The sequence below is a fragment of the Urocitellus parryii genome, chromosome 4 (genome assembly GCF_045843805.1).
Source record: "Urocitellus parryii isolate mUroPar1 chromosome 4, mUroPar1.hap1, whole genome shotgun sequence".
In the NCBI taxonomy this organism is placed as follows: domain Eukaryota; kingdom Metazoa; phylum Chordata; class Mammalia; order Rodentia; family Sciuridae; genus Urocitellus; species Urocitellus parryii.
Window position 1 is genome coordinate 68449606 of NC_135534.1, and position 240826 is coordinate 68690431.

The 240826-nt window shown below is 41.7% G+C and overlaps 3 protein-coding genes and 1 pseudogene across 8 annotated transcripts; 1 reads left to right on the top strand and 3 right to left on the bottom strand.

The window, feature by feature from the left end:
* Window positions 1–2370: 2370 nt before the first annotated feature.
* On the bottom strand, window positions 2371–26610 carry Kctd21 (potassium channel tetramerization domain containing 21). Of its 4 annotated transcripts, none has more exons than XM_026387319.2 (3): window positions 26491–26610; window positions 25170–25242; window positions 2371–5293 (listed from the first exon to the last, which is right to left on the bottom strand). In XM_026387319.2, exon 3 carries the CDS (start codon window positions 5261–5263, stop codon window positions 4481–4483), a length of 783 nt encoding a protein of 260 aa, XP_026243104.2. In that variant the 5' UTR covers window positions 5264–5293; window positions 25170–25242; window positions 26491–26610; the 3' UTR covers window positions 2371–4480. The 4 variants fall into 4 exon arrangements, 3 of the variants coding, with proteins under 3 accessions (XP_026243104.2, XP_026243102.2, XP_026243101.2); XM_026387317.2 differs by lacking the exons at window positions 25170–25242; window positions 26491–26610 and adding exons at window positions 18492–18545; window positions 23321–23361; XR_003300618.1 differs by lacking the exons at window positions 2371–5293; window positions 25170–25242; window positions 26491–26610 and adding exons at window positions 18076–18275; window positions 18492–18545; window positions 23321–23361.
* Usp35 (ubiquitin specific peptidase 35) lies at window positions 23648–47291 on the top strand. 2 transcript variants are annotated; one of them, XM_026387315.2, is made up of 11 exons: window positions 23648–23908; window positions 29819–30501; window positions 31489–31621; window positions 33815–33944; window positions 34360–34461; window positions 36074–36232; window positions 40461–40654; window positions 42274–42367; window positions 43218–43324; window positions 43822–45097; window positions 46144–47291. In XM_026387315.2, the coding sequence occupies exons 2-11, from the start codon at window positions 29829–29831 to the stop codon at window positions 46309–46311; spliced, it is 3036 nt and encodes a 1011-aa protein (XP_026243100.2). In that variant the 5' UTR covers window positions 23648–23908; window positions 29819–29828; the 3' UTR covers window positions 46312–47291. The 2 variants fall into 2 exon arrangements, with proteins under 2 accessions (XP_026243100.2, XP_026243099.2); XM_026387314.2 differs by having other exon boundaries at window positions 23648–23884.
* A 1397-nt stretch (window positions 47292–48688) lies between these two features.
* Gab2 (GRB2 associated binding protein 2) lies at window positions 48689–230330 on the bottom strand. Of its 2 annotated transcripts, XM_026387337.2 has the most exons (10): window positions 230168–230330; window positions 108692–108992; window positions 79851–80094; window positions 59473–60047; window positions 57607–57701; window positions 56222–56486; window positions 54513–54603; window positions 54160–54262; window positions 52914–53039; window positions 48689–52063 (listed from the first exon to the last, which is right to left on the bottom strand). In XM_026387337.2, the coding sequence occupies exons 1-10, from the start codon at window positions 230240–230242 to the stop codon at window positions 51920–51922; spliced, it is 2019 nt and encodes a 672-aa protein (XP_026243122.1). In that variant the 5' UTR covers window positions 230243–230330; the 3' UTR covers window positions 48689–51919. The 2 variants fall into 2 exon arrangements, with proteins under 2 accessions (XP_026243122.1, XP_026243123.1); XM_026387338.2 differs by lacking the exons at window positions 108692–108992; window positions 230168–230330 and adding an exon at window positions 81038–81106.
* LOC113181685 (non-histone chromosomal protein HMG-14 pseudogene) lies at window positions 191536–191866 on the bottom strand (annotated as a pseudogene).
* Window positions 230331–240826: the final 10496 nt, after the last annotated feature.

Consider the following 240826-nt stretch of genomic DNA (forward strand, 5'->3'; position numbering starts at 1 on the left):
GTTTGGACTGACTATGCTTCCTGAAGCCAAGAAGACAGAGCTTATGCAATGCTGAAGGCTGAGCAGATGTTTCCTATGAAGATGAGGTAGTAAAGGGCAGCCAGACAAAAATATAAAATGGTGCCATGTATTCTATGGCTCTGTAAAGGAAACTATGGATGTGAAGGAGTGAGGTGACCTGTAAGTTACCAAAGGGTGTTTATTATGCAAATTCAGTACAAGATTTATAAAGTGAACTAACTGGGGTTGGTGAGAAAGTACCCTTTGTTCTTTAGCTGGCCTGTTCCCTAAAGGATTTCAAATGTGGCTTAACTGGGCTTTTACCCAACTCCCAGTAAAAGGAAGTCTAGGCTTTGGGGGAGGGACCTGGCATAAGGAAGACAATGGGCTAGAACACTTAACTGGAATATGGTGACAAAGGTTTTGAAATGCCCTGTATATTGGGGGAGCAGCAGGGCTGGATGCATTAGGCTGAGATACACTGCTCGTGAGCATCAGAGCCAGGCATTGCTACCTCAAAGCCTTTTTGGGGGTTTGCATCCTTTTGGGGGGTTGGCTAATATGGGTACACAGTGATCCTTTGGCTTCCATGGATCAAATTTTCTCCTCAGGAGCTCCTTTGGTCCTTGTACCCCAGACTGGGCAACTGTGTCATCAGAGTGCTTCTACAGCTTTGCTTATGCCACATTGTCCCAAATGTTCTGAAGGAGACTGAGGGCACTGGGCTGTCTGGGCAGATGGAGCTGCCAGAGCCAGGACCCTGCAGGATCTGGAAACCAGCCTCAGCCCCTCCTTTTGATGGGCCTGTTATCAAGGTTGTTTTGTTCTGGGAAATGATCACGGGGCCTCGTTTCCCTGCCAACCGCCTGCATCAGTCCTGAGCCCCCGGGACACAGGCAGACACAGATGGTCAGTGTGAAGAGACTGCGATCCAGGAAAGGGATGGGCTGGTGCTCTGGCCACAGCTGATCTTGGCCAAGCCCCTATTCACAGCAGACTGTTTCTGGAATAATTTGCAAAAGGAAGCTGGAATTAGGGTGAATAAATAGGCAATTACACAAATGCTATAACTTAGGCCACACCGTGGTTTCGGAACTGGGTGGCTATTATCCTGGGCTACAGAGCTGGGCTGGGTACTGAGGTATGGGCCAAGGGGTACCATGGCCACCCTGCACAGGCAGCTCTGGCCCCAAAGCAGAATAGGATTGTGAGACTTGGTCCTTCCTAAAAGGGCAAAGGGCTTTGGGTGGTCCTGGGAGTGTGAGGTGAGGTCAGAGAGGTGATGATATGGCAGCTGTTGCTGGCCTCCAAGCTTGCAGGGACCCTGTTTGAGATGGGTGTCATGGAGTGGTCCTGCTCAAGGTGCCTCAAAGTTTCCTCTAGCAGACTTCTGACTGTTGCTTTGCCTACATGGTCCATACCTAGGGCAGGAACAGAAACGATGAGCTGGCATGTGCCTGGAGCTGCCGCATCAGCCAGAATGAAGTCCTCCCAGTACAAAAGCTAAACTGAGTCCGGGTGAGGTCACTGGCTTCAGTCAGGGCAGCGAAGGGCTCGTAAGCAGCACATCCCCACTCCAGTCCACACTCTCCTGACTCCCTCGCCCACGGCATGGCACCACCTGCACTGCTTTGTGTGCCCTCTTTCTCACATTTTTGCTAAGCAGATGGCTGAACTCAAGTCAGACACAGGCACAATGAAACTGCACTGAGCACACCACCTGTCCCCCTGACGCTCCCCTGCGCAGTGGCTCTTTGGGAATGCACATCGTCCTGGACCACCCTCCCTGCCTGGCTGCCGGGTCTCTGCCAGTTGCTGGGCCTATGCCTCCTTGCTTATTCTATCAATATCCAAGCTACCCTCAAGGGCCAGCTGGGCCACCCATAAAGCCCTGAGAAGAACTGTGCTTTTTTCCCTAGGTTCCCATAGCACCTGTGTCAAGTGTTCCTTCTTTTCTGGGCTGAATGTATTTGTGGCTGTTTCCACCCTTAGGGCCCACACACCACATGCCCTGTAAGGCTCCTTAAATTGTATCCTCCTGGGACTCCTCCTCCTCCACACAGCAGTCCACCTAACTACCTCCTGAAAGAGCACTCATTGAACTGACTAAGCTTTAATTGCCAGGCCCAGCTGGGAATTTCCATAAACCCCCTCATTTATGAAGGAAACAAATCAGAGAAGCTCAGTGACTTGGCCAAGGTTACACAGCAAGTGATGTAAACAGGATTTGAACCTAAGTCAGTCTGATTCAAGACAAGGTTTTCTCTCTCCTTTATAAACAGATACAAAGTAATCATTTTTTTATCATTTATTTGCATATACATTATTTCATTTGATCCTCACAACAGCCCTGTGAGGTAGGTAGGGTTATGTATTACTGTTATGCCCATTTCACAGATGCAGAAACAGAGGTGGCTCAGTGAGGTGAGTGACTTGCATAAAGTCACACAGCGTGTTAGTGGCTTCACAGCTTCTGTACTTTCTCTAGTCAAGCTGCTTGAATTAGGAAGCACCAAAATGATGGAGAAAGGGAAATTTTATGGAGAAAAAAAAGAGCAGAGGTGACTTATGAGAGTTCTTCCTCAAAGTGTTTTTCCTGTGGTCACAGCTTCTGTGGCCTTTCTAAACTGGGTCTTTTTTGATGGGCTTTCTAGAGTAGCACTGGCCTGGTGGCTGGGGAACAGCTGTCAGAGACTCCTGGGTCCCCCTATAGGAGGGAATGGCCTTGTCCAGCCCCGCATCCTCTCAGGGTATAGCTATGGAGAGTCCCTTACTTGGCCCAGCTCCTGTGGTTGGCTGTGCCACCAGGCTGTGTCTGGGGGTCCATCTCCAGTGGGCAAGACTCTGGGACTCCAAAAGCTTTAGGGATGCAGTTTGGAGCCCTGCAAGGTTTGTCACCCAAGGTGGGAAGAGTAGGGCTTTGGGATTCTTGCTCTGGATTGTACCTCATGGAAGCCCATGGTCTGGTTAGCGACGGACACAGTACTTACTACATGGGAAGGCCACCTTCTTGAGAGAAATGTCTTACGAGCTGACACTTACTGTAAGGGAAATGTTACAGATCAGACCACTCTTGGACTCCTTGCTGCACATTGCTCTCCAAGACCCTGTCTCCTTCCTCTGGATCTCCTCAGTGGTGACTCTTCATCTCCCAACTGGAAATGATGAAAAGGGATGCTGAGCCATGGCTGGTGGGGAAGGTGGATGAAGTGGGGATCACAAACAAGGCAAAGTCGTAACAAAAAGGCATTGGCTTGCAGGGCACATGGGAGCTAACTTTGGTTCCCAAGACAGATCCCAAAGGGCAATCTGAATTCTGTGTAATATTTTCAGAATAAGTGTCTGGCTTCTTGAGGTGACTGTTTTGAAAGCAAAGATGTGTGTATGGGTGAGAAGGAAGGTCTAAAATCAAGATCTAGCACATGAAAACAGAAGGACAGATTTTGGCTCAATGTAGGAAGAACTTTCTAATAGCCAGCATTGTCCGCCCATGGCAGTAGCTGCCGTAGGGACAGTGAGCTTTCTGTCACCAGAGGTATGTAGGCAGGCATAGGTGATCCCTTGGAGGTACTCAAAGACAGGTCTTCATCCTCAAATGTGCTGGAGTATCCTAGGGGTTGGGGAGGACTAAACAACCACTGGAGATTTTCCAACCCTGAGAATCCATATGTATTTGTTTTAGTGTTACCTCAAATTTTGGGGAAAATGATTATAAGAGTTAAGCAACAGGCTGGATTACGAAGTGTCTTTTAGTACACTGTCTTCAGATATTTTATAGGGTCAGCAGCACATTTCTGAAGTCAGAAATCCCTAGATTCACTCCCGTTGAGAGGGAAGTCCCTACTTTCTGAATCCTGCTTGGTGTTCACGCCTCGAGGCCGTGTCATAGCTCAACTCTTTCCTGAGTGGGGGCCACTAAAGTGTGCTGGAAGCACAATGCATTCCAAATTGGCTAAACATGGTTGCTCCTGGGCAAACAAGTCCAAGCCTCTGGACACATCCTAGAGAAAGAGGAAGAACAGATGTGATGGGATCTCCTGGGCACTTTATGTCATGGGAAACTGTAGAAAACCTTTGCTTCTCACTCCATCCCTTTTGCTGCCAGGAACTTTTTTCTTTCACACGGGTCCATGAGGCACTGGCTACTGGTGCAGAGATGGAGTCCATGAGAAAATGTCTGCTCCTCTATCCTGACCAGAAAGTCCTCCTGTGGACTCCTTTCATTCACATCAGCCAACTCTTCCCTTGTCATAATAAATTGCCCAGCTCCAGCTCAAAATGGCAAGAAAAAGGTGATTCTGTTCAGAGGACATGTGGATTCCAAAAGATGGACTTTATCATAAGGGAATCAAGTCCTGCAATGCAATTAACGTAGATTAGTCTAGTACCCTGCCTCACCATTACTGGTGAGACACTCTCCAAAGCCTTGGGTAATATAGAGTTTCTTGGGAACCCCCTCTCCAGTGTTACTGGGATCTTTTTACCTGTACCGTATTAACCGAATAATCTTATTGTTCATAAAATCCAGAGCATGTGGGTGAGAAGAATCGATGCAGAAGCCATCACTCAGAGCAATTTTCAGCACCTCCTCCACGAAGACCTGGAAGCTGTTGATCTGCTTGTTGGCGGGCACCACCCAGAGCCTCTTAAGGTTCTGTTTGGTGTACTCCTCCTCGGGCAGGCCTTCCACATTGGCCACCCAGTCCAGAGTCAGGTGGTTGGGGTCCTGTAAATGGCTGGTGATGGAGGAGAGATTGCCATTGGAGCAGTAGAAGAGCTTGGAGCCCAGGAGTTTGAGGAAGAGGCAAGATGTGCTGAAGATGTTGGCATTGAAGACCTCCATGCTGGAGGACGAGAGGCTATAAATCTGGGGTGCCTCGCGCACAGTGAAGTGGACCGTCTGCACACGCTGCTTCAGTGTAATGTTGAGCATGGCGTTCTTCTCTGCCTTGGAGAGCTCCACCTCCTTTTCCTGCAGTGCCTCTATTAGGGGTTGTACCTGGTAGAAGTCAGCCTCTCTGCGGAGCAAGCCCATTTCCTGGAAATCTTCAGGCAGGTCCAGGTGGGAAGTCCGCAGGAAGTTGAGGATATAGCGGAACACTTTGCCATCACGATCAATAAAGCAGTTGCCCTGACTGTCCCTCTTGGTGGGCATCTTCCCACTAAACATGGCACCTAACATGGAGTCAGGGAAGCTGGTCAGGGTTGCCAGGGACGTAGTGTAAAGCTTCCCCCCGACATTCAGTGTAATGGGGTCAGACATGGCAGGAGGCTGGGGTGCCAGGAAATAGTTCTAGAGGGAGAAAATGAGAAATGACTATTACAACCCTATCTGGGTAGTCACAGTTCTTAACTCCTTAATCTAGACCAAACTAATATGACTTGAACTTTAATTAATGAATTAATACTTGATGAATGACTGATTACTGTCAATTGTCACAATGTATAAAGCACATTAGATTCATTTGGGAATTGAGGGGGGGAAAAGGAAGAAAGACAGAAAGAAGGAAAAAGAAAGAAAGAAAGCAAGAAAGAAAACAAGAAACCCAAAGCCTTTTTCCCAACCCCTGGAGATTCTGTGGGAACATGGCCCTGGCACTGGTATTTTAAAAAAGTTCTCCTGGTAATTGCAGATGTTCATTGAGAATAGAGAACCACTACTGACCTAAAGGAAGAAAGGAAAATGTTCCTAAACTGAAAGCTACACTACAGGCTCTTACATGTATTTGCTTACTTAACAGTCATATCACCTGCTAATATAGACAATACCATTATCCATCCCTGTCGTGCAGATGAGGAAACCTGCCAAGATTCATTCCCACACCCAGAGATGTGAAATGCTTTGGCAGGATTCAAACCCAGGTTCCTTTCTATGAAAGAAAAATGTGTAAATGCTTACTAGCCAAAAGATTGGTACTCTAGTATTTAACATACTTTGAAACATGACTCTGGGCCCAGTACTCCTACTACATCAATGTTCTCTCTGAATTTAATTATTTTTTCTTCAAGATTTTACAATGAATGGCTGTGATTAGTGCCACTTCCATCTACCTTCCTGACTCACATGGATCATTCAGTCCTCTGGCTTCCAAAGGACTATCCTTTTGGGACTCTGTCTGCTCCTGTGATAACTTGCCTTGTCATGAAGATGCTCTTGGCTACTCCTTTCCTGTCATGATCCAGTTTCCCAGACTTCTCTGAAACTGATTGTAGGGTCAGTGCAAATGTAGGACTCTGTCCAGAACATCTTCCTGAATGTGTTATACCTACCCTTTAACAAAATCCCCCTCTGATCTCAAGAGTCTCGTGTCTAGGACTGGTAAGTCTCCTTCCACCTGAAATCTTAGATTCTAACTTCTCTTTAAGGTTCTAGAAAGCTTGAGATATATCCTCTCAGTTTCCAACTACCTTCCCCAGAGCCAGCCTGTGGAATATATTCAGCAATCTGTCACTAGGGTAGGGGACACCAAGAGGAATCAATCCCAGTGCTGCCCTCCAAAAGAGCCCAGGCTGTTGGGGGAGATAAGAAACAGAGAACCAGGAGCCTGGGGAGTAGGCTGGAAAAGAATCCTAGCACATAAAGAACATCTTGCTGAAGATTGTGGAATGAGATGGACATCATTATTCAGCCTGGGTACACGTATGATTGCATGAATGGGGTGTCTCTATACCTCGTACAACCAGAGAATTGAAATGTTGCCCTGCATTTGTGTTTGATGAATTGATACACATTCTGCTGTCATGCATAACTAAGTAGAACAAATAAAAATTTATATATATATATATATATATATATATATATATATGTATATATAAAGATAAAGATTAAAAAGAACATCTTGCTAAACATATGTACTATCCAGATGGGGAAACAGAGGTCCATGGCAGTGGTAGGGGCTTTCCCAGAGTCACCCAGTAGAGGTGGCAAGAACCTCTCACCATGTGTCTGCCTCCTGAAGAAGATGACTGCACTGAGACACCATTTTCCTCAGAGAATGGGGGCTATGCTGAGTATGGGAGATGCTCAGCTGCTTCACCCAACTCTGGGGGGTAGGGAACCCCTTGTGAGTCCTTCCCAGTATAATGGGGCACTTTGGTATTGTAGAACTTGATCATCTCATCTGGAGTGTCTGAAGAGAAGCAAGCCCATGACAAAGTTACAAAACCGTCAGCAGAGGCCTGGAACAGAAGGGCTGCGAGACAGTGGGGAGGTACAATAGAGAGGGGTGGGCAAGGGAGGCGGCAGCTGCTGGGGTGGAGGCTTGCTTTCAGATGCAGCAGCTGCAGGGTGTTGGGGCTCAAGCCTAGTTAGGCAGAATCTGGAATCAGATTCCAGAACCTTCTTTTTCCTCATTTCCCTCTTTCCAGGCCTCTAGTCTCCTCTATCTCTTCTCCTCTCCAGATAATAATTTGCAAATTCTAGTTTTTAGTCTCTCTCATGGGGGTAAAAAAAAAAAAAAAAAAAAAAGCCAAATAAACTCTTCCCTCTCCAAAACAATGAATTTCAGGCCCAGGCTCTGTGAAGTGGCTTAGCTCCAAGCAGGCCCCTGAATCAGGCTGAGCTGCCTTTCCTCACAGTTCTGCAGGCTGCAGACCCCACATCTCCTCCAGGCATGAGTGTTGAAGTGCTCAGGACACTGTGGATGGGTGAGGTGGTCAACAGCCATAGGACATTTCTGGGGATCCTTGTGTAGGTGCCCAAACTCCTGTTTCTCTACTTGGAAGAGCAGCAGAGCACCTGCTTTCCTGTCCCTATCAGGACATGATGGCTCCAGTCATTTTTCTGGCACAGAGTCATAGTAAGGGAAAAGGTTGGCTAGAAGTCAGGTCTCCTGTTTCTGATCCAATGTGCTGTCTCTGGTGTTCACCCCATACCTACTGAGTCACAGAGTTTCAGTCCCCAAGGCCCTATGTTCTTGTCACAGGGCCACAGCATCCACCATCACAAACCCATAGACCTGTTACAGAAGACACAATGACAGGAGGCAGGAACTGGCACCTTGGGTGGGGGTCTGAGGAGCTTCCTGAATAAGGCAGAGGGTTTGCAGTCAGGTAGTAATGAACCAACACTACTGAGCTACAGTCCTTCATCTGTGTCCAGTTATCTCCTGGCCATCTTTATCTGGATATCCCACAGGTACCGCAACCTAATAAAACTTCTCTGCCCCCAGCCCTGCTGTGAGCTATTCTCACTCATGCAACTACATGAGCCCAAGAGCCAGGAGGCTGACTGATCTCTTCAGCCTGATGGCACCTTGACTCTGTCTTTATTCCTAGAGCTCCTGCTGCAATAGCTCCTCTAACAGGAGCTCAGGTCTCATTCCTTCTTCCTTTACAGCTTGCAATCTCACTAGGCTCCCTACCTTCTGTTCATCCTCCATTCTGGTCTGCAGACTGACCATCCTGAAGCACTACTGCCCACCCAAACCACCTTGCTCTTCCACTCACTTCCAACCCTGCCCCTCACACGCTCCAGGTTTTGGCACTGCAGACACCCTGAGTTACCCTCACCTGTCCTGCTTTTGCTCTCCTATATCACCCTTTCCTACTTTTTCCACCTCCTCTACTGTTAACTTTTTTTTTTTTTTTTGGTGCTGGGGATTGAACTCAGGGACACTCAACCACTGAGTCACATCCCCAGCTCTATTTGTATTTTATTTAGAAACAGTCTCACTAAGTTGCTAAGCACCTTTGAATTCACGATAATCCTGAACCGCTGGGATTATAGGCGGGTGCCACAGCACCCAGCTCCTCTGTTAACTTTTAAGGCCTAATCCAGGAATCACAATCTCTAGAAGGCTGTCCCCATATCTCCCCAAAGTTAAGGGTTCTCCTCTTAAGAGACTCCTGAAACCTTGTGCAGATTTTCTTGGCAGCACCCACCCCTCTGTCATTACTGATTTGCTTTGCACACAGTGTTCTTCCCTACTTCAGCAAAATGAAGGTCACTGGACATCTATATGAGGAAAAGAAAAGGAAACTTGCCAATTCTGGCACCATATATGAAAAATTAACTCAAAATTGATCATAGATTTAAATGTAAAACATAGAACTATAAATTTCTAGGAGAAGCCGGGCACAGTGGTGCATACCTGTAATCCCAGCAGCTTGGGAGGCTGAGGCAGGAAAATCACAAGTTCAAAGCCAGCCTCAGCAAAAGTGAGGCACTAAGCTACTCAGTGAGACCCTGTCTCTAAATAAAATACAAAATAGGGCTGGGAATGTGGCCCAGTGGTTGAGTGCCTCTGAATTCAATCTCCAGAAACCCCCCTGAAAACTAAACAAAACAAAATTTCTAAGACAAAATCTTTATGCCTTTGGGTTAGTTAGGCAAAGATTACTTGAAAAGAACCCAAAAGGGATAAACCATTAAAAAAAAAGGTGGGGGGGCTGGGGCTGTAGCTCAGCGGTAGAGCACTTGCCTAGCATGTGTGAGGCCCTGGGTTTGATTCCCAGCACCACATAACACTAAATAAACAAAAGTATTGTGTCCATATACAACTAAAAATATTTAAAAAAGAAAGAAAGAAACTCAGTAGCTTCATCCAAAAAAAAAAAAAAAAGCAAATGTTCTTCAAAAGATACTATTAAGAAAATGAAAGACTAAGACATAAACTGGAAGAAAATATTTACAAAATACCTATCTTTTAAAGGATTAGCCAGATAAATATAAAAGATAATGTGAAAACAAACAACTCAATTTAAAAAATGGGCAGGGCTGGAGATGGAACTCAATGGCAGAGCAGTTGCATAGCACACACAGGGTCCTGAGTTCAGCATAGTACAATAAAACAAAAATTTAAAAATGGGTAAAAGATCAAATACTTCACGAAAGTGGTGTGTGTGTGTGTGTGTGTGTGTGAAATAATGACACTGTAATAGTGACCACTCCTTTGCAAAATGTCCTTGTAGAGTTACTTCCCCTACATTTGCTCAGCATCTTGAATTTAAATAAAAGCTGCACCTAAATAAGATGTTAACTGCTAAATAATCTTTCTTTAGATTTATAGAACCCAGAAGATCTGGTAACTTTCAGTTTTTATCACAATGTGTAAGACAATGCTTAACTTGCAGAAAAGTAATGTGTTTGTTTAAAAAATTACAGGAACTAGTCCCAGGAGGCCCAGGATGATTGCAATGTTCTAGCTAAAGGAAAAAAGCCAAGCCCTGGATGCAAATGACCTGGTCCAGCACATAGTCTTCCTGCCCACTGTCCCTCTGTACTTCTTTTACCTCCATATAAAAGCCCTCTCATGTACCTGAGTTCCCACAGATGGTCTTTTTTGGGGGACAATAGCTTCTTCCATCTTCTCAGGGTGCTGGCCCTTGAATATAAACCTGATTTCCTTCCCACCAACTCTTGTATCCGAGTATTAGCTTTTGAGTTGCAAGAAGACTGAATCTTGAAACAGTAACAATATGAAAAGATGTTCACCATGATTAGTCATTAGGGACATGAAAATTAAAACCACAATTAGACACCATGAGATAGGAATTGAGGGATACAAAGAGAGCACTGAGTCTCCAAAGAGAAATGTCTATGAACTACTGGAATAGAACAACTCCCAAGAACCCAGCCTGCATCCTTGCCAGCAGCTTGCTGACTGGCTGATGAGAAAGCAACAAAACCCACAAGGCATCTGTAGGAACTAAGAAGCTGGATTAAAACACTCAAGGGCAATGGGCAAGCCCAAGGGAAACTGGGGCAAAATTGTTTAATCCCACCCTGACTCCACCTCTAGTCCAGGCCCCTAGACACGCTACACTCTTAGTCTAGTTCCTCAGACCAAAGCAATGTGACTCACCCTGGCTCTTCCCCTGTACTCTCAATCTCTAAGGTTACTGTCCCTTTATAACATGTCTTGTTTTGCTACTGATCACTGATGCGTCCTTAAATTCTTTTCTATGATGTGTCAAGAGCATGGAAGTTTTCTTTTTTTTAACTATTAGTTGTTCAAAACATTACAAAGCTCTTGACATATCATATTTCATACATTTGATTCAAGTGGATCATGAACTCCCATTTTTACCCCGTATACAGATTGCAGAATCACATCGGTTACACATCCACTTTTTTACACACTGCCATACTAGTGTATGTTGTATTCTGCTGCCTTTCCTAACCTCTACTATCCTCCCTCCTCCCCTCCCCTCCCCTCCCATCTTCTCTCTCTACCCCATCTACTGTAATTCATTTCTCTCTCGTTTTTTTCCCCTTTCCCCTCACTTCCTCTTATATGTAATTTTGTATAACAATGAGGGCCTCCTTCCTTTACCATGCAATTTCCCTTCTCTCTCCCTTTCCCTCCCACCTCTCGTCCCTGTTTAATGGTGATCTTCTTCTCATGAAGAGCATGGAAGTTTTTAAAAAAAAATTTTTTGTAGTTGTAGACGGACAGAATCCTTTTTTTTTTTTTTTAAGAGAGAGTGAGAGAGGAGAGAGAGAGAGAGAGAGAATTTTTAATATTTATTTTTTAGTTCTCGGCGGACACAACATCTTTGTTGGTATGTGGTGCTGAGGATCGAACCCGGGCCGCACGCATGCCAGGCGAGCGCGCTACCGCTGAGCCACATCTCCAGCCCCCAGAATGCCTTTATTTTATTTATTTATTTTTACAGGGTGGTAAGTATCAAACCCAGTGACTCACGCGTGCTAGGCAAGCACTCTGCTGCTGAGCTACACCCCAGCCCAAGAGTATGGAAATTCTGAGTAGAAGTCTCCTCTGCCTCTGGAGAGATCTCGGACCCCCTTATGGTGACAACTATATACCTATGAAAATGGCTTATCTAAAAATCTGACAAAACCAAATGCTAATGAAAAATGGAAACTCTGATACGCTGCTGAGAAAGCAAATTGGTTCTACCAAGTGGAAACAACTGCTGTACAATTAAGTGATCCCATTCCTAGATATCAATCCCAGGGATATGAAGACATATATCCACGAAAAAGCCTATATGTAAACTGTATATGGTGGCACACACCTGTAATCTCTGCTATCTGGGAGGCTGAGGCAGGAAGATTGCAAGGTTGAAGCTAACTTAACCCTAACCCTAACCCTAAACCCTAAACCCTAACCCTAACCCTAACACACTAGTTCCAGGGCAATTTTGCAAGACCTGAGGGTGCAGCTCAGTGGTAAAGCACCCGTGTTCAATCCCTAATACTAAAACAAAAAGTCTGAATGCAGCTTTATTCATAGTTGCCCAAACCAAAATGTAAATGGTAAATACATGAACTGTGGTATATACATTCAATGGAATATGACTCAGCAATATATATTACCAACACACACACACACACACACACACACACACACACACACCTTCCCACCCATATAGATGAATTACAAAAGTTATTACCTTAAGTGAAAGAAGCCAGCCTCAGAAATTTACATGTTGCACGATTCTATTTGTATAACCTTCTGAAAATGGTGGCGCATACCTGTAATCCCAGTGACTCAGGAGGCTGAGGCAGGAGGATTGTAAATTTCAAGTGGAGCCTCAGCAATTTAGTGAGGCCCTAAGTAACTTAGCAAGACCCTTTCTTGAATGAATAAATAGGGCTGCAAATATAGCTCAGTGGTAAAGCATCCCTATATTTAATCCCCAGTACCCTCCCTCAAACAAAACCACTAAAACCTCCTTGAGAAAGCAGAAGTACAGAGACAGAACACAGCAGGAGGCTGGTTTGGGGAAAAGATGTTGGCTAAATAGAGGTGCAAGGGAATATTTTGAAGTGATGAAAATATGAAATATCTTGATATTATGGTGGTCAAATGACTATATATTATCAAAATTCATATATACCTGAGAAAGAAAAATTTTACTATATGTAAATTTTGTCTCCAAAAAACTGGAAAAAAATGAAGGTAGTAAATTATTAATAAATCATGAAATCAGTACAATGAAGGTATCATTACCAGTCAAATATATCATAAATATATTTGCCGTGGAAGTTTTGTGGGCATTTGTGAAGTGGATCATGACATCAAATATATCTGTACATCATGGGTTGTAATTGTAGGGGGCAGAAAAAACTACCCTCTGAAGGTCAGATAATTGACTCTATGAAATAAACTGAGAGTAGACAGATTAACAAGAGAAAAACCATTTTAATTATGTATATATGCGTGGGAAACCAAAAGGTTGGACGACTTAAGTCTCTACAGTGCCCTGAGCAACAGGAAAGAAAAGGGACTGGGGGGTTTCTGGGGGGGGGTAGCCCTGAGAGTTGTGTGGAACATAAAGGTGGTACTGTTATGCAGATTAAGTCTTTCAGGTAATGAAAGTTGTCTAGGAACACCCCTTAGAAGAATGGGTGACAGCCTGTGACAGTATGCGTGTGCTTCAATTTCTTCTGATTCAGTTAATCTTCCTGGGTTGATGAGATTCCTGGGAAAGGGACTCATGACAATTCCTTGTCTTTAGTCAGACAGGGATCTTCAGAGAAAACCCCTCCCTGCAGTTGGGAAAGAAAGAGGGGTGGCAGAGAGGTAAAGGGGGTCAGAGAGACCTTGGATCTCCCCAATTCAAAACACTCAGCATGCTGAAGTGCCATACTTTGGGGGTATTGTTTTCTGAATTCCAAAATGATAAAAGAAAAAAACAAAAGTGGAAAACCACTGCTTGGTTTGTGAGCTGAGAGCAATGACATGTCTCATGTCTGCTTATTCACTGCCTAGCACACAGAGAGTTGGTGGCAACGCAGGGAGGGGCTGTGTGAAACAAGAAGAAATGGAGAGCTGGTTTTACTTCCCAGCTCTCAGCCAGGGTTCCTAAAACCCTTGTAATGTCCTAGATGATAAAAGCTATTGGAACTTCTTTTGTTATAATAATTGGTTTTGTCCCGAGTTTCTGAAATAAAGGTGAAAGGAGAACTTTTAAATTCTTCCCCCCACTGCGATACTAGGCAATAAACCCAGGGCACTCTACCATTGAGTTGTATCCCCAGCCCTTTTAATTTTTTGGACAGAGTCTCACTTAATTGCTGAGGCTAGCCTCAAATTTATGATCCGCCTACCTCAGCCTCCCCAATAGCTGGGATTACAGGCCTGGGTCACTGTGACCAATGAAAGGAACTTCTTTTATTATTCATTACAAGCCCCTGTCATCCAATCAATCACACCGGTTTGTTAAAGGATTAGGGGTTGGTTGCCCAACAACCACCATCATGGGTTGGAAAACTTCACCCCCTATCTCCAGGTGAGTGACTAGAAAGTGACTTAGTTACCAATGACCAACAAATGATTTAGTCAACCATGTCTACATGATGAAGCCTCCACAAACACTGTTCTGTGTGTGTGTGTGTGTGTGTGTGTGTGTGTAGTATCGGGGATTGGACCTAGGAGCATTCTTCCTCTGAGTTATTTCCCCAGCCCTTTTTAAAATTTTGAGACAGTCTTGGGAAGGCTGATCTCAAACTTGGTGATCCTCCTGCCTCAACCTCCTCTGGGATTACAGGCAGGTTCCACCATGTCCAGCTTACCTACCTAAAAACTTTTTTATTTTTTTTTCCTACCGAAAAAACTTAAAAGCAGGGTTCCAAGTTGGTGAACACCGGGAGGTGCAGGGAGGGCAGAGCACAGGGCATAGAAGCTGTGTGCCCTCTCCATACTGTGCCGGGTGCAGCTCTTCCATTTGGCTGTTCCTGACTTGTATCCTTCCATAATAAAACAGGAGTCTAGAAAGCAAGCTGCTTTCCTGAGTTCTGTGAACTGTTTTTATAAACCACTGAGTCTGAGAGGGGATTGCAGGAACCTTGGATTTATAGCCAGATGGTGTGAATCACAGGTGACAACCTAGACTTGGAATTGGCCTCTTAAGTGGGGGCAGTCCTGTTGGACTGAGTCCTTCACCTGTGGGGTCTGTGCTAACTAAGGTGGGACAGAGTTAGAGAATCAGTAGGTGTGGGGAAAGCCCTACACATGTGGTGTTGGTGTGAGTGTAAAGAAAGTAGTTTGGGGGAGCTGGGGTAGATAGCTCAGTGGTGGAGTGCTTACCTGGCATGCATGAAGCCCTGGGTTCTAATCCCTGCACAGTGAACATCCCACCCCCCACCATTTTTTTTTTGGTTTGTTTTAAGAGAGAAGAACTGAATATCTACTAAGCCTTTTACTATATCCAAGGCCTTTGCACTCAGCAACTCTTTGAAGTCTTGAAATGCAGGTAGGTGCCAGTCTCCCTCTAGGGCAGATGAGAAAACAGACTCAGACTGGTGACTGAAATGACCTCCTGAAGCAGCCTTTTCACTGCTCTGCAGCTCACTTGTCAGGACAAGGGGTACCATCTGCTGAGTGCCAGCTAACACTTGGTACCTTTTACTTTTAAAAATTTTTTGTGCTGGGGATCCAACCTAGAACCTTTGTACATGCTAGGATTGTACTCTATCACTGAGCTATAGTCTCACACCTACTTTTAATTAAAAAAATGTAGAAAAGCATAGAATACGATTCTTTTGTGTTAGATGCTTTCCATGCATTACCTCCATGTCTTCACAGTCACACTCTGAGGTGGATACTGTCAGGGTCCAGGACAAACCACCACCCAAAATGGCTGCAAGAGACCAAAATATGCTACCTCCTCTTTGGCATATTGATTATTTCAAGATGGTTATTTTCAGAAACTGCAGACACAGGAGTAGCTCTGAAAATCTTCCCCTTTGTTAAGGAAATTCACTTCTATACAAGAAGCTTTCATTAGCAAACCTATGTGTACAAGAAGAGAACTACTCTGAGACAACTTTTATCACCTGAGAGACTTATCTGCCTAACACATATTTCTTCTCCTCACCTTCCCATAATTTTATCTCAAAATCCTCAGAAGTCCCAAGCCCCTCTTCCTTTCTTTTGCTCAGGATGATGAATAAACTTCAATGACCTGCCATTTCTTTGAGTCTGCTATCTGTGAGGTGTGTACACATGATTAAAACGGGCTTTCGCATGTTAATCTGTTTTATATCCGCCAACAAGCCAAGTATAAGGAAGCCATCTGTCCTCCTATTATCATCTCCATCTTGCAGATGAGGAAACTGGGGCTCAGAAAAGGAGACTACATACCCAGTCAGGGGTGGAGTTGATATTTGAATCCAGGTCTGAGTTCAACCCTCTTCTCATTTCCCTTTCCTTCACAGGACCTCCAATGTGAAATGCAAGCAAGAGATTCACATATCCCCTTTTTATCTAGTTAGACTAGACTGGGGTCATCCACTGCTGGCTAAGGAATCTGTTCACTTGCATCAGAGGACAAGGGACAAGATCCCAGGATGATCCAGAGTCCCTCTATAGCTGACATAAGGCAAGTCCACCAAGTTGCCTAAAGCTTTCTACTTCAACAGCAACCCATAACATTAATGATAAAGCACCAAAACACAAAAAGCCAGGTTCTTTATAAAGTTAGATTTGAAGAGGTGAATGGGAATGTAAACCAAACAAGGAAATAGAAGTTAAACCCCACCACTGTGTGCATTATTTTTCTTAAGGAGACGTTCCAAGAGGTAAATCTAAAGTTCTAGTCTGCCTCTGGACTTGAAACAATGCCGGAAAATCAGCACCATTTGCCTCCCTGAGAAAACCACCAGTGTCAAACCAGATTATAGTGCACCTGGCATGGAAGGGGGAGGCCAGGGTGCCTGGGCCTAGAGTTGCAGCTGCGATGGGAGGGTGTCCAGCTTGGCACTTTGGGAAGGGGCAATTTCATCTAGGGTCTGGAAATTGCCATTTGCAACCTCTAATTGTGCCACAGAAAATAGAAATCTTTGAGACAAGTTGTCCTATGGGGAAGGGTGTCCAAGATATTGTTCTAGAGATTACTACCATGTCCTGGCACCCTCAGTCCTTGCAGGCCTTATGAGAGAAATTGCTAATGCTGAGTGCCTAATGTGCAGCAAAACTGGTGCTGGGTGCCTCATATATGTTAGCTCCCAAAAGTTCCATAACACTACTTCAAAGAAAGTATTACCTTCACTTTACAAAGGAGAAACTGAGGCTCAGAGAGGTTAGGTAACCTGCCCAAAGCAGTGGCAGAGCCAGGATGTCAGCCTAGGCTTGTCTGACTGCAAGACCATTATGAACAATGTCACTTCTCTTTGGGCATTCACAGCAGGGGCCCCTGAAGGTCTATCACTTGTACCCTTCCTACTTCTTGCCAGGTGCACTCACACCTGCCATCTCAAAGACTTGATTCTGACCCACATAAAGACCAAGGGGCAGAGAACCAACATTTCCTGAGTACTACGACAGGCCCTGAGCCAGGTGAGACATTTTCCTGTAGATTATTTCATTAAAAAGCCACACTGATGCTGTAAGGTAGGTATGATTAACATCCCAGTTTTTAGGATTATAAAACTGAAGCCCAGAATAATGAAAGCAGCCACTTAAGATAACAAAACTAGACGTGACAGATTTAGAATTCTGAGTGAGACCCGGGCATGGTGATGTATGCCTATAATCTCAGCAACTTGGCAGAAGGAAACAGGATTGCAAGCTCAAAGCCAGCCTGGGGCAACTTAGTAAGACTCTGTCTCAAATAAACAAAAAAGGAATTCCAAAGTGAGGTCTGTCTAGAGTCTGTGTCCCAACCAGTAATGTAAGTTATGGTATTTTATTAAGAAGCATAAACAGAACTTGAATAGAGACCCATGACTGTTTCTGAGAGGAACACAAAAGATATTAAAGTTGTACTTCTAAAATTAATTATAGGGACTGGGGATGTAGCTCAATGGTAGAGTATCTGCTTGCCTCCCTTATATAAGGTCCTGGGTTTAATCTCCAGCACTACACATACACACACAATATACATGTGTGGTTGTTATGCTGTCCTAACCCAAATCCCAAAGACATTTTATCAAAGACAAAAAAAATAAAATATGAATCTGGAAGAATGAGTGATAACCCCAAAGAATCTCTGAAAAGAGGCAATATCTTAGTGTAATACATTAGATGACAAAACAATGACATTCAAACTGTGGTATTAGGACACTAAAAAAGAGAAGGAATTTTATAATAAATGTGAAGAGACTGGTGACAATTCTTTAAAAAATATATTTTGATCATACAATAACTCTGGGAGCCAGGCAGGAAAGGCCACATTATCTTTATTTTACAACCTGAAATAAGGATGAATGAATCACTTTGCCCAGCGCTTCATATGCATTCTTCTTGGTTTTCGTGATGCTGGGGATCAGACCTGGGGCCTTGCACATGCTAGGTCTTGGGTGCTCTACCATGGAGGTGCATTCCCAGCCCCTCCATGCGCATTCTTGACTTCAGAGTCACAAACTGTGGGAGGGTCCAGATTTGGATACCCTTCAGAGAACAAGTCCTCTGTGGCAACCTGGTGTCTTCTCCAATCTGTCTTCAGCAGGCAGCTAAACTAAGCCACAGAGGGTCTAGCCTGTACACTCATGGAGCCCTGATATAGGCACAGGTTCCTTCTGTGCAGCGTCCTCTTTCCCTCCATTACCGCCCACTTCCATAATGAACTACGTTACTTACAGAATGAAGCTACTTCAAATACAGTCTTCCCCTTGCACCATCAGCGAGAATCAGCTGTTGTAAAATAATAAATCTACTAAGTAATGATAATTTTCTCTCTCCATCATTTCCTGGCTCTCCTCACTAAGGAGCCTAGAAATAATACTCAGGAGTCCTGAGTACACCTGGCTCTGGATTTTTCTTTCTATATATCCTCTCCTACACCCTCCCCACCCCCAATCCCCCAAATCAGGGCTTCCTGGAGAAACTGATGATTTCAAAACTTTGATAGAAAAGGATCCAGGTCAGACTACAACATACCCTACCACGTAGCAAAGAAGTATTCAAAGACTAATGAGGTTGCCCTCCTCCAAAAAAAAAAAAGGAAAAAAATATATATAGTTGCCAGGTGCAATGGTGCACAATTGTAATCCCAGCTATTCAGAAGGCTGAAGCAGGAAGACTGCAAGTTCAACACCAGCTTGGGCAACTCAGCAAGGACCCTATCACAAAATAAAAAATAAAGAGGGCTGTGTGTAGTTCAGTTGCACAGCACCTCTGGTGCAATCCCTAGTACCAAAAAACAAAACAAGCCCAAAACAGGATCACACACACACGTAACCATACAAACAAAACAAAACAAAAAACCCAAGAGCTGGCCTAAAGGCCAAATTTAGGATAATCTGAGTACCAGAAAAAATGATAATGGATTACAGCACATTAAATCTTAAAAAAATCATGAGTCCATCTTACTACAAAAAGAAAAAAAGGGAGAATGGGAGGGGGAATGAGTGAGGAAAAAGTCATTCTATAAAAAAAAGAACACCAAATAATAAATATAAAAGGAATGATAGAATTATTGTTTTGCAACCCTCGATGCCACAATTTAGGCAAAAATTATCAGTGGATGTGATATGGAAGGTTATCGGAAACACCCAATTTTACAATTCCTAAGAATCACTCCACATATTTATTTATTAATTACAAGAGAGTCAAATTTTGGGCTGGGGTTGTAGCTCAGTGGTAGCATGTGTGAGCCACATTGTGAGGCACTGGGTTCGATCCTCAGCACCACAAATAAATAAATAAATAAATGTACTGTGTCCATATACAACTAATTTTTTTAAAGTAAGATTTGCAAAGTGTAGTGATATGTATGTACAATCCTAGATGCTGGGAAGGCTGAGGCAGGACTGAAAGTGTGTAGCCAGTCTATGCAACTTAGTGAGATCCCGTCTCCAAAAATAAACAAACAAAACAACAAAAGCAAATAAGGGCTGGGGATGCAGTGGTAGAGACCTTGCCACCCTGGGTTCAACTCTGAGTACCACACACACCATACAAAAAAGAAAGAGGAAATTTTATCCTTGCAATGGAGACATCAGGTTGTCATGACCTTAATCGATAGAACAGCAAAATAATCTGAATCTAATCATCAAAGAACTAATCAAACATACTCAAACAGGCGGAGGAGCTCTGTTAAGATTCAATGGATTGCTAAAAGGGATATAATCAGATATAATATGTGAATCTTGACTAGATCTGATTTTTAAAAACCAAAGACTTACAGAAGATACTTTTCAGCAATTGGAAACATTTTAGTCTTAATTGCTTATTAGTATTACTGACTTGCTATTTTTCTCAGGTAGGATACCAGTAATTGTGGTTACATAGGAGAATGTCATCAGGAGACCGATGTATGCTGAAGAATTCAGGGGCCACGTGTCAGCATGTCTATAATTTGTTTTTGTGATGGGTTCTCACTGTGTTGCCAAACTGGTCTCAAAATCCTGGCTTCAAGTATTTTCCCGCTTCAGCGTCCTAAGTACCTGGAACTATGGGGATACCTTACCATACTTGGCTTGGGGAGAAAATAAGTGTATACAGTAAAAGCAAAAGTAACCAGGTGTGGATTAGTGCACCTAAGTGAAGGGCTATAAACTTTTCTGTAGGCTTAGAAATTTAAGAAATATTTATATTTTGAGAAGGGTAAAGAAAGGAATATCTGCCTCATAAAACCACAGACATGAAATTCCAGCCAGAGTGCCAGACCCCAATGAATAGCCAGAATCAATAAATTTCAGATTTGTTATTGCTACTAAGAAGCATTTTCATCCCCAAATGTTGCTGCATTTTGGAGGCTGACGAAGCCAACCAGGGTTAAGCTAAAATGGCCCAGAATTGGAAGAGTTTTAGAATTTAAAGTTGGGTGATCTCTCTAGATGGACGCACCACTCACAGAAACCACGCCACTGGATTGCCTGCCACACCAGACCCAGGCTGGGGAAAGAGGGCTGCAGAGGCCTTGTTCCTGAATCCAGAGTCTGCTACTGCAGCAGCAGGAAACTCCTGCCATGGCTTTCACTCAGGATGTTCACAGAGAGGGTCACTTTTGGGCCTCAGAAATGTTGAGGATGGGCAGAAAGAACCAGCAGGGCTTTGCAGGGTAGAGGATAGTACATAGTCTTTGGCCTGAACTTGTATGTGAATCAGGTTCTGGGGCTTGGCTTACTGTGTGGCCCTAGGCCACTTCCTGGGCAGATAATGATGATCATAATCACTACCATAATAGAAATAATAAGAACTAACATTTACTGAGCAGTAACTACTGTGTTATGTATTTCAGTCATGTTAATCTCTCTTTAATCTCATAGGTAAAGTAGACACTATTATATCCCTGCTTCATAGGTAACCATGGCAGGCCCTGTCTTTCTTCTGCAATTTGGCATCTGCCATCCCCGCTGCAGGTTCTGGGAAGGAAAATCTCCATTTGCCACACCTCTCAACTGGGATTCTTCCTCCTCTTTAACTTCTGAGCATTTTATTCTCATTCCTTACAATAGCCAAATAAGTAGATGGTTGCTGGGCCTCCTTATTGAGGTTAGGAATGTTCCCTCTGTCTCCAGAAACCCACCCCAGGCTGTCACCTACCAATAAGAAGATCTAGTCTCTCTTGGGTTCTTAAAACTTATTACAGGTGGTGATACACACCTGTAATCCCAGCTATTCAGGTGGCTAAGGTAGGAGGATCACAAGTTTGAGGCTGGCCTGGGCAACTGTCTCAAAATGAAAAAAGGGCTGAGGATGCAGCTCAGGGGGAAAGCACTTGTCTACCATGCATGAGGCCCTGAGTTCAATCCATAGTACCACACTTTAAAAAAAAATTTTTTTTTAAATACACTCTTGAATTTTCAACTTGGAATCTAGGGTATGGGGCAAGGACCAGTAGATCATCTGAAAGTAAATGCAAGGAGAGCTCCCACTATGTAGCAGAATGAACAGAACATGGTCAAGTAAATTTCAAGGATGTCAATACTTAGAGTGAGTAATGTGCCTTCCAATAAACCAGAGATTTCTCCATCTTATTCAGTTAGCCCACTAGGATAAAGACTCTCACTCACAGCCCTTGGGACTATGTAGGGACATTGCCCTTTCTATCCTACACCCTACAGCTACATCATTAGTCCCATTTTGTAAGGCCTGTATTGTCCCACTTTTTTTTTTTTTTTTTTAAAGACACGGTCTCACTAGATTGCCTATGTTTGCCCAGGCTGGCCTCAAAACTTGAGATACTCCGGCCTCAGCTTGGATCACAGGCATGTGTCAGCATGCTCAACTCCAGGCTGTATCTCTAAGCCTACAGGCTGCTTCCCAAGGCAGACACAAGGCATCTTGGAGTGAGAAGCCCATTAGGGTAGGGGAAGGGGGAAACCTGGGGTAGAAGAAAGACACCTGACCTGGCAAGACTGCCCTACTTGCACAGCAAAGTATTCTTTCACCTGGTGCAGGGTCCCAACAACCACCATCCCCCATCCTCTTCTAGAATTTTCCTTTGCACTCTTAGCTCACTCTCAGGCTTCACCTTGTGGTTTTCCTCTAGCATAAGCACCTCATTTGATCCATTCTGTCCCAATGGCTTTCCTGCTTCTCCTAACAATGATAATTTTATAAACAAAGAGCTTTCCAATTAGTCTCTCCGTTTCATCTTCACAACGCCACGGCTTGGCATTCTGAAGCATTGGGGGACCTGGTCCTGCTGAACAACCTGTGAAAGGCAGGTCGTCAGAACTTTTGTTTCCTCTCTGCCACCCACCCCAGGCTAAACCTCTGCCTCTCTGGAGTGCCAGAAAAAAGCAGGGCCTCTGGAGCAAGGACTCTTGAGTGTTTGGGCAAGTCGCTTCTCCTGTGTTCCTCACTGGTAAACAGATATGATGACGTCTGGTCTTTACAGGGTGTGAGAGCTGAATGAGATCATGTGTATGACGCACTGAGCTCAAGGGACGGGCTCTTTATTTCTAGTCACAAGGAAACGAAGGTGTTCTGTATATCCACAGGCCCTTGCTCACACCAACAGCGCTGCGCACCCTGGGCTCTCCAGAGCTGGGAGGGGGCCCTTTCATCTTCGGGTCCCCGCTCGTTTCGCCAGGCCCCTCCACCCTGTCCAAACCAGGCTCGCCTCGCCGGTTCTCAGCTCACACTCCTCAACCCGTGACTTCCTCCGACCTGACCTGAGACCTCCTCTCGCTTAGAGACCCCGCCCCTCCTCGCCCCACCTTCCAAAGACTCCTCCCACAGCCCCGACCCTCTGATCCGGGGTTTCCCACCGTCACCTTCCTCCTAGCTCCTCCCACCAGCCCCGCCCCCTTTTACAGTTCTATTCCCCTGCCCCCGCTCTCCTCTACCCGAAACGCGCCCCTCCCCCCGCAGCCACTGGCATAGGCATCCCATTTCACAGACGAGAACGGCGAGGCTGGAGTAGGCGACCTTCCATGGTAAGACGGGTGCCCTAAGGGACACGCGTCCTTCACCGTGGGTCTCGAGCCCCCCGCCCCGGCCCGCACCGCACCCACCTCCAGCCCTCGCTCTGCAGCCTCCCCTCCGCGGGCGGCCAGCGCAGCTTTGCGAGGAGGCGGAGGGCCGGGGCCCAACCCAGGGGCGTGGCGGCTCCGAGTCTGCGCGCCGCGCTCGGGACTTGTAGTTCTCTCTGCGCTTCTCAGGGCCCGGCGCACTGGGCGCGGACTCCATCTCCCAGGAGGCGCTGCGAAGGCCGCCCAGCTTCCCGCCCCGCCCCTGCCGGCGCACAGGCCAGCTGGTCTTAAAGGGGACGCAGCCCGAGTGGCGGCTAGCGGGGTGGCCCCCGCTCGGCTCCGCCCTTTTTCCCGCACCTCGCCCCTCCCCCCGCTTCGTCCCGCAGCCCCGGGGCCGCGCCGCAGAGTCGGGCTGCCCGGGTCCATACAGGGTAGTGCAGAGCTGGGTGGGAAGATTGGACTTTGCAGTGGCTGCAGCATCCTTGCGGTCTGGGACCTGGCGGAGGGCGACCCCACCCTGGGGGGAGTAGAGGACCCGCCCTGACCTAGCTTGGCCCAGCCTAGTCCTGCCCGGCCTGAGCACCCCGCCCAGGAGCCGGTTCTGAGGTAGGGCCCGCTGAGGTCCGGGAGGTAAGGGGGCTGAATGTGTATGTGTTGGGGGTTTGGGGGGGGGGTCTGCACCCTGACGTTTCAAAAATCCCGGACTTGCCCCAGGGCTCTGCGAGCCCCGGGCTGGGAGGCGGGAGGTCTGAGTGCATCCTGGGCCTCGCTGTGTGACCTTGGGCCAGTAACTACCCCTCTCTGGGCCTCAGCCTCCTCCTCCATCAATTGTATATTGAGATGTCTAGCTCCTCAGGGCTGAGAGTAACTGCGCGCAGTTCCATAAGCTCTCCATCCTTTTGCGGGGGGGCCCAGCCTGGACTAGATAGGGTGCATTGATATAATTGGAGGGAGGGGGCTGAGTTGGGGCACAAACTGGGGGGGAGGGACAGAGGCCACCACTACTTGGAATAGACTTCTGCTGTACTCAGCATACTGGACCTGGGGTACTTCATCTATAAAGGCCCCTGCGTTTTGGCGACCTGATGTGTCAGCTTGGTGCCCTCCCTTCCAGAAAGCCTGGAATGGGGGTGGGGGTGCGGTGAAAGAGGTTTGCGAGGGGTGGCCTCCTCAGGAGTGGTGGAGTGTGTTCCCCAGGAGGGAACAGCTGCTCCAACCTTCCTCTCTCTCATTTCCCTTCAATAAAAGAGCACTTGCTTTTTACCAGTAAAAGCTTTTTTTTTTTTTTTTTTTTTCTTCCTTTCTTTCCAGGAGGCAGTTTGTTGGCCCAGACAAGGGCTTCCAGAGTAGGGTGAAGGGCTCCTTCCCAGGACTGCCTGGACTAGAAGAAGTTCAGTTTAAAAATACCTAGAGACAGCTGCCCTGAGACCTGGAGGGGCCAGAGAGGGAGGGCACTTCCTGTTGGGAGGGACAGCTTGGTTTCCCTCCTCACCCCCCACACACCCAGGAGAGTCAGGAGAGGGCGGCTCCTTGTGAGGGTCCCAGAGGAGGGGAAAGGGGCTCTTCCACTGTAGGTGCTGAGGTGGGGGAGCAAGACCCCTCCTTCCCTCTCCCCCATGAGGAGATTCTGTGAGCTTTTGACCTGAGAGTTAACCAGGGACAGGTTTTTTGTTTTGCTTTTTCCTTCTGCTTTGTTTGGATTATTTCTAGAATGGCTAAAGCCTGTCTCAGCCCGTTCCAGTGGCCTCTGTAGGGGCTTTCTTGGCTGATATTTAAGGTTCTCAGGGTTATGGACATGCAAGTCCCAGCCTGGTCAGGGGAGGGGCAGTGGATGGACCCAGGGTTAGGACTGTCTCTGGAGGTCCTTTTCTGATTGCATTCTTGGGTTTACCTTGTCTTGCTGTCACATATCATCAGCCACTAGGCACACCTTCACATATGCTTCTGTGGTCCTCTCCTGGGCACTGTGCACAGAGACGGGGATTAGACATACTTCCTACCCATGCAGAGAGACGTGGAATCCAGCTGTACTGCAGAAGGATAAAAGAAGCTGAGAGGGCCTTGAGGTCTGAGCTCAAAGCCTCAATCATGGAGGGATAAGGAAAGGCCCCCTAGAGGAGGGGCTTGGGAGCTGGACATTGCAGGATGAGCCAGAATTTGTAGAAGAGGGAGACAGCCGGCAGAGAGGACATCAAGAAAAGCCCACTGCCCAAGTCTCCTGAGCGGCCTCTGAACAGTGTCAAGTTCAGCCCATCCCTGCCCCACAGTGTCACAGACCCATCTGTGACAGCCTGAGTGTCAGGCTCAGGAGTTTGGACCTTATCCTGTAGGGGATGGCAGGATGGAGCTCGTGGTACCATGAGGTTAATCTGTGGAGAGTAGTGAAGGCTGAGCTGGGGCCCAGGGTGTGGGGTTGGAGCCAAGCATTGGAGCTGTGGGGACACACACACCTGTACATACACACATACGCACTGGGTGTTTGTGGGTGATGGAGATGGCACATAGTAGAAGTGCCAAGGGTCAGCCGAGAAAGACTGATAAACGGATGTTGGCCTTGGGTAGGGACTGAGTTTCTTGTGTGCTTACTGTGAGCCCTGGGGGGTTCTGGTGTTGCCGGGACTCTCGGGCTGTCGTGCCAGCAGGCTGAGGGTGCAAGCTAAGTGGCGGTGAGGCAGGCATGCTTGCTGGGAAAGGTTAAGGGGTGGGTAGGTAGTCATGTCCATTTTGGAATTTGGAGGCTCAGAAAGCCGAGAAAGCACTGACCTCAACAGCTGTGGCCACCAAAGCAGGTGGTGTCTGAACTAGAGTCAAAGCCTGGACTCTGTTCTCCTCCAGGACACAAGCCTCTATTGGAGGACAGGTTGAGGGAGGGAATGAGAAGATGGGTTAGGAGATTACTGCACTAGTCCAGGCAAGGAGGAAAGAGGAGCTGACCCTGGGTGGGGCTGGAGCTCAGGGAGAGACGGCGGAAACAGTGGACATGGAGGGCGGGCTAATGGAGGGACTTCCTTGTTGAATCAGCTAGATCAGCAGCACCTGTCTCCTTCTCCAAACCATGTCTGTCTCTCCCCTCACTGCCAAATGGCCCAATAATAGACTCACAACTGCCCTGGCCTTCATGTTCTTTAGACCTTGTCCCAGCCCTGTGAGTGGCAGGCCCACAGCAGACCCCATTTTCCAACAGAAGGCTCAGGAGCCAGGCAGGAACTCACCCAAGGTCACCTGGTGATTCCAAATGAGAGAACCTGGTCTCCTGCTTTTAGTGCAGGCTCTTCTGAGGGAGGAGAGCTGCTCTTGCTGCTGCAATTGGCATGGGACAGCTGTCTCTTGGGTCCAAGCCAGTGTGGACAGGCCATCTCTTCATCCAGGGCCTGGCAGGGTAATCCTGCCCCGTGAGGAATGCCCGAGGCCTGCTCTTTCCTCCCCGAGGGAGAGAGAGTTCAGGGCCTAATGCTGCCCTGGTAAGGTCACATGACGCTCCCTCTCTGAGCCTCAGCCTCCCTGCTCCTGCTGGGGTAGCAGAACTTCCCTGGCCTTTTGTGGGGTCAGGTGAGGTCAAAGCCTTTAAAACCCTTTTGCACGAATGCATCTGAGACGTTATTGAGTGGGTTTGTTGGTGACCATGGTGACTGCTGACCTGACTGCTGGCGTAGGAGTGGGGGCAGGTAAGCAGAGCTAGTGTGGTGTGGCCAGGCCACAGACTGAGCTGGGCTTCAAGGCTGGCCCTGAGATGGAACAGCACTGCTGCCTGGGCTCCCAGCTGCCAGGCACCACCCACCTCCTGTGGTAGGTATTAGAACGTTATGGAATCGCTGCGGTTGGGTCACTCGGCAGCTAGCATCTCATTGGTGAGGGCTTCTCCTTAGCTGCCTGAGGGCCAGGGTTTCTTGGCACCTGGTTTGAAAATATGTTAAATCCACTAGCCTACAGGGCAGGCGGAGGCCATCGCAGGGATCTGAGAGTATGGACTGTTGTGTGAGGTGGGCCACAGCAACTGCCGTGTCACAGGCACTGCCTAAGACTGAACGGAAATCTATTTGTTTTTTTTTTTTTTTTGTGGTGCTGAGGATTGAACCCAGGGCCTGACACAGGCTGGGCAAGTGCTCCTGCATGGAGCTGTCCCCCCAGCCCAGGAGAGCAGTTTCAAAAGATGCTTTAAAGTCCTTTTGGGATCACGCCTTGCACTGGCACTCTTTACAAATGTGTCTGTCCACCACCAGACACATTTAAGTGTCTGGGACATTGCTTAAGGGGCTGGGACTTTGCTTCCTCAAGCAACAGGAAGTGACATTTTCTGAGAACTTTCTTGTGCCTAGCATCATGCTAAGGATTGTCTTCACAGCCCTGCAAGGTGGAAATAAGCTTGAGGAGCATATGTAACCTTCATGGTAGCCAGAATGCATCCCAGATGAGCCTCACCGGAAGAGGGAAAAGGCTAAGTCTGACACACCATTTGCCCTGCTTCCTAGTTCAGGAGACCTGGGTGGACCCTGGGCAACTGATTTTTTTTTTTTTTTCTCCAAGACAAGTTTTTGTTTAAAAAAAAAAAAAAGCAAGCAACAAAAAGATGCATTCCATTTAATAACAAATGTAAAAATAGAAGCCAAGTGACATTTGAAAAGCTAGCTAAGCAATAGATTTAAAAAATAAAGGGGCTGGGTAGCTCATTGGTAGAGCACTTGCACAGCATACGTGAAGCCCTGGGTTCGAACCCCAGCACTGTCAAGCATACAAAGGCCTACAGTTAGATGCTAAGGGCTCCTGAATTTTTAACACGTGTCCAGGTGATTCTGAAGCAGCCAGGCCAGCATCAGGGAATCACTGAGCTGTGTCATGGCTGCATCCTCTAACCACAGAAAACTCTTAAGAGTCACTTTCTCAGCACAGGAGGCACCAACCACCTAGAAGTAGGCTCTTATCCCTGCTCCAAGGAGTTCACAGCCTGGTGAGAGACACAGACTCTTCTTAAACAAATGGGCTTCTTATACAATAAAATGCAGACGTGCAACTCTGGTCACAGTCAAACAGAGAAGGGAGCATAGTGTGTCCCTGGGGTCTGGCACATTGTTGAGGTCCCAGAATAACTCAGCTTCTGAATCAAGTTTTCTGTCCTGTTATCCAGGATGTATCTGGCTGGTCTTCACACCTGCTGCAGGTATGAAGCTCCAGAAGTTTTTACCAAGCCAGTAAGTTTAGTTAACATCTACATATGCTGAGCCTTGTAACCAGTCCTATCTAAGGTGGGATTGCACAAAGAAGTTGAGAGTTAGGTATGAAGACAGCACGCTGTACCCATGGAAACGAGCATGAGAACCAGGACTCAAAATGGATGAGCATGGGGCAAGAGCTTCCAGAAAAGGGCTGAAGGAAGGCTCTGTGGCTCAGAGGAGTATGGTTGAGGTAACTCGCTTTCTCCTCTGTATTTGCCCTCCCAAGAAATGCCTACTATGTGCTTAGGCATTGCTGTGTGCTGGGGATACTGTGGGGAACAAAACCTGACCACATATAATGTTGGGGAGGCTGACCTCAATCAAATAATACTAAATGCTATAAAGAGAGCAAGATGTTCAGATTTTTTAACAAGAGGGTCTGACTCAGGCAGGGAGGTCAGGCAAATCTTCCTTGATGAAGTGAGTTTTCAGCTGAGGTCTCCAAACAAGGAGAAGGAAGAGCATGCACAAAGGCCCAGTGGCAGAGAGAACATGACAAGCCAGGAATGAGCGGTCCAGTGTAAGTTAGGGCTGGAGAGGCAGGCAGGGCTCTAGGTGTGCAGGACTGTGGATCCTGACCCAGAGGAAGGGCTGAGCATGGAGAGGAGATGCTGGGCCTTGGTGGAGGGGATGGGGACCATACTGCCCCAGCACTAAGTGATTGCAGCTGTCATAAAAGAACAGGCTACAGGTGGTCATAGGAATCGAGGGTCAGGATTGGCTCATGCCTAGTGCCTCAAGATGGCCTCCATTAGGAGGGTGTTTTAGATAGACTTTTAGGAAAATAGGAGCTTGCCTGGCTCATGTGGTGATGGGACTTGGAGCTAGGATGTGCCAGGCAAAAGGCACAGCACAAAGAAGTGGGGACTTGCAAAGGTGTACTAATTTGGGAAAGGGCAAGGCATTTGAGTGAGAGCAGAGTACACTGTGTGAGATAGCCAGGGCTGGCCCCCACAGGCATTGAGTCCTCTCCCCTAGAAGATGTGACTTGACCAGGACTCCACACAGCAGCTTCTAGATCCAGTATTATCTACCTGCCCCAGGAATGGCTGAGGTCTCCAGGGAAGCATGGGGAGAGGAGGTGGGCAGGTGCTCTGCAGTGGGAGCCCCTGACTCCCTGGGGTTTACTGTGTGCCACGTTTTGAGCTTTACTTTGTCAGGACTCCTTCCAGAGAGGTAGGTATCATTACCCCATCTCACAGATGAGAAAATTGAGGCCCAGAAAGGTTGAGTCGCTCAGCACTGGAGGGACAACAGCAGAAACTTGACCATAGCTCTTGAGCCCCACAACTTTTGGGCAGGGTATGACCCCACTTCCTGTCCCCTGCAGCTAGGCCGTCATGGACAAGATCCTGGAGGCGGTGGTGACCTCGTCATACCCTGCAAGCGTGAAGCAAGGGCTGGTGCGGCGCGTCCTGGAGGCGGCACGGCAGCCACTGGAGAGGGATCAGTGCCTGGCCCTGCTGGCCCTGGGCGCGCGCCTCTATGTGGGAGGCGCCGACGAGCTGCCACGCCGCGTGGGCTGTCAGCTGCTGCACGTGGCCGGCCGCCATCACCCCGATGTCTTCGCCGAGTTCTTCAGCGCGCGCCGCGTGCTGCGCCTGTTGCAGGGTGGCGCGGGCCCGCCGGGTGCCCGCGCGCTGGCCTGTGTGCAGCTGGGCCTGCAGCTGCTGCCCGAGGGGCCCGCGGCTGAGGAGGTGTTCGCGCTGCTGCGGCGCGAGGTGCTGCGCACCGTGTGTGAGCGCCCGGGGCCCGCCGCCTGCGCGCAAGTGGCCCGGCTGCTGGCGCGGCACCCGCGCTGCGTGCCCGACGGCCCGCACCGCCTGCTCTTCTGCCAGCAGTTGGTGCGCTGCCTCGGCCGCTTCCGCTGCCCCGCGGAGGGCGAGGAGGGAGCGGTGGAGTTCCTGGAGCAGGCCCAGCAGGTGAGCGGGCTCCTGGCACAGCTGTGGCGTGCGCAGCCTGCCGCCATCCTGCCCTGCCTCAAGGAGCTGTTTGCAGTTATCTCCTGCACAGGTGCGTGTGCGGCGGGGCCAGAGCACGGGCCCGCCGAGGTCCTGGATGGGTCCTGGGGCAGGAGTCTGTCTATCTGTGTGGATTGTCTGCATGTTAGGCGACACAGTAGCGCGACATGTGTGTGCGAGGGGTGATGCACAGGTGGGGGATTGCGCTGTTACTTCACTTAGTTAGCAGTCCTGTCCTGAGCACCACTGTGGATCCTCTGCCATGGCGGGTGCTGGAAATGCAGGCAATAGTGGGCTGCCTGGTACATAGGATGACGAGCAATGGAGCAAGAGGGAAGAATGGGCTAGAGGAAGCCACAGAATGGTGGGTCATCGAGGCTTTTGGGTCAGGTGGGCTGCCTGGAAGTTAGGCTTTTGAACCTGGTCTTGAGAGATTGGCAGCACCTGGCAGCAAGGATGATGAGGGGAGGGTCTGGAGACCTTAAGAAGCTTGCAGGTGTACTGTAGAATCTTGACCCTCCATTGGCAGCTGTGGAACTGAATTCTAGGGCAAATGACTGAAAGAAGATCTTTGCCTTCCCTGATCTTGGGGCTAGCTGGGGGAAAGGAACTGGACTACACCAGGCAGGAAACAGAACCAAAGCTCTGTGTATAGTCAACACCTGGGCAATGAATTTGGATAACTCACCCGTAGGCCCGTGTCTATATGCCTTTCCTCCCAAGTGCACCCTCCCCTCCTACCCTTTCTGGCTAGTTCTAGTATTATGCCTTCTAAAGGACTTGCCCCTGCATCACAGTTGGGGGTTAGTGCTTTGTCTTGGGGACACTGGCTGGGACCAGGCTGGGACCTGGCAAGGTGGTGAATGGATGAGTGAGCAGTAATCCGGGGCTGTGATGCTGTAGGGGGAGAGGAGGTGGCCCTGATGTGCTCTTTGCAGAGGCCCAGCTTGTAGTTCTGTGGCAGCATGAGGGCAGGGAGTGGTGGGGAAGGGAAGAGGACTGCCTGCCTGGCTAAGCTCTGTCTATTTTCCTGTTCCAGAGGAGGAGCCGCCATCTAGCGCCCTGGCCAGTGTGGTCCAGCACCTCCCCTTGGAGCTCATGGATGGTGTGGTCCGGAACCTCAGCAATGATGACAGTGTGACGGACTCCCAGATGCTGACTGCTATCAGCAGGTGGGAAGCTGAGGGCTGGACAGTGGGGAGGGCTGGGCAGTGGGCAGCGCTAGGGCCCCTCCCTTTCTTCCTCCCAGAAGCCCCTTCCACTGGGTGTGGATGCTGTGCTAGGTTGGGGGTTGGAGGCCAGGCCCTCATATTTGTTTAGTTACTCAACCGTTCTCCAGCCCTCTCTGTGCTTGGCCCTGGGCTGGATGTGAGGGACACAGAATCCTGCTATAATGATGCTGCCAGGCTAGGTACCAGCTGTGTGACTCTGGAAGTGTCAAGGAACTGTTTCCTCCTCTGTAAAAGTGGAGGTGGGTGGTGGTATGAGAAGTTGCCAGACTTCCAGGCTTCCGTGGGGCTGTATAAGCAGGTGAAAATGGCTGGGCATGGTGGTGCCCTTCTGTAATCCTACCTACTGGGGAGGCTGGGGCGGGAGGATCGCAAGTTCAAGGCCAGACTCAGCAACTTAGTGAGACTGTCCCAAAATAAAAAATGGGTTGGAGATGTAGCTCAGTGGTAGAGTACTTAGTATTGTAGGCCCCCAAATAACAACAGAGTACTTCATGACATGCTTTCTAAGTTTGGCAAATACCAACAACAGTCTGGTTCTTTTCAGCTCATTGAGCTCTTGTACATCCCTCCTCCCTCATTTGAATGTTGTCATACCTGTGATCTATCCTAAAGGGCCTGTCTGGGAATCCCAGAGTATACCGCTGACTACTCAGACCCCAGGCACGCAGCTTGCCTCTTTCTGCCATTCTTCTCATGCCCATGTGCAGGCCCACCATCTCTGCAGGGCCTTCCTGGATTCCTTGTCATTAGTGGTTAGGAGCGTGGGCACTACTAGAGCCAAATTGCCCCAGATGCAATCCTGCCTCAACCACTTCTTGCTGGTGACTTTGCATAAGTAATCCAACCTATTTCAATTTCCTCAGCTATAAAGTGGTATATAATTGAGCCTAACATAGAGTTTTTAGGATTAAATTGGATGAAATGACAGACATGTAAAGTGCCTAGAACAGTGCTATGGAAACTACTATTATAATTAGCGTTACTGGGCTGGGGTTGTGGTTCAGTGGTAGAGCACTTGCCTAGGATGTGTGAAGCACTGGGTTCAATTCTCAGCACTGCATATAAATAAATAAATATCCATTGACAACTAAAATCATTAGCATTACTTTCTTTGTTTTTTAAAAAAATCTTTAACATTACTTTCTTTGTTTTTTAAAACTTTTATTCTAATTTGTTATACACGATAGCAGAATGCATTTCAATTCATAGTACACATATAGAGCACAATTTTTCATGTCTGGTTGTACACAAAGTAGGGTCTTTATACACTTTCTTTGTTCTTTATGGCACAGTCTGAGTATAAAATAACAAGCCAGCTGGGCACAGTGGCATACGCCTGTAAGTCCAGCGGCTTGGGAAGCTGCAGCAGGAGAATCACAAGTTCAAAGCCAGCCTCAGCAAAAGTGAGGTGCAAAGTAACTCAGTGAGACCCTGTCTCTCTATAAAATACAAGATAGGGCTGGGGATGTGGCTCAGTGGTTGAGTGCCCCCGAGTTCAATCCCCAGTACCCCCTGCCAAAAAAATTAAATAAATAAGATAAATAAATAAATAAATAAAATAGCAAGCCTAGTAGTGTTTTCCTGAGTGCCTTCTGCTTCAGCATTGAGCCTAATCCAAGGAGTGGCATTATGAGGATCAGATGAGATAATCCATATAAAGCAGAGCACGCCCTGTGCAGGCCGATGCTACTTGGTGTTGGCTTTTGTTACCTGCCTCACAGAATTGTCATATTGGTTGAAAGAGAGATCCTCCTCATTTTGTAGAGGAAGAAACTGAGGCCCAGAGAAGGGAAGTGTCTTGCTCCGGGTCACGTGGTGAGGGCCTGCTGGAGCCAGATCTTTAGTCCCAGAGGTGGCTAGAGGTCCCATTCCCCCACGCAGCCCAGCCTGGAGGGGTGAGGTTTGGGGCACCGAGAGGCTCCTTTCCTGGTGGGGTGAGCCTCAGTCTGTGAGGTGTCTGTGCAGGGCTCATTTGCATTTTCCGAGAGCTGTCTCTTCGCCTCCCAGACCCCACAGCTGCCCCGTGCAGGTGTGGGTCCCTGGGAACTGAAGACATGGCTAGTCTCTGGGCTGCCCTCACCCCTGCACTTGGGCCTCACTTGTCCCTATGTCACCGTGACCCCCCCTTGCTAGGATGATCGACTGGGTGTCCTGGCCCTTGGGGAAGAACATTGACAAGTGGATCATTGCACTGCTGAAGGGCCTGGCCGCTGTGAAGAAGTTCAGCATCTTGATCGAGGTTTCACTTGCCAAAATCGAGAAGGTTGGTGGTCCCTGTCCCGGCCCAGGCTTGCAGTCTTTCCTTCTGGTCTCTTGCTGGGGCCGTGCAGATCTGGGAAGCGGAGTACTGAGGCTCCCACCCAAGCCCACTGTGTAACTTGGGCCAGAAATGACACTTCACACTGCCCCCCCTCTGGGCCTCCGGTTCCCCCATTGCTTGGTTCCTCTGATCGCCCACTGGAGTGAGGATGTCTTTGTCCATCCACCAGATTTCTAACTTTCTTGCTGCCTGTTTTGCTGTTTGTCAGTTCATCTGGGTCTGCGAGCACCTCCGTGTTCTTGCTCCTATCTGGACTGCCACTTCAGCTCTGCCGTGTCTCAGTCCCCTCTCGGCCTGTGTTGCCCTTGGCCTTGGGTGGCCCAGGCCGGAGGACTCCTGATCAGGCCCTTTCTCCTAGGTCTTCTCCAAGCTGCTGTACCCCATTGTCCGGGGAGCCGCCTTGTCTGTCCTCAGGTACATGCTCCTGACTTTCCAGCATTCCCACGAGGCCTTCCACCTGGTAAGGGTCCCTGTCTGCTGCCCCAGGGTGGGTGGCCCTGTGTTCCCTCCAGCCTGGAGGTGGATATTTTTCTCTGTTGGGGAGGAGGGGTGGAGCCTGACGCCCCAGACCTTGAGGCCCTGGATGTTAGCACAGGGGGTGCTGGAAACCCACTGTACAGACAGGATGCCGAGGCCACAGCATTTGTGTGCCTTTTCCCTGGGCACACAGTAGAGTGACAGAGCCTTGACTGATGACCACTAGTATTCCTTGGGCCTGGGTCTGCCGGGCACAGAGCTGAAGATGGCATCACGTTCATTCATCCAATTCCTAGACAGAGTTTCTGCCAGTTTCTTTTTTTTCAGATGAAGAAAGGGAAGTTCAGGGAAGTTAAGTCACTTGTCCTGGCCACACAGCTGGTGACAGAACAGAGAAGCCAAGTTGGTCTGATTCCCCACCCACTGTCCTTCCTATACCCCTTGTCCCCCAGCGCCCAGGTGGCCTGGCCTCTAGCTCGGGCCCTTCCTGTCGTCCTCATGGTCCTCCCTTGGCAGGGCTGCTGCCTCACTCTGCCTGTTTTCCCTGGGACCTGCATGTGGGGCCCCAGACTCTGGTGGCCCTGGTCAGGGCAGTGACACTTCACACTGCCCAGTTTGCTGCAGTGGGCTAAGCCAGAATTTGGGGGACTCAGGGTTGAGCCCCAATCTTCCATTTACCTGATGTGGTGACCTTGGGCTGGACACTGAAGCTCAGAGCCTAGCATGGGGAAACCTTAGTCAGGGGGAGGGGATTGGATAAGGTGATATTTGATTGGAGCCTGTCACATGTTGGGGGCTTGACAAGAACATTTCCTTCCATCCTTCTTGGCTTCCTCCTTCCTGTGGCCCAACTTTGTCATGATATTATTTCAAACCCCAGGAGCTTGAAGATTGAAACCCCGTGGGTCAGGGGATAGAATGGGCTTCAGACTTAGACTTGGCTTAGACACCAACCTCCGTAACCCACAGTGAAATGCTGGCAATTTCTGTAACCTCCCTGGGGCTGGGCGTGTAGCTCAGTGGTAGAGCGCTTGCCAGGTATGTATAAGGCCCTGGGCTCAGTGCATAGCACTGCAAAGAAGTTCTTATTACGTAGCCTGGAGTTTCTGTGTCTGCATCTGTAGGATGCGGGTGATCGTGGATACATAAAGTCACCGTGAAGATGAAGCTTGGCATGCAAATGTTTGTTGGAGGAATGAGGGTGTTTGTCCCTAGAGGCTGTGCACATGCTGTCAGGGCCCACCCAGCTGGCTGTGTTGTGGCCCCAGCATCACTTCCAGGCAGAGTAGCCCTGGTCGCTCAGGCCTTCAGGATCTCGGGGCAGGTCATTTGGCTGAGGCTAAACAGCGGGAGCTTGGGCTCAGGCCTCCCTTCCACTGTGAGGGTATTTATCCTATTTCACGGATGAAACTGAGGCACGAAGTCTTGGGGTGTGTTTCGTACCAGGATATCACCTGCCCACAGAGCTCCCCCATCTGGATGAAGGGGACAGTGGTCATGTACCTCAAAGAGCTCTGGGTGCTTTCAGCCGTGACCACAGTCCCACTTCCCAGAGGTTAAGTGGAACTTGACCTGGCCCCCCTCTGCTCCCACAGCTTCTCCCTCACATCCCCCCCATGGTGACCTCTCTGGTCAAGGAGGACTCGAACTCAGGGACCAGCTGCCTGGAGCAGCTGGCGGAGCTGGTCCACTGCATGGTGTTCAGGTTCCCGGGATTCCCAGACCTGTATGAGCCTGTCATGGAGGCCATCAAGGTGAGTCACAGTCCCCCCCTAGACCCCCAGCCTGCTCTAGCTCTTGGGTCTTCCTTGGGTTGGTGGCAGCTTCCTGTTATTTGATTCTAGGCTGTCTCCTGTCACCTCCCCAGGCCAGTGTGTGCTTTGGGCACCCTGAGCTACCCACTGTTCCTCAGATGGGTCGTCCTGTCATGGCCACCCTGAGCCCTTGTTCTCCTGTGAACCTTTCCCCATCTGCTCGATTGCTTTGTCCTTCGTGCCTCTGCACAAGTGTGGCTCCCTCCTGAAGCCTTCCCTGTAACTCTACCACCCTGCTGCCAGGCTGGGCCAGGGCCTCTCTGGGCTCTTATGGCCCTAGTGCATGGTGTCACACATTCACTGTGTGTATGTCCCCCACCAGTGTGAGCACTCCAGAGCAGGGTGGCCTTCTCTGTACCAAGCCAACAGAGGACACGAGAATGAAGCAAATGGCCTCCTTTATTGAGGCCTCTCAGCCCAGGGCAGGTGACACAGCTGTGTGTAAGGAAGGCTGATCTAAGAGCTTGCCTTGTCCACGGGGGTGGTGCCAAGGAGGCAGAGATCCTCTCCATTTGAGGAGGAGGCTGTGTGAGGAAAGGTTTCTCGGCTGTTGTGGTAGGTCTCTAGGGACTGAGTGTCGCCAGCACTTGTAGGTAGTGCTGCACGACGGTGTTTTCCCACATGATTTTGTCTAATATTTACAAGAAACCTGAGAAGCAGATGATACCTCATAGATGAGGAGAATGAGGTTTGGAGAGCTTTGGGGATCCGTTGAGTCTCCGAGACAGCCAGAGCCCGGGATTGCCCAGGCCTTTCCCATGTCAGACACAGCGGCAGGCCCAGGTGTTGGGGAGGATGTCTGGGTTGGTGGCCCTTGTAGAACCTCTGCCCTTCGCACTGTAGCACTGACTCCAGATCCTCTGGAAAGTGTCCCCCACAGAACATCTAGAAACGCTTGTCAAGATATAACATCTTTTTAAATTAAATAGGTAAGCTTGCAAGAAAGTCAGGGAAGAGGGATCCCTAGGAGCCAAAGAGGACTAGAAAACCGAATTCTGTTGTGGAGAGGGTGATGTTCTTTTGCCTTGGGGTGGGGCAGGACAGTAGAGGGTACGAGGTGAGATGGCCAACCTCAGCCATGAAGGGACTAGAGACGAGGCTTGGGGCCTATTTTCGGTAGGGAGTTGGCACTATGCAGCCCACTGAAGGCCAGGAGAGGCTTTACTGTTAATAATAAAAAAAAAATCTGGAAAAATATACAAATGGTCCAAAATAAACATCAAGGAAACTTCTGGCTTGGTCTGGACTCTGGACTGGGGAAAAAACAGTTTTTACAACCAGCTGCCTACTTTCATGTGGGTTTAGGGGTTCCAATTCAGGTCATTTTGGGGTTTGTAAGGCCCAATCTCAGATATTAACATTAAAAGTATTCATAAATTCATACCCATGGGTTGCTTAGGAGGCACAAACAAAAGTTATAAAATTCTATTGACGATGAATCTATTTGTATTTTTTAATCCGAAATCACAAAATGGGGGCATCCCACCAGTTCTGGGGGTAAATTACAATAAACCAAACCTTCTATCAATTTCTTGAATCTTCTGTTTTTGGGACTCCACACGGGAGAGTGTTCTGATAGAGTGAACACGCAGTGGGTGGGGGGCTGCCTCCACAGGGCGCAGGCTCCCTGCACTGGGGTGGATATGGTAAGGAGATGGGACTCCTGCTTTTTGGGGATGTGCTGAGTTTATGGGACTGTCAGCACCTGTTTTCTGCCAGACTGAGATTCGGGTGAGCAGGGGCCATGCTGTTTTGATCTTTGTCTTCTGTGCCCAGGGACTGGGAGTGAATGAGTAGAGTATCACTACAGTATGACTGTAGTGTCACACGTCTGGAATCCCAGTGACTTGGGAGGCTGAGGCAAGAGGATCTCAAGTTCAAGCCCAGCCTGAGCAACTTAGTGAGACCCTGGCTCAAAATAAGTCTTAAAAAAAAAAGGTGCAGCTCAGTGGTAGAGTGCCTCTGGGTTCAGTCCCCAGTACTGCAAAATGCCATGGAAAAGCCACGTGATCCAGTGTGAGGAGCACTGTGGCTGTAAAGTAAGGGTGGACACAGGGAAGAGAGCTGGAGCTGCCTGGGGCATGAAGGAGACCTGAGATGAGCGAGTCCCAAGTTTTGCAGACTGCAGCTGATGGTCAAGGTGAATCTGCAGATATCTGCTTTAGTAGGTGCAGGGAGTTAGGCTTCTAAAACAGGCAGATGGTGCAGGGATGCCCGGGAGATGCTTTCTGGAAAGCCTCATGGGAAGGGGGTGTTGGAGTTAGACCTGGGCCAGTGGAGATTGGCAGAAGGACACTCCAGGTGAGTCAGAGGGAAAGGCCCAGAGCCGGGGAACCTCCAAGTCCTATATGACAGTATTTGTGTGTGTGTGTGTGTGTGTGTGTGTGTGTCCGCGCGCGTGCGCCCGCACATGGGGCTGGGTGGGGATCACAAAGGTTGGCAGAGTCAGACCTTGAGAACAGGCTGAGGCACTGCTTCATCCAGTAGGTCTAGGCTTTTCAAACCTTCCACCAAGGCCCTGCCCTCAGAGGAGGGGACTTAACCTACCCAGAGCAGTCTGACATGATCTCTTCCTCTTCGTCTTAAAGGCCTAAGTATATACTTCGTAATTATAAACACTTATTTCAATGTAAACGTTCTTTTTGTCCTTAAATATTAGCTGTGCCACATTTGTCCTGTGGCTTTGAGTACCCCTTGGTACAAGCCCATGTGAAAGGCAAGACTGCAGGCGATACTTTAATAAAATTCTTTCTTGTGTGTGGTGCATGTATATTGTTTGTGCACATTTCCCTTTGTAAATAAGTTCTGGAAGGATCTCTCATGTAGATGTATTAAGTTATAGCAATTTCTCCCGGAGATGTGTTCCTTGTCAGGGTGTTGATGTATCTAATTCAGTATCACTCGGGATTTTGAGAGTTATTTGGAAATTTTAATTTCCTAAGAGTATAAAGTTATCTGGGAAAATGGGCGTGTTTGTATGGCTGTGTTTGCAGTCCTCCGTGCACGTCTGCATGTAGGATTCTGTCTTTCGTCCCTATTCTTGTGTGGTGGGGGATTAGGTCAGGCTTAATAGGGAGGAAGCGGAAGATGCTGAGATTGTATCTACTGCTCTCCCCACTGGCTGCATTTTTTTTTAATCATCTGTGAGAGGTGACTCACCAGTCCTCTAAATTATCTGATAAATGATCCAAGGAAATGAATGAGCAAAAGTGTTAAACCACAGCTGAGCAAGGCATTAGCCAGAGGACGTGCACTGTGGGGAGGGTTTGGGTGCTAAGGGTTTGAAGCCCTTTGGCGTCTTGGACAAATCTAGGGCCTTGTGCTTAGGAGCCTGAATATGCGTACAGCTGGAGCAACCCCTGAGAATACTGCTGAAGAGTGCCCCATGTGCTTGGGTGGGTTTCTTTATGTCGTCGTTGGACCCTTTGCCTGGTGGTCTTCTGGTGTAGCTGTTTGACGTAACAAAGATCAGTGAGGGGGACAGTGCCGGTGCCTGAGCCCACGGCTGAGCGCCCGGACTTCAGAGCTCAGGACCCTCCCACCATCCTGACTGGGCTCAGGTGCTGCGGTGACTAATGCTTTTCAAGGTGACTTAGCGAATCCAAAAGTGGAAGGTGAAGTGGGAACGTCACCGTGAGTGAGCACCACGGAGCACAGGATGCCACGCCGATGTTAGGTGAGCACACTGAGGCCCAGGAGGTCAACTGGCCGAGGCAGAGAGGCTTACTGACCATGGCCAGGCGGCTAGTGAGGATGAGCGCTAGGGCTAGACGTGAGGTCTCGACGCCCCTGGATCTGACCTGTGGGCACGTGTTGTCATTGCTCAGTCTGGCACCGCCTGGGCTCTTCCAGGAACATGCTCACTCTTCACTCCTTCTGTGACCCTGAACAGTTCTTTTCTGTCTGAACCCTAGTTTTTTCGTCTTTTAAATGGGGATGTGCTACCTGGAGGCAGTTGTCACTGAAAGATTCTGTAGAAGTCCACGTGTCAGAATGAAAGCCCGACACAAGTGTGAGCAAGGACTGTCCATACCGTCTCTGGAACGCCTCCGAGTGGTGGGCTTAGGAGGTGCCGGAGCAGGCTGAAGCCCGGGAAGGCTTCCCAGGGGAGGATGCTTTTTGAGCTGACCCGGGTGCCCACTGTCCAGCCTGCTTATTCCCTCCTCAGGACCTCCACGTTCCCAATGAGGACCGCATCAAGCAGCTGCTGGGGCAGGATGCCTGGACCTCGCAGAAGAGTGAGCTGGCTGGCTTCTACCCCCGGCTCATGGCCAAGTCAGACACGGGCAAGATTGGTTTAATCAACCTGGGAAACACGTGCTACGTGAACAGCATCCTCCAGGCCTTGTTCATGGCGTCTGAGTAGGTGCTGCTTTTGAATTCCTTGTGTGCCCTTCTCCCCTTTGGGCTCTCTGGTGAAAGGTGGGGGTGAGCCTTGCTTTGCATTGTTGGTGTGACTCTCTGAGGTCTGTGGCCAGGGGGCCCCAGGCCATTGTGGTGGCAGTAGGTGTTGAGCGTGGACAGGAACCACAGGTGGGCTGCAGCGGGAGGGGCTGCTCTGGGCTGGCTGGTACCACTGGCTCTTCTCCTAGAGTCCTGGGGGGGCAGTGTGTCTTTAGATTGGGACTCCCACTCACTCTCCTGCTTTTAATGAAACAAGCATAGTCTTAGTTGTCCGTGACCATTTTATGGGTTTCATGGATTGCTTAAAAATTATTCCAAGTTTCAGCTTGGATTCAGCAAGAGGAAGCTTGGGTTCTGATATTACAGTGACCTCAGGTCAATTTTTTCTCTGAGCTTCAGGTTCAGTGGAAGGAAGCTAGAGCTGGTCTCTAAGGTTTCCTTAGGCACTGCTTATTGTTCTTCTCAAACTGCCTGGTGAAGGACTAGTTTTGTTGTTCTGATACCAAGACCATTGCTGTGTCCTGACCTCAGACACTCTAGGCCGAGTTGTTCACCATCTCCTCCCTGGCCTCTGGCCTCACCTGGTATGTGCAGACCATTATTTCTGTAAAATAATGATTTGCCAGATACGTGATCATGTGCTTCTATGATCATGGTCGTGTTAAAATGCTGCACAAGCTGGGTGTGGTGACACATGCTTCTAATACCAGCTGCTCAGGAGGCTGAGGCAGGAGAATCACAAGTTTGAGGCCAGCTTTGAACCTAGGGAGATCCTGCCTCAAAATTTAAAAAGGGCTGGGGACATAGCTCAGTGGAGGAACATGTGCCTAGCGTGTGTGAGATCCTGGGTTTGAGCCCCGGTCCTGCAACGCTTTGAGTCATGCTGCTCTGTGCAGTGTCTGGGTGGGACAACGTGACTGATCTGCCCAGAGATGCCTGTGAGAACCAAAGCCAAGCTGCACCTCAGAAGTTGGCTTGTTCCAGGGATCGAGGCTGTCGGGAGGTCTCCACCTGTTCTCCTAGGATCAGACCCCTGTCACTGAGAGCCAGTCTGCCCCTGTGGTGTCCTCTTCTTTCAGCACGTCCCTCACACTGACCCTCCCTCCTCCTTCATTTGAAGGCAGGAGAGTAACTCGGGATGGCAGGGCCTGGAGGAGTGGGTGGCAGGGCTGAAGTGGGGACGAGTCCTGTTCTGGACGGGTGTGGATGGCGTTTCCTGGAGGAAGTAACCAGCAGAGTGTCCGAGTGGCTGGGAGGATGGTGGCATGGACACTGGGGCACACTGGAGTCCCAACCTTGGAACACTGGAATGTTTGACTCCTGGAGTCGTGGGGTGTCAGAGCCGGAGGGGACTGCAGGGATGGGTGGCCTTGTTGTATCCTTTGTTGTCATACCAAGACCACTGCTGTGTCCTGACCTCAGACACTCTAGGCCAAGTTGTTCACCATCTCTTCCCCGGCCTCTGGCCTCACCTGGAGCTGGAACTGTCCATCCGGAGGCTCTGGGTTGTCCGCTGTGTGGTGAGTGGAGGCTCCAGGGCCCTCGGCTCACCTGGGTGCTCCTGCTTTGTTTTGAAGCTTTCGACACTGTGTGCTCCGCCTGACTGAGAACAACTCGCAGCCCTTGATGACCAAGCTGCAGTGGCTCTTTGCCTTCTTGGAGCACAGCCAGGTGTGCGCAGGGTCCTGGGGGGGGGGCGGGGGGGGGAGGTGCAACCAGGCCCTGCAGTGCTGCCTTCCTGGCTCTGGGACCTGCCTACATCTGGCTGCATCTGGCTGTGAGCTCCCGCTGTGAGTACCTGAGCCCCTTTCAGTCTGGCCCAGGTTCATGGTCAAAGTCGCTGGGAAGGAGGTGTCTGCCTGGCAGGAGTGGCTCCTGGAGCCGCTTGCATTAAGGTGTGCTTCCTTCATCTACTGCCATTTGTGAGCACCTGTGTTGCCAGGTACCCTGAGGGCTGTTGAAAGTACTAAGTTAAACAGAGCAAATATTTTCTGCCCTCATGGAACCTAAATCCCATGGCCGGGGATTCTGCATGGCTCTGTGGGCACGGGGATGAGGAAGCCTCATCAGAGCTGTGGGCAGAGGGACCTGCAGGGGACAGTTGAAGGGAAGGGAAGGACAGGGAAGGGAAGTGTGGCGTGTGTGGGGAGGGAGAGGGGTTAATGATGGAGAAGATGGTGTTGGGAAGGTATCACAGACAAGGCCACACTGCACTGGGGTCTCATTTTGACAGGGGCGAGGGGTGTCTAGGCAGCACAGGAGGTGGGCATAGGACCAAGCAGGTGGGAGAGGGAAGAGCAGATCCCCAGAGGAGGGCTTATCTCCAATATCCTGTCCCCTGCTTGAGTCGCATGGATCTGTGGGCTGGGACAGGTGAGGGACAGCTAGGAAACAGAAGGACTTGAGAGGAGGCCGGGATGTTTGAAACGGAGTCCTGGGAGCCCTCAGGCCTAACGTGCAGCAGAAATGGTGGGCATGTGACTGGTGGCTTCTGGCTTCACTTTCCCCTTCCTTGTCCTAGAGGCCGGCGATTTCCCCTGAGAACTTCCTCTCTGCGTCCTGGACACCCTGGTTCAGCCCTGGCACCCAGCAGGACTGTTCGGAGTACCTAAAGTATCTGCTGGATCGGTAAGGTTCCGGGTGGGTCCAGAGAGGGTTGTGGGGGAGACTCCTCCCCTCCCAGCTGGGTGGCATCTTCCTGGATAGGGAGCCGGCTTCCACTTGTGGCAGGCAAGGAAGGTGTGCACCAAGGGCGTGGGCCAGGCCTCAGTGTTGGAAGTCTGGAGAAGCTGCACTGCATGGTGGTTTCCGAGGGTTGGGGTGTGTGTGTGTGCATGTTGTGCTGTGCTGGCCTGAGTGCGCCAGTCCTTACCACTGCTGGGGTGACCTAGGTCGGGCACGTCTTTCCGTGGTGTCTGTGTGCCTGCATGCAGGTGAGTCTGTGTTGTGTGCTGGCCCTGTGCCCGTGCACAGGTATGTTAGCGTGCCATTTTGTAAGCATGTATCCCCTGGACAGACTCCTGCATTTGTCCATCAATCCTGTGGTCGTGGGCAGGGTGGCTGGGCGGGAGGGCGGGTGCACTGCAGGTGTACAGATGCAGACCCTGTGCTGTCGCCTGCCCCAGGCTGCACGAAGAAGAGAAAACCGGGACCCGGATCTGCCAGAAGCTCAAGCAGTCCAGCTTGCCCTCCCCGCCCGAGGAGCCCCCTAGCCCCAGCTCAACCTCTGTGGAGAAAATGTTTGGAGGCAAGATTGTGACCCGGATATGCTGCCTCCACTGCCTCAACGTCTCCTCCCGGGAGGAGGCCTTCACGGACCTCTCTCTTGCCTTCCCTCCTCCCGAGCGCTGTCGCCGGCGCCGCCTGGGCTCGGTGATGCTCCCTGCAGAAGATGTCGGAGCCCCGGTTCCCAGCAGGGCGGGTCCCCGGAGGCAAAGGAAACACTGCATCACTGGGGACGCACCTCCCGCCGTGCTGGACATCGGAGGCCTGGGCTCCCCGGGAGCTGGTGGGCAGAGTGGCCGGGAGGAGAAGGCGGAGAGGGAGGAGGAAGGGAAGGAGGGCAAAGAGGAAGAAGGAGGAAAGGAAGAGGAGGAGGGGGGGACGCTGGAGAAGGAGGAAGGGGAGAAAGAGAAGGAAGAGGAGGAGAAGGGACGAGAAGAGGAGAAGGAGGAGGAGAAGGAGAAGGAGGCCGATCCCGAGGAGAAGGAGGAGGACAACTTGGGACCCGGGAGCCACAGGGATCCCGCCCCCGCCCGGGAGCCCACGTGCGGCCCCGAGGGCTCCCGCTCTGTCCTGGACCTCGTCAACTATTTCCTGTCCCCCGAGAGGCTGACCGCAGAGAACCGCTACTACTGCGAGTCGTGCGCCTCCCTGCAGGACGCCGAGAAGGTGGTGGAGCTGAGCCAGGGCCCGCGCTACCTCGTGCTGACGCTGCTGCGCTTCTCCTTCGACCTGCGCACCATGCGGCGCCGCAAGATCCTGGACGACGTCACCATTCCCCTCCTGCTCCGCCTGCCGCTGGCTGGTGGCCAGGGCCAGGCCTATGACCTGTGCAGTGTTGTGGTGCACTCCGGGGTGTCCTCAGAGAGTGGCCACTACTACTGCTACGCCCGGGAGGGCGCTGCCCGCCCGGCCCCGCCTCTGGGAACTGCTGACAGGCCGGAGCCTGAGAACCAGTGGTACCTGTTCAATGACACGCGGGTGTCCTTCTCCTCCTTCGAGTCTGTCAGCAACGTCACCTCCTTCTTCCCCAAGGACACAGCCTATGTGCTCTTTTACCGCCAGCGGCCTGGGGAGGTGCCTGAGGCTGAACCGGGCTCTCCCAGAGCCCGAGCAGAGCCCACCCTCCACAAGGACTTGATGGAAGCTATTTCCAAAGACAACATCCTCTACCTGCAGGTGAGCAGACCCAGGTCTCTGCTGTGACCTGGGTGGCGGGGTCCAGTCTCAGTACAGCCCCCAGCTTGGATCAGTCCTTGGTTATCTCTTTGAGTTGCTTCCTTTTCTCTATTTTTTGTGGCTCTGGGGATCGAGCCCAGGGCCTCACACATACTGTGAAAGAGTCCTGCCACTGCGCTGCACTCAGCTGCTTCCTTCTTAAAACCCATTCACTGTCTATCACTCAGGACCAGGAACATCAGTGGCCCTGACAGATCCCTTCCTTCAGAGAAGCAGATGTTAAATAATTGATTTTGCAGTTGTTAGGGCGCTGAAAGAGCTGCCTGGTAGTAGAGTCAGTGGGCAGGGAATGCCACTGGGAGCTTTTGGAGGGGCCACCTACCTGTGACCCCCATATATAACATTTTCTGATTTTCTTCAGAGTGGAGAGTAGCATCAATATTCAGCAACAGGGACAGCAAGGGCTTTGACTGATGGGACAGGCACTAGCCATGATGGCCTTCAGATCCTGCATCTAGAGTTGGTGTTTTGTGGGAGACTCTGGGGGGAGACAGTGCGGTAGTGAGGGATCTGTGGGGCTGATCTCATTTTGGCAGGAGGAGGAACTTGCTTATGGGCAGACACTGCTCATGCCTTGAGAGGTAATCATTTGGACCCCTGTGGTCAGGAAGCCTGTGGACAAGTTCCCAAGTGGTGTGACATGACAGGTCCCTGGACTTTCTGCTTCCACCTCAGGCCATTGTCAGCTAGTTAGTCTAGTATAATGAGTTCCTTCTTTCAAGGGACTGGAATTTTTACTGAGAGGAGGTGGTGGGGGAGGGGAGGATTCTGAAGCCTAGATCTAGGGTAGATCTACGGTAGAAGGGTCTGCCTCATCTATCGTGCCCCAAGACAGAAGCTGTGCTTCCTCTGTGGCCTGGCCCTGGAGACCCAGAAGGGACACTCCGGTGTGCTGAGCTGGGTGGCACTGGGAGGGGAGTAAAGGAGGATCTGGCAGTAGGGGTCTGATTTTTAAGTGATTCCCTCACCCTCACCTGTGTTCTCAGGAGCAGGAGAAGGAGGCCCGCAGCAGGGCGGCCTACATCTCGGCCCTCCCTGCCTCTCCGCACTGGGGCAGGGGCTTTGATGAAGACAAGGATGAGGATGAAGGCTCTCCAGGGGGCTGCAACCCTGCAGGTGGCAATGGAGGTGACTTCCACAGACTGGTCTTCTGAAGTGAAACTTTCCCCAGCCTGCTCCTTCGTGCGGGGGCACCACAGCCAACCTCAGGGGGCCTCGAGCCCCTCCTTCTGGGAGCCAGGTGGGGTCTGAGGGTGGTTGAAGCCCGGGGCTGAAGTGGGCCCTTCCCAGGGCAGGAAGGATGGAGAGGGAGCTTCTAGGATGTTGGCCCTGAGCTGAAGGGTACGAGAAACCCAAATATGGAGGGGATCCCTGACCCCCTTAAACCGGGCCCTCAGACCCTGGTACTGGGATCAGTTCCATTAAGATTTTACACCCAAGTGTCCTGGTTCACTTGGAGCAGCTTGGATGGACGCACGCTGGGCTTTGCCTCCCCCACTTCCCTGCAGGCCCCATCCTAGAGACCCTGAGCTGGCCCTGGAGCCAGGGCCGAGCTTCTGCTCAAGCGTCCTGCCTTCCAGTAGCACTTAGCACTTCTCTTCCAGCTCTTGCTCAATAAGATAAAAAGCACAGTGGCATCCAAGCCCTTGCACCAAGAAAGGGGCTGCTTGTTGCCTCTGGCTGCCTGCCTTGTTTCTCTAAGGGGTTTCAGAGGCGAGGCTTGGGGTGCCTTTGGGGGACACCTGCACTGACTGTACTTTTTTGAGGAGAGTAGATGGCAAAGCAGCATGGCACAGGATCAGAAGGATCTCCCTGGCCTCACTCCTTTAGCTGTCCCCCTATACAGCACTAAAGGAGAGGAGAGACCCTCCCCCAGTGTCCCCCAGCCTGCCTCAGTGCCTGTGATGCCACCATTTGTATCTCCCTCCTGGTTAAGGCTGAGAATTCTTATTTTATTGCAAAGATGTTTTCTTGTCAGGAAGCCATCAACAGTTCCGAGGAAGCTGGCTGGCTCGGCTCCTCGGATCAGCGGGCCACGTGAGGGCTGGGCGGGGGGCACTGTGAAGCAGACAGGCCTCACTGTGCCCTGATGCTGCTCTAGCCCCTTCTAAATGGAGACAAATGATTCATGTTCTCAAACAGGAATAAAACTAGGTTCTCTGAAGCCTGTGAAAGATGTTGTTCTTCCCGTCTCAGGAACCTTGCCGTGACGTCTGCTGTGCCCTTGGTTTTCTCACTGTGCCCAGGTAGTGACTTGGGCTCCTGGTTGGTAAGGTGAAGCTCTGCCCCTGCCCCTGGTGACTTGTGGGACGCGGCATGGAGGTGAAAGCCCTCAGTGCAGAAATGCCACCACTGGGAGAACCCAGAGGGCAGAGCTGGGATTAGGTACAAGAACAGAACAAGATGAGGTGCTTGGGTTCAATCTCTCCCAGTTCCACAAAAAAAAAAAAAAAAAAAAAAAAAAAAATTGAGGTGCTGTTAGAAGGAAGGGTCACTGGTTGGAGGTGCCCAGTGGGATGCTATTTGGGGGACTCACTTATCAGGTGGGCCTGGAACCCCAACGTCTGGAGACTTTACAGACCCCTGGAACTCTGGGTTGCCCAGAAACATCTATTGCCGATATTAGATTCCTTTCCTCTGAGAAGCTGAACTAACAAAAGGCAGCTCCCTCCAGGGCTCATCCTTTCCTTGGAGCTGGAGAGGGACATAGGAATGGCTGTGTGTACAGGGCCACTTTCCACCAATCCTGCGTGTCTCCTTTAGGAGAAGAAAGATGCTGGAAAGGCAGGGACAGAGGTGGTGCAGGGGTGTGACCGGGGGTTTCAAGGACTGCTGGTAGAGTTGTTTGTGGTCCAAATGTCAGACTCTGGACATGAGAGACCTGTGTAAGCAGGTCAGAAGAGACACAATAATGGGGGACTTCCAGGAAAGGTGAATTGGCAGATGCCTCTTTACCCTGAGGTACAGAGGATTCATTCTTGCCCCCTAGCCAAGAAAAGTCCCTAATGAGAGGCTGGGGTTGTAGCTCAGTGGTAGAGCACTTGCCTCGCAGGTGTGAGACCCTGGGTTCAATCCTCAGCACCACATAAAAATAAAAGACATATATATATATAAAGTCCCTAATTATTCCCAATGAAAATGGAGCAGCCCAGCACAGGCCTTCCTGGGATCATTCAAGAAATGACTGGGATGATTCTGAAACACTTTTTCCGCTTCGGTACTTGGATTGCACCTAGGGGTGTTCTACCATTCAGCTACATCTTTTGAGTCAGGGTCTTGCTAAGTTGCTGAGGCTGGCCTCAAACTTGCAATCCTCTGCTTCAGTTTCCTGCGTTGCTAGGATTACAGGTGTGCACCATTGCACGTGGCTGAAACTCTTGGGGAAGGTGTGTTCATGCCTAGGTAGGGCAGCTATGTGTCTACCACTCGCCTCAAGCTGGCATTTGAGTACTGCTCCCCTCCCCAACCCCTCAGACAAGCAGTCCTCTCTGGGTTGCATTTCTAAAGGACTTTATTGTTGTCCTGCTCCAATACCACAGTAAAAAGGGACCTGCAAGCTCCAGGCCTGTACCATGTGTCACCACAGCAAAAACACAGCCCAATTGAACATGTTTCCCACCCCACCCCCAGACCTGCTCACAAGATAAATACGTGTTACAAATTTTTTAAAAAAACAGAATAAATTAATAACTTAAGTGATTAGGCACCAACAGTGATTTGAAAATTAAATGTCAATTTTAAATGGTAACAAGACAAGAAGACTGGGCTGCCTCGGGCCCAGTTTTTCTTCCTAACAAATAGTGACAATTCTGTGCGAAATGATTCTAAGTTTCAAGACACAAGTAGCCAACAAATTACACAAGAACACACATCACCAGATATCATACGACAGCATGACCCTCTACAGTCCCTTCTACAGGTAGTTTGCTGGTCCCAGGCCCCAAAGAACTTAGCAAGTCCCCAGAAGATGGCCCATGAGGACGCCTCAGTCCCCAGCACTTTTGAGAAGGGAAGGAAGAGCTGCCTTCCAAAGTCCCGCATTCCTCCAGAGCCCTGTCAAAGGGGTGGGGGGAGGGGACACAGTTTGGGGCTGAGGCCAGAGCTTGGTGGCAGGTAAAGGGGACAAAGGCAGAACAGAACTGAGCCTGAAAACTTGAGAATGGTTGTGCTTCTGTTCTAAGAATGGGGCTTATTTTAATGATTTGAAATGTAGAAGTCACCAAAATCAAGCTAGGGAGGGGACTGAGTGAGCTGGCTAATGCTCTGGGTACCGACCCAGGCCCTTGAGAGAGAGGCTGCTGAGCAGAGCGCGCCCCTCAAAGCCTCTTCCACAGCCCAGCTGCTTCGGGACCATCTGACCAATCAGCCCTTCTCACAGATGGTCCCAAGGAGCTACCACCTCCCTCTTTGTTCCCACTCAACTTTTCTTTAACCTTGTAGTTATGAAGCTGGAAGTGGGTGAAGAAAGCTCCTTTGGAGAGCCCTAGCTGTTAGAGGAGAGGTATCCCCATTCTGGGGTCTCACCAGGAGGTGAACTTTGACCCTGGGTAGGCCAAAGGACCAGTTTTCTTAAACTGAGTTGACTTCCTCTTTTGGGGGGTGCGAAATGGGTATGTGTTAGATGTGGCTGGTTGTTTGGGGCTTGTGAGACAGAGCTCTGCTCTCCACAGGCTCATCTCCTCTAGTCCTTTCTTCTTTATCCGTCCTTCCACCCTGAGGGCTTGGGTGGTCACAGGAACAGAGAAGCTGGAAGCCCTCTGTAAGACTAACTAGCCCCGAACACTGAAGTCTCTGAAGACTCCAACAAGTTCCGCCCATATCACGGCACATTCAGAACATAATTAATAATTTTATGGCACCCTGGGATCAGTGGTGGGGGCCACCAGTTAAAACCCCAGCCATATGGGACCCCTGTAGAGAGCCTTAAAGGGACAGTCAGTGTGCAGAGTGAACCAGCACCCTGCAAACCCTGCCTGGTGTAGCTACAGCCACCATGGGACGTTGAGACATGGCCTCTGCACTTCTGAGGTCTGTACTCGCCCTCCAAGTTCTTTTGCTCTCAAAGCGTAAGTTTTTCCAAATCTCTCCTTCCTGCTCCCTTCATTTTTTCCTCTTAAACTCCTCAGACTCATCTTCCTAGAGTCACCTTCCATGGCTGCATCCGCTCCCCACTCTGGCCTTGGCCCCTTGAGAAGTGGTGTTCATTTCCTTAGCACTTCATGAGTATTTGCATCTGTCTTGTGTCCTTGTCCTTTCTCATTGATTGTGACCTTCTCAAGTTCAGGGACCCAAATTATCCTTGAGTTGCCTTCAACTAACACCAGGAGAACAGCTACTGTTGAGGAAAAGACAGCTCCCAGGTTGGGACTTCCTAGAGAAGGGCCAGGCCATTGGTCTGATGAGGTGTGTGTGCTCTTAGGAGCTAAGGGGTGAGTGGTTCCACCTGCATCAAGCATGGTGGGAAGTCATACTTTTGGAGGAGTAAGGTCTGTTTACCCTGGGGCAAAATGAAGTGTCTGGTCTGTCCTGTTGCCTCTAAAACATGAAAATTTGGTCAGTAACTTTCAACATAAGAAATTTAGATTCTTCCCTACTTAACCCACCATCCTTGGTCCTAGGAATGCCCTTGTTCAAGGGATCACTTCTTCACTTTCTAGTCCATCCTGAACCCCCACTTGCTGCCCTGGGCTCTTCACCGGGCCCTGGGGATGCGTTTCCTCACTTGCTGCATGGCCTACACCTGCCTCCCTTCATCAGGTTACCTCTGCGCCCTCCCAGTTCCCAGAAACTCACTTGCTGCACCATCCCCTCTGCAGTGTCCCTGCACTGCCCCATGCCTGGTACATCCTTGCCCCAGGGTTCCCCTCAAACCCTGCATCACCTCCACTGCATCCCCTCCCTTACCCCCTCACCATGCTGGTTGCCCTGCTCAGCCCAGGCCTTCTCCTGCAGAGTGCTCAGGAAGGACTGCTCTCTGTCCCAGAGTGGCCCTGCAACACCAGAGTTCCAGGGCCCTGACTGTCCCGTGTCCTTGCCATGCTAAGCCCTGTTCTTGGTGTTCCTGGTTGTCCATCATTACCAGTTTCCCCTTCCTTTTGTCTCTTAGCCTTCTGTGTCCCCCATTCTCAAGCAGTAGGTCTATGTGGCTTTGGCTTGAAACTGGGGACCCTGGTAGGTATCAACTGCCCTTATTTCTGGGGATCCAGTTCCTTTGTCCTCAAGATTACCTCTGACCTTTGTCTCAACTAATTTAATCTTTTGGCAGCCTTGCCTCTCGCCAGTTGAGAAAAACAGGAATAAGAAAGTCCACGTCCACTTTGGTCTGCTGGTCCTTGGCTCCCTGGGTTGTCCTCTTCTGGGACTGAAGAGAGGTAGCCCAGAGGACAATGAAAGGGGGTGGAGGGCTGTGACTGACAGGAGGTGTTAAGTCTGGCTCAGAGTCCCAGCCCTCCCTCCAAGCATTCAGTAGACAGGTCTCCAGGCCAGAAAGAAGTTTTTTTGGCAACAGCTCCTAACTAAGGTGGGTGGAGGCACAGCCAGTATTGATAAAAGTCACAGGTGGACCCCAAGTGGGCAGAGAAAGTGCCCCCATCAGGGCCTCACCTCCCAGGGGAAGGGTCAGGGTCCCTGATGTCAAGTGTTTTGAAGGCCAAGAGTGGCAGAGTGGAGGGGCAGGGAGGGAGCTGGGAGAGGAGGGAGACGGGAGGAGCCAGCTCTGGGCGTCTGCCTCCCGGGCCCTCTCTGGGCTTGGTGGACCCCACATCACAGCTTGGCGCCCTTGGAAGGCTCCGAGGACTGCCGCACATCTGTCCACTCCTGCATGGTGTTCTGCAGAGCTTGGGTCTTTTCCTTATCCACCTGGACATAGTCCACCTTCTCGTCTGATGTAACAGATGACGTGGATGGCTGAGGGAACAAAGTAGGAGTGACTGTGAGTCACCAGTAAGGTGGGGTCTTCCCAAGCAGGGTCAAGGGGAGGGGAGGAGAGATGGCCTTTGCTGCTACTTTGACCAGACTCAAGAACCTGCCATCTTTCTCAGTGTGGGCTTTATACTTCAGGTCCTTGTGGACTGACTTCCTGTCAGACACAACAACCTTGCCAGCCCTTCCTTCCCACTAAGGCTCAGGAGGACCCAGGCCTTCTCTTGGAATTGGTAGAAGGGTTTAGGTCTTCATCCTCCCCTCCACTTCCCTCTGGCCACTCTTCCAAGGGGAGTGTGCTGAGTGTCAGTAAGCCCCAGCTCTAGGGCTTTAGGTGTGTCCCCTTGATGATCCCTCACAAGGGCCTGTGAGGGATCCTGCACTGAGGTGGACCCCCCACCCCCCACTGTGTAGACAGGGTGGCTGGGTGCTTCTGGGAAGGTTTTCCTAGGCCTGGAGGTCCTTTCCAAAGACTGCTTTATCACTGGTAGGGTTCTGGGCCCCACCCAATGAATTCACAAAGAAGAGCTCAGGACAGGAGGCAGGATCTCTGTGTCTCCAATCTGTTACTGATTCACTCTGTAACCTTGAAAAACTCGGGTCTGTGTGTACTATCATGTACCCATGTCTGCTGCAAAGGGATTGGCTGACTGATGTTCTGTGCTCAGAGGGGATCTGTGCCCTGAGAAAGCACAGGAGCCTCAGAGACCCCCACCTAAAGCACAGCTGAGTCCTACGAGCTGGCTACGGAGAGAGGCTGAGCAGTGCTGGCCTCCCTGCCCTCTCCCTGAGGCTCTGGCAGCTCTCACTGATCCCCCACCTCCACCCCAGGCACCTTGCGGTGGGGGCTTGGGGAGCCCGGCTGGAAGTCCAGGGCCAGGTAATCGACGCTGCCAGTACTCTTCTTCGGGGCTGGACTGTTGGTGCCACTGGGAACTGGAGATGCAGACACTGGGTTTTGCTAACATAGGAAAGACAAAACTGAGTGAGTCTAGGAAATCGATGAACCCCCTACTCAGGAAAACACAGCTCGGTGGGTAAGGTACTCATTCAGTGTCCTGTTGGAGCCACACACTGTGCCAGGGACTTTATACTTTCTTCTCTAAGTCCTCACAACAATCCTGTGAGGTAGATATTATCGCTGTTCATCATGGTTGTGAGGCTGCGGTGTGACGGAACCTGGGCTGTTGTCTGACTTCCAAACCTGCACCTATCCCAGGTACCATGTGGCCTCCCTCTTAGGGCTTCAAGCCAGATCTCACCTACTGTCTTCTGAGACCCAGCCTTTGCTTGTGGGACCCTAAGAACAAGCCTGTTTCTTCTTGTAGCCCCCCTCTATACTGCCTGCCCATGGCCTAGAGCAGCAGGTCCCGAGGCAGCGGCCCCCCAACTGCTCCGACTGAACAGTAGCCTCGTCTCCAGGTGCACAAAGCCTCTGTTCCTTCTTGGTTCTCCAGGTAACAGGCTCTTGGGGCCTATGTCCAGCCAGGCTACTGCTGTGGGAAAGCACCTGCATGTCTAGGACTGCCCCCAAGTCTGATTCTAATGAGAAAGGTGACGGTCGTGGGTTCTGGTTATATAATGGTTAGTTGAAGTTTCCTTTTAAGGATGACCAGGTGCTGGGAGGCAATTCTCTTCCAATGAAAACTTCAGGGAGGGTTTTGAACAACCAATAAAAAAAAAAAAAAAAAAAAAAACTTCAGGGAGGAACCACATCGTGCACTACCCGTGTTCACACCTATTACAGCTGTCAGCCCAGTGAGTGTGTGCAGGTATGTCTTCCTAACACTGAGCGGATACCTCTGGTGCTGCTCTTCCAAGAGCACTAATCATGCCCCCTGTGTCAGGGGAGAGAGGCAGGCTGCCTCTACCCTTTAAGACTGACCTACTTTGGGTAGGTCCCATGTCTTTCCGACCGCTGACAACTCATGCTGCTTCCTGCACATGTGCTCAAGAAGGGTCTGCAGCCGAAGGCCACAATAGTACAGAGAGGCCCTGGGCTGAGATGAGAAGTAGTGAACTGAGCAGAAGGTCCTGGAGGATTCCAGAAGGTATCATCCAGCCAACCCCAGGGGACTCACCATAGGGACGTAGTTCTCTTCACTGTCTCCTGAGTCTGTGCTGGTGATGCTCTGGGTGGAGATGGGACGGCAGTACTGGGAGGAGCTAGAGTTGAAGGTATGGCTGTTGTGGGAAGAAGACAGAGTGAGCCTGGAAGACCCTTGGCTCTCTCACACCCAGACCTGGGTCACCACAGTTTCCCATTATCAGCTTGGTAATGATATAATAATATTCCCCCTTTACAGATGAGGACCAAGTGCCATGATGAACTGGTGACAGCAGTAGGACCTGGTTACCCTGAACCCCCAGGCCAGAGACCACTCTATTCATATTGAATGCCCACACCCTAAGATCTCGCTCCACAGACACTCACTTGGCCCTGGACCAAGACTTGGTGACAGGAGACTTGAAGGGGAGCTCATCAATGACAGCATTGTTTCTCAGGTCAAGTGGTGTTGGTTTTGCTGGAGCAGAAACAGAACACAGGAGTCAGCCACATGGGATACACTTATATGTAACATGTAAGCACAGTTACAAAAGCCTTCCCAGTCATTCTGGCAACAGAGGGAATCTGAGGCTCCGGAGGGTTAGACAGGCCTCCTTTGGCATCTGTAAAGGATCCCTCTGGATATAAAAATCTGAATGCTCAAGTCCCTTATGTAAAATGTCAGAACCAGGTGTGGTGGCATATGCCTGCAATCCTAGTTAATTTCCAGGCTGAGGCAAGAGGGTCACAAGTTTGAGGACAGCCTTGGCAATTCAATGAAGCTTTGTCTCAAAATTAAAAAAAGGGGCTGGAGATGTGGCTCAGTGGTAGAGTATTTGCCTAGTTTGTGCAAGGCCCTGGGTTCAATCCCCAGTACAACAAAAGTCATAGTATTTGCTTATAACCTATGTGCCCTTCTTGCTATATACTTTACATCATCTCTAGATTATTTGATTAATATGATGTTAATGGAACAATGACAAGAAAGATATGCACAATGTACAGGTTTTTTTTTCAAGTATTTTTGATCTGTAGTGATTGAATCTGCAGATATAGAACCTGCAGATACCGAGGTCTGACAGTATAATCTTTTTCCATGTTGAAATCATATCTTTAGATTCCAAATTATATATCCTTCCTGCTGTATCTATGGTGATTGAATTTGCAGAATCCAAAATGGGACACATGGTCTGACAACAGATTTGTGACTTTATATAAAAACAAGAGACTATATTTGAAATGAAGATGGCCACCATGACTACTCCTGCTGATATTGAAGAAGGCTGTGTAAACCACAGTGGAGGAAGGGAAAAGCCAAAAGGACCTGGGTTTCAGTTCTACAGGGCCCTATCTCTGCCAGGTTATCATGCAGGAGCCAAGGACAAAAGATTGGCAGTGGGTGACCTGGAACTTGAACTCTAGCACCTCTTTCTGGCTGTCAGGCAGCATCGTAGATCTAACTACTACCCATTTTCCAGGGATCTGATGCACTGACATGTTATCCTTCCAAATAAATGTGGGAGGTAGGAATCAGCATCCCTATTTCACAGTAAGAAAACTGAGGCTCAAGAGGTTACACGATTTGTACAAAATCATGTACTCCTAGTCCAGTATCCACCCTGTCATGGTTCCCTGAAGTCTCACCATGAAAGCATTGTCCCCAGTGCAGCAAGGTTCACAGATGGGGCTTTTAGGCAATGACTGGGTCATGAGGGCTCTGAGCACATCTGTCAAATGGATTAATCTACTGGTAGATGAATGGCTTACTGGGAAGTGGAACCTGCTGGTCATATGTCCTGGAAGAGTTTATCTCCTCCCTGGCTCCTTCCTCTCTTTGACTCTTTTTTCCAGCTGCCATGAGCTGAGCAGCTCTCCTTTGCCACACTGTTCCCCCATGATAATCGGCCTCACCTCAGGCCTAGAACAATGGAGTTGGCTAACAATGGACTGAAACCAGGATCCAAAATAAATCTTTCCTTCTCTAAACTGTCCTTGTCAAGTATGTTGATCACAGTGACAAAAAACTAACACATTCCTGAGCAAATGCAAATAGTCCCTAGATGTTCAGAGAATGGGGCAGGGGAAAGTGGGCTTACCTTTCCGGTCAGGCTTGAGGTTACGGTTGACAGGAGGGGGCTGAATCTCACTTCCTCGGCTGGGGCCTCTGTGCATAGGGAGGGCTGTGGATGGGTAGCCAAGGGGGTCAAATGGATGGGGCCCTGGGCTCATGGGGATGTAGACACTTTGGGAATTATCACCTGCCCGCTCCATGGCCAGCAGGGTAGAAGAACCTGGGTTCATGGGCACATAGTTATCTTCTGAACTGGCACTATCCGACCGACCCACGAGTGTTTTTCCTGGCTATAGAGAGGAAGAGGGAAAGAAACAGATCTGTCATTAGCATGAAGAAGCACAAGGTGAGAATCTTTGCACAAGGCCAGCCCTCCCAGTGGTTTGTTATACTTTGAGGCTACAAGGGAGATCTTAGAAAGACCTAATAAAAACAGCATGGGAAACAGAAGAAATGGGGTCCAATGAGCCCCCTTCTAGCTTGGGACCCACCTACAATTTATGATCAATTTAAAGCATAAAATATTCTTGATGGCTGGGTACACTCAAGATTTCTGGATGCCTGGCCAAGGCAGAGGGCACTACGGGCTGTGAAGTGCATAGGTTTGGTTCAGGACCACCAGGTGGTGATGGGGTGGCATTGGCCTCTAGATCCTGATTGTGACAAGAACATGTAAGGAGTCTTGGCCCTGGGAGCTGAGGTCTGGGGCCAGCTGTGCTCCCATGCAGCTTGCAGTAGGGGAAGCACAGCTTACCCCAGATACCTAAGTAACATCCAGGATCAAGCAGAGCTGCCTCACCCCTGCACAGTGCAGTAGCCTGGGCTGCAGCCATTCTCCAACTTCTGCATGGTCCGCCTTGTCACATACCCGAGCTACCATGGCCTTGGTTACCTAACTTCCACTGTCTTTCCACTGGCTCAAAATCAGGCCCAGGTGTACTTACCTGCACCTTGGACAATGGTGATCTGTCCCTTCTAGAGGGCATCCTGGGATCCTGTGTTCAAGCTGCAATTTTTCTGGCTGGCCTGACCCTGAGTACCAGTCCTGCTCAGAGTCTTACTTTTCAGGGTCTGTCTTCCATGTGAGAACTGGTGGCTAAGGTTGCTGTGCAGAAGATCCACTACCCCTGAACCTGGGTCTGCTGCATTTCTAGACCCCCTCCACTGACCCACAGGGCTTTGAGACTCATAATCCAGCCTACCTGAGGACTCACACTCCCTTCAAACAAGGGTACCTGTGTTTTACTTGTCTAAAAGCTCAACCTAGGGTTCTGAACCGAGGCAAGAACCCAGGCAGGGTCCTACGAAGGAGATACCACCACTCTTTTGGAGCTGTGCTTGTGGTACCTTGCCATGTGACCTTTTCCTCACCCTAGCTGGCGGGAGGAACCCTGGTCAAACCCCACTCACCAGGAAAGGACTGACTCCCTCACTCATGGACTCAGCAGACCGGCCTGCATTCTCTCCACCACGTGGGGGGTACTCGTAGGTCTCACAGGAGGAAGCTGTGACAGAAGGAAGATCATATGTACTCTTGCTGACCCATGTGCTGACTCTTCCCCATCCCCTCCAGTGTGGCTCAGTTTCCTGATACTTCTGAAGGTACAGCTCTCAGCCCAGTGTTATCTTGTTATTTTGGGTTCTTTTTAGATATACATGAGGGCAGAGTGCATTTTGACATTATACATACATGGAGTGCGACTTATTCTAATTAGGATCCCATTCTTGTGGTTGTACATGATGAGTTTCACTGGTCGTGTATTCATATATGAACATAGGAAAGTTATGTCCGATTCATTCTACTGTCTTTCCCATCCCATTCTCCCTCCCTTCCCTTTATTCCCCTTGGTCTAATCCACTGAACTTCTACTCCCCACCGTATTGTGTGACAGCATCTGTATATCAGAGAGAACATTCAACTTTTGGATTTTTGGATTTGGGGGACTGGCTCATTGTACTTGCATTATAGACTCCAGATCCATCTGTTTACTGGCAAAAGTCATAGGCACTTTCTTTTTTTATGGCTGAGTAATATTCCATTGTGTATATATACCACATTTACTTTATCTGTTCATCTGTTGAAGGGCACTTAGGTTGGTTCCATAGCCTAGCCATTGTGAATTAAGCTGCTATAACCATTGATGTGGCTGCATCACTGTAAGGTCTTAAAAATCAGTATATTAAGGGGTTACTTAAACACTGTGTTCCTCCCAGGCCCTGGGATCTAGTTCCAGTGTTGGCATCTGTGAAGAGTCCTCCTTGACTTCTTAACCTCACCTCTCCTTAGCCTCCCCTAGCACTTACCACCTGTCCTACTCACCCCAGATACCACCTCTTTGAATAGTATGTAACAATTCTTGCACTAATTTATACATTCCCCCCCCCCCAGCCAGATGTGAGCTCTCAAGGGCAGAGACATGTTTTATGTCTTAACTCAGTTCCAAGTACAGGGTGACTACTCAAATTTTTGATTGATGGAATGACTGCAAAGAGTTCTAAAGAAACCAGGACCCCCGGGGTCAGAGGCTTATCTCTGCCCTTGATGACGCTGCAACTCTGAGTAAGTCTCTTAACTACTACTGGCCTTGTGTGCAAGGAGACAATGAAGCTCTGTCCTACCAAACTCTGCATGGCCTAAAATGACAGGGTGGACAAGAAAAGGCTTTGCAAGCTATAAAGCAAGATACAAACTGAGAGGAATCAATGTTGTTCTTTTTGTTGTTGTTGTTGTTGTTAATCAGAAAAAGTTATATGTAGAGTTGGAATACACTCAGTAAACAAATGACAATAGAATTGAGGTACTTCAAATAGAAGTTCAGACTTCAACCAAAGAGCTTCTAGTTGTAGCTTACAAAATAGTCTGACTCATTTTGTTTTATCAGTCTGTTAGTCCTCATACGTTTGGCTCAAAGCTTGGGCTGGTTTTCTAAACTTATTTTTAAAAATCTTTGGTTTGACTTTTAAGTGACTAAAATACTATGATGTGGATTTCCAAACCCATAATATGTTGTATTGTGGTTGACCAAGAATATCTTGTATCCCTTAGCAGAACACTGACTTCTCAGAGGCAGGATTTGCAACACTTTTCTCACTCATACTCATAGCTGCAAGATCAACTGGTAAGGGGATAGGCTAGAAGATGCCTGAACTTGTGAATATTGGTGACCTGGGTGATCCTCAAGTTACTTGTTTGTGGAGGACTAAGGGCTAGCAAAGTTCGAGAACCCTTGAGCTACTTGCCTTTCCCTCTGGGTCTCAGCCAGGGTGTATACTGACCTCGATGGAGTCGGCTGTTGTCCATTGCAGGGAGGGTATTGCGCCTGGGGATGGTGGCAGCGACAGATCTGCTACTTTCACTGATTGGAGGCCTCTGCTGAGGGCTGCCCCATCGAGGTGTTTCTGCCTGACTTGGCTTGGGGGGCCGGGGTGGGGGAGCTATGGCTGAGTCTCCAGGAGCGGCCACTGCCATGGCATTGTGGTTCTTGTCCAATGTGAATGTCCTAGGGATCTGGTAGGCCGAGAGTGGAGTAGTTGGAACGTCCATATTGTCCACCAGGAGATCCCCAAACTCCCGGCACAGGGTGTTGCTGGGCATCTTGAAGGTGTACACATCTTCATTATCTGTCTCAGACCCTGTGAGGCTGCCCTTGGTGTGGCCATGGGAGGCCAGGCTCCGGGGAAGGTCATAGGTACTGTCTCTAAATTCTGTATTGTGCCGGCTTGGCTTGGGAAGGCTATAGAAGCCATGGACTTGACCACTGACCCCATTGACACAGTGTCCGTTGCCCTGGGCCAGTTTTTGTACGGCTGTGTCGCTCTTTTGCCTGGTGCCCTGAGAGAAGCTGGCACTCCTAAAGAGAAAGAAAGAAAGGGTCAGGGTTGAGAGGAGATCTGGGGAGGCAAGCTGGATGGCCCAAACCCCATGCAGCCAGCTGGAGTGGAACAAACAGGTGGAGGAGTCAGGCAGACCCAAGGTTTACCAAGGATCTACCATGTGCTAGCTGTGTGACCTTGAGCAAGGCACTTTCTTTTTGGAACTCCAATTTAGGCATCTGCAAAATGTTGATTTAAAACATACTTTGAAGGTTGTTTGCAATAGACTCCAGTATATATACTCCAGTATACAGATATTCAGTCAATGTTCCTTTATCCCTCCCCGTCTCCAAATGGCTGTCGTCAGCAGGGGTCAGTCTTAGGCTCACCACTGAAACAGGTATAACAAGTTAGTTACACTGACTACACAGAATACACACATTTGAATACAAAGGCTGTGAGATAATGGAAAGGATTGTTAAATTGGTGCACATCACTTAATCTGAGTCTGTTTTCTCCTCATAAAATAAGCCAGCTTATGTATATTGATGTAAGTTATGTATAAAGAACTTATTTAAGGGCTGGGGATATAGCTCAGTTGGTAGAGTGCTTGCCTTGCATGCATGGGCATCTCCAGCAACCCCCCCCCCCCAAAAAAAAAGAAATTCTAAAAAACTTATTTAAATGTAAGTAATACATTTTTTATGTATTATAGTTTGTTCTAGAAACTAAGAATATATAGGAAAAGTGATTTCTTGGGAACATTTAGGATATGAAAGCTGCTTCTTTATTAATTTTTTTTAGTTGTAGATGTACACAATGTTTTTATTTGTTTATTTATTTTTATGTGGTGCTGAGGATCAAACCCAGGGCCTTGCACCTGCAAAGTAAGTGCTCTACCACTGAGTGACAACCCCCCTAAAAAATTTCAGTTGAGGGAAATAAGGCAAGCAATAAAGTGAAGAGTGGTAAAAGAGGGCCATTTGCATCAAGTTCAGGTACTGTACTTATCTGCTCTCTGCTCTGTGAGTATCATCACATCCCTCCCAGGTGTGACCTAGTAGGTCTCAATGATTTTTAAGGGGCCATTTGGCTCTGAGGCTCTCTAAGCCTTTGGCTGTACAAAAATGGTTTTCAATCTGGATTCTCTGTTCTGTGTAAGTTCTTTGGGAAACTGGAGGCTGAGGTTCTGAGCAGTAGGGATCCAGGTCTGCTTCTTTTTTATTATAATTATTCAGAGGATTTCATTAAAGAGGGCAGAAAAGAATGAATCCTTTATAGGAGTGATCCTCAGCCTTTGGAGGTCGGAGGTATCTTTAAGAATGTGATAGTGATTTCTTGGAGCTTCTCAGAACAAGGTGACTCTCATAGCTATACAGATTTGTGGCTATTCCCAGGAAGTGTCAGAACCCTCAGAGGCCAATCCACAGATCCTCTCTACCTATAGCCCGGGGAACTTGTTATTCATAGGTGTGGCCACCAGGTGGTGATAGAGATTAGGGCCCGAATGGTTGGAAAGAGGAAAGGAGCCTAGGCTAGGCTTCCTTTGGCACTTCAAGGCTGGGAGTTGCATTTCACCTGCCCTCTCCCCTAGGCCTCTGTGTTCCTTCTCCCTTTCTAATCTGCTCCACACACAACTAAGCCAACAGCAATGGGCCTAGATAATCAAACATCTAGTCTTTACACAATGTAGTGCTTGGGCAAGAGGATGGGGGAGTTGTTTATGGTGTTCACATTTGTCTCTGGTGCTTTTTGTCTTTTGAGATTTGCAACTTTGCTGGATGTCCCCACTTAGATTTGTTCATTTAAGAAACATTTATTGATGTCCTACTTTATGTCTAGGCCAGGTACAATGAGTAAAGAGATGCCACTTGCCTTTGGGGTGTGGTGGGGTGTGTGTGTCATAGTTGGAGAGGAGACACACCTGAAAATCATTACGACTGCGAGAGGATGGGTATAGGTCTGTTGACAGATTTGTACTGGCCCTCCCTGGTGGTGGTGGTGGTAGAGAAGGTCAGGGAAGGCTGACATCTGAGGGAGTCTGGAATGAGGGACAGCAAGAAAAGGAAAAGGTGCTCCAGTTGGAGACACAAAGAAGCCTAACACAATCTGGCAAGGATCTGATCTGCACAGGCTGGAGGAAGCCTGTTAAAAGGTAAGAGACAAACAGCATGATCTCACTCATTTGGAATCTCAGAGTTGATCTCACAGAAAGTATGGTAGTTACCAGAGGCTGGGAAGGGGAGGGGAGATCTTGGTTAAAGGATATATAATCACATCATGACTGGAGTTAATGATGACATACTGTATTCCTGAAAAATAGCCTGGATGTTATGCAGCTGCAACACAAATGAGAGCTGAGGTAATGCACTTGCTAATTAGCTATATTTAACCATTCAACAATGTACACATCAAGACATCACTGTGCACAATAAAATCACAGTGGTATCTGTCAAGTTTTAAAAAAATTAAAAACTGGGGGTATAGCTCAGTGATAGAGCGCTTGCCTAACATGCATGAGTTCCTGGGTCCAATACCCAGCACAGTGCAAACTAAACAAAGCAAAACAAAAAACCCAACCATCCAAACATAAAACCCCAAACCAACCAACCAAACCAAACAATCAAAAAAGGTAAGGCTGAGAGGGACAGTGGAGGGACCTGGCCAGGGCTTTGGGAAACAGGAAGCATCTGAAGGATGTGAAGGTGGGAATGTGGGTGGGGTGGGGGGTGGGGAGAGCATCACAGGTGTCCTGAGTAACTTCGAACATACTCAAGAATGGACTCATCTTCATACTGAAATCTCCTGATTCCTCTCTTGGGAAGTCAGAAACCAGGGAGTTACTCACATTCAGACTTTTCACTGACCCAATGGGTCCTGAATCCACATTCAATTCTGATTTTTTTTTCTGGATTAATGAGAAGACCAGTAATTAGTCTCCTTCCCTCTTCCCAGGACCTCTGTGATCCTCTGTATCCTACTGATATTTACTTTCCCAACTTCCTCAAACATCTTCAGTACCATCTCAATGCCTTAGGACTAGTCTCAAATGCCTAGGTGTATTCTAACTCCTTTCTCCAATCTTTTCTCCCTAGTTCCCTTTCCTAATCTGGCATGTACTAAACTCAAACTCTGCAATGTTCCCAGCAGGCCCCGCTTTGTCCAGCATCTGGGCTTTGTTGTGTCATTTGCTAACTCTGGATGGCTCCTTACTTCAATCTGGCAAGTTTCAAATCCCTCAAATTCAGCTCAGGGGCACATCTCTCTCTCTCTCTCTCTCTTTTTTTTAATAACTTTGTTTATTCTTTTTTTTTTTTTTAAATGTGGTGCTGAAGATCAAACCCAGGGCCTCATATGTGTGAGGCAAGCACTCTATCACTGAGCTATAATCCTAGCCTCGTCAGAGGCACATCTTTTAAAGTGTTTTCTTATATCCATCCTCTCCCTCTGAGCATAATCACTCACTAAAAGCTGTTCTGGGAGCTGGATGCAACTGTTATCTGTATTATGTACCATTGCTACTTGTCTCCTCCATTATACAAACATTCTTGAGGAAAGAAACTGTCTTACAAATTTTTCTCTCCTTAGCATCCAGATTAGTGTTTTGTCACATAGTAAATACTGCTTATCAAACAAAGAAGCAAGTGAATGTATATGCAAACAAATGAATGCAAGAAGAGTGCTGCTACATTCCTTGCAATCCTTTTTCCTGAGCTTGACTAAATCCTTTGGACCAGAAGATTAATCTCTCCTCTTTTGAACAAACTTAGCTCTAGCTTCCTGGGTCCCAGCAGCCTCCTCTCTAGTTCACAGAACTACCCACGCACCCCCAAACACATCCCATGTAGTCCAACTTCCAGCCCTGGGCTGAATTACTCACCTCTCTCTGCAATGTTTCCTGATGGATCAAATCTTAGACAAAATCCAAAAGAAGCCTTTCATTTCACAAAGGCATGAGAGATTCCCCAGTTCTCCTTTTCACGTCAACCCCCTCTTTCTCTATGTGCCACCTTCCTATGCTTCTGTCCTAACACTCACCTTTCTCTGCCTTGTGTTCATTATTTTTGCCAGTGCCTTTCCACTTCTGCCAGACCATGTGTTCTAGATGGCAAAGGGTCACATCCTGAATCCTGGCACAGGGCCTTGCAGATGACAGACAATACTGATGCAGGTTGAGGGAACTGATGATTATTTCAATAGTCACGTAAGACAAATTGAATGAGGGAAACAAACCTGCCCCAAAGTTACATAATTAGATGGCAGGAGAACACATTCTAGCCCCAGGTCTTTGGACCTCCTATTCACACTTTGTTGCTTCACAAAGAGAAGCAACAAGGATAGCTGGGGATGTAGCTCAGTGCAGAGAACATGAGGCTCTGCTTGTTAGCGCTACCAAAAAAGAAAAAGAGAAAAAAGACAACCAGTACTTAGAAGCCCTACTTTCCTACTTTCACATAAACCTTAAATGATGTCTGTTTCCATGACCTCTGTGGGACTGATCCCTGGACAAGTGGGTCTGGAGAGAGGCTTTTCCTCAGGGCACCTGGCTGGCAGAAGTATCATAAAATAAACAAGATCTTGTACCAGGCACATCACTTGGGACATCATCCTAAATCCTCTAACAGTTCTGAGAAACGTGTGTTAATTACCCTTACACTGTCAGATGAGGAAAACAGCAAATGACAGAGCTGGTGCTGGAAGATAACTCTGGTGTGGCAGGGAGCTCCCTGGAGGCAAAAAGAAGTTTGGGAGAAAATACTCTGTGCAGGCAGCAGCTCAACACATCTTTCCTGCCTGCTGCTGGCTGCTCCAGAGGCTTCTGGTGAGTGGGGGTGACTGCATCATCTCTTGCTTATGCTTTGGCTTTAATATCAACTCAAAACTCTTCCTTGGTTTTCAGAAATGGGTTCCTAGTTTTTCTAGCCACTTCATTTCACACTTGTTATTCAGCACATTTTCAAATATTGTATGTCCCATACTACACCATGATTTTGCCCTTTTCTACCCACCTAGGTACCCTCTTTTTTTAATACTTATTTTTTAGTTATACACAATAACTTTATTTTATTTGTTTATTTTTATGTGGTGCTGAGGATCGAACCAAGGGCCTCGCACATGCTAGGCAAGTGCTCTGCCACTGAGACACAACCCCAGCCCCCTAGGTACCCTCTTAATACCTTAATGACAAAGATCCCAGTTTGATTTGTTAATGTACGGTATGTTTCTGACTTAAGGGAAACTTGATATATAAATGCTTAGAAGTAGATAAACCACCATCTAGAGTTCTGTGACTGTCTGTCACTTTTGGTGTGTGTGCGTGTTTGTGGTGCTGGGGATGGAACCCAGGGCCTTGTGCATGCTAGGGAGTACTTTAACACTAAGCTATGCCTGGGATCCTATGGCAATCTTAAGAGGTCATTTGGACCATCCTCTTGCATTGGACCCATCCCATATAGGTCTTTCCCATGAGGAAAAGAAAAAAACCTCTGTGTCACAATCTTGTAAGAGATGAGATAGGATTGGAGAGTGGCTAACATGAGCTAGGAAACATCCAGTTCCAGCCCCAGCACTGGGGGAAAAATGAGATGATCTTTGTACATAAGTCCTTCTGGCTACAACTTGGAGCCCACTTTCTTTCTATGGTTACAGAGCAACACTGCATATGTGAAACTAAAGGAAATTAAAGTTGCGTGTTCTGCCTTTGGCCAATCAAAGCTACTGGATGAATGAGTCAGGGAAGCCTTGGAAATGAGGGATAAGTTCTCTCCTCCCTCCCTCCCTCCCTCCCTCCCCCCTCCCTTCTTTGGTACTGGGGATTGAACTCAGGGGTGCTCAACCACTGAACCATATCCCCAACCCTTTTTTGTATTTTGTTTAGAAACAGGGTCTTGCTGAGTTGCTTAGGGCCTTACTAAGTTGCAGTCTTTGAACTCGTGATCCTCCTGCTTCAGCCTCCCAAGCCACTGGGATTATAGACATGTGCCACTGCACTCGACTTCACTCACATTTCTGATTCTACCCGTCATCTTTCTTTCTTTCTTTTTTAAAATGCACAGGAACATTTATTGCCATATTATTTTTACACTAGTACAGAATATGGCTTAGAAATTCTCAATGATATTGAATACATAAAATATATTTACTCTGTCCTGGGAAGTTGTTTGTCCTTTATTTATTTTATTATAAGGCAGGAACACTTCTTTTTAAGAGCACAATTTTTCACATCTTTGTATTTAAAGTATGTTCACGCCAATTCATGTCTTTATACATGTACTTTGTTTTTTTTTTTGCATTACAATTCTTATTACACATCTATACCACAATTTTTCATATCTCTGTTTGTATATAAAGTAGGTTGACACCCAATTCGAGTCTTCATACATGTACTTTGGATAATGATGTCCATCACATTCCACCATCCTTGCTAATCCCCTGCCTCCTCCCTTTCCCTCCCACCCCTCTTCCCTATCTAGAATTCATCTATTCCTCCCATGCTCCTCCTTCCTACCCCACTATGAGTCAGCCTCCTTATATCAGAGAAAACATTTGGCATTTGTTTTTTGGGGATTGGCTAACTTCACTTAGCATTATCTTCTCCAACACCATCCATTTACCTGCAAATGCCATGATTTTATTCTCTTTTATTGCTGAGTAAAATTCCATGTGTATATATGCCACATTTTTATTAGCCATTCATCCACTGAAGGGCATCTAGGTTGGCTCCACAGTTTAACTATTGTGGATTGTGCTGCTATAAACATCGATGTGGCTATGTCCCTGTAATATGCTGTTTTTAAGTTCTTTGGGTATAGTCCGAAGAGAGGGATAGCTGGGTCAAATGGTGATTCCATTCCCAGATTTCCAAGGAATCTCCATACTGCTTTCCATATTGGCTGCACCAATTTGCAGTCCCACCTGCCATCTTTCTATAGAATACTATTGCAGGGTCAATGATGTTGGAATCTCATCGCTTTAAATTTCCTTTCAACCTACCTTCACTAGAATTATGTCTTTTCAAGGTGTGTGAGCTGTCTCAATGTATCACCCCAAACAGGTTTAATGACCTCCTTGAAATAAGAAGACCCATACTAGCTAGAATCTGGAATAAGGTCCCAAAGGCTAGAGGGCAAAAATAAATCCAGTACAACTAATCTGTTGTCAAGAAAAAAAGAATTCTGTCTCGACATTTCCAGTTCACAACTATTTCCTTTGGCAAATAGATACTTTTCTGAATAGCTACTTATTTTAGCTCAGTAGAAGACCTGGATTTTGAAAACTGGAGTTATTTTAGCAGGAATACATGTTATTCAGTTCTTGAAGGAAGAATAGTGGCTATTACAGTAAAAGTAATGAGAAGTAATTCATTGTTTTATCTTTGAGATGCTTATTATAGCCTTATATCAGGACCACACATAAGTGCAAAAGGAAGAGGTAGAAGGCTGTTATTTCTAGCCTCAGTACTCTTTCACTACAGCAATCCAGCCAGACAGATCTATGTCTAGTTAATGCTAGTCACGGATGCTCTCTTCAGGCCCTACTTAAAAGCAATTTTAGGTTACTTTGGAGATCATATGAGGTAAGTAATGTAAAAGTATGTATGTTTTAAAGATTCCTTTTTTTCTGGAATCTGGTATGTGATGTGGCTGTTGGAGGCAGTATAAGAGTAAAACCTACCTGCATACTTACCTTTATCTGAGCCATTGCCATTTCAAGGGTGCTTAAGCAGAATCTCTCTGAGGTGTTAATTTGCATTTCCAAGATGGCTGAGCATCTATTCACATGCTTATTGGCCATTCCTATATCTTTTTTTAAAGTATCTATTCAAATGTTTTTGTCTTCTTCTTCTTGAGTTGTAAGAGTTCTTTATGTACTTACAAACAAATCCTTTGCCAGATATTTGGATTCTGAATATTTTCTCAAATCTTGTGTCTTATCATTTTGTTTTCTTCCTTTGGTACTAGAGAATGAATCCAGGAATATTTTATTACTGAGCTACATCCCCAGATCTTAAAAAAATTAAAAAAAAAAATCTGAGACAGGATCTCACTGTTGCTAAGGCTGGCCTCGAACTCGAGATCCTCCTACCTAAGTCACAAACCATTTTGTTTTCTTTTTCTTGGCAGGGGATACCAGGGATTGAACTCAGGGGACCTTGGCCACTGAGCCACATCCCCCCAGCCCTATTTTGTATTTTATTTAGAGACAGGGTATCACTGAGTTGTTTAGCACCTCACTTTTGCTGAAGCTGGCTTTGAACTCGTGATCCTCCTGCCTCAGCCTCCTGAGCCACTGGAATTACAGGCATGCACTGGTGCGCCTGGCCCATTTTGTGTTCTCTCTCTCTCTCTCTCTCTTAATGGTCCTAGGGATTGAACCCAGGGTCTTGTGCATGCAAGGCAAGCACTCTACCAACTGAGTTATATACCCAGCACCCCCATTTTGTTTTCTTAATGGGGCCTTTTGAAGAGCAGAAGTTTTAAAATTGCTAATACTACTTTGTAATTTTTTCTCTTTTGTGTCTTATATAAAAATCTTTGTTTTTCCCAGGTCACAGAGATCTTTTCTTCTAAAACAGTAATAGTATTATCACATTTTACTTTTGGGTCTCTAATATATTTGAATTAATGTTGAGTGACGAGATACAATTTAAGGGTTGATGTTCTTTTAAAGATCATTCCTATATTGATATCTGTTTCAGCATCATTGGTGGAAAAAGTTTTCCTTTCTCCATTCTATGTATGTAAAATCATACATAGAATCATACTTTCAGATTATGGCAATTTAACTTATGATGGTACAAAAGTGATACACATCCAGTAGAGCCATGCTTTGAATTTAATCTTTTCCTGGGCTAGCTATATGCTCAGGACACTTTTTTGTAATGCAGGGCAGTTTCTAGCATGCCACATGATCACAAAGGTGAACAACCAACACTCTACACTGTATGTTGCTAAACTATTTAGTAATTCAGGTATATTGAATGCATTTTTATCTTAGGGTATTTTTAACTCATGGATTTAAGGGGACATAATCCCGTCCTAAGTGGAGTAGCACCTGTACATATGCATTTTCCTGGGTTCACTGTTCTGTTCAGTGATCTGTAAGATCATCCTTTCACCAACACATCTTTTTCTGCATATTTTTAATTGGTGTATTATAATTACACCATAGTGGGACCTGTTGTGACATATGCATACCTGCGCACAGTTTAACAATATAATTTGGTTAATACATACCCCAATATTTCCCTTTCCCTCTCCTCCTCCTTCTACTGGGTCCCCTTCTTTTACTCTACTAGTCTCCCTTTGATTTTCATGATATTCCCACCCCTCACCTTTGTTTTTTTTTTTTTTTCCTCTCTAGTTTCCCACATATGAGAGAAAACATATGTGGCTTTCTGAGTTTGGCTTATTTTGCTTAACATAATGCTTCCAAGTTCAATCCAGTTTCCTGCAAATGACATAATTTCATTCTTCTTTATGGCTGCATAAAACTCCATTGTGTATAGATACCACATTTTCTTTATTCATCTGTTGAAGGACACCTAGGCTGATTCCATAATTTGGTTTTGTGAATTGTGCTGCTACAAACATAAGCACGCATATATTACTATAGTATGATGACTTTAATTCTTTAGGATAAATACCAAGAAGTGGTATAACTGGGTCATATGATGATTTCATTTCTAGTCTTTCGAGGCACCTCCATACTGATTTCCATAGTGCTTCTTAGTTTACAAACCCACCAACAGTGTTGTTTTTCCCTCAACATCTTCTCCAGCATTTAATATTGTTTGTATTCTTGAAAACTGACATTCTTACTGGAGCGATGTGAAATCTGTGTATTTTTTTGATTTGCATTTACTTAATTGCTAAAGATGTTGAACTTTTTTCTTCATTTGTTTGTTGGCTCTTGTATATACTTCTTCTTTTAAGAAGTGTCTGTTGGGCTGGGGTTGTGGCTCAGCAGTAGAGTACTCACCTAGCATGTGAGAAGCACTGGGTTCGACCCTCAGAACCACATAAAAATAAATAAAATAAGATAATGGTATTGTGTCTACCTACAACTAAAAAAAATTAAAAAAAAAGAAGTGTCTGTTTTGTTCATTTGCCCATTTATTAATTGGGTCTTTTCTTTTCTTTTTCTTCTTTTTTTTTTTTTTTGGTACTGGGGATTGAACTCAGGGGAACTCAACCACTGAACCATATCCCCAGCCCTATTTTATATTTTTTAGAAAGGGTCTCAATAAGTTGCTTAGCATCTTTGCTGGGGCTACCTTTGAATTCACAATCCTCCTGTCTCAGCCTCCTGAGCCACAGGGATTACAGGCATATGCCACCATACCCAGCTCCAATTGGGTCATTTTTTTTTTTTTGGTGATAAATTATTGAAATTATTTATATATTCTGTTTATGAATCCTCAGTTAAGAGAGTAACTAGTAAAGATTTCTCCCATTCTGTAGGTTCTCTTCATGTTCTTAATTATTTCATTTGTTGTGTAAAAGCTGTTAAACTGGATGCCATGTCATTTATTAACTCTTGGTAGTACTTTCTGAGCTTTAGGAGTCCAACTGAGAAAGTCATTGTCTGTACCTATATGTTGGAGTGTTGAATTTATGTTTTCTTCTAGGAGTTGTATAGTCTAATTCTTAGGTCTTTAAAAAAGTATTTTATTTTTTAGTTGTAGTTTGACACAATACCTTTATTTAATTAATTTATTTTTTTAATGTGATGCTGAGGATCGAAACCCAGGGCCTCGCACATGTGAGGTGAGCGCTTTGCTGCTGAGCCACACCCCAGCCCTAATTCTTAGGTCTTTGATCCATTTTGAGTTGACTTGTACAGGGTGAGAGACAGGAATCTAGTCTCATTTTTCTACATAATGATAGCCAGTTTTTCTAGCACTATTTGTTTAAAAGGCTATTTATTCTCCAACATACATTTTTGACCGCTTTGTCAAGGATCAGATTATTGTATCCGTGTGGTTTGTCTATCTTTTATACTTCTCCACTGGTGTATGTGTCTGTTTTTTATGTTACTGTCATGCAGTTTTTGTTCTATAGCTCTGTAGCATTATTTGAAGTCAGGCATTGTGATGACTCCAGCATTGCTTTTGTTTGTTTGTTCAGATTGCTTTAGCTCTTCTGGATCTTTTATTTTTACAAATGAATTTTAGAACTGTTTTTTATAGTTCTGTGAAGAATGCCATTGGTATTTTGATGGGGATTGCACTGAATACGTATATTGCTTTTAGTAATATTGTTACTTTAACGATATTAATTTTGTCTATCCATGAACATAGAAGATTATTCTATCTTCTAGTGTCTTCTTCAATTTCTTTCTTCCGTGTTCTATAGTCTTTATTGTAGAGGAGGTTTGGTTATGGTTTGGTTAAGCTTATTTAATCAAACTCTTAATTTAGCCAAACTCTTTGGTTAAATTTATTCCTAGGATTTTTTTTTTTTCTTTTTGAGGCGATTGTGAATGGAATTGTTTTCCTGATTTCTCAGCAGATTCATTACTGATGTATAAGAAAGCTATTGATTTTTGTATGTTAATTTTGTATTCTGCTGCTTTGTTGAATTTATTAGCTCTAGCAGTCTTCTGGTGGAGCCTTTTGGATATTCTCAGAATAGGATGATATTATCTGCAAACAGTGATAACTTGACGCCCCCCCTTTTTGTATACTTTTAATTTCCTTCTCTTATCTAACTGCTTTGGTTAGACTTTCTAGTACTATATTGAATAGGAATGGCAATAGTGGATATTCTTGTTTTGTTTAATAATTTAAATAAAATACTCTGAGTTTTCCCCCTTTCACTATGATGTTGACTTTGGGTTTACTGTATACAGACTTCATGATGTTGAGGTAATTTATTTTATCCCTAGTTTTTTCAGTGTTTTTATCATGAATAGATACTGAATTTTTTCACAGGCTTTCTCTGCATCTATTGAGATCAATGTGATTTCTGTCCTTAATTTTATTTATGGCGTGACTTACATTTATTGATTTGTATTATGTTAAACAATCTCTGTATCCCTGAAATGAAAAAAGTTGGTCATGGCATATAATCTTATTAAGTTGTTGAATACAATTTGCTAATGTTTGCATCTAAATTCATCAGTGATATTAGTCTGTAGTTTTCATTCCTGGATGTGTCCTTATCTGGTTTTGTGTTAGGTGATACTGGATTCATAGAATGAACTTGAAAGCGTTTCACCCCTTCATATTTCATGGAATGAGTTGAGGAGTACTGGCATTAGTTCTTCTTTAAAGGTCTGGGGGAATCAGCTGAGAATCTATCTGGTCCTGGGCTTTTCTTTGTTGAAAGACCTTTTTTATATTGCTTTTAATATCATTCTTGTTTTTGGTATGTTTAGGTTTTCTACATCCTTTTGGTTAATTTTTGGCAGATCACATTGGTCTAGAAATGTCTCCATTTCTTCCAGATTTTCCACCGTATTATAGTGTAAATTTTCAAAACAATCCTTCATGATCCTCTGGATTTCTGTGATGTCTGTGGTGATTTCTCCTTTTTCATCTCTAATTTTATTAATTGTGTTGTCTCTTTTTTCTTGATTAGTTTGGCTAAGGGTTTATCAATTTTGTTTACATTTAAAAGAACCAATTCTTCATTTCATTGATCCTTTGTAGTTTTTTTTTAATTCTCTGATTTCAGCTTGGATCTTAATTATTTCTTCTTTACTGGTTTTGGAATTGGTTGGTTCTTAATTTTTCTAGGGCCTTGAGATGCATCATTGGGTTGTTTATTGGATCTTTCTGATTTTTCTTATGTAGGACTTCATAACTATAAACTTTATTAGAACCACTTTCGGAGTATCCCAGAGATTCTGGTATGTTACATCACTTTTTTTGTTTGATTCTAAGAATTTTTTAAAATTTCCTGATTTATTCTGTCACCCACTTGTTATTCAAAAGTGTATTGTTCAGGGAAGGGGTCAATGCTGAAAAGTGATATTGGCCAAATTATATCATTATACTGAGTGCATGTATGAATACATAAAAAAATCCCATAATTATGTACAACTATAATGTACCAATAAAAAATGTGGAGACAAGCCAGGCATGGTGGTGCATGCCTGTAATCCCAATGGCTTGGGAAGCTGAGACAGGAGGATGGTGAATTCAAAGCCAGCCTCAGTGAGGTGCTAAGTAGCTCACTGAGACCCTGTCTCTAAATAAAATACAAAATAGGGCTGGGGATGTGGCTCAAATCGTTCAGTGCCCCTGAGTTCAATCCCCAGTAACAAACAAACAAACAAATAACAACAACAAAAAAGTGAAGACAAAGAAACAACACCCCCAAAAGTATGGTGTATTATTCAAATTCCATGTTTACATAATTTCTGCATTTGAGGGGAGGGAATGTTGATTTCTAATTTCATTCCATTTTGATCTGATTAAAAAATCTGTATAAGGTTGTGGCTCAGTGGCAGAGCGCTCACCTAGCAAGTGTGAGGCCCTGGGTTCAATCCTCGGCACCATATAAAAATAAATAAATTAAATAAAGGTATTGTGTCCATCTACAACTAAAAAAATTTTTTAAAAATCTGTATAATCCCTTGCATTTTAATTTGTTTAATTGCTTTGTGTCCTAAAATATGTTATATTTTGGAGATGATTCCATGAGAAACTGAGAAGAAAGTAAATTTGGCTGTTGTTGGATGAAATATTCTACAGGTATCTGTTAAGTCAAATTGATTTAATTTTTTTTTTTTTTTTTGGTCTTAAGAGACTACTGAGTTTATGTCTGGATGACCTCTCTGCTGGTGAAAGGTGTCTGCTGAAATCACCTAGTTTTATTGTACTAGGGTTTATCTAAGTCTTTAAGGTCTGTTTTATGTAATTAGGTGCATTGATCTTTGGGGCATAAATATTTATCATATCTTCTCATTGAATTGTTCCCTTTACCAGTATGAAGTGATCTTTGTCTTCTAATTTTAGCTTGAAGTTCACATTGTTGGATATGAGAGTAGCTACTCCTGTTTGTTTTTAGGTTCTAATTTGCATGGTGTATCAATTTCCATTCTTTCATAAGTCTGTGACTTTTCTTTGCCTGTAAGATGAGTCTCTTGAAAACAACATGTAGTTAAGTCTTGTTTTTTAAACCATGTCTTTTAATTGGAGAGTTAAGACCATTTTTATTTGGTGTTTATATCACATGTCTATTCCTCTCATTGCGATTTATTTCTAATGTTTAATTCTGGTTCCATTTCTCATTTGCTTAGTTACTCTTCAAATGAGATTTGTCTATTTGCAAGCTCTGGGGTTTGTTTTTTATTCCTTCTTCTTCTTCTTCTTCTTCTTTTTTTTTTAGAGAGAGAGACAGAGAAAGAGAAAGAGAATTTTAATATTTATTTTTTAGTTTTCGGCCGCCACAACATCTTTGTATGTGGTGCTGAGGATCGAACCCGGGTCGCACGCATGACAGGCGAGCGCTACCACTTGAGACACATCTCCAGCCCTTTTATTCCTTCTTTGTGTTATATTTCCTCAAGTATTTTCTGTAGTGCTGGCTTAGCAGTCATGAGTTCTTTTAGTTTCTGTGTATCTTGGAAAGTTTTTATTTCTGCTTTAATTCTGATGGATAGCTTTGCTGTTTATAACAATCTTGATCAGTTATATTCTTTCAGGGCTTGGAACACATCATTCCAAGCTCTTCTGGAATTCACAGGTTTTGCTGAGAAATCATAAGTGATTCTGATTGGCTTACCTCTAAATGTGACCTGACATTTTTTTTTATTAAGGCTTTTAAAAATTCTATCATGATCTGTATGTTGGGTGTTTTGATTATAATATACTATGGAGAAGTTCTTTTTGGATCTTGTCTTTGGGGTTTGAATGCATCCTATATCTGAATGTCTATTTCATTCTCAAGGTTGGAAGTTTTTCTGATATTATTTTCTTGAAGAGTTTATCCATGCCCTTAAGCTGCATCTCACAATTTGCTTAGATTACAAGGATTCTTAAATTTGGTCTCTTAATGTTGTCCCAGAGTTCTTGAATATTCTGATCATAGTTAATAATTTTCTTTTATCTTTTCTGGTTTAGTGAGTTTTCATTTTTATTTGTTTTTAGATATACATAATAGAATGTATTTTGATATATTATACAAATATGGAGTATGAATGTTCACTTTGTCTTCTAGTGACTGGCCATTTTGTCTTCTAGTTCTGAGATTCTATCTTCAGCATGGTCTACTCTATTGCAAAGACTTTAAACTGAACTTTTTATTTGATTTATTATACCCTCATTTCCAAGATTTGTTTGGTTCTTTTTCAATAGCTCTATCTCCTTATTTAATTTCTCATTCATATCTGGTACTGACTTCTTTAATTCATTTAGTTGTTTCTCTGTGTTCTTTTAGAATTCATTGATCATTTTTATTATTGTTCATCATTTGTTATTTCATCCATTTCCAAATCTTTGTAGTTAATAGCTGGTGAATTATGAACCTTAGGAAGTGTCATGTTACCTTATTTTTTCATATTCCTTGTATACCTGTGTTGGGTTTTAGGCATTTGTTGGGAAGGATTTCTCTTCCACTCTTGGATATGGGCCTTTTGAGAGCACTTCTCTTAGTAATGTATTCTGGGACATCAGATTGTTGTACATTTTTCAATATATTTCCAAGTGGGATTTGTAATATAGTTTCCCTGGTAGTTCTTTGGTTTTAAGTAGCATATTTGGATACAATGTGTATTGTGTCAGAGACTGAGGATCCTACTTTCCCTTTTGGTATCACAAGAATGGGGTCCTTCTTGTAGATCCAGCAATTGTACTGTACACAGCAGGGTATGTGGGGTACATCCTCTGTGACTGTGCTTCCATGCTTAACAAATCTGTATGTTCTAATGGAATATGAGAGTGATTTAGATTGAAACCCCTTGTAGATGTGGTGCCCACAGTTTTTGTGTTAATTTTGTTTTTGCTGTAGGAACAAATATCCATGAATGGGACCTAGAGGCCTCCCCATTCCTACTTGGGCCTGGTTGGTTTGGGGTTTTGTCTTTTCTATTCTTAGTATTAAATTATCACTGAAGTTTAAGCATGTTTAAATTTTGATGAACAAGATAGGCTGTCTCTTGGCTGGATTTTGGATTTAGCACAGCAGTCTCTACCCTATGTTCTCACAGTGTCCCCATAGATTCTCAGATCCTCATGTAAAGTGGGGGGCAAATTATAGCACTGAACAATATATAGCATTAAAATAAATATCACATTCCTAATGACATCTATAATGCTAATTACCACAAAACAGGAATGGTAGGGTCAGCAATTGCTAACAGCAAAAACAAATAGCCATGAACTAGGTATGACATTAAAGTAAACAGCAGGTGTCAACTATACCAACCACAGTACTAATAACTGCAACAACATGAACGATGAGTGTAGGAATTATATAAACCAAATAATTCTAGAAGATGGTAAAAATATTGTTCATTAAGGGAAAAGACAATGTAGTGGAAGGTAAGAGAAAATTTGAAATGTTCAAAATGTGAGCAGAAGAGATGTAGCCAGTGATTCCTACAAAGGAGGAGGAGAAAAAAAAATAAGTAAGTAAAGACAAAATAAGAGAATTTGGCTATGACAGGGAGAAGAAAGGAGTGAAAGAAAATCAAGACAAAAACTCTAACCCTCAAAAGACAAACTAGAAAAATAAACTTTAAAAAATGAGAAAAAAAGAAAAGTGTGTGTGTGTGTGTATCAACCCAGTGATCAACACAGCAAGAATACCACGGGGGAAAAGAAGGAAATAATATTAGTGAAAAATGAAAAAATTGATCCCACTGAGGTGGTCAAAAAAGGATGGATGTCCAGTGCCTATTCCAGGTTAGCCTTTCTTCCATTTTGTCTTGAGCAAGGGCTGAGGGCTATTTTTATGTTTATTTTTATATTGCTCACCAAGCTACAGCTGGAACTGAAGGTGATCGAAATAATTCTCAGCTTTCCTTCTAACCAATAGAAGGTAGGATGGAATGGCAAGTACAGTCAATTGGAATCCTGTCAATGCACTCCCAGGGTGGGACTGTTGCAGTTTTTAATGGGAAGGTCTGATGGCTGGGGGTTAGCTTTAATCAGGTCTTTGGGTCTATGTTGGGTGGCATCTGCTTGGAAGAGATCAGATCCAACATACGCCTAGAGCTGGGCAGATGCTGATCTCTGCATCTCAGGGGCCTCCCATGGATTCTATTTGTAGGGTGAGGGAGCCAACCCTCCACAGGTTTCTCACTCTACACCCAAGAATGTGGCCTTTCCAGTTTCAGATCCTGAGTATAATGACACCTGCCTTTTCAGTTTTCCAATCCTCTTCATCAGGTCATGTGAGCTACCAGAGTCAAAGGGATGCAAGTCTCCCTGGGTACAATCTCCTCTCTGCCTCTTTTAATCATATTCTGCTAGGTAAATTCAAGGGCACACAGTATGGCAATTTTGCTGCTCCTGAAGCCAAGCTGCAGTGTGGCCTTCTCAATAAAAGTGCTTTTTTTTTGGTGGTGGCGGGGAGGGGTACTGGGGATTCAACTCAGGGGCACTCAACCACTGAGTCACATCCCCAGCCTTAGCTTGTATTTTTGTTTAATTTAGAGAAAGGGTTTTGCTGACTTGTTTAGTGCCTCAGGAATAGATTTGAACTCCCAATCCTCTGTCTCAGCCGCCCAAGCGTCTGTAATTACAGGTATGTGTCTCTGTGCCTGGCTTGCCAGTGCTTTTCAAACACCAGTTTATTGTGTAGCCTCTGGTTCAGCTAAGTTCAGAGACCTTTTCTGTTCAACAGGTTTGTCCCCTATGTTTCTGTTAACCCTACCTTTGCAGTGAACTGGTGCTACTGCTACCACTAGCTTGGCTACCATGTATTCTTTCTTGTCTTTTGTTCAATGAACTTGAATTTCTGGATTTCTAAGAGTCTGACTGTCTGATACTGAATTTCAGTGAATTTTCTCTTTCACCACTTACTGCTGAAATTCAAGCAGTAGGAATTTGGAGCAACCAGAAATGCAGCCTTCCTCTAATACACCATCTTCAATCTCCCACAATACTGTCATGATTACCAATATCTCATAGGAAGTCTTGAAATCAGATAGTATAAATCCTTTAACTTTACTGTTGTTCTTTAAAAAATTACTTTGGCTATTCTAATTTTATTGTTCTTTTAAAATTACTTTCGGCATTGTAGGTCGTTTGCATTTTCACATCGATTTTAGAATTATTTTATCAATACCCATGAAAACCTTGCTGGGATTTTTATTTGGATTGTGTTGAAACTATAGATCAAGTTGAGAAGAACTGTCATTTTATTAAAGTTAGTTCTATTTCATAACTATATTGTATCTTTGTTATATATTTCTCTATTTTTAATTTCTTTCACCAGTGTTTGATAGTTTTCAATGAAGAGGTCTTACATGTCTGCTATTCAGTTTTTTCCTAAGTATTCCATATTTTCTGGTACATTGTCTGAAAATTTAAATTTGCCAGGTATGATCCTGCACACCTCTAATCCCAGTGACTCGGGAATGTTATGGTGGGAGCAAGGCCACTTAGGATCAATTTAAACAAAACCCTGTCTTGAAATAAAAAATAAAATGGCTGGGAATGTAGTACAGTGGTAGAGTGCCCCTGGATTCAATCCCTAGTAGCAGAAAAAATATATATATACAGAAGCACAGTCGAATAGAGACGAGTACAGGAGCAGAACTGTGAAGACCTGGTTTCTTGTCCTGCCCCTTGTTAGTTGTTAGCCTGTTTCCTTGTGATAAAATGGAGCTAAAATATCTGCACTGGCCATCTCTCAGTGTGCCTGTTCAAGTGACATCATGAAAACATTCTCACAGATATTGTGAATAAATATATTTATAGCCATTTCTCTATTTGCCTTAATTCTTATGAAATAAATCAGATATTTCTAAATTAATTAACTCAGGAACATGATCTGTAATCTGCTGGCTATGGTAGCAATTGAGAACCAGCTCTGACAAAGCCTATGAGCTCTGTGCTCATTTTGCCTAACAATGGGAAGAAAAGGTCATAAAAATAGGTACAGGTTCTGTACCTACGACACAGCTGATGATGTTAGAAAGCCAAACAGACCATTATTCTAGAGCAGTGAGTCCTTGCTCGAAAAATTCCTGTGATGAAAAAATGTTTTATGTCAGTGTTTTCCAGTATGGTAGTCCCCATTCCCACAGGACTATTGAACTGTGACTGGTATAAGGGAGGAAATGAATTCTAAGTTTTACCCAATTTTATTTAAATAGCCACATGTGCAGAGTAGCTACCTTATGGAACAATGCAGCTCTAGAGGAAAAGTGAGATATGGATTTGTTCAACAATGTTGAAGTTCTCTAACTTTTCTCTCATAGCCAACAAGTAAATCATCTACAGTTTGCAATTCTGAAACTGTAGCTTCAAATGCCTTTTACCCCCAAATCAAACAAAAATTTTATAGTATAATTTTTGATAATGAGAACCCAATTGTTACTTTGTAGCAATACAGATGAAGCCAACAAATGTGAAGGCTACATAAACAAAAAATTCCTTTGTTTTATACATGTTTACCTGAAAAGATGTTACCTTCTTTTCTTTTCTTTTCTTTTTTTTTTTTTTGAGAGAGAGAGAGATAATTTTATTTTTATTTTTTAGTTTTCGGCGGACACAACATCTTTGTTTGTATGTGGTGCTGAGGATCGAACCCGGGCCGCACGCATGCCAGGCGAGCGCACTACCACTTGAGCCACATCCCCAGCCCTTACCTTCTTTTCTTTAAAATTAAAAAGCAGTGAAAAATAGGAGTTGCCTGAGAGTGGTCGTTGCCACCTCCTACCTTGCATTTTCCGTTCTCCGACTTATGCACTGGTGCAAGTAGAGATACTCCTGAGGTGCACTGGTGGACAAGGTGGGCTGCACATGGTTTGACACAGAAGGTTCGAATGTGAACAAAGTTGGCTGGCTGGAGTGTGATGGGGCTGAGGATTTTCGTTCTCGCAGCAGGTGATGACTGGAGCTGCTGAGCTCAGCTGGAGAAGAGCGGGGCCCCTGACTGGCTGAGGAAATGTTTCTCAGGGAGTCTGTGAAAAGGAGAAAGAATTCTGTGAGTGAAGAAGGCAGAAAAGGTATCCTTATCCTAAAGATGGCTGTCAGAGGAAGGAAAAATATAAAGATCGGAAGAACTAATCTAGCTGTAGCATTCGTTCCCTCATATACCTGCTCCCTCTCACCTCTCAGAGAGGAGGGCTGGGGCTTCTGGGACATCTTTTTTTTGGGGGGGGTACCATGGATTTGGGGGGTACCCCAGCTCTATTTTGTATTTGAGGGGAAACAGGGTCTCACTGAGTTGCTTAGCACCTAGCTTTTTGCTGAGGCTGTCTTTGAACTTCTGCCTCAGCCTCCCCAGCTGCAGGGATTATAGGTATGTATGACCACGCCCAGCCTGGGCCATCTTGGTGGAGGTGCTCTGTAACTTTGTACTGCTCCTGAAGGACAATGCCTATCACAACCTGGGGCTGATCTGCTCTAGCTCAAGAAGTATGGCTACCTGTGGTCCAGAAGTCAGGTAAGGTTAGCCTCTGGAGCATAGTAACACAGCCCTCCTCCTCAGTGGTTGCTCCAGCTGTGGTCACCGCCCTTAAAGCTATGCTGGCTTTGTTAAATGAGGCACTGCTTGCAGAAGACTCATTAACTGAGACCCAGGACTGTGTCTTACTATATTAATAATAAAAGCACAAATGTACTTGCAACTCTTCCTTTAGATTGAACCCCAGTTCCTGCTGCCTGCTCATGCAAGTCCTCTGAGGGCTGTTAAGTTTCCCACTCCCCACCGCTCTCCGTCCATTGGTCTTTCTTCCTCTCTTATCTCAAACTCTCCTTTTTTTGTGTTAGAAAGGAAGTGAGGTATTAAGGACAGATAATAGTCTAGAGTTCTACACTTCAAGCCAAAGGTATTATTCATGTGGCTGGCTAAGCTTAGTCTAAATTCCTTAGCATAACATACAAGGCCTTTCAGAGTCTGACCTGTTTCCTGCTTTTCTCCACCCGTAAACAAGTCATATGGAAGCATCATCAGTCCCTGAACACACCAGCTTCTTGTAATTCTTTGTTTTGGCTTATGCTGTTTCTTCTACCTGGATTTCACTTTGACTTTCCTGGAAAATGCATATGCAGATGTTAAGACCCTGCACAGACATCACAATCTCTCTGAAACTTTCCTGGACTGGTTTTTCTTCTGGATGCCAACAGTACTTTGTTTATGCTTTCACTATATCCATGGTCACTCTGTTTCCTTGTCTAGCCCATGGGTTTTTATGAGCTATGATCATGATATTATCTCCATAGCTTCAGCATTTGCCTAATAGAGGTCCTACCTAGAAGGTTTTTAGTCCATGATTGCAGAATAAGCAAAAACAATCATTAAGCATTCAAAATTTTCAATAGTGAAACTTTCATTCTAATGGAATATAGGTTTAAAGATAGAAGTTCAAGTGATGTGCTAGCTGGTGGTGGTGGTGATGGTGACCTTCTAGTGTTATTCAAATCATACCAGAGGTGAAACAGATCTCTATCTGTTCCTGGTTACCTGATCTATTTCTGGCTGTGCACTTCTCATTGCCCTAGGCAGGACCATCAGCTTACAAATGCCCCACCATTCTCATTTCTCTCCAGTCATTTCTGATGCTGGGAAGGACATCTTTGCTAGTCTACAGAGAAAAAGCCAGTGGGCCTCTGGGGAAACTGTTCCACTGACAGCTGTACTGACCTCCAAATGAATTCCCATTATAGGTCACATAGTGACCCAGACGTTTGTTAACAAAATCAATAGCTTTATTACTCGATTAGGTTTGCAAGATGAACCCTCTAATAGGAGGGAGAGGGTTTATGCTAGGGGACATGGTAGCCATGGTGCCAGGGGAGGAATGAAAAGAAAGCCTCAGGTGAGGTCCTACATGCTCTGTGGTCTTTTTGCTGACCCCCACACCTCAGGATTCAGCTCTAGCCCCTCTTATAGCCTCATTCTAACCCTGGAGCCTCTGCAGGGACATCCCCATCTATTCCCAAGCTCAGTCACTACTAATGTGATGACAACTCTCAAACTTTATCTCTAGTTCGATTCTTCCGGGGTTCCCTGTCGTAATATCCCTCCACCTGCTGGGCGTCTCCATTCAGATGTCCCATAGGCAGGCAGGCTCAGCAGTCTAAATGAACTCAACGAATCTGTGTCCCTTCTTAGTGAAACACATCATCATGTCAGTTCTTCAAGCCCGGAGCCCAGGTGACTTCTAGGCCTTTGCCTTCTTCAACAACCACCTCATGGCCATGCCACTGCCCTACTGAAACATCTTCATTGGCTTCCTGTTATCCTTAAGGTGATGTACAAAGTTCTTTCTCTCTAAAACCATTATTCTGTGTATTTCTTCAACTTTGTTGCTTACCAGTGCTTCCTTATCCTTCAGAGGAATTCTAGGAACATAGGAACCTCTCTCTCACCACTCTGTACATTAGGCTGTGAATTTAGTGAAGGCAGATTTTTTCTTTTGTGATGATTTTCTCCCCAATATCAAGCCCAATGTGTGACACAACTCATTGAAATTTGTTGATCAAACAAACTCTAATGCATAACTAGTCTCTCAGAAATATTCACTGATTTCAGAATAAAGGACAGTGTGTCACAACCTGCTTATTCTGTATCTGAATGTCCATAACAGCTTTATTCATGATAGCCAAAAAGTCTATTAACTGATGAATGCTAAACAAAATGCAATTCATCCATACAGTGTACTATTATGTAGCCCTATAAACAAATGAAACAAATGAAATGATCTTCAAAATAGTGTGCTAAGCGAAAGAAGCTAGTCACAGAAGACTACAGATTGCATGATTTAATGTATGTGAAATGTTTGGAACAGGTAAATCCAGACAGACAGAAAGTAACTTAGTTATTGCCTGGAAATGAGCATGGGGTATTGGAAATAGAGAGTAACTGCTAATGATTATGAGTCTCCTTTCCAGGGTGATGAAAAACTTGTAAAAGTAGATTTTGGTGATGGTTGCAAAACCCCGTGAATATACTAAAATCACTGAACTGAACACTTTATTTTTTTGGTACCAGGAACTTAACCATTGAGACACATCTCTAGCCCTTTTTATTTTATTTTTTTAAATTTTAAGACAGGGTGTCTCACTAAGTTGCTTAGGATCTTGCTAAGTTGCTGAGGCTGGCCTTAAACTTGAAATCCTCTGGCCTCAGCCTCCCAAGTCACTGGGATTACAGGTATGTGCCATAGTGCCTAGCTAAACTATATACTTTAAATGGGTGAGTTTTATATGATGTGAACAATATATCAGAGCTATAAACACACAGTTTGATGATTCTTCCTGATAAAGTTAAATTATCACATGACCTAGCAGTTTCATTCATAGGTATATACCCTTGAGAAATGTAAATGTATGTCCACATACACACACAAAAATGCACACAGGGGCTGGGGCTGGGGCTCAGTGGTAGAGCACTTGCCTAGCATGTGTGAAACATTGGGTTTGATCCTCAGTACCACATAAAAATAAATAAAATAAAGGTCCTTTGACAGCTAAAAAATATTTTTAAAAAATTGCACACAAATGTTCACAGGATTATCCATAATAGCCCAAAAGTAGAAACAATCCAAATACCTATCAACTAATCAATCAATAAAATGTGGGGTATCCTTGTATGATGGACTGTGGAATATATAGAGAGCAGTAGAAAGCATAAAACACTGATACAAGTTACAACACGTATTAATTTTGAAAACATTATGCTAAGGGGAAAGAAGCCAGATTCTATCACAGAAAATGTTTATAATTGTGAAATATAGAGACAAAATGTAGATTAGTGGTTTCTTAGGGCTGGGGTAAGGATGAGAGAGTAGGAAATAACTGCCAATCAGCACAGAGTTTCTTGTTGGGGTAACAAACATGTTCTATCAGCAAAAAATGGATAAGAAAAACGTGGTAGGTATACACAATCAAGTTCTATTCAGCAATAAAGAAAAATGAAATAATGTCCTCTGCAGATAAATAGATGTAACTAGAGAACATCATGCTAAGTGAAATATGCCAGACTCAGAAATTCAAGGGTCAAATGTTTTCCTCATATGCAGAAGCTAGAGGGAGAATAAAAGGAATTTAAAAAAAAGTAAGAGGGATCTCTTGAAAATAGAAGGGAGATCACTAGAGGAAAGGTAGAGGATCCAAGGGGAGAAAGGCATGGAAAGGGGAAGAGCCGGGGAATAAAATAGACTAAATTATGCTACATGCATGTGTAACTATGCCACAATAAATCCCACTTTTGTGGGATAATTATAATGCACTAATGAAAAATAAATACATGTAAACAAAGAAAAGGAAGACTAGAAGAGTAGAGGAAAGGAATAGGGGGAAGGACTGAGAGAGAAAGGGGAATAAATAGGAATAAATTATGTGCATATATGAATGTCACAATGAACCCAACTATTATGTCAAATTATAATGCACTAATAAAAAATTAAAAAGTCCTAAAACTTTGCTGGATACAGTGGTGCATGCCTGTAATCCCAGATGACTTGGGAGGCTGAGTTAGGACTGCAAGTTTGAGGATCGCTTCAATAACTTAGTGAGACTTTGTTTCAAAATTTTAAAAAGGGAAAGGGATGTAGCTCAGTGGTTAAAAACACTCCTGGGTTTGATCCCTGGTACCAAAAAAAAAAAAAAAAAAAGTTCTAAAACTAGATTGTGTGATGGTTGCATAATCCTATGACCAAAAATCATTGACATGTACACATACATATAAGCCCTTTACAAACTATCAAGTGTTAAACATATGCAAGACATTAATAAAATATACCTGGGATTTACTTTTTCTTTTTTTTTTTTCCCTTTTGGGGTGAAAAGTGAACACTCAGGATATACAAAATCCTTGCTAAAGCATTATACACTGGAGTAAGTGTTTCCTTTCCTACACCTCCTCCACCCTCCTCCACCTTCACTGTTCAGGCCTTCACCCCACAATCCCGACAGGGCAGTGTGAATTTCAGTAAAACAAAAGAGCAAGAACACATGTTTTAGAGTCAAAAGACCCAAGGGGCTGAAATTCCATCTCTCAGTGAGTGAACCTCATGCCTCTATAGGAGTCATGATACCAGGAACCCAGGTTCAGTTGTGCCACTAACTAACTGTGAGATCAGGCAAAGGTCACTCAGCTTCAGTTCCTACCTATGCAGCTGGGAGGGTAAGCCCTAGCCTGCCTATCTGACTCATCCAACTGTTTGCAGAATTGAATAAGGTAAGGGTGAGACCAAACCTGTGCACATGTAAAAAATGTTAATAGGATTTGTTGTTGTTGCCAGGGTACCCTTTAAGGGAAGAAAATAAAAATGATACTGATAAAACATTAAATTAGTGTGCCTGCGCTGTTTCTGGTATTCTTTTGTTACCAAGGCTGTTATAATGATGTGGCTTGGGTCATTAGGAAGGTCAAGTACACAGCAAGAAGAAAATGGAGGTTTCCAGACTCCTGGCCTGGGTTTCTATCCCTAAGTCTAGACTAAAGATAATGACTGAGTGCCTCAGTCCATTTGTTTTCTTTTATGCAGGGTTTTATTTTTTCCCTTTTCTTCCTGGCTTCTTTTTAGGGCCCTACAAAATCACTCCCCTTCCTTTCCACAACCACCCCTGGGAAGCCTGCCCAGCATACAAACACTCCCCCCACCTTCTTGCAAAACTCTAGAACAGGAAAGCTCTGAAGGATTTCGCAGAGGAGCCCAGCCCAGACCAGACCAGCCATCAACTGGCTAATGATAACAGGAGCAGGAAAGGGGAGGTTGGCGGGAGTTTCTGGAAAAGATGACTGGCCAAATAATGACTAGTTCTCTTATCTCAATGCCTTTTTTATCTTTATCCCTTCCCCAAAATACTCCCCACCCTCAAGCCTCAGTGGGTCTCAAGACCCATAAAGAGGTAGGCCAAAGAACATGATGGAGCTCAGCTGCCTTCAGAGCCTAACTGTGTTAACTCCTAGCTCTGTGGCGTGGGACATGTTAATAAACCTCTTTGATTCTCACTTGTTCAGCAAGGATGATACATACTTTGTAGGGCTGCTATGAGGATTAGAGATCATTTTATGTAAAGCACTTACGATACTCAGCTGCTTCTATACCTGGAGTACCTACCCATGGAGTTGGCTGAGAACGTAGGGCTGAAGAGGTATGAGTTTCATTCCAAGCCACAGTGGGCACTTGGAAAGCAATTGTCACTGTTTTAGTTACAACTATATCCTGTATAGATGTTATATGGGAGATTAGTAAGAACCACAAGGCCACTATTGATTATAATAATCATAGTTATCACTTACTAAGCACCTACTATGTGTTCCTAATTGCCCTGTGAGGTAGATATTATCTCTTTCTCTACACACATACACACACAGAGGATAAAGAAACGGGCTCGAGATTCTAGGAATTACACAGCTAGAAAGTAGCAAAGCCTAGATCTGAAAAAGCTCTGTCTTCAAATCCTACACAGGGGAAGGAGTTCCTTGAAAATTCCAATGAGCTGAATGGTTTTAGCCTTTCGAGAAGCAGAGTCAGGTAACAGAATGAGGGTCTAGGATTAGGCCTATTATCTAGTGGCCGAGTGAATTTGGGCATGCCCATTTTTCTTCCTGGGTCTTATTTTCTCTACTTATAAAAGGAGAACTTGGATTAGATCAAGCATACACATCAAAGTTATCTTTGAGAAACTTGAATACAGAAAGCAGATCCCACTAAAGAGCTAACAGATCATATTGACACATGATTTAGATTAAGATTCACAAGATTAAGATTAAGGTTTGATTTTTAATAATCTGTGGTTCTTGATTCCAGGGCAGAGATGGAAGGATTAGAATCTACTTAAAAGTTCAAGGGCAAAGCAGCCTCTGAAGGCTAAGAGAAAAAAACAAAAGAAAAACCAGCAACAAAAAACAAATGCTTCCAAAGACTCTTCTTTATATCATCAAAATTATAAATTTAAAACCATATTCTCAATTGTCCTTCCTATCTGTGGCCAAGTAGAATCCTGGGGTGCACTTCCCAGAAACAGACAGTCCTGGTATGGAAACTTTACTCTCTTTGTAAACCTCATTCTCCATATTGTCAAATGAGAAAGGGGATTTTTTTGAGTATTTGCTGAGATGAAATTCAGATAAATAATAATTATCAAATACTTAAGTAATGACTGCTGGCTGGATCCCTGTCCCTTCCTTTATCCTTAGAAGTGGATTATGGTAAAATTCTAAGGATTCTAATGAGGAGAATGTGATTAATGAAAGTGTTTTGAAAATAGAATGGTATAGGATCATAAGGAGTGAGTACTTCCTACAGAAGGCCAGTTGAAAAGCAAGGATCGGATGGGTAGAGAAGTCTAAAACCAAAAGGACGCTGACAGGAGCTGAGGGCAAGGCAGGGTCACAGTTCCTGGTCACTTGAACTCATAATCACAAGTCTATTGGGGATTGAACTCAGAGATGCTCTATCACTGAGCTATGTCCCCAACCTTTTTTATTTTTCATTTTGAGACAGAGTCTTGCTAAGCTGCTGAGGCTGGCCTTGAACTTGCTGTGTTTCTGCCTTAGTCTTCCAAGTAGCTGGGATTACAGGTATGTGCCACTGTGCCTGGATCAAGCTTAAAATTATTTAAGAAGGAATAAATCTAAAAAAGGTCTTCCTTCAAAATTGAAGGAAGAACTCATAAATTTAGGGCAAACAAAAAAATAGCTTCACTGTACATGGTGACTCACACAAAGTGGCAATTGGAAGGGTCTCTGAAGGTCAATTCATCACTGGCTCCCAAATCTTATTTCAGTTGGAGAAACTGTGGCCCACAAAGTGAGACCACTGTCCAAAGCCATGTACTAGACCAAAAGTGAACCCTAGAATCAGAATTCAGAACTCCTGCTCCAGGGCTTCTTTCCCTAAACCAAAAGAAAATTGTGTCATTGTGAATGAGGATTTGTTTACATGTGTGTGTGTGTGAATCAAGTCATAAGTCTAATCACTAGGATGCTGACTGGCTGGTTATCTTTGTGAGTTTATAGTGCGACTCACATTTGCATGGCAAGTAAACATCTGCTAGATCAAACTATTAAAGACTAGTATAAATAATTATCCAAGTTCAAAATTATAAGTTTCCTACTGTTTATCAAAACTATAAAGCAAAGGAAGAAGAAAAAGGCTGCAATGACAGGAAGTAACATGAGATCCCATGGGACTTTCTGCAACTATGATTCCCCTGCCCCTTCAAGGAAGAACCTGAGAAAGAACATCTCAGAGCTTGGGAGAGCCAAGTCAGAACATCCTGACCTTGGTGCATATGATCTCACAGTATACTTAGCAGAAATTGATTCTGGGAAGGGCACAGAAGACAGGGAGTGAATGGCTGTAGCTTAGTAGCATGGCACAGTTCCTGGTCATAGATCCTTACAGATATTTGCACTGGAGTATCTTATTGTATTTTTTTGATATCAGGAATTGAACCCAAGGGTACTTAACCACTGAGTCACATCCCCAGCCCTTTATATGTTTTATTTTGAGACGGGGTCTCAATAAGTGGCTTAGAGCCTCACTAAGTAGCTGAAGCTGGCTTCGAACTTGCAATCCTCCTGCCTCAGCCTCCTGGGTCATCGGGATTACAGGCATGCACCCTACTCCTGGCAGAAGCATCTCATTTAGGCCTCTAGTTGGAATTACTTAGGCCTTCTGTGACATCTTTATAGTGTTTGATTTTGCCATTTATTGTTGTGAGAATTCACAAATATGTCACATAAAATGAGGCAGGGAGTGTTTAGAAGTTGGGATTTAGACAATTCCCGTTTCTCTGAAAGTGTCTACTACAATGTTCTATGCCTAGTAAACACCTGGATTTGAACAAGAAGGTGTTCAATAAACATACTGTGGCACTGAGGTTTCCTGGGTCCTATATTTCCTTTCTTGGACAGCAAGTCTATATTTAGCTATATATTGTCTTGTTAATTTGAGATCAGGTTACAATTTCTGTTGTCTCCTTACCTGACCACACCCACCATATACCTTCATTGTGGCAGGTATCTCTCCTGCTCCCTGTGGGGGTTTGAGTTGGTTAGGTGGTCCCCCTCAAAGGATTATTCTTGTCTTTTCCTTAGGGTAATAAGCATTTACTGCAGGTACCATTGTAGGAACTGCAGGCCAGCCCAAAAGCGTGGATCTTGTTTTTGTTCTATGAGCTGAACTTTGCAGTTGAAAAGAACAAATTTATGGGCTGGGGTTGTGGCTTAGCGGTAGAGCACCCGCCTCGCACGTGCGAGACCCTGGGTTCGATCCTCAGCACCACATAAAAATATATGAATAAAAAAATAAGGTATTGTGTCCAACTACAACTAAAAAATAAATATAAAAAAAAAAGAAAAGAACAAATTTATATTCAGGGCAGCACTTTCACCTTTCTCCAAGGTGGAACCCATTGGTATTCCCACTGGAATTTATATACATCCATTAAGTACCCTAAGTCCATATTTTAACAATGCACTTGATTCTTATAATCTTTTCACAAAAAATTAAAATATATCACCATGCTTTTAACCTAACTCTATAAGAGGAAAGCTTTCTCCTTCTTTTATAATGACTTTCACTAATAGACAATTGGCCATTGCTACAAAACACAAACATCAGACATAATCATGGCAGTTTATCAATAATCATTAGCAGAGAGGTCTGGATGTAGCTCAGTGGTAAAGCATGTACAAAGCCCTAGGTTTGACCCCCAGTACTGAAAAAGAAAAGAAAAAAATCAGTGGAATATTCACAAGAATAATATCTTAAACTGATTAGTGTGGATGGTGAGGCTTGGATTCTAAGCATTGTAGGATTGCCTAGGAAATTATGAGATCTGTAGAACTTGCCTGAAGTGCAACTTAGGCTTCAGGAGAGGCAATGTGATGCTGGGAAAGAAAGATGGGCTTTGGAACCCTAATCTCAGTGTGATTATCTCTCTGGCTATGGAACACCAGGGATGGCATTTTAATCCAAGAACCCTAATTTGTAACATTTAAAAAATTGCTACCTGTGGAGTTGTTTTAGGGAATAAGAAATGCCTTAGGCACTCCATGGTGAGAGGAGCCTGGTATGGGAAATCTTGAACGCTGTTCCCAAACCTTCAGGCTTTGACCAGAGCCAAGATCTGTCCCAGAGGGTGCAAATAGAGTCCACTGACCTATGTGGTGGAGGACTGTAGGCACAGAGAGCCTGGGAGGACCCAGCTTGCAGATGGAAGTTTTTTCTCCACAACTGCAACCAGTGCTGTTGCCACAGAAATCTCCTGGCTTCACATCAATAGCTTCTCTATTCATCTTCCAGTTTTGCCTCTTGATGTCTCAGCATCTCCACAAAGATCTAGTATTTTTATTTTATTTTTAATTTTTTTGTAGTTGTAGATGGACAGCATGCCTTTATTTTATTTGTTTATTTTTATGTGGTGCTGAGGATGGAACCCATGCCTCCCATGTGCAAGGCTAGCACTCTGCCACTGAGCTACAGCCCCAGCCCAAGATCTAGTATTTTTTAAAGAATTGGTTCCTAAATATTTTATTTATTAATGCTATTGTGAAAGGAATTTATAAAAATTTTGTTTTACAATTGTAGGCTGTTCTCAACTCTGCCTTTTCCAATAACCCTAAAAAAGTTGGCAGGGGAGTAATCTTTACAAATCCACTTAACAGATGAAGAGACTAAGCCTCAGAGAAATGATGTTACTCAATGTTATTGAGCTATTAGGAAGCACCTGAGCCAAGACCCACAGCAAGGTCTATTTTACACCAAGGTAAGGGCTCATTCCATTATGTGGCTCCATGTGAAGGTTAGAGGTTAGGTGAGAAGAATATGCTTTACAATCACAGAAGACTACATAAATATCCACAAAACTATTCACATATGACTAATAAAGAAACCACAGCCCAAGAGATCTTTCCTGACCATCTGACCTAAATAGCTTTCTAGTCACTCCTTATCATATTACTAGGCCTTATGTTTTATCAAAGCATTTACTGCTATCACGTAAACATTCTGGTTTTGATCTGTCTCTTTCCACTTGATTATAAGCTCTTAAAAGAGTCTAAACCTTCCATGTCCTGTTCACCACTGATGATGCTTCAGTGGCTATAAAAATGTCCCTCTTGTACCCCTGATGTGGGTAACATAATTGACAGACAAGCCCAGCTGCCAGTTCTCTGTATCCCCTCAACTCTCCACATTCACATGGATGAACTTCCTGTGAACTGTTCCCATCTAGTGGTAGCAATTCTAACACAAGCCTGTGAGACATGGAACTTCTTTAACAAAAAACTTTGGCTGGAGATTCTGCACTGACGTGGTTGGGCCTATTTAGCACTGTGTAACAGCCTGATCCTCCTTCCTGCCTTCTCTCCTTCACATGTCAGTCCTGAAAGTGTTCTCTGCTTCTCTGGGTTCCTTTCCTTATCCTTGCAGCTGTTTTACCGAGTAAATCTCTTGGCATGTCTAAACTTTTCTTGATGTCTGCTTCTCAGGAACCCAAATTACTACACCCACTGTCCAAAACAGTGCTTCATGAACTAATGATGGCCTCTCTTCCCCACAAAGTGTACCTACCTATGGTGGAGTGCCCGCCTGGCCTCTCAGCTCTGTTTATGTGGACTCTAGTGGACATGAAAGCATCTCTCCTAGATTCAGAGAAAACTGAAGCTAAGGTCTAGTCAATGGCAAAAGCTGGCGTAGGTTAAAACTAAAGGCAGTAAGAACTCTGTGATGCCCTCTCTTAAAGGAATCCAGGGAGAGGATCCATGTGCTGGGAAGGCCAGAGACGGCCACCTCAAAAAGAACAGAGATGGCAATGAGTCTCTTCCAGGTCCCCATCCACATACCAGGTCTTGTGACAGTATGAGACAAGGACCTATAATCTAGAATTTCAAGGTATGGCTTAATAGTTGAGAGCTTGGATCCTGGGGCCAAGCTATCTGGGTTTGAGGGGCTGGGATTGTGGCTCAATGGTAGAGCGCTCGCCTAGCACAGGTGGGGCCTGGGTTCAAGCCTCAGCACCAAATAAAAATAAAGGTATTGTGTTGTGTCCATCTACACCTAAAAAATAAATATTTAAAAAAAACTGTCTGGGTTTGAAATGTAGTCCCTTTACTTACTAGCTGAGGGAATGAGGGAAAGGCATTTAACATTTCTGTGCCTCAATTTCCTTTTTTTGTAAAATGGGAATGATAAAAAGTATCTACTTCATAGGATTGAATGCAATAGTACATGCCTGTAATCCTAGTGACTTGGGAGGTTGAGGTATGCCTGTACTTCTAATGACCTGGGAGGTTGAGGTGGGAAGATGGCAAGATTGAGGCCAGCCTCAGAAACTTAGAAGGACCCTGTCTCAAAATAAAATAAAAAGGGCAAGAAGTGTAGCTCAGGGATCAAGTGCTCCTGGGCTCTATCCCTGTACTGCAGGAGAAGAAAATAAGATGCTTAGAACACTGTCTGTCACACAGTAAACTCTTATTAGCTTTTATTATCAGTAGTAATGTATTTTAAGAGACACCTTGGGGCTGAGGATGTAGCTTGGTGGTAGAGCTACCATGTAGGAGACCCTGGGTTTGATCCCCAGCATAGCAAATAAACAATAAATAATTTAACAAAATAAAAAGACACCTTTGTTTTTGAGTACCTCAATTACTTAAGTATAATGCACTTTAAATCAAGGAAGTCAGCAGAGTTTATTTGTTATATAATTAATCACAGTACTATAAAAGACATATTTTTGAGTTTGGGCAAAACAGAGTTAAAGTTAAGTATGCTATCTTAGTTTTGGAGAGTAGCATAGTATTCAAAGGTCTGGTGAGAGCTGGGTGGTGGTGTGAACCTGTAGTCAGTTTATTCTGGAGGCTGAAGGGAGAGTTCAAGGTCAGCCTGGGCAATATAGAGAGACACTGCCTCAAAACAAACAAGAAAACCAAAGGGTTGTGACGATCATAAGAAGGCAGCAACAATTAGCTATACATTCAACAGATATTAATGTTTATCATGTACTAAACATTATGCTATATGCTTTAAATAAATTCTTAATCTTCAAAATATGAAGAATGCTTTGTTTTTATGTTGTTGATTCAGAAGTTGATAAAGGAAATTCAACTAACTTACCTAAGATTATTAAGACTGAATCCATCACCCCCACCCCCTTACATACATATAATTATAATGCATTAATTAAAATAATAATAATAGAAGGAGATCAGTAGAGTAAAGTAAGCAGATTGGGGGAGGGAGGTGGAGAGGGAAAGGGAAGATACTGGGGATTGAGACTGATCAAATTATGTGATATGTATATACAAATATGGCATAATGAATCCCACTATTTTATAAAATTATAAGATATCAATATAAATTTTTTAAGAAGACCTAATCCACTGATTCAACTCATCATTGTGGGTTCATGTGTTTATATGATTCTAACACTCTATGTATTAAAATGGCCTTTTATGCATATGATATATGTATTGTATAGGCATGAACACTTTATAAACCACAGTCTTATTACACAGATATGAGAGCTTGTCATCACCAGCATCATTGGGAACACTAACTGACATTCAAGCAACCTAGGTTTTAATTCTAGCCTTGCCGATGATCTGTATGATATTGAATTAGCTCCTCTCTTGACCTCCGGATATGTTGTCATTTGAGGAGTATGGAACTAAACATTCTCTGAGGATCCTTCTAGATCTCATTCTCATTCTCAGAAGTTTCTCACACTATGCAATCTATTCCCTTCTGTCTTGGCTGGATGTTTTGGCCAATATGATTCACCAGCCATAAACGAATTTTATTCACTGACCTCACCCAGAAAAGGGGCGAGGAGGTGGCAAACAAAATCAAACAGTAGATACATTAATATAAAATTTAGGTCATTAGTATAACCTCATCTCTTCAGCCTAGTTAGTACATCCTCCATTTTGAGTTTTTCTTTGTTTCATACCACAACAATTTTAAACCATTGTTTCAATATTCAGAATTTTGGATAGTTCAGTCTCTTAACTCCTGTGAATAAAGTTAGACTGTTTTTGATGTTTCCTTTCTCCTCTTCTCAACAGTGAGTTTCTCAAAAACAAAAATATCTGGAAATAAGGTGGAAGACATAAAACAAAATTTTGTATAACTATAAATAAATTTATAGCCAAACACTGTAACTAAATAATTCAAATAAGTTATTTGAATAGCTACTTATTGGGCAACTTTTTTGGGGGGAGGTACCAGGAATTGAACACAGGGGCACTTAAATATTGAGCCATATCCCCAGCCATTTTAATGTTTTATTTTGAGATAAGGTCTCACTTAAGTTGCTTAAGAACTCACTAAGTTGCTGAGGCTTGCCTTGAACTTGCAATCCTCTGGCCTCGGCCTCCCAAGTCTCTGGGATTACAGGTATGCAACTGATTTTTATCAGGTCTTATCTGATGTGGTAGAGACAGAAAGATTGAGAAGACAGAACGAGACATGCTCTCACCCTGTCTTTCACACATCTCCTCCCCTATTCTCAAAGCCTGTGCTCTAGCTCAACAAACTGCTCCCAGTTTCCTAAGCCTCTGAGAACTTAAAATAGCTTTTCAGAGAGGAAGTAGGAGAAGCTTGAATTAATTGAAAAAATGCTGAGTTGACCAGTCTTACCTTGATTTGATTAAATCTTCTGTCTATTACTGCCCAGATGGAGCCTTGCTATTGAAGCTAAATTCAGAAATTTAAAAAAAAAATCAAATTTTCATACTTGAAGTCAACCTCAAATTTTTTATCTGGTAGATATATGTTGGCAGAGAGCGAGGCATACTTCAATTAAAAACAGGTAAACCTTGTGAAAATGGAGGAGGCATAGAGTCACTAGGGTTCCAAAGGCCATTTGATAGAGAGAAGTTAAACTGGAGAACATAACAAGGCTCAGGAGTTCACTGAAAACAGGTCTGTTTCTTGTGCCCTTCTCTAGCCCTTGACTGTAGGACAGGGTCTGACAAAAACAGGTACTCCCTGGTGTGTCCTGAATGGGTGAACACAAAACAGAAACTGGGGCATCACCTAGAAATGTGGGCAGGAGTCCAAGAGGAGGAGACAGCATGTTCAGGAGGAGCAGAAGTGAATTTTCTTCAGAAATTCAGGCAGACAGCTCACTGGCAACAGCAGTTTTCCAGTGGGCAGTGGGCTCCAGTCACTGGTTCAACATCTAGGAGACTCTGGTCTATGAGAGGAGTTACATAAATGCATGATATGGTCCAATCCTGGGTGGAATTCAAGACAACAGGCAGAGTCACAGGGCAGAGACTGAAGAACAGGAAAATGAGACATAATTCCAGGGCTGACCCTAGCTGACACACAAGAGCAGGGCCAGAATTGAGCCAGAGGGACAAAGGATCCTGAGCACTGACATAATACAAGGGTGCAGGGTGGGCCTGAATTTGGGGGTAGAATTCAGAGGCCTGGGGCCAGGAGTGCACCAGAGGCTGGGGACTAGCATCACTTCTAGCTCACTGTTTCCAGACACTCCCACTTTACAAATGAATTAAAGCACTGCCTCTTTGCTTCTTCATCTGTGTTCTTTTAGAAATGGCCACATGGGGCTGCCAATTTTTAATGATGTCAAATGTGTACAAACTGCTCTTTACTAGGACTGTCATTTTACACACACATAAAAGAACATGTTAGTACATGCACATACAGTATCTATGAACAAAGGGAAGTTTTAATATCTGATTACATTGAGCTTTATCAAAACTGACACTATCTTCCTCTTCATATTTTTCATTTTGTTGTAAACTGATGAAAAAAATTTTCATAGCTTAGCACTGCTCTGTGGGTCCCTGTTTTGAAATATCTGCCACAGGCCAAGATTTTCACATTGTGTTCCAGCTTTCCCAGGCAAGCATGGGAAAAGAGGAGGGGTAGGCACTGGGCACAGCTCCGGTTTGCAGCACTGCACCTTCCCTCTCCCCTGCAATCCAGAGCTGCTACACTCATGTGTTTCATATACTCTGTTCCATGTAAGATCTGGTTAAAAAGGTATACTTAAAATAAGGTTGGAAATCACTCCTAGTTTAGGGTTAAAGAAAGTGAGATTAGTAACAAAAATGAAATTTAAAACTGGGACTTTACAATTCAGATCCTAGAGAAAGACAGCCATATCTACTGATTTTGTAGCACCCAGAGTGAACCCTATGTATAGCTACTTGTAATAGGATGTTTAGCCATAATCAAGAGCCTTCAGAAGTTCAAGATGGCTTTACTACTAAATACAGAGTTCTAATCCTACTTCTAGCCCAAAATCAGCGTTACAGTAGGCTCTGGAATCTGGGTTAGGGCCAATTAAACAATCATTTATTGCCTTCCTTTACTAGGGATAAGCCTCAAAGAACAAACCAACAAACAAAAATAAAGAGGGGTGGGTGGGTAAAGAGGGGGCGGATCTCAAGAGACATTGGGGAGCCATCCAAAGCTGCTGGTGTTGAGGAGTTGGACGAGACGCTCCCTTCTCTAACAGTCTGTGGGTTCTGGCAGGTAATACTAGATTTGATCTATGCTGGCTGGCTGGGATGGCAAGGGGGAGAGTCTGGTATAAAAGGCAAAACAGGAAGAGGGATCAAGGTTTAGAATGAAGACAGCAGGGTCAGGTTTCTCCTTGTCTCCTTTTCCTCCTCCAGAGTCTGGAGTGCCCTGAAGGTCAGGGCTGGAGCCTGTTCCAGGACAATGCAGAGGAGTCTGTGGGGATTTTATGGAGTTCATGTTCCAATTCAAGGCCTGCTCCGGGGGTGACTAGACCCAGCTATAAACAAAAACCAACAAGCAAGGCAAAAGATTTAGGAGGAAGGTCTGATGTTTCAGGGTTAGCTAGAATAACTTTTTTTTTTTTTTTTAAAGGCATGAGGATTTCAGATCTGGCTGGAAACTGGTCTGGATGTTTTATTTTCCTCATTGTCTCAGTGGAAAAAAAGGGTGGGTGATTCAGACAGCATCCTCCGCCTCTGGGCTGGGGCCTGGGTCAGTCTTTTTTTGCTCTGCAGGAGATTTGGTCTGGGTCTGGGGAGACGCTCCTCTCCCCTCCCACACTTGTGCTCAGCATCCAACAGGGGTTCCAGAGGAGTTGGGAGTCTGATCTCAGTTAAAAACACCATCAATGCAGAAGGCAGAAGGGTATGGAGAGGAAAAGGCCCTTCCAGAGATGAGAAGAGGGGAGGGTGAGTCCCCTGAGAAATGTTGCTTCCCTCCCCACCCTGCTCTGGCCCCTGCTTTTTCCCCAGCTCGCCCACTCATTTTTCATCCGGGGAAGGACCAGGGTCATCAGAAGGCATTGGAGTGAACTGCTGAGCTCCATTGCATCCCTCCCTGCTGGCAGAAGCCCAGAGGAATAAGGGGTCCTGACCTATAAGGCACCAAGCATTCTCTCCACAGGGGAAGGAGCTATTTGAAGACTTCTGCCCCCACCCCCGTAACATTCTTCCAGTGGATGCTGAAGATTTCCCCAAAAGTGTCCCTTTGGGTATTGCTTGACCCCAGAGAAAACCTAGGACTTAAAATATTCTGTTGAGGAATAAATTAGAAAACACAAGGATTACTAGAAATTTAAATATTTATTAAATATTTAAAAGGAAGCAGCCTCACCAAAATTTTTATTTGAGAAAATGTGGAGAAGAGATAAAGAATAATTGATTGGAACTCTGGGAATTTTTCATTCCACAGAATTAGGCATGTAACTATTATGAAATTCCTTCCAAGGAGTTCAAGAAGAAGAGAAAAGCTAAAATAGTGGAAAGAATATGAAGGAGGCTCTGACCTTATTTTAAAATCTTCAAGAGTTATAAAACAGGGTTTTGGTGAGTTAAACTCCTTGGGTTCAGATTCACAGTGATTTGTTGGCTACTCTAAAGTCTGAGACCATGTTACCCTGCTAATTTATCCCTCAGAGGTTAATATTAATGTGCAACAGCACCTTACTTTCAAAGCAGTCAGTTCTCAGTGATTGAAAAACATCTTTAAATTTTTTTAAAATTGTAAATGGACACAATATCTTTGTTTTTTTTAAATTTATTTTATTTTTTATGTGGTGCTGAGGATTGAACCTAGTGTCTCAAACATGCGAGGCAAGTGCTCAGCCACTGAGCTACAACCCGAGCCCTGAAAAACATCTTAATGCTCTTCCTTCTTGCTATTCTGTGGCTTAGAAACAGCCACAGTAAACAGGTCTGTGAATAGGGGTTAGGACAAACAGCCGTGGAATAGAGTGAAAAGCCCTGGTATCCAGGCCCAGCAGCTCTGCTTTCTGGCAGTGTCTTTGAACTCCAGTTTCCTTACTTGTGCAATAGGAATAATGCCAGCAGCCATGACTATCTAATTTTGTTTCTTTACACCCAAATGAGACTGCAGAACGGTCTGTAGACTGGGAAGTTCTCTAAAAATGCCAGATATTTAAATCATATTCTGTTCCTCTTCTACAGATATAACAACTGTCTTTATTGCCGTAATCACTACATGGGAAACAGTACAACGGGCAGCTACTGTTCACATTGTGTACCTATGTTTCCCTTTACATTTGTGTAATCTCCCAACAACTCTGTGAAGGGCATCAACTCCAATTACAGAAAAAAAAAAAAAACAGAGGTAAAGTCATTTATTTCACATGATACAGCAAGTAAGTGGTAGCACTGAGACTTGAGTGCTGCAAGCCTGCCACGTGATAGTGGTTGTGCTGGGATAGCCACTGAATAAATGAAGGAAGAAGGGGATAAAAGGGAAGAAGTCCTCAGCTTTGAGGATTCAAAAGGCTTTCCTAACAGCAGATGATCTTGAGCACATAAATAATTCATTAAAGCTCTTTGCTGGCTCTTTTTGTGTGTGGCACATCTGGTCAGGGACAGCTGCCCACAACTGGGCCACAAATGTGAGGACTTGGACCTGTTTACTGGTAAACAAAGCTTAGAGCATCTTTCTTTCTTACTCTGAGGACTGAAGGCTATTTTGATTCCTAGAGGGAGATGGGATTCTTACTTTTGTTTGTGTGCATGCATGTATCCCCCTACTTCCCCTCAACAGACTCGATGACTCAATGCATGTGATGTGAAATCTTGATATATATTCTTGAGAGTTGCTTTTCCTTCTTGAAATTGTCCCTGATTTCCTTTTAGAAAGAGTTTTCTATCAGAAGGTTGGTATCTCCTCCAACCTTATGTCAATATTCAGACTCAGTTTCACTCCTGGTCTGGTCTTGATCCTGCAAGTTTTATCCTAAACATTTTGGCTGGAATATGTGAGAAATTGGAGGGTGGCAGTAGAAATAAGAATCTGGGGGTGGTAAGAAAGTTGAAAAAAAAAAAGATAGACTCCCATCTGCCACAAAAACCCTTCCAGCTGAGAGTGAAAAACAAGTTTTTCAATGGGTCCCATCACAACCCTTAAGGAAAAGAAAGAAAACAAAAAAGGAGTATTTGTTTGCAAGAGGCTCCCTTATGAAGGAATCTCTATGGGATCGAGCAGCAAGCAGGGATGTTGGATTGGATAACTCCAGGGGATAACCTAATGTGGAATACAATGCTCATAGTCCTTTGGGAAATATGCAGCTTGAGTGCTGCCAATGGGTGAGGTTTGTCTGGATGCACCCATGCAAGAAGCAGAAGCACTGGGGTGAGATCACAAAGAATTTTATCCCTATTCTATATCAGAAAACTGAAACTTTGATCCAGTGATATGCTCATGTAGTCACAGAATGGTGATATGAACCAGTTACCTTCTCCCTGTGAGCCTACACACACACTGAAAGAACTAGAGGACTGGTTAAAGTCCTAGAAGTTACTAAATTAGGACTACTGCAGCCCATGGACTTGAGCAATTTGGGGTGGTGACGTGGGAAACCTGGCCAGCTTTAGGGCCTCCAGTGGAAGGTGTTAAACCTCCTACAGAGTATCCAAAGAGGCAAAAATATCTAGGCTTGATTCTGGGAAATATTTGCACTAAAAAATGCTAGGAATAAAAGACATCATGTTATAATGAAAAGTCAGATTTGGTATAGATTAGAATCCTGATTTTGTCATTTTCTAGTTGCATGGCCTTAGGTCAAATTTTTTGCTACCTAGAGGGATTACTGTGAATATTTTTAAATCATTTTTTTTTAGTTGTAGATGGGCACAATATCTTGGTTTTATTCACTTATTTTTTTTTTTAAGGTGGTGCTGAGGATTGAACCCAGTGCCTCACGCATGTGAGGAAAGCAGTGCTCAACTACTAAGCTACAAATCAGCCCATTACTGTAAATTTTTAGTGGCAGTTTATTTCAAGTCTCTACTTTCATAGAGCAGATGGTCAGTATATTGCTGCTATTATTTCTTTTTGTGGCTGGTGAGGTTTAGGTGTCAGTCCAGGGTGCTCCTCACCTAAAGCAGATGCTGACCCAAAGCCCCAGTTGAGTAGGTTGTTCACAAGAGGCACCAGAAAAAGGAGAGCAGAGTTGCCACAGGGAAGAATCTAGGGTGGTTGATGTCAGTTGGGTAGCATGAGTCTAGCCCAGCCCAGGTCAGGGGTGGGTAGACAGAGAGGATCTTTAAGTCCTGGAAAGTTAAAATGTTAGGCAGGGAAGAAAAAGTACTATGTCCTCACTTGAAAAGGGAAATGAAGTTGACAAAGTGATTAAATGAAATAGGTTTTTGATCAAAAGTAGGGAGTTAAATGTTAACTTCCTTCTTCTCCTCAGATCCCAACTCTCAGCTATGAAAACATTGGCTTGGTGATTAAACTCTAAATCCTTACCTGGAGGTTTTAGAGATATAATCCACTTTTAAGAAAGCTAATAAAGTAAGACATAACCCAATAAGTGACTGGATCTTTTGACACACTAGATTCTCTTGTGAGAAGAAAAGCCTATTGCCTTTCTCAGAAAGACTGCACAAAGAACCCTAAACCTCTGTCTGACAACGAAGACCCTTGATCTGGTAATTAAACTACCAGACATCTTATAAAATAATCCCTTTAAACCAAAGGCTTAAGGGAGTCTGTCTTCTAGTAGACAGAGTTGTAACACCTCCTGCCTACTCAGTCCCTCCTCCTTGAGCTGGTGGTGCCGAGCTGCTGCCTCTGACCTTGGTAATACCCCTAACAGCACCCTCTGCAACTGTGTGGTTGCAACTGTGTGGTTACAACCGTTCCTCCACCAGGCTGTGAGGTCAGCACAGGAACCCTACTGACCATCTCCAGCATTCCTGGTTATGATGGAGACTGGCATGAAGTAAGTGCTCAGTGAAGGTTTGCTGAGTGAATGAGTGAATAATAATGTGCAAACAGAGAAATGAATCTTCCTACCTAAGAATGCAAATCCAGAGAACATTGTCTCTACATTTTCATTATATTTAAATCCTATATAGTCAGAGTAAGATTCAGACAATATACTTTAATTATATGATTTAAAAAAAAGATATTTGCCTCAAGAATTATTTTTTTTCTCAAGAATTTTTTTTTTTTGGTGGAAACACTTCTAATCCCACAAGGAAATAATTCCATTAAAATAAATTTGCTATTTCCTAAAAATTGAAGGTATTTTCAAATCCATTTCTTACACATTTATAAAAAAAAACTCTTGAGACTAGTGGGTTTGTGGAGTTTTCCCCCTACCTTTTAATTCCTTTACTCCCCACTATACCTCCCAAATAAGCATGTTTTACTATTCATCAGGAATAAATAAAGGGTGTTATGGTTTGGATATGAGATGTCCCCCAAAAGCTCATTTTGAGACAATGCAAGAAGGTTTAGAGGAGAAATGATTGGGTTGTGAGAGCCTTAACCCAATCAGTGAATTAATCCCCTGCTGGAATTAACCGCATGGTAACTAAAGGCAGGTAGGGTGTGGCTGGAGGAGGTGGGTCATTGGCGGGGGTGTGCCTTTGCGGGTATATATTTTGTGAGTTTTATAGTTGGTTATTCTATGCTTAGCTTTGGGAAAACTGCCACACTGCTTTCTGCAGTGCCTGTACTATTTTGCTTCTCATGAGCAAAGTAAAGGTGGGACATCTGAGCAATGTGTTTCTCCACATCTTGCCCAAATCTTGTCTTATACATCTTTTAAATTACACTACCCTAGTAGATAGAAAATCACTGTGGTTTTGATTGTACTTCTCTAATGGCTAAGGACACTCAGCATCTTTTTATGTACTTATTAGCGATTCGTATATCTTCTTTGGGGAAATGTCTACTCAGATTCTTTGCCCATTTTGTGTTTGTTTTTAGGACTTTAAAAATGAATTTAAAAAAATCATTAATTGTACAGACTCATGAACTACAGTGTGATAATTTGATATATGTATACAATGTGTAATGATAAAATGAGAGTAGTCAGTATTTCTATCTTCTTAAATATATCTTTAAATTTTTTATTAACTAGTAATAAACATTTATGAGATATAGTACATGTATACATGTACATTGATTAAATTAGGATAACTGATATTTATAATATCTCATTATTACCTTATGTTCGGAGTCTTTGAGTATCTTTTAGTTATTCATAAAATAAATAATAGACTATTGTGAACTACAATCACCCTACTAGGATGTAGAGTTTATTACTCCTACCTAATTGTGTTTTGGAACAATTATCCCATCTCCCTCTGTTTGCCTTCCTACCATTCCCAGCCTTTAATAATGATTATTTTACAAAATCAGTAGATGCATTTCCATGTATTAGTAATGAACTTGATAAGAAAGAAATCATGACAGCAAAATAATTCATAATAGCTACAAAACCCATAAAACCAGAACAACAAAAACCTTAAGAATATATTTAACTAAAGAAGGAAAAGACTCCTACAATAAAATTTTTTTAAAAATCCTATGAAAGAAATTGAAGAGAACACACACACAAAAAATGGCAAGACTACCATATTTGTGGATTAGAGAATCAATAGTTAAAATACCCATACTACACAGCAGTTTACAGATCTCATGCAATCCCTATCAAAATACCAATGACATTCTTCACAATGGAAAAACATCTAACACTGAAAAAACAAAACAAACCCTAGAAAAAATAATCTGAAAATTAATATGGAAGCACAAAATACCCAATAGCCAAAGCAATCTCAAGCAAAAAGGACAAAACTGGAAGCATTCCAACAACTGATTTCAATGCATATAACAGAGCTATAGTAACCAAAACAGTATATTAGCATAAAAACCAATGCATAGATAGACAAAATAGAGATCCCAGAAATAAATCTACAAATCTACAGTCAGTGATTTCTCTACAAAGGTGCCAAAAATAAAGAGAAGAACAGCCTTTTTACCAAATGGTGCTGTGATAAATGTGTGATACATGCTTAAGACTGAGACTTTATCCCCACCTTTTACCCTGTACAAAAGTCAACTTGAAATGTGCAAGGACCTATATATAAGACTTAAACTCTGAAACTACTAGAGGAAAACATAGGGGAGACACTCTAAGACATTGGTATAAGCCAGGTGGAGTGGCACACACCTCTAATTCCAGCTACTTGAAAGGTTGAGGTGGGAGAACTGCAACTTCAAGCCCAACCATGGCAACTTGGTGAGATCTCATCTCTAATTAAAAAGAAAAAGGGATGGGAATATAGCTCAGTGGTAGAGTATCCCTGTTCAATCCCCAGTACTGTAGTCACACACACACACACACACACACACACACACACACACACACACACACACACTTGTACAGGCAATCATTTTTTTTTTTTGGATATAATCCTAAAAGTGTAGGCAAAAAAAGCAAAAACAGGCACAAGGAATTATATCAAACTGAAAAGCTTCTGTACAGCAAAGGAAACAATCAACAGAGTGACGAGAAAACCTGCAGAATGGGAGCAAATTTTTGCAAATTCTTTATCTGACAAAGGATTTTATTCAGAGAATTTAAGAGCTTTACCCATTTTTAAAACTGAGTTGTCTCGTTGTTAACTAAAACAAGTTTTTTTTTTTAACATATTCTTAATTCCAAATGCTTATCAGATATAAAGATTTGAAAATATATTTTCCTATGCTGTGGGATAATTTTTTTTTAAAAAAAGCTATTAATTCCTAAGCCTAAATCAGAATTACTGACTCAGCATATCTAAGTTAAAAGAAAAACTTTCAGGTGATTCTGAAGGTTTGGGAATCAATGATCTAACCCAGTGCTTTTCAAATTTTAGTGTGCATACAAATCACCTGAGAATCTTCATAAAATGCAGATTCTTGGGGAAAGAGAAAAATCACCACTAAAACCCCACAGTTAAGGGAGCATGGCTGGACTAGCCTGGGGTCGGGGGGCTGTGCCAGTTGCTCTCTGCAGCTGCATTCTCTGCCAGCTCCCCTCAATGTCCCTGGAGCATGTGTGTTTCCATCTGGGTCCAAAACTGAACAGATGGATCCATGTTGTGCCTCAGTGTCTGGAGGACATGAGGGAGAGAGTAAGGCATAGGGGAATGATGGTGCATCTGTTTGCTGGGGATGTGATGGTGGAGAGGGAGCTATTCCAACCTGTCAGCTGAAGTTGTAAAACTACTGCTGCCATCATCTTCTCTTTTATGCTTTCCATTTCTTAGGTTCAACTGATACATGGGTGGAGTCACTGTCAACCTAGTCATGTCTCTTGGACTCTGTCACCTAAAGGCAACCTTGGTGAAAAAAAGGGCTTTATTCCTTGTTTAGAGGTTCAGGCCCCAATTTAGTGATGAAAGAACTTTTAAGAGCAGTATACTTTGCTACTTGCTCAAATTGCAAGGAAAAGCTCAATGGTCTATCTGATCCTGATTCTACCTAGCACATGTGATTTCAGCGGCAATGGTAGGCTTTTCAGTACATTCCTCCTGAGAAGAGTGAAATCATGTCATCTCATGCTCCTTATGGGCAGGTCATTTTCTGTATAAGATGGACTAATGTAAACCTCAACTAGTTTTAACAGCAATCAACTCCATCTGGCTTAAAAAGACTCAGTTACAGTCAGGTGTGATGGTACATGCCTGTAATCCCAGCATTTTGGGAGGCTCAGGCAGAAGGATTGCAAGTTTGAGGCCAGCCTTAGCAACTTGGAAAGGACCTAGCAACTTAGTGAGCCCCTGTCTCAAAATAAAAATAAAAAGGGCTGGAGATATGGCTTAGTTATTAAGCCTCTCAGGCTTCAATCCCCTGTGCCCCCTGCCAAATATATATAGTGTTGTTTACTCTATGAGCACTTTTCCATTCTTTTAAACAAGAATATCTCTATATATCCTACTGTCACTATTCAAAGAGTGTGACACTCATAAATTTCTATCTTCTGGCTTTTCTTTAATTTCTGTAAATTATAAATAACAGTATTAAGAGCCTCAGTATTATTTTCATGTTTCTCTGAGAGGACCTGGTACAATATTTAAAAAAAAAGTCAGATTTAATTATCTGATAATCATGGCTTTTTTTGTTTTTGATGATGTTGAGGATGGAATGCAGGGCATTTTATATGCTAGGTGAGTGTTCCACCACTGAGCTACATCCCCAGCCCCAGTCACTGTTTTTGACAACGAATGAGATCCTATCTAAATATCTTGTGTATTTAGTATGACAATGTTTTGGTTTCTGCTGCTAAGAAGTGCTCTAAATATTTAGCATATTTAGACATTTATATTTAGACAAATTCACATAGCCATAGTTTGGGATTGTAAACCAATAACATGTTGATTCTTGGCTAGCTCAGGGACATGTACATGTACTTATATCTTCTCTAACATCATGAATGAATGCAATTGTCTTCTCAGTGATTAACTAGCTGTAAACTTGACGTCACCTATTTATCATAGCTATCATTTATTTTTTTAAAAAATTGTTTTCTTTTTTTAGCTATATATGGACACAATACCTTTGTTTTATTTATTTTTATGTGATGCTGAGGATTGAACCCAGTGCCTCACATATGCTAGGCAACCTCTCTACCACTGAGCCACAACCTCAGCTCCTCTTATCATTTATGTAAAGGAAAAAATTTACCATTTTTAATCTTTCTCTATTTGCTTTCACATTAAGAATTTGAGCCTTTGAATTATCTCCAGGTCTGTATAAATTACACTTATTTTGTAGACAAAATGGTAATTTTCAGTTTTTCCCTCACAAGTTTTTTTTTTTAAGGTGACATTAATATTACTATCTGGAACAGTATATTACAGAAGAGGGCTCTCTGCTATCTGATTCAGCAGGTAGGGATCTTAAATTACTTACAGTTTTATAAGTGAACAAACTGATTTTGATGGGAAAATCATTATGTCCTAGTTTCCTGAATGATGAATCATAGAAAGAGTCAGGTTGATATGGGCAAAATGTGCTATTTTTTTAAAGTTTTGCTACTGACTCAATTATACCTTTTAGTACTTAAATATATTATATGTTTGCTGTATTCTGTTAAGAGACTGACTATGGATATTGCTATACTGGTATATAAAATTTCTACAATTAAAAAAAAAAAGAGGGCTGGGGCTATGGCTCAGTGGTAGCGCACTTGCCTGGCATGTGTGAGGCACTGGGTTTGATTCTCAGCACCATGTAAAATAAATAAAGGACTATCAACAACTTAAAAAAAATTTTTTTTAAAAAGCCAGGTATAGTGTTGCACATCTGTAACCCTAGGGACTTGGAAGGCTGATACAGGAGGACTGCAAGTTCAAGGGCAGCCTGGGCAACTTTGTGAGACACTGTATTAAACAACAACAATAACAAAAACCCATCACAGTAGTCACTGTTGCAAATATTATCCACTAATGAATGCAAAAATTAGTGGCAAATTTTAAGGAGAAAAATGTATTTGTATATCACTGGAGTATTTCCCAAATGTTTATTAGTCACAAAAATAAAGATAATTAGCTTACAGTTGAAACATCAGGCAGATTCTACTTCTATCAAGTGATCAAGGTCAATGAGACTGGTAGTAAAATCTTTGACACCATCTGCCTCTGACCCAATGTGCTGAGAAAAGGACATCACCTTTGTGGTAATCTCCCGAACTGATAACCTCAGTATAACCATGAGGAAACATCATCCACACCCACAAAATGCCTAGGCAGTATTCTTTAAAGGGGTCAAGGTTATGAAAGGTAAGAAAGACCAAGAAGCTGTCATAAACTGGAGGAGACTCAGACACAATAAATTCAACATGGCATTCTGGATCGATTCCTGAACAGAATAAGGAAATGAGTGAAAATAGGTGAAACCCATATAACCTGTAGTTAACAGTATTGTACCAATGTTGATCAGTTAGTTCTGATAATTGTACCATGGTAACTAACACTAACGAAAGCTCAGTGAAAGGTATATAGGAAGCTGCTGTACTACTTTCACAACCTGGTTGAAAGTATTCTATTCTATTCTGCTTTTTAACAAGCTCCCAATAGAGGCAGATTCTGCTGGTCCACAAATGCCATCCTGAGTGGCAAGGGATTAGACCAGTGGTTCTCAAACTTAACCATACATCAAAACAACCTGAAGGGTTTTCCAGAGCACATTGCTGGGCTTTACTTAGAGTTTCTAACTCACATAGTTTGAGGTGAGGCCCAAGAATCTGTATTTCTAAGAACTTTCTAGATGATGCTGATGCTGTCAATGAGCCTTAGCTCATGATCTTCCATTTTCAAAGAATTGTAAAACAATTACAGGAATATGAAAAAGACTGTATCTGGCCTTCAAAGCCTAAAATAGTCAGAGGAAATGGTTGCTGAGACGGGACCCTTGTTACTCAGTGCTGCTACTTGGCTAGGGGATAGTTTAGAGGTAGAATGCTTTAGCATGTGCATTCTGTATTCAGGTCCAGTAGTCAAGCCCAGCCTCAATCAACAAACAAAAAAACCTAAAAAATACTACTGCCTAGGTGCACTAGTCAGTGATTCTTAGTTAATTCATCTGGCATGGGTCCTTGGCACCAATGTTTTTAAATGTTGCTCCTCCATTTTCTGTTAGGCAACCAAAGCTTGAATTACTGATTATGACTATCTGCCTACCTATTAAAAAAAAAAAATCTGCTCCTCAGCCATCCTGGAGAGCTTGATATGAACCCAAACAAATGCCCATGCCAAGGAGCATTTTTGCAATTTAAAATTCATCAAAAGTTGAGCTATTTTTTTGTGACAGTTATTAAAGCATGAACATAAAATCAATATTTCACCTTCTCACTTGTCCCCTTCTAAGGGAATATAAATGAAAACAGTATTATATATCAAATTTTGCCAAATAAACAAATGAGCACACTGTGCAGAGTGGTCTGAAAAAAATGGGCTAGGAAAGAAAGATGGACTAGAGAAAGGGTCAGGTGAAAGCTTCCCTATGGTGTGGCTGACAGGTAACAGCACAGGGTGCTACAGAGCTGAGGGAAAGGGAGAAAGGTTGAAGTCTGAGAAATGGCAGTGGTGTCAATATACTTGAAGAAACATCACAAAATACTTTTAGCTTCATAAACCCAACATTTCTTGGTTTTTCCACTGGAATATTATTATCACCAGGTGTCCCTCTAATATTTAGCCAATTCCTTCACATTTTAATCTTTTGCCTATTACTCCTGCCAAAGAGGAAACCTTAGCTTGAGTTTGGCCGCCTCATCGTTGCCCCTTCTGGAAAAGGCCTGTGTTTGTTCTCATACCTGTGCTCTCTTCAGCCTGATTGAAGCCACAGATCTGACAGATGCTCTGGACCCATTTATTCATGTCCTCCTCTGTTTCAGCCACCAGGTAAAAGGTGCGCTCGCTGGTCTTGATATCAAACACAAAACTATCCTGCAACTCCTTCTTGTTGAAGGTGAGGCCTGCATCCACCTGCTCACAGAAATTCAGGTTGATGATGCGCAGGGGTTTCTTGGAGTGATCATTCTTGTAGTATTCCAGAACATCTGGATCGCCGCTCATCCGGCCACTCCGCAGGATAAACCAGCGTTTCTTCCAGGCCTAAATGCATCAGGTAGGAGCAAGAAGGGGGAAATGCCATTAGGTATTTCAAAAAAATTTTTTTATGTTTTGCCTCATGCATACTAGGTAAGTGCTCTACCATCAAGCTACATTCCTAGTCCTTTTAAAATATTTATTTTGAAGCTGGGCTTGGTGGCATGTGCTTAAAATCCCAGCCACTCAGGAGACTGAGGAAGAATTACAAATTCAAGTTCAGCCTGGGCAATTTAGCAAGATCCTATCTCAAAATATAATTAAAAAGGACTGGGGTGGGTATAGCTTAGTGGTAGATGCCCCTGGATTCAATCCTTAGTACAGAAAAAAACATTTTTTTTTTTTTTTTGGACACAAGGTCTTGCTAAATTGCCCAGGCTGGCCCTGAACTTGCAGTCCTGTCTCAGTCTCCACTAGAGCTAGGATTATAGATGCACATCACTGTGCTTCAATTTCAAAACTTGTTTTAGGTCCTCAAATATCAGGTTAAGAATGGAGACCCATGGACCTACTGCTTGCTCACAGTCTACATTTCCATTTCAGATTTCCCCAGAGTTTCAAAAATGAAGGATGATTTTAAAAATGCACATTAGTGCAGCATTTCACTGTGGAAACAATTTCATTACCAAAAAATAGGATGTGGAATTCCTGTTTTAGATGGGGAACCCCACTAAGGTATGGTAAGTTAAAGCAATGATGTGAACAGCAAGTAGTGGAAAAGTAAGTTTCCTAACTTCCTACAATGTGCTTTTTATCAAATTATGATGTCTTAGAGAAATGCTTCTAAAACTTCTTTGAATCTCGTAACTTCAAGGACTTTTTTTTCCCACTGCAATATATATCTCTAGGACTTACAATACCAAGCACTCAACTGAATGAATAAACTCCTTATATCATGCCATACTATAGAATCTAAAGCTTAGTTACATATTCCCTTATGCTATGTTCTACATCTCTTCTCTTCAATAAGACTAAGTAATCTGTGAGCAGACACCACACAGAGCGGTAAAAAGATTATTTACACTGGAGAACTTTATGTACACTGGTGAGTGAATGCTTTTCCACCAACATGCTGCATGATTTTTGACTAAATCTTTTACCTCTTTGGATCTTGCCTTATCTACATAATGAGAATCATTATCACCAACTTCACCATCCACCTGACCTACCACATGGGGTCTTTATTATGTAAATACAACTAAAGCACTCTGCATACAAACCCAAAGCAACACAAATGCCAGGATTTAATTGTTATCACAATTCTTTAGACCCCAAGGTATCTATACTCCACTGATTCTACCACTTTTGCACCCTTGCCTTTTTTCACTGTCTTCATTTCTCTCCTATCCAACTTTGGTCTCTGATCCATCACTATAATCATTTCCTTATTTCTTTCTCCATTTCTCTTACTTATCTGGCAAAACTAGAACCTCTGGCTTAATCTAATGCTCTGTCTATCCCACTTGCTCCCAATGCAGCTATAGATTTCTCTCTCTTTACATCTCCAAAATCTCTACTCCTTATTTCATAAGAAAAATACAGGCAATCAAGAAGAAACTCACATATCCTCAATCCCCACATTTACCAATCTGCCTGCTATTGTAGCCATGTTTTCTGTTTCTAGAGCAGAGACAGTTCATCCATTTATGGCCAACCTTCTATTTGTGCACATCCTCTCACATACATAGGGATTTCACTTAACAACTGCTCCCTCTCCATAATGATTAATTTCCCTTCGTACTAGGATGATTCCCATGAAGATACCAATTTCTCCCATCTTAGAGAAAAAAAATGCTGACTTAATCCCATATTCCTCTCCAACTATGATTGTTTTCTATTACTCTTTACAATTAAAACTTAATAGAGCTTTCTATTATACTACTCATTTTTATTTCCTCTCCCATTTGAAAGCCCTCTAATCAAGCTCTGTTGTCCCCAACCACCACCACCATTGAAACAGCTCCTCAAAGATCTCAAAAGATTTCAATACTGCTAAATCAACTCTTGGGCCTTCACTTGATTTCTCAGGAACATCTGATAGCAGTTTATTATTCTGTCCTTCACGAAACACTTTCTTCAGTTGGCTTCATCACCTATTCTCAATTCTCCTTCTATTTTTCTAGCACTGTTTTTCAAACTCCAGTGCTGGTTCTTCCGCTTCTCCCTAATCTCTAAGCACTGAGATGGCCCGATGCTTAGTTGTACAATTCATTATCTTCTACACCCACTCAAGTTGTTTTATTCAGTTGAACAGCTTTAAAACCATCTAAATGTTGAAATTCCTAAATTTGTATTTCTAGCCCAGACCCATCTGCTGAACTCAAATCTTATATCCAACTTTTCATTAACAGGCATCTCAAACTGTGTTAAAAACCAAGCTTCTTATATTCTCTAGACCATTTCCTCCTGCAATCTCTCCTATCAATAGTTACAGCAATGCCAGCTTTCCAGTTGCTCAGACCAAAAATCTTGATGTCATAGTTGCTTCTTTCCTTTAATACTCCACATTTCAATTCATTGGCAAATCAGTTTAAATAATTCAAAATATATCCAAAAGCTGATCATGTCTCTCCACCTCCACTGCTGTTCACTTGGTGTCATTCACCATTTTGCAGTCTTTCTGTTTCTCCCCTTCCATCCTGCAATCTATTTCCAACATAGAAGCCAGAAAGCAAGATGTAAATCAGAATGCCATTTCTCTGTACAAAGTCTCCAATGGCTATCCATCTACTCAGAATAAAAGTCTCATCCTCACAATGGCCTACATCTGTGCTATAGTCTGGATCTGAAATGTTCTCCAGGTGTCCCCACGTGTTAAAGGCTTGTTCTGCAGTCCATCATGCTATGATGAAGTATGGAGCCTTTGAGAAGGGGGGCCAAGTGGGAGGTTTTAGATCACTGAGGGCATCCCTCCTGAGTAGCTGGGATTACAGGTGGGCACCACCTGCCCAGTTTGTGTCCCTTAATAACCTACATTTTTCTCTATTTTGTCATTTCTTTCTCCAAATTTGGGATTTCAGTTCCTTTTGTTTTTCTCCTCTCCTTCTCCTCTGAGCATCTTGAGGTTAGGGTCTTGTGTGGTAAACAGCTACTTGGCAGAGTTCTTAACAAACATATGGGAAATCAGTAAAGATCTGTTGACTTTTCCCTCCATTTGATGAATATGTTAATTTATTCAAACTAATAACTGCAATTTTTAAATATTGTAAGTTGTCATAGTAGGAAGTATGAAAGAAGACAGTAAGAGGATTACAGAAACAAAGAATAAGATAAAGGTATGCATTTTATACTCTGTGATATGAGCTCTTTAGCATCTGTACCTTTCATTCTGATAGTTGCAGTGACTACATAATAAATATTTATAAATAGGTTTGGGAGATTTGGCTGAAAAGTGCCCAATAATACAGAAATGAAGTTACTCTTGACTGTTGAACTACTAAAACAAATGCAAAGATCCTGAATATGCTATTAAAGAGAAAGCTTCTTTGAGTCTGTTCTAATACCTAAACAAAGTTTCATACAAAAATTAACTCAAAATGGATTATGAAATTAAATATAAAATACAGAGAGAATCCAGGAACCACAAAGCCAAGTGGGGTAAATTCTAAAGAGGTAAGGTAGATTCGATATTTGTAATCAATGTGATGTACCATATTAACCAGCTAAAAGAAAAGAGAAAAAAATATTACATGATCATATCAATACAGGAAAGAATATTTGACAAAATTCAACATAAATGAATTTATTACAATGCTCTCAGAAAAATAGTGATGAACATGTGGGAATGAATAATAAAAATAAGTGGGCTAAAGTTGTTGCTCAGGAGTAGAATACTTGCTTAGTGTTCATGGAAGCCCAGCATTTATGATAGTCTTTTTTTTTTTTTTTTAAATGAAAAAAGTATAAACTGGGCTGGGGATGTGGCTCAAGCTGTAGCGCGCTCGCCTGGCATGCGTGTGGCCCAGGTTTGATCCTCAGCACCACATACAAACAAAGATGTTGTGTCCGCCGAAAAAACTAAAAAAAAAATAATAATAATAAATATTAAAAATTCTCTCTCTCTCACACTCTCTCTTTAAAAAAAAAAGAAAAAATATAAACTTTTTTTAATGAAAAAAGTGTAAAACACGTGCAGCAATTTCATATGCTGAAAACCTTATAATTCTTATAAAAAGAAAACAAAAACAAAGAAAAGCTAAGAGAATAGACATACCATGATCACAGACTGGAAGACTCAACATAGTTCTTCTCCTCAAATTGATGTATTGGCTTATTACAAGTCTTATCAAATTCCAGCAAGAATTTTTGTAGAGGTCAGACAAGATTAGAAAGACAAAGGAAGGTAGTACAATAGCTAAAACAAGTATGAAAAAGAAAAATAAAATGGGAGGAATCAATAAACCATATTTTAAGACTCATTATATATAGTAATGAAGACTAAGTAATAAAGAGAACCCAGAATTAGATCCATACAACATGCCCAACTATTTTTTGTTTTGGTACTGGGAATTGAACCAGTGGCACTTTACCACTGAGCTACAACCCCAGCCCTTTTTAATTTTTATTTTGAGACAGGATCTCACTAAGTTGCTTGGGTCCTTGCTAAATTGCTGAGTCTGACGTTGAACTTGTAATCCTCCTGCCTCAATTTCCAGAGTTGCTGGGATTACATTCTGGGCTCGCCCAACTGATTTTTGACAGCTTTTGCAACAAAAGGTTGCGGAAGCAGTTGAGTGATAAGTGGAGGGGTGGGAGAACATGTCAATCTAAGTTTCCCACCTTATATAAAAACTAACTGGAGATATGTCATGGACTTAAATGTAAAATGTAAAACTATATAATGTTTAGAAAAATTGGTGGAAATCTTTGTTTCTTCGTGACAAATCAACAAGCTTCTTCCATAGCATTCAGTTTTTTTTTTTTTAAAAAAAGCATAAATTTTGCTGAGTGCTTTGGGGGACAAAGACAAGACAGAAGATTCAAATATTTCCTTGGAATAAATTACAATATTTATAAAGTTGCAAGAAGATGAGACATTAATACATATCCCTAACATAAAAAGTGGATTTTTCTAAGTACCAAAAAAAAAAAAAAAAAAGAGAGACATAATATGTTATTAGACCACTGAAACTCAGACTTAAAGGGATGGAGTCAAGAAAGAAGGGAGAGAAAGGGAAGGGAAAAGGGAATAGTGAAGGGGAGAGGCAGGGGGAGAGGGAAAGGAGAGGGAGAAGAAAGAAGAGAGAGAGAGGAATGATTATGAACAATGAGGAAAGTAGGGTTTGCTGTATGGTTTTGAAAAGGACTTTTTTTTTAAAAAGAACACACAGTATGACTAAGACCTGGGCACTGGAAAAAAATAAGAAAGTTTCAGAGAAGGTGAAATAGTCTCTCTGGAAAGGTGGAAAGGAAAGAGTTTGGAGGTCCTGGAAAGCCTCCAATGTCCCCCTAAGAAGTTTTGTCCCTTCTTTATTAGTAATCAGGAGACACTGAAGAGTACAGACCAATGGAGGTGTATTAAATGTTACTGTGCTCTCCATTTTCAGTGAGGAAGACAAACCAGAGAAAGGAAAAATAAGAGACAAGAAAACTAGGAAACTTGCAATATTCAACAATTGTAAGAAAAGATGATTGTCTAAATGAGAACAGCAATAATGGAGACAGAGAGGGGAAGACTATGCAAAGTCAATGTACCTAACAATAGGGCTTAAGAAAGTATATGCAGCATGGAGCCTGTTGTCAATAAAATTACAACACAGAATTTGTGTCTAGAATCAAGGGTATGCTGCCACTTTCTCTGATGAAACAGAAGTGACTATTTTCCTTGTGTACCCAAATCGTGTCAGAAAAGAAAACATTTCACAATCATTCAGACCACAGAGGCACAAATATGGGTACATATGTCCTGAAAGTTGCATCACTTCTGGCTGTTGAGCTGTTGTGCATGTCACATGAACCTGTCTGTCCTTTGGGTTAGGTCCAAAGATCCCCAAGTGTGCAGAACAAGGCTATGGCTTCCTCCTAATGCTCTTGGCACCCAGAAAGCTTAAGTGGGTCCCCATTTAGCTTCACAATGACCAAATTATACTAGGAGTGTTCTGTTCTGTTGGGGTGGTATTGAAGGGACTTGAAGTCCTCTCATGTATGCATTCTGAGGGACTCTGCCTGGGGTCACGATCATAGTGTTCTAGGTGTAGGGCTGCTGGCATGTGGAAGAGCAAGTTGTTTTATTTCAGGAGACTCTGCATACTGAAGTTGAACTAGTCTGGTACCAGGAGGGGAATGCTGTGGAAAAGCAAATTCTGACTTTTTTTTCCCCCTAAATAAACCAAGTACTTCCTACAGAAGTGGCCCAAAGCAGATCACTTAGAAACTGGAGAATGTTCAGCACTGGAGATCCTAAAGAGGAGACAGCCTAGGCTAAGGGTTAGCAATTTCTTGTGAACATTTTAGACTTTTTAGGTTACAATCTTTGTCATAACTAATCAATTCCATAGTAGTCATCAAAGTAGCCACAATCTGTCAGCAAACCCACATAATTATGTTCCAATTTGTTTGTTGACCTCTGGCTGACCCCTAGGACAAGGGTGGAAGAGGGGTTTGGGGGAGACTGTAGAGCAGCTTAAGGAGTGATCAACAGATGGACAGGACACTCAGGTCTCTTCCAACCCTTCAGAGCCTCATGTATTTTTCCCTATGAAAATTTGACATGGGAACACTTCACTTAATCAGATTACTCAGATTCTTGGAATAGAGGGTTGTGTTCTTCTGAATGACCAAGTATTAACTAGAAAGAACCCCTTTTGAGTTTTAGCCCTGAAACTCCAGCCCTGAAACTTCTGCCCTGACTTAGGTTTATACCAAAGATAACAGAACTCTTCTTTGATGACTAAGGACTTTTGTATACCCTCAAATCATCTTTCCAGATGTCAAATCTTATGTGTCCTGTGGCTAAAATTGTAGAAGGGGCAAAGCATTTCTTGGAAGAGGGTTTTGCATAACTCCTAGAAATGGGTGTGTCCTTTTAACTTCCCTCTTTCTGATGAGGGTAAGAAAAAAAAAAACTGCCAATAAACTAGAGAGTCCTTTCAAGTGAGGATTATAGTCCATTGGAATCTGACTGATGTTACTGAATGATATCAATATATTGAAACTATCAGTCAGATATATTAAGAACATATTAATATGTGTATCTTTAAAACTCTTTGCTTTATTAAAAAAATCACCAATAACACACATGCATACACACATTTCTCTTAGTGAGACTCTAAGGTAGTGATGTGGTTTCAATTCCAGCTCTAACAATCTCAAAGATACAGGAGGATTTGACCTAACTTCAGAGTTTCTGATGCAAAATTATATCCTAATATGTTTCAGTGTGAAATACACTAGGCTTGTCTTGTAACCTGTGATAGTTAAGAGTAATGGTTCAGACTCCAGAGTTGTCATACACCAGTCACACACGTCCATGGAATAGTCCTAAGTGATGAAGGGTTCTTAAGCTATCTTTCCTTTAGCTACTCTCAACCATATGGACTTAGTATTCTGAGGTGTTAAGATTTGGATATGAGGTATCCCCCCAAAGCTCTGGGATTAATGTAGAAATGTTCACAGGTGAAATGACTGGATTTCGAGAACTGTAATCTAATCAGTCCATCCTAGTTAGAATGGACTGGGTGGCAACAGTAGGCAGGTGGGACATGGCTGGAGAAGGTGGGTCACTAGAAGTGTGCCCTGGAAAGGTTCATCTTCCCTATAGCCCATTTCCCCTTTATCTCTACTGCCCTACTGCCATGCCCTTCTGCCATGATGTTGTGCCTTACTTTGGACCTAGAACAATGGGATTTGGTTGCCCGTGGACTCAACATCTGAAACTGTGTACCACAATAAACTTCCTCTGATAAATTGGGCTTGTCAGGTATTTGGATACAATGACACAAAGTTGACTAATACATGAGGGAATTTAAAAGGTGCTTGTCCTGAATACTCACACCATACCATGTGTTTTCTGTCCATGATCACATTTAATCCTCAAGCCAGTGCTGCAAGGTCAATGTGATACCCTTTCACAGGTGAGAAAAATGAGGCTTGAAGAGGCTAAACAACTCACAGAGATCACAGCCCTATGTCTTTTTTGTCCCCTGGATCCAGGATAGGGCCCAGAAAGAGCTTGAGGGAAATCTAGAGCAGATGAATTTCTGACTATGTTTTGAGAAACACTGGCCGCAGAGCGGATGGAAGGTATTCATGTTTACTGTTTTATGGTGGAGGCTCTGGAATTAATAGGACTAGAATCTAAGTCTCAGCTCTTAGTCCAAGTTACCTGCACTCCCCAAATGCAAATCCCCTAGTAGATGGCAAGCATGGTTACTTGTTCCTGACTCATTCATCTCAGTAATAAAGTCTCTCCGACTTCAAATGAATCTTATTTGTTCCTAGAACACAGAATGAACTTTACCTAACACAAGACTGTTATATTCTCAGGTCAAGGCTTTTGTATCTCTAGAATTTAGCACAGTATTTGGTAATTGCTTTGCATTATGTAAGCCTTCAATGACAATTATAGCAAAGGAATAAAAGGAAAGGACACCCATTTTTTTTCTCTTTTGTTTAAAAACAAATACACAAAAGCTTTATACCTGCTAGTATAACACCACTCCTGGCTGAGACAGTATACAGACACTATAAACAAAGGATATCCTGGAAAAGCCCACATTCTTTATAAAAAGCTGATTGCAATGACGGGTAGATCATTGGAGCATAGATTAGGCCACATCGATGGGTTCAGCAATGGGCCCACAATACAAGTCAGCTCAGAGATATTAAGATTCAACTCTAGGATTTTTTGTTTGTGTCATTCAAATTAAGCTCTTTCTGTAACTGCACAGAGGATTGTGACATTATTGGCCTGAAGTTGCAGGAACTGCTATTTGGAGCCTAAGAACAGCAATCCAGAAAGAGCAGAGTTCAAAGATGGATCCTGGGGAAATGTAAGTCCTAAAGCAAGTTAACCCTCGAGCCAGGTTTCCCCTTAGATCATCTGGTTTATGTGACTCAAAATGATTTCTCATTTAAGGCAACCCAGATCACTATCTGATCAATACAAGCTTCAAACATGGGAACTATGCTGAGACCCAGAGCCAGAGTTCCCAGACTGGGAAGTCCCTTCCATGTGCCCTGCCATATTTATTATTTGACTCATTTGCTGTTTCCTTAATTCAATTTCTTTTCCATAGTATTTTTTCCTACTCATACAAAACTTTTCTCTTTTTCCTCCCATTCATTCAATCAACATTTATTAAACCTGTTAGTGACAGGGCCAGACTTCAGGGCCTCATGATCTATGGAAGGGACAGGCAGGTGCAGTCAACAGGTAACTTAGTACACAGAGGTCAGTGTTTAAATAGTGATATATTCACAATTTGTGGGTGATAAGAGGAGAGTACTACTTTGCCTGAGAGGAGTAGGGAAACTTATAACAGAGGTGACACTTGGATTGGGTCTTAAAGGATATGGAGAGTTTTGCTAGTCCAAGAAAAAATTACTAGAGGGAGAACTTTTCAGGTGAAGAGAATAATGAATAGTTGACTCTTATTGTTCCTGATAGTTAAGGTCGTGAAGTTAACACAAACACTGAACCAGTTAATAATTATTCTTCTAGGGAAATAAAGATGTCATTTTTGTGAGCTTCTGGTCACATTTTTTGTCAACTGTTTTAAGTGTGTTTCTGTTCAAAGAAATCTTATTTAGTATGTACATTATTACTGATTAATTAACACTAAACTCATGATCAACGACACTATAAGTCATACTCAAACACAGCTTATCCACACATGTATTTTCTCATTAAGGCACACCCCAGCTTTTTATTTTGCTTAAACATTCCAGACAGCCCTCAGCATTATGCTTGAGAGTGATTTAAGCAGTGAAATTACAAAAAAAAAAAAAAAAAGGCATGAAAATGCCAAAAACACAGTACTAAGTAGGTCACAAGAGAGACACTCATTTATAGTATGAGAGCTGAAAAGGGCAGAATATTGCCTTGTCCCATGTCAGTGGGAAACATGCACATCAGGTGACTCAAATTTTCCACTTCTCTGTATATGCACATGGTCTGTGGTTGACCATGAAAACACAGTGCCTCAGTTCACTTGACCAGCTATTCCCAAATATCTTCGGCTAGGTAATTTATACACAACATAAATGTACTTTGCACAGATCTGGAGGCTGGCAGTCTAAGATCAAGACACCAGCATATCTGGTGTCTGGTGAAGGCCCTGTTCATAATAAATGTATTCTCACATGATCAATGGGGGCCAAATGGTTCCACCAGTCTCTTTTATAAGGGCATGAATCCCAGTCGTGAGGGCGGTGAGATGACCTAACCAATCACTGCACAAAGGCCCACCTCTTCATACCAACACATTGGGGATTAGATGTTAATATATGAATTTTGGAGGAACACAAATACTCAGATACCAAAGTATTTCCCAAAAGTATTGACGTGGGGATTATGAATAAATTTCTGTGAGTAGATAAAGTTGTGAATACAGAATTTAAGTGAATGTGAAGACTGTACAGGAAGAAGTATGGTATACTCAAACAATAAAGTCAAATTTGGTAAAGCTTGATGGCGAAGTGGGTAAAAAATAGTGTGGAAAGGAAATCACTGACAGGCTCTTTTAAGAAGGGTCTCACATGCTAGGCCAATTGTTGTCAATGCCAAATATTACTATAAATCTCAATATCAATTGAGACTTCAATATCAACTGAGATTTCCCCACAGACATACATTTTTAGTATTTGTTAATAAAGAAAAGTTACTATGAATTCATTAACTCAATTATTAATCACAATATTCACATATTTTTGGAAAAAAAGTACAAATTTATAAAAAAACACTCATTTACTCCAAAACAAAGCTTTGTGTGAAAGTGTGTGTTTTGTATTAGCATGGAGCATAGAGCATGAAGCATGGGTGGGTTCTTTGTCTCACAAATTCAAAGAATGAAATTCATGGACACAAGAGTTGAGAGTAAAGTATCAGAATTTATTTGAGTAATAGAAAGAAGAGCTCCCGAAGCAGGAGGGGTCTCAAGAGAGGGTTGCCAATGGGTGTCTGTGTCTGAGTTTAAATAAATCTATAGGATTGAGGAAATCATGCCCTTACCCAATACTGGCTAAGGCACTCAGTGTCCACCATGTGCTATTTGGTCCAATCAGGTTATTGTGCCTTTTTTTTGGATGGGGCTTGAGTACTATGAAACAGATGTCTCATTATCAGTTTTTTTCTGCTTACACAGGAATCTGCTTGACCTTGATGAGGCCTGGCTGGTGTCTGTGGTCTCTCAGTTCTGTTTCACAGAAACCTGACCTTGGAGGAGGCCCAAGTTTCCTGTCTAACCAACCTCTTTCTCCTGCTTCACCAGCCCACTGTGTGGGAGCTACTGCCACATACCCTTGGGAGCAGCCCAGGTAGAGGGAACGGCTTGTATCAAGGCTGGTGGAGGAAGAGAGCTGGCTTAGGGGAGGACCTGACAAGAGGTCCTGGCTAAAGCACAGTAAGCAAAAAAAAAAAAAAAAAAAAAAAAGGCAGAGGAAGATTGCAGGGTCTTATTGGACATTTTATGAAGCTTAGTTTTTAATCATAAATAGAATATGGCTGCTTGATAGGGGCATAACTAATAAATTGATATGTTGGTGACTGAAGAAATGAGCTTAAGAACAATGTACATGCTATAGTAAATATCCTGTATGTTTATGTGCACATAAATATATATACAACCACACACATGTGTGTGGGTCGTATAACCATATATGACTTACAAATGCTTAGAAAAGCATTCCAAACTATTTCTCATGGTTCCCTGTCAAGGGAAGAGGATGTAAAAGAGACATGCTATAAGGGAACTTTTCACATTTTAATCCAGACTTTTGACTCATTGTTGTTTTTGGTACTGGGATTGAACCCAGGGGTGCTCTACCATTCAGCCCTTTTTATTTTTTGAGACAGGGTCCTATTAGGCCTACATTGACCATGAATTTGTAATCCTCCTACTTCAGCCTCCCACGTTACTGGGATTACAGATGTGCACCATCATGCCCAGCACTAAATTTTTTTTTTTAATGCAAAGAACATGAGCCAGAATGGTTTCAAGTGTTTTTATATTTATAGTTCTAAAATATCACTCCTGCCTACAGCAATTGAACTGATGTCAGGAAAGAGCACGACAATGGAGTCTGTATAAATTACCACTCATGAAATAATGGTCATTTGGATCAGGACACATATATCAAAGATATACTTCAGAGTCTGAAATGATTAACCCTGATGATGTAGTGGGTGTGGAGGGATATAAGTGAAGGAAGAGTAAAGACAGACAACAAGATTTCTAGCTTGAACAAGTAGGTGTGCTTTGTTATACTTACAATGGGGGAGAGAATCACAGCTACATCTTTCTGACAAATCCATTATGGAGCATTCTATCCATTCTTTGCTTCTATCACATCAAAGACAAAGGGGCAAGATGAATTTGACATGTGTGAAGGGGAGAGGGTCACATCTGGGAAACCAAAGAACTTTGTATCAGTAATTACATTGACTGAGTTCTATGAGATTGATTCCCAAAAGACCAAGTTGACCTTTCTGCAGAGGAATCAAAATCCATTAGTAGAATTACCTCTCCCATTGACAAAGAAACAAATGAGCTCTTTCAGCCCTTCGAATTCTGGAAAAACAAAGTTCAATCCATTGAAGGACCTTGCTTTCATGTCCTTGAACGCTCTGATTTAAGATATATTTAAAGCATGGAATTATGCAAAGGTTATAAGAGAAAAACCTAAGCAAAGATGGACAAAGAATAGATAAATAATGCCCACAAATACAAACCATTTCCTTTCCTCTAGAACAAAGGCTTCTTTCTTATTCACCCCTTCCTCCAAGAACTGGTTCCATATTTTCTTAAATACAATCTGTGTTCCTTCCTTGCTTAAACTCTTTCATTAACTCACAACTGTCTTCACCTGGTAATTAAATTTTAGTGTGCACCAGAATCACTGAGACGTCTTTTCAAATGCATTCTTAGGTCCCAGTCTCAACAGAGATTCAGACTCAGTAGGTCTAGAATGGAGTCCAGGGATATAAACCTCAAATGATTCTATTACAGAATGTCCTAGAATACCACTTGGAGAAACTCTGCACTAAATTGTGGTGGTTCATATAATGTGGTCTTGACTTAGTAAGAATAAATGGAAAAGAAGTTTGGAGATTTGGTTGTACTTCTAGCTGTCTCTGGAATGTGAAGTCACTGGGCAGTCACTCATCTGTTTTCTATCATTACACATTTTATTTAGTTTTTAGACTATCAGAAATGAAACCATACAGAATATATTCTTTCGCACCTTTTATGCACAACATGAAGTTTCCATAATTTACGAACATTGCTGAATATGTTAGTGGTTTATTAAATTTCTGAGTAATACAGTATGTTATGGAAATACCATTATTTTCCTTCCCATACTAGGGGGAAAAACACTTCCTGGTCCCGGGCAATGTATACTCATCTATATAAATTACAAATGTTGACTCTGTTGTTTAATTTTAAACATTTTAAGTCCACAAATAAAGACAGAGGGTTAGAAACATCAGGTAGGACTTCTGGATGGTACTCAGTGGACTCTTCCAAAGGTACCCAGACTGTAGATACACATGAGCAAAAGCACAAAATCTGGGACTTTCTTGTGGGCATCTAACACTGAGCTGCTATATCCCCATCCCATTTTATTTTTTATTTTGTCTTGAGACAGGGTCTTGCTAAGTTGCCAAGCTGGCCTTGAATTTGCAATCCTGTCTTAGCCTCCTGAGTTGTTGGGATTACAGATGTATGCCACCATGCCCGGCAAAATCTGGTGCCTTCTGGAGAGCTTTGTACTATCCACTGGAGTCAAGGACACCATGGGATTTGCTAGTCATGGGAAGATATGAAAATCTGCTACCAAAGTACATAATGACCTGGGCAAGGGGCCCTTTTGGAAACTGGCTTCTCCTCTCTCACACCACTTGATAATAATGCAGGCAAGTCATTTAAAGGATGGCAGGAGAAACTGAACCTAATTCCAAAGATTAATTTGGGTGATCAAATAAATGGCCTGTGTGACTCCGAGGAACCCTAATTTATATCAATTCAGTTGCCAGGAGTACATAAAACTAATAAAATATTTCCACACAGAGACTATTCTATAGCTTCTCTATGAGCAGTTGAAAAGGTTTTTGTTTAATATATAAGGGGATCACTATATAGCATTAGAAGAAAAGTTCCTATAGTATGCTGATTTTAATGGATGGATCTGGAGACTATTATGCTAAGCAAAATAAGCCAATCCCAAAAACCAAAGGTCAAATGTTCTCTCTAATATGTGGATGCTAACACACAACAGAGTGGTGGGGGAAGGGAAGAATAGCAGTTCAGTGGATTAGACAAAGTGGAATGAAGGGAAGGGAGGGGGGACAGGAATAGGAAAGACAATGGAATGAACCTGACTTATTTTTCCTATGTACATGTACAAATATACCACAGTGAATCTCCACATCATGTACAACCAAAAGACTAGGATCCTAATTAGAACAAGATTATTCCATGTTTGTATAAATATGTCAAAATATATTCTACTGTCATGTATAACTAAAAAGAACAATAGAAGAACAGCTCCTGATCTGATCTCTTTAAAAAAAAAAAACTTCCTTATGTTAAAAAAAGGCATGATTTTTTTTGCAATAAAATCCATCCATCATAAAGAATTCAGATGGATTCATTTTGCCAAATGTATCTATCATATAACCACCACCACAATCAAGACAGAACATTTGCGTCTCCCCAAAGAGTTCCTTTGTGTCCTTTCTAGGTTAATCCTCACCCCTTACGCTGGCCCTGGGCAGTTACTCATCTGTTTTCTATCATTACACATTTTATTTAGTTTTTAGACTATCAAAAATGAAACTATACAGAATGTATTCTTTTGCACCTTTTAAGTACAACATGAAGTTTCCACAATTTACTCACATTGCTGAATGTTAGTGGTTTATTAAGTTTCTGAGAAATACAGTATGTTATGGAAGTACCATTATTTTCCTTCCTTATTAAGGGACAATTAGGTTGTTTCTGGCTTGGAAGTATTTTGAAAAAGTTAACTATAAACATTCTTGTACAAGTTTTTTGTGAACCTGTTTCTCTTGATTAAATACCTAGGAGTAGAATGGCTGCATCACACAGTGAATGTATGTTTGATTTTATAAGACACTGTCACATTGTTTTTCAAAGTGGTTGGAACATTTTTTGTTTGTTTGTTTGTTTTTTAAATTCCCACCAGCAATGTATGAGAATTCCAACTGCTTCACCAAGCTTGGTCATTGTGGCCATCTTAGGGGGTGGATAGTGGTACCTCATCATGGTTTTAATTTGCGTTTCTCGGATGACTTATTTGTTGAACAACTTTCTATGTGCTTAGTGGTCTTTTATCTCCTTTTGTTATGTAATCTGTTTTAAACTTAGCCCTTTTAATAGTTGAAATGTTTTGTTGTATTAATGAGTTATTAAGAGTCTTCTTTATATTTTCTGGATAGAGTCCATTGTTAGAGTTTTTGTTAGAGTTTACATACATATATACATATACACACACACAAACCATGCACACATATATGTATCAAATGGGGGAGAGAAAGATTTTTTTCTCAGTTCCGTGGCTTACCTTTTCATTTTTTTATTTGAAATTTTAATTGACAATATTATATATATTCATTTTCTTTTTCTTTTTAAAAAATATTTATTTTTTAATTATAGGTGGACACAATATTTTATTTTTATGTGATGCTGAGGATCGAACCCAGTGCCTAATGGATGCTGGGTGAACCGCACCCCATCTCTGAGCCACAACGCCAGTCCTCATTTTCTTTTTCTTTTAAATTTTTTTTTTTTAGTTGTATACAGACACAATATCTTTATTTTATTTATTTGTTTTTATGTGGTGCTGAGTCTTGAACTCAGTGCCTCACTCGTGCAAGGCAAATGCTCTACAAATTGAGCTACCAGCCCAGCACTGTCCTTATTTTCTTAATGGTATCTTTTAAAGAGAAAACGTTTTACATTTTGATAAAGCCCCATTTATCAATTTTTAAAACAATTCAGACTCTTTTGTATCTGCCTGATCTAAAACAAAATTTTTGCATATGTCAAAGTTAAAAAGATTTTCTGCTTTGTTTTCTTCTAGACATTTTACAGTTTGGTCTATGAGCCCTGTTTGTGTAGAGTATGAAATAAGGATCATGGGTCTTTTTTCCCTTTATGGGTATCCACTTGTTCTAGCAACATTTGTTGAAAGGAAATATCCTTTCCTTACCAAAATGCCTTTGGATTTCTGTTGAAAAATCAATTGACCAAATAAATGTAGGTCTATTTCTAGAACTGATATTATGTCCAGCTGATCTCTTTTTGTATACTTGTTAATACCATACAATCCTTATTACTAGTTTTCTAAGTCTTGAAATCAGATAGTGTGAATCCTTGAACTTTGCTCTTCGTTTTCAAAGTCGTTTTGGTTATTCTAGGTCTTCTGCATTTCCATATAAATTTTAGAGTCAGCCTGTCAATGTCTGTACACAAAAAGAGTGCTGGAGGACTGGGGCCATAACTGTGTAGAGCACTTGCCTACTATGTGTGAGGCACTGGGTTTGATGCCTAGCACCACATAAAAATAAACAAATAAAATAAAGGCATGCTGTCCATCTACAAGTACAAAATTTTAAAAAATTAATTTTAAAAAAGAATGCTGGGATTTTGATGAGTACTATACTCAGTCTAGAGACCAATTTGGGAAATGTTTCTTCCTTAAATGTTGGATAAAACTAAAGAAGCCATCCACACCTGGAGTTTTCCTTGTGGGAGTTTGAAAATTAGAATTAAATTCTTTTAACAGGTAAAGAAAGTTGTTTACATTTTTAATAGGGCTATTCAGATCTTTATTCTTCACATTAGTTTTGATAATACATCTTTCATAGAATTTAATCATTTATATTATTAAGCCTATATATGTGAAGTTATTCCTAATATTCTCCAGCTATCCTATTATTTAAAAAATGAGAACTAATTTATATGCCATAAAATTCACCCTTTTATAGTATATAATTGAATGGTTTTTACTGTATTCACAAAGTTATACAAACATCACCAAGCCCCATTCTTCCCTTCTAGACTGGTAACTACTTATCTCCTATAATTTTTTAATGTCTGTATGATCTGTAGTGATGGGCTGACCTATTTTAGGTATACTCTATTTCAGCAAAGACTCAACTTCCAAAGCAGGAACTTGAACAGTTGGAAGTCACATCACAGACTACAACTCTGGAAAGAAAGAAATAAGAGACTTTTTCCTGAAGTTTGTTAAACAGGTTCCTTGTTGCCTATCAGGGTTTTTTTTTTTTTTTTTTTTTTTAAATCAGTGAGAACATGCCACATTATAGAAAGATTTCTCTTTCTTTAGCCCTTGGGAAAGTTGTAGTCCCTGGCCAGTTACCTCTGGCCACCTGGTACCTGGAAGAAAAAGAAAAAGAAAAAGAAAGAGGAGGGGGAGGGGAGGAGGGGGAGGAGGAGGAGGAGGAGGAGGAGGAGGAGGAGGAGGAGGAGGAGGAGGAGGAGGAGGAGGAGGAGGAGTTGTTGTTGTTTTGTGAAGCACATTCTATAATACTGAATCTAACCCACTTGGGATAGCATTCCACCAAATCCCCCATATCACATAATTAAAGAGCAGGAAAAAAAAAAAAAGACAAGGCATATGTTTTTAAAAATATTATATACAAATATAAATTTTATCTTCTAATTGTTTTGAACATGTGTCTCTTACTGTTCCTCTACTTGGGCATAATTCAGTGCAAGAGATCAGAGTAGGCAATTAAGAATATTTTCTGATATTTATGTAGAAGAGTCTTAGTGATCAATAAATCCATAAACTCTTAAGAAAAGTTAGGTAGGGCATCCATACATAAACTTATAACTAAAAAATTATGAGCTGTAGTTCATAACTATCCAACTTAGTCATCAAATGTGACCTGCAAACGTGACAACCTCATGTGTACCACAGTCCTGGATGTGGGTCCTTTATATTATTCTCTGCCAAGAGGCTCAGAACTCTTTAGAGAAGGTTGATTACATGCTGTGGAATAAAAAAGTAATTAGGGCTGGTGTTGTGGCTCAGTGGTAGCACACTTGTCTGGCATGTGTAAAGCACTGGGTTTGATCCTCAGCATCACATAAGAATGAATGAATGAATGAATAAATAAATAAATAAAGGTATTGTTTCCATCTACAATTAAAAAATAATAATTAAAATAGGCCTACACATTCTGCTTATTCAATAATAAGTACAAGAGTGCTTTAAAATACATCAAAGAAGAAAATGTTAAGAACTAATGAAAGGGCTGGGGTGATAGCTCAGTGGTAGAGCACTTACCTCGCACTCATGAGGCTCTGGGTTCGGTCCCCAGCACCACATAGAAATAAACAAAAATAAAGATATTATGTCCATCTACAACTAAAAATAAAATTTTAAAAAAAGAACTAATGAAAGTCACAAGGATTTAATTTAAAGAGGCTCCCATTGCCCAAGATGTAATGTTTAAAATTTATCAGTAATTTGAACCTGTGAAAAGAGTTCATGATATTTAAAAGAATAAAGTATACAAGTAATTTTTTAACGCAGAAAAGAAAAGTGACCACAACAGTATGATGGTTAATTTTTAGTGTCATTTTTATTGGGTTAAAGGATACCTAGACAGACAGTAAAAAATATTTCTGGGTGTGTTTGTGAGGGTGTTTCCAGATGAGATTGACATTTGGATCAAGAGACTGAGTAAAGAAGATCACCCTCCGGATGGTGTTGTAGCTCAGAGGTAGAGCACTTGCCTAGTATGTGTGAGGCACTGAGTTTGATCCTGAGCACCACATAAAAAATAAATAAAATAAAAGGTTTTTGTCTATCTACAACTAAGTACACACACACAAACACACACACACATTTTTTTTTTTTAAAGATCATACTCATCCACTGTCCAATCTATTGGGGGCCCAGAAAGAACAAGAAGGCAGAAGAAAGTTGAATTTGTCTCTCTTCTGGTGCTGGGGCACTCATCTTTTTCTTCCCTTAAGACATCAAAAATCTAGGTTCTGGGCTAGGGTTGTGGCTCAGTGGTAGAACACTTGCCTGGTATGTGTGAGGCACTGGCATTGATTCTCGGCAGTGCATATAAATAAATGAATAAAATAAAGGTTCATCCATATTTAATATATGCACGCGTGACACACGTTCTTCGGCATTTGGACTCCAGGATTTGTATTAGCAGTTCCTGTGGTTCACAGGCCTTTGGCCTTTGATTGAACTACACCACTGACTTTCCTAGTTCTCCAGCTTGCAATGGGAGATCATAGGATTTCTCAATCCCATAACTGCATGTGTCAATACTCATAATTAATCTCTTCTTATCCTTCCATCCATCCATCCATCTTATAAGTTCTATTTCTCTGGAAAATTCTGACTGGTACAAATAAAATTTTATTTGGTACTTTGATTTTTTAATAAGAAAAAAAGTCAACCCATTGAATTTTTTTTCTTTTAAAATAAGATAGCTGATAAATAGATGTGTACCTCTTTCTATCTGTAGAAGGAGAGGTGGAAACAATAAAGGGATGAATGATTAAGTCGGATGGACTGACCATCATCAGTGATCATACATAACAATAAAAACAGTGCTCCGACAGTTGAAAAGCACTGGTGGTCATGTACACTGACCAAGTAGAACTGGAATGGGGGTTCAACAGTATGTTTCAAGATAATATTTCAGCTTGTAAGGGAAAGCTAAATTCATCAATGACTCCCTTATCTTCTAGAAGTAATTTTCAACCTATAGTTTGCATCAGAATTACCTATTACCTAGAGTGCTTGTTACCACATAGATTTCCTGGACTTATATCCAGAGTTTATGATTTGGAAAGTCTGGTATAGCAGTCTGAGAATTTGTATTTTGAAACAGGTTTCTAAAAGATACTGCTGCCTCTGGTTCTGGAAGCATACTTAAGTTGTCTTAAGTTTGGACTTCACATCTATATGACTGAAAGGAATAGGATCAGATCTAGGTTTTAAAAAATAACTGAGCTACACAAAACTCTATAAGCAAATCTTATGAACATAAAATTGAGAGAAGGACGCGAGGCTGAAAATGTTATTTAATTTAAATAAAGTTCAAAAGGAGACAAAACTAACAATATTTCTGAAGGATACACAAACTTATGATGAAACTATACAAAAGCAAGGAAGTGATAACTGAAGAGTCACGCTACTTGGACAGAGGAACAGAGGTGGAATAAGAACATGATTGTTAAAGGATATACAGAGATTTCTAGAATATTGGCAATTTTTTTGAGTTGAGTGATAGATACATAGGTGTTTCCTTTACAGAATTATATTTTATACAATTTTTGTATGTATGTTGTATTTTCAATAAAAAGTTGAGGACATAATTGAAGCATTCTGGAAAGATTATGAAGGTGGAGAAAGCCTAGAGATAAGCAGAGAAGCTAAGAGTTGGTCACAATATTACAGGCCAGGGAAGGCAGCCTGAGTAAGGTCAATGGTAGTAGGGTCAACAAGGAAGAAAGGAGTTTGAGAATTATTTTGGAGTTAGGTCTTAATCAGTCATTAGAAATGGAAAGCCTGTAATTGCAGCTGGGGAGGCGGAGGTAGGAGGATCAAGAGTTCCAAGCCAATCTCAGCAACTTAATGAGGCCCTAAGGAACTCAGGGAGACCCTGTCTCTAAATAACATAAAAAAGGACTGGCTCAGTGGTTAAGCGCCCCTGGGTTCAATCCTTGGTACAAAAAAAAAAAAAAAAAAAAAAAAAAGTAATGGAAATTGAGGGAAAGAAAAGAAACTGCAGTGACTGTAGAATTTTCTGTTTCAAGCTTAGGGAACTCTACAATAGGTGGGGAAACAGCAGACTACTACAAGCAGCAGGCTCAGGTGATTTAAAAGAAATTAAGATCTGATTCACATCCCATGAACTCTACCCTTAAGAGTCCACAATTTAGTAGCTTTTAGTGTACATGCAAGGTTATGCAACCCTTACCACTATCCAATTCCAAAATATTTTCAATATCTAAGAGAAACCTATACTCACTAATAGTCACCACTCTCCACCCGTTGCCTTCAATCCTCAAGTAATTATAACAAATAAAACCTTGTCTGACAGATCAGCCTGTCTTGACAGAGAAACAATGACTTTCCATTGGTCTAGGCAGCCCAATCCTCAAGGAGATCCTATTTCAGAGCTAGTATTTGCCCCTCTGCTTCACAAAGGCATTGGAGTTCCAGGGCAGCTGAAAAGGGTCTTTTCTCAAGACAGAGGGGACCATACCTGTTCCTCTTCCAATCTGGAGTAGGACTCAGGTCAACAGGGATCAAGAGTGGCAGAGACAGGTATCTGGTCATTGTGGCTTTCAACCAGTGGCACCACTGCCCACCCTTCAGGGGGCTTGGGAATGTGCATTGTGTGTGGTGGTGGGCGCATAGGCTGTCATAATGATGGGGTAGCACCAGAGGTCCAGGGACAGGTATACTAACCTCAGATCACGCATGGCACAGTCTTGCATAACAAAGAGTGGCTCCTCTCCCCCAACACCAACAGAACCCCACCCCTTCTCAGAAAAATAATGGGGACAGCAAACCTTATATGCCTGAAAATACAAAAACCAAAATGGAGTTATGATCTGTAAATGGGAACCAGGCTTAGGCCCAAGAATATGAGGCTAAGAATAGATGGGAGAACAGCAGATTTAAATTAGCTCACAGTGAAAGGGGAGTATTAATAGAAATCTAGATATTAATAGCAATGAATCTCAGGCATGGAGAGCCATGGCCTGTAGTGTGCCGACGTCACTGTCCTCGAGTCTATGTTGTGTGTCAGCCGTGCAGCTTCAGGTGGGAAAGGGTAAAAGCCGAACTCAGTGCTACGAGTCTGCATCTGGCAAAATCCATCAGAAAGAGACTCAGGGGGCCATGTCCCACAGTGCATCTTAGAAAAACTAAGTCAACTCATTGGGGAATTTTTTACATAGAAAAAAAAAATGCTTGTCTCTACACCAAACCTTTTTCTCCCTGATTTTATAGAAATTATGCCACTGGTCACTCCTTTGATTCTTGCATTGATGATTAAAACTGATTATTTATTTTCCAAATGCTTATTATGTGAGATGCTCTGGGAAGCACAAGCATGAGACAGACCTTAGATTAAAAGGGTTTCCATTCTTGTGAGGAAGTTAAAATTTGGACACAATAACTAAAATAAACATTGGCTTGTATAAAAATTGCAAGAGAAAAATGCAAAAGCTGAAAGTAAATTTTGGGGTTGGCTTACTTCTTAAGAACTACACATGCCTATGCGTAAGTTTCTTCAGTTGTAGCATGAAGATGAAAATCCTGACAGGCTGCTTGTGAGAATAAAATTAGGAAATAGAGGTAAAAGGTTGTTTTTATTTCTTTCCCTATATAAGAAATATAAATTTTTCGGGCTGGGGATATGGCTCAAGTGGTAGCGCGCTCGCCTGGCATGCGTGCGGCCCGGGTTCGATCCTCAGCACCGCATACCAACAAAGATGTTGTGTCCGCCGAGAACTAAAAAATAAATGTTAAAAATTCTCTCTCTCTCTCTCTCTCTCTCTCCCCTCTCATTCTCTTTTTTTTAAAAAAAAAAAAAAAAGAAATATAAATTTTTCTATAAAGCTTTATTTTATTTTGGTGCGGGTGAGTACTGGGATTGAACTCAGGGGCACCTGACCACTGAGCCACATCCCCAGTCCCATTTTGTATTTTATTTAGAGACCAGATCTCCCTGAGTTATTTAGTGTCTCACCATTGCTGAGGCTGGCTTTGAACTCTCGATCCCCTCCTTCAGCTTCCTGAGCCACTGGGATTACACATGTGTGCGTGCCTCTGTGCCCAGCTAAAGCTTTATTTTAGAAGAGGGAGAATTTATATTTGAATGAGAACAGTTCAACAAAGTAGGCAGCATTTGAACTAGGATTCAAGCATATGTTTAGGATAGTAAATGTGTTATGACAAAAGTAATGGTTTAATCAACAAATTTTCATTGAGCATGGTTTTGGGCCAGGCCCTGGGCCAGGCAATAAAAGTTAGTATTGCTTATTATATTGCTTTCACATTGCCCCAGTATATTTATTTGTTTATTCCTTCCATAAATACCTAAGATACAATTAGTTTACCAGAGTAGCTAGCTGCTTAGAAAGCCTGAGGCAACTGGACCTCAGGCAGGCAAGGAGACAGTGGCCCTAGAGGAGGTACTGACAAACAGGCCAGCTCTTGAGGAGGTCAGACCCCTGAGACAGGGTGGAGATGCAAGGAAGGAGGGAGAGAAAGTTGTCCTGGCAATTAAATCTAATGAACACTGATGTCCAGTGCTGGATCTACTGACAGAAAGTCAGCTTCAAGCCTTGATGCAGATGGTTAAGAGTACTGACCTCCCCCTCAAGTTTAGGCTTGGAACAATTTTGAGGGGGGACATCTATACAAGGCAGAACATTACTAAAGATTCCCTGAACTGAGGCTACACCTAATTAGGAGCTCCCTGGAGTCTACTGAAAACTGTGAGGCAGTTTGACCTGTAAGTAAAAAACAAACAAACAAACAAAAAAACCCATGTTATATCTTTAGTTTTTCAATAAGAAAGCACAGGGGAAGCAAGAGGGAGGTTTTGGGGTTTCTCTAAGCTGTAGGGTTTCTATCAGATCAATGGTACACATTACTGTGCACCAGCACCACAGCAAACACTTTATGTACTTCAGCTCATTTCAGTCTGGTAACTATTCTGTGAGTAGTTACAATTATTATCTCTGTAGATAAAAAGTTACTAAATAGCAAAGTAGGGACTTCTGACTATTTTCTGGGCTCTCTTTGGTAACCAAATCTGCCTCAGACCTGCCCGACATCTTCCAGATAGATGAAGAAGTCAACTTTCCGGGTCTTAAGTCCCAATTCCCAATGAAGGCGGAAGATGCGGGAACCCAATGTTAAGAAATGATGACATGATATACTATTTTATGTTAAATTTTAGAATTCAAAACCTGTGAGTGATGACCTATCAAAAACCCTGTGTTCAGTCCTCAGCCTGCTATTTACTGGATGACACCTGCCTTTCCACCACTTACAAGTTTCCTGACCTCTCTAAAATTATGAAGAAACTATCACATGCTCTGTTTTCCTGTTCACTTGAAAGGCTGTCATGAGAATAGACATGTACAAGCCTTGGCTCTGGGATCTCTCTTATTTTTCAGCACTTTTTTTCTAATGGTTTGGATAGATGCAGAAGCCAGATAAATAGTGTTTCCTGGCTGGGCACAGCGGTGCACAACTGTAATCCCAGCAGCTCAGGAGGCTGAGGTAGGAGGATTTCGAGTTCAAAGACAACCTCAGCAACTTAGTGAGGCCCTAGGAAACTCAGAGATATCCTATCTCTAAATAAAATATTAAAAAAAAACACCAAAAAACCTAAACAGTGTTTCTTACCACAATAAAGTAAATAGTACTTAGACTGAATTAGGATCCTGGACTATTATGAATATTCATAGCTGCTCCTGCTTTCTGTAGGAGACCTATGTGAGCATGCACCTAGTGATGCCTGGTGGTCAATGAATGGTTCCTCTGCTTCCCTTCCTCGTGTGGTGCTTTTGTAGGTGATTACGTGAGCCTTGGTACTCCTAAATCTAGAGCCTAAGGAATAATCCAGCTACAAACAGAACACAGAATTCTCTGGTATTTCCCTATTCAAGGATCACTGGGGATCATGAGCAAGATCCACAGCCTCCCAGTGATTCAGTTTCCCCACCCCCCAAACAGGCTGATTCATTTGTTCAGGATACAACATGGAGTCCTGCCAAATGCAAATGTGTAGCATGTGCCAAGCTTTTCTGGGAGCCAGGCTCATTACTGCCACAGTCACTACAACAAATAACAACAGAGCCTCTAGGTACAAATTATCACACATAATAAACTTAATTTAAGAAACACTGAAGAGATTTTTAGGTTGAATTTTAATTTACAAAGCACCATTTATCATGCAAGTGCCTTGGGGCCACTACAATAAGATGTCAGTAGCGATTAGTTTCTACATGCCTCAGTTATCTTACCAACTTAAATCCACTTACCACAAAAATAAATAAATAAATAAAATTTAAAAATTGGGAAAAAAAAGAGAGAGAGAGAGAAGAGAACACAGGGGAAAGGCTACAGACTGCAGAAAGAGTGAGTGAAAAGAAGTCATAGTGTGAAAAATAGGGTAGAGTTCTGAATTCTCAATTTAGGCATATTAAGTCCTATGTAATTTACCCATAAAAGCACCAAGCCAGGAAGGGAAATAAAGGAACCATTTGTCAACCAAGCATCACAAGGTGCTTTGCATTGGACTTGCATGTAAATTGGAAGCAGCTATGAACTTTCTCAGGAGTCCAGGGCAGGAACATTATATACACCATACACACACACACACACACACACACACACACACACACACACCAGAATATTACTCAGCAATAAAAGAGAATAAAATCATGGCATTTTCAGGTAAATGGATGGAGAAGATAATACTAAGTGAAGTTAGCCAATCCCAAAAAAAACAAATGCTGAATGTTTTCTCTGATATAAGGAGACCGATTCATAATGAGGTAGGGAGGGGGAGCATGGGAAGGATAGACAAACTCTGGATAGGGCAGAGGGTGGGAGGAAAAGGGAGGAGGCAGGGAGTTAGAAATGATGGTGGAATGTGATGGACATCATTATCCAAAGTACATGTATGAAGACATGAATTGGTGTGAACATACTTTATATACAACCAGAGATATGAAAAGTTGTGCTGTGTATGTGTAATAAGAATTGTAATGCATTCTGCTTTCATTTATTTTTTTTTAAAAAATCAATTGAAAAATTAAAAAAGAAAATAGAAATGATGAAGATATGAAAAAATTGGTACCCTGTGCATTCTTAGTGGGAATGTAAAATGGTACAGCTACTGTGGAAAAAAATACAGCAATTCCTTTAAACATTGAAAATAGAATAACATGATCCATTCTGCTTCTAGCTGTAGACTCTTAAGTGAAAACAGGGACCTGAACAAATATTTTTACCCCTATGTTTACAGCAGCTTTATTCACAATAGCCAAATGGTGGAAGCAAGCCAACTATCCAGTGGTGGATGAATGGAGAAACAAAACTTGATATATACATGTGGTGGAATATTATTCAGTCTTAAGAAGGAAGGAAATTCTGATGCATGCCACAACACGGATGGAACTCGAGGAAACTATGATAAATGAATAAGCAGTCAAAAAAGACAAATACTGTATGATTTCACTTACAGTTTCTTCGAGGTACTTAGAGGAGTTAAATTCACAGAAACAGAAAGTAGAACTGTGGTTGCCAAGAGTTTGGGGAATGAAGGAACAGGAAGTTATTGTCTCATGCGTACAGACTTTCAGTTTGGGAGAATGGGTTTTTAACATGGGTGGTGGTGATGGTTGTACACAAATGTGAAAGTACTCAATGCCACTGAACTATACACTTAAAAAAATAGTTAAGATGTCAAACTAAGCTATATGTACTTTGCCACAATCTAAAAATAAAAAAATATATTTTTAAGAAATGTAACATATTTAAGCCCTCAGCAAAGAACTTGAAAATGACTTTTAATTCCTTCATTTCTACCTAATGTAACCTTTATTTCAAGGTTCTTTTAAAGTTACTTGTGGAGATCAGTTCTAATCATATTCCCTAGCTTTGTCAATAAATCTAGCTGTGCATCCCAGGGTGAATTCCTTTCTTCATTGGCTTTTGGTTTCGTCAGCCATTAAAAAAAGAAGAAAAAATAATTAAACTACATTACATTCTCCTTTGGCTCCAAAAATAAAAACATACCAAAAGTTAAAGAGCTTAAGACTAGCTAATAGAAAGGAAGGAAAGGAAACATTTTGGAGGACTTATTATATGCAAAACTATTATATGCAGGGGATTCACAAATGCAAATATCCAAGGAAAGGGGATAATTCCTGATTTGGGGAGAAACAATCAGAGAAATTACAATCTTGTGTGTAAGTGCTACTATAGGGTTATAAGAACAGGAGGTAACTTAACTTTCGGGGAAATCCAACAAGGAAGTGATGATTTGAAGGGGTCTGCTCTTTGAGGAGGGATGTGAGCATCAGGAATTAATTAGGGAGAACGGAAGCAGAAGAGCATCAGGGCAGAGGGACCAGAGAACCAGAATAGTTCACAGAAGAGGTGGAAGCCAGTCTGGAAAAGCAGTTTGGGATTTGATTGCTAAATGCCAAAAAAAAAAAAAAAAAAAAAAAAAAAAGCTGAATAAAGAGCTTGAGTTTTATCCTGAAGGCAGGGAAGTACTCACAGTTTAAATTGGAGAATGGTTAAGATCCAACATGCATGAAGAAATATCACTTTGGTAACAGTGTAGAGGAGGATAGATGAAGGGAAGCAGGAAGTTATTGCCATAGCCCAGACAAAACAGGATGGGAGCCTTAACCAAGGCAGTGGCAGCGGGGAAGGGGAGGAAAGAAAGCTCTTTCTGCCTCAAGCAGTTCACATAGATAAAGGCAGGAATGGTGTACACGCTCCAGAAGGCTGGTTCCTATACACTGTGGACCTTGAACCATATTCTTATTTCTAAATGGTTTCTGACTAATTCGGAATGTCCTAGGTCCAGGGCACTCACTCAAAGGGAGGAAACTAGCATAGAAGTTAATCTGTTTCAGCTGCTGTGCTGTCCCCCACCCCTTCTCACCAGGAACAATGGGAGGCAGCACTGGAAAAAGGAGCATCTGGCTGCAGTAAAGACCCATCCCTTCCCAGACTGGAGCTGCTGGCTCATCATTGGAAATCACAACAATCAAGAATGGAGAATCGTTCTTTTCATCCCTTCTCACAGCATTATCCCAGTGACTGCATCCCCCAACAATGGTGTGGTCTGTGTGGCCTCCCTCCACCACTGCCCTCCCTGCCGCTGCACAAGGGCGATGCTGTGCCCCAGGGGTTGCTGAGGCTGTGAGCCTGGCAGCCTCTGACTATCCAGGAGGATCAGGATGCTCTTCCAGAAGGAGCTGTAGGAACAATGAGCCTGAAAAAGACCAGCTTTTTCCATAGTAAGAATGGGGAAGAGCAATTTTTTTCTTCGATTAAACTAGCAAAAAGATTTTAATGATACTGCCCAGTGGCGGAAAGAGTATGATAAAGAGTGTGTACCCCGTTGGTATGATGCATTTGGAAAACAATTTGGCAGTATTTTGAGAGCCGTGAAAACATTTATTCCCCCTTTTCCCAATAATTCTCATTTCTGGCAACTGATTCAAAGGAAAGAAAAAGATATATGCATGAAGATACATATTGCAGCACTAGTAAGGATAAAAAGTGGTAAGGTTTCTGTTCTTCAGGTTTTTCCACTCCTACATCTTCCTCTCTTAACTTACTTTTAAGCTTTATAATATTGATCTCTATGGCTCATGACAGAACCAGATACAACTGCAGAAATTGGAATATTTTACCCATGTGCATAATCTAAAGAAGATGTGCTATAAAAATAATTTACAATATGACTATCTGTACTTACCAAAGAACTATGTCAGAGGCCTTTTATTCATTTTATAGAAAACTATTATAAAAACTGGGGCTGGGGTTGTGGCTCAGTGGTAAAGTGCTCGCCTCGCATGCATGAGGTACTGGGTTCGATCCTCAGCACCACATAAATGTAAAAATAAAAATATTGTGTCCACCTAAAACAAACAAATAAATAAATAAATAAATAAATCTGTTATAAAAACTGCATTTAAAATAATGAACTAATTCACACATTCAGTGTTCTACTGAATACGCACTATGGTGTGGGTTGAGGGTATAGCATAAACAATATAGATTTGGTCTGTGGTCTCTGAGCCTAGTATCTAGCAGAGATGTCAATAAGAAACAAGTAACTATGATAAAGCATGATCAATATTATGACAAAGGTGAAACCAGTATGCCAGGAGAATGAATGGCAAGATGGTCAAGGGAGTGTATCAGAAAAAGAAAGGGGCTGGAGGGGTTGAAAGGGTTGGAAAAAGCCAGTGGGAAGAAATCAAGGCATTTGGTCTTTGTACTAAAGACAATAGAAAAAGGGACTGCTATGCCTTTGATTCTGGAAAGTTCACTCTGGCTGTTTTGTGAAAAGTTGGAGAAGATGACTACAGTTGGGGCTGGGTTATGGCTCAGTAGCAGAGTGTTTGCCTTGCACATGTGAGCTACTTTCGATCCTCAGTTTTGATCCTCAGTACCACATAAAAATAAACAAAATAAAGGTATTGTGTCCATCTAGAACTAAAAAACTATATATCTATCTATCTATCTATCTATATATATATGAAAATAAAGAAGGATATAGTCAAGTATGTCAACAGGGAGACGATTGTCCCAGTGAGAAATGATGGTGGCTTAGACTACAGTGGGGAGATGGGGAGAGAGAGGGTGATGCAAATAGGTATTTAATGGCTGGAAACAACTTAGTGACTACTGGAATGTGGCGGCGAGATGAACAAAGAATGACCAGCAGGCTTTTAGAGCTTGAGCCAACAGTGACATCTATAGCAGGTTTGGAGCACAGGGAGATTTGGTCAGGAGCAGAGACACTGGGTTTAACTGAAGACACTTAGAATTGCAGGTCTTCAAAACATTCTGGAAGAGGTGAACTACAGGCCACAGATTTGTTCCCAAAAATTCACACATGGGTGGGAGACACAGATCATCACATGAGAATGGAGCTGAGGCAGTGGGAGTAGACTGGATCACCCTGGATCAAGGACTCAGCAATCATAGCACCCTACTAAGTGTTGTGAGGGAGGAAAGAAGGGGAACAGTTTTCCCTGCCACCTCTTCCAGGATGCTCTCCTACACACCTCCCTAGGCTACATCTGCTAGCTGAGTCATGTCCCCTACCTGAGGATTGTTAAGTGCCTTACAGGCAGGAATGGTGTCTCCCGAGTTTTTGCTCCTAGCCCACAGCAGTGCCAGGAGCACATAGCATGCGTAAGTGTCTGGAGAACTGACTCCTGTGACACAGAGACACTGCATGGGTGATCCCACAGTTCCTCTAAAGCCACTATACCAGAGAAGGGAGAAGACCAGACATATGCTTTAGTCAGAATGTAGTTTGGGAGCTGGGCACAGTGGTGCACACCTATAATCCCAGTGGCTCTGGAGGCTGAGGTAACTTAGTGAGGCCATAAGCAACTCAACAAGACCCTGTCTCTAAATAAAATACAGAAAAAAAAAAAGGAAGGGAAGGCCTAGGGGTGTAGGCTCAGTGGTTGAGTGCCCCAGGGTTCAATCTCCAGTACCAACAAACAAACAGACACAAAAAAAATTTAGTTTGGAACAACTTTTGAGAAGCATCCACTTGTATAAGGGAAACAAATGTGTTCTTAAAATGTGAATCTGCCAGAAGTGATGTCCATTACAGCCGGGGAGGGGAAAGTGGTAGCAGTCTGCCATGTACCTACCATCCTCAACACAGTCCAATGCCTAAAGGAAGAGACAGAGACTCAAGAGGAGGAAGAGCTGAGACTTTAGAAGCCATGTGCAATCCGATGGCTTGTCCAGTGATCTTCCCAAGACAGCACAGAAACACTGGCATTGGGGTGCTCCCTGACTAGCTTAGCTGGTGGCTCTGTTGATTGTGTCAAGCAGCCCTGCAGTGACAAGGACCACTGTGCACATTGTTGCAGAGGGCATTCAAACACACACTAAGCGGTGTGCTAGAACGAACTTCTGGTTCTTTGAACCCTGAGAAGTAATGCTGGTAGGTTTCTAAGAACTCTATCTATGCTCTTAAGTGCCTTCTTCCTGATCACAGAAACAACTACCAACCTAAAGTGTGGGATTTCTAAGAATCCTACATGACTTAGCGACACCCTGATAACCCCTACATTGTCAGCAGTCAAATCACAAGATAAAGAGATTATATTTTAAGGATGATTTTGCCAGAAAAAAATGACAGTAATAATAACATGAATAAGAAAAAAATTCATAACACTATTCCTATAAACTTCCAATAAACTATCCTCAAGCCTTTTGTTGTTGTTGTTCTTTATAACATTTTCATTTAATTTTATTAGAGTCTTTCTATGTTCCCCAGATTGGCCTTGAACTCCTGGGCTCAAGCAATCCACCAGCCCCAGCCTCCCACATCATTGGGACTACCAGTACACATCACCATGTCTGGTATGAATACTGTATTTTTGAAGAAGTAAGATGACTCAAGAATCAAGTGGTATAAAATGGCAAACAATAACAAGTCTCCCCTTACCCTAATCCCAGTCATCCTCTTCTGCTTTATAGAGATAATCGTTATCTTCAGTTTCTGGTGTTTCATTTTAGAGATACTTTATAAAGTAAATATATGTATTTCCCTTTTATAATACAAAGTACAGTACCATTTAACATCATAATATGTTATATGTACCTTGATTTTCCCATTTAAATTATATTTTGAAGTTTATTTCAAACCTGCATCTAAAAGACTTCTTCACTATCTTTCATGGAAGATGCATATTGTTACAAGAGTGTCTCATTTAAAATCATTTTACAACTTGACAATAGAAGCAAACATCAGTCAAAAGAGAAAATCACTTAACGTCACACTGATTAAATTTTGGGGGGATTTTTCTGTGCATCTGTGTAGATTTCCTTATAAAATGAAATAATATATTGTGGTCAAAGGTCAATAAGATAAAAGTAGCATACTCTACTGAATTGAATTTGTACTAATTTCTTTTTCTGTAAATTAAAAAAAAAAGTAAAATGAGGAGTGACTATTTGAAATTATGACCATGAAAGTACTTTGAAGGACTTTCTTGTTGGAATAAAAAAGTGTTACTTTAAATTATTTATGGTCCCATGTTTTTCAAAACAGAATTCATGTTATTTGCTACTATTTGCCATTGAAGGTGTCTGCATTCTGCTAGGAACTTCAGAGGTCAAGGATGACAGTGTGTTCATATTTGTATTCTCAGATAAAGACACACGCATAGAAGAAGACCTTGGTTACTTTTGTTGAGTTAATGAAATGTTATTATAGAGAATGTTTAGATCACCTGAGAATTCATTTTGTAATTTGCTATCTCAAATATGTCCAAAGAACAACCAGCAAGGTTTTCCCATAAGGTATGCTTTGGGGAAAAAAGTCTTAAAACCTTGTTGAGTATTTGTTGGAGGCAAGAGGGAGGCCTAGAAGTGGAAAAGCCAGGAAGTGTTAGTGGAGCAATAGATAACAAAGAGGAGAAACTGGGTAGCAAGTTAACTGAGCAGAGACCCCTTCTATGCTCTTTAATCAGAGAGAGCGAACCTCCCTCTCCACTGTGCTCAAGATCATTCCTACTTAGTCCAAGTGCACAGTGTCTAGTATTCAATAGAAGCCTACAAGTAAGCACTAAGCATCTGTGCTGGGTATACAATGGGAACTTAATAAATCTATATCTGAGTCAGTTTTTATCCTCATGATATTTTATCAACACTCCTCTACATGTATCGTTCCCCTAATGGACTAGAAGTAATTTCAAGGGATCATGTTTTAATTATTTTTTTGCATCTTAATATGGAATGGGTCTCCTGGGCCCTGAAAGTTTAATTTGTGAACAGAATGAGGCCCTGAGCACCTCAAAGCTAGGGACAAATGAGGGAAGCAGAGAAGGGACCAGGAGATGCTTCATATAAAGACCACAGTATCTGAGATGAGTCTTAAAGGATGGAAAATATTCCCAGAAGCAAAGTTCAGAATCTAGATAGGAAGAAAGAAAAAATATCCTAAACATAAACGGGAAAATATTAAAATGCACAGAGGGAGCAATACTCATAAAGTGCTGGGGAAAAACCATACAGCCGTCCATGGGAATGGAAAAGCAGGCTGAAGCCAACTGCAGTGGGCCTTACCTGATGTGCTAAATGGTTTGAACTTTGCCTTAAAAAACAATAGATAGTTCACAACTTTTAATAGAAAGAATATAGAGAAAAACATCAGGATTCAAGGGTAGGATAGTGTTAAGTTTATATCCCAAACTAGATATAATAACTAGAAGTGTGACTTTGGAGAAGTAATTAATTTTTTTGAACTTTAGTTTTCTGAAGATGGGTATAACATATACATTGAAATGAAGAAGCAATTAATGCTAAAGAGCTTTATAAACTGGAAAGTACAACACCAAAATTAATTGTTGTTCTAACAGTAAATTATGCTTTGGAAAAAAGCATTTTAACTTTGTTGGGAATTCATTTGAGGTGAGAGGAAGGCCCAGAAGAGGAAAAGCCAGAAAGTGAGGGTAGGGTGATCAGGACAAAGCCTGTTCCCCTCACTTTCAGGCTTAAGGACCAGACCCAGGACCTTTCCCTGAGCCAAACTCTCAGGAATGATATATAACCCAACTGCTAGGCACTTGTGTGTCCAGCTTACTTGACAGAACAAGTTCTGGGTGGATAATCTCAAGGGGATGACAAACAGGATATTTACTGATAGCTCCGCATCTGCAGTCTTCCCAAATAATGATCTGTTAAAAACACTAAGCCAAAAGGGGCCTTTAAAAGAACATTAAAGAGTTGGGGTTGTAGCTCAATGGTAGAGCACTCACCTCACATGTGGAAGGCAATGGGTTTGATTCTCAGCACCACATAAAAATACAAATAAAGGTATTATGTCCATCTACAACTAAAAAAAAAAAAAAGAACATTAAGGAAAAAAAATTTTTTTAAAAGGGAGTACATTGTGTGTAAGATGTTAACAACAGGTGCTAAGGTGTTGGATGTCCCCTCAATGTTCACATGCTGGAGGCACAATATGCAGATTAGTGGTGTCAGAGACTGAACTTTTAAGAGGTGGAGCCTAGCAAGAGGTCCTAGGTCAAGTGAGGGTGTTCCTTCAGAAGGGATTCAAGTGCTTCCTGTGGAACCCTGGTTAGTTCTCCTAAAAGGATTATTATAGCTGGGTGCAGTGGTTACACTGCCTGTAATCTTATTAGCTTGGGAGGCTGAGATAGGAGGATTGCAAGTTTGAGGCCAGCCTCAGCAACTTAGTGAGGCCCTAAGCAACTTAGCAAGACCTATCCCCAAATTAAAAAGGGCTGGGGTTGTGGCTCAGTGGTTAGGCACACTTGGGTTCAATCCCTGGTGACATAAAAAAAAAATAACAACAAAAATGGTTTATTATAAAAACCCAGGCCTGGCCCTACCCAGCAGCTCTCTGGCTTCCTATTTTTGTTCAATCTGCTCCATATGTGTTGCCACCATCTCCATCTGCCATGATGTGACATAGCACAGGGAGCTGAGCCATTGCCAGTGCCAGGCCTTTGAAATTTCAAAACTCTGAGTTCAATAACCCTCTTTTCTTCATAAGCAACCTGCCTTGGGTATTTCGTTATGGTATTAAAAAACTGAATAACACAATAGGGAAAACTAGGTGTGAGGCATATGGGAACTCTGTATTATCTTTTTGGTTTTTCTGTAAATCTAAAAGTGTTGGGAAAAAATAAGTCTATTAAAAAGGACACAAAAAATTCAGAATGGATTTATTCTTAGTAGCTGAAGGTTAGAAACAGCACAGTTATCAATCCAGAAGATGCATGAATCACCTGGTATATTTATGCAATGGAATAGTATGCAGCAATAAAAAGGACTGGTCTATAAATACATTCAACAACATGGAGGGATCTCAAAAAGTATTATAATGAATGAAAGTAGCCTTGTATAAGAGTACACACCATAAGATTCTGTTTCTATGGTATTCTAAAACATGCTAAATCAACCCATGGTAGATAGGAAAAAAATCAAAATGGTGGTAGCTCCTAGGGGGCTACTATTTTAGAACGGGCATAAGAAAACTTTCCAGGATAATAATGTTTTCTACCTTGATAAGAACTTAAATTACACTTGTCAAATCTCAAGAATTCTCTCTTAAGATCTGAACATTTCACTCAAAAAATTTCCATGTAAATTTTACCTCAAAGAAATACTAAACACATATGGAATCATAGTCAATGACATGCATACTAAATTATTTAGGGAGAAAAGGATAATGTGTTTGATTTAGTTTAAATATTTTAAAATATAAGATGGATAATGGATGGAGAGAGGGATAGATAGATAGGTATACGAGAGCAAGTATTCCTATCCAAACAGCTCCTCTGTATCTAGTTATTACCTTACTGGTGGAAGATTAATGGCAGAATTTATATAACTAATATGTGGGTATCAGCTATAAAATTATCTGTTTATTTATTTATCGCAGTACTTGGATTGAATCCAGGATCTCACAAATGCCAGGCAAGTCTTCCACCCACCACTAAGCTACATTCCCACCTATTATTATTATTATTATTATTTTAATTTGAAGACAGCCTTGGTAAGTCACTCAGGCTGATCTTGAAGTCCTCTTGCTCTGGTCTTCTGAGTAGTTGGGATTACAGACATGCACCACTGCACCCAGCTAAAATTCTTTCAATTTTGCTGTATGTTTGAAAACTGCCATTAAGTACTGTGAGGAAAAATAAAGAACATCTTGTGATCTTGTATCTAGAACGGATAATTTGAGAAAAGTAGATCATGGAGTTTATATGGCCAGACTCGGGCTCTTCTTTTTCATAAAAGTCCTTTACACTTAGTCTTTACATGAGTATGTGCAGCCCTTTCACATTCATCCTCATTTTCTCCCCCAGTTTGGTATATGTGCATTTCATCTATTTTCTGAGGAACCATCCCTTTAACATTTATAGTATGATTTTGCAACTATTTTCATTACTTTGTCCTCCACTAGACTACCATGAACTTTTGGATTCCAGGCCTTGCTTTTCTCTCTTGACTTTGTCTCCCTTTGTCTAGGACAGCATCTGACACACAGGGAAGGCGCTCATTCAAACATCTGTTAAGAATATTAGGTGTCCTGAATAAGTACAAGGCAAGCTTCGGGGGCAATGAGATTTTAGAGGCATGGGGAGATGTGGAGGATTTCCCATGGACAACATGATTTTATGGAAGTGAGTCTGCGTTTGTAAGGTAATAACTAGATGTAGAGGAGCTGTTTGGATTTTCTCATCCAGCCTTCATCCTGTGGCACTGCTCCATAAAATACTTTCTAGATGAAGCTGGCTGCTGTGTATTGTACATTGGCTCCCTCGACCTCTACTCCACTCCCCTTCTAGTTAGAAATTCTGGAAAACTAAAAATCACCTTTACCATATTCACTTGCAGTTCATCTGCCAAATATTTGCATTCATACAAGACTTGGAAGTGAGGCAAAGACCTTTTTCCTGCTCTTTTGGCCATTTCTTGTTTCTGCTGGCAAGCACATTTGAAGTGTTCTCCAGCTTCCCAAGTGCTGTGGGGCACTTGCATTAATAGCTTCCCAAGTCTGACCTTCGAAGTCCTGAACTACAGTTCATGGAATGGGGGTGGGATGTTAAGCTGACCACTCTAGTGGTGTCCTGGGAGGGCATGGAATTCTAGACTAGGAAAACAGCTAAGTGTTGAATTTCATATATTAAATTCCTTCCTGTTTAAAGTTTCTACCTTGGTTTCCATTTCTTGCACTGATACCTGGGTATATAAATCAAGGAATCAGTTTGAGTGCCTGGAGGCAGGCCCTTGGGGAATGGGTTTGCATTTTGGAGTTTTTCACAGCAAGTATCTAATACAAGTAGACACTGGGCCTTACGTGATGCTGAGCACTGGGCTAGGGGGTGCCCCAAGAGAAAGTGGGTGGATTTGAGATAAGAGAGCCATATTACCTTACAAGGACTAATACCTTACATATTACCTTGTAGGATGATGGAGGGAAAAAAGGAATAGTCAGAATGAGCATCCAGGTGAAGGCGAAGCTTCAGAGGGAAGGGAAAAGGCATGCCCTGAGACCTCAGATCACAAGGCAACTAGTATGCTCAGCATTGTGCGCATAGCATACTCATTTACAATGGTCTCTCTCCTTTTCCCTTTTTGGTTAACATTTGGATGGTTCCCACACAGCAGGCACTTTACATATATTTTCTTATTTAAACTGTGAAATACTCTATGAAGTGGGAGCTATTATTAGTCCTATCACTTGCCTGAAGTCTCACAGTTATTAAATAGCAGGGCCAGAACTGAAATGGGAATGTTTTCATCTAAAAGTGAACAAAGTCAGATTTTTAGTTCCTAAAAAACACAGACCATGTTTAAAAACCAGCATTACAGAAATATTAGGAGTTGTTATCCTCATCATGGAAAATCCCTGTCTCCAGGTTTGAAGTCCTCCAGGTAAGAAGGAAAGTGCCCAGGAGGCTCTGGGCCTAGAAGGGATTGTCTTAGGCTGGTTCTAATCAGAACAGACTCACAATGGACAAAGGGTAGGGGCAGAGGCAGAAAAGAGGAAATGGTGGCGGCCACTACAGCTTCCTCACTAAGCACGCTCTGTATGCCACACCATTGCTTCTAGTTCAGAGGGTACCATCCGGACCTAAGAAATCAAAGTGTCCATTGGAAAGGGAAAACACACACATGCCCCTTCCATACACAAAAGGACATTTGTGTCAGGCAGCCTAAGAGGCTGACACACATGGAGGGCTTGCCCCTCCTCCCTTCACCCCTAGAAAAGACAAGAAAGGCAGCTTTTTGGTGTCTCACAAAGGGGGGAGGCTGTGGCAGGGAAGAGAACAAGTCCTCTCCAAAATTGCTGACTTGATTCATCCCCAAACTGACACAATGTGGAGAGGAAGACTTCAGGAAATGGGCAGATTATGTCCAAGAAAAGATTTCCTGCAAGCAGTTAACGGGAAACTAACATGAAAAGCAGGACTAAAAATATACAAGTTGTTGGAAGCAAGTGGTGAGGGCCCCTAGTTTTTCAACAAGTGGCTCAGGAAGTTACCAGACTTGGGACTCTCCCTGCACACCAAGCTAGAGAGGCCAACTTCATGCTAGCTTCACTTGCCCAGCAAAATCTTATCAGGGTACCTGGTATGATTTAAATTTCAGTGCAACAATTATCAATCCTCACAGTGTTCCAGGCTCCCTACTCATGTAAGTCTCTGCACAGAAAGAAGGAGCAGCCCCAGCCCTTCACACACACAGGGCTTGATTCAAGTGGTAGGAGAAATGGATCAGTAGTACAAATGATAGCCTGTGTTTAAGTGAATTTTATTTATCAAGGAATAAACCCCATAATTTGACGGTCTAGGAAGATTTAAAGGATTGGAAAGCCTGCACAGAAGTGGCAATGGAATGCAGAAAATTCATCTGTGCTTGAAGGCATGTGTGAGTAATGCAACACATAGAGCACGAACAGCAGGGAATGAACATGCAACATCCGGAGACTAAAAGGTAGTAACTGGGGAGCGGAGAAAGAACCTTTCTGTAGGTGCCCAGAGGCAGAAACAGGCATGTGGAGTTTCCCCATGCCCCAGGGTCTGAGAAGAAATTGGAAACAGGAGTTTGTTTTCAGAGCCTTCCCTGTTTTCTCTTTGTAGGTGAACTACAAAGGCCTAGTTTTGCCATTTATTGAGCCCAGGCACCAAGGCATTCCCTGCAGTACTGAACATGGTTTAATGGGAAAGGCGAGCCCTCCGAATGATAGAAGTGGCGGGTAAGGTGGGGCATTGGACATGTTTCAGAGCCTGCCTGGGGCCCTGGTAGACCTCTAACCATGCTCACTCTGCCACCCCATCCATACACCCTGAGGTTTTGGATCCCAATTAGAAAGCATAATCTTATCACTAATCATCTTTCAAATGGGCAGACAACATAAGGACTAAGTCCTTCTTTCAGAATCAAAATGAATAATTAGAGACCAAAGATCTTTTAGAATTATATTTTTATACCCAATGGAAGCCAGATGTGCAAGAACACTGGAAAACAAGATGCAGGTGGTCCTATGTGATTAGGGCCTAGGGAGACTGGGTAAGGAGAACAGTAAGTCTTCACCATGGGTGATCTTTCTTTGGTGGTAAAATCCCACAGACACTTTTGTTGTTGTTGCTCTTATCTTTGCTATTTCTTGGCAGTGTTTGAGGCAGCTGAGCACTCCTTATTTCCTAAATGCTCCTCCTAAATCCTTTGGATTATGTGACCCCACAATTTCCTGTATCTCTGTACTGCTTTTTGGTCTTCACAAGGTTTTTTTAAGGTCTACGATCCCCAGGGTTTCATCTCAGCTTCCTCTTGTCTTATCTTACCCACCCTGGAGATCTGGCTTTCCCTCACTGTGCAGTGTACTCCCGGACTCACATTTGCAAACTACACTATAAGACCTACCAGGTAGTCCTGGGGAAAGTGGACAGCTCCACCTGACTTTGGCTCGCTCTTCCTATTCTCTACAACAGAAGGGAGGAAGATTAATTCACTGAAACAGTAACCCTCTACAGCCTTGGAAAACTGCTTTATAGGTATTAGGATTTTGTGTTTTGCTTTTAAATTTTAAACCTTGGAAATACAGGTACCACAACTGGCATTTCATTTGGTATGTTTAAACAATCATCACTGAACAGAGAAAAAAATGGACAGGAATTAAAAGTATGGGAAAACTAAGTGGCCATAAGTATGAGAAATATGATGATAGGCGATCTATGGTATTTGTACAGTTTGGAGCTGAATAAACAAACAAAATAATTGGATTAATGACTTAAGTAATATAAATTTAACTAAATATGTTAGCAGGTACTCATTTTTATTTCTAAAATCTAAGGGTCATGGTAAAAAGAAGAAAATTAATGAATTTGACTATTCAGAAATTTGGCTGGTTGTTTTTTTGTTTTGTTTTGTTTTTTGTTTTTTTTAATTTTCTTTTCTTTGTATGTGTCAGGGGGAGGGAGGCACCAGGGATTGAACCCAGGACTTCCCACATACTAGTCAAGGACTCTACCACTGAGCTACACTTCCAGTCCACATATAGGCCTGTGATTACTCTGATATCTGTATTTCACTGTGCAATTTTTTTATATATATATACCATGGTTTGAATCCAGAGGCACTTAACCACTGAGTTATATTCCCAGCCCTTTTTTTAAAATTTTGAGACAGGGCCACTTTAAGTTGCCAAGGCTGGCTTTGAACTTGTGATCCTACTGTCTCAGCCTTCTGAGCTGCTGGGATTACAGGTGTGCACCACCTCACCCAGCTCACTGGGCAGCTTTTAAAACTAGAAGTAGCAACGAACAATATGGAAGGAATGTAGGACTGGGCATCTATCTTTGCTAGTAAACACTCCTTCCTAAATGTTCATCTAATACAGTTAGGTTCCAAGATCCCTACACATGCTGAGCATTTGGTCTAATCAAAGATCAGAAAATCACTTACTCCTCAGTGTTGATTTCAGTGAATGGATTTGTTTTTCTCACCCAACACTACTTGACTCTTATGCCTCCCCAAACAGTGACAGAGTGTGCACAAAGCACCATAGAAGCTATTTTGCAAGGATTTGCCTTCTGCTGTGGTCTTAAGCGATGGCAGTGAGGAGTTAGGAGTTTTTTGCCCCACCAGAACCAGGGCCACAGCTAAGTCAGAGTTAAGAGTTAGTTAAGAAATGGCTAGAAAGTTAAATAAAAAATGAAATGAAGTACACTTTCCTCTTAGTGGGGAAAAAAATCAAGAAGACAGAAGCTGGAGAAAGAATGGTGGAACATTGGGCAAGAGAAAATAAAATTTCTCCCCATAGAAGAAACCATCTTTCTAATTACTCTCCATCCTTACTCTACCTCAAATTTAGCTGTCAGTGAAAAGTAGAAAATATTCTGTCAATAAACAAACAGCAACTGAACTCCTCCTACATAGGGCACTTTCTATTGTAGATCCTAAAATTAAGGAGTTTCAAACCTAGCTAAGAAGCCATACATATAAAGTAGGAGACAAACAGTATGTGTCAGAAGTGATATTAGGAATTTAAAGGAGTAAGCAACTGCTGTGGTTCTGAGTGGGCTGGGAAGGCTTTGTAGGCATTAGACCTGGTGCTGGGCCAGGACAGTATGAAGACACAGAGTACATATGCTTTCCTTAATGATTGACCTTTCTTTGGATCAATCATCAAGAAATTCCTAAACATGTAATAATGCCAATAACCATTAACAAACTTATTTAACAGAAAAAGTACTTCATAAAGTAAAAAGTGTTAAATATCATTCTTGAATCTTCAGAGGAGCACAATGAGACAGGTTCTCTATTACCATCATCATCATCATAATCATCATCATCATCATAGCTTTAATATTAATTAAATGATGCACCAGACACTACACTGCTGACTGGATAATATGATAGCTATTCACAACCCCGTCCCCTTTTTCCTTGTTTACCTCCATGTTAGAGTCTAGAAACATAGAACATTTACTTTCCTCCTTTCTTTTTTTAAAATATTTTTTTTTAGTTGTAGATGGACACAATATCTCCAATTTACTTTTTATTTTTATGTAGTACTGAGAACCGAACCCAGTGCTCCACACCTTCTAGACAAGCGCTCTACCACTGAGCCACAACCCCAGTCAAATTTTTCTCCTTTCTAACTGAGGGTTAGAACTCACATGTTACCATTCTGGACAGGAAGACACAAGTAGAAATCTTCTGGGGGCTCCTGAAAAATTTTTAAGTTTTCTTGGTACCATGAGTTTGAAATCCAGCACAATGGATGGGAAGACAGAATAAGCATCCTTGATCACAACTCTGGTTCTCCAAACCAAAGGCAGCAACTGCTTATTATAGACTTTTTGTAATATGAGAAAAATGAACTATTTGTTTAAACTACTATCAGTCAGCTTTCTCTTACATAAACTGGAAGTATTCCTGAGATAAATCCTTACCAAGTGTTCAGCCCAGGTTATAAAGCAAATAGGCGACAGAAACAGAATTCAAGCCCATGTCTGACAGGTCCAAAGTCCTGAGTTTTAACTATTATACTAACAAGGACACACAGAGTGCTACAAAAACCAAGTCTCTTGATCACCTGGGGTTGTTCTGATTTGAGGGATTGGTCATCTTTTGATGGTCCTGGTCATTCTCATAACACTTCACATTCTGACTACCTCTTAATGATATGTTTAAAAAAAAAAATCACTTCAGTTTCATTGCCTCTCAGACTAGGGACAGAGGAATTCACCTTATGTAATCCTTTCAGTTATCTTCTCCTGATTTCTTTCTTGAAATCTCTAACTATCTTTTATTCTCAATTCCTTCACATTTCAAATCCAAAAAAATTTTCCCTTCCTTCCTTTTCTTTTTTGTACCCATCTGAGGTTTCAAGATGGTCACAAATGAGTGCTGCTCTTGTTTTCTACTAAATAGATGAATGTCATTTCAACAGACTAAGCATCTGATAACAATTAAAAAATAAAACAGCAGACTATTTCTAGAAGGTCACTTATCTCCTTACAATAGCACAAATTAGAAGATGGTTCGGAAATATTTCAAAGCCCCAAACAACACTGAGCTGGTGGTGGCAGCGATCAGCTATTGGCAGCTGCTAGGGTTTTCATGGCTTTGCTCTCCAGTGAAATGCACTGTTCCTCTGTGGTTACGACTGGCTGTTACACGGGAGGATTGATGGGGCTGCTCCTGGCTGTCCTGGAAAGCTTAGGATGTGTTCTTTATGTGGACCCCTAAGAGCAGACTGCCCTTTGCAAAGGGATAGGTCACCTCCCTCAACCAATTAGCTAATTGTCTGAAATCACTCCTCATAGATTAGGAAAAACTGTCTTGTGAATGAACTCTGTTCATACTGAAAGCAAGAGCCTTTTGTTTCCTTTTGAAGACCTTATTCAACTCTAAGTCCCCTTCCATCTACAAAATTCAAAATTCTACAAATGTGAACAATCAGCTCCAATGAATGAGTTCTTCCGGATAGTGGATGAATAAGTGCTTTTTTTTTTTCTTTTTTGACCGAGAGATTTTTGTTTTGAAGGAGAAAATTGTTTTTTCTAAATGTAACTTCCTGACTGCACCAGGTGTGAAATGAAAAAAAAAAAAAAGAACAAACAGTTGTGTTGAACATCTTTGGGTGTTCCCTTCAAACATCAACAGACTGATGTCATTCTTGATGTTTTCTATTCTGCTGACCAAGCTAGGTCTTCTTTAAAAAGTCTGTAATCTGACTGCCCAATTCGAATCAAAATATACCATCAAATCCTAAAACCTCAGGGTTTTGAGAGATGGGTAAGCTTCCCCCACTGAATAAAGAACAGCGAGTGGCTATTTTTCTGTGGCTAATAATAGCAACTGGAGACAGTCTTTATCTTAGGCCTAGTAGGATGAAATAAGGCTGAGAATCACCTTGCACTGAATAACAAGATACCTCATTTACACCATTTGCACACTGCCTCTTACTGGTCTTTATTTTTCTGCTTCCAAACAGGGTGCAATTTTGTTCAGGTTTCTGTCATTTCTGTGCCATTCACCTTAGTATTTAGAACTCTTTCTTCAAAAGTCTTGCTAGGGGGGCTGGGGCTGTAACTCAGTGGTAGAGCGCTTGCCTCACACATGTGAGTCACATCCTTTAAGAAACCATCATCAGTCCTGGAGCTGATGACCCTAGTTTTGGACCACTAGAGTTTCCACTTGGCAACATACTTGAATTTAACAGAAATGCTTAGATTCCAGTGTCTACTAGTGATCTAGATCAGCACATCCAAAGGCAATGGTTATTCAAGGAGACTAGACTGCAGAAATGCCTCTTGTTATATCCACATTAAGTATGTCACACTGATTCCTTAACTATATTTCATAGTAATTCTTCATTTACCAAGATGATCCCCTCTCCTATTTCTCGGTTCACAAGTTCTACAACAAGGCCTACAACACAGCAATTGCTCAGTAAGTTTCCAGGAAAAAAATGACACATGAGAGGCATTCAATAAGTGTTGGGTACATGAATAAATGAAGCAGATGCTTATGTGAGAAGCAGATGAGAGATGTTAACCCAAAGACTCAAGGTAACAGAATACAATGTAAATAAGATGGTACTGGCCAGTTGATGCCACCAGCCAGGCTGGGGCCACCTTGAAAACAAGGCCTGGGAATCTGATTTCATTTTACAGGCAACATGAAAGAGAATTCTTAGATTGGGGATGAAGAAGGAAGGAAGGAAAAGAGGAAGGGAGGAAGGGAGGAAAGGATGAATGTTGTTAATGATGAAAAAATCTTGGGCATGGGGGGAGAGTGCTACCCCAAAGGAGTCTAGATTGTTGGAGAACAACCCGATGGTACCAAACAACTGTGAGAAGACAATGAACTTCCAGTAGGGAGGACAGAAAGATGGATAGAAAACAAACTCCTCACCTTTTCACGACGATACCAAAGGTCTAATTCCAGCAGTATTCTCTCTCATTCCCAGCCTGTCCTTGTCTCTGTTGTCCTTCTCTTCAGGAACTTTCTTCCTCAAAATTATAGATCTAAGTTCTTATCTGACTGGGTAAGTGCAATGTGAAATGGTCCTAGAACTGCTTAGAAGAACCTCAGAATCCCCAGCCTCTGAGAAAGGAAGCAAAGGCTAGGTACACTGTGCTCTTGCTCCTATGCACAAGACAATCTCTTGCCTAACAAATGCTGGTTGGACCCAAACCTGAAGGAAATCGTTTCTCTCCGCCTTCTCTATGGAAGCCCCATAGAAATAAATACAGGAATCACTCCCTCCTGTGGCATGCACAAATAACTATACTCACAGAGACAGAAATTTCAACCTACAATTTCAGTTCTCCTTCTGTTTTGCCTAAACTCTAGGGAACGCTCTCAACTGACCTGCCCTAAGCCCAGCTCTGCACCTGTGCTCAGGCTCATCCACACCTCATGCAGCCCCACGTTCCTCCCCGTCTGTGTTGAAATATACTGCCCCCTCAAGGGGTACCTTAATGCTGCCTCTTCCAGGCTGCTGTCCCTGATCTTTTTTTTTTTTTTTTTGAGGTTTGAATCTTTTTTTTTTTTATTGGTTGTTCACAACATTACAAAGCTCTTGACATATCATATTTCATACATTAGATTCAAGTGGGTTATGAACTCCCAATTTTTACCCCAAATGCAGATTGCAGAATCACGTCGGTTACACATCCACAATTTTACATAATGCCCTATTAGTAATTGTTGTATTCTGCTACCTTTCCTATCCCCTACTCTCCCCCCTCCCCTTCCCTCACATCTTCTCTCTCTACACCATCTACTGTAATTCATTTCTCTCCTTGTTTATTTTCCCATTCCCCTCACAACCTTTTATATGTAATTTTGTAAGCAATGAGGGTCTCCCTTCATTTCCATGCAATTTCCCTTTTCTCTCCCTTTCCCTCCCATCTCATGTCTCTGTTTAATGTTAATCTTTTCTTCCTGCTCTTCCTCCCTGCTCTGTTCATAGTTGCTCTCATTATATCAAAGAAGACATTTGGTATTTGTTTTTTAGGGATTGGCTAGCTTCACTACGCATAATCTGCTCTAGTGCCATCCATTTCCCTGCAAATTCCATGATTTTGTCATTTTTTAGTGCTGTGTAATATTCCATGGTGTATAAATGCCACATTTTTTTTTTATCCATTCATCTATTGAAGGGCATCTGGGTTGGTTCCACAGTCTAGCTATTGTGAATTGTGCTGCTATGAACATCGATGTGGCAGTATCCCTGTAGCATGCTCTTTTAAGGTCTTCAGGGAATAGTCCAAGAAGGGCAATAGCAGGGTCAAATGGTGGTTCCATTCCCAGCTTTCCCAGGAATCTCCATACTGCTTTCCAAATTGGCCGCACCAATTTGCAGTCCCACCAGCAATGTACAAGTGTACCCTTTTCTCCATATCTTTTAACTAGAATGCAAGCACTCTTTATCTAAACCCCTTCAACACATTGTCTACACCTCTTATCATGTATCACAAAAAGACTCATGTAGTAGCTTCTTAGGAATGTGACTTATCTTCCACTCTTTCCCTTCAAGAACAATTAGTTTTTGAGGCCAGGGTTCAAATCCTCCATAGTTCTAGTAGAACACATGGACTTGATACAAATAAGAAGCTCTCAAATGCCTGCAGACATGAATTACTGAAAATAATATTTTCAGTGAGCTTTCTTATACATTGCTTCAGGGAACAATTATCCTAATTTTTATCTTTTGTTTTTCTTTTTCTTTCTTTCTTTTTTTTTTTTTTTTTTTTTTTTTTTGGTACCAAGGATTGAACTCAGGGGCACTCAACCATTGTGCCATATCCTTAGCCCTATTTTGTATTTTGTTTAGAGACAGGGTCTCACTGAGTTGCTTAGGGTCTCACTAAATTGCTGAGACTGGATTTGAAGCAATCCTACTGCTTCTACTTCCCTAGCAGCTGGGATTATAGGCATGTGCCACCATGCCTGGCTGTCTTAATTCTACAAATAAAAACATGAAAATTCAGAAAAGTTAAGTGATTCAGAAAAGAGGTCATGCTTTCCACAAAAGCAGATGTGAATGTGGGCACTTCTTGGGTAACTGCTCCCATCTTTCATGGAATAACCCACTAACAATCCACACTAGTATTTTTTGGCAGAATCCATTTGTTGATGTTTATATCAAGAGCTTTAAGAAATTCATCTAATCTGAACCAGTGTGTCTACTTCTAGAATTCTACCTAAAGAAGATATCTAGAGATGTAGACAGACTTATATAGAGATGACCATAATATTGTTCAAAATACTGATTGAAATGAGTAAAATCTATTTTCCAGTTGGCAGACTGAAAATGTTTATTTCTCCATCCTCCTAAATCCCAAAGAATTGGCAAAATAGTACAAGAAGAAATAAAGAAATAACTGTGTTTAGGGGGAATAGAGAGGGAAAAGTGAAGAAAAATACAAGACTAGAAACTTTAACACTTCAAAAGATGGGAACTAGACAACATGGTATTGGTAGATGTACTACACTGCAGGTCACTACAACGTCAACATATCTGTAGGTACCCCAAGTGAAGAGGCATGAGGAAAGGCCACACATACAGCCCATACTTCTCCTTGCTGACCCTGGGAACCTGGGACGACAGCAGCACTGTCCAACAGAAATATAATAATGCAAGGCATATGTATAATTAAAAAAAATTCTAGTAGTCACATTTAACAAATAAAAAAAAAACAGGTGAAATTAATGTTAATAATATATTTTAAGGCTGGGGTTGTGGCTCAGTGGTAGAGCGCTCACCTAGCACATGCAAGGCCCTGGATTCGATTCTCAGCACCACATAAAAGTAATAAAATGAAGGTATTGTGTCCAACTACAACTAAAAAAAATAATGATAACAATATATTTTATTTAGTCCAATATATGCAAATATTCTCAACATATAATTAATATAAAAATGAGATATTTTCTTTTCCTTTTTTGGCTCTTAGTCTTTGAAACATGGTATGTATTTTATACTTAAACACATCTTAATTCAGATAACTCAGATTTCAAGTACTTAAAAGACACATGTGCCTAGTGACTTTGGATAGAGCAGACTGGAGATGAAGAAAAGTAGGGCAGGAAGATGAACAGAAATAAGATGATTCCTGGGGGTTGAGGATTTAGCTCAGTAGCAGATAGCATGCTCAAGGCCCCAAGCTTGGTCCTTGGCTCTGGAAATAGAGGTGGAGGACTATTTAATGAATAGCATGGCAAAGTATTTAAGCATTTTAGATATGCAAGGACTTAAAATGTTTACCTTCCATGTGCTCTTCGGAAAAAATTACTAAGGATGCTGTATAGCAAAATTTAAAAGGATCTTAAGAAAGAGGATGACATGCAACTCAAGTAAAAAGATTTAATCTAAAACTTCAGTGAAATGGTTGCAGTCCTTGAAATTAGGAGTTTTATGAACTTAGAGAAGAATGTGTCAAGATGTAAGTCATTTCCCTATAACCAATGGTATGATTATGAAGATAAGTGACCTTGGCAATGCATCTTTCTTCATTAGGAAAAAAAAAGGCAATTAGAAACCCCAAAGAAAACAAAAAATATGAAGGCTGGGAAAATAGAATAAAATTTGAGCTACACTTATGTGTTAGGAGAGATTTAGGTTAGAATTAAGTAGTCACCAGGCTTCAGAGAGGCAATCCAAAAGATGTTTGAGAATCTAGTTGGGGGATAAAAAGTGGTATAAGGAAGAGTCAAGTGTAAGTGCTTGTTGCTGGTCCTATCTCTGTTCTACATCTCTTGTAACCAAACCTCATTGAATATCCAGATTCAGATTCTCAAGGCTATGTGGATAATGTAGGAAGGCCTATAAATAGGTTTGAAAATGTTGAAGTCCATAGAATCCTTAGTAGGCCATAGGGAAGCAGAGGCCAGCCACCCAGACTGAAATAAATGCAAGGGAGACTCTCAGGAAGGGAGAAAAGGACCAAGTGGAGGCATGTCCAGTATGTAATGAGTGACATTGACTGGATCTCATCCTACCAGTCTACACACAGATAGATGCTTCTCAGGGCTGAATTTCAAAAAACAGATATGTTAATTGAATTCCCCACTCTTCCCTACCAACCTGTATTTGGTACTCTCCACACTAAACAGACAACTGTCTTTTCTCTTTTCTCATATACTCCTTTCCCAACTCACACTTTTGTCCACAAGATCCTCACTAGCAAATAATTGCTAGATGTTAGAGTTTGCTTCCAGAGACCTAGGACAATCAAGTTGGCAGCTACAAAGAAAATAATAGGCAGAATGACTATAATGCTTCACAGACAAAGGCTGGGCTTTGAAATTTGACTGACCAGACCAGTCAAAGAGAAAGCAGTATATCTGCTGAGGTGCCGAAAGAAGAGCTCTGTATTAAAAAAATATCCTTTGTAAGATTCAAACGGCCCCTTATTCAGACGTTTTATGAGTATCCCATATCCTTATTCCCCAGAAAGAGATCTAATAAAAGAGAACAGCAAGAAATAATATAGCGTATCCAGGTGCCAGACATTGTATAAACACTCTATAACAAACCCATAAAGTAACTGTTATTCCCATTTTACAGATGAGGAAGTTGACTGTCATAGAGATTGAGTGATCTGCTAGCTATATAAACACTGGAGCTGGAGTCAAACCTGGATTCTTTTCACTTTAGGGCCCCGCACCCTTCCCCTATACCACAATGCCTGACAGGAAAAAGGAAGAAGAAGGGAGTGCAATAGAGAGGTACTGGTGGTTCCATTTTTACCCTCTCCATTGTGTGTTGCAGGAGGCAGGGTTAATGAAAAAAAATATTTTCTGTTAAGTGAGATGCAGAGACACTTTCAAGATGACAAAAAAGACTTTTCTCTTTAAAGAGGTAACCTAAGTATCAGAATGCAGGGGACCCCTTGATTCTGGCATGGTTCAGGGGAAATTTTATGGAAAAGACTATTTACCTAGTGTGACCACAACATCTAAGAGAATCCAGAAGGAGGGGTGAGAAAGGGAGGGGGGAGAGAGGGAGACTGACTCATTATTTGTTTTCCAAAAATAAAAACTCACACAAACATAGTGGGAGTCAGTCATCCAGCTGGATGCTCTAAGGATTAACTAACTATCTGTGTGGCCAGGCATTTAAATTCATGTTTCTGATAGACCAGCTATAAAATGGAAAAAGAACTTAGAATAAGTCCCTTTTCAAGAGAGTGCCAAAAAAGTTATATTCATAGCTTCTGAGATACACACTTGAGCAAATTAACTGACATGGGAACCCTGGCCCTCACTCTCACCATGACTAATGGCATAAGGTTAGGCTTGGGGATATGAATGTCTTCAGAGCACCAGTGCCATCTCAGTTCTGTCTCCTCCTTACAAGGTATAGCTGGATTTTTTTTTCCCCCATAGAGAACCAAACCGAATGTTGGAAACACGGTGCCCACATAATAGGTAGAAAGAACCTGGGCTTTGGATTGGGAAACCATGGGTTTGAATCCTAATTGTAATATCTGAGCAAGTTAATATGAGACTTGTTTTCTTTATCATTAAAAGGGGCATAATCACTACCTACCTTAGAATACTTATTTCTTGAAAACTAAATGAAGTTTCTGATATAGCTGAGTATGGTGCACACCTGTAATCCCAGTAACTCAGGAGAATGAAGCAAGAGGATTGATATTTTGAGGCTAGTCTCAGCAATTTAGCAAGACCCCGTCTCAAAATAAAAGATAAAAAGGACTTGGGATGTGGCTCATTGGTTAAGCAGCCCTGGGTTAAATCTGCAGTACAAAACAAAAAACAAAACCCAGTTCCTTATACAATAATAGACACTCAAAAGATAATTCCCATATTAACCTTTGCCTCACACAATATACAAAAATTACTTGAACTAGATTATAGATATAAATGTAAAAGCTAAAACTAAAAACTCCCAGAAGAAAATATAGGAGCAAGATCTTCATGACCTTGAAGTAAATGAAAAATATACATCACACACACAAAAATTTTAAAACAGATCTCATCAAAACTCAAACTTTTTACTTGTCAGTTGGTACTAAGAACATGAAAAGACATGCCACAGATGGGGAGAAAATGTCCACATTGCAACACACTGGAAGAAAACTGCCTCGTATTTCTGTCTTACAAAGAACTAGTATCCAGACCATATAGAAAACTCTTAAAACTCAGTAACATGAATATAAACTACATAATATTAAAAATGAGCACAAGGTTTGAACAAATATAACATAAAAGAAGATATATAAAAAGCCAGTTATCACATGAAAAGATGCTATTTCAATATTGTTACACACTAGGGAAATGCAAATTAAAATCACAATAAATGCCATTATCTATAAACCCATTAGAAGGACTAAAATTCAAAAAGCTTATTGTACTTTGTGTTGATGAAAATGTGGAGCAATGGAAAATCCACAGATACAGTTGATGGAAAGTAAAACTTTGTTTAAGTATAGTTTGAAAAACAATTTGGCAGTTTCTTAAAAAATTTAACAAACCCTTACAATATGAGCAGGTTCACCAACAGGTGGCATATCCACACTATGGAATGCTATACAGTAATAAAAAGGATACATGTAACAACAGGGACACATGTAAAAATCATTATGCTGAGTGCAAGAAGCCAGAGAAAAATTGTACATGCTGTATAATTCTACTCATTTGGAGCAAAACTAGTTTATAGTGAGCATGAGCCTGGGGGTAAAGGAAGGGACAGACTGCAAAGGGGCAAAAGGAATATTTTGGGGATGGTACCAATGTTCTTTCTGCACCTTCACTGAAGTGGCCATTTCATCCCCTGAGTACAGATATCTGTCAGACTTATAAATTTAAACAGATGTAGTTTATTGTATCATTATATATACATTACTCCTTGAAGTTGATAAGAAAAAATTAAAGTAAATCCCTTTGGCACTTCTGCTACTGTCTCTGATCTCATGGTCCCTAGAAAAACAGAAAGTTGCATGAATTGTTGAAAAAAGGAGTGGGATTATGAAAACTTTCAATTTATTGAGTATCAAACCAGAATTCAGCAAGATGCTAGGCAATGTATTATTTAAAAAAATATTTCTTAAAAATAAAAAAAGTCTTAGTAGATAGACATAATACCTTTATTTTATGTTTATTTATTTTTATGTGATGCTGAGGACTGAACCCAGTGCCTCACACATACTAGACAAGCACTCTACCACTGAGTCACAACCCCAGCCCTCATGCTAGGCAGTTCATACATGCTATCTCATTTATTTCTTAAGAAATATATAATGAGATAGGCATGATTAATGATTGATAGGTATGATTAACTGAGGAAATAGGCTCAGGAGGTTTTGAAAACTCATCAAAAGTCACAGCAATGGTAAATGGTAGATCTGGTCTCAATGATGGATCTGGAATCAGATCAGGGGACCTTAAAGACAATGTTATTTCCTATAGTGCTTGAGGCATCCAATTTCTGATGGTACAGGGACAGGAAGAGTTCCTGGACATTAACTTCATCAGGTCTGGGGATCCTCTCAAGAAGAGGAGCTTTAGCAGTCTTTCTCAAGGGAGTCTGGGAGAGCAGGACATAAGGTTTACCTCTGCTTGAGGGGCCAAGGAGAATCCTCATGGGTTCCAGTATTTGCTGGTATTTTGCTAACTCTTGGCTCCTCCAAATTCACCCACCCACTGGTTTCCCAGAGTCAAAAAGCCAAAATATCTTGGCTGAACAGGCGAATGGATCACAGATGACAGAGGTTTAAAAAAAAAAAAAAAAAAAGTCCTGTAATGTGTTTCTTTTTAAAGGCAAAACCAAACTGCACACTGCTCATTCTTATTCTCTTTGTCTGTCTTGTGAAACATTCTGTTGTCTATATTTTCATTCATCACAGTGGAAAAAGTTAGGCAAATGGTTCATGCTGAAAGTTTAAGTAAATTTACTGTCTTTTATTTCAGACCAGCTGTAGTCCATCTCCCCTGAAGCTAGGCTAACAGATCAAGGAGAATATGGCTTGAACTGCAGAAAACTGGACCCCAGCAGGGAACTCTGGAAAATGAGGCTCTGGAGGCCATTTCATCCCCTGAGTACAGATATCTGTTCAGAAGAAAGACCAACACTGTGGATGAGAGCAGAAACCTGGGCTCTGGGATTGACTGTGCAATCATCTGTGAGACTCGAGCAAGCCACATTCTCTCTCAGAACCTCCAAAGCTGGACTCATCATTTTTTTTCAAAAAATTTTAATGGATCTTTTACTTTATTTATTAATATGCAGTACTGAGGATCGAACCCAGGGCCTCACATATGCCAGGCAAGTGCTCTACCACTGAGCCACAACTCCAGCCCTCATCATGTTTTTGAACTTTCAACAAAGACACTCCAATTCTAACCAAAAATAATCTTTTTCCTAAGCCTTAAAATTCTCATATACTTCCTCTTTGAGAATCAACATGCTGCCTGTTTATTTCCCAACAGCCAAGCTTTAGTTTCTGAAATTGGTATTATAAAAACAGGGAGCTTTTCAACATCTCACTATAAATTATAATACCAAATAAAAACTTTAAAATATATATACAGGCATACACTGACATTCTGTCACAATCCTTGGTGTGTGCTATTCAGGGTCAGGGATAAAGTGCTCTAAGCAAATTGTGGTGTTTTGGGTTGTTCCTCATTTCCATTCCTGATTTAGCCTGAACTGCAATTTTATTAAAGCTCCTTTGCTCCCCCTTCACTTATGTTCAGAATTCACCACAGGGACATGTGCTTTTGTGTTCCTTTAACTAAAGCCTCCTCCCCAAACTGTGCTCTGCCAAATTGTTTCTGGTAAGAAACTTTGGAAAATAAAAATTCCTTAGACATTCTGAACAAGGATGTTAGAGAAAGACACACAACCCTACAGGGGAACCGAAACATTCCCCCTTGTGTCCACTTCTGTCCTGGGAGAATGGGGGGAGGGAAGTTGCGGAAGATTAGCTTTTAGAGGAAACAGACTTACAAGACTTTTGCTGCAAACAATTGGGTACTGTATCCAGCAGTTGACTGAGGCAACTGTCTGCTCAAAATCATGCAGAGAACAAGGGAGTCAGAGTTCCTTCTAAAATAGGAAAGCGCAGATGATATTGGCCAAATTATATTGTTATAATGCATGTATGTGTAAATAAGTAACAAAAAATCCCACCATTATGTACAATTGTAATGCATCAATAAAAATGTGGGAAAAATAAATAAATAAGATAGGAAAATCCTATGATTCTGTTTCACTTACTATTGCTTCTTCGTACCTGTATTTAGGCCTTAGCTCAATGCCAATTTTAGAAGAAGCACTGGACATCATTTAGCCAGGGGTGCTCCTGCTCACACACTCTCCCTCTCTCTCTCAAAAGAAGAAGTAGAACCTATTATTTCTATATTCAAGATTATAGAACTATAACTTACAAGTAAAAGTAGCTCTGGGAAATAGGGGACAAAAAACTAAGAACTCTCCCTGCTCAGCTGCCACCACCCCTTTGATCAGGCACCTCTCCAGATTCTCAGGACCACAGGGAATAGTACTAGGTCTACTGATTTTGTTGACTCTCTGCCTGGGATTCAGAGTACTGTGGAGTTTACAGATAAAAACCTAGATGGTCAAGCTGTTAGCTTGCTTCAGTAGGCTCTGGTGGGTGCTCTCAGCTTTTTTCCTCACATCTTCTCCTTCAATGATCTCAATAACTCCCAATGATTCATTTACCATTTCCACATGGAAGATTTTCACATTATACAGTTTTAGACATGATCTCCCTACTTAGCAAAAGTGAAGACTCCAATAAAGCTCACTGGTGGGAGGAAACAAGCAGGGGTCCAGGCAAGTAGACCAGGACCCAGAAGTCGACAGCAGAATCCAAGCAGTTGGCCTGAAAATTCAAGACCGGTTCTCAGAGGGCTGGTGACAGGAAAGAACAATGGATCAAAGTATAAAGACCAAGGAATCAAAGCATAAGACATTGTACTTTGGCAAAGAATTGGTCAAAAGGAATCAGCTAAGAGCTCCTTTTAGAATTGGGAGCTTTGCCAGAGGGGGGCCAACTTGATGCTGATTCCCAAGGCATAGATCAAGTTCTCAAAACCCACCCATCTCACCCTATTATAGTCAGAATGGTTTCACAGAACCTGTCCAAGGCACAGAGAGGACAGAGACCAGCAGGATGTCACAACAGTCTGGGCTCTACTTGCCAAGCAGGCTAAAAGTAAGCCATGAGCTGAAGAGATGCAGACCAGACACTTAACTTCTTTGAGATCACTCACTGAGAGACCAACAGCTATTTCTCCCTTCATCCCTGTTATAAAATTAATATTTTGTTCAAAGAACTGGTGATAATCCAGGGCCTCAGTGAAGGCAGACCCCTCTTCCAGCCAGAGGGGTTGATTCATAATTGGTCTAAAGCAATTACATAAATCCCATTTCCTTTGGCCAGGATTGTTCTAGAGAGGTGGGCATGTGACCTAGTTATAGCAGAAAAATAAATAAATAAACAAATAAGTGGTTTTCTGGGGAAGGAAGGTGCCTAGTTTTCCTATGACATGCTTAAGCCGCTGAAAGAACCCTCAAACTTCCTGCCCCTTACTCTGCTAAATGAACAGACGTGTCCTTGTGATTCAACTCACTATTGGTCAGATTTCTTGTTAATTATATTAAAAGATTTTTCTGCTAACTTAGTTGAGAATCAGATTAAAACTATGGTCTTATATTCTGTAAACTTTATTAGCCTATATATAGATACTTATATTATTTGCCATCAATTTTTAGGAAGTTTGCAAATTTCAGATCAAGAGTCCTTATTTTAGACCAATGGTTTTCAATCTGTGGTCCCTGAATCAGCAGCAGGAGAATCTGTGGGCTTGTTAATTCTTCAGCCCCACTCCAGGAGCTACTGAACCAGAAACTGTGATAATGTGGTCTAGCAATCTAAATTGTATGAAGTCCTCTAGTTGATCTGATTTGTGCTAAAGTTTGAGGCCCACTTTTCTAAGCCCAGCTTTATGCAACAGAATTCTCTGTAATGACAGAAATGTTTATATCTGTGCTGCCCAGAATAGTTACAATTAGGAACATGTATCTATTTGAGCACTTGTAAAGTAGCCAATGCAACTGAAAAACTGAATCTTTCATTTTACCCAGTTTTAATTTATTAAAATTTAAATAACCATCCAAACTAGTGGTTAATATTGGACAGTACTGCTCTAAATATTAGATTATCTAATAGGTTCTGGTACTAAACTCTAAAATAAGTCAGTGGTTCTCAAACTTGAGCGTGCAACAGAATCACTAAAGGACTACATACAATACAGACTGAGGCTCCCACTACTGGCATTTATGATTCAGTAGGCTTGGGACCAAGAATGTGTATTTTTAATAGGTTCCCATGTGATGTGATGCTGCTGGTCCAAGGCTGGCAGATTGAGAACCACTGAAATAAGCAAACTTTGCTCGTGCCTTGGGCCCAGCAGGTGCTTGATAATACTGAAAGAATGATGGTTATCCCCTAAAAACAGAGGAAAATCTTTGGAAGGGCCTACTGTGTTCCAGACACTGTGATTGATTGCCTTCTTTTAATCATCAGGTGGCAGGCTGTATGTTTTGGAAGAGGTTCATGGGAAGGTTAAGTGATTTCCCCAGGCACTCCATCCTATTTCTCACTTTTCTGTATTTTAAGATACTAACTCATAAATTATTTAAGATCTAAGCATGCTTGAGAAAGAGAGGGAGAGAGAGAGAGAGAGAAAGAGGGTGGGGGAAGGGAGGGAGGAGGGAACAGAATTACTAAAACTGAAATATTCAAGAATCAAAAAGATTTTTGACATTACAATGGTGGTGAAAAGCAGCAGGACTGGTGATCTGGACGGAGGCTACGCCTTCTCAAATAACACTCCATAGGAAACCATCCATGCCAAAGACTGGGTCTGGCCAGCAATGCAGCTTTCAAGCACTAATGGGAAAGGCAAAAATCAAGGACAAACACACAGGGGACTTTTCTGAAGGTCAAAAAAGCAACAATAAATACCAAGCCCAGAAAAGCTTTTAAATCTGACCTTTTCCTCTGCTAAAGCCATTCGCCTTCCAGCATCTTCAATCTAATAGACTGAAGTGGGCTGAAATGGCTCTTAGGAGAGAACTGGGGCTAGTCTTTTCCTTAATGCCGCCTCTCCACCACTACTCAAGCAGCAGCAGCATTACTGGTAATTACATCATTTTGCCATAATGGAACACACGCCAAGCAAGTGAAACAGCTCAGCAGCTCCCCAGTTGAGAGGAGACAAGGGCTCCCCTTTGCTGTTTGATTTCTATTAACCCTCTAGGTCCTGGCTTATTTTCAAAGAGAAGCCACCTTTAGGACATTTCACAAGTTTAAAACAGAGACCAAAGGTGGAGCTTAGTTGAAGACGTGGAATGAAGTTAATGGATTAGTATAATGAAAATCCTTCATTGGAACAGGAATCAGAAGGTCTGGGTCCATCTCTGGCTTTGTTATGAACACTTAACATGACAGTGAGGAAATTATTTGCAGCTTAGAAGTTTCTGTTTCTATAAAGTTGTTTTATAAAGAACAACAAAGCTTCTGGGTAGCTGTGTTAGTCAGCTTTGTGTTGTTGTGACAAAATATCCGAGGTAAACATCTTAAAAGGAAGAATGATCTATTTGGCTCATGGTTTCAGTCCATGCTCGCTGATTCTGTTGTTTTTGGGCCTGCAGTGAGGCAGGGCATCATGGTGGGGAGGACACGGTGGGGCAAAGTTGTTCACCTCACGATGGCCAGGAAGCAGAGGAAAGAGAAAGACTAGAGCCTCAATATATACTTCAAGGGCACATTCCCTGTAACCTAACTTCCTCCAACTAGGCCCCTCCTCCTAAAGTTGTCACCACCTCCCAATAGTGTTATCAGCTGGGGATCAAGCCTTTAACACATGAGTTTTGGAGGTCATTTAGTATCCAAACCACAACAGTAGCAAATCCCAAAATGTCCCGTTAGGAACTTGGGACTGGACAATATGACCACAGGAGATTTTCCAACAAGTTCTAAAGTCTATTATCTAAAAAGACCCACGAACAGGAGAGACAGGAATGAAGTAAAATATGGAAGGCCAGTTTTAGTTGGTCTTTTCCAATTAGATGAGGATTCTTGCCTCCATCAGTGTCAGATCATTCTCATCAGCATCTCTCCAAAAGACCAAGCTCAGAATTCACTAAATTATCACAAGAAGTCTCCCAAAGAGAAAAAGTAGAAGTGCAAGATATATTGGAATAGAAGTGAGGTAATCAAGGTGACCCTGGTCAATTGCTTAACCTCAGCCACTGGGTCTTTATGGCTCCATGGTGCAGGGGGAAGGTTAGAATTGACTCTTGTAGATGAAGCAGTATATGATTCTGATACCTCTGTACAAGTTTAAAATGCTTCTGTGGGATACTGGGGAACTTGAGGGTAGGGGAAAGGCTAATACAAACAACATGCTAACAATGCCAAAATGATGCATTTTCTTGTGATATTCTAAAGGTTTTCTCATACATAAGGGAAAAAATATTACCTAACAGGCTTCAGAGAAAGAACTGAAACATACAAAACTATATACTAATTATTCCATATCTCAGAATATTCCCTTTCTAGTGACCAAAAGGGAAGAAGGTCAAAATTGGTTCTTCCCAGTTGTCTTCTGGTCCACATATAGATGGTATAAGATTCTACTTTCCAGCAATAAAGTAGTCTAGATATCATGAATGTCCCACCCAAGGAAAACTAATTTTAAAAGCTAAAATTAAATTTTAAAATGCACAGTTCTAACTGGGCATGGTGGTGCACGCCTGTAATCCCAGCAGTTTAGGAGGCTGGGGCAGGAAGATTGCAAGTTCAAAGCCAGCCTCAGCAACAGCAAGGTGCTAGGCAACTCAGTGAGACCCTGTCTCTAAATAAAATACAAAATAGGGCTGGATGTGGCTCAGTGGTTGAGTGTCCTTGAGTTTAATCCCTAGTACCCGTCCCCCAAAATAATAAATAAAATGCATAGTTCTGAACTATTAAGAAAGTAAGGAATTTGTAGATAATGATTAAGTGGAAAAAAAAGGGAACCAACCCAAGTGTACACAAATATACTGACAATCAATGGATGAACACAATGGATGTAATGTGTATGTGTGTGTATATATATTCAGCCTTAAAATGGAATGGAATTCTGATACTAATTATAACATGAATGAACAGTGAAGACTCTATATGAAGTCAAACAAACCAATCATAGAAGGACAAATATATGATTCCACTCACATGAGGCACCTAGAGTAGTCAAACTCATAGAGATGGAAAGTAGAACAGTGGTTACTGGGGGTTGGGAATCATTGGGTAATACGTATCTATTTCACGGGTACAAAGTTTCAGTTTTGTAAGATGAAAAGTTCCTAAAGATGAATAGGAATGGCAGTTGCACAACAAATGAACCTCACTTAATTCCACTTAAAAATGGTTAAGTGAATGTTATATTATGTATACCTGCCACAATAAAACCATTAAACAAAAGCAGAAATCCTAAAAATAGAGAGAGCACCAAAATTATTTTTCCCCACAGTTTCATAGAAATACCAGTGACAAGCTGGTTGCAATGGCACACACCTTTATTGCAGCTACTCAGGAGGATGAGGCAGGACCATCCCAAATTAGAGGCAGGTCTAGGCAACTTGGCAAGACACTGTCTTAAGATAATAAGGGCTGGGGATGTAGCTCAGTGGCAGAGTGCCCCTGGATTCAATTCACAGTACTGCAAAAGGGAGGGAGAAAGAAAAGAAAAAAAATGAAATGCCAGTGACTGACAACTGTGATGACTATTTGGAGTCTAGGAAAGAGAAGACAAAGCCAAGGGCCCACCCAAAGTAGACAATCTTATACTAAGATCCCCTTATAAACTTGGGATATTAAAGGACTCTACCATCAGTGTAGGGTTAAACCAGGAATAAATTTGTAACACTAAAAGGGACCATGAGGAAACTGGTTTGCCCTGACCATAAAGAAGAGAAATGTCTTCCTTAAGAGTCTGTAGCCCAAAGCTGGCTCTATTGCAGGTGTGTGAGCAAAGACAAGCTGCCTCAACTGAAATCTAAAAGTAAATACAGAAATAGTAATGACCCAGGCAACTACAAAAAACAACTCCTGATCCTTTCTGATGGAATTCTTGTTTAACCCAGGCCTCAGATAATTTTTATAGATAAAGTCCCAAGGACCATATGCTCTAAAACCAAACCAAAACAAAATGCACACACACTGAAATAAGCTACACAAGTGACAGTTAGGAAAACCAGAAAAAACAGATGCTCAAAGACTTCAGCTATGGGAATTTAGGGCCTTGTGCATGCTAGCCAAGTGCTCTACCACTGAACTATATTCCCAGACCTGTATTAAGATTTAAAAGAGAGGCTAAAAAATTATCAAAGACAGCATAAAAAATAACCAAGTACATTTGAAAATAAACCAAAAAAAACCTTTAGAAACAAGAAATATAATGGGGGAAAAATAACTCAATGGCCAGGTTCAACAGCAGATTAGATACAGCTAATGGAATAGTTGATGGTAAGGATAATACAAAGAAACTTCATAAAATATGACTAAGAGGGCTGGGGTTGTGGCAGTGGTAGAGTGCTTGCCTAGCACTGAGTTTAATCCCTGGCATGACATTAAAAAAAAAAAAAAAGAACAAATAAAATAAAGGTATTGTGTCCACCTACAACTAAAAAAAAAAATATGACTAAGGAATGTTATAAAAATATGAGAGTTTAAGAGACTTGGCTAATACAATAAGAAAGTCTAACATACAACATCTTAAGTTATAACATCCTATAACTGAAATTCAGGAATTAAAATATTAAGAGTGGATGGAACCAGGTGCAACAGCATACACCTGTAATCCCAGCAGCTCAGGAGGCTGAGACAGGAGAATAGCAAGTTTAAGACTAGTCTCAGCAACTTAGTGAGGCCCTAGGGAAGAAAAGTAGATGGAGAAAGGTATCATTCAGTGCCTTTAGCTGAGAATTCTTCAGAATCATTGACAAAATACCAAACCTCAGTTGCAGGAAGCTCAACAAATCTCAAGCAGGATAAGTGGAAATGAATTACATATTGTAATTAAATAGAACACAACCAAAGACATCAGAGAGACAAGAGATCACGTACAAAAGAATGGTGATTGGATGGATTATCAGCTGATTTCACAATAGCAGTAGCAAAATCTAGAAACCATAGGATAATACTTTCAATGTGCTAAGAAAAAAAAATAACAACTTTCAATGCAGACTATAGCCAATGAAACTCTTTTAAGTAATGAAAGCAAAATAGGGCTAGGGGTGTGGCTTAGTGGTACAGCACTTGCCTAGCATGCAACAGACCCTGGATTCATGCCCAGCAATAAACACACACACAAAAGCAAAACAGACATTTTCAGACAAAACAGACTGCTACAGGTACTTGCATAATCCACATGGGTCCCAAATGCAATGTGTCCTTATATAAGAGGGAAAACAGACACAGATACACAGAGAAGACACAGAGGAGGATAGTATGACCAAAGAGGCAGAGACTAGAATGATGTAGCCAGAAGCCAAGAAACATTTAGAGCCACTAGAAGCTAAAAGTGGCAATAGGTTCTCCCTTACAGTCTTTTGAGGGAGTTCAGCCCTGCAACACCTTGATTTTGAACTTCAGACTTCCAGAACCATGGGAGATTCATTTCCATTGTTTCAAGGCAACAAGTTTATGGCAATTTGTCACAGCAACTATGGGAAACTAATACAAACAGTAAAAATTATTTTACGTCAAGGTAAAATATATGTACTACCAATTGCGATGGTGCCTGCCTGTAATCCCAGTGATTTGGGAGGCTGATGCAGGAGGATCACAAGTTCAAAGCCAACCTCAGCAACTAAGTGAGACTCTATGCAAATCAGTGAGACCCTGACTCAAACTAAAAAATAAAAAGGGCTAGGGATGTGGCTCAGTGTTTAAGCACCTCTGAGTTCAATCCCTAGTACCAATACAAATGAAGAAAATATATGTACTAGTAAAAAAAAATTCCATTCTAAGTGAATTTCTTAATTTAACCTGAACTTAGTAATAAAAATTCCATGGTTTATTTTCTTTACATAAGAAAAAGTAATTGTTAAGATTCATATAGAAAAATAAGAGGCTGGGGATGTGGCTCAAGCGGTAGCGCGCTCGCCTGGCATGCGTGCGGCCCGGGTTCGATCCTCAGCACCACAAACAAACAAAGGTGTTGTGTCCGCCAAGAACTAAAAATAAATAAATATTTAAAAAAAAAAAAAAAAAAAAAAAAAGAAAAATAAGAACAGCAATAAGGAGAGACTACTTCAACCATCTGATAAACACACTACAAAGCCTCATTAATGAAAGTGTATTGTTATATATACATAAATAGATCAACCAATAGAACTTAATAATGTAATAAGTCCACAAATGGTTACTTATGCATTAAGTACTTAAATTATGGTAGAGGTGGGATCTCAAATCCATGGGTAAAATATTTGAGATGGCATTTGAAATCTGAGATCTAAATGACACTGTGACAGTTGAATATATACCTCTAATCATAAATCAATGGATAAGAAATCTTATCCAAATGGATAAGAAATTCAAATATAATATAAAATCAAACTATACAAATAATATAATAAAACATTTACATTTTATTATATTATTTGCATAGTTTTATAAGCTCTTTTATGGGCTCTGAGTGGGAAAGTCTTTCTATTACCTGATGTCACTACAATGACTACACAAAAATCTATAAATCTTGCATGGAAACACACACACACATGTGCATGCGTGCATGCACATCCAAATTCCTATAGGCAAAGCAAGGAAATGGATGATAAACTGGATTAGAACTTATATTTTGTTAAAACTTGAAATTTCTATTATAAATGGCTAATCTCTTACATAAAGAGCTTCCACAAATCAATAATTATACAATCAACCCTGTAGAAAAATGAGCTAAGGATATGAACAGATATTTAAACATGTGTAAAGATAATAAATGCTGACTTATAAAAGGAATCAAAATTAAAAGTACTCTATAAAACTATTTTACTCAATAGACTGGCAAAAATCCAAAAATTTGATAATTACGCTGCCAAGAGTATGGGAAAACACACACACTGTTGCCAGCAGAAGTCCTAGTTACAAACTTTGGAAGGCAAGGTGGCAAAATTACATACAATCTGTCAAAATTATAATAGTACATATATCCTTTAACCAGGCAACTCCTAGAAATTTATTCTAGAGATAAACCAACACAGTACACAATGACATATGTACATTTTGCAGGTGTTTTTAAAAGAGCAAGTTTGAAAACAATGTAAATGTCTATCATTAGAAACATTTAGCTGGAAGCCTTGCTCAGTGGTACACACCTATAATCCCAGTGGCTGGGGAGACTAAGGCAGGAAGATGGAGAGTTCAAACCCAGCCTCAGCAAAAAGGGAGGTGCTAAGAAACTCAGTGAGATCCTGTCTCTAAATAAAATACAAAATGGGACTGGGGATGTGGCTCAGTAGTCAAGTGCCCCTGAGTTCAATCTTTGGTACCAAAAACAAACAAACAAAAAACAACTAAAAAACATTTATCTGGGCACAGAGACACATCCTTGAAGTCCCAGCTTCTTGGGTGGCTAAGGAAGGAAAACCACTTGAGCCCAAGAGATTTGGGCAATATAATGAGACCCTGGTTTCTCTCTTAAAGAAAGGCTGGTGGAGACAGATTTTTGTTATGTTTCCACCAACTGATAAAATACTACTCAGCTATTTAAAAGAAAGAGATAGGAAAGAAAAATCTTCATCTATCAATAAGGAAAGAACATCAAGATACACTAAAGTGAAAAAAGCAAATATAGAGAAAGTTATGCCTTTGTGTTATCACTTGTATAAAAATAAAGAAAACATATACATGTTGGTTTTATATTTATAATCTGTATCAGAATATATAGGTTAATATATATTATAGATACAGATATACCTGGGGATTGGAACTAAGCAGATGGAGGTAGGAGACTCCTTTTACAATACACTTCTCAAATATTTGATATTTAAGCCATATGCATGTATTTCCTATTACATTTAAAATTTTTATTAAGTATTGTCTTAGTCCATTTTGTGCTGCCATAATAGAATACCTGAGAGTGTGTCATTTATAAAGAAAAAAGATCATTTTTTACAGTTCTGGAGGCTGGTAAGCTCAAGGTCAAGAGGCTTGTATCTGGTGAAGGCCTTCTTGCTGCATTATCCCTTGGTAGAAGACAGAGGGCAAGATAGCACATGTGAGCAAACAAAAAGCAGCTGACCTTGCCCTTATAACAAAAATCATTTTGACAATAACAACATTAATCCACTCATAAGGGCAGAGCCCTCATGACTTAATTACCTCTTCAAGGTCTTACTGTTGGGACCTTATGATTATTGCATTGGGGACTAAGTTTCCAACTTATAAATTTTGGGAAATATATTTAAACCATATCAAGTATGCATAACAAAATATCTAGGATAACCTCCAATAAAGTAGAGTATAATCTCCAAATTAGTGGAGGCATAAAAATAAAATGAGAGAAAGGAAAATAAAACACTTAGCCTAAGACAAGGAAGAAGAAAAAAAAGAATAGCAAATTCAGTACCACAGGAAGTACAATACTAGATGGCTGAAAAAAGTCCAAATATTTCCATAAACACAATAAATGTAAATCAGTTAAACTCTCCAATTAAAAGATAATCTCCTGGGGTTAACCGTAATACCTATGAATTAGTCAAACTCCCAAGTTAAAGAGAGACTCTCAGATTAAACAAAAATACAATCCTTCAACATACTGTTTTTAAAAGATACACCTAAAATCTAACAGCATAGCACAGGTAGGTTGAAAGTTGAAAGATGGAAAAAACTGTATGAGGTAGGTAGGTAGGTAGGTATATATATATATACACACACCACTCAAAAGAAAACTGCTTTTATCTATGTGACAATCAAATAAAAAAGATGTGAAGACTAAAAGGTAAAAAGGGTCAGGGTACAAAGACAGATGGTTCAAAGGTCCAGGCAGATATGTAATTCTGAAAGTATATGCACCTAATAAAACAGCCAAAAAAATCTCTAATGCAATAATTGTTCACTGCAAGTACAAACTGACAAGTCCATTATAATAATGGAAGGTTTTAAACAATCTCTTAGTAACTGATAAAAGAATGAGACAGAAGAAACTTCAAATTAACCTTCCTTAGAACTCCTAGATCACCAGATCAGAAATGTTTTTCTTTTTTCTTTTTGTTTTTGTTACTTAATTCCTGAGAAAATTCATCAGGTCGGAGAGACATGCTTCCTGTCTGGTTCTGGTGAGTAATACTCACAAACACAGAAATGGGAAGTTACACACGGACTGCATAAGCAACCATACAGCTAGACACTGAGACTAATGGCTATGTCAGCAACTCTATGTGCTTATGCTTGATTTTCTTAATCTCTTCAAGAGAAGATACTGTTTCTTACACATATTTGCATCTAGCCACACACCTACCACAGTGCCTGGTATAGTAAATCTCAACAAGTGCTTTATTGAATCATACATTATACACTCCTTTTAAAAACACTTACTTACTCCAACATTTAAGAAGCACCTACTGTGTACCAGGCATTGTTTACTGAACATATACAGATGAATAGGTGTCTGCTATCAGGGGCTAACAACCTACTAGAAGAAACATACATTTAAAAAAAAACAAAAACCAACAACTATAAACAGGCACAATAGTGCATGCCTATAATGCATACCCATGGTGCATCCCAGGGACTCCAGGAGGAGGGTAAGGCAGGAAGATCACAGATTCAAGGACAGCTTTGAAACTTGGCAAGACCCTGACTCAAAATAAAATTTAAAAATGGCTGAGGATATAGCTCAGTGATAAAGTACCCCTGGGTTCGATCCCTAGTAAGTGGAAAAACCACCACCACCTATAAACAGAGGGTTTGAATGGAATAGTAGGTAAAGGAACCTAGACAAAGTACCTGGAGATCTACAGGAAAGGTTCTTAACTATAACATATTTATAAGCACCCACTGTAGGCCAGAATCAGGTAGGATCTCTGAGGAACAACTTAGTGCATATTCTGGGGGTGAAGTCAGACACAGGGATGCAGGGCAATGAGAAAGAATACTGTAAGTTTCAGGAGAAAATGTGCTTGCTCAAAATCCAACAGCTTGGGGCTGGGATGCAGCTCAAGCGTGCTCGCCTGGCATGCGTCCGGCCCGGGTTCGATCCTCAGCACCACATACAAATAAAGATGTTGTGTCTGCCGAAAACTAAAAAATAAATATTAAAAAAAAAAAAAAACCCAACAGCTTGAGTAAAGAACAGAACCTATATTCCCTAGTGTCTTTTCCTTCCTATTTCTCAACACTCCTTCTCCCTAGAACCTTCTTTATTCCAATATAGATCCCTGTCTAGATCAAAGGCCTCTGACCACAATCCAACCCAGAAATGCTCTTTAAATTGCAGCACAATACCTATAAATACATTGAATTTAAAATTTTTATGAGATACTCTTAGTGGATACAATTCATGCTTTTTGTTCTATTCCATTTAAAATGCTGGTAGTAACTCATTACCATTAACTTCACCACTCACTAATAGCTCTTGAACTCCATTTTGTAAAATGCTTATTGTTTATGATCATTATAATAGGCTTTTCCAGACTAGAATTTCACCTCTAGGTCCTCAGCCCAGGAAAAGCCCTCTCCAAACACATTGTTGATCAACTACTACATGTGGAGCAAACACTGTGCTAGGCCTCCTTGGAATCTTCAAAAAGCATATATCAAAGACTTTATAAAATTTTTGTGGAGGGGCTGAAGCTGTGGCTCAGAGGCAGAGCGCTTGCCTGGCATGCGTGAGGCACTGGGTTTGATCCTCAGCACCACATAAATAAAATAAAGTTATAAAAAAAATTTTGTGGAAAATCTTTCCCACATTATACATATTTACTGTATTTCTAGAGTAAGATTTGAAATGTGAATGTTAGGAAGGCTTCCCAGGTGACAGAGCCTTGATGATCTGAGGTCTTTTCCACTCCCACAAAACAAATATTTATTTTGGAAGAGAGGTTTAGCAAAGGACTAGGCACAGAAGAGAAAAATGAAATCTGATAAGTAGAGGGACTCACCAGTGGTCAAAGAGCCACTGATAGATCAGAGATCAGAATATAGCTCATCTGATTACCTAATCCTCTCTATCATTGTTCCTTCTCCTATACACTGACCTCCTCTTTATCAGAAATTCCCCAAGGGATCTTGGAGTGCTAAATGCTAATTAGATTTTCTCCACCTGCTCTGGGATTTAGAGGGCAGTGCTAATGCAGTGCCCTCCTCAACTAACAAAGCCCCTGGCATTCCAGGCATGCAGGGGCCGGCCTCCAGTTCTTCAGTCAACAGCAATTAAAAGACTCCTATCCAAAGCCATGAAGAGTAAGACAAGAGGGCAGGGGTATTACTTGATCCAAAAAATAAAATACAGCTACTGATCAAGATTGATTGTTACTGCAGAGCTGGGTGGAAACAGGGAAAATTCTGGGAGGAAGGAATGGAATCTGGGTGAGGCAAGCAAACTAATCATACTACTCACCATCCTTGTCACTCCCCTAAGGAATGCTATTGTCCTCCAGGTTGAGGGACCAGGCCTTGAATCTTAAAAGACTAATCCAAAAATAACTCATCAAAAACATTTCCCTTTCTCTCCTTGTTTCAACACACAGGTCCAAATTCCTCAGCCAACAATGACAAATCCTTCACAATCTATTCCTCTCTCCCTGGACATCACAATTTAGTGAGAACCCAGATTGGGTGTTCAGCCATTAACTGCCTCCGGATTCTGCACTTTGATTTTCTCATTTGCAGCTCTCATGAGTTGATTTCAAGATCAAATGAGATGATAAATATACAAGTGTTCTATAAACTATACTGTGATGTAGAGTGTTAATATAACTCCTAACAAACTCAATTAAACTCAAACATTTACTGAGTTTCTAGAAGAATGCTTACACAGAGTTGGCACACAGATTTTATAACACAAATATTAGCTCTTAGATACACCAAAACAAGCCATCCGGGTTTCTAACTGATGTAGAAATCACAGTCTAGTGTAGGAGATAAAATCACTAATATAATAGGATGAATAATGAAATAGAGTATGCTCACAGTGAGGAAGGAGGAGTTAGTTTATTCTGCTTCTGAAAAGCAGGTATAAGGTTTATTAAAAACCCATGGCCTGTAATTGCAGTGACTTAGGAAGCTGAGGCAAAAGGATCATAAGTTTGAGGTCAGCCTCAAAGGATTAGGGAGACCCTAAGCAATGTAGTGAGAACCTGTCTCAAAATAAGAAAAAAAAAGAGTTGGAGAGGGGCTAGTGCTTGCCTAGCATGTGTGAGGCACTGGGTTTCATGGTGAACAGAATACAATTAGAGTGGGGGTACAGGGAAAATAAAGTTGATGAAGGAAATTAAATGAATCATCTCGGATCTTCTACCAAACATATTCATTAATATCTCCCTGCCTTTATTCACAAAGTTCTTTTTCATAATAATTACAAAATTCTTTCAACTATTTAAGGAATATTTAAGCATCTATTATGTGCAAGCCATTCCTAAGGATACAAAATTATTACAAGAGGGCTGGGGATGTGGCTCGAGCGGTAGTGCGCTTGCCTGGCATGCGTGCGGCCCGGGTTCGATCCTCAGCACCACTTACAAACAAAGATGTTGTGTCCGCCTAAAACTAAAAAATAAATATTAAAAAAAATTATTACAAGATAGGTCCCTGAACCCAGTGAATGTACCATCTAGCAAGAGAGAGAGGTATGGGCTGGGGATGTGGCTCAAGCGGTAACGCACTCGCATGGCATGCGCAGGGCGCTGGGTTCGTTCCTTAGCACCACATAAAATAGAATAAAGATGTTGTGTCCACCGAAAACTGAAAAAATATTAAAAAATTCTCTCTCTCTCTCTCTCTCTCTCTCCCCCCCCCCTTCTCTCTCTCTCTCTAAAAAAAAGAGAAAGGTATATATGAAAATTATGGTCTGGGCACAGTGGTGCACAACTGTAATTGTAATCTCTGTGGCTCAGGAGGCTGAGGCAGGAGGATCACAAGTTTAAAGTCAGCCTCAGCAGCAGCTTAGCAAGGCCTTAGGCAACTTGGTGAAATCCTGTCTCAAAATAAAAAATTAGAAAGAGGAGGGGGGAGGGATATGACTCAGTGCTTAAGCATTCCTGGATTCAATCCTTGCTACTCCTCTCCCCCCACAAAATTATGATACTAAGTGATATTCATACCTCAAAGGTAAAAAAAAGTCCCTCATTTCTGGAATAGATTCAAATTTGAAAAATTCTATCTCCCTTTTCCTGAAAACATCAGAGAAGATTTTTTTAAATACTTTTTTTAGTTGTAGTTGGACACAATACCTTTTTATTTTTATTATTTTTTTTTTAGAGAGAGAGAGAGAGAGAGATAATTTTTTTTAGTATTTATTTTTTAGTTTTTGGTGGACACAACATCTTTTTTTTGTATGTGGTGCTGAGGATAGAACCCGGGCCGCACGCATGCCAGGCGAGCGCGCTACCGCTTGAGCCACATCCCTAGCCCCAATACCTTTTTATTTTATTTATTTATTTTTATGTGGTCTGAGGATTGAATCCAGCGCCTCGCACATACTAGGTGAGCACTCTACCACTGAGCCACAACCATAGCTTTTCAGAGAAGATTTTTTAACCTACAATGTGCCAGAAAATACTCTGGTCATGGGAAAAAGCAATTATTGATACAGACAAAAATCCCGCCATTTTAAAAGGACATGTATTCTAGAGGTGCAAAAAAACACATGTATAAGTGACTGGAGTTTGCTGGAGGAGGGGACAAATTGGAAAGCATATGCTCTGGCTAAAGTAGATTGCTGCTAAGCAGAAATTTGGGCCCAGTGTTCCTAGATCGGGAAGTTTGAAAATTTGTTAATTTTATGTAAAATATCTCAGTTTTTAATGCTCAACAATTGACTAGCTTTTAAAAATCTGTAATAAAAATTCTTTTGGGTGGAATTTAGGCCAATGGTATCAGTTTGTGTCAGAACATGTAACTTGAGTTTTGGTTTAGACACAGGCAGTGCACACCAGGTCATTAAGTAGGTGCTACTGGACTTGAGGAGGCACCAGTTCCAACTGAAGTAGTCTTTGTCAGCATCCAGGAGATGAGGACCATTGATCCTGAGCCTCCCTCATAAAACATCTCAGAACTTTCTGTAAGGTCCTTGCTTATTAGCATCTGAATGGCCATCTTAAGTGACAGCCACCATTTTGAGAAAAATTTCACTTTCCAACCCAAGGGTGTTTCTGAGAAAGGCTCATAGCTCCTCATATCAACCCAATCCTTAACCGCCACATTAGGACCCACCTATCTCTAATCCCTGAGCCTGCCCCATAAAAGTAGCTGAACCCAAGCCTGTTTTGCCTCTCTCTGTCTGTGGAGAGACAGCCTTTATTTGTCAGCTCTGACAAATAAACTCTTGTGTGTATCTGCGCCTGGTCTCCATCTTTCATTTCTTACTTGCCCATCTCCTGGTTCCTCACTTTCCTTTCAGTTTCAGTTCTTAATTCCTTACTTTCTTCATTTCTCATAGCACTATCTGGCTGCGTGGATGTGCTGCCTCTTGCTTAGGTTCTTCCTTGCTAAGGGCCACACCGCCTTGTTCAGTCAGAGAGTCATAAGCAGCAACACTCCCAGAGCACTGTCCTGCTGGTTTGTCAGGTTGCTTAACAGATTAATACTGTTCATTAATATGAGTAATTACCATCTGCTCTACTATGAGACTGCTATTCTGGAATGATTCTCAGGAAGGTTTGGTTACCTCAAAATGCTTAAGGCAGGGACTTTATACTAATTTTCTGGGCAAAATAAATAAATCCCTTTAGTAGATCCTACTTGCCCAGAAACCACTGAAATATGGTAATCATGATCAAAAAGCAAGCTACGGATTTAAAAAAGTTACATAAATTGCTACACAGACAGTCATGATACCAACATCTGAATAAAAACTTGAAACAAAACATATTATAGAAAGAATTAAATATTAGAACATAGCAAGTAAGAGAAGAAAAAACCAAATTCTTAATAAAAGCTGGTTGATGAATATGACTACATATTTATATGGCAGAACATATAAATATACTACATAGCATAACAAACTGGAAAAAAAAGAAATTATATAAGTTTAGATTTTTAACCTCAGACTTTGGAAAATCACCTTCAAATTTAGATAAATTATCCCTGGTCTCCAACTGATTCTACTGATCAGTGACACTCACCATATTAGAAAAAGTGCCACCTTATCTTCAAAATATGGTTCTATGGCCTTTTAACTGGGATAGTTTACAGTGTTTATGAACTTAATGATAAAAATCAGTGCCTCCACTATGTTTAAGCCATAACTTAGGGTAGCAAAATAAAACCTGAAATGTAGAAGAGTTCAAAATGTAGCTCTGAGCAGCAGTGTGGCCTATGGTTTCTTTTGGTTACTGAAACTCTAGGATGTGAAACTTGCACTTCTGTTATATTTTCTGTTCCCATTCTTCTCTGTTCAAGGAGTCACTGGGTCAGACCATATTGCTGTTAGTTTTGTTTTGGCCCAGAACCATTAATCTGCAAAATGGGCACATGTGACACATGGTAATACCTGATTACAGTTTTTGGGAGAAACATATGCATATACCACAACAAGTTACAGAAACACAAAGGCCTTTGTAAGGACAGTCATTTCAGCATTTAAAAAATACCAAAAACAAAACAACAACTGTTGAGAGCCACAGCCAAAGGGGCCCCAGCAAACTTCCAGCTGCCAGCTGATGATTGGCTCAGAGCGGCCCCAGCAACATCTAGCTGATTGGCTCCTCTGCGGTGATGTTCATTGGGCTGTTTCCCTGCCCTTCAGACTGCCAGCTGATGATTGGCTCACAGCGGCCCCAGCAACATCTAGTTGATTGGCTCCTCTGTGGTGATGTTCATTGGGGGACTTCTTTGGCTCTGCCCATGAAACCCAGCCAAATGGCCTCAAGAGCAGGAGGATTGTGGGAGGTGGAGAGGCTGGTGTGGGGGTGAGAGGCGTGTGGGAAGCCGGTGGTGGCAGTTGGGCTCTGAGGGTTTTTTCCTGAGGAGCTGTTTTGCTTGGCGTTTGTAGTTCTAAAAATAAAGTTAGTTTCTTTTGACAAGTGGCTCCTGAATTGTGCCCAGCCAGACTGCAGCAACAACAACAACAAAAAACTAAACTAAAACCAAAAACCAAAAACCCAAACTAAAACAACAAAAAAAAATTGTAAATGCTTATTGTTATGATTAGACATGTCCCCCAAAGTCCATATGTTGAAAATTTAATCCCCAAATATATAGGTTGATGGTATGTGCAAGCAGGATCTTTGGGAGGGAAGTGAGGGTGGGGCCTTTGGGATTGAATTAGTGGCTTTATAAGAACAATAGAGACCTGAGCATTCACAATCCAACCCCTCACAGTGTGATGCCTTCTGCCACATTATGATGCAGCAAAGATATTCAACAGATACAGCTGATTGATCTAGAACTTCTCAGCCTCCAAAACTATAAGAAATAAATATCTTTCAAAAATTGCCCAGTCTGCACTGATAAAAAAAATATAAAAATAAAAATTATCCAATCTGTGCTATTATGTTACAGAAATACAAAGCAGACTAAGACATTTACCAACTGAGGACAGGTTAAATTATAATAGTACTAACCTCATACGTTACTATAGAGACATTGAGAAAAACTGAAGTTCATGAATTCTGTTTGGAATGTTATTCCCAGATACAGGATTTGGGATGAGTTTTTGTTTCTATGAGTTTTTCAGCCTTTAAAAAAAATTATAAAGAACATGTACCATTTCAACAAAAGCGATAATCATTCCTTAAAAATACTAAAACAAATCAGTTGATCTGCATATGCTGATATAGATCTATTGCCATGGTTTATTATATCTCCCAGAGTTTTGGTGCACATCAATCTTAAGGATTCAGAGTACCTGACACATACACATCCAAAATTACCTATTAGTATACTGTTAAGTGAAAAATAACAATACAAAACAGGGCAAGGGCCCAAGGTGGGAAAGAACGGTTTCTTATTGACTACCTGCCTAGGTTCCCTAGAAAACAGAGCCTGACGCCAATTTTATCTTCTTTATCAGATGTTGTGATCTTAAAGAAGAGAGAAGGGGAAAAGATTAGTGAGGCAGTATAGGAGGGAAAACAAACATAAAGCTGGGTATTAATATATTATACTGGGTATAATATATTATATTAATTGCCAGAGCTTACCACGAAAATCTGGACAATGAATGCTTAATCATGCAGAATATTTTGGGATAGAATTTTTTTTTTAAATATATTTTTTAGTTGTCAATGGAACTTTATTTTTATTTATATGTGGTGCTGAGAATTGACCCCAGGGCCTCACACATGCTAGGCAAGCGCTCTACACTGAGTCACAACCCTAGCCCCTCAGGATAGAATTATTGTATCTCAGAAAATTGTGTGTGTGTGTGTGTCCCGGGGGTAAGAGGGAGGAGAAAGGTTGACAGGAAGCAATTTATTTGCTTGTTCCTTCCCTTCTCCAGCCTTTAACTGGTTAAGGTGTTAACTTCTACCATGATCCTCCACCTCTACTTAACAGACTGTCTCCCAGCCCCTCTACACAGTCGTGGGTGAACACAGCCTACATTTGAACCTGGAAGTGGTTGGAGAAGCCAGCGTATGGTCAGATGGGGCTTGGGCATCTGAGCTGCTGTGGCTCTCACCACAAAGCGCAGTGATCCACCCAGAGGAATGCAACAGACAACAGTGCTGGGAAACAGAGCAAAGCAGGGGGTTAGACACACTCCACCAAGCAAGCTGAATGGGGCCTGGGAGGCAGGAAGAGCCAAGAGAATCTGGATATATATACTGAGTCCCATAACACAAGAAAATTGTTATTACAAGGGAACGTTTACTACAGTGTATGTATTATTTTTAAAGCCATTAAAAAAACAGTAGTCTAATGAAAAGGATTAGGGATTTAGAGTCAAACACTTCTGAGTTTGAGAATGTCATCTGCCTGATACTGGTGATCCCATGAGGACACTACACAGCTAATGTAAAGATGTGAATGAGCTATGGTGGCCAAAGAGCTCTGAGGCTGATGGACAAGGCTGGGCCTTGAGAGGCTGGCCCTTTTCTTTCCCTCATTTGATCCCTTCCCTGAGCTCCTTCCAGGACAACCTTGGGTCACGCTTCAAACATCATTCTTCCCAGCACTATTGTATTTATGACCACTCAGGACATTGGGAGTCCTGTGGGGACAGCCTTGTCATTGCTTCTGTATTTCTGCCTTTGGTGCTTAGCATGGCTCACATACAGAGTTGGTGCTGAGCAGGTGTTTGCTGAATGAACAAGGAACTTCAAACAACAATTCTTAGGAGAGAGAACTGTCTTATGACCATTAGTGAAGTCACTTGAAGGACTCATGAGACTTCCTAAATATAGTCTGACAGCTGTTTTTGCCCAAAAGGTAGGAAAAAAATAAAAAATTTTGAAGATTTGCATTCCAAGCCCAGTTATCTCTACTATTTATACTAGTGACAATTAGACACATGATGTAAACCTTATAAAAATTTACTTTAACCATAGAATAACCATATAAAATAAAATTTTATAGTGATAATATACAGACTGGAATTAAAGAATATAAATTATGGCCTAAGCAGAAAGTATCTGTTTCTTTCCTCTACTCTTCACCTAACACACTTTACAGAATGTCAGCTCTGTACTAGGCTTTGTTCAGAATACCATTCTTTGCAAAGTTTGCAAAGTCCTTTCATATAATTTAGTCTGTCTGTCTCACCTCCTACCCACCTGCCTCTGCTTTAGACCCACCAGAGACAACAGGTGAGGGGCAGAGAGCTCAGAGGCTTCCAGAGCTCCTGGAGCAAATGGGGACTGTATCTGAAACAATATGTCTTAGTCGAGGATATGGGAAGAAATTTCAAATACATTTGACCAGCCTCTTAGGGTTCAATGATGGATACCTAAGTTTTGTGTTATTCCTTAGGCCTAAATTGCTGAGGCTGGCCTTGAACCTGCAATTCTCCTCTCCTGCCTTAGCCTCCTGAGTGAGCCACTGGGATTACAGGCGTGTGCCATCATGCCTGGCTAGAATCTGAGACTTCTACATTTAAAAGTATTCCAGTCCCTGTTAATTTTCCATGAGACCCATTTTTTTTTTGTAATGATTTAATAAAATCAGAGAGTTTGATTGAACCTATACTGTATTATTACACATTTAACAGGCCAATTTTAGTCATACATTCCAATAAGTGACTTAAAAAGTCAAGTTGATCCCAATTTAGTTTTGTAATCCAAAAATACCACTTCCTCAAAACATATTTTCCACACAGTTTTACAACTGTGTCTCTCCAATCTCATGACCCTGTCATCAGCCTTCAAAGAAAAACAAAATTTTAAAGAGACCACAATACATATAATCTATACTTAGCACAGGTTTGCTTTTGTTGTGCCATTTCTGAACTCATTATAAAATATGTCTGTGTAGAACCTTATCATCTAAGTTAGCAAATACTTTCTCTAACAGAAAGACTTGGGGGTGAGGAGAGTTCTAAAGTTCTGGGTTCTAGTCCCAGTTCTGCCACTTCCTAGATGTTTTAGTCAAGTTGTTCTACTTTACTAATCATCCATCTCTTAATGTGTAAGATAAAGATCTATTCAAGGAGGCTAAGGCAGGAGGGTTGTGAGTTCAAAGCTAGCCGCAGCAATTTAGCAAGTCCCAAGCAACTCAGTGAGACCCTATCTCTAAATAAAATACCAAAAAGGGCTGGGGATATGGTTCAGTGGTTAAGTGCCCTTGGGTTAAATCCTCAGTACCAAAAAAAGAAAAAGAAAACCTATAATGTGGTGGGTTGTGTTGAATGCTAAAAAGTACAAAGATGAATTTTTAAAAATCCCTCTCCCCAAGGTTCTGATATTCTAGTGGAGTTGTAGAGAGATCATATATAACTGTTAATACAAGGAGATAAGTTCCATAACAAAAGGAGACACATAGTACTAGAGAAGTTACAAAGGTGATACCCATTATCTTTTAGTGGGTGACATACCAGGGAACTAAGAACTAAGAAAGAACATGCTGCAGTTTTTAACATTCTAAACATAAAATAAGGCATGGGGGTAGGAAGAAAACCAAATATTAGAATGCAGTTTCTAGGTTGAATCTTCAAAACAATAACAGCATTGTCTATTTAACTGTTGTATTAATTACAGCATGTAATGAAAACTCTATTTCACATACCCAGGGACATTTGCAACAAAGGAAAGCCCATGAACTGTATACTCTGGATTGTTTGGGTATTTGAATTCAGTTACTACTACTACAAAATATTCTCAGTCCATTTTCTGAACATTTTGAAAGCAAAGGCACAACTATTCAATCTCTCTTTTTGGGTGGCAATGGGGATAAAACCAAGGGGCACTGAACCCTTTTAATTTTTTTAAGACAAGGTCTTGCTAAGTCACCCAGACTGGCGTCGAACTTGAGATCCTTCTGCCTCAGCCTCCTGAGTTGCTAGGATTGGAGGCTTGTGTTGTAGTACCTGGCTATGACTATTCACTTTCATTTTGAAGTAGTTGTTCACATGGCTGAAATACTTGTTTTAAATTGTTTAACATGAAAAGTCATTTAGTTTATAGCAAACACATAGTAAAATTACAGAGACATACAAAAGTCAGACTACAATTACTGAAGAACTTAACAGAAGCATAATTTCCAATATGCCCATTGATACAGAGGCAAAATCTCAAGATTTATCAATTACAAATGAGTTTCAGATCCAATTCAAGAATCAGGTACTACTCTGAAGTGAGTTAGAGAAGGTCAGAGAAGGGTCCCCCAAACTGGGTGACCCAAAACTTATCAAGTTTACATAGTCATTGGTAAACCTTCCATTTCCCTCTTTGCCCCACTGACTGATGCGTGTCAAACAGATTACTCTTCAGGTTCTCTGTAGGAGCCTTGTAACACTGAACTTCTGCCAATTGCCCCACATCTCACTGAGGAAATCATATTCCATTTTATCCTGAAGCTGCACACACAGGCTTTCTATGGCTTCTGGTCCCTGCCTCAAATATGCAGACCCTCCCACTATACGTATCAGCCTTCTAACAAATCAGCTTCAGTACCTCAGAGATGGAAACTCTACATTCCAGACTCATCCATGGCCCATTGTGATAGAGGGAAACTGATTTAAACTCTATGTTTAAAATATGGGGAAATGTTGATCAAATGTGCTTATACAGGACCAGATATGTAAAAAGACTGTTTTCCCCTTACAACTGTGCTCCCAGGTCCATAAGTAGTAGTTTGTTTCTGCCTTTGGTTATAGTATAATGGGGTTTGCTCCTTTGCTCTGGATGTGAATCCAAGCAACACAATGAAGATTCCTCAAGCAAAAAGTCTTCCTGGTTTGTCAGTAAGCAGAAGAGTCTATTAATATGAGTCTGCTACTCATATTATTATTATTATGAGGGCACACCTATAATCCCAGTAACTTGGGAGGCCCAGGCAGGAAAATCACAAGTTTGAGGCTGGCCTGGGTGATTTAGCAAGGTCCTAAGCCACTTAGTGAGGCCTTGTCTCCAAATAAAAAAATAAGCCAGGCATCATGGCACATGCCTGTAATCCCAGTGTCTCAGGAGGCTAAGGCAGGAAAATCGTGAATCAAGGCCAGCCTCAGCAACTTAGCGAGTCCCTAAGCAACTCAGTGAGACCCTGTCTCAAAATAAAATATAAAAAAGGCCTGGAAATGTGGCTTCAGTGTCCCTGGGCTTAATATCTGGTACCAAAATAATTAAATAAAATAAAAAAGGCTGGGGATGTAGCTTAATGGTAAAGAGTCCTTAAGTTAAATACCCAGTACTACTACTACTACTATTACTACTACTACTATTACTACTATTGCACCACTGCTATTACTACTACTAGCACTAATTCTAATAAAGAAATTAAATGGATATACTACTTGCTATGTACTAGATACTGTTCTAAGCACTTTATATATTAAATTTCTTTCAATTCTCACAATAACTCCTATGAGCTAGGTTCTATCATGAGCCTCTCTAAGGACAAATAAACTGAGACACAGAATATACTGCATAGTTAGTAAATAGTAGGGTTCAGATAAAGAATAATAGCTCATATTCTATTTTTTTCTTCATTTTTAAGAAAAAAGTCATGTTTAGAAGTGTGTTCTAAAGTTTTAGGTCAATCACAAGTATTTTTGTTTAAAAGAACACGTCCTTTGTCTACTGTGGGATGAGACCAGGTTTGGAGCAGGTTTCAGATTCTAATCTAGGCTTGTGATGGGGAGAGACTGTGGAAAGTGACTAGGGAGGTATTTTAGATTGAGTTGCTGGGTGGCTTCAACCACATACATCCATTGTTCTCAGCTATGGTGGCTTAAAAGTCAGGATCAAGGGGCACCAGATCTCATTTACAGATGGCTGCCTTCTTGTTTCATATATGGTGAGAACAGAGAGGAAGCAAATTCTTGGGTCTCTTCTTATAAGGACACTAATGGAAACCTGAGGGCTCCACCCTGGTGACCCAATTACTTCATAAAGGCCCTGCCTCCAAATATTATCACATTGGGGATTAGGGTTTCAGCATGAGAATCTTGGATGGGACACAAAATGGAGTTCACAGAAGGGAGTAAGGGGGCCTGTCATGTTAACCAGATATGTTTAGCCCAATTATTTTTTTAAATTTTTTTATTTGTTAATAGACCTTTATTTTATTTATTTATATGTGGTGCTGAGAATTGAACCCAGTGCTGCACACATGCCAGGCAAGTGTGCTACTGATGAGCCTCAGCACCAGCCCAATTATTTATCTAGTTAGTTGTAGTTGGACACAATATCTTTATTTTGTTTATTTTTATGTGGTGCTGAGGATTGAACCCAGTGCCTCCAACATGCTAGGCGAGTGCTCTATCGCTGAGCCCTAGCCCCAGCCCCTAGCCCAATTATTTTTGAAGACCATAGTACAGCAGAAGCCCAGTAGGCTTTGGAGAAAAGTAGACCCAGCTTCAGCTCCCAGCTCTATTACTTCTATGGTCCTGGGCTAGTTTCTTAGGCTAAGCTTGTTTCTGGCTGAAATGGACATATTAACTACCTTACAGTATTATAATAAATATTAAATAAGATATAATAGGTGGATGCATGGGAATTTTATTTACTACATAGTAAATACATAATGAAATTCTCATTTCTTTCTCTTCCCCTGTTAATCTTATTTTCCCTTCCCCCATCCCATTAGAGAGATAAGGAGAAACAATCTGCTTGGGACAAAAAGCAATACTAAGTAACTATGGACATGTGTTTTACTACTCAGCACCATTTCCCTTCCTCTTGGGGGAAATTGCTTTTAGGGTGGGGCTGCCCTCAGACCACCGCACACATACCCTGCCAATGTCAGGTGGAACACATATAGTCCTAGGCTGACTACTAGGGTTCTCCAGTGTCTAGGTCATACTGATTAGTTCTGGGGTAGAAGTATAACCCAAGCTGTGTGTCCTACCCTAGGATTTTAATTTGGAGTTGCAAGAGAAGGAACCTTGTCTTTTGGGTCAGAGACGGGAGGCTAAGGGTGACCTCTCCTATCTCTGGAGAAAGCTTGTCTACACAAGAAAAGAAAGCCAATAACAGATAAGCAAGAGAGACACAGAAAGAACTCTGGGGACACTGAAATATGATTGTGTGCCCAAGGCCACCAGAGTTGCCCTGATAACTAAAACTCTTCCTTCAATTTTCTGAGCTTTTACTCTGGGGTAGAAGTATCATTCCAATACATTTCTATTTCTTGAGATATTCTTTGTATGTTTTGTCATCAGTAATTCAGAGTCTTTAAAACTTCATTTATATTTTATTCCAGACTTTCTACAGGTACTTTGTAGTGAAGATCCCATTCAATCCTCAGAGCAGACCTAATGTAACGGCATAGCTTATCTTTCCCCTTCATCCAAACTGTTCATCTGTAATAGTATGAACCTCTTTGTAAGCCCAGGGTGAGATCATAAAATTGATCATCATTTTTTATATTAACCAAATCACGGCAGAATAAAGATCTACATCTACACATCACACCAACTAGTACACATTCAGGCTGTACCTGCTTAGGTTACATATCCAATCCAAATAATCAATCCCAGGAGAATGGAATATGCTTCCTGGCCACACTGGATGTATACGGTAGATGGAGCCAGCTTCCTCAGACCCACACAGCTGTCTTAACAGAAATTAAGGTGATGCTAGGAGGGAGGAAGAGGGGATGCTTCAGGGGAGACCATCAGTAAATGCTCACTACATACAAGAAAAATCAGAATGAATAAGTTTTTAAGACTGTCTATTCCACATTAGGTGCAACCACAAGAATGGAATCCTAATCAGAGTAAGTTATATTCCATGTATGTATAATATGTCAAAATACACTCTACTGGGGCTGGGGATGTGGCTCAAGCGGTAGCACGCTCGCCTGGCATGCATGCGGCCCGGGTTCAATCCTTAGCACCACATACAAAGAAAGATGTTGTGTCCGCCGAAAACTAAAAAATAAATATTAAAAATTCTCTCTCTCTCTCTCTCTCTCTCTCTCTCTCTCTCTCTCTCTCCCTCTCTCCCTCGCTCTAAAAAAAGAAAAAAGAAAAAATACACTCTACTATCATGTATAAAAAGAACAAAGGGGAAAAAAAGACTATTCAGATTTCTCAACCATCTACTCTATAACTCCTCCTGTACACATTACTTCCAGTTGTAATCGCACATGTTTGTAGTCTAATTTGAGACTTGATCTCCAGAGGCTTTAGTATTCTCCACAGGGAAGCTAGCTAGTTTATCACTGACTCTCCAAACACTTATCCTGAGTACCAAATTAAAGTGCTGATATGGCAAGATCAAGAGATCCCAAGATACTTTCTAGAAGTTGCAACACTGAAGACCTGATTAAAAGCAAGTCTCTCTCGACTTAATTAAAATGTCTTTGGCCATCTCCTTGCCTTGGCATCCTCCTAGTTAACTGTAAACTCAAAATCACAGGGAAATAAGAAAGGTAAGGCTTTTCTTTAGAAAAGGGTTTTATCAACAAGTTGACAAACATAACAGATTTCCTACCGGCTGATAATAGTGAGAAGTGAATTTTTACCAAAATTTCTGTTAATTCAATGAGAAGTTGCCTAGCTCTAGACTGGGACTCTGGCAACCTGGGTTCTGAGTTGAATGGATAGTCACTGTTTACCATCATGGTAAAAGATGACCTACCTCTCATAATGCCACCATCTTGAACAGGACCAATTTTTTGAACCCCACTTCCTAACATAAAAACAACCTTCCTCTTTAGATTCATAAGAAAATTAAACAAAGTATGGCTGGGGCCTACATGTATTACTTGAATATTTGAAAAGAATATGACTTCTGCAACTGAAAAATACAGTGCCTATTTGAGTTGTTTCTAGTTTTTGATTACTGTGAATAAACATGCTATAAACATTAGTATACAAGCCTTTTTTCCCTTTTTACAAATTTGAAGTAGGACTGGGGTTGTGGCTCAGTGGTAGAGCGCTCACCCAGCATGCATGAGACACTGGGTTTGATCCTCAGTACCACATAAAATTAAAATAAAGATATTGTGTCAACCTAAAAGACAAATATTTTTTAAAAATTTGTGGTATACATATTTATGATAAAAGTACACAGTGTAATTTTAGGTGTTCAGATAGGGGGTTCTGATAACTGTAGACACCCATATTACACTACTAACAATAAGATGCCAAATATTTTTTAATACTTATTTTTTAGTTATAGGTGGTGCTGAGGATCGAACCCAATGCCTCACGCATGCTAGGCGAACGCTCTACCTCTGAGCCACAATCCCAGCCCCAAGATGCCAAATATTTCTAACACCCTGTAGAAAGTTCCCTTCTGCTCCTTTTTAAGAAAAAAAAAAAAAATCATACGATCAAGTGATTTGTCTCCATTAGTCTTCATAACTGAGATTTTATTGGCTATATTGAGACATTTCACTTTGTACACAATTCTTAACACATGTACCATAAATCTAAAAAGACTTATACTAGCCAGGAGCGGTGGTGCATGCCTATAATCCCAGTGGCTCTGGAGACTGAGACAGGAGGATCATTAGTTCAAAGACAGCCTCAGCAATGGCAAGGTACTAAGCAACTCAGTGAGACCCTGACTTTAAATAAAATACAAAATAGGGCTGGGGACAAAAAAGACTTATACTGATTCTTTTCAGTTATTCCAATGACTTTCCAGCTTTGAATTTGGAGGCAAATTATCCTTAAGAGAATATCGAATACCACTATCTTTGAATGCTGCTGTTATTTAGGTCTCATTAATTGATAACTTTGTCATACATACTACATACACAAATTTTCCATCTTTCACATCACATTAAAAAAATTATTAAGAAAACTAGATTCCTATGACCGAAGATGTTACAGAGTACACATAATTTGACAGCAGTAATCCAGGAGTGGTCTTCTTTAGGAAACCACTATTAAAAATTCTATAGGAAATTCTATTAAAAAACACAGGAATAGAAGTAATTTAAAATGTTCAAGACATTAAATGCAGGACTGTGACTCCAAACTGCCATTTAATATGCTTTGTATTGTAGGATATAAAACTAACTCCCCGCTTATGAAGTGTTAAGCTGATACCAGACATGGTCCAAGCCGTCCATAATTCAATATCCCACTATTTTATGGTTGTATCCCAAACTAAACAACTGGCAAATGATTTCACTTCTTAAAAAAAAGGCACTTACACTTAAAAAAAATGGGAGGAGGTGGGATTCCCTCTTTTTTAGAGACGTTTTTAGAACTACTAAAAAACTTGCTTTTACAAAATAGTTGATAAAAAAAGACATGGCATATTATTAACAGACTTGGCTTCTTTCTCTTCTGCTTCATCAGAGGCTGGACTCTCCTCATTTTCAAATTCTCCATTTTCTGCAGGTAAATCTTCTTTTGTTTCTTGGTTAGCCACTTCAGCCTGTTTTCCCTTTGTTATCCTTTTCTTTTTTGTTTGAATATTTTTGTCTGAGTATTTAGCCTTACCCACTACCTTCCTGGGCTTGGTGTCTGACTTGCCAGGAGTAGGTTTAGCTGACAACCTGGCCAACCTCCTCTTGGGCTCCTCTTTCACCGGAGCTGACCTTTCTTTTGGGCATCCTGGTGGGCATGGGAGCCTTCCAAAGCTGTGCTGCCTGGTTGCTGCGGCTCTCCATTGTTTTCTTAATTCAATGAATTGCACTGTTTCCAAATGTTAATCCTTGCATTCCTTATATAAATGCCTTGGTCATGACACTGGCAGAGTCAGACTTCAAAACACAGAATGCAAGGCTCTGCTGCCTCCCCCACCCCAATAAGAATAAATGGTATAAAAGTAGATGAGGGGAAATGGTGTGATGGATAGCCCTAAAAGAGTTGCATGGATAATATAACACAATTTCCCAAACCTGTAAGCCAGATCTTTAAAAGCTGTTGATAACTCAGTTCCAGCATTCCTTCTCACAGCCATTCTCTTATATCATTATAATTTATTTGAAATAACTCTGTATCCACAGAGGTACACACTATTGAAGTACTTTTTTGGGGTACTTATTATATTAGGGGTTGTTTGGTAACACAGTTTCTCAGCTTTAAAATATATATATGAGTTCTGGGGGTGTAGACAGCTTGCTTACGATATAGTATGTGTGAAGCCCTGGGTCCCATCCCCAGCAATGCATTTAAAAAATTTGTTTTCATATTTAAAAAGAATTTTTCACTGGACATAGTCTAAGATGATGTACCACTTTACTGTATCACAGCTTATATTCTCTATGCCTTCTTTCTTCACTTGAGAAATAAAGACAATAATATGCTTATCCTGTTAGGCTGTTCTGAGGATATGAAATAAAATTAATGTCTTGGTATCATGCCTTATACCTAGCAAGTATGTATGGAGCATGAAGAAAAATGCATTCCTACAATGATGAGACTGTGTTAGGCAGAAGTACGTAGGATGACAGCCACAGTTCCTGGTCTCAAGGGGCCTGTAGTATTTCTTATATTCTGAGTTGTCTGGTAACACATTCTCAGTTTTAAAAAAATGACAATTTTATTTTGCCTTTATATTTAAGAAAAAAAGAGAAATTTTCACTGGGTATAGAAACTAGGATAATAGTTTTTTTTCCCTTTTAGGACTGTAGAGATGTCACTACATCATCTTGTAGTCTCCATTATTTCAGATAAAAGCAGCTATCACCTTGGAAGAAACTGTGTGTGTGTGTGTGTGTGTGTGTGTGTGTGTGTGTGTGTGTGTTTCTTCTCTAACTACTTTGAAGATATTTTCTGTATCTTTGTTTTTAGCACCTTGATGATAATGAGCTTGGGTATGTTTTTGTGTTGATCCTATTTGAAATTAACTGAAATTCCAGGATCTATGGGTTGCTATTTATGATAAAATTTGGAATAATTTAGTTAATATTTCTTCAAGTATTTTTCTCCCTTTCCCCTACCCCTTCTGGAACTCCACTACAAGTTAGATTTCCTGACACTAGTCCATAAATCACTGAGCTTTGGTATTTTTTTTCTCCCAATCTTTTTCTCTGTTCTTTGGTTTGAATGATTTATCTTGGTCTATCATATTCCCTCATTCTGTCTTCTATTCTTCTCACCAATTAGTTTACTGAATACTATAACTTTTAATTCCAAAGTTTCTATATTGTTTTACAGCCCTCAATTTCCAAATCTCTTCAGAAATTTCCCATCTGTTCACCTATTACATCCATTTTTTTTTTTTTTTTACTGTAGACCCTAACGTGTTTATCATAGGTTTTAAAAGTCTTTGCTAATTTCAACATGTGGGTTGTTAGAGGGTCTCTAAAAACTGATTTTTCTCTTGCATATAAAAAGACATACTGGAAAAGTTTCATTTAAAAAAATGTTTTTGTGGTACTGAGGCTTGAACCCAGGGGCTCTACTACTGCATTACATTCTAGTCCTTATTTATCTATTTCTTTCTTTCTTTCTTTTGAGGCTAGCTTATGCAATTTAGCAAGGATCTTGTTGAACTGCAGGGGCTATCCTCAAGTTGTGATCCTCCTGCCTCCACCGTGAAAGTCACTGGGATTGTAGATGTGTGACGCTGGTCCCAGCTGGAAGTGCTTCTTCAAACGTTGAGCATGATACATCTAGGAGATTCTGGTCCTGTTATCTTTCTCTACAGAGTGATTTCTGTTTTAGCAGGCATTTTCTGAAGGATAACATTGAATTTATGGAGGATTAATCTACAGTTTTCTTGAAACAGATCTATTTTGGTATGGTGCCCAGTCCTATGGTCATTCCCTAAGTGTGGGGACACAATTTTTATTCTAGGTTGTACTCCTCTAGATTTCAATGGAAAGTTCAAGGTGTTGACCAAGCTGTTCTAATTTGGCAGGTCTCAAACTGCAACATGTCTCCTGGTGGTGGGAAGCAGCTGAAAGTTCAGCAGTTTCTCCTTCCTTGTTTCCTCCTTGGGTCCTGAAAGTTTTACTCATCAGAGTACAAGGGTCAACTAAATCTTTTTGTTCTTGCAGTGCTAGGGACTGAGCCTTGAACCCAGGGCCTTGTGCCTACCATACAAGTAGCTGTACCATTATCAGTTGTGTTTAGTCACAGATTTTTTGTTGTTCCCGACTTCCAGGATTTTTCTGTTCAATTTCTAGTTGCACTGTAGATCTCAAACTCTTTAGGCCAAATGTACAACTTTCTGCTTGGCTTCTATTTATTACTGTTCCTTGTGTACACTGGAAGATACCTTCAGAAGGCAAGATATAATACATATCTTTCCTGTATTTTAAAAATCAAAATTTCTCTAGTTTTTACCTACTCTTTCTGGTTGTTCTTTGGTGATTTCAGACACTTATTTTACATATTTTAAGTTTATAATTTTTTTCCTGTACAAGATTTGATCTAATATAAGCTATTCTACTGTTACTGGAATTGAAAACTTCTCATACCTCAAAATTTGGGAGGAAAAACTCCAAAATCATGTAAGATAAATCACCTTTAGTTGAGACATGGATAAAAACAAAATAGTACAAGGAAAAGTGTTTGGGGTATTCATGCCTCTTCTCCCCCCCCCCTCTCCTTGATATAAAGTGTATGCGGCCCGGCTGGCTTCAGACATATAATTCAACCCATATTTTATTTAATCATTTTAACATTTAATTTTTTCCTAATGTTATTTCCCTCAGTCAATATGACATTTCTCAAAATGGCCCAAGTTTTCTGTTCCCCTGTAATCTATGACTTCACCTCCTATCACAATCCCCATAGTGGGGCTATCCAAGTGCTTTGTGACTCAGAGCTTTTATCCTAGCAGTTCTTCGTGACATTCTTGTTCCAGAAGCCACATGGTTCTTCTCCTCCTCTTTTCAGTTTCCACTTAAATGTCAAATTTTTAGAGGCCTTCCTTACCTTGCTTAAAACTGTACCTTACACACATACACTTTCTACTCCTGCATTTCTTTCTCCATTGCATCTTATATTTTCTTATAATCAGTCTTTCCCACAAAGGACTATAAACTCCATGAAGACAGGGACTTTTGTTTTCATTCTGTGGTGTATTCCTAGCATCTACTATAGCTAACTCTGACTTGGTGGGTGATCAGTAAAAAAAAAAAAAAAATTTTTTTTGGTAGTACTGAGATAGAACCCAGGGATGCCCTACCACTGAACTGCATCCCTAGCTGTTTTTGTATTTTTTTAATATTTATTTTTTAGTTATAGATGGATGCAATATCTTTATTTTATTTTTTATGGTGCTGAGGATCGAACCCAGTCCCTCACGCATGGTAGGTAAGCACTCTACCTCTGAGCCACAACCCAAGCCTTCTTTTTTTTTTTTTTTTTTTTTTTTAGTCAGGGTCTTGCTAAGTTACTGAGGCTGCCTTGAACTTATGATCCTCCTGCCTCAGGCTCCCAAACTGCTGGAATTATAGGTGTGCACAACATTTATTATTTAAATAACTCCTGCTAACTGATTTTAATTTGGCTTTCCCTTCCTTCACCTCACCCACTAGAATGGAAACACCAGTATCAGTTTCTTTGTCTTAGTGTCATTCCCACTGACTAATACATAACTTCATATATAGTAGGTGCTTACTAGATACTGTAATGAAGAAGCACTAGCTTTTATTATTCATTTATAACATATAGGATTTTCCAAAGGCCAGAATCTTCTTTTCCTCTATTGCCTCATTGGTGTAATCTATTGAGGCTATACACTAAGTAGGGGCATAAACATTGACTGAATTAGCTAAATACGATTAGATACAAGACAGTACTTAAATACTAAGTAATGATCAGGTAAATCTTATGATCTTTCCACTTTTGCTAGTGGCATTTATTATAGATGTCTTACTATGCTATACTGCATTCTTGGTTCACTCTTTTAACTTCTGTGGTCATTTATCCTTCCAACCAACATGCATATCTAATGTAGTGAAAGAAATTGGTGAACATGTGGGTTTCCAAGGCACTGACAGTATAAAATAGTAATGACAGCTAAATTGGGAAGAGAGGGTGGAAAACAAATTGGAATCAAAAGATTAGACAACAATAAAGACCAATGTAGAGGAAATAACAGAATTAAAGCAGAACTTGCTCTATTTTTCACCTTTTTTATTGGTGCATTATAGTTGTACATAAATGATGAGATTTGTTGTTACATATCTGTAGATGCACACAATATAACAATATAATTTGGTCAATATCACTCCCCAATTGTTCTCCCCTTTTCAGTTTCCACTCAAATGCCAGTTTTTCCCTCCCTCCCTCCCTCCCTCCCTATCTCTTGGCCCTGTTTCTTTACTGACTTCCCTTTGATCTCTTTGAGATCTGACCCCACCTTTCTTTTACTTTTTCCTCTCTAGCATACCTTCCTTACCTTCTGAGTTTGACTTACTTCGCTGAATATAATGATCTCTAGATTCATCCTTTTTCCTGCAAATGACAATTACATTTTTCTTTATGGTTGAATAAAACTCCATTGTGTATATATACTGCATTTTCTTTATCCATTCGTCCATTGATGGACACCTAGGCTGGTTCCATAGTTTGGCTATTGTGAACTGTGCTGCTATAAACATGGATATGCATACGTCACTACAGCATGATGATTTAAATTCTTTAGGACAAATACTGAGGGTGTGTGATAGCTGAGTCCTATGGTGGTTCCATGCCTAATCTTTGGAGGAACCTCCTTCTGATTTCCACAGTGCTGTACCAAGGTACAATCCCACCAACAGTATAATAGTGTTCTAAAGCAGAACTTTCTAAAGATCTTGAATTCTAAATAGCAGAGAGGTGGTGTTTTACTTTAGATTCCAAATAAGGAAGCTGGCCCAGTGGCTCACACCTACAATCCCAGTGACAGGTGGCTGAAGCAGGAGGATTGCAAGCTGAAAACCAGCCTCAGCAACTTAGTGAGGCCCTAAAAACTCAGCAAGATCCTGTCTCAAAAAAATTAAAAGGGGGCTGGGGTTGTGGCTCAGTGGTAGAGTGCTTGCCTAGCATGCATGAGGCACTAGGTTCGATCCTCAGCACCACACAGAAGTAAAATAAAGATACTGTGTCCACCTAAAACTAAAAAATAAATATTAAAAAAATCAAAAGGGTGGGGATGTGGATCTATGGTTAAACACTCCTGGGTTCAATCCCCAGTACTGCCCTCCCCCCCGCAAATGAGATTGCAAATAAAGAATTGGGTTAAAAAAAGAGATAAAGCAAATCATTAAAATAATAGAAGAAGAATATGTGAATTCTAAACCATGGGAGGAAGAGGAAAAAAAAAATCACAGATAAATCTAATTGAAGGGGAGAAAGCAGGATAAATAGCATGAAACAAGATGGTAGGAATATACCTAAATTTGTAAATAATCACATCAGTTTGGGGGAGAATGCTAAATAAAGTGGTTGAGGAGGCTCTCCACAAGATTCTGACATTTTATTACAACAGCAATCACTTTTGGGGGGGCAGTACTGGGGACTGAACTCAGGGGCACTCAACCACTGAGCCACATCCCCAGCCCTATTTTGTATCTCATTTAGAGACAGGGTCTCACTGTGTTGTTTAGTGCCTTATCATTGCTGAGGCTATATTTGAACTCATGATCCTGCCTCAGTTGCCCAAGCCATGGGATTACAGGTGTATGCCATAACACCCAGCAAATAGCAATAACTTTTACAGAGGGTCACTACATCATGCTAAGCAGCATTCTAGATGCTTTATATGTATGAATTACTTAATTCTCACAGCAGTCTAATGAAAGAGACATTGTTACCCTATATAAAAAAAAAATCAGAATACAAAGTAACATGAGCTGGCACTGGGGCACACCTGTAGTCCCAGCAGCTCAGGAGGCTGAGGCAGGAGGATTGCAAGTTGAAAGCCAGGCTCAGCAACTTAGCAAGGGCTAAAGCAATTTAGTGAGACCCTGTTTGAAAATAAAATTGGTCAGGGATGTAGCTCAGTGGTAAAATGCCTCTAGGTTCAATCCCCAGGATCAAAAATAAAAAAATAAAGAAGTAACAAGTTCAAGGCTACAGAGCCAATAAGTGGTAGAGCTAATTCAGAGTCCATGCTCATAGCTACCTATGTTGTTTGAAGGAACTAGCTGATATCAGAAGGATGAGAGGAAGCCAGATATGTGGAAGTTGTGGGGGAGGTGATATATTCTAGACAGAAAGAAAAGCAAGCACAAAGGCCTTAAGTGGGAAGAACTTGGGTCTTTTGAAGAACAGAAGAGCCAGTGTGGCTCAACGGTAGTTGACCATCAGAGAGTGGTATGAGAATGAATTTGGGAGGCACTACAGGCCTCACCAAGTAGTTTATCGGATTATTTATGGTGTATCAGGGACTGAACTAAATGCCTTATACTGACCCTACATTATATAATTTCTTAATACAAGAGTCCTTTAATATGTATTATTTCCCTCCCCACTTTGTAGTTGTGGAAAGTGAGGCTTAAAGAGACTAATTAATTTGCTTATGATACATACCAATTAAGTAGAAGAGCCAGGGTTCAAACCAGGTGGGCATGACTCTAAATCTCAGGCCATAGCCACACATGGCATTGAGACAAGCTAAAAATAATCATTACCCAAGAACAGCCTCCACTTTCCTAGAGGCACATGGCTATAAAAAGAAGATGCACCTAAGTGAGTGATTCTGCTGAGGAATGCAGCTTGGAGAGAAATGTTCCATGCTGTGGGATCTTAAGTCAGGACTACCTTGTCTTTGTGCTTGGCTTTGTCCCAGCAAATCAGTTTCTTGTTTACTTCTTGTCTGTGTTGTGTTTAGTCCTTTGGCTCTGAAAATGAATGTACATTTTAGACTTGGGTCAATATGTTTGTTATCATTTGTTTTTGCTGAGGAAGACTCTTTTCAGGTCCTCAACTGAGCCCTGGTATCCTGTGTTGGCCTGTACCTTCTTTCTCTGAACTGGGAAAAAGTACAGTCTCGAAATAATGGATTCTGGTAAAAAGGGACAAGGAAGAGAGTAAAGTAACAATGGAGGAAGACGCAATCCCCAATAAAGAATTATACCTCATGTCTAGGGATGCAGAGAAAAGGAAATATGGCTACAGAAACAGCTTATTCTGAAAAAGCCTCTTGCAAGAGCTAAGCCTATGCCTGGGACTAAGGAATAGGAAAGAAGAGGCTCTTCTCTGAATCATGCTTTTCAGGGACTTTGTCTTGACTTCTTCCATCTTTTCCTAGCTCTGCTAGGAAATACTGATAGAGTCAACCAGGTATCCCCTGGTGATATAGAAGCCCTTAGACATGTATGACAAGGAGCATACTATGGTAGCCTCCTCAGTGAGATACCCCATTCTTCAGGTCAGAGGTCCATCTAACTATGGATATGGAATGCCAGTTTTCCTGCTATATTTTGCTTATGATAACTTCCCTGCTATATTTTTAGTTTTAGTAATAAACATTCACACCAGGTGAATAAAGCCTGCACATTAACCTCATTTCAGAAAGCTAACAATCCTAGGAAAACATAAAGCATGCCCAATCTTTGATAGATAGTACTGGGGCCATAATTATTCTGACATCCTACAACATCTAGAAATACCTTAAATAAAAACACACATCCAGCAATCAGAGAGATAACTCTCCCAGGATTGAAAGGGAAGAGGCAATAGTGACCGGAGACCACTATTCACATTCCTGTATCCATGCTTCCGGTAAAACCAGTAGAGCAGATGATGCAGAACAATGGAAAGAGCTGAAGTCCCAAGGGACTTTGTTGCTGAGCAGCTATGACACTATGAAAAAATTGGGCTCTTTGAGCCTCAAGTTTATATTAAATAGTCCTCTTCAGAAGCTGATTCTGTATAGGGGAGGGAAGATTAATAGGTGCCAAGCACTATTCTAAGTATTTTGTAGTTATTCTTCTCAACTACTCTATAAAGCTAGTATTATTATCTCAATTTTACAGATTCAGAGATGTGAAGAAACTTACCCAAAGTCACAAAGCTTTTAAGTGGAGAAGCTAGGACTAGAAGCTAATCGGTCTAGTTCCAGGAACCATACTCCTTACTTTTAAATTCTGGTCCTGATAATTTTACCCCGTGTGACCTTCTGCAGGCCATTATATTTAATTTAAGCCAGGCATCAAGCCAGGCATGTTGGTCCACATCTGTAATCCCAGTAACTCAGGGATTCCAGGCCATCTTGGGCAGTTTAGCGGACCCTGTCTCAAAAAATACAAAGGACTGGGGATGTAACTCAGTGTTAGAGTGCCCCTGGGTTCAATCCCCAGTACCTCAAATAAATAAATAAACAAAAATTTTAGCATCAAAATGAGGAAGTTTTGGCTGGGCATGGTGGCACCTGCTTGTAATCCCAGTGCCTCAGGGGGCTGATGTAGGAGGATTGAGGATTGGGAGTTTAAAGCCAGCCTCAGCAAAAAAGGAGGCACTAAGCAACTCAGTGAGACCCTGTCTCTAAATAAAATACAAAATAGGGCTGGGGATGTGGCTCAGTGGTGGAGTGCCCCTGAGTTCAATCCCCAGTAACCCTCACCCTGCCCAAAATAAAAATTAAAAAAAAAAAAAAGAGAGAAAGTTTCTTGCTATTGACAGCAACTTCTGTTAAACTGCAGTCAGGACACACCCATCATTGCCTGCATGAGGACTCACCTGACTATCATCTGGTGGTGTGACTAAATAACACCATCTGGTGTTAATAATCATCTGGTGGTGTGACTGAACAAATAATTCAAAGGCCATTTTGGGAAGAAATATGAACATTTTTGTTAAAATCTTCTAGTCAGGGGGCTGGGGTTGTGGCTTAGCAGTAGAGTGCTTGCCTCGCTTATGCGGGGCCCTGGGTTCAATCCTCAGCACCACATATAAATCAATAAAATAAATGTATTGGGTCCAACTACAACTAAAAAATAAATATTAAAAAAACCTTCTAGTCAGCCAGGTGTAATGGCACATACCTGTAATCCCAGCAGCTCCAGAGGCTGAGGCAGGAGGATTGCAAGCTCAAAGCTAGCCTTAGAAATTTAGCAGCCCTAAGCAAATTAGTGAGACCCTGTCTCAAAATAAAATAAATAAGAGCTATGGTCATGGCTCAATGGTAGCGTGCTTGCCTAGCATGTGTAAAGCACTGGGTTTGGTCCTCAGCACCACAAATAAATAAATAAATAAATGTATTGTGTCCAAAAGAATAAATAAACAAAAGAAATAAAAAGGACTGGTTCAGTGGTTGACCACTCCTGGGTTCAATCACCAGTACAAAAAAAAAAAAAAAAAAAAAATCTTAAAGAGTACCAGTATTGGAATTCACGGAATGTTTCATTGACTTGGAAGAAAAATTTGAAGACAACGATGAGACATTTTTAAGAAATGCTGCACTATCAATGCTCCTGAAGGTAATAGGATGGTTGTTACATAAATAAATATGATGAATCAAAATGATTCAAAGTTGGAATTGAATATGAAGGGGTTTTAGGAATCCTTTACCAGTAAATTTTACTTACATTTTCCCTTTTATGCATGCAGAAAAGTAACAGACCAGAAATTCATGGCTAAGTAAGTCTAAAAATCCTCTTTCAATAAGATGATGTGGATTTTTTTTTCTTGCTTATGGCACATAAAATAATGGTGTATGTTTAAGTATATATATTTTTGGATTTAATGAACATTGAATGAGCACATTTCTAATGCCTCATTTGAAATTGGGGTAGTGATTCCTAAGGGCTACAGAATAAAATGCAAATGCAACAGCATTCAAAGACCCTCTACAACCTGATTTAAACCTACCTTTTCCATTCTTATCTTCTACATACCAGATTGTACTGTGATTCCTTGAAGATTACCTGCCCCTGTTCATTTGTGTGCCTCAAACTATTCTTTCTCCTGAACACAGCCCATCCTTGTCTGTCAGCAGCTTCATCTACTAGAAGGTGGTCCTGAATGATTTCTTTAATCTTTCAGTTTTTCAGTTTTCTTATTTCTGAAATGAGAATCTAACTTCAGGTTTAATTTGAGGACTTAATGAGCTAATATATGTTAAGTGTTTAACATGGAATGGTTAGGCAGTATTATCTGGGTCTTGAGGATGAGTCAATCTCAAAAACATGGTGAACTGGCCAAGGGCACAAAACTCATTTAACAGTAAAGACAGAATAAGAGCCTCAACTTCCTCACCCCCAGTACCAGGCTGTCTTTAGGTTTATGAAAGGTTCCACCTCTAGTCCCTAACTAATACTGATAGATTGGTGAGAAAGGCTCTTTTTAAAATTTTCTTAGAAACCTGTCTCTCCTGCCTCCTTCCCCTAAATCGTATGTCCTAAACATACTATAGGGACACAGCCACATCAATGTTAACTGCAGCACAATTCACAATAGCTAAACTGTGGAACCAACCTAGATGCCTGTCAGTAGATGAATGGATAAAGAAAATGTGGCATATATACACAATGGAATATTACTCAGCAATAAAAGAGAGTAAAATCATGACATTTTCAGGTAAATGGATGAGTTGGAGAATATGATGCTAAGTGAAGTTATCCAATCCCCCAAAAAACAAATGCCAAATGTTTTCTCTGATATAAGGAGGCTGATTCATACTGGGGTTGGGAGAAGGAGCATGGGAAGATTAGATGAATTCTAGATAGGTAGAGGGATAGGAAGGGAAGGGAGGGGGCAAGGGGTATAAAAAAAGACGGTGGAATGAGATGGACATCATTACCCAAAGTACATGTATAAAGACACAAATAGTGTGAATATACTTTGTATACAATCAGAGATAAGAAAAAATGTGCTCTATATGTGTAATATGAATTATAATGCATTCTGCTATCATATATAACAAATTAGAATTAAAAAATTTAAAAAAAAGGTAAGAGAGACCATGTATTAAACAAATGGGTTTATCATTCCAGAACCTTCAAGGCAGTTATATACATATAAGGCCTCCAAGAAAAAGAAATATAGAATGTTTCCCAAAGTATTTAATTATAAAACTAGAGGTTGCAATACAGATGTGCCACGTCAAGCCATAACTCCACCTTTCCTGATCTCTAAATAATAAAAGTTATAAACTCCTTAACATAACATATAAGAGTGTTTGTAACCCATACACCTTGCAAATCCTACCACTCCACCCATGTGTCAGCTCCATCCTGACCATTCACCGTGTCAGGGGCCAGTTTCACAGGTATATCTTTCTTTCTTTCTTTCTTTTTTTTAAGAGAGAGAGAGAGAGAGAGAGAGAGAATTTTTTATTTTTTTTATTTTTTTTTTTTTTTTAGTTTTCGGCAGACACATCTTTGTTTGTATGTGATGCCGAGGATCGAACCTGGCGCCACACGCATGCCAGGCGAGCACGCTACCGCTTGAGCCACGTCCCCAGCCCACAAGTATATCTTTCTGACAGAAATACCTTTCTTCTTTCCCTGGAGTCCAACTTTCTGGCCCTTCCAGACTTAGTTCATGTGACACCTTGCTGAAGCCTTCTTCAGTTGGGCATCCCCAGTCAGTTGTCTGTATTCTCCCCTGTGATCTCTACATCTGCACTGCAGCACTTTTCTCTGTGGCTCTCCATTACATACTGATTGATGGATTCCCTTCTAGCCCAGGGTCCTGAAAGCTAAGGACCATATTATCACTTACATCCCCAGTGAGAGGGAGGCATCCTATATGCATGCAGTAATAGTCTATCTTTACCACACCCGGTTCTGCTGGGGACACAGAATTTCCAAACATAGCTTTCCTGGTTCCTCATAAGGTAAGATTCAAGTTATGCTTTTTTTCTAGCATAATTAACAAGGGATACTTACATCTTTATACCTAATGGACCTTCTAGGAACAGTAATTATATAAGTCTGCATGTATTGCAGAATCCCCTACACCAAGTTAAGTCACCATCAATGGGAAACAATTTGTTCTTTCCTTTCCAAAGTCAATTGTAATCACAAGCTCCTTTAGATTTGTCAATGACAAAGCCTATTTTCCTAACTATTCAAAGAAAAAATATTGTTCCTCCAATTCTAATAAAGTCCCTGTAGGTTTGGGAGCAGAATACATGTATTTTGTTTGTGTCTACTACTAATAATAAGGAACTCCAACTGATTAATAATATGAGATCAAAACTAGTGGGTAGGGCTGGGGTTGTAACTCAGTGGTAGAGTGCTTGCCTAGCACATACGAGGCCCTGGGTTGAATCTTCAGCACCACATAAAAATAAATAAGCAAAATGAAGGTATTGTGCCCAACTATAACTAAAAAAAAATTTTTTTTTAACTAGTGGGTTAAAAAAAATAAAGCCAGTGGTTATCTGCTGGGCATGATGGCACAATCCTTAACTTCAGCAACTCAGGGGGCTAAGACATGAAGATTGTTAATTAGAGGGCAGCCACAGTAATTTAGCAAGACTCTCAGTAACTTTGTAAGACACTACCTTAAAATAAAAAATTAAGAGCTGGGGATGTGGCTCAGTGCCAAAGCATCCCTTGTGTTCAATCCCCCAGTACACTTTCTCTCCAAATCAAACCTAAGTGGTTATGAGCCATGACCTTCTCCGAGTCAATGTTTCTGGCCTCAGATTCTCTGGACTAATATTTCTCAGTAAATACACTTATTATAACTTTGATCTAACTTTAAAAATAGTCTTCTAGAAAAGATAGTAAAGTCATGCCTGGCAAATAGCAAATACTACCATTTCCACAGGGAGTAGACATACATAATTAATTCAAATACTCAGGCACAAGAAATAAATGAGTGTTAAAACAGAAACAAAAACTCTTCTTTCTCTCACACCAATACACTCTGAGGTGCCAACTACTCCTTATTTGATGTGGTTCCACATGACTTCTTAGGCTGGCATCTTCTCTAGATGTACTAACATTGGTCAAGGTTTTAAAATACATATTTTCTGAAATATGCATTCTTAAGCCTACAGTACAATACTTTCTCTTTTCACTGCAAGCAAACTAAATTGATGCTACAAACTCAAGTTCTCATTAGATTACCCAATCTTTCCCACTGAGTCAGAATTAGGTTCACTTTAACAGTGCTCCCTCAGTAGGTTGAAAGAACAAAGTTATCAATGTGCCTAGTAGTAGATGTGTTGAATAGCTTGTTACATAATCAAATGCCCCCCAAATCCAGTCAATCATATGTCACTTAATGAGGGTGGCTTGTTTTGAAAAATTCACTGCTAGGTGATTTCATCCTTGAGTGAACATCACTTATACATACATAAACCTAGATGGTATAGCCTACCTCACGCTTCAGCCATCTGGTTTAGCCCAGTACCCCAGGCTACAAATTTGTATAGCATACTACTGTGCTGAATTCAGTAGGCAACTAAAGCACAATATCAATTATTTGTGTACCTAAACACAGAAAAGTTGAAAAGACTATGTCATAGGAATTATGTGGCACCATTATAACCTTAAGGGACCCTCCCACATGTGTTTCATTACTGACCAAGACATTACACAGCACATGACTGGAGCTGAAATCTGCCATCACTCTAATTTCCTGCCACTGTCAATGTTAGCAAAGAAAAATCCACAAAGAAGACGGGGATTAAAATGGAGTAAGGAACTTTATTCACATTTTGCCAAATACTTCCAGACAGAAAGTGAGGCTCAGAAAAATAAACTTGTCTTAAGTCATGTTTCTATTGAATAGTAGAAGCAGGATTCAAACTCAGATCTGTCTGACTCAAACAAATGTTCATTTTATAAACAGAGACCAGCCAGATATTGGAAGAAGAATGTTGGTGTTATGATTTGGATATGAAGTACCCCCAAATGTGTTAATGCAGAAATATTCAGAGGTGAAATAATTTGATTATGAGACCTGAACCTAATCCGTGGATTGATCCATTTGATGGATTGATAACTTGAAAGGACTTTTGTATTGAATGGTAACTCTGGGCTGGAGGAGGTGGGTCTCTGGGGTGTGCTCTTGGGGACTATATCTTGACCCCCTGGCTCTTTCCACTCTCTTCTTCTGCCTTCTGGACACCATAAGCTGAGTAGCTCTCTTCCACTGCACCCTTGGACCACAAGGCTTGACCTTACCTCAGGCCAGAATGATGACACTGGCTGAACATGGACAGAACCTCTGAAATTGTGGGCCAAAATAACTTCTTCTCCTCTAAGTTGTTCTTGTCAGGTATTTTGGTCAGTGACAAAATGCTGACCAAAACATTTAGGTAGAAACAGAAGAATGAGAAACTCTTCCTAGAGATAAGTGAACTAAGGATGCCTTGGTCAAAAAATATTTTTTCTTTTAAAACCAACTTGAAAAGTCTAAGAATGTACTAACATTGGTCAAACTGATATTTGAAGAGTATAAACTAAGCATGTTTTCTATAGGTGGTACAAATTTGCTTTCAGGGTCCTCAGAATCCAGCATTAAAGAGGTATGCATGCTACTAATTCCTCTGCAGAAGGTGTTAAATGCCATAAGAGAATTCCCATTCTCAGGCTCTGAGGTCAGAACAGGGAATGTACATTTTCAAACTTTGGAGAAACATAAGTGACTGTATAAAAATTAAGGGCTGGGGATGTAGCTCAGGGTAGAGCACTAGCCTCACAAGTGTGAGGCACTGGGTTTGAGTCTCAGCACCACATGTAAATACAAAAATAAAATAAAAGTCTATCAACAACTAAAAAAAAATATTAAAAAAAAATTAAGAGCAGCCAAGTGCAGTGATACATGCCTGTATTCCCAGTGGCTTGGGAGGCTGAGGCAGAAAGATTGCAGGTTTAAAGCCAGTCTCATTAATAGCGAGGTGCTAAGCAACTCAGTGAGACCCGGTCTCTAAATAAAATTTAAAAAAAGGGCTGGGGAGATGGCTCAGTGGTTGAGTACCCTTGAGTTCAATCTCTAGAATTGCTCCTCCCACAAAAAAAAAAAAAAATTAAGAGCAAACAGAACTTGGCACGTTTCAAAAAAAATACAATCAAATATAAATTTAGATTCTTCTTAGCATCCCCTATAATACTTTCTGTGCTATTTTTAAAGTACTTAAAATTGATTTTAAAGTACAAAATAGTATGTGGATCTCTCTCTCTCTCTCTCATACACACACATCCTGAGATAAAATAGTTTGATAGTTCCTCAAAGAGTTACCATATGACCCAGAAACTCCACTACTAGGCATATAACCAAGAGAACTGAAAGCATACCCATGCAAAAAATTATACACGAATGCTCATAGCACCACTCTTCATAACAGCCAAAAAGTGAAAACAATCCAAATGTCCATCAATCAATGAGTGATTAAGCAAAATGTGACATATCCACACAGGGGATTCAATCAAAAAGGAATGAAGTTCTGAAACACACTACAACAGAGACGATCCGTGACAACACTGCACTAAGTGAAAGAAGCCACATACTGCCTGATTCCATTTATAGAAAATGCCACAGAGATAGAAAGCAGCAGAGTGGTTGCCAGGGACTGGGAAAATGGAGACTGACTGGGTAGGGAGTTTCCTTTTACAGTGAGAATATTCTGGAATTAATGGTGCTGGTTGTACAACTTTATGAATATACTGAAAACACTGCACATTTTCAAATGGTGAAATTTATGATATATGAATTATATCTCAATAAAACTTTTATTTTTTAAAAAAGAACTGAGACACTATAAAGTTGAAGCCCCTTTGACCCACCTCAGTCCCTAGGGTCATCAATGTTACCCATTTAGTCTGACTCCTTGTTAAAAGACCTTATTTCTCACAATGCCTAGCCCAGGTTCTTGCATACAATAAGCATGTTAGGCATTTGTTGCATAATAGTTTTGTACAAATATAAGATAATACTGCTTTGTTCTTTTCAGGATGATATAGATTCTTTTATATTCACCATCACACAAATTCAGTAGTTCAGACAAGGCAGCTTTAAAGGTACAGTTTAGGTTAACACCACATATACCATGTGCAGTAACAAAAGAACACAGGACTTACTGGCTTAAAGCTCCCCAACCACAAATCCAGTTAATAGAAAACCTTGATATGGAAGTTCATGCAAATAAGGAGATACTTTGAATCTGTCCCTTAGTATATAAAGGATTTACAATAAAGGACTTGGAAAATCTATTCTTTTAGAGCCAACAACAGCAAGCTATAAACAAGGACTTTCTAACTTGGTCAAGTTCAACTTAAACAGAGGTCTTAGATAGTCTCTTAAAAAGTCTTGTTCCCCAAACACCACAAATTGTATTTCCAGTACTTTTCTTTTGTTTTTCAGAGTTTTTAATCAGAGTCACATGAAGAATGTTTTAGTGATACATATCCCTGAGGCCCATCTCTCAAAGGTTCTGATTTACTTAGATGAAAGTAAGGCTGACATTTGTGTTTTTAAAAGCTCACCAGGTCATTTGGAAACATTTTATGTTAGAACATTTAGAAATGGAATGTGAAACTGGGTTTTGCATGAGTTTCCACGCAAATCATCCAAGCATACTCTTAACAATCATGTTAAACTTGTAATAACTGCCAGTCAAAAGACCGGTAGCATATCCTAACTTTACTGAAAAGAAAACCAAGGCTCAAGGATTTATTCCTAAAAGTCAGCAACAAGGAGACACAAGCACTTGAGTCCTGGTGATGCCCTACATCTTCCTGCGCACATTTTTCAAACTCCCTTATGGTGCTGGAATTGTGGTTTGCTAGACAGAAGCTAGTATATAATTACCCTCTTACCATAGATTCAGTCATTTTACTCTGGGCCTTGATAAAAATGGAGAATAACTGCTAAAATATTTCTGAAAGTCTTCCTAATTTGTGCCCTTATATTACAGGGCAGTTTCTCTTTATGTAGTCCACATATGAAGTGCCTCCTTATTTGAAGTTGAGTTGGAGCTGGAAAGGAGAATACTGCCTAGAAAACTTGGCCATTCACGAACAAGTAAAAGAGAAGCCTGCTCCTGTGGCCCTATGGGAACAGGAAGGAGGTAGAATAAAGACAGGGTCCTCATTCATATATCCTCTCTTCACGTGTACTCTTCCTTTTCATCAGAGCAGGTTCAGCTCAGAAAGCAAGAGAGCTTTAGAAATGTTGAGACTCCATGTTTCCAAACATAACATGAGAGTGGGCAGTAGGCTACTGAAGTTCATTCTTTGATTCATTCTGTACCAATATGTGGTATGAGAGCAAGTGCTTGGATACAGATGGAGGAGTCCAAAAAGATGAGCTTGGGGCAACGCTGCTCGCTCTCCACAGCTTGAGTACAGCATGCAGGGCATCTAGAAGTTGCTAAGAGATGGGTGAACCAGCAGAGGCCTGTGGTTGGAATGAGAGTTCTCAAGTGTGTTCAGACTTAGAGGTAAATATCCAGTACTATCACCTTCATGGTGGACTCCTGCCCATGACTCCCAAAGACAAAAAATTAGTTATGACACAAGAGATGATTTAGGGACATATTCTAAATTAGATAATAAAGTACAGGATGTCATGTAGATATCACATAGATACACACAGATGTCCTCTTCCTTCTAACTCACACAAAGACACAGCAGCACTCTCCTCTAGCAGCCACTAAGATGGTATTAAGCATCAGTTGTCTGCCAGATACTGTTCTTGGTTGATGAGGATTTGGAGATAAATAATGCAGACAAAAATCCTTGCCCCAACCAAAGAAGATTTGGAGGTAAAGAGAGGGAAGTGGGCAGAACTCTGAAAGATAAAATATTTTCTCAAAAAGCCTGATTAGGAAGTTGAACTTTAAAATGATTTAGAGGAAACTCATGATGGGTGTGAAGGCTGAGGCAGGAGAATCACAAGTTTGAGGCCAGATTAGGAAATTTAGCAAGACACTATATCAAAATAAAAATAAAAAAGGATGGGGATGTAACTCAGTGACAGAATGCCACTGGGTACCCGCTCCCCCCCAAAATAGACTGTTTATCCTGAAAAATAAATATTGTAGAAGTTCTTTTAAAAAGCCCACTGCCATGAAGCTTCCATCCTGGCCACTATTCACCCTTGGAGCCCCTGAGCCTCCATGAAGGAAGGCTGTCTGATTAGAGACTACAAATTTTGAGAGAGTCTAGGCTGTATGTGAGGCTATTTATAGGTACTCCATTTGACAGCCCCAGGGAGCATAGCCCTTGAACCACCTCACCTCTGTTGGCAGGTTATGAGTAAAGAAAGAAGATTCCAGCTCCTAGCAGTCAAGTCAACCCAAGTCATTCAAGCCTTTCCAGTTAGGCACCAGACACTGGGGAGCATGATTACATTCCTGTGGTGCTCTGTCCGAACTCCTGACCCACAGAATCTGTGAGCAAAATAGTTGTTTTATGCCACTAAGTTTCAAGCATGTTTTATCATGCCCAAAGATTTATCACAAAGCAAAAATAACTAGGATAGCAGATGAGAACTGAGAAAGAAGTAGTAGATCAGTTATAGAAAAATATAAAATTATTTTCTTTGGCTAATCCTGGTTTGAAAGAAACCGTTATCCCATCACAGGTGACTAAATACATCGTAGCATTTCTGGTTGTTGGTAATATCTATTTTATCTACAAATGCTATAATAGAAAATGCTTCAGATCTTAGGAAGAACTGGAGTACTCCAAAAGGAATTTGAATAAGGCATTATTCCCTAGCCTAGCTTTTCAGTGTGGAACTAACACTCTCATGATGCCAATTGGAGTTATTCATGAACCCATCTTTTTGCTTTTTTCTCTTGGTGCATGTATTTTGGGAGTAACTAATAGGGTACAAGCAGTCAGGGAGAAAGAAGATATTTCAGACAAAGCAAAGGGATGGTTAAACAGAGGTAACGAAGCCAGTCCTGGGGAAACCAAAGGGTGTTGCCTGAGGCTCACTGTCCATTCATACACCTTTTGCTTGACATTTGTGTGCCCACACCTTTAGGCCTTTAGTTAAGCTGTTCTCATTATTCCAAACAGTCTCTTCCCATTTATTGATGAAACTCTCTCCAGCCCAATTGTCATGTTCAAAGGAGCTTCCCCCCAGTCCAACAGTGCATCACTCTAGGTGGAATTAATCACTCAATACCACTTGCTTGCAACACTTGCCACAACCTTATCTTCTGCTTGAAGTGCCTATCTCCTTAGGTGCCACACACTAGGTCAGAAAAGAAAAACTGGTATCCTTGAAGAATGCATGTAACTACAGGGAGAGACCTCTAAAAACAGTCATACTGCAGTATCACAAGATCTTTACAGAGGCCTGGCAGGATATTATAGGAGGACAGATCTGCCTCAGGAGAAATCAGGAAGCACCACAAAGCAGGTGACATTTGAGGTAGGCCCTGAAACTAAACTAAGATGCTGCATGGGGGAAAACTTAGGAATCACGACTGAAAAGGTTTCAAAAGAGAACCACTAAAGTAACAGGAACATCTGGCCAGGTCAGTCATCATCCCTACTGGTTCCAAGTCTTCTTTTTACAACACCTGAAGCTACTCAGTCTTTCCAACTACTTTAGCTATTTATATCATAAAGTAGCTAACATTTGAACAAGGAATTCGTTTAAAAATATGAGTAGATAATACATGAAAATGTATTCAAACTCAGTGGCAATCACAGAAATCCACATCAAATTGTCAAGTATTTTTAAAAGTTATAATGTCTCATATCAAAGAATAATCATGGAAATCAAATCTATATTTTCTGAGAGTCAATTTTGGTATGATGTATCAAAAGCCTTATGAATAAGTGTACCCTTAGGATTAAAAAATCATCCTAAGGATAAAAGTCTTTGCTCCAAAGATCATGACAACATTATTTAAAATTGTGGAGGGCTAGAGGTGTAGCTCAGTAGTAGAGCTCAGTAGTAGAGCTCGTGCTTAGTATGTATGAGGCCCAAGATAGTGAAATACCTAAATATTCAAGAACAAAGAAGAGTCAAATAAAGTTGGCACTGCAATAACTTTAAGTTGCTTCCTACATGCCTGCCATTATGATGTGTGATAGCAAAGCAACCTACAAGGTAATTATGCTAGAGTGAACTGAGTGTGACTTTCACAGTTGCCCCACAATTGGTAAATAGAACCCACAGATAAAGACAGAGCAGAGGTGAGTTCCCACAAGGTAAAGAGAACAATCAGTAAGTGATTCCAGGCTAATTCAAGGACTTTTAAAGAAGTTATACTATAAGGTCTTCTAACTAAACCACCATATGTGTCCCTGTGTGGTCTTCTCCAGCCACAGTCTACAAAAGGAAAGGATGGGGAGTGGGAATCTTGGACCACTTGACTTAGTGGATTCTAAGATAATTGGTTACAGAGATTAGGGGTGAAAAAAACAAAAGAAAAAAAGAAGAAAGGAAGCAAAGGATTGAGGCAAGAACTTTTAAAGACTAATACCTGGTAAATATCCACTTAGGTGGCTGACTTAGAGACGCCCTGTACCAATCTGGACAGAGGAAGGGGAAATAAGCAAGAAGTGGCAGCAATGCAGTTACCCCACTGTCTGACATGCATACGAGTCCCCTGGGTCAAACATTCCCATGGAAAGTGCTGGCCTTAAGCTCTCTCGCTAGTTTCCCACCAGAGGACTGTACAATAAGCAAAGGTACCCTAGCTGGAGGAGGAGGGAAGTAAATTCGGGAAGGGACAGCCTGAAAGAGACTAAAAGAACTTAATTCCAATTTTTTTCTCCAGGACAGTAGACCACTCAGTGAGAAGCCCATCCTCAAAAGAATTTAGAAGCTAGGCATGGTGGCGCATGCCGGTAACTTCAACAACTTGGGAGGCTGAGGCAGGAGAATCACAAATTCAAGACCAGCCTCAGCAACTTAGTGAGGCCTAAGCAACTCAGTGAGACCCTGTCTCAAAATAAAAAAAAATAAAAAGGAGCTGGGGATGTGGCTCAATGGGTTCAATTCCTGGTAGGAGGAGGAAAAGGAGGAAGAGGAAGAACAACTTAGAAATGTTAGGAGTGTATACATACAGGCAGTGCTGGTCAGACAACCAGTAAACGCTATCAAGAAGACCTCAACAGCAGCCAGTTAAGTGACATTTATTCTTGTTCCTTACCCTTTTGCCCAACCATACACGCCTGAACAACCGGAACCTAGAAAGGTACAGGGAAGAAATACCAGGGAGAAACTATGTTTAGTATCCCCAGAGTCACTAGTCTGACCAGCAACAGGATACACTGAAATTTTTATTTTTATTTTTACTTATTTTGTTGGTACTGGGGATTAAACCCAAAGGTGCTCTACCACTGAGCTATATCCTCAGTCCTCTTCATTTCTTATTTTGAGCCTCAGTAAATTGCTGAGGCTGGCCTTCAATTTGCGATTCTCTTGCGTCCAGGTGCCAGCATGCCTGATGAGACAAAATTTTAAAAGGTGGACTTTCAATAACCCAGAGTGACCAGATGGTTACAGACTCTGCCCAAGGTATCATCAAAGGATCTATCCTCTATAGGAGAAGAGAGACTTTCAGAAAGCATAGTTGCAAAATCTGACTGGAGAAAATCAAAATGATTCATGTTTGTATCCCTTTAAGCTACAACTATTCAATAAACTGATTAAAATGACCATTATCTCGATCTTACAAAATAGGAATTTAAAGCTCAGAGAGATTAACTTGTTCAAGCCCACAAAGCACATGGGAGGATTAATTTGGATTCCAATCCAGGGCTAACCTCAGAGCCTATGATTTTTACAGATATTTGGGTTTTTTTCAAAATAGGATCCAGACAACATATCCTCATGGATCTGCAAATCCACTTCATATTTTTTTTTTCAATCTTGAAGTCTTCATCTTAAGGGTGAATTTTAAAATTTATAAGGAATATTTGAGTATGTGAATGATCACCTTAGAAGTGAATGCTGTTCCTTGATTGCCAGCACTGCATTTTAAATTTTACTGATACCAAGTACCAAGTTCTTTAATTTTCATGCACAAAAACTAGTGAGAAAAGACAGAGTCACAATGTATAATTACCATAGGCATACTAGTTAAAAACCAAATGGCTTGCTACAGAAATCTATGTTTCACTGCAGTTCAAACAAGAAGAATGGGACAGAGAGAACAAACAGGTCCCAAAAGAATAAGTGCCATATTCACATTTTAAGCACCAATTTAGTTTCAGCAAAATATCTTGTGTTAATGTAAATTACATTGGTTTTGAAGTTTTATATTTAATTTGTAAATCTACAGTTGTCTTACTTATTTACAACTCATAATTTTTGCTTATACATATTTTGGTAAAATAATAAAAATCAAGAACTTGTGAAAATGTCTAAAGTATTCTTGCATTACACAGACTTGAGAAGCTTTGTGTTATACAAATCCCTTAAGTAATCATTAAAAGCCATATCTTAGAAGAATATTTTTTAACACAAGGAAATATTCTCCATATATAAACTTAAGATACAAAGGGTAATTGGCATGGTGGTGCATACCTGTAATCCCAGAGACTTGGGAGGCTGAGGCATGAAGATTTCAAGTTCAAAAGCTATCTGGGCAAATTGGCAGGACTCTTTCTCAAAATAAAAAATAAAAGGGCTGGAAATATAGCTCAATGGTACAGTGCCTCTGGACTCAATTCCCAGTACCAAATAGATAAAAATTTTAAAAAAGGTATACAAAGGGTGGTACAGTCTCATTCTGTATAGCACATATAGCTACAGAAAAACAAGAGTAGGAAATACACCACAATGTTCATGTGCCTTGGTAGCCATGCTGTTTATTGAGTTTAGGTTAATGCATTTATACTTTTTTTTTGGATACCAACAGAGGCTACAATATGTTGAAGTTAAAACCTGTTAGAAATCTACCTGAAGATACTGTTATTAACAAATGGTAAGAGTCTATCACATACATGGTATTCCTCTCAGCATTTTAATACTGTCGTTTGCTTTTTTGTGATCTTCTGTGTTCCCAGTAGCCTTATTACAGGAATGAAGTTTAAACTATGAAGGGTCCCAAAACCTTGAGTTGAAAAGCTTAAAACACTAAGCTTTTCAACTCAATTTTAGCTCATGCTCTTTCTTCTCCAAGGAAATAAAACCAATCCTTGTTTAATACTTAAAAGTATATAAAGTACTAGTCAATCAATAACTTTCTGTTTCACATACCAAGGTTACAGATGAACAAAGAACCCCATGCACTCTAGAATCTGCTGGTCCAGAGGGAAGCACAAGCCAACAGTTACTGAGTGACATCAAGGCAGAACAGTAACACAAGAGATTCAAGCATTTCCATAACTCATTCTGATGGGCAGGACCAGAAAGGCTACCACAAGGTAACAAACAACTGAGTCCCAAGAGCTTATGAGCAAATGAGTACAGAAAGGTGAAATGAAAGATTATCCAGTAAGTAAAATTCAAACAAAGGTCTTATGACTTTGTACTCATTGACTACACTAGACCCATCCCAGCTGGATTCCCACTATGGTCTTTGCCATCTGTGTGGTGTATATTGCTAGCATTATGATTCAAGCTGCTTCCCCAATAAGACTAGAAATGCTGAGTGGAATACCATGTATGTGATAAACTCTTACCATTTGTTAATAACAGTATCTTTAGGTAGATTTCTAACAGGTTTTAACTTCAACATATTGTAGCCTCTGTTTGTATCAAAAAAAAAAGTATAAATGCATTAACCTATACTCATTTTTTTTCTGTAGAAAGTTATATTGAAAAGATCAAAGCAACAAGCTGGGTGCAGTGGCACATGCCTATAACCCCACTGACTCAGGAAGCTGAGGCAGAAGGATCACAAGTCTGAGGCCAGTCTCAATAACTCAGTGAGAAATTGCCTTAAAATAAAAAAGAAATTTAAACTGTGTAAGGAAACCTACATGTTATGGCTCATCAGTTTGGGTGAAGTTCAAAAGATGTGCCACCTGTATGACACACTAGGCATGTATTGAATAACTGGAAATAACATAGGTGTCTTATCTAACCTGGGGGATGTTAACATAAGGAATAGCACAGTCATTCAAATGATACTTATAAGACTTATGTACATGTGCAGGATTTGCTTTAAAATATTCCAGCAAAGAGGAAAAAAAGAAAAACAAATGTGATGAAATCTTGATAATGTTTGAAACCAAGCACATCTATTATTTGTTATATCATTTTCTTTACTTTTCTTATTCTTCTTTATCTTCAAAAATTTTAAATTAAAAATTGGAAAAATATTACATGAAAGTAAATGAAAATATTCATAATGACAGTTTATGGAAAAAGAAGCACATTATAAAACAACAGTTCATGTTGATTATAATTATGTAAATAATAAATGTGTGACCAACCCAACAGCAAATTAGCCCTTAGTGCCCTTAATGGATTTCTATACAATTTTTATTGAAAGAAACCAGGACTATTTGAGGAAATGGCTAATTCCAGGTCTGGATCAGGAAATGTACAAGATAAACCTGGTACATCTTGTCATACCAGATAGTAAAGAAGCTATCAAGACTAGCAGTGCCATGTCAATAGGATGGATCTAAACACCAGCTTGTATTCTCTCTCATTGGCTAAAAATAGGACAATTTGAACTGTAATAAGGAAAGCAAATATTAAAAAAAAACAGTGAAAATGTTTAAATATATGAGTTCACATTACTCAAAAATACCCTAATTGATCACTTTGATACATTTTAAGTAGTAAATAAAAAGAAGCAAACACAAAAGTGGGAGGAGGGCTAGGACGTAGCTCAGTGGCAGAGTGCCCCTGGGTTCAATCCTAGTATGCCCCCTGCAGAAAACAAAAAAACAAAACAACAACAAAAAACAATAACCAAGAGGGAGGAGAGTTAGTTACAATAAAGAAACAACAGTGGGGCTAGGGCTGTAGCTCAGTGGTAGAGCACCTGCTTTGTATGTGTGAGGCCCTGGGTTCGACTCTCAGCATCACATAAAAATGAATAAAAAAGATATTGTGTCCATCTACAACTAAGTAAGTATTAAAAAAAGAAAAGAAACAACAATGACTTGCAAAGTATCTTGCTTACAGCTGGTACCTGACCAGTGGCATCAGACTTGCACCAAGCTCTAAGTGAGATGCTTACACTCCTGTGAAAAGTGCTCAGAATCTAGCAAAGGGAAACTAACAAATCCAGTGTGAGAATGCCAAACTAGAGGCAGAAAAAAAAAAGTGCCATGGAGGGCTGAGATTGTGGCTCAGTGGTAGAGTGCTTGTTTAGCACACATGAGGCATTGGGTTTGATCTCTAGTACTAAATAAAAAAAATTAAGCAAAATGAAGATATTGTGTCCATCTACAACTAAAAAATATTTTAAAAAGAAAGAAAAGTGCCATAGAAGCAAGTCCAGATGCGGGCTCTCATTGGAGGGGCTATAGGGGAGGATCTCTGAGCTGAGTTTGAAGAGTTACCACTTTCAGGGAAGTTTTTGCATTTTAAACCACTCTCAAACATGGGCCCAGGATCTCACTCACTGATCTTGACATCTCCCAGCACACATAAATTTCCCATTGACTGGCCAAAGTCATAGCTTCAGACAAATCACTGTTCAGCTTAATTTCCTTTCCCTGAGATCAGAGGACATTGAGATGTTCCTTTCAGGAAAACTTAACTCTAGAGCTTAATGTATTATCTAGCTTGGGAATTTCACTTACATTCTGGCATTGTAAACTCTAGACTGGCCCAAAGTTGAAAGAATGCAAAGACACCCATGTTCCTGTTCAGAGTTCCTGTTAAAGGTTTAAAAAGCATAAATCAACACTCTTGCCACCTTCCCAATACTAAATACTTAGCCTGAGCTGGACATTGTACCATGATTTATTTCATACACTATCCTAGTAAATTTTCAAATTCAGTGAAATAAGCATTATTTCACTTTAACAGTCAAGAAAGATCAGAGAATTAAGCATTTGGCTCAAGGAACCCAAAAGCCCTTGAAACAAAGAGAGAGGTCTTCTGAAGATAAACACTGTCAACATAACACTGACGTTTCCTGTTGAAGGAGTGGCAACCTGTGAGGCAAAGACTTGGTGAGTGATGCTCTTCATCAGTGAATGTAATCCTACTTTCCAAGGCCTTTTGTGGACTGTCCCCTCAGCTCTCTACTTATCTCTCAAAGTTCTTTCAGCTTTCTACTCTAGGCTCCTCCATTGTATGTTTACTATCCCCCCACATCCCCTGTGCACCACTTCTTTCCCACTCCACATGCCATAGTACTAATCTTCTGAGTTCAGTTCAGGTCCCCACCTCCTATTCCAGGAAGCTCCTCTACCTTCTTCCATACACAGAGCTCTGGCCTTCACACAACTCACTGCCTAGATCACATAACTCCATATAAGGGTGTTATTTTCTTTCACATGTGCACTGCTAATCTCCCTAGTCTGTAAATTTCTTGAGTATAGACTTATTCCTTTAGGAAAGGAAAAGATACAATACATTCTCTAGAAAAACCTCACAAAATTAATGTGGATGCAGGCAAAAGCCCACTTGGGAACTTGCACTTCTCATAAACTGCAGGTTACAATATTCCACCATCCCCTTCTAGCTAAAGAAAGTTCAGCCAAAGATAGAAACACCAGAATTGTTTCATTAAGTGAAGTAGCAGGCATGCTTTTCTGATTTGTGTGACTTCAGTGCCTTTGGTCCTTTGACATTGCTAAGAGAATTTTCCACAATCATGCAAGGCTGTGGAGATTCCATCTGTCTTTTCTCTTAGGTTGGACTTATTAGCAAGACTGATTACTGACCTTTACTAAATAAAGAGATTTTAAAAAAATAGTGGTAAAATACTAAGGAAATAAAATTTACCATTTTAACCATTTTTAAGTGTATAGTTCAGTGGTACTAAGTTCATTCGCAATGTTCTGCCACCACCACAATCATCCATAGCCAGAACTTTCATCTTGCAAAACTGAAACTCTGCACCCACTGGACAATAGTTCCCCACTGCCCCTTATCCTCAGTCCCTAATAATCCCCATTCTAACTTCTGTTTCTATGAATTAGACTACTCTAGATGTCTCAGAAGAGTGGAAACATAACACTAGTTGTCCTTTTGTGAACTGGCTTATTTTACTTAGCATAATATCATCAAGGTTTATGTTGTAGCATGTCCATATATCAATGTTTTCTTCATCCTTTTCTTTGGAAGTACCAGGGATTGAACCCAGATATGCTCTATCACTGAGCTACATATCCAACCCTTTATTTTTTTATTTTGAGTGCCATAGCCCCAGTTGGCCTTGAACTTATAATCTTCCTGCCTCAGTCCTCTGAGTAGCTAGGATTATAGGGGTGTGCCACCAAGCCTGGTGACAATTTCTTTTCTTTAAAGGCTGAATAATATTCTATTGCATGTAAATATCACATTTTGTTTATACATTCATCTACTGGTGAATATGTGGGTTGCTTTTCAAATGAGATTAGGGGATACTGGGTATTGAACCCAGGGGCACTTATCCATTCCCAACATCCTCTTTTTTTTTTTTTTTTTTTTAATTTTGAGACAGGGTCCCAGTGAGGCTAGCCTCAAATTTGCCATCCTCCTATCTCAGCCTCCCATGTTTCTGGGATTACAGGAGTCCATGCACAGCTCAAATGAAGAGTTATGATCAAATGTTAGTGACAAAAAGCTCAGGAGAATGGCACTGGGTTAAAGTAATCTCTTTAACGTGTGAACACAATCAAGGAGTCAGTCCAGAGATTAGGACCACAGAACAGAAAGCTGCTAAAAGAAATTTCCATTTGTTTATCTGTACTAGGAATTGATACCAGATGGTCTACAAACAACTTCAAACACACTCTGGTTTCTGAAGACCTCCCTCTGCCTCTCTTCTTATCAATCCGGGTGTTCTTACCAGCTTTAGAGCCCACTCCTCCCGTCAACCTGCTGATGGCCCAGTCAACTCCAAATGGTTTTTATAGGGACCTCTTTTATAAAGGCACTAATTTCATCTGTGAGAGCTCTAACCTCATGACCTAGTCACTTCCCAAAGGCCCAATGCCCTCACATCAGAACTTTGAGATTAGGATAACAACATCTGAATTTTGGGGAGGGAGGTAGACAAAAAACCTTAATCCATTGCAATCAGGTTACTCATTAAAATTTCTAAAACTTAGAAAAATTAGTAAATTTTAAAAGTCTGCTCATCATAAGAAACTCTGACATTATAAAGGTATAAATAAAAATTACCTATAATTCCATTAACATTGAATGTTAATGGAATTACAGGTAATTAATTAACATTGAATGTTAATTTAATGGAGAATGTGAAGATAAAAATATAATTTAGTTCAATAATTTATCAAATAATCATGTATCTAGTACCCAAGTTCTGGGACTACAAGAAAGAAAAATAAAACACGTAATGGAAAGGTGGCCCCTGACTAAAAAGAAATAAGCCAAAAGAGGAAGGCTTTCCAGACAAAGGAAGCATTAAGTGGAGACTAGGTGGCAAGGACCTATACAGTGTGTGCAGAGACATTAAAAATGGTTTGTAAGCCAGGTATGTGGTGCATGCCTGTAATCCCAGTGACTTGGGAGACCAAGGTAGAAGGATTACAAGTTTGAGGCCAGCAACTTAGTGAGACCCTGCCTCAAAATAAAAAATAAAAAGGGCTGGAGGGGATATAGCTCAGTGGTAAAGTATTTCTGGGTTTAAATCCAAAAAAAAAAAGAAGAAGAGGAAGAGAAGGAGGAGGAGGAGGAGGAGGTAGAAGAGGAAGAAGAAGAAGAGGAGGAGGAAGAAGAGGAAGAAGAGCAGGAGGAGGAAGAAGAGGAGGAGGAGGAGAAAGAAGAGGAGGAAGAAGACGATGACAAAGAAATCCATAGGATAATATCATGACTACAGATGCAAAAATCTTAAAATAATAGAAAAAAATGTTAACAAAATATTAGCAAACAATTCAGCAAAGTATAAAAATAACTATACACTACAAAGAACTAGAGCTCATTCCAGATATTTAATTGTTTGAATATTTCAAACTCTATCAATGCATATCACCATATTAACAGACATAAATATTGCATGATCATATCAATTGATAGAAAACAAGTACTTGACAAAATTCTACACCAACTGATGACAAAGACTCTCAGAAAAATAGAGGGGTAACTTCTGCAACTGATAAAGAGCATTTACAAAAACCCTACAGCTAATGTTGTACTTAATGGTAAAAGACTAAATGATTTCCTCCTGAGACTGGGATTGAGGCAAGGTGTACTCTCAACAGTTACTCAACATTGTAATGGAAGATCTAGCCAGTACAATAGACAAGAAAACAAAAGTTATAAAAACTGGAAAGACAGATAGACTGCCCTCATTTGCAAATGAAAGATTATCTAGGCTATAGTTTGGATCTCAAAGGTTCCCTAACAGTCCATGTATTAAAGGCTTAGTCCCCAGGTTGGCATGATTGGGAGACGCTGGAAATTTTTAGAAGGGGGGCCTACTGGGAAGTCTGGTCATTGTGGGTATGTGTCCTTGAAGGGAATATTGAGACTTCAGATCTTTCCTCTTACTTTTTTCATTCCAGGCCATGAAGTGAATGGGATTCTTCCATCACGTGCTCTGGACATGATGTGCTGCATCACCACAGGCCCAAAGCAATGAGGCCAACTAACAACACACTATGAGTTAACACAAAACTTTTCTCTTTATAAAGTGATTATCTCAGGTATTTGTTATAATAATAGAAAGCTGATTTAATTCAATCTATACAGAACAATCCCAATGAATCCCCCTGAAACAAAAATCCTAGAATAATTCAGATCATAAGATAGAAAATGAAAACCCCCAAATCAATTATAGTTCCATATCTTAGCATGGAGATATAAACAATAAAATTAAAAATACAAAGGAAAAATTCCTTTATGGCTGCTTTAAAACAGAGAAATACAGTGGTGCATACCCTTAATCCTAGAAGCTCAGCAGGGTGAGACAAGAGGATTGGGAGTTCAAAGGTAGCCTCAGCAAAAGAAAGGTGCTAAGCAACTCAGTGAGACCCTGTCTCTAAATAAAATGCAAAATAGGGCTGGGATGTGGCTCATTTGTCCAGTACCCCTGATTTCAATCCCCAGTACCGAAGAGACAGAGAAATTCTTAGATGGAAATATAGCAAAATATGAAAACATATATAGGATTTATATGTTTTAACTCATACAAGACTGATGAAGAAGTCAAGGAAGATATAAATGTAAATTCTTGAATTAGAAATCTTAACATAGTAAGGATGCCATTTCCTATGAAACTGATAGTTTTAGTGCAATTCCTATCAAAAACCCAGAAAGACTTTCTTTTAGACATAATCAAGATTATTTAAAATGTATATTAAAGGCAAAAGGTGCAGAATAGTAAAAATACTTTGTAAAAAATTAAGTGTTCTGGGCTGGGGATGTGGCTCAAGTGGTAGCGCGTTCACCTGGCATGTGTGCGGCCCGGGTTCGATCCTCAGCACCACATACAAAGATGTTGTGTCCGCCGAAAACTGAAAAATAAATATTGAAACTCTCTCTCTCTAAAAAAAAAAAAAAATTAAGTGTTCTATTGCACAGTAGTATGACTATAGATAATGATAATATACTGTATACTTTTAAAAAGCTAGAAGAAAGGATTGTGAATGTTTTAATCAAAAAGAAATGGTAATTAGCCAGGTACAGTGGCACTGGCCTGTAATCCCAGTGGCTCAGGAGGCTGAGGCAAGAGGACTGCAAATTCAAATCCAGCTCAGCAAGAGCAAGGCACTAAGGAACTGAGTGAGGCCCATTCTCTAAATAAAATTTAAAAATAGGGCTGGGGATGTGGCTCAGAAGTTGAGTGCCCACTTTTGAGTTCAAAGTACCCAGATTGAGTTCGATCCCCAGTATACCCCTAAAAAAAGAAATGATAATTATTTGAGGATTTAGATATGTTTATTTACCCTGACTTGAATATTATACAATGTATACATGAATTTAAAAAAACACATGGTACTCCATATATGTATGTGATTTCTATGTGTCAATTAAAAAAAATTAGGGAGCCAGGCATTATGGTACACACCTGTAATTACAGTGATTTGAGAGGTTGAGGCAGGTGGATAGCAAATTTAGGGCCAGTCTGGGCAATTTAGCAAGACTCTATCTCAAAATAAAATTTTAAATGGCTAGGGATGTAGCTCAATAGAGCACTTGACTAGCATATGTGAGGTCCTGAGTTCAATCCCCAGCACTGGGGGGAAAAAACAAGAGAGAGAGAAAGAGAGACAGACAGAGAGAATAAAGTACATCTAGTCTAGTAGATTCCAAGACCTAGCATATAGCTAAGTTAGAAAAAACAGACCCACACAAACATGGCCAACTGATTTTTGACAAAGGTGTAAAACCAATCCAATGGAAGAAGAATGACCTTTGTCAACAAATGGTGCTAGAATGTTTGGGCATCCATTAGCCAATAAAACAAAACACCTCTATTCCAAATCTCACATCTTATATAAGAATTAACTCAAAGCAGATCATGGGTTTAAAGGAAAAGTATAAAACATTCAGGAAAAAAACAGAAGAGCTGGGCATGGTGGCACACACTCAGATACTTGGGAGGCTGAAGTAGAAGGAGTGCAAGCTCAAAGCCCTTTGTCAAAAGAGAAAAAGAGATTTAAAAAAAATTTTTTGAGAGAGAGAATTTTAATTTTTTTTTTTTTTTTTTTTTTTTTTTTAGTTTTCGGCAGACACAACATCTTTGTTTGTATGTGGTGCTGAGGATCGAACCCGGGCCGCATGCATGCCAGGCGAGCGCACTACCGCTTGAGCCACATCCCCAGCCCAATTTAAAAAAATTTTAAAGGGCGGGGATGTAGCTCAGTGATAAGAGTGCTTGCATAGCATGGACAAGGCCCTGGACTCCATCCCTGGTAAAATGTATGTGTGAACACACACACAGAAAAAATTGATAAGCCAGACTTCATTCAAATAAAAAACTTCAAAAGATCCTAATGATTAGATACAAAGACAGCTATAAAAAAAAAAAAAAAAAATACTCACCAGGTTAGGATTGTGGCTCAGCAATAGAGCGCTCACCTAGCACGTGTGAGGTCCTGGGTTCGATCCTCAGCACCACATAAAAATAAATGAATAAAATAAAAGGTATTGTGTCCAACTACAACTAAAAAGTAAATATTAAAAAAAATACAAAAAAAATTTTTTTCCAGTACTGGGCATGGAACCCAAGGGTGCACTGCCACTGAGCTACATCCCCAGCCCTTTTTATTTTTTTATTTTGAGACAGGGCCTAAGTTGCTGAGACCTTAAAGTTGCGATCCTCTAGCCTCAACCCCCCAGTAGCTGGGGTTACAGGTGTGTGCCACAGCTCCTGACTGATCTACTAAAATCTGGACAGTGATGATCTCTGAGCACAGCATTATGGATGACTTTTATTTTTAGCTCTTTTCTTTTGTTCTTATTGTCTGTATTCACCAAGTTTTCTGAAATGAACCTGCATTATTTCTTCGTAACAAAAAAAAAAAAAAAACAAAGACAGCTATAGACTGGGAGAAACTATATGCACCATGTATTCAAAAAAGGACTAGTATTTTGAACATAAAAATAACTCAAAACTCATGGTCGTGCACACCTGTAATCCCAGTGGCTTAGGAGATTGAGGCGGGAGGATCGTGAGGCACTAAGACTAAGACCCTGTCTCTAAATAAAATACAAAATAGGGCTGGGGATGTGGCTCAGTGGTTAAGTGCCCCTGAGTTCAATCCCTGGTACCACCAGGGGGAAAAAAAAAAATACAAAACTCAATAGTATTAAAAAACAATCCATATAAAAATAATGGACAAAAGAAGAGCAATTTTTACCAAAGAAGATACACAGATGGCAAATAATCATACGAAAAGATGTTCAACATCATTGCCTATAAGGGAAATATAGATTAAAACTAATGAAAAAGTAGTTAAATAAACTGTGATATATCTATGCCATGGAATACTACTTAGCAATAAAAAATTGTTGATATATGCAACAACTTGGATGAATCTCCAAAGAATTATAATGAAATTTTTTAAAAAAGCCAATTCCCAAATGTTATATACTGCATGGATCTGTTTGCCTATATGTTACTCACAAATGATAAAATTATAAAAATGGAAAGCAGACCAGTGGTTGTCATGGGCTAAGAATGTGGTGGGAAGGGCATAATAATGGATGTGACTATAAAAAGTCCAACATAAGGATGCTGGACACTGGCCATGACAGCAATCCCAGTGACTTGGGAGGCTAAGGCAGGAGGACCGAAAGTTTGAGGCCAACCTCAGCAACTTAGCAAAACCCTTAGCATCTTATGAAAACACTGTCTCGAAATAAAAAGGACTGGTGATGTAGCCCAGTGGTAAAGTACCCCTGGTTCAATCATCAATATCAAAAAAAAAAAAAAACAAAGAACAGAAGTGCAAGGGATCCTATAATGATAGATATGTTCTATATTTCAACTGAATCATTGTCAATATCCTGATTGTGATATTCTCTAAGATTTTTGTAAGATATTACCATTAGGAAAACCTAGGTAAAAGGTATATGGATCTTTCTTTACTATTTCTTATAACCAGATGTTTATCTATAATTACCTAAAAATAAAATGTTTCTTAAAAAACCTTAGTCTTTGAGACAAAGTTAGACAACTTTGGGCAAGTCACTTCCCTTCTCACAGGGCTAAAAGAATTAAATTAAGAAATCAATGGTCTAGGCTGGGGCACTGTAATCCCAGCTAATTGGGAGGCCAAGGCAGAAAGATCACAAGTTCAAGGCCAGCATCAGCAACTTAGCAAGAACCTAAATTAAAAAAAAATAAAAAAAGAAATAATGGTCTAGAGATAGTGCATGGCACAGAATATGGTCCAACAAATAGCTAATAAAATGCTTATCTTAAGAGTCTTGACAATGGGGATGGAGAAGTATAAAGCAAAATATATTTAGATGATAGCACTAATAGATTTTGGTGAAGGATTAGATGTGGAACAGTGGGTTGACAGAGAGTCAAGGATGATTCTTAAGTTTCTCATTTGAGCAAGCATCATCAGTGGCACCATTTACTAAGCAGAAGTGAAGTGAAGTGAAGAAGAGGGAAACAGAGTTTTGGGTGTGGTGAACTTGCATTAACTGGGAGATACTCAGATAGAAAAGCCCAGTTAACTGTAGGATATTCAAGTCTGGAGTTCAGAACAAAACTCTGGGATGGAAATTTAACTTGATAATGACCAGAATGCAAATGATAGTGGAAGGCAGAACAATGGACAAGATTGACAAGGGCATAAACCACAAAGCTACTGTTACTGTAAAGGAGTTCCAACCTGGCTAAAGGAGATCAGTCTAGTGTAGGAGATGGAGAGCAGCCAGAAAAGGAGAAAAATCAGACAAAAATGGTGTTGCTCAAGACCAGAGGAAGATGTTTCAAGAGTGAGTGGTCAACTGCAACCAAGCACTGAAGAGATTAATTAGAATGAGCAATGAATCATCATCCTCTGAATATAGTGACCTGGTGTTTTCACTGGTGCCTTTTTGAGAATAGCTTTGGTGAAATGACAAATAGGTTTGGATTAGAGCTGGCTGAGAGGGAGGTGGGAAAAATGAAGACAGTTTAAACAACCATTAACAAGTTTAGCCCTGAAAGCAAGCTGAGTAGGAAGGGGTAGAATGCAAAGAGAATTCTGTTAAAAGAAGTTAAGCTTAAATGATAATGTAAATGAATAGGTGAAGGGGAGAAGTTAGATTCATGACAGAAAGTGTGAGAATTATTTGAGTAGGGAGGAGTGAATATGATTCCAAGTACAGGTAGCAGGATTAGCTCAGAGAGAAGGGGCATCTAATCTGCTCTAAGAAGAGGGGAAAAGGAAAGGAACCATGTAGACACAGGTAATTTTGGAAATTTAGTTATAATGTGTTATGGGCTATTTCTTGATTACCTCAGCTCTTTATGTAGGAGAAGGAAAGTATTAGCTAATTCTAAATAAATGGGTTAATATTTATTCCTAGAACCTAATATAGTCCCTGGGACAGGCATATTTAATAAATTCATTCAATAAAATTTTAAAAATCAGTGTTAACCTCATGCAGGTGTTCATCAGGATACAAAAATTTTAATTTCGCCACTAGGGGGCAGTGCTGCCACAAATCTCACCACCCCCCCATGATAGTGAAAATTAACAGAAAACTATACTGCAGTGTATGTTGTTTTCCTGCTAAGAAAATCCTGTTTAAGCTTTACATACATGTACATGTTTGTGCCTATTCACACATGTGATCCCCCCCCACACACACACATTGAGGCACACTGAGAGGGTTGTTTTGTCTACCAGCCTTCTGGTGCAACCAAATCATGATGCCCCAAGGGCTGTACTCAGCATTTTCCAGTCTTTTTTTTCTTTTTTGGTAATTCCCCTAGGGAATACAGCAAATACCTCAAAGACCTTTACACTTTCTTATGTTTGGTTAATTAGAAAAGGATGATGAGGAAATAAAATTCCTAAAAACCAATCTCTAATACACCATAGCTTCTTCCATGTTGTCTTTCCCCCTCTACCTACCTCCTCCTCAAATTAAATGCAGTAGGGTTTCAAAAATAATTTAAATGTACTTCATAAATTACTTTCCCCCTAATCTCATATATCTGAGGTATTCTTATAATGGACTTATTTATCAGTTTATAATACCACATGTCTATTATGCACATCAGAAGCAGAAGCAATGGAGCTGGGAAATAATTCTTTCCAAGTTTGTGTCTAATGAATTTGGGCCTCTAACAAACTGAGGAAACTGGCAGAGTTCTAACTTACAATAGAGTGCATAAATAATTATTATTATTATTATTATTATTATTATTATTATTATTATTATAGGTAAATGTAAAGGCAGGCTGCTCCCCAGAAGTTTAGGGTTAAACAGACTGGCTGTTCCAACAAGAGGAACTGAACTCCATAGTGAAAGAGGCTTCTTGTTGAACTAGTGGAACATATCACACCCCAGTTTAAGAAAGGCTATCACTAGTTTGGTCAGATGCCTTATGGGTGGGGGCCACAGGAAAGAGGGGAAAGAGAGAGGCTGAGGTCATCATATGACGCCAGCTGTCAGGTAATTCCAATGGGTGAAAAGATGCTTAACACAAAAGGCTTTAAACTTGGTTATTTTAAGTTAAAGTTGTTTTTGAGCAAAAATAAATACCCAAGAAATGGGTCATTGAGTCTGGGTAATAGAGTTGAAACAGTCATCATTATAGATACAGAGTCAACTTGTTTGCAAGTTGTTTCAAAACCAAAGTTTCAAGGTTCTTTGGGGTAGTGTTCTAATTTGAGAATTAAGGATCGCTTTTTTTTTTTTTTTAAACTGGACACTCTATTCCTCTAGCTAGTATGGAATTTACTTTTACAGATACTTTTTGGAAGTTCTTTAGAATGAAGGTTTTTTTTTAAAAAAATTATAAAAATGTTAATACCAAATTACTCCTTCTTACCCCTAATTTAAAAAATTAAATTTGCCTAATGATCTGATCCACCTCTAAACAAGAAAAAAAAGTTTCTTAGTAATTATAATACTTGGGCTACATCAGCACCCCAGAAAATCAGCTTTAAAACTGAAGAAAACACCGCCTCACCCTACTATGTTAAATCTATGCCTCCTTTCAAAAGTCACGTGCTAAATCCTTATTTTTTTTTTCCCAGCAAATGATCTAAGCAAGAGCCTGATTTCATTGACACAAGCACTCCCAACAACAACACTTCCTTTGAAAAACAGAATGTCACTTCCTCAGACCAGAGGCCAGAAGTCCCTTGATTCTGATCTCAGGAGCAAAGACAGGAAACTGGTGAGCTTCTCCCCCAGGGTCAGCCTCTGGTGCAGGGACAAGAGGACAGGGTGTATTCAGAGCTCCCTTGATGCACTGCAGCTGGAAAGCAAAAGCTCACTTCCAGGTTGTGGGGGTGATCCCCAGAGTACAGCCCCACAAGTCAGTGTAGCAAGGGCATTCACGGAAGCGAGGAGGGAGAAGATGGAAGACCTTGCACTTTTTAGCGACCTTCTTCCATTTCGAAATTCCTGAGAGTACTCCAGGACCGATTTCAGCCTAAGTAACTGGCACCCTCTTGTACTTTGACCTCACTAGGCGAGACATCCTTTGGGTTGTGCCGAGCCAGAACTCTACACCGCTCAGCTCCAGTCTGTACCACCTTCCCCAGATGCTGCCAGTTTCTCACCTAGAGGGGAGAGGCTGTCCCAGCAATTTCAGTAAACACTGTCGGTTAGCACCACCTGGCAACTGAAAACCTTGATCTCTCCCGACCCTAGACGCCAAGGGCTGCACAACACAAAACCCTGACCAGTTAGCACAGACCAAACTGCAGTGTCACCATCGTGGGGCGGGGTGGGGGGGGGCGGCGTATGTGAGAGACATACAGAATAAAGAAGGGGGACAAACAAATGAGTCACTTAATACAAGGGCTGCACATGCCGCTGACGCTGCCCGTGATGCGGCGGCTGTGGACTGGAAGGAAGCAGGCGGCCGCCCGGGAGGGGCGGGAGGAGAAAGGCAAGGGGAGAGGGCGTGAGGCGCCTAGCCCTTTGTGGGGCTGGGCGGCGCGGCCCCACAGCCTACGCCCCCCTTTCCCGCCCACTCCCCAAATCCTGCAGGCTGAATCCGCTGGGGGCTGCCATGGTCCCCCGATCCCGGGAGTCAACTCTCTCGTTCTCCAAAAACAATCAATACAAACTTCGATACAGTATTGAGTTCACAGGGAGGCTGGATGGGGAGGTGCCGCCAACACACCCGCCTAGCCCACGAGGAGCTGCCGCCCCAACCTGCCGCCCCGCCCCTCGGCGGCGCACCTGTGACAGGTGTGCAGGTGCCCCACACGCCCCAGAGCCGCGGGGCGCGCCGGCCGCCCCTCGCCCCCCAGAGGCCCCAGGTCCGCCCTGTCCGCGGCGTGCGGCGTCTCCGGGAGCCCCCAGTCCCTCGGCAGGCCGCGGGACGCCCCCCGCCCGCCCCAAGGCGGCCGCGCCCGGTCGCCGCCCGCACTCACATAGCGCCTCAACTTCTTCTCCGGGGGCGATTTCCTCAGCCAGCCGGTGCACACCACGTCGCCGCCGCCGCTCATGTTGACCGCCGACTGGAGCCCGCCGCCGGGTCGCGCGGACAAGGGCGCGGGCGCAGGCTGCTGGGTCAGCCGGCCGGCGGTGCGCAGCTCGCGGGGGAGGGGAGGGGCCGGGCGGCCGGCGGCCCCGGGCGAGGACGAGGCGGCGCGGCGCGGGCCCGACTGCCCCGCGCGCGCCCGCTCTGCCCCCCCCCGCGCGCGCGCGATCCGCACTCCCAGGCAGCCCGGCGGGGGCGCCCCAGCAGGAAGGCGGGCGCGCTCGCCACGCCCACAGCCCGCAGCGCCCCCAGGAGAGAGGCCTTCAGACGCAAACCACCCGGCGGGACCCGGGAGGCCGGAGTGCTGGGAGGGGCGGGAATCCAGTCAGCACGCCCCCCGGGTCTTGTTTTTTTCCTGAAGCCTCAAAGCGGCAGCCTCAAGCGCCTCGCCCCTGATCATGGTGGTGGGGTGTGTGAAGGCTGTGCACCCTGCCTCGCACGTCGATTTTACAGGGAGGGTCTTCAGGGAAAGGCTCTGAGAGCTGCTTGTGTTACTTATCCATTCCTGTAGTTTCAGGTTTCAGCAAGGTCAGGTTCTGACTGAAATTAGTGACCTGCTTCCCAGAGAGTTTATTAACTCTTGCACCCACTCGGGTGCAAGGAAAGGAAGCCGACCTACTAAGTATGGGGAGTATTTACATCCCTTGTTTACTTTATTGTCTTCACACCTCTACAAATTGGGCAGGCAGTATTATTCCCATTTTACAGATAGCCTAAGGTCTCAAAGATAGTACAATGCAAAGTTTCTAATTCAGGTGGGGGAAGGGAGGAGGGTCCTGCTCACCTGCTTTTCAACGTGAAGAACTGCTTTACTGTCTGCCGATAACTTGGGAGCCTTTTATAGCCAAGAAACAAAGTCCAGCTGGCTCTGTCCCCATTGCCTCTGGGAAAGCAGGATTCAAAAGAAAATTCGTATGATTTGCAGAGCCAAAGCAAAAATTAGTCAATGTATTTCATAGAGAAGTCATAGGCAAGTCGGTGTAGAACAAGAAACTGAAGTAAAAATTCCCAGAGTTTCAATTCCTGGACACAGGCTACCTATGAGACTTCTCATATGTAAATTGAGATATAATGATACCTTTCTCACTGCTTTGTGGTGAGGTTTAACTCAAAAGTGTGTGAAAGTGAACACCTAATAACATTAGTACTTCAGGGGAAGGGTTAAAAATATTTTTCCCCTAGGAGCTCTTTTTTTTTTTTTTTTTTTTGGTGCTGCTGGAGATCTTTTTGTTTTGTGCTGCTGGAGATGAACCTAGGGCCTCAGGCATAGCTAGGAAAGCGCTCTACCACTGAGCTACATTTTCAGTCCCAGGAGCCATTTTTAATTCAGAGTGCCTTTTTAAGCAGCATTAAAAGGTAGGTCCTACAGAGTGTGGTGGCACAGGCTTGTAATCCCAGTGACCCTGGAGGCTGAGGCAGGAGGATCACAAATTCAAGGCCAACCTGAGCATCTTAGTAAGACCCTGTCTCAAAATAAAAAGGATTAGGGATGTAGCTCAGAGGGAGAGAGCTTCTGGGTTCAATCCCCAGTACCACAAATAATACATTAAAATAAAGGTTGATCCTCCTCTAACTTCTTATACTTGGACAGTAACACATATTATCAATAGGGAATTGTGTTGCAGACAGATCAGTTGGAGAACCAGCATCTTGCACTGCCCCATGGCAGTCGAGGTGTGACTGGAATAAGAGCTCCCTTAACCTTTTAATTTAGGTATCCTTAAACCAAACACAAAGACCACCATCAGAACACAGCCACGTCTAACTTCTGGCTTTAAGGACCTTCAACATCAAAATACTTTGTCTTCCAAATTAATGAGGAGGCGGTGGCGCCCAACCAAAATAAAGCAATCCTGACTTCATTCACATCTGAGTCATGGTGCCAAGTCTCCAGAATTGCAGTCTGAGAAATCTGCATGGTTTGGCTGCAGCTAAGGTTTGTGATGGAAGTCAGACAGACATATGCCCTGTGTTTCCCTGGGAGAGTAGTCTTCTTTTACATATCCTCTGAGAGTTATATGATTCAGAACACAAACTGGGAAACTGTTCAGCAACAGTTAGCTGGGGTTAGGTTGCATTCTGCCAGAAACTCTTTAGGGTCTGATTTTGTTTGGTAAAAGACCCTGTGATGTTATTCCCAATTCTGTATGGAAAGAGAAAAGTTTAATGTTTTTGGAATGCAACAGTTACAGAGTATGTTCTCACCCATCTTTTCCCAAAGGTCAGAGAAAGGGACTCTTATGGGTGTTCTTCTGCCCCCCACTCCACCTGCTCTTCCTCATCACTATGCTGCCTTGCTCCGGCTACACAGAGAGCAAAGACTGTGGCTGAGGTTCCTGGCTGTAGGCTGAGGTCCCTGGCTATAGGCTGGAGTGGCTCAGTCTCCTAAGCTGGAGAGGCATGTCAGGCCTGGAAACAGCCCTTGAACAGAACGTTCCTGTCTGGACCTTTAGTAAGTCCTCTCCATTCCTTGCTGTTTTTTTTTTTTTTTTTCCCTCCCTGGAAAAATGGAAAACAAATTATGTGAATGATTTATTTACATGAGAGTGGGCGCCATCTATTGGAAACATCTGGGGTGACAGCCCCCCACAATCTGTAAGGACATGTATCGCCAGCCTATAATGTAGGCAATTTTTGATTAAAGACCACTGGTATTTCCTGGGGAAATTAATGACCAGCTCCAAGAGTGCTTTGGGCCATTTATTCTATATTCTCATTAAATTCCCAGGAAATGACCATCTTACAGGGAAGAGCATTGAGGAGATTAGAGAAAATGCCCTCCTAGGGGGAAAGCATGGGTACCACTTTTGCCCTGCTCCTAGTCACTCCTCTCTCCCCCTTCTCCACAAAGCCTAGGTTCTAAAGAGTGCAGTGTGGCTTTGAATGTCGTCAGCAACAACCCGCATCCGTGCCTGTCTCAGAGTTGAGGGTTTGTGGTGAGTGGCAGGTGCATGGCTGGTGGACTGCTCCAAAAATGGGCTGGGAGGGCTGGAAAGAGAGCTGTCCTCAACTGCACACCAGGCTGGAGTGATTAACACCATTTACTCCAGGCCTGACGTCAGTGATTGGACTGGGGGTGGGGATGGATGTTTCTGTCTTAGCCCTTCTGTCTTTTCTCCCTTTCAGTCTAGTTGACAGGTCAATTTCAGAGCTGAGGGCTGCTTGCCAAAGTCAGTGTGACCTGCTGATCCATCTCATTTGGTGACTTTCAGGACACTCACCTCTCAGGCATATTGTGTGTGCCTCCTGGTTGCTTTGAGACCACTTATTCCCTCCATCAAAGTACCTTGGGACTTACTCAAGTTAACTCTTGGCACCAGGCTGAAGATGAGATGTGGAAGTGGGCTTGAGGTGTGGTTAAAGACTTAACTGGTGTTCCTCCTTGTCTGTCGCTGCAAATAATCTACTTGAACTACTTGAAACTACACTGAGTGGGAAATATTTTGGAAATAAACTTCCTTAAAAAGTTTGAGTAAGTCCACTTTCCCAATTTCTCTTTGTGAAAAACAGAACCAGTGCTAATTGCTTTGTGGCAATTAGGTTCCCAGGACATTGCTGCTGACACTGGAGAGGGCAAGAACATCACTGTTGCACAGAACCTGCTGCAAACTCAATTGTTACATTCTTCCAAGAACAGACTATCAAAGCCCCTGGAAAAGTGCCTCCGTGCTCCAAACTACACTGTCCATTCTGGCCTCTCGCTTGTAGAAAGAAACTCCTAGCTTAAATTGGACTAGAAACGTAGGTCAATGCCCTTTCCCCTAAAACTTACCATTCCTACTTAATTATTCAGTTTTCTTGTCTAGAAACTATGAGTTCCTTGAGGGCAGGACTGTGTTGTCTTTATTTTTGTATCCATAGAGCCTCTAGCAAAGGAGCCAAGCACACCATAAAGGATCATTAATTGTCTGTGAGAACAAAGGAATCAACCCTTAAAGGATAATAGATGAGAGCTGTGGCCCACTGGAGTGTCCAGAACCCTAAGTCATCCATACCAGAGAACAGTATCTGTGATGGTACTTATAAACAATTGGCGTGTTTACAACATAGTTACTGGCCCAACTGAAAGGCTAAGCAGGTGGAGGGAATCCTATGTGGTACCACTTTTAAAGATGGCTGTAACACTCAGGAAGTTCCAAAACAGTGGCTCTTGCAGGGCTTGGAGGCTCATGCCTGTAACTCCAGCAACTTTGGAGGTTGAGGCAGGAGGATCACAAGTTTGGCACCAGCCTCAGTAACTTAAGGAGATGCTAAGTTATTTACTGAGACCTTGTCTCAAAACAAAAAATAAAAAAGGCTGGGGATGTGGCTCAGTGGTTAAGTGACCCTGGGTTCAGTCTCTAGTACCAAAACAAAACAAAACAAAAAAAGAACCTGGTTCTTTTGACCTTTTGACTTTTATCCTAAGGCTCCAGAGAGCTAACTCTGTTGACCTTTGATTTCCAAACCCTACACTGATACTCTCTTCTTTGGGAACAAGAATAGAACCTTTGTGGTTTTTCTAACATCAGGCTTCACTGTGACAGTTGAATGGCAGCTCTAGCACTGAATCCCTCATATCTAGCAAAGCTGGAGAAATTAGGTCCCCAATTCAAAGTGATCTCATCTGATAGATGCCCTTTCCTCCTGCATCAATTGCTTATAACACGGCTGTGCAGACTTGCTGGTCTTTTTTTTTTTTTGCAGGGGATCCAAAGGCCTCAGGTGATCATCTCATTTGACTGTGTTTCTATCACAGGTACCCCTTATGGAAGATAATTTCCTGACCCACAGCCAGGGTCAGGTGTTGTTAAATGGTTAAAAACTGGCTCTCTGGTGGTGGTGGTAGCTTGACTTATAGTATAGGCCAGTTTTTGTGGTATACACACCCCACTGCACTCCCCAATGGACAGTTTCAAGCTGTCAACTTAATGTCACTGAATACAGTCAGGAGATGTACAGCAGCACACCATTGTTTAGTATTTCCAACATAAAGATACAGCAGATGTAAATAATGTCTATGGAAGAGAACATGGTTAAATGAAAAATAATTAGTAAGTGATGAAATTGGTGTATTTATTCCACTTATTTATTTTGGGGGTGGGGTGGGGGTAACCGGGAATTGAACTCAGGGGCACTTGACAACTGTGTCACACCCCCAGCCCTATTTTGTATTTTATTTAGAGACAGGACCTCACTGAGTTGTGCTTTTGCTGAGGCTGGATTTGAACTCGAGATCCCCCTTCCTCAGCCTCTGGAGCTGCTGGGATTACAGGCGTGTGCCACCATGCTTGGCTTATTCCTTTTATTTTTAATATAACCTACTTAATTGCAAGTTTATGTGCCTTAATTTTTGAGCTATCATTGACCTACCATATAAGGAATCATGTTAAATGATACAATTCAGTGGTTCCTATCTAACTCCAGAATATTTGTATCACCTGCAAAAGAAAAGAAACTCTGTACCTATGACCACTCACTCCCCACTCCCCTAATCCCCTCCTCAGACAACATTTTTTTTTTTTTTTTGTACTGGAGATGAATCAGGGACACTTAACCACTGAGCCACATTCCCCAGCCCTAATCTACTTTTTGTTTCTATAATTTTCCGATTCTGTACATGAAACATAATCAGAATCAAACAACAAGTGGCCTCTTGTGTCTGATTTCTTTCACTTTGTATGTTTTCAAAGTTCATCCACATTGCAGCACTTCTCAGTTCTTCATTCATTTTTATGACTGAATAATATTCCATTAAATGGATATGGCACATTTTGCTTATGCATTTGTCAGTTGATGGAGATTTCAGTTGTTTGTACTATTTGGATATTAAGAATGCTCTTGTGAGCATTTGGTTCAAGTTTTCGTGTGAATACATGTTATTAGTTTTCTTCAGGTACATACCCAGGAGTGGAACTTCTGGGTCATAAGAGTGACTATGCTGAACTTTTAATTTAAGAAACTGCTGAATAACTTTCCATAGTGGCAGCACCATTTTACATTCCTGCCAGCAATATCTGAGAGTTCAAATCTGTCCACATCTTCCCCAATACTTATTTTTCATTTTAATTATAATTTAATTTTAATAATGTCATTTTAAACAACAAGATTACAAAATACCTCCAATGAACCCTCCATTCTTACAGGCTGGGCTGTGCCAGCTTAAGCCCTCCACTGAGGAAAATCCAACTGTCTTATTTCTAGTCAGTTCCCTTTTTTTCTAACAAGGGCAATACTCAACAAATTTGAAACTCCTTCTTTTTATACCCTTTTCATAGAAAAATGTACAAAAGGTCTTGGATTCCCTCTTTTTGGGAATGAAGGTGATTTTTTCCGTCTCTACCAAGCATTCCAGGCAGGACAGGGTGTTTCCCTTCTACATCTGTGTTGAGAAAGAAAAATAAACCTAAAATGTATCTTCCTGACACTCAGATGTATATCCGGGAGGAGCTCCCAAGCAGTTGCTTCAACAGGGCAAGCAGCTGTGGTCTGTTTCAACATAATTTGATGTAATCAGGGTTAATTTTGACGATGTAGTAACTCTGAAGGCTGTTTTTTAACTGGATTACTGTTGGGTCAACAATCATGTGGCATTACATTTAGTGACTGAAACAAAAGCCAGAATTAAAACAGCTTCCCCTCTGCCCCCTTCTAAATGACAGCTCTACTGGGACTAGAAGTTATGAGGCACATTTAACACAATTAACTAAAAAAGGAAAGCGGTTGCAGTCAAATTGTATGCTAGCATCTTCAGGGGTCAGGGGTCAGGGTTGACTCATGAGAGCTGGAAACGTATTTGTTGTTGTTGTTGTTGTTGTTGTTTTCTTTAGTCCTAGAGTGGTAAGAAATAGGTTGGCAGCAATCATATAATTTAATATTTTCATAACATTCTAGAAAAGGCCTGAAGATTTTTCTCTGAAAATTTCCTGATCCAGATGAGTTGTCAACAGTTCCTCTGTTTTCCATGCTTGTTTCCAAAAATAATTATGTTGAGTACTAAACTGGTGGAGTGGCATACCAGGGTTGAAAGAATGTGGTCCACAAAGCCCTCCACACATTTGGAACCGTTTCTGAAGAGCAAGGTCTTTATCCTGCTTGCATGGGTTTGGCCATCACTGTTTACACCAGGCCAATAGCAAGGTCTGGGCTGCTCTTGGGACACACTTGTTTATTTAGTCTCTTCCAGTTTTTAGTTTTGGCTGGTTGAGACACTGGTAAGACCTGTGACAAAGGCCATTCTTAATATAGTTCTGAAAAGCAGAATCTTCAAAAGTAGATGTTTTGGGAAACTGCCAATGTGTCAGTTTTTCAAAACCTCTCTAATCTGGCTGTATCATTCCAAAAAGTTCTGATACGTACACAGTCCCTGCTGTAAATAAAGCCTTCATTCTTGTGTTGTGTGTGTGTGTCTTAAGGTGTTAAAAAAAAAAAAAAGCAAAGAAGTCACCCTCTTACTGCACCTTAGTTTATCAGCAATTCCCCATCTAAATAATTTCCTGATTAACATGTCCCGGGATAACTTGAGGGTATGACAAAAAGGTTAGAAGACTAAAAAGAAAAAAAAAGTATGAAATTCTTTTTGTAAGTCAGTGTACTAACTCATATTTTTTTTTTTAGTTGCAAAAGCAGATAACCCATTTCAAACTCACTTAAGCCCAAGTGGGGAATTTTTTGGTAAGAAAGTGAGGTATGTCCCATGAAGCCCATGAATAAGTTGATAGCCTCAGGAAGGATAGTAACCAGGAGACAGCCATGGGTAAAAGGTAGGCGATGAGTTTGCTTGTAGTGTCTGTGTGTGTCTCAGGCCATATGGTTTTTCATCTCTGAGCATTTTGCCTTCATTTCTGTCTCCCCTCTCTCTTGTAGAATACTTTCTTTGTCTCTTGAAGTACATGGTTGAGCAAAAGTTCTTGTGTGTTCCAACTAAGTTTTCCAGGTGTCCACCCAAGTCGACTCAGCAAAGAAAGCTCAGGTCCCCAGTATGTCTGCTGGGATCCACTGGCTATGATAAGAGTTGGGGAAGTCCCAGAGGAAGCTCAGTTTGATAACAAGTAGACAGCTTGAAACATTTTTAATAGGCATTAACAACAACAACAACAACAACAACAAAACCCATCTTCCTTTGTTTAGGACACTTTGAGTATTTATTACTCAAAACTTCAAAAAGACTTAAAAGCTGCAAGTGTCTTTTCAAATAAAAATGTTTATATTAAAACATGTTTTTAGGAATGCTTACTTATGTACACATTATTCAATTCTCAATAAAGAATTGCTGAGAACCTACTAGCTCAAACGCAGCACAGAAATGCCAAGATGAATAAGACCAGTTTCTTAAGAATTTCAGGATCTTTCTGGGAAGACAAGTAGGTAGGTGGGTGTCCCAGTTGTATGTGGGCAATGCTATAATAGAGGTATGATCAAGGGAGATCAGAAAAATTATCAACCAACTCTGTGGGGACTGAAATTATATAAGTTTTTTATTTTAAAATTATTATTATTATTATTATTATTGCTGAGCAGTGGATTTAACCCAAGAACATTCTACCTCTGAGAAGATGGCAGCATAAGACTACTAGGAATAGCCCAAGGTGCCAACAAAGTAGGAGAGGAGCGAGTCTGGAAGGCATTGTCTAATCCTTGGCTTCCTCGTGTCCAAATCACATAAACACTAACATGTGAAAATATAGATGTCCTAGCTGCATTTTGGAGTGTCACCACTCTTGAAATAAAGTCCTGTAGCCTCAGACAGTGCGATTAGAGCTGTTAACATTTTAATTCTGGATGACTAAGAGGTGACAGGTGTGCAGCCTGAGAAAGTCACTCAAGACCATTCACAGCATGTGGAGACAAGCAGTACTGAGCCAGGGTGCAGGACACACCCCAAATCTACAGGCAGGACAGAAATCTATGCGGGGGAATTTATAAAATTTTCTGTTGAGGCTGCTAACCCACTGGAAAAATGTCAGTGGTAATGAAACATAAATACACAAAAGTTTCCACATGGGATTTTTTTGGTGATTGTTGATCAACCAACAGCCCACTCCTATTCTTTGAGACACATTACCCAGCCTGAGATAGTATGTAGAAAATGAAAGGCTGTTGTTGTTTTCATTAAAATAGACATGTCTGGGGGAGGGTGGAGAAAGGAAGGAAGCACCTGGACCTTTGCAGAGGAGGAACCAGAGGGGGAGAAAAACATGCAGAGAGAGGGAAACATGGGCACTGCAGTGGAGTGAGGAAAGGGAATGAAGAGAAGTGTGGTAGGCCCTGCATACTACCAGTTCCCAAGGGAATCCCTCTGCATGCTGGCTTTCCCAACCCTATCCCTAACCTGCTCAGCAGTACAGACAGCAATCAAATACAGTATCTTGTTCAAGGATCACGATGTTTGTGTAACTATTACCTGTACTTTACCATAAAAAAATATCCAAACCTCACTGTAGGTTTCTCAGTGCCGAATTAAACTGCCTACACCAGAGTTACTTGGGGTGATTGTTTACTTAAAAAATGCAAATTATGGGCTGTTCCATCCCAGATCTACTGAATCAGACCTTCTAGGACGAGAACAGGGTAATTGGAAAATTTAATAAGCTCCCCAGTGATTTTTGTCGTTGCAGTGCTAGGGATCAAATCCAGGGCCTCCCATAGGCTGGGTATAAAAGTATAGAGCCACACCTCCACCCGGATTCTTATACACAGTGAACTCTTGCCAAAGTTTGTATGAAATAAGAGTGCCTAAGATGAGGAGGCAAGTCCTACTTCTCTGTAATCCTAGAATCTAGCAGTGGGCGTGACATAGTGAGGTGTCCAATTAAAGTTCACTGATCTGAATAGAGCTAAGAGATTTAATGAGAAAGTCACTTGTGCCATTGCACAAGTAACAGCTGATTTCATTTTTCCATATTCAAATCTATGATACAGATTTTATACTGTTATATTGGCAATTTAAGTTTCTGTTAAACTTTTCAACTTTTTTTAATGGTACTGGGTATTGTACTCAGGGGCACTCTATCACTAAGCTACATTCCCAGCCCTTTTTTTTATGTTTTGAAGCCGTGTTCTGTAAAGTTGCCCAAGCTGGCTTGGAACTTGTGTGCCGTAGTCCGGCTGGGCTAAATAACTGAGAGGTGACAAGCAACTTGAAGGTTGAAGCAGGAACTACTTTATTGCGAGTGAACTGGGCAGGAACTGAGCGAGAACTCAAAGTAGCGGGCACCCGAGGTAGCAGGAGCCGCTTCTCTGCCAGACAGCAGAGGTATATATACTTAACTAATTACACACCGCTTAACTTAATTAACATCATCTAGATACAGCAGTCAGCCAATAAGGAATCCTCATCATCTTAATGGTTTGCTGGTGTTGCTTCACAAACCACTCCTCCTGGCAAAGTGCCAGGCGCCATCTTGACTTGATTTGCATCCCCAACACTTGGGACCCTCCTGCCTCAGCCTCCTGAGTTGCTTGTATTACAAGCATGTGCCACTGCGCCTAATAGCTCTCTTATTTTTAGTACCTGTAAACTATTTCATTCAACATGCTAAATATTTTCGTTCACACAGATTTTTTTTTT

Excerpts from the sequence above, each read along its gene's own strand:
- Kctd21 (XM_026387319.2), bottom strand. The coding sequence starts at position 5,263 with ATGTCTGACCCCATTACACTGAATGTCGGGGGGAAGCTTTACACTACG.
- Usp35 (XM_026387315.2), top strand. The coding sequence starts at position 29,829 with ATGGACAAGATCCTGGAGGCGGTGGTGACCTCGTCATACCCTGCAAGC. Across the intron at positions 30,502-31,488 it reads TGCAGTTATCTCCTGCACAG|AGGAGGAGCCGCCATCTAGC; the intron begins GTGCGTGTGCGG and ends TTCCTGTTCCAG. Across the intron at positions 40,655-42,273 it reads GCCTTGTTCATGGCGTCTGA|CTTTCGACACTGTGTGCTCC; the intron begins GTAGGTGCTGCT and ends TTTGTTTTGAAG.
- Gab2 (XM_026387337.2), bottom strand. The coding sequence starts at position 230,242 with ATGAGCGGCGGCGGCGACGTGGTGTGCACCGGCTGGCTGAGGAAATCG. Across the intron at positions 54,604-56,221 it reads CCTCAAGCCTGACCGGAAAG|CAAAACCAACACCACTTGAC; the intron begins GTAAGCCCACTT and ends TTTCTGCTCCAG. Across the intron at positions 52,064-52,913 it reads CCCCAAGCCCCCACCGCAAG|CCATCCACGTCATCTGTTAC; the intron begins GTGCCTGGGGTG and ends TTGTTCCCTCAG.